At 40.3% G+C, this 288,358-nt stretch overlaps 10 protein-coding genes, 2 long non-coding RNA genes and 8 other non-coding genes across 24 annotated transcripts; 14 read left to right on the top strand and 6 right to left on the bottom strand.

Moving 5' to 3' along the window:
* Positions 1-7,695: 7,695 nt before the first annotated feature.
* Positions 7,696-11,246, bottom strand: LOC131983836 (alpha-2,8-sialyltransferase 8E-like). Its single transcript, XM_059348645.1, has 7 exons — positions 11,110-11,246; positions 10,456-10,521; positions 10,251-10,325; positions 9,636-9,780; positions 8,627-8,739; positions 8,449-8,541; positions 7,696-8,369 (listed from the first exon to the last, which is right to left on the bottom strand). The coding sequence occupies exons 1-7, from the start codon at positions 11,193-11,195 to the stop codon at positions 7,907-7,909; spliced, it is 1,041 nt and encodes a 346-aa protein (XP_059204628.1). The 5' UTR covers positions 11,196-11,246; the 3' UTR covers positions 7,696-7,906.
* Positions 11,247-14,077: 2,831 nt separating this feature from the next.
* Positions 14,078-22,656, top strand: LOC131983369 (alpha-2,8-sialyltransferase 8F-like). Its single transcript, XM_059348091.1, has 8 exons — positions 14,078-14,178; positions 15,035-15,100; positions 15,227-15,301; positions 15,804-15,948; positions 20,408-20,520; positions 20,606-20,698; positions 20,778-21,229; positions 22,601-22,656. Exons 1-8 carry the CDS (start codon positions 14,078-14,080, stop codon positions 22,654-22,656), a joined length of 1,101 nt encoding a protein of 366 aa, XP_059204074.1.
* A 19,611-nt stretch (positions 22,657-42,267) lies between these two features.
* Positions 42,268-58,341, top strand: LOC131983368 (alpha-2,8-sialyltransferase 8F-like). The gene is made up of 8 exons (XM_059348090.1): positions 42,268-42,368; positions 43,204-43,269; positions 43,387-43,461; positions 43,913-44,057; positions 47,622-47,734; positions 56,353-56,445; positions 56,525-56,991; positions 58,127-58,341. The coding sequence occupies exons 1-8, from the start codon at positions 42,268-42,270 to the stop codon at positions 58,339-58,341; spliced, it is 1,275 nt and encodes a 424-aa protein (XP_059204073.1).
* Positions 58,342-64,848: 6,507 nt separating this feature from the next.
* Positions 64,849-69,648, bottom strand: LOC131983677 (alpha-2,8-sialyltransferase 8E-like). Its single transcript, XM_059348440.1, has 7 exons — positions 69,494-69,648; positions 68,861-68,926; positions 68,661-68,735; positions 68,047-68,191; positions 67,038-67,150; positions 66,860-66,952; positions 64,849-66,780 (listed from the first exon to the last, which is right to left on the bottom strand). The coding sequence occupies exons 1-7, from the start codon at positions 69,577-69,579 to the stop codon at positions 66,318-66,320; spliced, it is 1,041 nt and encodes a 346-aa protein (XP_059204423.1). The 5' UTR covers positions 69,580-69,648; the 3' UTR covers positions 64,849-66,317.
* Positions 69,649-76,543: 6,895 nt separating this feature from the next.
* On the top strand, positions 76,544-78,691 carry LOC131983823 (uncharacterized). Its single transcript, XR_009395498.1, has 2 exons — positions 76,544-77,552; positions 78,163-78,691. It is a non-coding gene; the product is annotated as an uncharacterized LOC131983823 (long non-coding RNA).
* Positions 78,692-98,300: 19,609 nt separating this feature from the next.
* On the bottom strand, positions 98,301-108,772 carry LOC131984024 (alpha-2,8-sialyltransferase 8F-like). Its single transcript, XM_059348886.1, has 7 exons — positions 108,045-108,772; positions 105,526-105,600; positions 105,337-105,411; positions 103,513-103,657; positions 100,491-100,603; positions 100,300-100,392; positions 98,301-99,763 (listed from the first exon to the last, which is right to left on the bottom strand). The coding sequence occupies exons 1-7, from the start codon at positions 108,143-108,145 to the stop codon at positions 99,286-99,288; spliced, it is 1,080 nt and encodes a 359-aa protein (XP_059204869.1). The 5' UTR covers positions 108,146-108,772; the 3' UTR covers positions 98,301-99,285.
* trnac-gca (transfer RNA cysteine (anticodon GCA)) lies at positions 102,056-102,127 on the top strand. Its single transcript has one exon. It is a non-coding gene; the product is annotated as a tRNA-Cys (tRNA).
* A 6,050-nt stretch (positions 108,773-114,822) lies between the features above and the next one.
* On the bottom strand, positions 114,823-118,831 carry rpl19 (ribosomal protein L19). The gene is made up of 6 exons (XM_059349039.1): positions 118,807-118,831; positions 118,334-118,440; positions 116,790-116,912; positions 116,438-116,558; positions 115,437-115,547; positions 114,823-115,018 (listed from the first exon to the last, which is right to left on the bottom strand). Exons 1-6 carry the CDS (start codon positions 118,809-118,811, stop codon positions 114,895-114,897), a joined length of 591 nt encoding a protein of 196 aa, XP_059205022.1. The 5' UTR covers positions 118,812-118,831; the 3' UTR covers positions 114,823-114,894.
* A 7,567-nt stretch (positions 118,832-126,398) lies between these two features.
* On the top strand, positions 126,399-174,704 carry cacnb1 (calcium channel, voltage-dependent, beta 1 subunit). Of its 3 annotated transcripts, none has more exons than XM_059347693.1 (14): positions 126,399-126,659; positions 133,322-133,408; positions 150,653-150,772; positions 150,946-151,068; positions 152,282-152,418; positions 153,341-153,408; positions 155,749-155,909; positions 160,361-160,441; positions 160,520-160,578; positions 161,076-161,185; positions 165,131-165,282; positions 172,030-172,125; positions 172,206-172,391; positions 174,093-174,704. In XM_059347693.1, exons 1-14 carry the CDS (start codon positions 126,570-126,572, stop codon positions 174,627-174,629), a joined length of 2,007 nt encoding a protein of 668 aa, XP_059203676.1. In that variant the 5' UTR covers positions 126,399-126,569; the 3' UTR covers positions 174,630-174,704. The 3 variants fall into 3 exon arrangements, with proteins under 3 accessions (XP_059203676.1, XP_059203675.1, XP_059203677.1); XM_059347692.1 differs by lacking the exon at positions 155,749-155,909 and adding an exon at positions 156,361-156,389 and having other exon boundaries at positions 174,093-174,702; XM_059347694.1 differs by lacking the exon at positions 174,093-174,704 and having other exon boundaries at positions 155,755-155,909; positions 172,206-173,590.
* On the bottom strand, positions 132,575-132,646 carry trnac-gca (transfer RNA cysteine (anticodon GCA)). The gene has a single exon. It is a non-coding gene; the product is annotated as a tRNA-Cys (tRNA).
* Positions 174,705-180,026: 5,322 nt separating the features above from the next.
* arl5c (ADP-ribosylation factor-like 5C) lies at positions 180,027-184,335 on the top strand. Its single transcript, XM_059348367.1, has 6 exons — positions 180,027-180,185; positions 180,631-180,691; positions 180,796-180,943; positions 181,394-181,477; positions 182,480-182,631; positions 182,747-184,335. The coding sequence occupies exons 1-6, from the start codon at positions 180,140-180,142 to the stop codon at positions 182,793-182,795; spliced, it is 540 nt and encodes a 179-aa protein (XP_059204350.1). The 5' UTR covers positions 180,027-180,139; the 3' UTR covers positions 182,796-184,335.
* A 449-nt stretch (positions 184,336-184,784) lies between these two features.
* On the bottom strand, positions 184,785-184,856 carry trnac-gca (transfer RNA cysteine (anticodon GCA)). Its single transcript has one exon. It is a non-coding gene; the product is annotated as a tRNA-Cys (tRNA).
* Positions 184,857-185,129: 273 nt separating this feature from the next.
* Positions 185,130-204,308, top strand: LOC131983571 (plexin domain-containing protein 1-like). Of its 2 annotated transcripts, XM_059348305.1 has the most exons (15): positions 185,130-185,274; positions 187,859-187,891; positions 196,337-196,503; positions 196,772-196,915; positions 200,504-200,573; positions 200,698-200,820; positions 200,896-201,014; positions 201,106-201,205; positions 202,004-202,099; positions 202,560-202,641; positions 202,724-202,784; positions 202,865-202,982; positions 203,106-203,138; positions 203,631-203,788; positions 203,882-204,308. In XM_059348305.1, exons 1-15 carry the CDS (start codon positions 185,259-185,261, stop codon positions 203,993-203,995), a joined length of 1,434 nt encoding a protein of 477 aa, XP_059204288.1. In that variant the 5' UTR covers positions 185,130-185,258; the 3' UTR covers positions 203,996-204,308. The 2 variants fall into 2 exon arrangements, with proteins under 2 accessions (XP_059204288.1, XP_059204287.1); XM_059348304.1 differs by lacking the exon at positions 185,130-185,274 and having other exon boundaries at positions 187,813-187,891.
* trnac-gca (transfer RNA cysteine (anticodon GCA)) lies at positions 197,439-197,510 on the top strand. The gene has a single exon. It is a non-coding gene; the product is annotated as a tRNA-Cys (tRNA).
* Positions 197,669-197,740, top strand: trnac-gca (transfer RNA cysteine (anticodon GCA)). The gene has a single exon. It is a non-coding gene; the product is annotated as a tRNA-Cys (tRNA).
* trnac-gca (transfer RNA cysteine (anticodon GCA)) lies at positions 197,969-198,040 on the top strand. The gene has a single exon. It is a non-coding gene; the product is annotated as a tRNA-Cys (tRNA).
* Positions 199,037-199,108, top strand: trnac-gca (transfer RNA cysteine (anticodon GCA)). The gene has a single exon. It is a non-coding gene; the product is annotated as a tRNA-Cys (tRNA).
* On the top strand, positions 200,060-200,131 carry trnac-gca (transfer RNA cysteine (anticodon GCA)). The gene has a single exon. It is a non-coding gene; the product is annotated as a tRNA-Cys (tRNA).
* Positions 204,309-204,779: 471 nt separating the features above from the next.
* Positions 204,780-236,816, top strand: lasp1 (LIM and SH3 protein 1). Of its 2 annotated transcripts, none has more exons than XM_059347709.1 (7): positions 204,780-205,263; positions 214,478-214,572; positions 221,296-221,380; positions 227,542-227,649; positions 231,043-231,121; positions 232,222-232,328; positions 233,395-236,816. In XM_059347709.1, the coding sequence occupies exons 1-7, from the start codon at positions 205,195-205,197 to the stop codon at positions 233,566-233,568; spliced, it is 717 nt and encodes a 238-aa protein (XP_059203692.1). In that variant the 5' UTR covers positions 204,780-205,194; the 3' UTR covers positions 233,569-236,816. The 2 variants fall into 2 exon arrangements, with proteins under 2 accessions (XP_059203692.1, XP_059203691.1); XM_059347708.1 differs by having other exon boundaries at positions 204,787-205,263; positions 232,219-232,328.
* A 2,140-nt stretch (positions 236,817-238,956) lies between these two features.
* Positions 238,957-240,329, top strand: LOC131983667 (uncharacterized). Its single transcript, XR_009395483.1, has 2 exons — positions 238,957-239,441; positions 239,688-240,329. It is a non-coding gene; the product is annotated as an uncharacterized LOC131983667 (long non-coding RNA).
* The last annotated feature ends 48,029 nt before the right edge of the window (positions 240,330-288,358 follow it).

Raw genomic sequence — 288,358 nt, 5'->3', positions numbered from 1 at the left:
GATTTGGAGACTCCAGAGGGTTACAGTTTTTCACAACCGCTATGATCCGTTGTTCAATACTTTTACCGCTTTTTCAAAACTCTTCACACAGTTACCACAACATCAGCCTGTGTGGACGATACAATTAACACAATTCTTCTTCTTTTGACACAAAATACACACATTTTACACATTTAAAATTAGTTTTAACTCCTTTTACACACAAGCTCAATCAAGACCAAAACAGTAGATGTTAACTGGTGAATTTTCAATTGCTTTCACACGGTTTGTCAAAACAGAAAACCTCATGTTCAAAACTAATGGATTGAAGATTACATTGATCACAGCTTCTGCTCCTTTTTCTTTTTGTGTATTTGACAAAACAGTAATGAATGACAGCTGATTTTTTCCCCCCTCTTTACTCTACTGTAAGTCATTTTCATTTGCAATACAGTAAAGTGTTTACTGCAAATCCTGTCATTTACTGTACTGTCTTCTTCTTTCATAAACATTCTGTAAAGCTAATCTGACACGGCTCGTTCACTTTTTGTACTGAGTGTTGTACAAAAGAAAGGAACAAAATTCATGCCCAACAAATGAAAAATGAAGAACATCATCACAAACATTATCTGGAGTCTTGGGCTATTTTGTCTATTTTTGAATCCTTTTCATGTCTTTGTAAGTCATTTTGTGTCTTTTTTTGGGTCATTTTGTGTCTTTTTTAGTCCTTTAGTCCAACATACAGTTTTTCACAACCGCTATGACCCGTTTGTCAGAACCTTAAAAACGTTTTCAAAACTGTTAACGCACATCACACCTGATACACACAATCCCCCAAACAGTTAATTTCATGGTCAAAATCACCCAGTGTAACTAAACACAGACACACACTTCCAAAATACAATAATACACTAACACAGTTCACCAAATCTACCAAAACACTGACACACGTTGTCTCCAACAGAAACATTTAGTCAGTCACAGCACCGTGTCATAAAAAACACTGACAACTGATGGAATAACACAAACTCAATCACTTTGCATGTGTCAAATCGACTTTTTCCCTTTTTCTTTTACAATCAACAGATTATTGTATTGATCATACATGTAAATTAACCCTCTGGAGTCTCCAAAAGCTCCAAAGCATGACTTCTTCATCATCCAGACTAGAAAACAAAGCAGCGTAGAGCCCTACTGTAAATTTACCTCTAAAGTTCTGGCTGTAAACTCCATGAGGCCAGTTTCAGTTTGATGATATATACCAAGTAAATCTGGAGACAAGCTCAAATATATTTACTGTAGTATAAAATGATAGAACTGGATGGAACCCTCTTACGTATATGTTGTATTTGCGACCTTTGTTCACATTTGCAACATTTACTGTAAAATTCTTTATTGAGCATGATAGTGTTTTGAAAGTAAAAAAAGATTCAAAATCACATTTTATGTTGGACTGAATGAATAAAAAAGACACAAAATGACTTACAAAGACATGAAAAGACATGAAAATGATTCAAAAATGGACAAAATAGCCTCCATAGAGACAATGTTTGTGATGATGTTCTTCATTTTTCATTTGTTGGCCATGAATTTTGGTCCTTTTTTGTACAACACTCAGTACAGAAAGTGAACGAGCCGTGTCAGAGCAGCTTTGCAGAATGTTTACGTATGAAAGAAGAAGATAGTGAATGACAGGATTTGCAGTAAACACTTTACTGTATTGCAAATTAAAATGCCTTACAGTAGAGTAAAGAGGTAAAAAAAAATCAGCTGTCATTCATTACTGTATTGCCAAATAGACAAAAAGAAAAAGGAGCAGAAGCTGTGATCAATGTAATCTTCAATTCATTAGTTTTGAACATGAGGTTTTCTGTTTTGACAAACTGTGTGAAAGCAATTGAAAATTCACCAGTTAACATCTACTGTTTTGGTCTTGATTGAGCTTGTGTGTAAAAGGAGTTAAAACTAATTTTAAATGTGTAAAATGTGTGTATTTTGTGTCAAAAGAAGAAGAATTGTGTTACAGTTTTTCACAACCGCTATGACCCGTTTGTCAGAACCTTAAAAACTTTTTCAAAACTGTTAACGCACATCACACCTGATACACTCAATTCCCCAAACAGTTAATTTCATGGTCAAAATCACCCAGTGTAACTAAACACAGACACACACTTCCAAAATACAATAATACACTAACACAGTTCACCAAATCTACCAAAACACTGACACAAGTTGTCTTCCAACAGAAACATTCAGTCAGTCACAGCACCGTGTCATAAAAAACACTGACAACTGATGGAAGAACACAAACCGAATCACTTTGCATGTTTCTTAGCTACTTTTTTTCCTTTTTCTTTTACAATCAACATATTATTGTATTGATCATACATGTAAATTAACCCTGTGGAGTCTCCAAAAGCACCAAATCATGACTTCTTCATGACATCCAGACTAGAAAACAAAGCAGCGTGGAGCCCTACTGTAAATTTACCTCTAAAGTTCTGGCTGTAAACTCCATGAGGCCAGTTTCAGTTTGATGATGATATACCAAGTAAAACTGGAGACAAGCTCAAATATATTTAGTATCAAATGATAGAACTGGATGGAACCCTCTTATATGTTAGATTTGACACCTTTGGTCACATTTGACACATTTACAATTCTTTATTGAGCATGATAGTGTTTTGAAAGGAAAAAAAAGATTCAAAATCACATTTTATGTTGGACTAAAGGACTAAAAAAGACACAAAATGACCCAAAAAAAGACACAAAATGACTTACAAAGACATGAAAAGACATGAAAAGGATTCAAAAATAGACAAAATAGCCCAAGACTCCAGATAATGTTTGTGATGATGTTCTTCATTTTTCATTTGTTGGGCATGAATTTTGTTCCTTTCTTTTGTACAACACTCAGTACAAAAAGTGAACGAGCCGTGTCAGAGCAGCTTTACAGAATGTTTATGAAAGAAGAAGACAGTACAGTAAATGACAGGATTTGCAGTAAACACTTTACTGTATTGCAAATGAAAATGACTTACAGTAGAGTAAAGAGGGGGAAAAATCAGCTGTCATTCATTACTGTTTTGTCAAATACACAAAAAGAAAAAGGAGCAGAAGCTGTGATCAATGTAATCTTCAATCCATTAGTTTTGAACATGAGGTTTTCTGTTTTGACAAACTGTGTGAAAGCAATTGAAAATTCACCAGTTAACATCTACTGTTTTGGTCTTGATTGAGCTTGTGTGTAAAAGGAGTTAAAACTAATTTTAAATGTGTAAAATGTGTGTATTTTGTGTCAAAAGAAGAAGAATTGTGTTAATTGTATAGCCCACACAGGCTGATGTTGTGGTAACTGTGTGAAGAGTTTTGAAAAAGCGGTAAAAGTATTGAACAACGGGTCATAGCGGTTGTGAAAAACTGTAATTGTATCGCCCACACAGGCTGATGTTGTGGTAACTATCTGAAGAGTTTTGAAAAAGCGGTAAAAGTATTGAACAACGGGTCATAGCGGTTGTGAAAAACTGTAAAATGTGATTTTGAATCTTTTTTTTCCTTTCAAAACACTATCATGCTCAATAAAGAATTGTAAATGTGTCAAATGTGACCAAAGGTGTCAAATCTAACATATAAGAGGGTTCCATCCAGTTCTATCATTTTATACTAAATCTATTTGAGCTTGTCTCCAGTTTTACTTGGTATATCATCATCAAACTGAAACTGGCCTCATGGAGTTTACAGCCAGAACTTTAGAGGTAAATTTACAGTAGGGCTCCACGCTGCTTTGTTTTCTAGTCTGGATGTCATGAAGAAGTCATGATTTGGTGCTTTTGGAGACTCCACAGGGTTCATTTACATGTATGATCAATACAATAATCTGTTGATTGTAAAAGAAAAAGGAAAAAAAGTAGCTAAGAAACATGCAAAGTGATTCGGTTTGTGTTCTTCCATCAGTTGTCAGTGTTTTTTATGACACGGTGCTGTGACTGACTGAATGTTTCTGTTGGAAGACAACGTGTGTCAGTGTTTTGGTAGATTTGGTGAACTGTGTTAGTGTATTATTGTATTTTGGAAGTGTGTGTCTGTGTTTAGTTACACTGGGTGATTTTGACCATGAAATTAACTGTTTGGGGGATTGTGTGTATCAGGTGTGATGTGCGTTAACAGTTTTGAAAAAGTTTTTAAGGTTCTGACAAACGGGTCATAGCGGTTGTGAAAAACTGTATTAAAGTAAAAAAAAAACAGTAAAGAGCATGAGAGGCTGTCCGTCAGCAAGAAACACTTTTACATTGTTTGTCATTTCCATCAGTCCGACGTGAGGCTGATCCTTGCTGGGTGTAGCTTTGATCTGAGTGACATAATTTACATTTTACCTTAATCATCTAACCTAATAAAATATTGGCCGGTGTTCAGCGGACACAGTCATGTTCTGGGATATCAAATAATTAATTTATCACCAGGATCGTCTACTACGACGGCGTATTAGGGCCATGTATTTAAAAAAAAAATATATATATATATATATATATATATATATATATTGACCCAGGGGAGAGGGTCCCAGCCACCATGGCATGCTTAAAAACACATAACATGAGATGGTGGTATTACATCACCACATTTCATTGATTTCTACCCGCGGGATGTCTCTTCTTCTCCATCACTCGCTCTGTTTTGGGTGTTTTATCAGAGTGATCCGACTGACGCTCCCCTCCTCCTCGCGTTCACACGGAGCGCTGTCTCTCTTTCAGACCTCCTCTGCTCCTTGTTTTCAGTTACAGTGTGTAACGTTCGTCTAAACTTTTTTCACAGCAGCAGGTTTATTGTTCCCAGCCTTCATTCCTCACGCGCATTCTCATGTGATGCGTCTTTACGCGTGCCATGGAGCCGGGTTTATGGAATCTTTATTCATCTTTGAAGTGTGTGTGTGCCTGCATTTGTGGCACCGGACGAACCCAGTGAGGTATGGTACCCTTCCCCCGGGTCCGTATTTTTTTTTCACACTTGGCCCTAATACGTCGTCCTAATAAAATAATAATAAATAAATAATATAAAGGCATTCCCGTGACCCTGAGCGGAACACAGTTCACAGTATAAATAAACAATGCAGGTTGTTATTCATGTGCAGGTGTTTGTTAAACAGAGAAAACACTTATTATTATTAGTGCATGTCTCCAGCTGTTAAAGCGACTGACAGCTGATCCAGCTGTGATCCGTTGCCGCCGTCGTTAGAAACGGACGTCGCTTCACCTGACGCTTCGGAGGGAAGGACGACCCATGTCTTGTAAATCGTTTCCCCTCTCCTCGCTTCCCTCACTTGCGTCTCTCCATGCATCCCCGGTGGGCGGGACTAAGAGTTGTCGCTCCCGGTGATTGGCCCGTCCAGGTTCAGCCCTGGAGCCGGTACATTCCTTTTCCGGTTGAAAATTGATTTGTAAAAGTGTTTCGGGACTTGTAAATTTGTTTTTTTAAATGTAAATTTGTTTTTTTAAATGTAAATTTGTTTTGTCATTTGTAAAAGTGTTTCACCACTTGTAAAAGTGTTTCACCACTTGTAAAAGTGTTTCACCACTTGTAAAAGTGTTTCGTCATTTGTAAAAGTGTTTTGTCACTTGTAAATTTGTTTTCAGTGTTTGTAAAAGTGTTTTGTCATTTGTAAAAGTGTTTTGCACTTCCAGGCCACCATACTTTTCTGTCCAAAATGATGTTTTCTCCCTAAACAATGTTTCCTTATTTCAGACAGGAGCTCACAAGGAGAAAGCATTATGGCAAAAGAAAGGGTGCACAAAAATCTCATCCGGAATCTGGGTAAAAAATAGATAGCCTCACAGTACTTCCAAAATCCATTTTTCCTTTTTTTCGGCAAAATTGTGTCAAAACGGGGGATGGTGGATATTGTAAATAGATTGTGGTATGCACCAGCCTTTTCAAATTTTGCTGACAATTTCTTTAAGAAATTTTGACATTTCTGCTACAATATTAGCAGAGGGGTGCAAATGCCTCAATCAGCACACCATGAATCTGGAAGACCATTTGAACATTTAATGATGGACTTGAACTAACTGGAACTAACTTCCTGTTGACCATGACCCTGACCTCGATGGTGACATGGTGAGGTATTGTTGTGCACTTAACCATGCCCTGCAAGTTTATCTTTCCGAAGATAAAAGCTGCCTTTCCTGAACCGCCGTTTTCACAACCACACAACATCCAGCCTGGAAACTGGGTCGTTGTCAAGGACCTCAGAGGGAAGCATTGGTACCGACCCCGGTGGAGAGGACCACATCAGGTGCTGGTGACAACTCCAACTGCTGTCTAAGTAGCTGAGAGGGACACCTGGATCCAGTGGTAATGACTCCTCAACCGGCCAGGCAATGGCTTTACCAACGGGTCCAGAAGGAACATCTTGGCTGTGAGATTGTGGCTGCATTCCTCATCATTGGATCAACTGTTACAGTCCTGGTCATCAGGCGACTAGAGGATAATGAGAATATATTATCATCGAGGGAGGAAGAAGATACCACCGCAGGGTCAGGAGGCCCCAGAAGTAGACGACACCAGAGCACCACACTAGAGCAGCTGGCAAGGAAAAAACAACAGCGACTTGAACAGACTAGATTGGAAACCCTGGGGGTTTTGATGCAAATGACTTGTCTGATAATAATAATTTGGTGCTCTGATATTGAATGGATGAAAAAAAAACAATGTATGGTCCAAACTGTTCTAGTTACTAACTGAATCACAAACTGAAACAAATGTGCACTACAATCAGAATGGGCTCAAGAAAACTCTTAAAGTGAAGATGAGTGACTTTCTTCTGTTTTATTTTGAAAATTCCTTTTATTTTGTTTTATGTGTCAAATCTTAAACATTTTCTTTTTTTTCTTAACACTCACGTCTTGTGTTTTGCATTCTGTAGTTTCATAGCAAGTCATTTAGTGATATTTTGTTGACACGAGTGTCAAAACGGGGGGATGTGGAAAATATTATTATGTTCTTCATATTTTAAAGCAATAAACATTTACAGCACAGTAATTAAATCCTTGAGCAGACACATGAGCAAACAACCCAACTGCAGGGGGTTAGAATGTGTATTTGCATGATAAATATCTGACTGGCTGTGTTCCCAATCCACTTTCTTTTGTTTCTTTGAAGTTTCTCTCACTGTCCTGTAATGACTGGTTCCTGTATGCTAATTACATTAAGTTGCGACTTCATCTGTAACTACCTCCGGCCTTTTGATCATGTGAGACTGAATTTCTGTACAAAAGAGTTTATTTTTTCGGCAGAGAACGCTGAAGGACTGTGCTGCACGAAACTAAAGGCTTTGATTGACCACACTGGCTTGCTGCATTTTTCTTCAGACGTAGAAACACTCTCAATATTTTGGGAAGAAACTGCACCTACAGGTGTTGCAGCGAAATGTGTGCTTAATGAAGAAATACTGCATTATAATGGTAAATCTTGACAGGTTTTGGGACACTTAGTGGCTGAAATTCACTAAATCATCAAAGGTGAGATGTCTCAGAAAAAGCTTTAGAATTCCACTCCAGCCACAAAATACATTTATTCAATTTATTGTCATTGTTTTTCGCCTCAAGCTTTCACAAATAAAAAAACCCCATCACAAACAATAATGGAATTTTAAAACTGGCTCACTTGAGTTATCAAGTTACTCCCAGTTTTACAAGACCCACCAAAGACTTGATGCAAATGCAAAATGTATGATTTCAGTGCAGATACTTTGGCTGCTGATTGGCCAATTCAGTATTCACTGTAAGTCTGAGCACCTTGCTTGAACACATTCCATCTCTGTCATCAACCAAAATAGATCCATCTATTCATTCAAGTATATGACAGACTTCATGGGTGACTGGACTACAAACCACTTTTCTCCTGTCATGTCAGCTTTCATTAGTTCCTGGAACTACAATTTACCTGGCCGACAATCTTCCAGATGAAGCCTGAGCACCCCCTGACTGTGCAGCTGCAACAAGAGGTCAAACTCAACCGGCATGACATGGACTCTTGCATTTACTTTTGCATCATCGTAGTAGTGGTTAGTCAGGGCATAGAGTCCTTGTGGGTGATTACTGAAGGGCCAGAAACCGTAGACATGCACGTTAGCACAGAGTTCCAGTGCCAGGCTGGTCATCATTATGCCGGTGCTGAGCCGTGCTGCTTTTATGCCTTGGGAGCGCCAGAAGACGGACAGTTTATGGAGATAGTCAGGGTTTAAGAAAACGGGCCAGATGGAGCTTTCAAAATCCTCAATACTGTTGACAGCCCGCTCGCACACAGGATTGAAGGCAGGAAGGAGAAGCAGGGAGTTGCCATAGCTTCTCAGACTCTCCACAAACGGACGGCGACGTCCAATTAGAGCCCCGTATCTGAAAATAAATGGCAAATATGAAACAACACCACCAAAAGAACATTTTAAGGTGTAGTGAGATTTGTGATCTCGCTCACTTCTTTGAGAGGATGCTTGGGTTTGCTGTCACGAGGTCAGTCTTGGTGCCCACATCTTTCTCATAGTCGTCTTCCAAAGGAGGAAGGTTACACCTGAACATAGAGGAAGGAAGATCAAGAGAATTTTATATTGAATTGCGACAGCCTGTCAAGCCACTACATTGGACAACTTTCTCACCTGATAACAAACTGAGCTGAATCGATCATCTTTCCACAGCCGCTGTCTGTCAGGATCCCTCCATTCCCAACAACAGCACACGTGTCCCATGTTTTATTTGGGAGTGGATACTCCTAGAATCAAATGCAACAGAAAACATTGATGATAATATTCTTAAAGAGGCTTATTAGCGAAATGTGTAATATCTTTATAGAATCTCATATCCAAATCCATTGCATGTAGTAACAGTTAAGATATTGTAACCCACATTTAATCATTAGTCATTTTATTCATTGACTTTAAAAGGAAACCTCCTCCTAATCTTCCTGCTGTTATTATTAATCATCATACTGATGCTGATTTGGCAAAGGATCATCAGCACATGTACTTTTATCAAAAGCTCAGAAGTTTTGAATTGACATCTTTATGAGATTTTTTTGTTATTTCTTTATTGAATCTCTTATTATACTCTCTTTTATTGATATGGGTCAAAAACAGTAACAGGTGAGGAGGGATTGTTAGAATATAAAATTGAGGATATGAATTGAATTGATCTCTCCCAAGAGAACAAAGTCATAAAGAATGTCCTGTTAATTCCTGTCCACCTTAGACACCTTTGTTCAGTGAGTTCAGGGTGCTGCCATCTGGTTACGGATAGACATAAAACTGCCACCATTTCCTGACCAATAAATCTAAGAAGTCAATGGTTTCTGCTGCTTTTGGTCTGTTGAATAACAGTAACTTATGTGATCTGTTTGTGTACCGATTGGTGCACCGACATAGCGTACCTTACCTCACCTTTACGTTACGAGACATGAGAGTCTTACGACTCCGCTTTTACAAAGGTAAATAATTATGTAATTAAAAGTAGATCTCTGAATTGAAGTCACATTATATTGGATTAAAGAAACACAACCTGCACAATTTGTGGCAAAATAATGTCTGTGGAAAACATCTGAGGAACAATCATGATACCAAACAAGCAACAGATGTTAATAATGGAAATATCAATGAATGAGACGCCACAGACCTTTGAAAAGGACCTGAAAATCTCCAGGGATACCTCATGGATCCTCTTCCTTTCCACATCATACACAATCTTGGATCCCACTGGAGTGTTGGCCTGGGTAATGATGGCATTGTCAGATCCATTACACTTGCTGCTCAGCTCAGATCTGAGGAACCACAAGGACTTTGTTAAACAACATACAGTCAGCTAAAAGTGTTTACACTGACTTCAAGTTGCCACATACATTAAAAGTGAATTGAATTGACAATTTCTTCAAGAAATATATAAAAGGTTTCTTGTTTAAATTATGGATTTTAAATCCATAACTAGCCCCAGGTAAGCAAAGACAGACCCTCTGTTTTCCCATAACTCACATGACCTTTAGACATGTTGTATTAAGACCATGAATTATGTTCACTTTTATTGATTATATCAGAAAGCAAATTGACTCTGTTTAAATACTCCTCTTAGGTCTGGCTTCATATGCAGTATATTTGCACTTCACACTGACAATACACATTCCTGTCTACATGGAGATCCAACATTTCTGTGCATACTGGGACAATTATTTGCCATTGTTTATTTTTTGTTTTGGCTTTTTTGTTCTGTTCACAAAATTCCAAATGAAAAAATCGCCTGAACTTTGAATAATTGTCCTCCTGCTTCTTCCAGTTTTGAGAGTAACGCTCTTTTACTTTGTTGATGACCTCCCTGTGACACACACACACATCCAAATATACAGTCAGGTGAATAATCACTGTCATACTGCTTGACTTGACTTGATCTGATTAAGGCAAAAAATGCAGTCAGTTGAGTAAAAGCAGGGACTGTTTGTTCTTACTTGCAGCCTTTAGAGAGCGCAGAAGGGCTTTTCTTGTGCCGAGGCAGTCTGTAAGGTTCATCATCACTGTGGAGGGAACCAGAGAAAAATAGGACAGGTCAATAACCTTCCTATGCCAGAGATACCAGATAATTTCGTGGAGGGGGGGTTCTACTTTTTCTTTTTGAACAATTTACTCCAATGGAGTACAGAGAGCATCTGCAACAATATTATCCTTTCTTTAATATGCCTCATATCTAGGCTATCAGCCTGAAGAAATAACATCCACCGCAATATGCGACAGTTTGGACACTGCAGTGAACAGAGAAAGGTCGAGGGGTTGTGGTCAGTATACACCACCAATAAGGCATTTCCAGAACCTACACCTACAGGAGCAAATGCTTCCTTCTCTATAAAAGTGTAATTAAGCTGGTATGAATGGAATATTTTATTTAAAGTAACAGACCTGTTCCCTTAAGAGGTCACAAAAATCTTCTTAACATCAACTGTTAAATCATCGCCTACCTCCCTTGTCTTAATGTCTTTTCAAACTTTAAGAACAAACATCTCTATCTTTTGCCCCTACTGACACATTTCCAACACTTGAAATGCAAAAACCTTCCTGACTGCTCTATAGGTGTTTGGGAATAATAGTTAATAATAGTAGACACTTACTTGTAGTCGAACATGTGCCAGGTGAGAGTGATCAGCAGGCTCCCCAGACACAAGAAAGTGAAGACCAGAGAGTAGAGTGGCCTCATATCTCTCTCCACCTGTTAGCTTCACCAGCAAGTCCTTCTACTTTATGTTCAAAGACACTCTCTCTCAAAGTCTTTGTCTTGTATCTTGCAACCTCCTCCTCCTCCTCCTCCTCTACCTGTGTGTCTGGTTTGACTCTGTCAAGCTCAAAGACATATTAAGGATCAATAAGACGGCCAGTATAAACATATTAAATATATTATTCTGTCCTCAGTGTGTGTGAGTGTCTGTACACACATCGACAGATAGCGAACACATTCCAAAAGAAGGACAGAAACTAGAATATTGTTCACTGGTCTTTAGTGTTGTCTTTCTCTTGAAATAATTGTAAAACTGAAATTACAGAAATAATACAATATATTAACAGAGACAACATACAAATAACTAAACATTGAAATGATCAAAAACATGAAGATAACTTACAAGCGATCCTTTTCCAAGGTAAAACAGCGAAATGATAAAGCAAACTGGAAAGTATAAGCTGACTTCATGGGATGAAGAGATCAAAGCGTTCATGATCAAAGCATCAAAATCATGTGACTTAACCCACCTATCACATCAAAGACTAAGGCAAGAAAAAATAAATTACCCTTAAAGGCACACATGCAAAGTTTACACAGAACATGGCACTCCCCGCCTGGAATTGTTTAAATACCACTATATGAATAACCTGAACATGGCTGAATAACGGGGAGAACTAAATTCACTCTGTGTCTTCCACACTCTTGAGAAGAATCGTCTCAGAGACGGGTCTCAAGAAAGTCTTTGCTGACCCAGATCTTGTGACCTTGAGTTCGATCTTCCTGACCTTTCCATCTTGGCAGGGAATGTCTTTGTGACCAGAGCCATTGGCCATTCATTCCGCTTCACCTGGCTATCTTTAAGCAGGACCAAGTCACCTTTTTTCAGATTGGCACGTCCTGCCACTTACTACGGCTTTGAAGTGTTGGTAAGTACTCGCGTCTCCATCTATTCCAAAAAGTATTGGCCAGATGCTTGACCTGTCTCCACTGCTGGCGGTGGAGGTCTTTGCTGTCGAAGGTTCCCGGAGGAGGAGGGTAAGTACACACCTTCTGTGTCAGGAGCGAAGCAGGAGTCAAAAGAAAAGGTGAATCTGGGTCTGAAGAGATAGGCACAAGCGGCCTGGCATTAATGATCGCTGTGACCTCTGCCATCAAAGTTGACAACACTTCATGGGTGAGGCGTGAAGAGCTGCTTTGCATGAGCATGGAATTCAGTATCCTTCTGGAGATGCCAATCATTCACTCCCAAACTCCCCCCATATGGGAGGAATGGGGAGGGTTGAAAACCCAAGTGCAGCCTTTTTCACCCAAGTACTTCCTGACATTGGGCTCTTCAGGATCTGTGAGGAGTATATGCAATTCCTTGCAGGCACCTGTAAAGTTTGTTCCGCAGTCGGAGCGGATTTGCCTAGCAGGTCCTCGAAGAGCAAAGAAGCGACGCAAGGCGTTAATGAAACTTGAAGTGTCCATTGCCTCGATCAACTCAATGTGCACAGCACGTGTGCTCATGCACGTAAAAAGTACAGCCCACCTTTTGCTGTTAGCTTGACCTCCGCGGGTTCGTCTTGTGGTGATTGCCCAAGGGCCGAACACGTCAAGTCCCACGTAGGTGAAAGGCGGCTCTGTACTTAAGCGATCAGGCGGCATATCTGCCATCTTCTGCTCACCAGTTCTCCCACGAAGCTTGTTACATATAACACACTTGTGAAGGATACTGTTGATACATTTCTTGACCCCGACGATCCAGTACCCTGCTGTGCGGACAGACCCTTCTGTAAACACACGACCTTGGTGTCTGACGTTTTCGTGGTAATGCCTCACGAGTAGCGTTGCGACATGGCAGCGACCTGGGATGACAAGAGGCATTTTTTCTCTTGCGTCAAGTGCCGACCTATTGAGCCTGCCTCCTATTCTTAGAAGGCCATCCTTGTCCACACTGGGGTTTAGCTCAAACTGTCTGACCGAGAAGTTGAGCGTTGCGATGCAACGTCAGTCTTGTGAGCAGACACATGACTTTTCATGTATCCTGTTCTCCTTTCCACTCGTTCTGTCTTTGGTGGACCTGTGGAGGATCTGTAGGAACTGATTGACGAACCTGTCGGGACGGCTGAGAGTGTGAAGTTAGGGTCGTTCTTTCTGCGTGCTTCATTACATATGAAGTCTGTGAAGTTTAGGGCAGTTAACTACAGGGCAGATTAAAGTGAAGGCTGAGCAGCATTGTTTAACACAGAGAGAGCACTCCAGTAAACTAACTCACTATCTGCTCACTGTCTATGTTCTTTGTCTCTTCCACCAGAGTTCCCTTTGAAGCCATTCGTCAGTCACAGCCATCGCAAGTAAGACAATTTAAGGATCCACAAAAACCTCCAAAATGATTCCCTCAGAGCGAGGGCCGAGGAAGTGAATGTAAAACTGCAACTTATAATTATTTTCATATTTTACCTGTATATCACATATATTATTTAGGAAGGACACGTGTGTGGCAGTAAAAAAGGTTTCGTCATTAAGTGCACTGCAGGTACATATGCAAACAAATTAGTTCAATGGAATTGCAAAAGAATTTTGCTTCCTGAAAAGTGACACCTGTTATATCAAACCTGTTATTGTTGCGGATGTTTGGGTATGCATTAGGATGTTTTTATCCAATGGATGCTCTAGCTTTGGGACAGTGGTGGAAAGTAGGTTTCCCCTAAAGCTTATAAACAGAGGAGAAGTGCCCATATTTACCCCAGGAATGAGAGAAACACAGAGTCAAACCAGTCAGACAGGGAGAGGATAAAGGGGAGGTTGTAGATTGCTAGATACAAGATAAGCACTTGGAGAGTGTGTTCGAACATAAAGTAAAAGCAGGTGGGAGAGATATGAGGGGACAGCTTTTGAGATCACTCTACTCTTTGGTCTTCACTTTCTTGTGTCTGGGGAGCCTGCTGACCACTCTCACCTGGCACATGTTCGACAACAAGTGAGTGTGTGACTATTACTCCCAACCACCTATAGAGCAGTCTGGAAGGTTTTTGTATTTTGTGTGTTGGAAATGTGTTAGTATGGGGCAAAAGATAAAGAGACATTGTCTTAGAGTTTGAAAAGACATTAAGACAAGGGCGATTAAAGGTGATTTAACAGTTGATGTTAAGAAGATTTTTGAGACTTTTTTGTGCAAGCTGACAGTCTTTCTTCACTTCTGCTCATGTCATTATTTAAATGTATTTTTTATCCAGGAATGTGTGAATACATCTCTTAAGCCACCATGTTTATCTTTGCTTCAGTATCATGATTAGTCTCACAATACAATACTAGTAGCAAAACCTTTTGAAAAACATCACTTCAATATGAAACAACCAACATGTTTTTGTTAAAAGTTTGTTCTTATTGAACCACATAGTTGATTGCATAAAAAGATGTACTGGTTAAATGCTGATCTAAATAAGATAAGCTTTATGTAATTTGTCTGCATAGAAACAAACAATATAGCACATTAAGAACGGGAACTTCTTCTAAATGAATGTATACATAATATAACGTGACCTCTTATGCAAGACATGTAGGTGCAGGTGTGGTTTTGTTACAGGAGGGGAAGGTGTTAATAAACCCGTCCGCTTCTTCTTCAGGCTGACCTAGATGTAAGGCATATTAAAGGGAGGATAATATTGTTGCAGAAGCTCTCTCTTGTGCTCCATTGGTAAAGAAAAAAAAAGAAGGAAAAAAAACTTTTTTTGAATTGTGTTATTTCTTTTCTCTCAGTGCCAATGAGGTTATCTGGTATCACTGGCATGGGAAGGATACTCACCTGTCCTGTTTCTCTCTGGTTCCCTCCACAGTGATGACAAACCTTACAGACTGCCTCGTCACAAGAAAAGCCCTTCTGAGCTCTGTAAAGGCTGCAAGTAAGAGCAAACACTCCCTGCTTTTCCTCAATTGCCTGGATTTTTTTTTGCCTTCATCAGATAATGTCAAGCGGTATGACAGAGATTATTCACCTGACTGTATATTTGGATGTGTGTGTGTCACAGGAAGGTCATCAACAAAGTAAAAGAGCGTTACTCTCAAAACTGGAAGAAGCAGGAGGACGATTATTCAAAGTTCAGGTGATTTATCTTAAATTTACTTACTTTTATTTGGAATTTTGTGTACAGAACAACAAAAAAATTTGCCACAATGGCAAATCATTTATCCCTAAATGCACAGCGATGTTGGCTCTCCATGCAGACAGGAATTAGTATATTCAGTGTGATTTAAAAGAAAGTTCAAATATACTGCATATGAAGCCACAACTAAGAGGAGTATTGAAACAGAGTCCATTTGCTTTCTGATATAATAAAAAAAGAGTACATAACCACATGGTCTAAATGTACCACGTCTAAAGGTCATGTTAGTTATGGAAAAACAGAGGGTCTGTCTTTGCTTACCTGGGGCTAGTTATGGATTTAAAATACTTTATTAAAACAAGAAACTTTGTCTTTTTTATTTCTTCATGACTTGAAGAAACTGTCAATTCAATTCACTTTTAATGTATCTGGCAACTTGAAGTCAGCGTTAACACTTTCAGCTGACTGTATGTTGTTTAACAAAGTCCTTGTGGTTCCTCAGATCTGAGCTGAGCAGCAAGTGCAATGGATTTGACAAGGCCATCATTACCCAGGCCAACACTCCAGTGGGATCCAAGATTGTGTACGACGGAGCAAGGAAGAGTAGCATTGAGGTGACCCCGGAGATTTTCAGCAATTTCCCAAAGGTATGTGGCGTCACATTCATTGATATTACCATCATTAACATCTGTCGCTTGTTTGGTATCATGATTGTTCCTCACATGTATTACCACAGACATTATTTCACTACTTTGCTCTTATAAGTTCTGCCACAAGCAGTCACGTGCACACACTGTAAAAAAAGAAAAGTTGGATGAACTCAAAATTTCAAGGCAACAAACTTCGATAAAAATATGCGTGTGTGTGTGTGTGTGTGTGTGTATCTGTAACTGTAATCACATCAAAGATCAAAGGCAATCAGATCAAAGCAATCAACAGAATTAACGGCCACCACCTGTTAATGTTCCGAAAGAGTGACAGCAGCCAGAGGTGGACTGGAATTTCTGGCCTTGAACAGAAAGCATTTTTGGCAAAACCATAATACCTATCATTGATCCGACAAACTGTTACATCTCCCTTTTTCAGAAATCTCCCTGCGTTTTTAATATGGGAGCCAATGAGGCTGTTGGTGCGTATTGGTGGCGCATCTGTGCGTCCTACGCCCAAACTATAACTCTGACAGCTTTACCAGAGGATTGTGAGTGAGAAGACAAATTTTCCTACGTTTCTATGTATAAATTATTTGTACAGAATGGAATTTGTGGCCTGGAGCGCAGTTTTCAAATTTATTTTTTGACAGTTTTTTCTCTCCCTCTACACTCTGGCGATGATGTCACACACTGTGACACAAACATTCCGTGCAATACACACCCATTATAATCTCAGAATTTCTCCAAAAATGATCATGGTCATTGAACAGGGATTGATAAAAACTATATGACCTATCGAAACGTGGATTAATACACCGATACACAAGACTTGTGTCTACTGTTTAAAGTTTAAATGGAGTCCCTAGGTGAAATTATGCGGGAGAAGTAGACGTTTAAAAATCTCCAATTACTGTTCTTTTTCACTCAGTTTTTACGTAAATAAATCTAATTAAAATTGTACTGTATATTCTAACAATCCCTCCTAACCTGTTACTGTTTGAGTGACCCAAACCAATAAAATATACAGTCAGAACAGATAAAAACATAAAGATAAAGAAATAGCAATTAATTCCCAAAAAGATGTTAAAACCTTTGAGCTTCCGATAAAACACTTGGGCTTTTAAAGGTTCAGATTCAGACAGCTTTTTAATGGAAAAAAAGAAGATTAGGAAGAGGCTTTCTTTTAAAGTCAGGTGTTGTTTTTTAACTGATGACAAAAGCACATTATGAAAATCCAATATGTGAAGTCATAAAATAAATAAATGTGGCAAATTTAATAAAAAAAAACAAACAATAAATAAATAATACATAACTATAGTCAAAGTAAAATGTAAAAATTAAAATGAGTAATTTTCTTTCTTCCTTTTATGTGGAACTGGTAGACAAAAACTGTCAGAAAAGACTTCCTAACTTGACTTTCACCTCAGCTATTTACATACATACACAAAACAATAAAAGACATACACATAATAAAACGTACAGCAAATAAATCATGTGTTAATAAAAAAGGTTAGAAGTTTGCAGCCATGCTGGTTGTCCTGTAAAGTAACAGACATTTTATTGTTTTATGTTGACCAGGAACTAGGACTGTCATGACTAACAGTAATAGGGAGCGCAAAGGATGCAGTCAGTCAAGTAACAGGAATCAGGTTATGGTTAGGATGTGGATGCTCAAATGCTTTTGAATCATTTGCATTTGGGAGATTTTTCTTCTGGTGTGACCCCTTTTACTTGTGGGGTGCCTCAAGGGTCTATTCTAGGCCCTTTACTGTTCACACTGTACATGTTGCCCCTTGGTTCCATTCTCCGTAAACATAATGTGTCTTTTCATTGTTACGCTGATGATGTTCAGATTTATCTCCCCTTACAAATGAATTCTAAAGACTCTGTACAAACTTTACTTGCCTGTATAACTGACATCAAGACTTGGATGAGCCTCAGCTTCCTAAATCTGAATGACAGCAAGACAGAAGTCATTGTGTTTGGGTGTCATAAACATGACAGCGACTGTGCTGATGCTCTGCCCCCCTCACTGGGTTCAAAAAACTGCTCTGTCATTAAGAGCCTTGGTGTCACTTTCGACAGTGAGTTCAAACTTGACAAGCAAATTGGCTATGTGGTCAAAAGCGCCTTTTTCCAGCTGCGACTTCTGGCCAGGGCTAAACCGTACCTCTCTCCTAGTGACCTGGGGCCGGTATTTCAAAAGTGATCAGATAGGATTATCCTGGTCGGATAGGATTAAATCTAGATCTGATCTGAAAACTGGGTATTTCAAACACGGATCCAGATAACCCTGATCCTGAAGATCAGGATTCCGCTCCGGTAATACAATCCTCCCTTGAATCCAGATAAAAGGCTGGATTTGGGTATTTCAAAACTCAAGGCAGATATCTGGATCAACTTGGTACCAAAATTTCCGGATCATTCTGATCCCACCTCAGAGGTGGATTTCACTTAGATTGACAAAGTCACAGCTCCACTTCTCCTAGATATTTTTACTCAAGATGTTCATTACACTTAATCAAGTGTTAGTGTTTTACTTTTAATAATTAAAGTAGCCTAATTGAAAGAAATTTAAAGCATAGTAAAATATTTGACCCCACTTTCTGAAATTGCTGTAAATATATCATGCAGCACATTGAAGCACTTTCAATGTATATTTTCATGCTTCTGATTTAAGTTTGACAAATTCTGTCAAACTTAAAAATGTACCTTTAAAATGTCTGGAAATAGCTTGAATGTGATTTTTAAAACATACAGTAAGGTGTTTGTGTACAAACTGATTATTCTACTTCATCAAATCAGATGATATTTTGCTATAAATGACCATAATTATGTTTAGTGAGAGTCTTCTATATAAGGGAGACAAATTAGGATGAAAAATGTTTCTTATTGTGTCACTGACCAAGCTATATAGCATGAAAGTAATGCAATTACAATTTCAAGCAGTTTCAATAACTTTATTCAGAATCCAATAGCATTGAATGGATCAATACAATTAAAGCGTTTCCAAGGATTTCCATCACTCATAGAGACCCGGTTGTCCTTAATAGCTGAGAGGTCCATGGCTGAGTGACTCTGAAAGTAGAAGAAAGAGAAGGTGTATGAGTATATCTTTATGTACACAGAGCATGACAACATCACTAGCATTACTGGAGCATTCTGACACTTCTGAATGACCCGTATAGTTAATACTTGTACCGTGTAACGTTACGTTTCCTAAGTACTGCAGCAGTATGCTCTGTACACATGGAGCAGATTTTTTTTTAAGTCTGCCGTGTTGCCAGTAATGTAACGCTAGTAAACTCTAAACAAGTTGGTGTTAGTTTAAACAGTTAAGTTATGATGTACGTCCGATTAGTTCCTTTATAAGTTAAACCATAGACTAAAATTAATCAACAAAGCAGCTACCTCGCTAGCCCGCTAGCTGCTTAACACACAAGTCAATGAAGCGGAGTTAGCTACCGTTAGCACGGCCGCGTCTCAATTAGCGATCGCTGCGGCCTGGTTTTAATTAGGTGACAATTCAAGAAGTTGGCTAGCATGATATGTTGGCTGGCGTTCGTATGGTCTTAAAACCGCTACACATTAGATGACTGTTAACTTACACTTTTGACGTGAAAGTGGTGCTCCCTGCTCCTTTCGTCAGGTAGTCCGCCATGTTTTGATCCCAGAGTCGGAGACACGACAAGATTTGGAAATCCAGATCCGCCCACATCAACGTCACGGTGATCCACTCCGCCAATGTTTTGAAATACTCAGATAAAGTCAGCAGGATCACCTTGATCCACGACTGAGAAAAGGAGGATTTCGTTATCCGGATTATCCTGATCAGGATTGCAAGTTTTGAAATACCGGCCCCTGGAGACGGTTATTCATGCTTTCATTTCCACAAAACTGGATTTTTGCAACTCGTTGTATGTAGGTTTAGACCAGCACTCATTGCGACGCCTACAACTTGTACAAAATGCTGCAGCACGTCTTTTAACAGGCAAAAAGAAACGTGAACACATAACCCCAGTTCTGGCCTCTCTGCACTAGCTTCCTGTCCGTTTCAGAATTGATTTTAAGATCCTGATGTTTGTTTTTAAAATTTTAAACGGATTGGCTCCAGCGTATTTGGCTGAACTCATACATGTTCACAGACCAACCAGAACTCTGAGGTCTGCAAATGAGTCATACCTGGATGTGCCTAAATGCAGGCTAAAAACTAAAGGCGATCGATCTTTTGCAGTGGCTGCCCCTAAGCCGTGGAACAGTTTACCGCTGCATATCCGGTCGTCAAAGACTTTGGACATTTTTAAATCTTCTCTTAAAACTCATTTTGTCTTTATATTTTGAATTTTGAGTTTATTGTTATTCATTTATGTATCTTTTGGATTTCTTGTTGTTATTCAGTTATGTAAAGCACTTTGGTCAACCTTGGTTGTGTATTTTTGTCTGGCTTCGATTACAGAGGCATCCGTTTCAAAATAAAACATGGGACACATGTGCTGTTGTTGGGAACGGAGGGATCCTGACCGACAGCGACTGTGGAAAGATGATCGATTCAGCTCAGTTTGTTATCAGGTGAGAAAGTTGTCCAATGTAGTGGCTTGAAAGGCTGTCGCAATTCCATATAACATTCTCTTGATCTTCTTTTCTCTATGTTCAGGTGTAACCTTCCTCCTTTGCAAGACGATTATGTGAAAGATGTGGGCACCAAGACTGACCTCGTGACAGCAAACCTTAGCATCCTCAAATATAAGTGAGCTAAATCACAAATCTCACTGCACCTCAAAATGTTATTTTGGTGGTGTTGTTTCATATTTGCTATTCAATTTCAGGTACAGGGCTCTTATGGGACGTCGCCGTCTGTTTGTGGAGAGTCTGAGAAGATATGGTGACTCCCTGCTTCTCCTTTCTGCCTTCACTTCTGAGTGCCAGCGGGCTGTCTACAGTATTGAGGACTTTAAAAGCCCCATCCGGCCTGTCTTCTTAAACCCTGACTATCTCCATAAACTGTCCGTCTTCTGGCGCTCCCAAGGCATAAAAGCATTGCGGCTCAGCACCGGCATAATGATGACCAGCCTGGCACTGGAACTCTGTGCTAACGTGCATCTCTACGGTTTCTGGCCCTTCAGTAATCACCCACAAGGACTTTATGCCCTGACTAACCACTACTACGATGATGCAAAAGTTAATGCAAGAGTCCATGTCATGCCGGTTGAGTTTGACCTCTTGTTGCAGCTGCACAGTCAGGGGGTGCTCAGGCTTCACCTGGAAGATTGTCGGCAAGGTAAATTGTAGTTCCAGGAATTAATGAAAGCTGACAGGAAAGGAGAAGTATGGCCAATTTTAAAATTCCATTAATGTTTGTGATGGGGACTTTTTTTTCTTGTGAACAGCGTGAGGTGAAAAACAATGACGATAAATTGAATAAATATTTGTTAGGAAAGGTCTTTGTATGTAATCCATGGCTGGAGTGGAATTACGTGTCCTGAAACCTGCCAAAATTTCCCATTAAAATGCAGTATTTCTTCATTAACCACACATTTTGCTCAACAACATATGATTCAATGATTTATTCGGAGAGTTTTACCCAGCCCTTTTTTAAACATTCCTCTATCGAGTATCTTCGTTTTGACACTGCATATAGCAAATGCATGATTATAGTAATTATTTATTGTCCACTAAGTGTAAAGTAACTCCAAACAGCGCTTCCTCTCTGCCATCATGCAGTCAGTAGTGCGCTGCTGAGTCCAATAGGGGAATTCTGCAATGCCAGAGATCTGCAATAAATATAATTACAATCATAGTACCAATAAATATAGATACAGTATGTTAATATGTGGTTATTAACAGATGAAATGCAGTAAAGTATTATTTTTATTTATGTTAGTATTAGTTAGTTGGTAGCTAGTTCCATTTATTATTCTTGTATATTTTAGTATATGGTACATTTGATTTGATCTATTTACTAGTTTGGATTAACTCTCTTGGGTGAGCAACTGCAATAATACAAATTTGCATGAAGGAATAAATAATGTACTTCTGATTCTGATTGCCAAGAGTTGCATGTCGGGCAATTACCAAATATTCTGGTAAAATAAAGATGAAATAATATGCTATGGCGTTTGGTGTTACAAGATCTCAACTCAGATATTTAAACAGCTGGAGAAAGGGAAGACACAAGATGTTTCTTTCAGACAATAACACAATCTATTGTTTCCTCTTTTAGAGACATCTTCAAAACAACAACAACAACAACAACAAAAAACATTTAAAGTAAATTTAAAGTAAGAGTAATAATCTTTGTCAAAAAACAAACAAACAAAAAAACACCGGCTTGCTTTTGGCGATTGTTATGTCTCTTTTGTGTCAAAAAGGAAGCAAAAGGATCTTATTTTTGGTCTACTTTCGCGTATCTAACATTAATTTTGCTGTGCAATTTAAGACACGATAACTGTTTTTTCGCATTAAACAAATACACCTCAATTCACCTTAACTCACCATTTGAATGTCAGTACTTTTTTAATTGTCTTTTATAGCGCCTTTTTTGCTCTAAATAGAAAAGTGGTTTTGTAGCCTAAATTCAACAACACTGCAGCCTTTTTACTTTTTCAACAAACCTTACGTGTATGTGTAATGATGTGCGCGCTATTTTCAGATCGCTTCGCTCTGTACCAGAGAAACACTCATTTGGGTCGTTTTGAGTGGCACTGACAGATGAGTGATTCTTGTTGGTCATTTAGTACATGGTTTAGCATACTATGACAAGTGACACCTGTGTAATCACAAACATGTCACACCCTCTTCATGAGTGACTTCTCACAAGAGTCACCACATCGACAAGGAGGTAAAGGAGTTTGACATTAGAACAATGGCGTAGCCACGGGTGTGCCAAAAAAATTGCCATCAGATGATGCGTTGCGACACCTGGGCAGGTGTGCACCCATCAGGAGTGATTCTCAGTGGCGGTTCTAGACCAGTGTTGGGGCCAAGGAGGGGCCAGTGTTTAATCAGAGGGGCATATTAGCACATAAAAAAATGGCAAAGATGATATTTAAGCTTTCAAAATCTTTATTTTAGCTTATTTAAACATCTCATTTAAGTATATTTGGAAGATACAAATACATTGATTTAAATAATGAGACTCACCAACAATAACAGTTTTTTTTCTCATTTTTGTGCAAAATTACTTTTTTTTATTTTGAAAGTGCAGTACAGTCAGAATGATCTTATATATACACAATTTTTAATTGTGGATTATGATCCTTAACAGACAGCTGGTCGAACTGAACAACCGTTTTCAGAGTGACTCTTATGGAATAATGAAGGCTGCTGCCTCCCTGCTGCCTGCGTCTGACGCAATTTGCCAGCTGGACGCATTGCGCTCGCCGTGCAAGCATTATGGACTTCATTTGGAGGCCTCTGAACTCACTGTGTTTGGGCAACTCATCAGGCGTAAAGTTGACGGGGGACATCAGTTCCCGTCCCTTATTGAAGTCTTGGATTCATGTGACAAAGATGTTTTTCCATACATGAACGGTTTACTGCGTATTCTGTTGTCACTTGTCACAAGTTGCTCTGAGGTTGTGAACAGGATTAAATCCACCAGCAGAGCTACACTGCTCACAGAGAGACAGCATTTCGTTGCTCATGTTTGAAAAAGAGCTCGCGGAGAAACTGGACTCCGATTAAATAATAAATGCGTTCAAGGCCAAGCCACGCTGTCTTGCCCTGTACATTGAGAGCTGCGCAGTGCGCACAGGTGAGTGCAATATCGTTGTGTCCTTTACTCTGCTGCTAAGCCCAATGTGTTCAGATGGTTAAATAGTGTTTTTGATCACACGTAATGTGGATACGTTATGGCTCCGTGCATGAGTAAGTGCATGAATGTTATATTTCACTATGTTCATCTCATTGGGCACGCAATGTCTGTGTGTGTGTTGTATTTTTGCGGTGTGCTTTTCTATTATTTTGTTATACTGGGCTTATACCAAACGATTTCCACAGTCCCACACTAAAAACTGAAAGTCTTTAGTAAATCTAGGAGTTTTACTGGAGTCACGGCGCTCCCGGCATATACATGGTTAAGTGTAAGGTAGTAATCGGCTCTGTTTCATATCAGTCTTTTCCTAGTCTTGGGTTTGGATCATATCAAACGTGTTTGATATGATCGCAAGTCTCAGTGATGTAACACAATCAACAACCAATATATGAGCGGGGAAAAGGTCCTTGGTTCCAGACCGGCCAGTAAAACCACGTCCACAGGAAAAAGTAACATCACAATAATGATAGTAAGCTCAGTCCTAAATAAAAATATAGTGATGTCATATATTTACGGCCACAAGCAGGATTTTGGGGGCGCTGTTTCTTAGTAAAGAGAACAGTTAGGAGACCCAGTAAAAATGTATAAATAAATGTAGGCCTATACATAAATAAGTAATAAATAATCGATAATTAATGTATGATTAACTAAATGAGAGTTGAACAAGCTGATAAATATAAATATTCAATTAAACACATAATTAAATAGGGCATGAATGTATATCATGAATTCATTTATACATTTTCCTTTCCTTTATTCTTCCTTATATCTATTTTGTTTACTGTAAAATAGTCAACTTTTCATGTCAGAAAAACAGAAAACCTTTTTCAGCTTTGTGAGGGGGCATTTTGTGGCGTCTATTCTTCTTTTTATTGTTTTTGTTTTTTTCAACACAAACCACTGCACACACTAGAGCAGCTGGAGCCAAAAGCTGCTTCTCCTCCATTTAGTCAGTTTTTACTTAGAGCATGATGAGGAAAAAAATGCATGGTAGGAAAAAAATGCTAAAAGAATCTAGTTGTAGTCTTGAAAATAGTGACCCTGAAAGATTGACAGTCTTTATAGAATCTCAGTGTGAGACTAGGCTGTGACTAAAAACTCTAAACACTTGTCTTTAGATGTGAGCAGGTGTGAGCTGGTAGTCTTCCAGGAGTCTAAATCTTTTCAAAGTCTTCTGGTATATAGGTAGCATTATCGATTTATTTGAGAGCATGTCACAAGTGAATGTTTAGACCTGCTGTGAACTAACTGTTGACTATTACTGAAGAGAATGTGTGGATATGTTGTTGTTGTGTTAATAATGTTGTATTCCAGAGACACATTCTTTTGAATGTGTGTGGAGGTGTAATACTCTGTTGAAAATAAATTTGGCACACCCAGTATTGCTGGTGCACACCCAATGTCTTTTTTCTGGCTACGCCAGTGGTTGTTAGGCACTACTGACTATACTGTGTTCAGTACATACAGCATGGGACACACAAGGAGAATCATCGGATGGGTTTCTCATGGCTGAAACAGCCACAAACAACATAGCATCAGAATTAGGAAGGGATGTGTCAAAAGAAATCATCGCATAGTTTTGACACACTGTCAACCACCTCCAGACAGGACCGTGGTCCTCATCATGAAACTGTAGGAAGCAAAATTGATTGGTTTTTAAGAACAGTACATATAATCATCTTTTTCTGAAACAAAGAGATTAAAAGACTTTGTCAGGTCTGAAAGTCTTAAACAAGGAGAGGTAGACAAAGCTTGTTTTGGGCCAGTAAAAGCAGTGTCTGCCTCAGGGGTCCAAGTCAAAAAAGAAAAGTCAGTCATGGACTAGGGGAGTGTATGCCGGAACCAAAAGCAGTGACAGGTGGTCGGACTGGGCTAGGTGTGGTAGTGGCATGACCCTGTAGCCTATCTTGATCTTTGAGTAGACCCTGTCAAGTGTGTTAGCCCTCTGGTCGCACATTTAACGTGCTGGTGGAATTTTGGGAGCACTGCTTTAAGGTTTGCGTGGTTGAAGTCCCCGGTGATGACAAACACTGCATCAAAATACCTCTGTTGACTGCTAATGCTAAACAGTAGTGATCAAGACAGCGGTAAACTCTCTAGGGAGGTAATTGGGCCGACATTTGATAGTCACAGACTCCAAGTCCGGGGATCAGTGACGGTCTATAGTTACTGTGTTGGTGCACCACATAGAATAGAATAGAGTTTTTACTGTCATTGCACGATAGTATTAAAAAATACGTTAGCACAACAGAATTGAGGCACAGCTCTCCCGTCAGTGCAAAAAAGATAAATATTAAATAAATAACCAACCAAGGCATGCACCCATCAAACAAACAAATGAAAAAATGGACATCACACAAATCACAAAAGTAAGGGACTGTAAACAGAGACACATTGTAAAGGAAAAACCTATTGCACATGTCACACAGAGAAAAAGCTTATTGCACATGTTATACACGACTGTACATGAATGTTAAATGATGTGGTTGAAACGACACGAGTGTGTCAACTGTTTCCATTTAACAGGGCTATAGTCCTGTTGTAGAAACTGTCCCTTAGTCTGTTTGTCCATGTTTTGAGCACCCTGAAACGTCTGCCAGAGTTTCGATTCGCTCTGTATGCAAATTGAAGTGAGTCGAATGTGGGTGGGAGGCAGGACGTGGTGTGACGTCGGACCAGTTTCTCGAAACACTTCATGACCACCGGTGTCAGAGCAACTGGTCTGTAGTCGTTAAGACTGTTGATGGTGGTCTTTTTAAGCAGCGGGACGTTTGTGGCCAACTTCAGGCATGGTGGGATGAAGGACTGGGACAATGACTCATTAAAGATCCCGGTGAAGACCCCGGCCAGCTGGTCTGCGCACTCTCTGAGGACCCTCCCGGTCACTCCATCTGGACCGGCAGCCTTCCTAGAATTCACTGCCCTCAGTGTGCACCTCACCTCATGTTCCTGCACGGTGAGGCTGGAGCTGTTGTAGTTCAGTGGATGAGCTGTGGCTGCCTCGTGTCTTTTCACCTCGAAGCATGCGAAGAAGTGGTTTAGCTCCTCCGCTAGCCTAGCGTCGCCCTCCGCCATCATGGTGCTGCTGGACTTGAAGTGGGTGAAGTGCTGGAGTCCCTGCCACACCTGGCGCATGTTGTTCCTGGTGAAGTGATCCTCAACCTTCCTCCTGTAAGCTGTCTTGGCCTCTCTGTTGCCTCTCTTAAGGTCAGCTCCGGCTGCGCTGTACTGCACTCCATCCCCAGACCTGAGGGAGTCATCACGTTGCCTCAGCAGTGCCTTGACCTCTTTTGTCATCCAGGGTTTCTGGTTGGAATATACCTGGAGACGTTTGTCGACAGTGACGCTATCCACACAGAAGTTGATGTATGAGAGCACGGATGAGGTGTACTCCTCTAAGTCCTGGTCTTCAAACACACTCCAATATGTGCTCTCAAAACAGTCCTGCAGCTGCTGTAGTGCACCCTCTGGCCATGTTTTCACGGTTTTTGTGGTTGGGGGGGCTCTCCTCTTGGGGTGTATGCAGGAATCAGCAGCATGGACATATGATCTGACAGACCCAGATGTGGTAGTGGTCTTGCTCTATAGCCTTTCTGAATGCTGCTATATACTTTGTCCAGCGTGTTTAGACCCCTCGTTGCACATTTAACATGCTGACTGAGTTTAGGGAGCACTGACTTCAATTCAGCATGGTTAAAGTCCCCTGCTATGATGTGCACTGCGTCAGGATGAGAGCTCTGCTGGCTGCTAACTGCTCTGTGTAGCTCCCCCAGAGCTATGTTGGCGTTAGCGTCGGGTGGAATGTATACGGCCGTTACCATGACAACGGCAAACTCACAGGGTAGATAGACGGGTCTGCATCTCACAGTCAAATATTCCAAGTCCGGGGAACAATGTCTGTCTACAGTCTGCATTTCTGCACCAGCTGTTGTTGGTATAGATGCATAACCCCCCTCCTCTGCTCTTACCGGAGTCGCCGTTCCTGTCGTGGCTGTAGTGTTAACACGCGAATAACAAGGCCGGAGTGTAGAGCTTAATACTGTTTACTTAACAGAATAGCATATACAACAAAACATAGTTCAGCAGATCATATTGTAGCCTACACTTCAGTAGTCGCCATCTTGAATCTTTCATTCTCTGCTTTTTGCTAACTCAACAGTATGTGCTTTACAACACTGCCACCTAGTGTTATGAAGTAGCAATAATATAATCAGGGAACACAACATCTCCTCTCTCTGTAAAAGAATATACTCTCAATATAAATCAAATACTTGTAGGTAAAATAAACTGTAATAAGTAAATCATTCTGCAATAAAGTAAGGCTGTAGTTATGCCATGAAACGAAACACAAATAAACAAATACTCTTGTAGTACCATTAACATAGGATATCATGAATAAGGTAACTTTACATAAGGCACATATAACATATAACAGTGCACATCATTGTAAATAAAGAATTACCCTTAACTTAACTTCACAATTGTCTAGTGCATAAACAGTAATACTTGAACCCTGTAAACTGTTTTAGCTGTAATAATCAGGTTATTGCAGTCATCACAGATTTCTGTTGGTCAACCTATGATGTGACATAGTCCTTATGCCACTTGGGCTTGTGTCTAGCACGTGGCTGTCTGGGAGAGGGGCAATGACTGACACCTGGGTGGAGCAGTCCAGATGTGTCACAATCTTGTCCAGCCACAGGAGAGGTGTGAGGAAGATGGGAGGCATTCCAAGTTTTTCCATCACTCAGTAAGAAAGAGTTTGGACCTATTCTCTTCCTCACGGTTACAGGGGAGGTGAATCTTGGATGAGCTTTAGGGACGTGATGAGGCTTCCTTATCCTCACTCTCTCTCCTGGTCGGAAAGAAGGAATGCGTGCGCCACGTTTGGCATCAGTGTAACGCTGCATTGTATTCTGATGTCTCTGAACTGCATGACGAGCAGAAACATCCAGTGGAGACATGGCAGACGGCAGCGGAAGAATATCCAACTTGGTGCGCATTTTCCTGCCATAAAGAAGTTCATATGGTGAGGTGGAAGTTGCAGCATGTGGTGTTGCACGATACACCTGGAGCCAGTTCATAACAGTCTCAGTCCATGGTTGTGCCTGTTGAATGGCAGTCTGAATGCAACTTCTCAGGGCACGATGGAATCTCTCGATAGCTCCATTAGCAGCTGGATAGTAGACTGATGTTCTACTATGGGAGATGCCTCGGGTGTGCAGAAATGAGGCAAAAGCTGCAGAAGTGAACTGAGGACCATTGTCTGTAACAATGTTCTCTGGGTTTCCATGACGAGAGAAAACAGACGTCAGGAAGCGAATAATATCCTCAGTAGTGGCAGTATGTGAAAAGGCAAGCTCAGGCCACTTGGAATAATAGTCTGTCCGCGTGATAGCGTACCTGCAGGCAGAAACTGCTGTGTCAAAGGGCCCAACAACATCAAGGCCAATTTTCTTCCATGGCCCATCAGGCAGTGGGACCGGTTGAAAAGGAGCAGGGCAAGTAGAGGCTGTTTTATCATTAGCCTGGCAGAGTACACATGAAGCGATGCAAGACTGTACTTGTGAGTCCATCTTAGGCCACCAGTAGAGGTTGCGCAGGCGTTGCTTTGTGCGGACAATCCCTTGATGACTCTCATGTGCAAATGTGATTAGTGTGTGTCGTAACGAGAGTGGTGCGATGAATCTTGAGCTTCTGAGGATGTAGTTATCCTTGACTGAGAGCTCATCTCTGATCCTGTAGTATGGAGCCAGTACATCACTTACTGATTTAATGGATGGAGGCCAACCACTTTCGATTTGTGAGTGCAGGGCTGACAGTTCGGGACAAGCAGAGCAAGCAGAGTCAAAGTCGGCCACTGGAAGGGAGCTCAGAGCAGTAGAAATCTGTGCCACCATCTCAGGTTCTGCATCTGGAATAGAGTCAGAAGGCACAGGCAAGGGGAGGCGTAAGAGACAATCAGCCGTGTAGTTCTGGGAGCCTGGTCGGTAGATAATGTCATAGTCAAAACAGAGCAGTCGCGCAGACCAGCGGGCAACTCGCATTCCAGCCCGACCGATTCCTTTTGTGCTGAGCAATGTTGTTAGTGCCTGGTGATCTGTGTGGAGAGTAAAACGGCATCCCCACAGGTATGTTCTCCATTTTTCCGTAGCCCACACACAAGCAAGTGCTTCTTTTTCAACAATCGAATATTTTCTCTCCGTTTCAGTCAGTGTACGTGACGCAAAAGCCACTGGCTTTTCAGTGCCATCAGGCTGTACTTGTGCAAAGACAGCTCCAAGTCCATAGTTGCTTGCATCTGTGGAAATCACAGGTCGCAGCGAAGGGTCGAAAAGAGCGAGTGCAGGACTGTTCACAAGAAGTTGCTTGACTTCCTCAAAACTGTTTTGTGCTCCAGGGGTCCATGTAAATTTGTCTTTGTCACAGGCATAGGCACGCATAGGAGCCACAACCGTCGCAAAGTTAGGGAGAAACTTTGAGTACCAGGATACTAAGCCCAGAAATGATCTCAGGGCAACAGCTTCAGATGGGGGTGGGGCTTCCAGGACGGCATTAATGTGCTCTTGGTCAGGAAGGATGGCATCTGCAGTAATGGTATGACCTAGGAAACGTAGTGAGGTCTTCCTGAAGTGACACTTGTTCTCATTTAGCACCAGTCCAGCCTCCTTCACCTTTTGGAGGACAGTGTTGAGGTTCTGGTCATGCTCAGCAGGCGTGTTACCATAGACGATGAGGTTGTCCAGATAATTTTGGACACCTGGGAGGCCTTTGAGGATGTCAGCCATCATTTTCTGGAAGGCTGAGGGAGCTGACGCAAGGCCACAAGGAACCCTGCGGAATCTGAACAAACCATCATGTGTAATAAATGCTGTGAGGTCCCTACTGTCTTCATGAAGTGGCAACTGGTAGTATGCATTAGCCAGGTCGATTGTAGAAAACATCTTTGCACCTTGTAAGGTCGCAAACAGTTCATCAACATGAGGTAAGGGGTAGCAGTCTGTGATCACAGCTTTGTTTGGTTCACGGAGATCTGTGCACATCCGTATTCCACCAGTTTTCCGTCCTGTAACCACAATAGGCGAAACCCAGGGTGATGCATCAATTCTTTCAATCACGCCGGCTTTCAGCAGTCGGTCCAGTTCAGCTGAGACAGAAGATCTTACAGCGAAAGGCAGGCGTCGTAGTTTCTGGCGTATTGGTTTAACAGTGGAATAAATTTTCACCATATGCACAAAGTTTAGTGCACAGCCGATGTCTGGAGCAACAGGGATGCAGGAAGCAGGTGCAGAGTTGGTGGTCAGCACAGGAGCAGGCGAAGCAGTCACACAGCTGACGCCAGGAGCAGCAGAGGTGCAGGGAGTAGATGCAGAGTTTGTGGTGAGCACGGGAGGGAGGACAGCGTTACCTTTGATGCAGATGCTTAAGGCTTCCATAAGATCTCTTCCTAAGAGGGAGGTCCCTTTCTTCACCACGTAGAATGTGACTGGAGCAGCGAGAAGTCCTCTACTCACTTTGACTTGTAGGCAGCCAAGCACAGGAATTTTCTTTCTTGTGTATGTCACCAGCTGACGGAGAGGTGGAAGCAGTGGTGTGTCATTGAAGTACTTAACATAGATGTAGTGTGGCAAAATAGACACTGCAGATCCTGTGTCAACAACCAGTTCATGCTCTTTGGTAAGAGAAGCAGGTGTACTGATATTGATTTTGCACTTAAGTGAATCTGGTGCATGGCAATTGTTGTTAAGGTATGGCACAGTCAGTTCAGGTGGCTGAATCTCACCGACATCACTTGTCTTGGATGAGCGACAAACACGAGCAAAATGACCAACTTTATGGCAAGACTTGCAAGTTACTTTGGCTGCAGGGCACTGAGAAGAATTAGCCAGATGTTTGTCAGAACCACACCTGAAACAGCTGCGGGAAGATGTAGTAGTAGCACTGGATGGCTTGTTTGGGCGAGTGTGCTGTTTGTATTTCTTTTTATTGAACTGTGAACGGAGCTGCACAGCTTGCACTGGAACACTGTCTTTTGCTGCAATTGCTTTGGCTTGTTGAACAGCGGATTCCACTTGTGATGCAATTGTTAAGGCTTTGTCCAGTGTCAGATCTGGTTCGAGCAAGAGCCTCTCTCTAATGTTCGAATTAGTCACATGTTCAATCAACTGATCACGGATCATTTCATCTGTTTTGTCATCAAATCCACATTTTGAAGCAAGATCACGCAGCACGGCCACATACTGTGCAATAGTCTCATGAGGGGCTTGTCTTCTCTGTCTGAAGGCATGTCGTTCCACAACAACATTTACTTTGGGTGTATAGTGTTTCTCTAGAGCAGCGACAGCAGAGTCAAAGGAGTCACCTGTATCTGGTAACGAGTAGTAAGTCCGTTGTCCCTCAGCTCCGAGACAGTGGAGTAATGTAGCCCTTCTGCGAGCTTCAGGCCAAGCATTTCCCGTTGCATTAATAACCAGCAGATAATTCTTGAAAATCCGCATCCACATGTCGAAGGGTATCTGCGGCTCCCCCGGGCACGGCAAAAACACCGGAGGTGCAGGCAAGTTTCCAGCCATGTTGCATCAGCAAAAAAAAACAACTTCAGGTTCTTTTCTCGTCGCCAAATTGTAGTGTTGACACGCGAATAACAAGGCCGGAGTGTAGAGCTTAATACTGTTTACTTAACAGAATAGCATATACAACAAAACATAGTTCAGCAGATCATATTGTAGCCTACACTTCAGTAGTCGCCATCTTGAATCTTTCATTCTCTGCTTTTTGCTAACTCAACAGTATGTGCTTTACAACACTGCCACCTAGTGTTATGAAGAAGCAATAATATAATCAGGGAACACAACAGTGGCGATGGAACGTGCGGCCTGGTAGCTCAATAGCTGAGTCCGGTGTGGATTGTTGTTGACATACACACACACAGTCCCCCTCCTCTGCTCTCACCGGAGTTACTTGTCCTTTCCTGTCCTGTAATTGTGCTGTGTAGCCTTCTAGCTGTATAACTGAATCCATGATGAATGAGTGGTGCCAGGTTTCCGTGATCAGAAGGATGTAGCTGTCCTTGATGTTTTTGTTTACCGCAACCTGAAGCTTCTGTTCATCCATTCTATTCACGAGCAACCTGGCATTGGTGAGGAAGATGCTGGGAACCGGTGGTTTGTAGGGTTTCCTCCGTAGTCTTGCTAGCACGCCGGCTTTGCAGCCCCGCTTCTGCTTCCTTTCCCGACGCCGCCTTCTCCACCTGCCTGCTTGGATGGTAGTCCATGGTGAACTGGGGCACCTGGCGATTTCTGGAGGGATGTTATGTAAATGGAGAAAGTCCGATGAGACGCTCTGCTCATGGCAAACTCCAAACTTGAGGAGATCTTGCCGACTGTACTTGTTTTCCTCACAAAATGTAGACAGCAACCAAAACAAACAAAACGAAATGAACACACTGAAACACAGAAAAGTAAACCGGCAAGGAAAGCACTGAGCTGCTGCACCTACGTGCGCCGCCATGACCCTGATGACTATGACTGAATGTCTTGTCAAGAGGAAGTTGAGAGACCAGTTTTGCTGTTTACACCAGAGCCGGTGAGAAGATGCCAGCAAGTTAAAGAGATGACTAATGGTAAGTGCTAATACTTTAGCTACACAATCCTCTTTTTCTCTGTCAGTAAGGGCTAATAAAATAACTAGATCAGACTAAGAAAGCAGCTATTAATGCTGTGTGATAACGTCACTGTGTGTAACGTTAGCCCAGGTGTGGGAGTGTCAGGTGTGTGTCTCAGGTGTCTACTGTCTCCTATAAATTACCTTCATTAACATATTGAGGAAATGCAGTGTTTCGTTCACTCAAAAAGTGTTGTCTCTGAACATAATCCAGGCAGTGATTAACTTATCACCACACTTAGCCAAATTATTAAACAGTAATATACAAACATAATTTGTGAGAGAGATAGGTTTGCTGTGAGAGACACAAAGGTGAGGAGATATTTAGGCTATAACAAAATAAACAGCCAAACGTAAAAGTAGAGTCAAAGTATTGTTTAAAAGTTCTGATATGGTGAATCATAAACTGTGTGGTAAATATGTTGTGTTTCTGAATATGGGGCTCTATTAAATCCTGTGCAGTCTGTCTATCAGTAAATGCACTGATCATATTGAAGCAATAATGCAGAAATGATCAGGCCTCATTCAACCATGATTCAATATGATTTAGCCAGCCCAAAAGGTTTGTGATGACTGGATTTTTCATTTATGCTATCTTATTTTGTAGATGAAAAACATTTGGTTCTTCTTGGGAAGCTCCCATCTGACTACTTCTGTATTATTATTATTATTATTATTATTATTATATTAAAAGTTAGTGTAAGTAGGCTACATGTGTGCATGTGGCTTGATATTTAATATTTTATTATATTCTCCATATTATTATATTTAAAGTATTATTATATTTAAATACCCATATTCTGTATTACATCATATGTACAGTATATTTCTTAATATTTTATCATTTTTGCTTTCCATATGTTTTTGATATCTGTATCTTTTTATCGTGTATGTGCTCGTGCACGAGGTCATGTCACGTCACGTGTGACAGGATGACTGGACAACACATACAGATGTGGGATATCACTTTTGACCCGAAAATATTGTGTTCATTTGGAGTGTAGTCTTAATAAATGTGTTTTAATCCCTGTGAAACATGGCGGAATCTGAATCATTTTTCTGTATACCTTTTTCTCAAAACTAACATTTGATAACAGTCAAACTTTGGATGAGCATATCTCATGGAATATTTGGCGTAGAATAATAATGTTGCTATTGACATAAGGCTGAGAGCCTCCTATTTACAGACACATCAAAATCTCAAAATGTGTTTCTGGGTCAATGTGACTCAAATTGATGGAGGAGGTCACATTTTTATAATAACCTCAGTGTCTTAGATAACAATTAGTAATGTTCGCTATTCACTGGGAAAAGTACAAACATTGCCTGATTTTCAAAGCTTAGCTTACGTTAGGTTGCTCTGGCTCAGCATCAGCTGGAAAGAAGTAAAAGCTCACGGAGGAAAAATAGAAAGTAACTGATCTAAAACAGAGAAGGCCGGAGCTAAACTACATAGAGCTTAACACACACTCCTCATGAACCTGACGGTTCTTTTCTTCGCTTTAGTAGCCAGCTAGGCTAGCTGTCTGGCTAAGCTCAGTATTTTAAGACATAGAGGTTACTATAAAAATAATCAAAAATGCTAAAAACACGTTAAATTAATCGAATGGTTAATATCATATGTATAAATCTAACAGTGAAAAGTAAAGTGACTTACTTGAGGATAAAAAGCCCTGTAATGTGATCACTGGAGTTTATGATAACATTACTATACTGGAAGTTAACTGACGTGCAGTTTGTAAAACAGATATACCAGAAACACTAAATCACATTATATTGTGCAAGCAGTCTATAAAGGAAGTCCCATAGAGGACAACAATAGGGGGCAGTTAACTACAGGGCAGATTAAAGTGAAGGCTGAGCAGCATTGTTTAACACAGAGAGAGCGCTCCAGTAAACAAAGGGCGCTTTCACACCTATCTCATTTGGTCCGGACTTTTGGACTTTTCAGTTTGATCCGAACCTAAATTCCAGGTGTGAAAGGTGCCGCGGACCAAAGTGTGGTCCGACCAAAAGAGGTGGTCTCGGTCCGGACCAAACGAACCAAGGTCCGAACCTTTTGCAGTGTGAAAACAACTTTTTTATAGTTCGGACCTTCGTATCAATGACAGGAAGTTTTTTGCCATAACTTGCAGGATTGCGAGCGGTGTTGCGGTGATCTGCCTGGAGGTGCAGCTGCGTGTGTGTGACAGCGGCCGTGCTGCTGCATGCGCGACAGCAGGTGAGCACAATCACTAATCAGCGGCAAGGTAACACAAAACCAAGGACAAACATTTAGTTGTGTGCACAACGGAGCTGAGGACAGCAGCAGAAAGGTCCGGGTATAATTCCTTTTTCTGTCCAAACGAAAATAGGAAAAAACAAAAACAGTGCCCCCTTTTCCTTTTATCGTTTTAAACCAAAAACGGATTTTGCTAACAGCATCAAAAAACGAAATAACCAAAAAACCTAAATGAAATAACGGCGTTATTTGTTTTTTGCAAATTCATTTTTCCTTTTTTCGTTTCTCATTTATTGATATGACGTCGGACACATCGGAAGCGGGAAAATAAAAGTCCCGTCAAAATAAAAGATCGTATGAATAAGTACTTATTATCAAGCATAAAAAAGAAAAAAAAGTATCATCATACACTAGTATAGGCTACTGTTCTCTGAACCATGCATGGTTCACATTTATTAACACAGTTATTATTGATTATTAATTATAATCATAACTATGCCGGCGGGTGAGCCTGACATTTGGGAAGGCTATCTGACCACATGTTATACAGCCCGGTCGCCGGTGCTGCTGGTCGCTTCTGAAGTAAGCTACTTTTACATTGTTTATCTCATCACCATGGCAACGCAGCAGCTGCATCATAATAAATCCCTGAAATATGGGGGAAGCTTGCTCACGATCGCAGCTCCTTTGATGTGAACGCTGTTAGAAAAATTGCATGAGGAAACCTTGAAAATTGATAATCTGTCACCGACAGAAAAAATCTGTCACCAACAGAAAAAACCTCACCATTTTTCTGCGCATTCATTGATGGGGAAATGAAGAGCTGGAGACGTTCAAGTTTCTCAGTTTAACAAAAGTTTTATTACAATACGTCAAAAAATGTGCACTTTACAGAGATCTCCGGGTTCAAAATTAACTCATGTCCCTGAATACAAACAGACGTGTTTCAGTTTGTGAAGTCTGAACCACGACTCCCTCCCTGGAACCCATTAAAATACTAACATTTGTTTACAAAACAGTTGGTCGATTTCTTCCAGGAAGTTCGGCCTTCTTGATCCGCTCATTCGCCAGTTTTAATGCATACAACGGCACGTCATGCCACCTGGTTGCTTGCTGCCGAAACCAGGCCTTACCCTGACCTACTAACAAACTTGTTAGCACAAACATTTTTCCTTGTTATGACTTACAGAGATTCTCACACGGGATTTTCATTCGGCCTTCTGTGGTCTCCCCTCTCCAGACACACACACACACACACACACACACACACACTCACAAATGCACATACACACACAGCAAAAACTGTGCACCAATATATCTGGATGTCATTCTTTGTGATTTATAGAATCTTAATCAGTTTAAGCAAATGGAATATATGTAATTAAAGTAATCATAGTTTTCTACATCAATATTAACACACAAACACAATCAATGTATCAAATCATATTGTCTGACTTAATATAAATGCATAGAGATATTTATTACAGTCAAGGTTTGACCTTTGATAGTGACCTGCGTCACTCACAGAGAACAGAGACAGAGAAGCAGAAATAAAGCATAAAATAATTTACCAATATAGAAAATAATCAATTATTTTAACAATTCCCTCTTTTGGCCTAACATTCATTAGGCCAACTCAAACAAAATTATGAATAGTAGCAATATCAGTGAGCAGCAAAGCATTTCAGAGTGGATTAATGTCATTTGATATGGGGAAAGGGTTTTACCTTCGATGACCATGGAGATGAGGCAGACACAGACAGAACAGATATGAGAAATACACATAACACACAACACCACTATGCTTGTGTCATCAATATGTCAATTTCTGTACATAATATAGTAATATTACCACCGTCCACTCTCCCCCTCGGCTCCAGGTGACACAGAACAGAGAACACTATAAACAGATAGCAGAGCCAACAGAACAACACAGCCATATCCAAAACAATCTTTCTGTACCCATTTATCAAAACATTTTTGCAGTATATAATGTCAAAAACAATTGATTATATGAATATGATTTTTTCATGAATGTATGATTCTCACAGCTCTTTTTTAACCTGATATGGACTTGCCCAACGTGGTTCTGTCCACTTTCTGTTGATGACCTTCAGCCACACACACACTCTCGGAGGGTCTTGCACCCTGCCAGAGTTTTTCTTTGTCTGGAGCTGTCATGTCTCCTGGACCTGTGTGGACACGAGGCTTCCAGTGCAGTTAATGTACAGCAAAAGGACACATGGTCCAACTGTGGTAAATCCAGGGGCACCCCCCTTTCACCCACAGTGGCTGGTCCTTTAAAACATTTACTGTAGAATAGTGACGCACACTCAGTGGAAATGAAACCAAAATGTAACAAAATATCTCAGTACACTGATAACTGAATCAGTATCGGAGAATAAATTGCATGAAATGTTGGGGCAAGAATATAAATTCAGGCAGATTGTGAGTTCAAACATCCAAAAAAAAAAAAAAAAGTTTTTTAATTACATACAGTTCGTAGCAAGCAAGTTGCCCTTTTCTTTTCTTCTCTTTTCTTCTCTTGTCAACACATACTAATACCTTCTTTTTTGTCTCTCTTCCCCTACGTACTCTTTTCTATCTATTACACTCACTTGATTTCAACCACCTGTCCTCTATCCTTTAGCAAGATATCACATCAACTTACACAGGAAGTTGAGCAACTTGCGTTAACAATCTATTTCAGTTCCAAAACATAACTTTGACCAATGGGGTAAAAACAGACTGCATTTAAAACGGCTGCAATTTGCTATATAAATATATATTTGCAATATAATGAATGGACAAAATTTAAATATGCTGACGGGACTTCTGATAAATCCCCCCTCTTTTATTTTTTAATTTTTAATTTTTTTAACTGGCCTTCAAGACAAGTTTCACTCTGTTCTTTTATAATTTTGTCACCAACGTCAAGGCCAAAATGTTGTGCTATTTTTAACAGCTGCTCTTTTGTGCAGAAAGCCAATAAGCTCCACTGAAAGGAGAAATAAAAAATAAAGAACAAAATAAAAATAAAAAATAACTCATCAACACTTGTCATACTTGGGTGTGTGCAAAAAATCAATACACAACCAGCCAAACACTATGGCCTGGACAGTAAACAAGGCTCCCCTCTAGCTGACTACCTGACCATTACTGTCTAGCTAATCTCAACCCTAGTTTTCATGTGGATGACCAGCGGTGGGTATTTATACACTGAAACTCATGGCGAGGTGAAGCAACCAGAACTGGTCAACATCCCCTTGACCATGATGTGCCCCCGAGACAAATGCTCTAACCAGAGCCACCACAGCACTAGTAAAACAAAAAATAAGACGAAACCCAAAGGGGTAACGCCACTTGGCCTCACAGGGGAACATTTGTTTACATTACAGTAACATTCTGCACACCAGTAAATTACAATTATACTACGCTTCCACACAGAGCAGGAAAAAAAACAAAAAAAAACTCCTCCACCCAAAACATAACTCATAAAGGAAAACAAAAAAAAACATAAACCAAAGATAAAAGTCAGAATAGGTAAGTGAGTGTAACTGTTAATTTGAAAAGAAAAATGTTATGTCTCCATAAACAAAACAATCAGGCCTGAAGGAGAGAACACCAGGCAACCTTGGAGCCTCTGTCTCTCTGCCTGCTTCCCTTTTTCTTTCCACGCTGAAAATAACTCAAAAGATTTACTTAAAAAATATATTGTCAGTATTTGCACACAAATGATTTAAGTAAAATGTAATGCTGCAATATCAAATAACACTCACTTGCAAGTATCAAGTAAATTTTACATTCCATAAAACATAACAGTTCTGAAGATATTAAGCAACATTTACTTAATTCCATCCAAGTTTTAAGTTATATTTATTTAACCAAATTAAGTAAAGTCTATTTGTTTTTTCATAAACAAGAACATCATTTTACTCAAAAATTTAAGAACACTTTAAATATCTGTACACTGTAAAAAAAAAAAAAAACAATAGCTACTCAATAAAAATGAGGCAACAGATTGCACGCAATATTATGAATTAAATCTAACTATGTTACAAGTTGAGTTAATAACAACTTAAAAGGAAGTGCCTGTCAATTAGAAACAGACAAAATTCTCTTGATTTAGAATTACATACACATAAAGATTATATTTAATATGATCAAAATAAGTAGAATACTTCTCAAACATTTTTATATTTAAAGTTACTTAAACAACTGCCTCAAAATCAAGGACACATTTATATTGAATACATTTTATCAAATATATTAAGTAAAACAAAGGGACCACAGAACAAGTCAATTAATCACCTTTGACTTTGTAAAAATAAAATACAATAAAAACTGAGCAGGTAAAATTTTAACCAAAATAGAAACTGGCAAAGCTGTTTTACTAGACATGAATATTTCATTAGATTGTGCGGGTGTCCCAATTATTTTGTACTTATTACAGATCTGGAATAGTACTTTTTAAATATGTAGTGAAAAAACTTCTGAAACAGAGTTTCAACATTCTTACAGAAATCACTCACACAGACATGCTCAAAACAACTTCTGGGGGAAGGGTCAATACAGAAACAGTCTCTTAAACTCTTAGCAGTGGCGTAAGGATTATTCATACCCTTATTTAAGTGGTAAACCAAACAAACAAACAAACAAAAATAAAAAATGTACAAGTACTGCATTAAAATTTGTACTAACAGTAAATTTAAGATGTATCTCCAGCAAAAGGAATTTAAAGTAAGACTTTTAAAAGAAAAATATCCAAATTTTGAGTACAAGCAGGGTAGTGACTGGCCTTGACCAGTGTGTGGATACTTCCAACTACATTTTTATATGTATAAAACATAGTAATGTAGTATTTAAACTTATTATCACCATTATTAACCTACACCACCTGTTACCATCCCCCCCCCCCCCCCCCCCACACACACACACACACACACACACACACACACACACACACTCACAAATGCACATACACACACAGCAAAAACTGTGCATCAATATATCTGGATGTCATTCTTTGTGATTTATAGAATCTTTATCAGTTATGTTTATAATGTGTGTGAGGTTGTCGCTGCAGCTGCTGCCCGTTCGTCACTATGCTGACAAGTTGCCAGTGACAACGCGTTGCCATGGTGATAAGATATACAACGTAAAAGTACTTCAGAAGCGGGCAGCAGCACCGGCAATACCCGGCGCATGTTATTACATGAAGAATATGTTTATTATGATGCAGCTGCTGCATTGCCATGGTGATGAGATAAACAACATAAAAGTACTTCAGAAGCGATCAGCAGCACCAGCGATACCCGGCGCTGTGTATAACATGTGGTCAGATAGGCTTCCCAAAACGTCAGGCTCACCCGCCGGCATTAGTTATGATTATAATTAATAATCAATAATAATTATGTTAATAAATGTGAACTATGCATGGTTGAGAGAACAGTAGCCTATACGAGTGTATGATGATACGTTTTCCCTCTCTTTTATGCTTGATAATAAGTATTTATTAATACAGGACTTTTATTTTGATGGGACTTTTAAGGGCGCTTTCACACCTATCTCGTTTGGTCCGGACTTTCGGACTTTTCAGTTTGATCCGAACCTAAATTCCAGTTGTGAAAGGTGCCGCGGACCACGGTCCGGACCAAAGGACCAAAGTTTGGTCCGACCAAAAGAGAACCTTTTGCAGTGTGAAAACAACTTTTTTTATAGTTCGGACCTTCGTATCAATGACAGGAAGTTATTTTCTTCTTCTGCTCTTGAATTACGGTACTTGCGAATACCAAGCACTCTCACGTATTGCTCATTAAGCTGGTGCTGCTGGTAGCAAAAGACCAGCAAATGTATTTGTTGCGGCTATCTGCCTGGAGGTGCAGCTGCGTGTGTGTGACAGCGGCCGTGCTGCTGCATGCGCGTTGCTCCGCGGCGCGCCTCAGCAGGTGAGCACAATCACTAATCAGCGGCAAGGTAACACAAGACCAAGGACAAACATTTAATTGTGTGCACAACGGAGCTGAGGACAGCAGCAGCTCCAGTTTGTTAATTAATCCAGTCTCGCTGGATTAATTTTGTGTAAGCAAGTTAAGGAAGTAACACTGACGTCAGATGCCGGCCGGCCTAACAACGCAGCGTAACCAAAACAAAATGAGCCGCGGAAGTACACAGGGAGATGACGTGTCCAGTAGAATTGTCTTGTAAAGTCCGTTCTTCTTTTTGCAGTGTGAAACCAAAACCAACCGGACCAAAGGAATTTGCAAAAACCAAATAACGGGCATTATTTTGGGAATTTTGCTTCCTGAAAAGTGACACCTGTAATATCACACCTGTTATTGTTGCGATGTGTGGGTGTGCATTGGGATGTTTTTATCCAATGGATGCTCTAGCTTTGGGACAGTGGTGGAAAGTAGGTTTCCCCTAAAGCTTATCAACAGAGGAGAAGTGCCCATATCTACCCCAGGAATGAGAGAAACACAGAGTCAAACCAGTCAGACAGACAGGGAGAGGATAAAGGGAAGGTTGTATATTGTTAGATACAAGATAAGCACTTCAAGAGTGTGTTCGAACATAAAGTAAAAGAGGCTCGCAGGTGAAATTAGCAGGTGGGAGAGATATGAGGGGACAGCTTTTGAGATCGCTCTACTCTTTGGTCTTCACTTTCTTGTGTCTGGGGAGCCTGCTGACCACTCTCACCTGGCACATGTTCGACAACAAGTAAGTGTGTGACTATTACTCCCAGCCACCTATAGAGCAGTCTGGAAGGTTTTTGTATTTTTTTGTGTTGGAAATGTGTTAGTAGGGGCAAAAGATGAAGAGAGAGTGATGTTAAGAAAGTTATTTTTTACCTTTTTCTGTGCCCGCTGACAGTCTTTCTTCACTTCCGCTCGTCATCTCCTTTGCCAAATTGTTTTATTTATATTTTATCCAGGAGTGTGTGAATACATCTCATAAGCCACCATGTTTATCTTTGCTTCAGTATCATGATAAGTCTCACAATAAGATACTAGCAGCCAAACTTTTATTTGAAAAACATCACTTCAATATGAAACAAACATGCATCTGTTAAAATTTTGTTCTTCTTGAACCACATAGTTGATTAGATAAAAAGAGTTACTGGTTAGATGTTGATATATTTAACATAGCTTTATGTCAGTATTGTGCATGGAAACAAACAATACAGCACAAAGAACATGAATTTCTTCTAAATGAATGTATACAAAATATAGCATGTCCTTTGATGCAAGTCATGTAGGTGCAGGTGTGGTTTTGTTACAGGAGGGGGAGGAGTTGATAGACTCATCCGCTTCTTTTTCAGACTGACAGCCTAGATGTGAGGCATATAAAAGGAAGAATAATATTGTTACACATGCTCCCTCTTGTGGTCCATTGGAGTAAATTGTTTAGGAAAAAAAAGAAGAAGAAAAAACACCTGTTTGTGAACTATGCTAATTTTCTTGTTTTTTTCCTCTCAGTGCCAATGAGATTATCTGGTATATCTGTTATCGGATAGTTCCTCACCTGTCCTGTTTCTCTCTGGCTCCCTCCACAGTGATGACGAACCTTACAGACTGCCTCGTCACAAGAAAAGCCCTTCTGAGCTCTGTAAAGGCTGCAAGTAAGAGCAAACACTCCCTGCTTTTCCTCAACTTGTTCTTTCCTTCATCAGATAAAGTCAAGCAGTATGACAGAGATTATTCACCTGACTGTGTATTTGGATGTGTGTGTGTCACAGGGAGGTCATCGACAAAGTAAAAGAGCGTTACTCTCAAAACTGGAAGAAGCAGGAGGACAGTTACACAAAGTTCAGGTAATTATTTTATTTGGAATGTTGTGAACAGACAACAAAACAAAAAAAATGTCACAATGGTAAATAATTGTCCCAGTATGCACAGAGATGTTGGCTCTCCATGCAGACAGGAATTTGTATTGTCATTGTGATTTAAAAGGAAATCCGTTTGCAGGGTCCGTTTGCTTTCTGATATAATAAAAAAGGGGACAGAAACACATGGTCTAAATATACCACGTTTAAAGGTCATGTTAGTTATGGAAAAACAGAGGGTCTGTCTTCACTTACCTGAGGCAAGTTATGGATTTAAAATTCTTAATTAAAACGAAACTTTTTTCTTGTCTTTTTATTTCTTTATTACTTGAACAAACTGTGAATTCAATTCACTTTTAATGTATCTGGTTATGTGAAGTCAGCATAAACACTTTTAGCTGATTGTATGTTGTTTAACAAAGTCCTTGTGGTTCCTCAGATCTGAGCTGAGCAGCAAGTGTAATGGTTTTGACAAGGCCATCGTTACCCAGGCCAACACTCCAGTGGGATCCAGGATTGTGTACGACGGAGAAAGGAAGAGGATGCTTGAGGTGACCCCGGAGATTTTCAACACCTTTCCAAAGGTCTGTTGTGTCTCATTCATTGATTTTCCCATCATTAACATCTGCCCTTGTTTGGTATCATGATTGACACAGACATTATTTCACTGCTTTGCTTTTCCACTGTTTTGCCACAAGTCAAGCAGGTTTTATATTAATGAATTTAATGAGCCGTACGCTAGCACCGCCAGGAGCATCACAGTCATCACACCATTTGGCACACAAGCAGAGCGCAACAGTTACTGTGTGACCAAAAGAAGCAGGAACTATTGACTTCTTAAATTTATTTGTCAGGAAATGGTGGCAGATTTATGTTAATCTGTAACCAGATGGTAGCACCCCGAACTCACTGAACAAAGGGCAACTAAGGTGGAGCAAATAGCAAATAAGTCCCAAAAAGATGTTGAAACCTTTGAGCTTCTGATAGAACACTTGGACTTTTAAACAGCTTCAGACAGCTTTGTAATGAAAAAAAAGAAGAGTAGGCGGAGGCTTTCTTTTAAAGCCAGTTGTTGTTGTTTTTTGACCAATGACAAAAGCACATTATGAAAACCCAATATGTGAAGTAATAAAATTAATAAATGTGGGGAATTTTATATAAAAAAACAATAAATAATACAAAATTATAGTAAAAGGAGTTAATAATTAAAATGAGTAATTTTCTTTCTTCCTCCTATGTGGAACTGGTAGACGAAAACTTTCAGAAAAGACTCCCTAACTTGACTTTGACCTCAGCTATGTACATACATACTCTATAAAACAATAAAAGACATACATATAATGGAACGTACAGCATAGAAATTATGTGTTAATAAAATGGTTATAAGTTTACAGCCATGCTGGTTATCCTGTGAAGTAACAGTTAGTGAAGTGAAGATGACCAGGAACTAGGACTGTCATGACTAACAGTAATAGGGAGGGGAAAGGATGCAGTCAGTGAAAGTCAACTAAGAAGATTCAGGATTAGGGATGGGAAAAATTAATCGATGATCGATTAATGGTTGTTAAGAATGTGGTTGATCACGTGGGATTTTTAATCGATTTGTGTATTTGTTCATTTGATCTATGACTGCGTATCAGTACTCACTGAGCTGAAACACGGCCAATCGTTCAGTTCTGCGGCCATATGTGAAATAGCCAATGAGCAGAGAATTAAGTTGGATAAAGCTAGTTTGCAAACTGAAAGTTGGCATAACAATTGACCATTTGCAAAACTCCTCCCCCGAACGCTCCTCATCCAATCATACCCAAGCAACCGTTACTAAGAGAAGGTCCGTCAAGCTTTGAGCTCTGAGCAGCAAGGTGAAACAGTGAGCATACAGGATTTGTAAATCTGACACCAGATACCCTAAGAGTTTGGTAGAAGGAGTCGTTTCTTCCCCTTTTCCAAAATTTAAGAAACAAGAGTGTTGCTGACTGTGGATTAAACCGTGTGGGAGACCCCTCTCCCAATTTAATATCTCCAAGATCAAAAGACACAAACACTGCTCCAAGTTAAGCTGCTAGCTAACAAAGATGAGCTAACTAATGATTGTTTAGCTGTTAAATGAGATAACTCAAACCGTAAAGCCTTTTGACCATGTACGTTAGCCTCGGGTTTTCCCGAGTCGGCAAAAGGACGCTAACGCCAGTGAATTAGCCTAGTGATATCGTTTTCATGGATCGGTCACTTCCATCTCCTCGCTGTAAAACAATGGGGGCTGTTGATTTTTTCGGGGGAAATTGGACACAGAAAGTCTGGTTCCGTAGCCTATTTATTCAGTCCTTCACAATAAGTCACAGCACAGTAAAAACACAGATGTAGCCTATAGCACATGCTACATCAGTCTGTGCTATGAATGATTTACCATCTTGGCACCAGTGATATCTTAATTTCCATGTTTTCTAGAGTGTAGCCTCCAGATGACGTGTTTGTAACTATTGTTGAATAACAATGATAGAGTATTTGTGAATTGTGCTTAGGGCTGGGTACCGAATTCGGTACTTTTACAGGTACCGACCGAATTCCGTCGGTACTACCGAGTACCGATTCATGTAAAATCAAACGGTACCATGTTTCGGTACCTTAACGGCGTTAACTTTAAACTGATCATTGATTTCAACCTGTTTTCATTTAACGTCTTTGATTAACAAGCGTGCTGACGATCGCACTATTTTTTTTTTTTTTTAATTTACCTCCTCGTCTGGTCCTGTCTGCTCACCGCGGCCACTAGCCACTAGCTGCTGCCCTCTTCCAACCCGGCGCAGAGACGAACAGCCGGCTCTAGGCCTGCTAGCCGCCAGCTGCTATCTCTCCAATGTCTCTACCCGGGCTTGGCCTTCGTCTGCCTCCAGATTGGACCTTCCTTACTCCGTTTGCTCTCTCCATTCTTCTGTAGACCAGTCATTAACAGCTAGCAGCTAGCTGCTGCATCTCTGGTCCTCTGCTAATACTCCGCTCTTCAACTCAGGAATATTACCTGCCAATTTGCTCCAAACTGCCTCGCTGAAATTAAATCCCTCAGACTCCTGCGTCATCCTCGATATGTGCACAGAGCAGCCCGACTCAATTTTGTTTACTCCAACCATGCTATGCCCACAATACTGTCTGACCGGTGCTGCGCCGCACAGCTAAGACGTCATCACAACAAATCACACGTGCACTTGCAACTTTTTTTTTTTTCCTCCTCCGTGCACTTGCAACCTGAGAGCGCTCCTCTGCATTCTTTGATAACACTGCAACCTTCATGTTACAAAATGCACGTTCGCTCAACAATAAAGCACTGCTCATCCTGGATTTTATATTGTTTTGATATATTTTTTAAAGTTTATATTTTGAGAAATAAATATGTTGAATTGAAAAAATTAGATTTTATTATTAAACAAATTAACATTTATTACCACATAAACAAACGCAAAAGTACCGAAAATTGGTACCGTTGAGTACCGGTACCGATTCCCAGGTACCGGGTATCGGTACCGTATCGGTTCAAATGTGAAAGGTACCCATCCCTAATTGTGCTGCAAAACTATCAACCTCTGTAGCACCAGTGCTATGAGCAAAATAAGTTAATGTACAGCCCTGTAATATATAGCATATATCAATGTTGAACATAACATCCCAAAGGGGCCATTATGAACCTATTTTATTTCAATTTTTGTAGCATTTTGTGAATGGGCAGCCTACTTCTTGAATGTATTACTCCAAAAACACTCGCTAAAACAGCGCCGGCTGCTAACGGTCCTGGAAGCTTGATGGGCATAGCAACAGTGACTAAAGGCTTTTGCAAGGTCAATTATGAAACACACAGAAATACAAGAGTATTCATTAGAGCAAACCTTGCTAGCATGAAGTAGTGAGTTTAATTTAATCCAAAACTTACTTAAACACAAAACACATTTAAATATGTTATATGTATATATATGTTTTTATTTTGCCCATGTAAGTATGTTTTTATACATACTGAAGTATGTATAAAAACAGCGATTAATCGTTATAGATGCTCGAGTTGGCAGGTGTCTTCCAAATGCCCATCCCTATTCAGGATACAGGATGCCGATGCACAAATACTATTGAATCATTTTCATTTTGTCTGGCTTTGATTCAAGAGGCATCCGTTTCAATATAGAACATGGGACACATGTGCTGTTGTTGGGAACGGAGGGATCCTGACCGACAGCGACTGTGGAAAGATGATCGATTCAGCTCAGTTTGTTATCAGGTGAGAAAGTTGTCCAATGTAGTGGCTTGAAAGGCTGACAACAATCGTAATAAATATAATTAAATTAATGTCTGCTGAAATTCCATATATGTCACCATCCATTCCTCTGCTGCTCTGCCAGTAATTTTCCACTCTCCTCCCCTCTGCTCACTCTCCCTGCTGGCCACGCCCTTCTCATCAGCCAACTCTGTTCACCTGCGCACTCAGGGGCTCCTCATCAGCATGCAGCCACTATTTAAGCTACACCAGCCCAGCACTACAGCGCCAGATTGTCTTTGTAGTATGCAGAACTTTCCAGCGCTTTTCCTCGGCTTGATTTCCCGGTTCCGACCCTGCTTGTTCCTGACCCAGAATCTTCGTCTCTGCCCTGGATATCTAACTGCCTTCCGTCCCCGACTCCGAACCCTGCCTGTGAGTTCCTGGTGTTATTTTGTCTGCTTCTGTTGCCACTCCGGCTTCTCCGTGGAGGATTAATCTTCGGCCAGCTTTTGCTTTGGACTTCTGGACTGCAGCTCTGTCTATAGACTTGTCAAGAAATACTGTGTTCCTGCCTGCTGCCTAGTGCAGTCATCTGTTGTTCACTGTTGCAGTAAAATAAAGAACATAAAAATCACAGTAGGACTGTACTGCGTTTGGGTCTTCCTGATTTGTGACAGTACAATCTGGCCAAGAATGGACCCAGCACACAATCCTACCCCTTTGAGCCGTCTCGAGAGGATTGAGGGCGTCCTCCAGCAGCACGAGGCCATGATGGCTGCTGCCACAATGGAAGCCAGGCAGGCTGCAGAGGTTAATGCACAGGCGCTAACGGCATTAACCGCACAGATGCAGCAGCTAACTGCGCTGCTTACAAATCCTCCTGCTCAGGCACCAGCAGCAGCTCCACCACCAGCACGGTCTACTCTACCACTCCCTGATGTTTCTCCTGAGCCCCGGGTGGGGACCCCTGAGCGCTACGACGGCGACCCTGAAACCTGCAGCCCCTTCCTGACAAACTGTTCCTTGCTGTTCTCCCTCCAGCCTCGCACTTTTGCCTCTGAACAGGCAAAAGTTGCATTCACCATCAACCACCTCACCGGTAGAGCTCGCCTGTGGGGAACCGCGGAGTGGGAGAGTCAGTCTCCAGCCTGCTCCTCTTTTCAGTTGTTTGCTGAGGAGCTGCGCAAGGTTTTCGGCCTGGCGGCCGCCAGGTCTGAATCTGCACAGGGACTCATGGGCATGCGGCAGGGAGATCGCACGGTGGCGGATTATTCCATTGATTTCCGCACCAAGGCCCGCCAAAGCAGGTGGAACACCGAGGCTCTGGTAGATGCTTTTCTCCATGGACTGGCGGACTATGTTAAGGATGGACTGGTCTCCCACACAGTTCCGCTGTCGTTGGACGGGGTCATCGAGTTGGCTCTCCAGATTGATCTGCGTTTCCAGGCACGTCGTCGGGAGAGACGCCAGGGGCCCCCTCCACGCCAGTCGATTTTCCAGACCACAGGGGGGGTCAGTCACTCCACTGAGGGGCCACCAGTGGAGTCTGAGCCAATGCAGCTGGGCCGTGCTTCCCTCACGCCAGAGGAACGCGAACGACGCAGGCAGAGAAACCTCTGTATGTACTGTGGCAAGGCTGGACATTACAGACTGACCTGCCCAGCAAAAGACCAGGCTCGCCCGTAAACGAGGAGGTACGGGTGAGCCCTATGACAACGCAGTCTCCTCTAAGGCCACGACTTCAGGCCCGCCTGCTCCTTTCCGATGGTCCTCGCACCCTGGCCATTTTAATAGACTCTGGGGCAGACGCCTGCATCATGGACGAGGGGCTGGTACAGCAGTTGGGGCTCGAGTGGGTTCCATTGTGTGACCCAGTTTCGGCGCAAGCTCTCGATGGACACGTCCTGGGAACTGTCACACACCAGACCACCCAGGTACCCATGCTGCTGTCAGGGAACCATTATGAGTTGGCCCAGTTTCACATCCTGAATTCCCCCGGTCAGCCTCTCATTCTGGGATATCCCTGGCTACGTCAGCACAACCCCAACATTGACTGGGAACAGGGGGTCATCCGTGAGTGGGGAACCACTTGTCACCGCACCTGCCTGAAACAAGCCTCGTCTCCACCCCAGTCATCCCCTTCCAGTCCACCACCTGACATCTCCAGGGTGCCTCCAGAGTACCACAGCCTCCGCCTGGTGTTCAGCAAATCTAAAGCTTTGTCTCTACCTCCTCATCGGCCCTACGACTGCTCCATCGACCTCCAGCCTGGCACATCTCCACCCAAGGGTCGCCTGTACTCACTGTCTGCTCCCGAGAGGAAAGCGATGGAGGTCTACATCAACGACTCCCTGGCAGCAGGCATCATCCGTCCATCTTCCTCTCCCGCGGGAGCTGGTTTCTTCTTTGTGGAGAAGAAGGATAAGACTTTAAGGCCCTGCATTGATTACCATGGTCTTAATGATATCACCATCAAGAACCTCTACCCGCTGCCACTCATCTCATCTGCCTTCGAGTTGCTCCAGGGGGCCACCATCTTCACCAAACTCGACCTTCGCAACGCCTATCACCTGGTCCGCGTCAGGGAGGGAGACGAATGGAAGACTGCGTTCAACACCCCTTCGGGGCATTACGAATACCTCGTAATGCCCTTCGGCCTCACCAACGCCCCTGCCATCTTCCAAGCTCTGGTCAATGATGTCCTTCGGGATATGCTCAACCAGTTTGTGTTCGTCTACCTAGACGACATCTTGATTTTTTCCAAGTCTCAAGAAGAGCACATCAACCACGTTCAGTCTGTGCTCCAACGTCTCCTCGAGAACTCCCTGTTTGTCAAGGCGGAGAAGTGTGAGTTTCACGCATCCACAGTCTCGTTCCTGGGGTACATTGTGGCCAAGGGCAGTCTCCAGATGGACCCGGCGAAGGTCTCGGCAGTCACCTCCTGGCCCGTTCCTGACTCCCGTAAACAGCTCCAACGCTTCCTGGGTTTTGCCAACTTCTACCGCCGCTTCATCCGAAACTACAGCTCTGTGGCCGCTCCCCTCACGGCTCTCACCAGCTCCAAGGTGCCGTTCTGCTGGAACCCAGCGGCCGAGGCCGCCTTCAGGACCCTCAAACTCAGGTTCACCACAGCGCCCATTCTCCAGCTGCCGGATTCCGACCGCCAGTTCGTGGTGGAGGTGGACGCTTCCGACGTGGGGGTGGGGGCGGTGCTCTCACAACGGTCTGCCTCCGACCAGAAGGTACATCCGTGTGCCTTCTTCTCTCGGCGTCTGTCCACAGCCGAAATAAACTATGACATTGGCAACAGAGAATTGCTGGCGGTAAAGTTGGCTTTGGAAGAATGGAGACATTGGTTGGAGGGCGCGAAGGTACCGTTTATAGTCTGGACTGATCACAAGAATTTGGAATATATACGCACAGCCAAAAGACTGAACTCTCGCCAAGCCCGCTGGTCCCTGTTTTTCACCCGGTTCTGCTTCACCCTTTCCTATCGACCGGGGTCCCGCAACACTAAGCCGGACGCCCTGTCTCGCCTGTTCCTGAAGGAAGGGGATTTGGGGAAGGAGCCAGCCAACATTCTTCCACCCCCCTGTGTGGTGGCTACTCTTACCTGGGACATGGAAGAGAGGGTAAGAGCAGCTACAGGGGGGCAGGCTGGTCCTAGTGCCTGCCCTCCCAACCGCCTCTTCGTTCCTGAGGCCCTGAGGTCGGAGGTCCTGCAGTGGGCCCACTCCAGCAAGCTCACCTGCCATCCCGGATCCCAGCGCACTCGAGACTTCCTCTCCCAGCGGTTCTGGTGGCCCACGCTGGCTAGAGATACTAGTGACTTTATTAAGGCCTGTCTCACCTGCAATCAGCACAAGGCCTCACATCAGGCACCTGCAGGGCTCCTTCGGCCCCTCCCGGTTCCACATCGTCCCTGGTCCCACATCTCATTGGACTTTGTCACCGGTCTTCCTCCTTCCCAGGGCCACACAGTCATCCTAACTGTAGTGGACCGTTTCAGTAAGATGGCACATTTCGTACCCCTGCCTAAGTTACCGTCGGCCAAAGAGACTGCCCAGTTGGTGCTGCTACAGGTTTTCCGCCTGCATGGCCTCCCAGCTGACGTGGTGTCCGACCGGGGTCCCCAGTTTACCTCGGTCTTCTGGAGGGAGTTCTGCAGCCTGGTGGGGGCCACAGCCAGTCTCTCCTCTGGGTTCCACCCACAGACCAATGGACAGAGTGAACGGATGAACCAGGAGATGGAAACGGCGCTGCGCTGCCTGGTTTCACGGAATCCATCTTCCTGGTCCCAGCAACTTCTGTGGGTGGAGTACGCCCACAATTCACTAACCAGCTCTGCTACCGGCCTTTCCCCATTCCAGTGTGCGTATGGGTACCAGCCCCCTCTCTTTCCGGCCCTGGAAAGGGAGGTTTCCTGCCCCTCGGTTCAAGCCTTCATCCGTCGCTGTCGCAGGACCTGGGTCCAGGCACGGTCCTCCCTTCTGCGTTCGGGGAGGCGTCACGCTGCGGCAGCCAACAGACGGCGGTCCACGGCCCCGGACTACAAGGTTGGTCAAAGGGTTTGGCTCTCCACCCGGGACCTGCCTCTGCGGGTGGAGTCAAAGAAGCTGGCTCCCCGATTTGTTGGACCGTTCCCGATCCAGCAAATAATTAATCCAGCTGCAGTGAGACTCCAACTCCCACGCTCCATGCGGATCCACCCGACCTTCCACGTCTCAAGGATCAAGCCAGTCCATGAGAGTCCGTTGGCTCCGGCAGTGCCTCGTCCTCCCCCTCCCCGTCTCATTGATGGAGATCCAGCGTTTACAGTCCGACGCCTGGTTCGGTCCCGGCGCCGTGGGAGAGGTCTCCAGTACCTGGTGGACTGGGAGGGCTATGGTCCGGAGGAGAGGTCGTGGGTTCCGGCGCGGCACATTCTTGACCCAGACCTCATCACTGACTTCCACCAACAACATCCTGATCAACCGTCCAGGACCAGACTACCTCCTGGTGACACTCGTCAGACTCCCTCCACCCACCTAGCTGAGGAGGACATGTAACTCTCTGAGGGGTTTTACCCTCCTCCAGACCCCCTCCACCCACCCAACTCTGTTTGGATTTTTTTTTTGGGACGTCAGGAGCCGTCCCTTAAGGGGGGGGTTCTGTCACCATCCATTCCTCTGCTGCTCTGCCAGTAATTTTCCACTCTCCTCCCCTCTGCTCACTCTCCCTGCTGGCCACGCCCTTCTCATCAGCCAACTCTGTTCACCTGTGCACTCAGGGGCTCCTCATCAGCATGCAGCCACTATTTAAGCTACACCAGCCCAGCACTACAGCGCCAGATTGTCTTTGTAGTATGCAGAACTTTCCAGCGCTTTTCCTCGGCTTGATTTCCCGGTTCCGACCCTGCTTGTTCCTGACCCAGAATCTTCGTCTCTGCCCTGGATATCTAACTGCCTTCCGTCCCCGACTCCGAACCCTGCCTGTGAGTTCCTGGTGTTATTTTGTCTGCTTCTGTTGCCACTCCGGCTTCTCCGTGGAGGATTACTCTTCGGCCAGCTTTTGCTTTGGACTTCTGGACTGCAGCTCTGTCTATAGACTTGTCAAGAAATACTGTGTTCCTGCCTGCTGCCTAGTGCAGTCATCTGTTGTTCACTGTTGCAGTAAAATGAAGAACATAAAAATCACAGTAGGACTGTACTGCGTTTGGGTCTTCCTGATTTGTGACAATATAGTGGGGCGGATTAGCTCAATATTTTACAACAATCGTTCACTTTGTGATAAAAGCATGAAATTTGGTAGATGTGTTGGTGAATATGTTTCAAACAAATCTGGATATTGGGCCACCTCAAAAGCGCCCCCTAGTGGCCGTGGCAGGCATTTGTTATACGAATAAATCAATTATGAATAAAAACTGCCCTTTTAATAATACCAACTGGTCATGAATTGTATATTGTTGGAAAGCCTGATTAGTCACCTTTACAACGAGGTACAGCTTGTAAGGATCGTGCATTCATGGAATGAGCAACGGGGCTAGACGTGAGGGTAGCACCCCCCAAAAATGTGCATCCCCTGTGGGGCGGATTAGCTCAATAAATCACAAGAATTGTTTATTTTGTGATAGAAGCACACAATTTGGTGGATGTGTTGGTGGATATGTTTCAAACAAATCTGTATATTAGGCCAACGCAAATTCGCCCCCTAGTGGCCATAGCAGTCATTTTCTCTAGCAAATGAGCTAGCTATCATTTGCTTCCTGGGACAAGCAGTGCAGTGGACTGTCCATCAAGGTATGTCTAAATATTTTATTTCACCTGTTATAATTATGAATAAAATATGCTATGAACATCATAAAGGCTAAAGAGAAAAATAATCATCATGGGCCTTGGCGGAAAAGTAAATTAGCAAGATAGCAAAAATAGGTACTTAAGCTAGCTAGTTAGCTTGGAACATGTATCAGTGGCTGTTGGGTGTGAAAGCTTAATAAGACACTGTTAAATTATGTCCTGTGGAATGTGGACATCTCTCTCTGCACACACACACACACGAACACATACACTATATGTCATATGTCTCCTTTGCCCATGTGGTTCTTTTTAAAAAAAATGTATTTTATAACTCCATCACAGTTAGGCGGTTTAGGACCAACTTTTGGTAGGAGTCACTTCATCAAGATTGCGGATCGGAGATGGCAGCCATATAAGCCATAAGCCATAAGTCTATGAGAACCAATATATCTTTCAAGCCACTTAGAAGGTCAATCTTGGTGTCAAAATATACATTTTCTGGGTCAAAGAATCATTTAAAGCTATTGTGAATATCACTAGATGAGTCACTGTAAATAATTTGTTGATCAAGATCTGACATGAGATGAAAGTGTACCCTTGATTTTTTTGAGCAGTGTACATGGCAGCTAATCCACACTCTCCCGTGAGCATTGATTCCAAACATTTTCAACTCAGGATTCCCTGCTGCAGCACTTGAAGCGAGTTGCCCAGTCTGAGTGAAAAAGAACATATCTATTTGATCAAATAATCATCTAGTGATATTCTCAATAGCTTTAAATGATTCCTGGACCCAGAAAATGTATATTTTGACACCAAGATTAACCTTCTAAGTGCCTTGGAAGATATAGCATTTCTCATAGACTTTATATGGCTGCCATCACCGCAATCTTGATGAAGTGGCTCCTACTAAAAATTGAAACCCATAATGATAGAGAGTATGTGGAAAAAATGTGGTGCTTTTGTCCGGCGTGTCCCCTTTATTTGGCTAAGCCGCCTGACTAAGTCACACACCTCAGTACAAGGATTTTGCCAGAAAGAGTAAACTGCTACAAGTAACCCTAGTAGAATTTTTAAAATGTATGATTTTTTTCTCTGTCTAAATGTGTTTTATTTTTATTGTTGCAGGTCATACAATATTGAATTTTTTTTTTCTTTTTAAGGAGCAACAGAAGAATACAAGCCAAAGAGGAGGCCGTAGCCTGTGAATGGGAATATCAAGACCTAATAAAATGTTATACACAGTTAATGTTCTTTTCTATTAGACTGTAATAAAGCTTTTGTCACTTTAACATGTCTCTAAATTATATTTGTGGTGCTGAAAACATGAAACAGCAGCTGTAGGGTAGGCAAAGCATTCCACGCCAGTAACCACCGGCGGCCAATTTTACAAATGGCCGCCACAGCCATCAGACTTTTTTTTTGCGATGGCCCAATATCCAGATTCATTAAACATGTATTCAGCAATGAGTGTACCAAATTTGATGCTTTTATCACAAAATGAACTATTGTTCAGCTAATCCGCCCCACTATTAGCCTTTATGATGTTCATAGCATATTTTATTCATGATTATAACAGGTGAAATAAAATATTTAGACATACCTTGATGGACAGTCCATTGCACTGATTGTCCCAGGAAGCAAATGCTAGCTAGCTCATTTGCTAGCTAGCTCGATGGCTAGCCCGATTGTGGTGGGGCAGGAAAAATAACTGAAAGAGTGTCTAACTGGATTTTTGTTAATTTAATATGTGTATTTACATTTTTTTATTTACGTTTGTATATTTAGTTTACATTTTTTAAATATTTTAAGAAATAATTTAAATATTTTTAGTAATTTTAACGAAGAAAATGACTGCTATGGCCACTTGGGGGCGAATTTGCGATGGCCTAATATACAGATTTGTTTGAAACATATCCACCAACACATCCACCAAATTGTGTGCTTCTATCACAAAATAAACAATTCTTGTGATTTATTGAGCTAATCCGCCCCACAGGGGATGCACATTTTTGGGGGGTGCTACCCACACGTTTAGCCCCGTTGCTCATTCCATGAATGCACGATCCTTACAAGCTGTACCTCGTTGTAAAGGTGACTAAACAGGCTTTCCAACAATATACAATTCATCACCAGTTGGTATTATTAAAAGGGCAGTTTTTATTCATAATTGATTTATTCGTATAACAAATGCCTGCCACGGCCACTAGGGGGCGCTTTTGAGGTGGCCCAATATCCAGATTTGTTTGAAACATATTCACCAACACATCTACCAAATTTCATGCTTTTATCACAAAGTGAACGATTGTTCAGCTAATCCGCCCCACTAATATAACATTCTCTTTATCTTCTTTTCTTCTTGTTCAGGTGCAACCTTCCTCCTTTGGAAGAAGACTATGAGAAAGATGTGGGCACCAAGACTGACCTTGTGACAGCAAACCCAAGCATCCTGACACAGAAGTGAGTGAGAACACGAATCTCACTGCACCTTAAAATTATCTTTAAGTTTTGTTGCTTCACATCTGCAGTTTATTTTCAGGTACGGGGCTCTAACAGGGCGTCGCCGCCTGTTTGTGGAGAGCCTGAGAATCTATGGCGACTCCCTGCTTCTCCTTCCCGCCTTCTCATATGGCCATGTCACTTCTGTGTGCCAGCCGGTCCTCTACAGTATAGAGGACTTGAAAAGCCCCATCCGACCTGTTTTCTTAAACCCTGACTACCTCCATAAACTGGCAATCTTCTGGCGCTCCCAAGGTGTAAAAGCATTGCGGCTCAGCACGGGCATAATGATAACTAGCCTGGCACTGGAACTCTGTGCTAACGTGCATCTGTACGGTTTCTGGCCCTTCAGTAATCACCCACAAGGACTTTATGCCCTGACTAACCACTACTACGATGATGTACAAGCTAAGGCAGGAGTCCATGTCATGTCGGCTGAGTTTGACCTCTTGCTGCAGCTGCACAGTCAGGGGGTGCTCAGGCTTCACCTGGAAGATTGTCGGCCAGGTAAAATGTAGTTCCAGGAACTAATGAAAGCTGACATGACAGAAGAAATGTGGCCAATTTTAAAATTCTAAAAATAAAAAGGTGAGAGGGTGTTGTCTCCAGGAATTTAACTGGTTTAGAGCGGCAAGGTGTAGGGTTGGTGTTCCCGTTAAAGACCATGGATACAGATGTCCTGATTAAGGTTGATTTATTTGGCTGTGGTCTGTAATAACAATACAAAGTAACATTCATTACACCATACATGATACACAAACATTATAAGATATGTAAGGTCACAAAGGACTGTATTCAGTCAGTACCATAGTAGTACCAAGTATCATATGGATCATATAACCAATCACCTTACACGAGGCACACCGACAGTATGACTTAGCTTATTAGCTTTAGCAACACACTAGCATAAGATAACTTATGTAGAGCTAAACAATCCACATTAACACAATAATAACATCCAACTTAGACAGTGTAATGTCATTAGACTCACCTTCTGGCCTTTACACACAGCAATAAACCAGGGAGGTACAGGTAAACATTTGGAAATTAGCAAATTAAATTACATCTATCTGTCCGTCGCTGCATCTAACTAACATGTCACAGCACGGCAATTGACACAACAGGTATGGTGCATTCAATGGCGTAGGAACAATGTCATGTGGTGTGTCGAGACCATGGGACATATGAAAACTTAATGGAAGTACAATAAACAAGTTAAAAACACATTGGGCCTCATTTAACAAACGAGCATACAACATAAAGTGAGTGTATGAGCCATATTCGATTTTATTTGCCTTATGCACCGGGTCCTGCTATCAGTGAGATGAGATGACAGGTGCATTAAAGGTTTTTAGACATCGGACTGTCAGTACATCATTACAGTCTTTCCAGAACCTGGTTTTAATGTTTTAACGTTTTATTGCAAAGATTGTTTTAACATTTGTTTTTAATGTTTTGATGCAGGATTCGTTTTAACATTTGATTCTGATGTTTTAATGCTTCAATGCAAAGATCGTTTTAACATTTAACTCTGACTGGAAAAGGATTTTAATCAGCCAAGTAGCGATGCAACACAAGTGGCTTCATGGGTCCACTCACCGCGTCACCCGGCTGTGGCAGCTGTGCCTGTCTGGCTGACAAGATCGCCGAGCTGGAAGGTACGCTACGCTATATAAAATCCGGGAAACAGAGGAGCTGATGGACACAGTCACTCTCCCGGCGGTGCTGACCTGCTCCACCAGCGATCTAGTCCCCGCTGCAGGCCGCAACGGCCCCGCCAAACTGGCCTCGGAATCGTCCTCACCTCTGGAGGCGGACATCGCTGCTGGCCAGACCACAAAACCTCCACCTGCATGACTGCTCCCCCCTCTTCCACCACAGGTCATCACCCCCACCACTGCTGTCCACCTTCATCCATCCCAGTCATAACCTCTAATAGACATAACACCATTCCCAGTCCCAGTGAGAGGTTGACCTGCCTCCTGCAGGTCCCCATCACCACACCTGGCGAGCGCATGTTCAGCGCGAACATTAATCTGGCCGTGCTGAACGTGCGCTCTCCCTCTAACAAAACCTTCATCATAAATGACTTAATTACAGATCACAACCTGGACATCTTTCTACTGACAGAGACATGGCTTGGCACCGATGCACCAGCTATTCTCACTGAGGCCTGCCCACCTAATTTTAATTTTTTATTTTCCACAAGGGGGGTTAGGAGGGGAGGCGGTACTGCGTCACTTTTAAAAGAAACACTGAAACTCAAAAGAGGTTTCTTTTAACAGTTACACATCATTTGAATATCACAGCTTTGTTTTTAGCAGCCCTCCAATTATCGGCATCACAGTTTACAGACCACTAATATACTTCCTCTTTCATCAGTGAATTATCAGAATTTTTATCAGTCATACACACCACTTACAATAGGGTTTTAATAGCTGGTGATTTTAATCTACATGTTGATAACATCTCAGACACAATGTCCTGAAAATTTTTAAACCTTTTATGCTGCCTAGATTTTAAACAGCACGTTGCGCAGCCATCTTACAACAGAGGACATAACCTACGGCCTATCCGCTGGTGTGTCCTCTGTTGTGGACCTGGCTGTGTCTGACCACTACTGTGGGTATTTTAACATTGTCAGTTTTAACCCTCAGGAGGCCCCGGTGAGAACAGTGAGGAAACGTTACCTGACTTCTGAAGTGGTTGCAAATTTTATCGAGATTTTACAGAGCACCCCTGCTGAGGTTTTACCTGCACCCTGTGATTTTATTGTTGACAATTTTAGCTCCAGACTGAAGTCAACACTGGACTCAGTGGCTCCACTTTTAACTAAAACGGTAAAAACAAAACCCGTACCACCGTGGAGAACAGCCAACATCAAAAAACTAAAAAGAAATTGCAGGAGTGCAGAGAGAAGGTGGAGAATACTAAAGTGACAGTTCACCATGAAATATTATGTGAACAACTCAAAACTTACAATAACGCAGTCAAACAGGCAAGAATTTCCCATTTCTCAAAACTCATCACAGGCAATAAAAACAACCCCAGGTTTCTTTGCTCCACCTTCGATTTTTTAACAAACACCAGTTTTAATCAAGCTTGCATGACACCATCAGAGGCCCTCTGCAAGGACTTTGCAGACCACTTCAGAAGTACGTTTTTTTACACACCTGAACCATTGCTCTTATCTGAGGAAACACTGGAGAGTTTTGCCCTGGTTGATGCAAGGACACTTAGTCCAGTTTTCTGCCAAGTAAATCCAACAACCTGCCTTTTAGATCTTATTCCCACATTGCTCCTAAAATCATTTTATGCTTTCTTTGAGGAACAGATTTTAAATGTTGTGAATTGCTCTCGTCAGACGGGTGTCTTCCCCACTGCTTACAAAACAGCAGTGGTGAAGCCCCTTCTAAAGAAGAGTAATTTAGACCCCAACATTTTAAATAACTAGCGGCCTGTATCCAACTTACCATTTTTAAGTACAATTTTAGAAAAAATGGTTTTTAACCAGTTAAATTATTTTTTAAATAGAAATTTTAATGAAATATCAATCTGGTTTTAGAATGAACCACAGTACTGAGACAGCTCTATTTTAAATGACTTCAGGTGTAATTTAGACTCACAAAAATTAACAGTCTTGGTTCTACTGGATCTCAGCGCCAACTTTGATACAGTAGACCATCACATTTTATTAAACAGACTCCGAACCCTGGTCGGCCTCTCTGGTACTGTTTTTAACTGGTTCAATTCTTATCTCTCAGAAATTTCTTTGTAAGTATGGATACATGCTCCTCCAGAATGCAAGAAATCAAGTGTGGGGTTCAACAAGGGTCAATTTTAGGTCCAATTCTTTTTAATCTCTATATGCTTCCCCTTTGGGACGTCATCAGGAGACACGGCATCAGCTTCCACAGCTACGCTGATGACACACAGCTGTACATCGCCATGTCTCCTGATGACACAGAGCCAATTGATACCCTTTTAAACTGCATTCTGGTATATCAAGTCATGGATGGCAGTGAACTTCCTACAGCTCAACCAGGACAAAACAGAGGTTTTAGTCATCGGTCCTGAATGCAAAAGAGAGAAACTTTTACCAAAACTACAAGATTTTAAAACTTCAGAATTTGTGTAAAGAACCTGGCCGTCATTTTCGACTCTGAGCTCAATTTTATTCCACACATCAAAAATATAACAAAGATAGGTTTTTACCATCTTAAGAACATAGCCAGAGTCCGCCCGTTTCTCTTTCAGGCCAACACGGAGGTGCTGATGCATGCTTTTATCTCCTGTCGTTTAGACGATTGTAATGCTCTGCTCTCTGGTCTTCCCAAAAAGAGCATCCACAAATATTACAAAACTCAGCCGCACACGTGCTGACAAGGACCAGAGGGCGAGAGCACATTACACCGGTTTTAAAATCACTGCATTGGCTCCCTGTGTGTTTCAGGATCGATTTTAAGGTTCTTTTATTAGTTTTTAAATGTCTTAATGGTCTTGGGTCATCTTATCTATCTGATATGCTTTTATCATATCAACCCTCGCGGTTCCTGAGGTCCTCTGGCACCGGCCTTTTAATTATTCCAAGAGTTAAAGCTAAAACCTACGGGGAGGCAGCATTCAGCCATTATGGCCCGCGCCTATGGAACAGCCATCAGGACCGCAGAGACTGTTGATGTTTTTAAAAGGAGGCTCAAGACCCACCTGTTTGGTCTAGATTTTAACTGATTACTTTACTATTTATTTTACTTTTTATTTATTCACCTATTTAGTTATCTTTTTATTTATTTAGTTGCTCATCACATCGTCTGTATTTTCTTTCCCGTTGTATTTTAGTTTTTATCCTGTCCTGTTGTCTTTTAATTTTTATCTTGTCCTGTTGTCTTTTAGTTTTATCCTGTACTGTTGTCTTTTAGTCCTTTTTTAACTCCAGTGTTCCCTCATGAGGGCCTCCGCACTGGGGTGTGTGTTGGGTCTGTTTGAGTCCGCCCCGGTCTACCTGGGTCGTGGTGGTCTCTGTGACGGCGTCCTCTATGGCTGTGGGCTCTGCCACTCTGTGTGGATGCTCCCACAGGTTGCTTTTTCCTCATCTGGATCCTCGGTGGCTTGCCATGTCTCTACACTGTTAATTAATATGTGCTATGTGTGAGTCTGAGTGTGTGTTTGTGTGCGTACGTGTGCATGTATGTATATGTGTACATATGTGTATGTGGGGATGGGAGGGGTGGGTTTTGTCATTTTTATCGTCTGTTTTTATTCTTATTTTTTGTAAAGCACTTTGTGGCACATTTATATGTATGAAAAACGCTATATAAATTGATTTGATTTGATTCATTTTGTATTATTGCATGTAATTTTGCTCCATGCCACTGGGGGGCTGTGTTTGCTGTGTGGCTCAGCTAACCTCGGGTCAGCTGGGTTGGGCCATTTAACGTGGGGAAACCCAGACACCGGTGTTGCTGATTTGGGAAGCAAACAGTTTATGACTGTGCCTAGTATATGCCTATGTGGTTTATGATGTAAGGAGCAATTCGGTTTGTTGTTTTCGTTACATGTATTATGAGTTCAAGTTATTGCTGCTGTATGATATATGCAAGGAAAATAAACCTGCAAGATATTTGTAAACATTACTGGACTTTCTGTTTTGCTATGTTCGGAGCACACTGGGTGCACGTCTAAACTTAAAACCTCTGTATTAGCAACCAGTACTAGACTTTGTTTAGGACTTAGTCAGTACAGTGAGCGTAAAGTGGGCTAAAGATCATTTCTACGCAAGGCTCGTTATTTATCAATTAGGACGTTAGCGGAGGGTACGATCAGATGTCATGGCTGCTCCCAGCTCGTGTACACAGATTTGAGTCAGCGTAAAGAGAATTGATCTTAGACTATTGTATCGATGCCTGGAGTAGATAAAACTCTGTGTTTTGTTTTTTAATGGTGACAACCCATCTGCAAAGGCAGCTGAATTGTTTGCATTAACACTTGATTTCATTTTAGGAATGGGACAGGACATCACAGTCTACACTGACTCTCAGTATGCATTCAATGTGTGTCATAACTGTCATGCCTTATTGAAAACCTGTGGCTTTTTAACTTCTACAGGCAAACCAGTTGCTCATAAATCTCAATCATTAACCTCTTGTCTGCATTACTCCTGCCAGCATCTGTTGCAGTATGTTAATGCAAGGCTCATACAGATTCCAACGATCAAGTGTCACATAGAAATTCAACTGCTGAAGCAGCTGCTTTGTCTCCAGCCTCCCCCATTTTGCAGGTGCCCTTTTCTGTCCAAAATGATGTTTTCTCCCTCAACGATGTTTCCTTATTTCAGACAGGAGCTGACAAGGAGAAAGCATTATGGCAAAAGAAAGGGTGCACAAAAATCTCATCTGGAGTCTGGGTAAAAAACAGATAGCCTCCCAGTACTTCCAAAATCCATTTTTCCTTCTTTTCGGCAAAATTGTGTCAAAATGGGGGATGGTGGATATTGTAAATAGATTGTGGTATTCACCAGCCTTTTCAAATTTTGCTGACAATTTCTTTAAGAAATTTTGACATTTCTGCTACAATATTAGCAGAGGGGTGCAAATGCCTCAATCAGCACACCATGAATCTGGAAGACCATTTGAACATTTAATGATGGACTTGAACTAACTGGAACTAACTTCATGTTGACCATGACCCTGACCTCGATGGTGACATGGTGAGGTATTGTTGTGCACTTAACCATGCCCTGCAAGTTTATCTTTCCGAAGATAAAAGCTGCCTTTCCTGAACCGCCGTTTTCACAACCACACAACATCCAGCCTGGAAACTGGGTCGTTGTCAAGGACCTCAGAGGGAAGCATTGGTACCGACCCCGGTGGAGAGGACCACATCAGGTGCTGGTGACAACTCCAACTGCTGTCTAAGTAGCTGAGAGGGACACCTGGATCCAGTGGTAATGACTCCTCAACCGGCCAGGCAATGGCTTTACCAACGGGTCCAGAAGGAACATCTTGGCTGTGAGATTGTGGCTGCATTCCTCATCATTGGATCAACTGTTACAGTCCTGGTCATCAGGCGACTAGAGGATAATGAGAATATATTATCATCGAGGGAGGAAGAAGATACCACCGCAGGGTAAGGAGGCCCCAGAAGTAGACGACACCACAGCACCACACTAGAGCAGCTGGCAAGGAAAAAAACAACAGCGACTTGAACAGACTAGATTGGAAACCCTGGGGGTTTTGATGCAAATGACTTGTCTGATAGTCTCATGGAGAAGAACAATTTGGCGCTCTTATATTGAATGGATGAAAAAAAAAACAATGTATGGTCCAAACTGTTGTAGTTACTAACTGAATCACAAACTGAAACAAATGTGCACTACAATAAGAATGGGCTCAAGAAAATTCTTACAGTGAAGATGAGTGACTTTCTTCTGTTTTATTTTGAAAATTCCTTTTATTTTGTTTTATGTGTCAAATCTTAAACATTTTCTTTTTTTTCTTAACACTCTCACGTGTTGTGTTTTGCATTCTGTAGTTTCATAGCAAGTCATTTAGTGATATTTTGTTGACACAAGTGTCAAAACGGGGGAATGTGGAAAATATTATATTCTTCATATTTTAAAGCAATAAACATTTACAGCACAGTAATAAAATCCTGTCTCAAAGACACATGAGCAAACAACCCAACTGCAGGGGGTTAGAATGTGTATTTGCATGATAAATATCTGACTGGCTGTGTTCCCAATCCACTTTCTTTTGTTTCTTTGAAGTTTCTCTCACTGTCCTGTAATGACTGGTTCCTGTATGCTAATTACATTAAGTTGCGACTTCATCTGTAACTACCTCCGGCCTTTTGATCATGTGAGACTGAATTTCTGTACAAAAGTAAAAGAGTTTATTTTATCGGCAGAGAACGTTGAAGGGCCGTGCTGCACGAAACTAAAGGCTTTGATTGACCACACTGGCTTGCTGCATTTTTTTCTTCAGACGTAGAAACACTCAATATTTTGGGAAGAAACTGCACCTACAGGTGTTGCAGCGAAATGTGTGCTTAATGAAGAAATACTGCATTATAATGGTAAATCTTGACAGGTTTTAGGACACTTAGTGGCTTAAAGTCACTAAATCATCAAAGGTGAGATGTCTCAGAAAAAGCTTTAGAATTCCACTCCAGCCACAAAATACATTTATTCAATTTATCGTCATTGTTTTTCGCCTCAAGCTTTCACAAATAAAAAAAACCCATCACAAACAATAATGGAATTTTAAAACTGGCTCACTTGAGTTATCAAGTAAGCAGTGTTGCCACAGTTACCTTGAAAAAGTAATCCGATTACTGATTACTCCTTTAAAAAGTAACTTAGTTACTTTACTGATTACTTGATTTTAAAAGTAACTAAGTTAGATTACAAGTTACTTTATTAGTTACATTCAGCAGCTGCCGACAACAACCCCTCGCCGCCTCAACATAAAAATGACAACCAGTTTTAAATTGCCAATACTCATTTTATTGGAAGTGTATTTTTAACAGTAACGTACAAACTTAAAAACAATTTCCTGAAAAAAATACATGTTTTTATAAAAAATAAAATAAAGACAGTCTTTCTTGACTTCACTTAAAAACAAATACTCTTTTTTTAAATAAAAAATAAAATAAAGACAGTCTTACATTAAAACTACATGTCTCTCAGTCGGCGACTTTTCCTAAATATATGTGTTTGATGGTTTCTGAAGCTTACAACTTATATATAATAATATATTAAAATGAAACAAACTCTGAGCATTTATACCCCGGACTGCCAATAGCGATCATATTGACTGCTGCATATAAACGGCAGTTATAGACCACTTTGTCCAGCTGTGCTGTGTAAATCGCAAGAGAGAAAGAGATGAGATACCGGGTGCGTACGGGCAAAAACTGAAGGAGGAGGATCGGATGGTGGCTCAGGTAGCGATGAGGAAACTGTCACTGTAAGCTGCACACCTGTAAGCAGCTGTGCTCCATGCAGACATTTCTCAAACTTTATTTTGTAGGCTAAGGACAGACTAGATCATGATTGTGTTGGATATAAAGCGCCATATAGTCATCCTTACTGATTGACTTAACGTAGCCTGAAGGTAGTGGGAGTGTCTGTTGTGAGTTTAGGGGGCACGTCAGCCAGAGCTGTAGTGTGTGTGTGAGTGAATGAGTGAGTGAGACTGCTGCCTGCTGAACAGAGGGTCGCAGAAAAAGGATCTGAAGTGCCCGTGTTTCGGCTTCAAAAACCCGCAGAACTGATCCGAAAACAGCCCAATTTTATCCACCCACCCAAACCCATTTTTACCCGCAAACTAGATTGCAAAACCGCCGATCGACGTCGCTCCCCGAGTCGCAAGAAGAAAGCAAATATATCGTTTTACTAAGGAAAATGACAAAAAATAGTAACGCACACAGTGACTTGGATAAGTAACTTTAATCTGATTACTGGTTTGGAAATAGTAACGCGTTAGATTACTCGTTACTGAAAAAAGTGGTCATATTAGAGTAACGCGTTACTAATTAACGCATTATCGGCATCACTCCAAGTAAGTAAGTATCAAGTAGTACTCCCAGTTTTACAAGACCCACCAAAGACTTGATGCAAATGCAAAATGTATGATTTCCGTGCAGATACTTTGGCTGCTGATTGGCCAATTCAGTATTCACTGTAAGTCTGAGCACCTTGCTTGAACACATTCCATCTCTGTCATCAACCAAAATAGATCCATCTATTCATTCAAGTATATGACAGACTTCATGGGTGACTGGACTACAAACCACTTTTCTCCTGTCATGTCAGCTTTCATTAGTTCCTGGAACTACAATTTACCTGGCCGACAATCTTCCAGGTGAAGCCTGAGCACCCCCTGACTGTGCAGCTGCAACAAGAGGTCAAACTCAACCGGCATGACATGGACTCTTGCATTAACTTTTGCATCATCGTAGTAGTGGTTAGTCAGGGCATAGAGTCCTTGTGGATGATTACTGAAGGGCCAGAAACCGTAGAGATGCACGTTAGCACAGAGTTCCAGTGCCAGGCTGGTCATCATTATGCCGGTGCTGAGCCGTGCTGCTTTAATGCCTTGGGAGCGCCAGAAGACTGACAGTTTCTGGAGATATTCAGAGTTTAAGAAAACGGGCCGGATGGAGCTTTCAAAATCCTCAATACTGTTGACAGCCCGCTCGCACACAGGATTGAAGGCAGGAAGGAGAAGCAGGGAGTTGCCATAGCTTCTCAGACTCTCCACAAACGGACGGCGACGTCCAATTAGAGCCCCGTACCTGAAAATAAATGGCAAATATGAAACAACACCACCAAAAGAACATTTTAAGGTGTAGTGAGATTTGTGATCTCGCTCACTTCTTTGAGAGGATGCTTGGGTTTGCTGTCACGAGGTCAGTCTTGGTGCCCACATCTTTCTCATAGTCGTCTTCCAAAGGAGGAAGGTTACACCTGAACATAGAGGAAGGAAGATCAAGAGAATTTTATATTGAATTGCGACAGCCTGTCAAGCCACTATATTGGACAACTTTCTCACCTGATAACAAACTGAGCTGAATCGATCATCTTTCCACAGCCGCTGTCTGTCAGGATCCCTCCATTCCCAACAACAGCACACGTGTCCCATGTTTTATTTGGGAGTGGATACTCCTAGAATCAAATGCAACAGAAAACATTGATGATAATATTCTTAAAGAGGCTTATTAGCGAAATGTGTAATATCTTTATAGAATCTCATATCCAAATCCATTGCATGTAGTAACAGTTAAGTTATTGTAACCCACATTTAATCATTAGTCATTTTATTCATTGACTTTAAAAGGAAACCTCCTCCTAATCTTCCTGCTGTTATTATTAATCATCATACTGATGCTGATTTGGCAAAGGATCATCAGCACATGTACTTTTATCAAAGCTCAGAAGTTTTGAATTTACATCTTTATGAGATGTTTTTGTTATTTCTTTATTGAATCTCTTATTATAATCTCTTTTATTGATATGGGTCAAAAACAGTAACAGGTGAGGAGGGATTGTTAGAATATAAAATTGAGGATATGAATTTAATTGATCTCTCCCAAGAGAACAAAGTCATAAAGAATGTCCTGTTAATTCCTGTCCACCTTAGACACCTTTGTTCAGTGAGTTCAGGGTGCTGCCATCTGGTTACGGATAGACATAAATCTGCCACCATTTCCTGACCAATAAATCTAAGAAGTCAATGGTTTCTGCTGCTTTTGGTCTGTTGAATAACAGTAACTTATGTGATCTATTTGTGTACCGATTGGTGCACCGCCATAGCGTACCTTACCTCACCTTTACGTTACGAGACATGAGAGTCTTACGACTCCGCTTTTACAAAGGTAAATAATTATGTAATTAAAAGTAGATCTCTGAATTGAAGTTACATTATATTGGATTAAAGAAACACAACCTGCACGATTTGTGGCAAAATAATGTCTGTGGAAAAAAAAAGGGGGAATAATCATGATACCTAACAAGCAACAGATGTTAATAATGGAAATATCAATGAATGAGACGCCACAGACCTTTGGAAATGACCTGAAAATCTCCAGGGATACCTCATGGATCCTCTTCCTTTCCACATCATACACAATCTTGGATCCCACTGGAGTGTTGGCCTGGGTAATGATGGCATTGTCAGATCCATTACACTTGCTGCTCAGCTCAGATCTGAGGAACCACAAGGACTTTGTTAAACAACATACAGTCAGCTAAAAGTGTTTACACTGACTTCAAGTTGCCACATACATTAAAAGTGAATTGAATTGACAATTTCTTCAAGAAATATATAAAAGGTTTCTTGTTTAAATTATGGATTTTAAATCCATAACTAGCCCCAGGTAAGCGAAGACAGACCCTCTGTTTTCCCATAACTCACATGACCTTTAGACATGTTGTATTAAGACCATGAATTATGTTCACTTTTATTGATTATATCAGAAAGCAAATTGACTCTGTTTAAATACTCCTCTTAGGTCTGGCTTCATATGCAGTATATTTGCACTTCACACTGACAATACACATTCCTGTCTGCATGGAGATCCAACATTTCTGTGCATACAGGGACAATTATTTGCCATTGTGTATTTTTTGTTTTGTTTTTTTGTTCTGTTCACAAAATTCCAAATAAAAAAATCACCTGAACTTTGTGTAATTTTCCTCCTGCTTCTTCCAGTTTTGAGAGTAACGCTGTTTTACTTTGTTGATGACCTCCCTGTGACACACACACACATCCAAATATACAGTCAGGTGAATAATCACTGTCATACTGCTTGACTTTATCTGATTAAGGCAAACAATGCAGTCAGTTGAGTAAAAGCAGGGACTGTTTGTTCTTACTTGCAGCCTTTACAGAGCTCAGAAGGGCTTTTCTTGTGACGAGGCAGTCTGTAAGGTTCGTCATCACTGTGGAGGGAACCAGAGAGAAATAGGACAGGTCAATAACCTTCCTATGTCAGAAATACCAGATAATTTCGTGGAGGGGGGGTTCTACTTTTTCTTTTTGAACAATTTACTCCAATGGAGTACAAGAGAGAGCATCTGCAACAATATTATCCTTCCTTTAATATGCCTCATATCTAGGCTATCAGCCTGAAGAAATAACATCCACCGCAATGACACTGCAGTGAACAGAGAAAGGTCGAGGGGTTGTGGTCAGTATACACCACCAACGAGGCATTTCCAGAACCTACACCTACAGGAGCAAGTGCTTCCTTCTCTATAAAAGTGTAATTAAGCTGGTATGAATGGAATATTTTATTTAAAGTAACAGACCTGTTCCCTTAAGAGGTCACAAAAATCTTCTTAACATCAACTGTTAAATCATCGTCTACCTCCCTTGTATTAATGTCTTTTCAAACTTTAAGATAACATCTCTATATTTTGCCCCTACTGAAACATTTCCAACACTTGAAATGCAAAAACCTTCCAGACTGCTCTATAGGTGTTTGGGAATAATAGTTAAATACTTACTTGTAGTCGAACATGTGCCAGGTGAGAGTGATCAGCAGGCTCCCCAGACACAAGAAAGTGAAGACCAAAGAGTAGAGTGGCCTCATATCTCTCTCCACCTGTTAGCTTCACCAACAAGTCCTTCTACTTTATGTTCAAAGACACTCTCGCTTCTTTGTCTTTGTCTTGCAACCTCCTCCTCCTCCTCCTCCTCCTCCTCCTCCTCCTCCTCCCTTATCCTCTACCTGTGTGTCTGGTTTGACTCTGTCAGGCTCAAAGACATATTTAGGATCAATTAGACGGCCAGTATAAACATATTAAACATATCTATTTGATCTCATGTGAGATCTGGTACATGTACATGTGTTTTCATTTTGCAATGCTTTGGACTTTAAAAGGTAAAACAGCCTAAAATTCTTACTCAATCTTTGATAGTTGGCAAATATAGAGGCAACTCTTAATCTTTTTCTAGATTACATGGCCTTACATCTCCAAAACTATTCTACAACTCAGTTTTCAATCAGCCAACTGTGAAATCTTTATCTCTCGATCGAAGATTGTTAAACCTTGAATATTTGGGTTGCGTGAAATATTTAAGAATAGAAGTTCAAGTCCAAAAACAAAAACAGGAAACAGGAAATAGGGCATCCTTGGCGTACACCTCTTGAAACAGAAAACCTCCTAGACATTCTGGGATATAACATCACTTAACTATTTATGTCATTATAGAACATAGTGATGCTATTAATAAATTTATCACCGAAACCAAGAATTTGCAGGGTTTGTATAATGAAAGAGTGCTCAATTGAATCAAATGCCTTGTAGAAATCGAGAAAAAACATGAATGCTTTTGAGTTTATATAATCAGAATAATCAATTAGATCCAATATTAATTTGATATTAGAGCTAATATGACGTTTTGCCATGAAGCCATTTTGGTTTTCACTTATTATCTCTTCTAAATTCTTTTTTAGTCGTTTAGCATAAACTTGTGCTAAGATTTTATAGTCAATATTGAGAAGTGAAACAGGTCTCCAGTTTTCTATTATTAAAGGATCTTTTCCGGGCTTAGGAATTAAGGTTATCAGACCTTGCTTCATGGTTGTTGTCATCTCTTGTCTGTTTATGCATTCATTATACATTAACATAAGATGGTCTTTGATTGAATCCCAAAAGCAGAGATAAAATTCAACTATGAGACTGTCACTTCCAGGTGATTTTCTCATTCTCATTGAATGTACAGCATCAGGGATTTCTGAACATGACAGCTCAGCTTCACTTGTCTCTTTAAAGCTTTCTGAAGGGGCGTTCCCGGTGGCACACCTGGTAGAGCGCGTACCACAGAGGCCCAGTCCTCGTAAGCGGGCGGCCCGGGTTCGAATCTGGCTCGGAGCCCTTTCCCGCATGTCTTCCCCTCTGTCTCCCCTTTCACTCTCAATATCTCTCTCTCTCAATAAAGCTACAAAATGCCCAAAAAAATATCTCAAAAAAAAAAAAAATAAAGCTTTCTGAAATCAAGGGTGTCTCGATCGATGCTCTCGATCTGATGAAAGCACCTTTCGCTAAATTTATATACATACAATCTAGCTCCTCACTGAGGCTCTTTAGTGTTTTTAAGTCTTCTTCAGATAAGTTGTGTTTGGAACTTAGCGACTGTAACTGATCCATTAGGGAATTCATTTTTTCATTTTTTAGTTTTTTTATTTCTTTGCTGCGTTTAATTGCAACTTCTCTAACTTTAAATTTAAAGAATTCCCATTTTTGGATTGGATTCATTTTTTCCTTATTAAAAATATATTTGGCAAGTAATTCTACCTCTTCTTTAAATTTTTTATAATCTAATATATTATTGTTTCATTTCCAATAACCCCTAAAGTTTGAATTTTCTTTGGATCCTGTTAATCTTAAACTTAAACTTATGATCAGACAATGGAGCATGAGTATGAGAAATATCTGAAACAAACTGCAAACTCTGTGATGACATTAACCAAAGGACAATTCTTGACTGTAAAGTCCTACTGGTGTTAGACCATGTGTAGTCTGTGACATTGGGGTTCATAAATCTCCACACATCTGTCAGTAAAAAGTGATCACTTAAAGATGAGGTAGGTTTAAAGCTCAACAATGAAGCAGTTATTGGAGGATGTCGGTCCATGTAATCGTCTGGAGCATTGTTAAAGTCCCCTCCTATGACAATAGTAGAATCTTTGTATTTTTCCTTTAAGAAGGTCCAACTTCAAAGATAATTCACAAAACATGTCCTTTGCTTGAGATGCTCTGTTTGGTCTATAAACAATCCGAATAATAAACAATGAATTGTTCGCCTTCAAAACTAAAATGATCCGCCGGCCTTCATTTGAAACTGTAGACTCCAGAATATCATCATTAAATCTGTTTAAAAGTATTGCCACTCCAGCTGAATAATTTGAGCCATGAGAAAAATATAATGCATCTCCCCATTGTGATTTCCAGATTTTTTCATCTTCAATACCTGAGTGAGTCTCTTGTAAAAAAACGACATCACTTTTGTAATTTCTGCAAAACAAAAATACTGCCTTCCTTTTAGTGTTATCACGTATGCCCCTTACATTAATAGAACACAAATTTAGTGCCTTAAAACTAAAACTTTGCATATTTAACAAAAATTCACCTGAAGCCTGAAATACAAATAAACGTTATGCTATAGAGAATAAAGACAGATACTCACAAACTTCGAACCTCAACTATAAGTATAAGTACCATTTTTTACTTATGGATTTTAAACCATTAATGTTTTTAACAGTTATTTGTTGCCGCTGTGTCCCATTTGACAAAACTCTGAAAATATATCATTTTAGCGAGACACTTTTGTCCCTTCAATGTAAGCTTTCAGTACCACGAAAGCCGGCACGTTTCCCCTGCTTTCTGGCTGCTTCCACAAGTGGCCACAACTGGTTCCTCTCCATCTTGTCAGCGTGTGTGAAGTCCTCCTTGAGCATCAGTTTCTTTTCTTTCAGACTCTCATTTTCGCGAGAGACCTTCCAGATTTTATTTCTGAAATTTCGCATCGTGAACTGGATGATGATTGGACGATTTGTGTTGTCGCGGGGTACTCCAACCCTGTGCACTGTATCAATCAGGAAACCAATCTTCACCTTATCCTCAGGTACGAGCGCCGCAAAAAGCTTCATGATGTCGGTTGTGATGTTTTCTGCAGATACCTCTTTCATCCCGTACAGTCGTAGATTCCAGCATCTACTGTATCGCTCGGCATCCTCACTCCTCTGTTGTAGTTTGGAGACCTGTTCTGATAACTCCTTCACCTGTTTCTCATTCTTTTGAACTCGAATTTCCACCCCTTTCAGTTGGTCACACACTGCGGTAATAACATCTGTGTTTCTAGACAGCTTTTGCTCAAGAGTGATAAAGCGGCTTGATAAAAACAATCACCGCTTTTAGGATGTCATCATTTGAAGTGCCACTTGTAACTTCATCTTTGGGACGCAGTTTTCTCGGGTCCGGACTCTTTGATGGTGTTACAGGTAACGGTTTGAACATACCTTCGAAGTTCTGGATGTCTTGTTCAATCAAAGAAGTTCCGTCCCTGTTTCTACCATAGACTGTATATAAATAATGGACGTAGTCACCATGACGTCACCCATTGGTTTGTGGACTGCCCGTTGGAAGCCTTGAGTTCAGCGTTACACTCATCACCAGCTTGCGTCGCCATCTTGTTTCCGATATGCGGAGCAGACCATAATTGGACTGTCGCGGAGCGCGAGGGATCTGACGACACTGACTACACGCCTCTCTACACCGGCAAGCCGACTGAGAGAAGCCGCTGCTAATTCGTGTTTGCATTAATTGGAGCATTAACTGGGATGTTAGTTTTGGCTAGGAAAAAACAAAAACAAAATGTATCTTTCTTACCTCAGAAAACTGAGCAGCGACTCCTTGGAGTGTCTGTTAGTCCAACCAAACACTGAACAAGACATATTTACTGAACAAAACGTTAAAATAAACATTACAGTCATTAAGTGAAAATACAGTGTGAAAGGGTCAAAGTTATGAGACAAAAACAGTAAACGTCCTCTTTTATATCTATATAACGTTATATATAACTTTATTGACTCGTTGCCGTGGATACGCATTGCTCTGCTTCTCTCCTGATGACGGCTCGCCTTGTCAGTGACCTGTCAATCAAAGCTAGAAACGCCCCAAATCATACGATTCTTTATCTTCTATTTTCTTCTAAATGGGGCCATTATTAGAACTATTGACATCAAATTGTCTTGAAGACCATTTTTAACTAGCGATTGAGACCATAGTGTTGTCCTGAAAAAATATTCTGATAGTGAGGCGGATTAACTCAATATTTTACACCAATCGTTCACTTTGTGATAAAAGCATGAAATTTGGTAGATGTGTTGGTGAATATGTTTCAAACAAATCTGGATATTGGGCCACCTCAAAAGCGCCCCCTAGTGGCCGTGGCAGGCATTTGTTATACGAATAAATCAATGATGAATAAAAACTGCCCTTTTAATAATACCAACTGGTGATGAATTGTATATTGTTGGAAAGCCTGATTAGTCACCTTTACAATGAGGTACAGCTTGTAAGGATCGTGCATTCATGGAATGAGCAACGGGGCTAAACGTGTGGGTAGCACCCCCCAAAAATGTGCATCCCCTGTGGGGCGGATTAGCTCAATAAATCACAAGAATTGTTTATTTTGTGATAGAAGCACACAATTTGGTGGATGTGTTGGTAGATATGTTTCAAACAAATCTGTTTATTAGGCCATTGCAAATTCGCCCCCTAGTGGCCATAGCAGTCATTTTCTTCGTTAAAATTACAAAAAATATTTAAATTATTTCTTAAAATATTTAAAAAATTTAAACTGAATATACAAACGTAAATTAAAAAATGTAAATACACATTAAATTAACAAAAATCCAGTTAGACACTCTTTCAGTTATTTTTCCTGCCCCACCATAATCAGGCTAGCCATCGAGCAAGCTAGCAAATGAGCTAGCTAGCATTTGCTTCCTGGGACAAGCAGTGCAGTGGACTGTCCATCAAGGTATGTCTCAATATTTTATTTCGTCTGTTATAATTATGAATAAAATATGCTATGAACATCATTAAGGCTAAAGAGAAAAACAATCATCTTGGGCCTTGGCGGAAAAGTAAATTAGCAAGATAGCAAAAATAGGTACTTAAGTTAGCTTGGAACATGTATCAGTGGCTGTTGGGTGTGAAAGCTTAATAAGACACTGTTAAATTATGTCCTGTGGAATGTGGACATCCCTCTCTGCACACACACATACACAGTCACACACACACACTATATGTTCAGACTTTTCTCTGTCTTGGCTCCCAAATGGTGGAACGAGCTCCCTACCGACATCAGGACCTCAGACAGCCTGTACATCTTCTACCGCAGGCTCTTCCAACAATACCTCGGTTAAGTCATGGTCACCTAACATATAAATTTTTTTTTTAAAAACTCTTATTCTTTTCTCTTCTTTTCTTCTTTAATATATAGCACTCCTTTAGCAATGACAGTTAGCTCTTGAAGTTATGTACTTACTTGATTCCTATGGTCTGTGTCTAGTACCTTCAGGTTGTCGCTTTGGACAAAAGCGTCTGCTAAATGACATGTAATGTAATGTCATATGTCTCCTTTGCCCATGTGGTTCTTTTTTTCTTTTTTTTAAATGTATTTTATAACTCCATCACAGTTAGTCAGGCGGCTTAGGACCAGATTTGAGAAGAAAGGTGACACGCCGGACAAAAGCACCAACATTTTTCCACATACTCTCTATCACCAAAGGTTTCAACTTTTGGTAGGAGCCACTTCATCAAGATTGTGGATCGGAGATGGCAGCCATATAAGCCATAAGCCATAAGTTTATGAGAATAATATAAGAATATCACTAGATGACTCACTGTAAATAATTTGTTGATCAAGATCTGACATGAGATGAAAGCGTACCCTTGATTTTTTTGAGCAGTGTACATGGCAGCTAATCCACACTCTCCCGTGAACAATGATTCCAAACAGTTTCAACTCAAGAGACCCTGCTGCAGCACTTGAAGCGAGTTGCCCTGTCTGAGTGAAAATGAACATTTCTATTTGATCAAATAATCATCTAGTGATATTCTCAATAGCTTTAAATGAGTCCTGGACCCAGAAAATGTATATTTTGACACCAAGATTGACCTTCTAAGTGGCTTGGAAGATATAGCATTTCTCATAGACTTTATATGGCTGCCATCACCGCAATCTTGATGAAGTGGCTCCTACTAAAAATTGAAACCTATAATGATAGAGAGTATGTGGAAAAAATGTGGTGCTTTTGTCCGGCGTGTCCCCTTTATTTGGCTAAGCCGCCTGACTAACTGGGGATTTCCACCGGACGCGTTACAGCAGCAGCACGTCTCCACAGCGTTTTTGCTGCGTCTGTCAATTCACACCGGGCGCGTTACAGCAGCAGCACGTCAGCTTAGTGAGCCGGCCGTATACACGCGAGATAACGAGATCACGCGATAATCCTGACCATACGGGAGACCGCAAGATCCCGTGATAAACTTTAAACTCTATTTATACAGTCTATGGATAAACTGTGTGTATAAAGTAAACAACAACAACAAAAAACAACTTACTTTGCTTCTCTGAGGTGAAAGATATGTTGATCTGATCTATCCTTATAAAAACAATATGTTATGTCATAAATGATTGTATGATGTTCCACTTCAACAATCAGTCTCTTGTCCGTGTCGCCGATCCTCTGAGACCCTTTGATTGATTGATTGCTGATCTGGTGCCCCCGGTCATAACATAATGTTGATGTGAAGTAGTTTTAGGCTGCATGAACTGCGTATTGTGTTTTATTTTGAAAGGGGCGGAAGTGTTTTACGCTGATTCTGAGTCGGACTTCCTGTCTGGTGCGATCTGCTCTGTTGAGATTCACGCGATTTGGCAGCGTCTCGCGGAGAAATAGAAGTCCTACCTAATGCTAGCGTAGAGACGCTGACGTGACGCTGCTGTAACGTTACGCTACGCGCCCGGTGGAAATGCTCTCATTGATTAGAGTGTTACCTATTTGCAGCGGCATACGCGACGCTGACGTGACGCTGCAGTAACGCGCCCGGTGGAAATCAGGCTTTAGTCACACACCTCAGTAAAAGGATTTTGCCAGAAAGAGTAACCTGCTACAAGTAACCCTAGTAGAATTTTCAAAATGTATGATTTTTTTCTCTGTCTAAATGTGCTTTGTTTCTATTGTTGCAGGTCATACAATATTGAAAATTATTTTTTCTTTTTAAGGAGCAACAGAAGAATACAAGCCAAAGAGGAGGCCGTAGCCTGTGAATGGGAATATCAAGACCTAATAAAATGTTATACAAAATTAATGTTCTTTTCTATTAGACTGTAATAAAGCTTTTGTCACTTTAACATGTCTCTAAATTATATTTGTGGTGCTGAAAACATGAAACAGCTACGGAGCCCCAGAGATGACATGGGAAAAAAAATAAATAAATAAATATTTCGTTCCCACGAATTAGTATTTCGTGGCCACGAGATACTATTTCGTGGCAGCTGTTTACAGACAGGCTGGATGACGTGGTTCACATAGTGGTGAAGATCGCTGGCTTGAATAGATGGATTAATGTGAGGAGATCATTGCAAAAGTTTTCAATTTCATCAGAGTCAGATGTGCTACATGTGTTGATAACTGGACGGAGTTAATTATGGACTATTTCACCGCACCGGTAGGTGAGGAGACGAGAGGAGAGAGAGACAGCGGGACCTCCGGCTAGGACGCTAACGGTCCGGCTAACGTTAGCCAAGATCATGACGGAGAGAGTGAGTTGGGGGAAGATGAGGAGGAAGATATTGCGCTCATGGATGAGCCGATGGTAGCATACAATGTCTCTGACTGTAGTTATCTAAACGAGGACAATGTTAAAGAGACTGTGATAGCTCGGGAGTACAAGTGGAGCCGCAAGCTTCACAACAGCGGCGCCTGCTAGCTGCTGTTCACCGGAGGAGACGTGAGAAGACGTGACCCAGTTAAAGAGATGACTGATGGTAAGTGCTTATACTTTATCTACACGATCCTCTTTTTCTCTGTTAGTAAGGGCTAATAAAATCACTAGAGCAGGCTAAGAAAGCAGCTAATAATGCTGTGTGATAACAGCAGTGTGTAACGTTAGCCCAGGTGTGGGCTTGTCTCAGGTGTCTACTGTCTCCTATAAATTACATTTATTAACATAATGAGGAAAATCAGTGTTTGAACATAATCCAGGCAGTGATTACTTTATCACCACACAACTGAGGCTAATTATTTAACAGTAATATACAAACATAATTTGTAGGAGACAGGTTTGCTGTGAGACACAAAGGTGAGGAGATCTTTAGGCTATAACAAAATAAACAGCCTAAAGTATGGTAAAAGTATAGTAAAAGTATTGTTTAAAAGATCTGATATGGTGAATCATAAACTGTGTGGTAAATATGTTATGTTTCTGAATATGGGGCTGTATTAAATCCTGTGCAGTCTATCAGTTAATACACTGATCATATTGAAGCAATAATACAGAAATGATCAGGCCTCATTCAACAATGATTCAATGTGATTTAGCCAGCCCAAAATGTTTGTGATGACCGGATTTTTCATTTTTGCTATCTTATTTTGTAGATGAAAACATTTGGTCCATCTTGTGAAGCTCCATACGACTCTATGAGAGGATGCAGTGTGAGAAGCAGCAACACCAGCGGACTGCCTACTTCCTTGATGCATGTGACAGTTTAATTATGAAATAATAATAAATAAATATGAAATAATATAAAATATATTCTGTATTATTATTATTATTATATTAAAAGGGTCATTGTCTGTATATATATTTTTAATTTTATGGATATGCACTTGTAAGTAAGTGTAAGTACATGTGTGCACGTGGCTCGATATTTAATATTTTATAAATATTCTTTATATTGATATTTTTTAATTACTATTATATTTAAATACCCATCAAACATTCTGTATTACATCATATGTACAGTATATTTGTTCATATTTCATCATTGTTGTATTCCATATGTTTTGGATACTTGTCTACATGGGCTTCTAGGCCTGTACTGTGTTGTGTATGTGCTCGTGCACGAGGTCACGTGCACGTGTATGTGTGACAGTATGAATAGACTACACAGATGTGGGGTATCACCTTTGACCCAAAAATATTGTGTTCATTTGGAGTCTAGTCTTAATAAATGTGTTTTAATGTGAAACATGGAGGAATCTGTATCATTTTCTTTAAAGCCCTTTTTCTCAAAACTAACTTTTGATAACAGTCGAATTTTGGATGATCATATCATGGAATATTTGGCGTAGAAACATAATTTTGGTATTGACATGAAGAGTCTCCTCTTTACATACACATCAAAATCTCAAAATGTGTTTCGGGGTCAATGTGACTCATATTGATGGAGCAGGTCACATATTAATATCATTCCTGGACAGCTGGGTACACAAATCGAGCGCACCTTCTCTAAGGTCAAAGGTAGAGGCAGTTAGAGGGGCTAAAGTTACGGGATGGACAGGGGTAGTATGATTGAATTTTATTTTAGGCTGGGAATGAGCTACAAAGACATTCTGAAAAGCCTGGCATTGCAAGGAACCATTATCACCGAGAGGCATTTAAATAGAATATTGAGAGCCAGGTTGCTTTACCGGCGGAGGTACGACTTGGACGCCGGGATAGATTTCATTGTTGACCAACTGCAAGGCCCTGGAAAGGATCACGGTTACCGGTGGATGTATACAAAGTGTAAACAACACGGTATTTCTATCAGAAAAGAAGACGTCAGGATCCTCCTCTCTCTACTGGACCCCATCGGTTCCCAAGTTCGCCAGTCCAGACGTCTAAGAAGGAGGCAATATTTTGCTCAGGGACCTAACTTTGTGTGGCACATAGACCCCTACGACAAACTGAAGCCATATGTGATATGCATTAATGGCTGCATCGACGGGTTCTCACGCAACATCATTTGGCTGCGGGCCGCCCTCACTAACAGCGACCCGAAAGTTATCGGGGGGTACTTTGTGGAAGCAGTGGAGCGCTGTGGGGGCTGCCCCAGGCTCGTAAGAACTGACATGGGCACCGAGAACGTGGTGGTCAGAGACATCCAGCGGTATTTACGGAGAAATGACGTGGATGACAGAGCAGCGGAGAGAAGCTACATCACAGGGGCAAGTACCGCGAACCAGAGAATTGAGAGCTGGTGGGGAGTGATGAGAAAAGAAGGAATCGAACGCTGGATCACGCTTCTAGCAGAACTGAAGGATGAGGGATTCTTCAATGGGGATTTCGTTGACAAAGCTCTGTCACAGTTCTGCTTCATGCCAATCATTCAGGTGAATAGCCTTTATTATGATCACAGCAAGAAACCCAGAAACTGCACCATCAACTCTGCATTACCTTCATGTCATCTTAGAGATATAAGCCACTGTGAGTTTATGTTTATTTAATGTGTGTGATGTATTGATTCTTTACACTGTTGTGAAAATAAGACACATCACAATGCAATTTAAGCTACTTTTATTTTCTTAACACAAACTTTTGTATTTCTTACCCACTGCAAAGGCAGATAATAAAGAGGACTATATTTCACTTTTTATAGGCCCTAATCATTGTTTAAAATGCACTGTATGTCAGCTGTGACTTAATTGTTCTTGTTTCTTCAACAGGAGGTATTAAATGACATCCAGGGTGTTTGGAATGCTCACCGTATAAGGCCCTCCAAGAACACCAACGTGCCCAGTGGGATACCTGATGTCATGTACATGGCCCCTCACATTTGGGGTGCAGAAGACTATCTTTTTCCACTGACTGAAGATTTGACCACATGTAAAGACAGCTGCACATTTTTAAGTTCAATCCCATGTGATGTGGACGTGTTTGATTTGTGCACAATAATAATGGAGGAATCAAGCTTGGAGTTCCCATCTACCATGTCCCAGGCACTTGATTTATATTTTCATCTGAGGGACACGGTTCGTCCACAGTTATTTGAGGCAATTTAAATGGACAAAAGCATACAAATCATGTGGTACATTTGGTACTTTAGTGCATGTTTTTACAACATAATGTACATATTACTTTTCATATTTGTGTGATTATCTTGTGTCTTTGTTTAAACCAAAATAATCAGAAAAGACTGTATAGCTTACTGTTTTCAGTTTTAGCAATTTGTCAGTAAAGTAACTCAAGTATTGATAGCTGTTGTTAGCTACAAAATAAGAAATGTTTGACTTACATAGTTGTACAAGTTAGACAAAAATAATCTTTTGGGGCTAGTCATTATCCTTCAATAAATATTACACTTGTCAAACTGTAAAGGCTTCAAAAGTTGTTCATAACAAAGTTTGGTTGTTACATGTTTTTGGTATTTTGCTTTAGGGTAAAGTTCAAACAAAAATAAACTGATCTCTTATTGGCATCACCTAAATCGTAACACAAAAAATGTATCCATCTCTAACAAGGACAATAGCACCCTGGACAGCAACCACACAGACTGGCAATGACATCATGAATCTAATGTTATGATACATTAGACAAGAAGACCAACTAGTCTACTGTATAGTGTGTCAATATGATAGTTGTATCATCAATGCTCTGTATGTTTCCAGAGCCTCTGTTTTTATAACGGTGGAAGATATTAAAACAATCCAATGTTTGATAAAGAATTGTGTTTTCCATAACCAATCACAGCACATTTATAACACTAGAAAGTGAGGTGTAAAATAACTATGGGTGGTGTCATTAGAATTGTTCAAGTGTAAAAATGTATTGAATGTAACCGAGAGGACATCAACATTTTGTACAAACTTGAACAGTTTATTGTTCTTTTTCAAAATACACCATCGTCAAAAACAGAACAGGTTGTATTTTGTACATAATAACAGGATAAGAACAGTTTTCAAACCTCCTGTTAGCCAGCTTCATACTGGTAGTTACAAAACCATGTTATTTAAACTTCTTTAAAGTGTAAACAACTAATGTAAACAACTCACTTATTTTTAAACACCTTGAAAACATCAGTCAAGGCTCACTTCCTTGTTTCTACTGGGGTTGCTACAAACAACTGTAATAATAATATGTTACATGCTTAATCAATTGGATTTTGGTATTTGAAGTGGAGCTGTACTTATGCCTAGTCAGTGTACCTGCAGTAGACAGCGCTCAGCATTCTCCCAGTTTGTAGAACTGTAACTGTACGCTATATTTGGAATATTTTCAGCTCTTCACCTGCTCATAAAGTAGTCGTTTCTTGTGGCACGAACCGGAGTAATACAGTATGCAGCAGGCACAGATGCACTTTAGGCGTAGGAATACGGGAGTTCTATGGTTAGTGTCAAAAGAAACAGCTGTTTTCCCACCAGGTGAAGCAATGAAAATATTCCAAATATAGTGTACAGGTAACCTGGTGTATTCTTTTGAGGTGGGACTTCTTTTAGGTGAATAAAATATGTTTTGTCGCTGTGTTGCTGTCCCCGTTCCCAGCAATGTATTGCTGTGCTTCTGTCCCTGCACTCCCCTCTGCTTCTGCAAACTGCTGTCTACTGCAGGTAATACACTGACTAAGCATACGTACCCCATACAACCCCACTTCAAAAAAACCCAACTATCCCTTTAAGCTTACCATTTGATTGTGAAAGAACACAGCAACCATTTTAAAAGCAGATGAAATAAAATGCCCCACATAAAATAAGCCACAACGTGCTACATAGTTAAAATAACAAAACCATCCATTCTAGCAAGGAGCTGTCACATCCTTCATGTTATTGTTTGTATTATTACCTACACCACCTCCATTACCCACATTGAGCTTGTGAGAATGTTGTTAAATTCGCTGCGAAAATCTGGATAGCTGTAGTAACCAATGGGCAGCTTTAGTACACATCCACATGTGTGGGACTGTGGTCTGCGGAGGAAATCTGTGGTTTCTATGAACTCAATTAGTATGGCCTTATCCAAGAGATCAGATCCTGTACAGAACCGCAGGAAAAGCTGAAGATGGTTGCAATCAATTTCCCCGATGTACCTTTTCAGGTAACGAGAAACTGTTGACTGGGCTGCTGTCATCTCCTCTGGAAAGTTTAGAAGCCCCTTCACTGTTTTTGCAGTTGGTTTTTTTTGTGCAATGAAATGATGCAGTCCTTCTTGTGGTAGTAAACCAGCTACAGAACCTACAACAGGACGCCAGCACTTAATTACATACATTGGGGCCTGAATGATTACTTTGTGTCCAATCTGTGTCAAAACAGGGAGCAGTGTGTCCTTGGTGGGGACTTGCTTACATTCATGTGCATCGAGTACATCCAGCAATTCATCTGTGTCCACTGAATTAAAGTCCTCCAAAGCCTTCAGAAGGACAGATCTTTCTTCTTGTGATACGTACAGCAAAAGGGAATCCTTGAAACTACTGGTTGTCGAGCCATACAGCACTTCTTCGAGAAATGGTATTGCAAGTTTTACTGGGAAGTAACCAGCTTGTTTCCACCCTACTAGAAATACTCTAGCTACAGCCTGCCATTCTTCACACTGAAAGTCATGCCTGATGAAGGGGACTTTCACCTCAACTCCCAGTGTGCAGCTGTCATAGAAATCCATCCAAAATTCTGTCAGGCAGTCTCGCAAAACACCATTTCCTTCCCCCTGTTCAAGCTCTCCATTTGGTAAACGCATTTTGATGTTGACCTCAGATTCAATAATTTTTGGGTCCTTGAAGGCACTAATCAAGTCAGTGAGACAGTGACCTCTTCTTACAATCAGCGTTACAGGACAAGATTGTGGTTCAGGAAGTGCTTGAGCTGGAACACCGGCCTCCCCTGCAAGCACCGGTGACAGATCCACTGTTTGATGAGGTGCATCATCCTCTTTTTCTGGAAAGAGTGTTTCAAGGTTTGGTTCATCCACAGTTACACCCCCACTTATAATAATATCTGCATCAGAATCTTCGCTTTCGCCCAGAGTTAGCAGACCATCCCATGGTAATGTGTTGTTCAGTTCCAAATATCCACTTGTGGAAGCTCCATCATTAATTCCGTAGTGGTTTGGTGATTCTGAATTTCTGTTTTCCACCAACATATCCTCAATGGCCTGATTCTGTTCATTGTCAGTGAGATCTATCACTGACGGCTGGCTTATTTCATGATCACCCTCCACTCCTGAGGGCTGCTGTCCTGTTGTCTTTTTGGTGCACAGATAAAGTCGCAGAATTTTGACTTTACTTTGGTCATACAACTCGTCTACTGTATTGGACAAATCAACATGTATCTGTGAGCTCTCAATATGAGTTGAATAGTGTGAAAGACTTTTGGTTTTTTTTGAATGGCCTTTGGGGAAAAAAAGATTTTCAGCCATAACTTTGATATTTGCCACTGTTTCGTCTTTGTCAATAGAGAGATGCCTCATTCCTCCACCACTTGCAGACTTCACCTGTTTGTACCTTTCCTCTTCCTCATCAAAATCCATCCAGCCAACCTCAATTCGTCTCACTTTCCGTTTGGCATTTGTATTTCCTGCCAACTTAGATGATCTCTTTTTTGGAGGCATCCCCTCAGCTCCAGACAGTCTTTGTCGTAGCCTTGAAAGTATGGATTCTTTCCTGGATGGTGATTTTTGTGACAGTGCTGCTTGTCTGCAGAAGGCCACAGTGGAGACTCTGTCTCCAACTTTGGGGAGGTACTTTGCCAGGTCACTGTCTGTCATTAACGGAATGACAGTTTCATCAATCTGAAAAAATAAAAGATACTCCAAATGAATTAGTACATACAAATGCATAATATAGAATGCCAATGGTTATTCAAAGGAAGATAAGAATATAGCTATCTTGGTGGTATAAGGGTGTAGTTATTCACATCATTAGTTTTTCATTTTATGTAGCCTACTTTTGATAACATTAGTTTTTGATAATGATGCAGATATTTTTTCAACATGAGATGACCGAGAACTATTTAAAATGATTGTGTAAACACAGTTGTTTTTTTTCCACAAGATGTATTTGATTACATTCAAAATTAAAACATATAACATTTTTTAGAGTGTGCATCTGAATTTGTGCATTGAGCCTATCTGTTCTGGTGTGACCATGTTCTACACAAACCTTCAGTCAATATTAATCTTCTGTTTGGAAAAAAATACACAACACACACACACATACACACGGCAAGCAAATACAGCAGCTGCAGTGGCTTACATTTTCATCTTCAAGTTTCTGGATCACATCTTCTTCAAGTTTGCGCTCCATCAAAAAGTCTCGCAGCTGAGTATCCATAGTTGACGTCTAAACCGCAGGAAAACAAAATGAATTAACAAGTACCTTTAACAAGTAGCAGATTTTCCAGATTCTATGATTCAAAATCACCCATTGTCCCATGTCCCCGCTATTATTATTATGTCGCAAAAAGCAACACTGTTGCTGCAAATACAGTGTAAATTAATATGTTTATTTTACCACTCTGTGCACTCTCAATGTCTCCTGTTTATTTCTGGTGACAGCTGCACAATGTAGAGCTCTGAAACTTTAAACTTGATGCAGCTGATTTAAACATTATATTGAAGAACTGACTTTAGCTCTGACACTGTCCCATTAAATTATTTTTATTGATCAGATATTATCTGTGGTAATAATAGATTGAGCAATTTTCTAATCAGTTTTTTCTATGAGCTGTCATATACCAGCAGTGTAAAACGGACTTCAGCAAATCAGGACCAAGCATAAAAACATCATCAAAGTGTTTACATAATGGTTTAAAGGAATTATAGCACATTTCATATGCAGGTAAGCGTCAGACAGATCAATAATATAGTGAACTTTTAATCTTCAGTGATTTTATTGAAGGACAAATGTCCAGAGAACACTACAGACACCTTCAGTAGTTCAGTCAGAGCAACAACAACCTGCAAATCAATACAAACAAGATTCTGGTCACTGATAGGCGATAGGTTCCCTCGGCAACGTGATATACAGTAAGGGCTACTGTAACTGCACGGCTTCGTTCGGTGGCATCATTAAAGGCTGCGGCTCATACAGCCTGTGTGTTCCCTCAGCTGAGAGTCTGACACACATGATGCTACTTTCAAAGGAGATGGTCAGTGAAAGGCACTGTTTTAGCTGATTTCAGCTGAAACTCTTAACAACATTTGGTCTGGACCAGGTTAGGTCTGCAGCATAAGTTAGCATGGTGATCTAGCCAGGTTAAAAGAGAGACACCTTCGTGACACGGAAAACTCTGGCTTTATGCTCAACATACCACGCTTAGTAGTACAGCTCCTGCAGACACACGAGTTTACGGCTACACATTAGCACAACAAAACAAAGCAAAGTGTAGTAACAGGATGAGGATAACACGTCTAAGTCGGGTGAGACGTCAGCAGATAGGTTACCCGTTGTAAAGTATCAAACATAGGCCTAATTGAATTGCCTAAATGCGGGATAACAAGATATTGAACAGAATAAGAAAAGACACTCACCTTAAGGACATCATGTATGCTATTGCACATCACGTATGCTATTGCAGTTCCTAGAGTAGAGAAGGTGCGCTCGATTTGCGTACCCAGCTGTCCAGGAATGATATTAATATGTGACCTGCTCCATCAATATGAGTCACATTGACCCCGAAACACATTTTGAGATTTTGATGTGTATGTAAAGAGGAGACTCTTCATGTCAATACCAAAATTATGTTTCTACGCCAAATATTCCATGATATGATCATCCAAAATTCGACTGTTATCAAAAGTTAGTTTTGAGAAAAAGGGCTTTAAAGAAAATGATACAGATTCCTCCATGTTTCACATTAAAACACATTTATTAAGACTAGACTCCAAATGAACACAATATTTTTGGGTCAAAGGTGATACCCCACATCTGTGTAGTCTATTCATACTGTCACACATACACGTGCACGTGACCTCGTGCACGAGCACATACACAACACAGTACAGGCCTAGAAGCCCATGTAGACAAGTATCCAAAACATATGGAATACAACAATGATGAAATATGAACAAATATACTGTACATATGATGTAATACAGAATGTTTGATGGGTATTTAAATATAATAGTAATTAAAAAATATCAATATAAAGAATATTTATAAAATATTAAATATCGAGCCACGTGCACACATGTACTTACACTTACTTACAAGTGCATATCCATGAAATTAAAAATATATATACAGACAATGACCCTTTTAATATAATAATAATAATAATACAGAATATATTTTATATTATTTCATATTTATTTATTATTATTTCATAATTAAACTGTCACATGCATCAAGGAAGTAGGCAGTCCGCTGGTGTTGCTGCTTCTCACACTGCATCCTCTCATAGAGTCGTATGTCATCACAAACATTTTGGGCTGGCTAAATCACATTGAATCATTGTTGAATGAGGCCTGATCATTTCTGTATTATTGCTTCAATATGATCAGTGTATTAACTGATAGACTGCACAGGATTTAATACAGCCCCATATTCAGAAACATAACATATTTACCACACAGTTTATGATTCACCATATCAGATCTTTTAAACAATACTTTTACTATACTTTTACCATACTTTAGGCTGTTTATTTTGTTACAGCCTAAAGATCTCCTCACCTTTGTGTCTCACAGCAAACCTGTCTCCTACAAATTATGTTTGTATATTACTGTTAAATAATTAGCCTCAGTTGTGTGGTGATAAAGTAATCACTGCCTGGATTATGTTCAAACACTGATTTTCCTCATTATGTTAATAAATGTAATTTATAGGAGACAGTAGACACCTGAGACAAGCCCACACCTGGGCTAACGTTACACACTGCTGTTATCACACAGCATTATTAGCTGCTTTCTTAGCCTGCTCTAGTGATTTTATTAGCCCTTATTACCAGAAAAAAAGAGGATCGTGTAGATAAAGTATAAGCACTTACCATCAGTCATCTCTTTAACTAGGTCACGTCTTCTCACGTCTCCTCCGGTGAACAGCAGCTAGCAGGCCCCGCTGTTGTGAAGCTTGCGGCTCCACTTGTACTCCCGAGCTATCACAGTCTCTTTAACATTGTCCTCGTTTAGATAACTACAGTCAGAGACATTGTATGCTACCATCGGCTCATCCATGAGCGCAATATCTTCCTCCTCATCTTCCCCCAACTCACTCTCTCCGTCATGATCTTGGCTAACGTTAGCCGGACGTTAGCGTCCTAGCCGGAGGTCCGGCTGTCTCTCTCTCCTCTCGTCTCCTCACCTACCGGTGCGGTGAAATAGTCCATAATTAACTCGTCCAGTTATCAACACATGTAGCACATCTGACTCTGATGAAATTGAAAACTTTTGCAATGATCTCCTCACATTAATCCATCTATTTAAGCCAGCGATCTTCACCACTATGTGAACCACGTCATCCAGCCTGTCTGTAAACAGCTGCACGTTATACTTATTTCGTTCCCACGAAATAAGTATCTCGTGGCCACGAAATAATTTTTTTTTTTTTTTTTTTTTTTTTTCCCATGTCATCTCTGGGGCTCCGTAAACAGCAGCTGTAGGGTAGGCAAAGCATTCCACGCCAGTAACCACCGGTGGCCATTTTTAAAAATGGCCGCCACAGCCATCAGAATTTTTTTTTGCGATGGCCCAATATCCAGATTCATTAAACATGTATTCAGCAATGAGTGTTCCAAATTTGATGCTTTTATCACAAAATGAACGATTGTTCAGCTAATCCGCCCCACTATGAGGTAATAAATCAAGTGAGAAGTTTTCAAATTTTGCACTGAAATGAATGGGCAGATTTTTTTTGCAGCCAAACTTAGCACGCCCTACTGGAATTTTCGGTGGATTGCAGGCTTAAAGGAACACTCCACCGTTTTTTCATATTAAAACATGTTATTCGGTCAAGTAAGACGAGTTGATACAGACCTCTTGCGTCTCAATGCGTGCACTCAATCACCCTGGCGCGCGGCACCACTTGGCTAGCACTTAGCTTAGCCCAGTTCATTCATTAGGATCCAAACAGATGGACAGTTAGAAGCGACCAAACTCCTCCACGTTTTCCCTATTTAAATACAGCTACACGAGTAGTTAAACGATCAAGTATGGCGACACAAAATAAAACGTGGCGCTTTTCGAATCGGATAAAAAGGAGAACTATAATGTATGGCGGAATAGCACTTGGGAGCACTTCGACTCGGCGTAGTAATATCATCACTCCTGAGGGGAGAAGATTTTTCAGGAGTGATGATTAATAACATTATTGTTATGTTCCTTTTTCCTGTGGAAGTGGTTTTACTGGCCGGTCTGGAACCGGGGACCTTTTCCCCGCTCATATATTGGTTGTTGATTGTGTTACATCACTGAGACTTGCGCCAAACCCATGACTAGGAAAAGAGTGATATGAAACAGAGCAGATTACTACCTTACACTTAACCATGGAGATGACGGGAGCGCCGTGACTTCAGTAAAACTCCTAGATTTACTAAAGACTCTCAGTTTTTAGTCTGGGACTGGGGAAATCGTTTGGTGTAAGCCCAGCATAACAAAATAATAGAAAAGCACACCGCAAAAATACAACACACACACAGACATTGCGTGCCCAATGAGATGAACATAGTGAAATATAACATTCATGCACTTACTCATGCACGGAGCCATAACGTATCCACATTACGTGTGATCAAAAACACTATTTAACCATCTGAACACATTGGGCTTAGCAGCAGAGTAAAGGACACAACGATACTGCGCTCACCTGTGCGCACTGCGCAGCTCTGAATTTACAGGGCAAGACTGATTTATTAGTATATATATATATATATATATATATATATATATATATAATATATATATATATATATATACTAATAAATCAGTGAGTCATGATGTTGCAGCCAAATGTGTTGTTTATGAAGAAATACAGCATTTTAATGGTAAATGTTGGCAGGTTTTAGGACACTTAGTGGCTTAAAGACACTAAATCATGAAAGCTGAGATGTCTCAGGAAAAGCTTTAGAATTCCATTCCAGCCACAAAATACATACAAAGACTTTTCTAACAAATATTTATTTAATTTTTTTCACCTCATGCTTTTTACAAGAAAGATAAAACACCACAAACATTAATGGAATTTTAAAATTGGCTCACTTAAGTTATCAAGTTTGGTCATTTACAGCTTACACTGTATTTATATGTTGAACCAAACTTCTTAAACAGATTTAACTTGGATAGCTACAAGTTGTTAAATTAGCACAATGAGGGTAGTTACAAGTATACAATTCCCAAATTGCTTTTGCCTAATTTATGAATATAGTAATTTACACCACAAAGCACTTTACGGAATAGACTTATGGCTAGCATAGAAATGAGATAACATTTTTTTTTATTATCATAAATAATTGTTTATTATATTAAATGATATGACTTGATTTACTGTAAGTCGCCTCTAGATGGGGAACCACTCTGTAAAACTAAAAATAGCCAATTCAACTACATCAGTCGCATAAGTTAGTAAACTTTCAATTTGGAAATCTGACTAATAATTAATTTATTGAAACCAAATTATCATATTGATAATTAGTAAAGGTTGAAGGAATTTGGAGTTCTTCTCATAGAAGATTTTAGCATGACTCATACAGGTACAACATTAAATGGACAGCATATTCCAGGAAGCATTTATTCATAAAAAAGCTTGTTCCTCTGTCATCAGAAAGCTTTACACCATCAGGTCCTGCTCGGCAAGGTTCTGCAACTGCTTCTTTCAACAAACTGTCAGGCTGTTAAACTAGGCTGTTTAGTGTGACTATCTACCACAAAACAATGTCTACCTCACATTCCACATTCTACCACTCTATACACACAAACACAGACACAGACATACCTGAATACATGCATACATCACATAGTCTCTCACATGCACAGTCCACTCCTATGATGCACACATTACACACACATTTCATCTGGCCTATACTGCCCCTTTACTCTTCAAGCCTATCACCACCGTTATGCCTTCCTATAACTGTGAAATAATTTATTCCCAATTACACTTTTATATTTATGCCTCGAGGCAGTCTGTGAGGTTTGTCATTGCTGGATGACCAAAGAAGCAACACAGGTTAGATCAGACTCAGATTTCTTTCTTTCCCAAGTACGTTCAAGGAATTTGGCTCTGGTCGCAAAGTTCATAATGTTCTTCCACACAATTCCAAGAATACTTTACAGGACAGATTAGAAAACAAGAAGAGAGGGACTTGCGGTTATGGCGACTTGCTGAGCAGACGACTGCTCTGCTACTAAACTTTAAATCCTTGCTAAAATAGGACAATTCTGTGCGTCATTCAGCCCAACTACAACGTCAGGATTCAAGAAAATACCGATGAAACAAAGAAAGTAAACTCGGAGCAAGACACAACAAACCAAAGTAACTAATTTTGCAACTCCGACTGCCAAGGCTAGGCTGACTGCTAATAACGAGGCCATGGAGGCTAGCGCTGGTGCTAGCAGCCGTGACCCCGAGTTAGAAACAGTAGAAATGTTTAAGGAATCCTTTCACAACGGAATCCTTCCAACATCATTAAGGGGAGCACTAATCACTTTGTTGCCAAAACCGGGCAAACCGAATAACAAATGTGAAAACTTTAGGCCAATCAGCCTTTTAAATGTAGATTTAAAAATTTTGAGTAAAATAATAGCTAGGAGACTGGAGAAAATAATTCTGAATATTATTGACAAAGATCAAAATGGCTTTGTACAAGGTAGGCAAGGCTTCCATAATGTTAGGAGAATTCTAAATATATTATTTGAAGAGAAAGGAGCAGCAGATACAGCATTACTGTCACTGGATGCTGAACAAGCCTTTGACAGAGTAGAATGGCTTTATTTATTTGAAATCCTCAAACGTTTTGGCTTTGGAGAAAATTTTAATAAATGGATAAAACTACTAGCCTGGCTAACACCAGACTATTCTCAAATGAGGGCTAGTCTGGCAACGAGCAATGTATTTCTCTGTAGAGGAGGTGTAGTTTATGATCCTCCAGAGCCGTTTATTGGACGCTCAGAATGTCTATCAAAAGCGTCTGTAGGTAGCTCTTAGCCAATCAGATCAGTTATACCGGATGACGTAGTAGATCAACAGAAATGGATGTTTGTTGTGTGTGTGTCTGTGAGAGAGTGTTGCTTGCTGCTTTGCTTCTCCAGTTCTCGCTTTCTGCAAGATTATTTATTTTCACGCTTTATTCCCCCTCATGTCATTCAGCCACACACATCCACTGATTTTATGGGCAATAATCAAGCTGCTGCGGGCCTCTCGGCGGCTCCGCTGTCCGCGGTAGCGGGGCTATTAGCCGTTAGCGGCTATTAGCTATTAGCCGCTAATGGCGCTAATAGCCGCTAGCGACGCTAATAGCCCCGCTACCATAACGCCGGTGATCTCAGCGGAGCCGCCGAGAGACCTTTCGCCTTTCAACTTTCGCTCTAAACTATTTAAAACACCATCTGCAGCTAAAGAGAGTTTCGCGTCTGCTGCAGACATGTTGGATCCGGAAAACTACAAGCTTCCAAGTGCCGAGTAGTACGCGTCATCGTCTTGCCGTCCCTCCCCGCTCTGTGATTGGATCCCTAAAACAGGGCTAAGAAACTCGCCTAGTTTCCAGACTGCCTGGAGGTTCGAAATTAAATTAGAGCGCGCAAGGCAGTCTGGGTATACCCAGGCTATAAAACTACTATATACAGAACCATATGCTGAAATCATGACTAACCATAATATATCCAAAACCATTAAGATACAATGGGGATGTAGACAAGGAGATCCCCTATCCCCTCTCCTTTTCATTATGGCTATAGAACCACTGGCAATAGCAATAAGAACACACCAAAATATAACAGGAATATCAATTGGACAACAAGAACACCGGTTAGCTCTATTTGCAGATGACGTAATCATATTCCTTAAAAAGATGGAAAAATCCATTCCTGAATTATTAGAACTCCTTAATGTATTTGGAAAGATCTCAGGATATAAATTAAACAAATCAAAATCATCAATAATGTTCTTAAATCAGTTAGAAAGTATTTGTCCTCCTAGAACAGCCACTCAATTTAAAACCGTGGATTGCTTTACATATCTAGGCATTCAAATTATCCCACAACTTAAATATATTGTAGCCAGTAATTATAAACCATTACTACAAGAAATCTCAAAGTTACTGGAAAGGTGGACACCCATACCCATGTCACTAATAGGAAAAATAAACGTCCTTAAAATGAATATAATGCCCAAATTGTTGTATTTGTTTCAAAATTTTCCACTTCCTCCTCCAAGTAACCCGTTCACTCATGTTAAAAGTCTATTTGTTAGATTCTTGTGGAACAATAGATGTCCCCGGACACGACTATCACTACTGTACTTACCTTATGACAGAGGGGGACTCAAATGTCCCTGCCCTCTCTGGAACTATTGGGCGGCTCAATTAAGAACAATGTTGTTTTACTTCACAGAAAGAGAGGTTCCTCTCTGGAAAGGAATGGAAGAACTGCAGCTAACCCTAACCCTCCCAGTAAACCTGTACTCAGCAAGCACTAAAATCCTCAAAAAGAACACAAAAAACCCTATTGTGAAAAATATGATTGTAGTGTGGCATCAAGTTAAAAAAATATCTGAGAGAAACACCCCCCCTCCCCATCTTCAGCCCAATCTGGGGTAATTACTCCTTCCCTCCAGGTAAAGCAGACGGGGGGTTTAAATCTTGGGCTACTAAAGGTCTGGGAAAAATAGGAGACCTTTACAACTCACAAAAAGTGCTGATGTCATTTGGTGAAATAGTTGATAAATTTAATATACCCCGTAAGCATTTTTTTTTTTAAATATCTGCAGGTGAGAAATTTCATTAGAACACACCAAAACCAAACATAATGTATCCCTGAAAGGTCTACTGTAGAAAAATTAATGGATATGGATTGCTCAGGAAGGGGTTTAATATCCAAAATGTATAATTGCCTAGTAGATGGAAGTATAGAAACATCAGCAGGACGACTTCGGGCATGGAGAGAAGATCTACAGGAGGACATCCCAATAGAAAAGTGGGGGGAAGCATGCTCTCAAGCACAATCAAGAACTACTAACACTTGCCTGAAACTACTACAATACAACTGGTTGATGCGAACATATATCACTCCAGAAAAACTTCACAAATATAACAGCGCTATACCCGATATTTGTGTTAAATGTGAGAAGGAAAAAGGCACATTTTTCCATTGTATCTGGCAATGTACAAAAATACAAAAATTCTGTCAAGAAATAAAACAATGTATTCAGAATATTTTACAGATTCAAATACATTTAATCCCACATTTGTTTATACTTGGTCTATATCCAGATAATTTGAAGTTTAAAAAACATCAACGGATATTTTTAGACTTAAGTGTGCTAATGGGGGCTACACGGTGGTGTAGTGGTTAGCACTCTCGCCTCACAGCTAGAGGGTCGCCGGTTCGCCTCCCGCCTGCGGCTCTTCTGTGTGGAGTTTGCATGTTCTCCCCGTGTCAGCGTGGGTTCTCACCGGGTACTCCGGCTTCCTCCCACAGTCCAAAAACATGCACTTAGGTTTAATTGGTGACTCTAAATTGCCTGTAGGTGTGAATGAGAGTGTGATTGTCTGTCTCTATGTGTCAGCCCTGCGATAGTCTGGCGTCCTGTCCAGGGTGTACCCCGCCTCTATCTCCTGGAGCGCTCCAGTTGTCTCCTGGTTCTGACCTGGTTCCTGGTCTAGACCAGGAACCAGGAACCAGGAACCAGCCTCTCGCCCAATGACAGCTGGGATCGGCTCCAGCCCCCGCGACCCGATTGCGGATAAGCGGTTAATGGTAATGAATGAATGAAAAAGTGTGCTAATGGCAAAGAGAGTAATAGCCTTCTCATGGAAAAATACCATAGCCCAAGTGTAAAGAGGTGGTTGTCTGAACTGTCTTTCTTGTTTCCCTTTTGTCCAAGACAAACAAGCAGGAAATATCAAATAACCTGACCTGACAATGAAAACCAGAAATTAAATCTAAACCAAACTAACAAGAACAACAGGCCCAGGTCAAAGCAAGACAATCACAGGCGAGGGGAATTAAGTTATTGCAGGGTGCTGAATGTCAGGATGAAACAAAGGGAGCAGAAATGACTTGATTAACCACATATGGAGCAGGTATGTATTGGAAGTAAAGAGACATAATGCGCTAAAACGTAACTCCAAACTAAAACAGGGAACCCTAATCCAAATCCAAGCAAACAAAAACCTCATGATAATTCAAACATAAAAACTGACAGAAAATAAAGACAACTAAGAAATGCAGAATAAACTCAAAAGTGTCTGAAACAAGACCAGAACATGATATTATCTGATCTTATTTTGCCAGTGCCAGTATTTGGCTGTGTTTAAGTCTTACTTCTTTCAAGCATCACTTCATTTTATGAGGAATTTGGAGTGGGGGGGTTGAACATTGTGTTCTTGAATTACCCAACGTACTTACAGAGTAGTGACTCACACTGGTGTCGCTCCAGCCCAATAAGCCACAGCTGATTTACGGAGAGTTTCCCAGTCAGTGTCAGGCTCCTCCCCTGGAGGCCAATAAGTTCTCATTAAATTCTTCCCCAGTGAGCAATTTAAAAAAAAAAAGTATTTACTGCGTGTTGTTGCAGAGAAGAAAACAAACTGAAGTATAAATGGATAACAGGCAGCTGTTGATGCTTTGCTGTTAGAGCCAGATGGAGCCAGATGGAGCCACTAGAGGGCGACATCCTGTCAAAAGACGGAGAAGAAGGGTCATTTTGAGGAGGTGCCATGAGTCTGAGGGTGCTTTCACACCAACAGCAGTTGGTGTGCACTAAACAGTCCATTTGAACCACAAGCTCTTAGTTCGGTTCATTTTCGTCAGTGTGAAAGCATCAATCGTACTCGGGTGTGCACTAAATCAAGCAGGCCGAGACCTTCAAAAAGAGGTGGTCTCGGTCCGCTTGATTCCGCACCAAATGGCAACCTCTGGTGCAGTCCCTCTGGTGAGAACGCGAACCTGGACCAACTCAGGCCTAAACGAACTATTCAAAATGCTTCACAGGAGGAAGAAAGGATTAAACATGCCGCAGAGGCCTTAGTCACCTACCGCCTCATAGGACGTGACCCGCACATCTGACCCAGATGTTGAGAATGGTGAGTCATTTTTCCCACTTTTGTTCATTATTATTAAGGCAAAATAACACAATTTATGTCCATAAATGAATAGGTTATAGGCTAGGCTAAAGCTTAATTTGCGTGCTGCGTGGATATTCCCCTACATTCATTCAGCAGCAGTGCAAATCTTGTCTGACCTATCAACACATGGCTAATTTGAATACTCAATTACTTATTTTGACACAGCTTTTTTGACACACATTTGCACCGCTGCTGAATGAATGTAGGGGAAATACTGGTATGAATTTAATTTAATCTGTAATATACATGTTTCATTAGGTACAACCCCATACATTTCAAAATCCTTCTCAGAGTAAGCATACTGATAACAATATCATCCACTGTGTTCAATAACTGTAGAATCTCACCATGTCTCAAACCAAGCTTAAAGTAGAATTTAATTAGGCTAAATCTTCCAAACGAGCCATAGCCTATTCTTGCTTGTCGTTTCGTTTCGTTTCGTTATTAGGGCTATATTATAACGTGATAGTATCTCATTATAACGAGAAACTTTCATTATCTCGTTATAACGAGATAAATGGAGGATATTTTTTTATAGGGGTGGTAGCAACACGCTTCCGTAGTTAATTGATCAGCTGTGTTGTGTTTTACCGGCGCACAGCTCGCGGTCACACACGTTTACATGTTTTAACCTATGAAATCATTAATCAAAATACAAAAAAAAATGTTTTCACAAAGCAAAAGACTGCAAGTAGTCAATAGCAGTCATATCATCAACTGGATATTTTGCCAGAAATGGGTAGCCTAATGTTGACGATATAAAAAGCAAGGACCAGTGTAAGAAACAGTCGTGTCGCTCCATTGTGAAAGTTGAAAGTGGCGCTTATTTCCACCGGAAGATGACAAAACGTCATTCAGACCAATGTGGTTAGTTTGCATGTGTGAACGTGGACCACACGCAGTCTGTATGCTACAATGTAACAATTTTACTACTACTTTGCTGTTTTTTTTCTTCACAGTATCATCCAGATGTTTGTATGTTTGGTCCACTCTGTGACTGTGAGGATGACAGCATGACACACAGGAGACACTATGAGTGGAAGATGCAATAAATAAAGATGTAAGGCTAAATAATGAACAGAAATATATCTATGGATTGATGCTTTTTGCATTTTTTACTACCAGGATATGGGTTACATAAGGGCAAATATGTTATACAGGTGGATAAAAAAGGAGAATTAAGCGAGGAATGAAAAAGACTGTGCAAAGTGGATCATATGACGTGCAAGGAAAATATATGGTTTGTAAATCCTGTAGTTTTAATGACTGGTTTAGGCACTTAGTGGATCAGAGACATTAAATCATGCAAGCTGAGTCTGTTACCTTCCACTATTTATTCACTGATTCACTTTAACTTAATTTTCCCTCGTGTTGTTCACACACACACACACACACACACACACACATACACTCACTCACACACACACACTCGCACACATACACACACACACACAAACATACACTCACTCACTCACACACACACACACACACACACACACACACACACAAATCACATGATTCTAAAACTGGCTCACCAAATGTTATTAAGTTTGGTCATCTACAGCTTGTACATTATTTCTCTGGATGACAAAAACTTCTGTTAAGACTATAAGTAACAGCATGAAAGGCAATACTCACAGTTGCACAAATCTTGATGAAAATGTTACTCTGGTAGCATTTTCTGTCACGCACATGTCTAAAATGCATTACAAACTTCATACATCTTCATAAATACATACTTCTAACGCCTTATTATCTGCTTATAGCACCGTAGGACATAGTTTTAGGCATTCATTAAATACATTTTTCTTCAAAAATAGTCATCATTAAGCATTGCATGATGATATATGAGGTCAAGTATATGAGTATCACACTTCATGCATTATAATCCCTGTTATAATGCATTAAAATGTGATTATATTTTGCTATAAGTGGCCATTGGGTGCTTTAGGTAAACTGAAAAAAAATTAGCACAGTGATTATAATGCATTCTATAATTACAATATATTGCATTACAACTATGTGAGTTATATTACACTATAATCCAGGATTTCTTAACCTGCTTTAACGAAAAGACAAGAGACCAGGGGCCATTTACAAACAAAAAATAATCATGTTTTTTCAGATAAAACTAATAAACAAGTTTCTAGGATTTGAGGACATTTAGGGTTTCACCCTGACCTCTGTTAGGGGGATAAATCATGTCAATTATGATGCTTTTTGTAACACACATTTAAAAGTACAAATAAATTCCCATGTGAATCTATTTTATTTGAGAATTAGAAATGGTTGGCAAGCCAGCCGGCACCCTTCCGAGGACAAATTTGAGTATCACTGCTGTCATTCTTTCAAAAAAGGAGTCAGCAGTTATGAAGTATTATCATACTTAAACCTATTCATTAGAGCTTATAACTACAGTGAAACTTTCCCATAAGCAGATAATAATGCATTATTTGTATGTTTATAAAGCATTTTCATCATGGGCTTCATTGTGCTGCCATTACTTCTCACCCAAAGGTTACAACATTTATCCAAAGTGCACAATTCACAATTATAATATCCCCTTATATTGGAGTCAGTTATGATTTAACATTTATATCAGCTTTAAAAGTAATAACATTGTACCAAATGTTTTAGTTGCCACGTTGTGACAGTACACACCAACGTCTGGCCACTGTGCTGATGAAGAGTAGCACATAGTGACTAAGGCTCACTACAGCAACCTCTGTGAGAGGTAGTGTTACTATTTTTGTTTCATTCTGTTCAGTCCTTGGCTCCAAAGCCTCTTTTTAATAGGGCCTTTTACTGACCATGGCCACCAGAGGGCAGCTATGATGATGTGTAGACAACCCCTGCAGATACTCTCAGATCTGAGGGTTACCTTGTGTCTGTATCACATCCAGCAGTGACAGTGACGTGGAGTGCAGAAGTCATTTTCCACAAAACAGCACCAGCCTTTCATAACAACCGTGAGAGTATGAACATGTCCTCCCCTCGACAGCTCCCAGCATAATTTTAAAAGTGGTAAATGTGTGACGCTTTTTTTTAAACAAAGATTTTTTTACATTCAGAGTTAAAGTGTTTTAGCCAGACAGTCTTCATGTAAAGGAGGTATTCTTATTTTTTTCTAAAATACATTCCGTTTAATCCAAAAGAAGGCACTACAATGTCGACCGCCACAAAGGCCTCAGATAGGATTCCCACTTAAATCAAAATAACTCCCTCCAGACTCCAGCTGGAACTTTTGTAAAAATAAATAATACAAACAAAAACCCAAATGTTTTAGACACACGACAAGGCTGTTTGCATGACGTTCACATTGTTATGATTGTTGCATCTTGATTTCAGTGCAAATGTTTTGGCTGCTGGCCAACTCAGCAATCACTGTAGAACCTTGCTTGAACACATTTAATCCATGTCATCAACCAAAATAGATCTGTCCATTCAGATCAGTCAAAGGTATATGAATGTCTTGATGAGTTACTTGGCTACAAAGAAGGCACTTTGCTCCTGTCTTGTCATCTGCACCTGGGTCTACTTTTCACCTGGTGCACAGTCACCCAGGTGAAGCCTGAGCACCCCCTGACTGTGCAGCTGCAGCAAGAGCTCAAACTCAGCCGGCATGGCGTGGAATTTAGTTTTAGTTTGTCTGTCATCGTAGTAGTGGTTAGTCAGGGCATGGAGTCCATGTGGGTGATTACTGAAGGGCCAGAAACCGTACAGATGCACGTTGGCACAGTGTTCCAGCGCCAGGCTAGCCATGATAATGCCAGTGCTGAGCCGCACTGCTCGTAGGCCTTGGGAGCGCCAGAAGCCAGCCAGTTTCTGGAGGTACTCAGGGTTGAAGAAGATGGGCCGCGTCGGGCTGTTAAAGTCCTCGATGGTGTAGACGGCCCGCAGGCACACAGGAGTGTTGTGGCCATAGGAGAAGGCAGGAAGGAGCAGCAGGGAGTCGCCATAGCTCTGCAGACTTTCCACAAATGGACGCCGACGCCCCATTAGAGCCCCATACCTGAAAATAAACAGCAGATGTCAATCAAAGTCTACTTTCACCGTTGAGGCATGCAAGACTTTTTTTTTAAGAAGAGATTATGCAAGAAAGAAAACAGTAGAAGAAGAAGAGATTAAGCAAGAGAGAAAAAATAAATTAAAAAAAGAGGTTGCTTATCGGACAACTCTGGCCACCCATGAGAGAAAATATGTCTTCAGAAATTAGATTCAATTGGGCAACTTATAATTGTTCTTTCATGTCACAGGAAACAGCTGATCAGTCATGTGAGTTAAATGTCAGCTACATCAGAAATTATTCAAAAAAGCACCTATTTTGCGCATTAACTTTTTTTCCTGAAAAAGACAAGAACCACCTCAAGCGAGTGTTCAAACTTTTATGCGCATTTTGGAACATTTTTATTTTATTTTGGTGTTTCCACCAAAAAGTTTTTTTTCTTGTGAATCTCCAAAATGCACATGAAATTCCCTGTTGGAAACACGCCTAATGATTGATCATTAGGCGTGATGATTCATTTTTAAGATGGTCCTCTCACTCACTTCTCTAGGAGGATGCTTGGGTTTGCTGTCACAAGGTCAGTCTTGATGCCCACATGTTTCTCATAGTTGTTTTCCAAAGGAGGAAGGTTGCACCTGAACAAGCAACACAGAAGGCCTCAAGTTCATTAAATGGAACAGAAAATAATTGAATATTGTTGATAAAGCGATAATCAGGCTTTCAACTTTCTCACCTCATAACAAACTGAGCTGAATCAATCATATTTCCACAGCTGCTGTTTGCAAGGATCCCTCCGTTCCCAACGACAGCACACGTTTCCCATGTTTTATTTGGGAATGGATGCTCCTGGAATCAACAGCAATGGGAAACTTACTACAAAACAACATGTATACAGAGTAACCTGGACCCAACCCCGATTAGATGCTCTGTGCATTGTCAAGAGTTCATAGGAGAAAATCGTAGTTGCAGTGGACACTGTGAGAGGGGGTACAGCTCAGTGGTAGAGCATTTGACTGCAGATCAAAAGGTAACTAACTTTAGTCTTAGATTACAACATCTAATATATACAAATGCACAAATTATCTCTCAGATTCAAGGTAAATTAAACTCCCATGCTTGTCAGATGGAATATCTTTGTAAAAAGTTAGTATCAGGGGCCTGTGCCGTTTGTTCACAATAGCTCATATTTTTTATATAGCTCAGTGGCAGAGCATTTGACTGCAGATCCAGAGGTCCCCAGTTCATCTCTGTGTGCCCCCTCTAGACCTTTAGGCATTTGCAGTGTTACATTAAAAAATCTAACTACATTTGACATCTAACACATCATACAAATGCACAAATTCTCTCAGATTCAAGGTAGATTAAACTCCCATACATCATCAGAACTGCTTGTCAGATGGTCTGATGTCTAATGGAAACCCACATTGAAATCATGGGCCTGTGTTGGATCATTTCTGTATTTTTCCGAAACAGACAAACTGAAACGCTCTGTGGTATTATAGATTCTCAGATTCAAGGTAAATTAAGCTCCCATGCTTGTCAGATGGACGAATATCTTTAGAAAAAAGATATTTGTCAATATAATCAATATAAGAAACAATATAAGTTGGCAATTAGTAAGTAAGCAAAATAAGAAACAATATAAGTAACTTTAGTCTTACCAGATCTAACATATCACACAAATGCACAAATTCTCTCAGACCATCTGACAAGTTCCCATGTTTGTCAGATGGTCGAATATCTTTGGAAATCCCCTACCCAACATGAGTTTCGGGGGCCTGTGCCGTTTGTTCACAATAGATCAACCTTTAGGCATTTGCAGTGTTACATTACCACATCTAACTACATTTGACATATTATGAAAATGCACAAATTCTCTCAGATTCCAGGTAAATTAATCTCCCATACTTCATTGTCAGATGGTCAAATGTCTAATGGAAACCCCCTAACCCGCATTGAAATCATGGGCCTGTGTTGGATCATTTCTGTATTTTTCCGAAACAGACAAACTGAAATCCTCTGTGGTGTCATATGTCACACCTGCCTTTTGCACGGTTGTCTTTATTATTAAACTCCATACATTTGTTCAAGATTTTACTTCATTATTTTATTTCACTACTTAATTATTTTAATTGGATGACTCACTTATGACTGTAATTATCCTAAATGACAGTGGTCAAAAATCCAAAGTAATGAAAAATATATATTCACAGGTTTGTTGGTTCTACTTTGTATTTTTACTTTTCTGCTTTAACGTATGTAAATAGATGATGTTGTAAAGAACAAATGCTTGTCACAGGGTGTATAGCTCAGTGGTAGGGCATTTGACTGCAGGTCAAGAGGTCCCCAGTTCAAATCTGGGTGCCTCCTAGAAACCATTTAAGTAACTTTAGTCTTAGATTACCGGATCTAACACATCATACAAATGCACAAATTCTCTCAGATTGAAGGTAATTAAGCTCCAATGCTTGTCCAATGCACAGCAGATCAAGCGGTCCCCAGTTCAACTCTGGCTTTCCCCTGGAACCCTTTGCAGTGTTATAACATCTAACTACATTTGACATTATAACAAAATATAATTGGTGACTATAAATTGCCCGTAGGTGTGAATGAGTGCGTGATTGTCTGTATCTATATGTCAGCCCTGCGATAGTCTGGCGACCTGTCCAGGGTTACCCCGCCTATCGCCCAATGTCAGCTGGAATAGGCTCCAGCCCCCCGAGACCCGAATGTGGATAAGCGGTTAATGGTAATGAATAATTATGAAATTCGCCACCCCCTAACGCCACATTGAAATCATGGTCCTGTGTCAGATAATTTCTGTACATTTTTCCGAAACATAACCTCTGTGGTATTATAGGTATCCACATCTATCTTATGCACAGTTGTCTTTATTATTAAACTCCCTACATTTATTCAATAATTACTTCATATTTATTTATTTACTCAATTTTATTAAATAGATGTTGTGACTGTAATTAATCTGAATGTCAGTGGTCAAAAATACAAATTAAAGAAAAATATATATTCCACAGGTTTAACTTTGTTGGCTGTACTATGTATTCTTACTATTTCTGCTTTAACATATCGTTAGCCTCATAGCATAATTGCCTAAGTGATATTTTGGCCTAGTTGAGATGTCTGCCTAGCTCTACTCTCCTAACACTGCTGATTCACCATGCATTACTGCATTAGCCTCATAGCAGAATTGCCCAAGTCATATTTAGGCTGATGACATAGATGTCTTTAAAAATAGATCATGTTGTATACAATTAGTACATGTCACAGGGGGACATATATAGCTCTATATATATATAGCTCAGTGGTAGAACATTTGACAGCAGATCAAGAGGTCTGCTGTTCAACTCTGGGTGCCCCCTGTATTTTCTTGCCCCCTAATTTACATTTATTAAACTTTCTTAACAAATCCTTGAATCTTCGCATGGAAACACACTGGCTTTTGTTATAGAATGTGTTTACTCATCAGGGCTTGCAGTAAAAAGTGTGTATAGCTCAGAAGTACAGGCAGTAGGTCCAGCTCAGGAAAGTCTCTAGTCTGGACTTTGTGAGCCCCTTACCAAAAATAAAACCATGCTGTGTAGCCCCATGTGTCTAAGAGCCAACATGTGAGTAGACATGTGACCTTTGGCAGAACATGCAAGAGCAAAGCAGTGAAATAATCTCTGTGGTAGAGAACAATCAACACACAGCAGATGTTAATGGTGGTTATTATTCATGAAGGGCAAACAACAGACCTTTGCAAAGGTGCCGAAGATCTCCGGAGTCACCTGGAGGCTCCGCCTTTTTTCCCCGTCGTACACAATCTTAAATCCCACTGGAGTGTTGGCCTGGGTGATGATGGCCTTGTCAAAACCATGGCACTTGCTGCTCAGCTGAGATCTGAGGAACCACAAGGACTTTGTTAAACAACATACAGTCAGGAGTGTTGTAATCTGAGAAATACAGTAAGAGCTTATCGATTATTGTTCAAAATAAAAGTTTTCCCCTTTTGACGTTTTGTTTCCATAAAAGCCCCCTGGTGAGTGAAAGAGGTTGTTGGGTTCCTTCAGGTGAAGTCCCTCTGTTTTACCATAACTCACATGACCTTAAAATGTGTTATATTTAGACCATGTGGTTAACAGTGGCCTGTAAATTCCACTTCCCTTTTCCATGCTTTCAGTTGTTCTTCTTTGTAACTACCTGGTCGCCCATGAAGTTGGAATGAAATATTTTTTACCTCTTCCATGAAATGATTGTGACAATGTAATTTATTCTTGATGGCTTAAGTATATATACTCAAAACTTTATCAATCAATCTCTTCCAAGCATATCACAATGAAAAATTAAGCCACAATTAATGTAGGATTATGTCTGCACTGCAAACTATTTGGTTATTACCAAGATAAAAAAAACAACAACTTAGATTTAGAAGTGTTAGATAATTTATCTTGTTTTAAGAGTTCGTTTCTTTTCTTTCTAAGTGTTCAACATGCTTTTTTCTAGATTCAACAATCTTAATTCAAGAAATCTTGTCAAGTGAAATTATCTGTCCATGCAGCAAGATAATTTCCCTCAGATCTTGTTTTTAGACACACCTTTTTGCAGTGTGAAAACAACTTTATGGTCGACCGTGTAGGCGTGTATAAAAAACACGCCTTATATAGAAGTTTCCTGTTTAAACCTTTGAATTTAGTAGTTTAAAGTAATGCATTGCATTTAAATTTCAAAGAACAGACTTAACAGGTTCTTCCCATGAATTTTCCCATGAATAATTTACAAGTTAAAACATGAGCCACATGAGACTCAGCAGGTTTTGATGTTTTGTGTAGCTCAAAGACTTATTTTGAGAGAAGGGTAATCTCAGATATGATTTCTTTTTTGATTTTATCAGAAAGCAAATGGCCTCGTCTGTTGATTTATGTGCCCCTCTTGAGCATGGCTTAATGTAATAATGCATTTTATTTACAGGCGCCTTTCAGGACTCTCAAGGTCACCTTACAATAAACAATTAAAAACAAAACAATAATAATAAAACAGCAATGGCAGTAATAATAAACAACAATGAAACAATTACAAATTTGAACAATAAAGACAACAATGACAGTAATAATAAACAATAAACAACACTGAAACAATACAGAGAAAAATTGTAATTTGAAAATGATGAATATTTTAGGGATAGGCTAGTCTGAACAGGTGTGTTTTGAGATGTGACTTGAAAGTTGACAGTGTTGTTAGAGAGCGGATGTACTGAGGGAGTTTGTTCCAGAGTCGGGGGGCAGAGCAGCTAAAAGATCGTAGTCCCATTGTGGCTAAATGGGCGGAAGGGGTGGAGAGGAGTGAAGCAGAGGAGGTCCTGAGTGTACGGCAGGGTGTGTAGGTTTGGAGGAGCTCAGTGAGGTATGAACTATGAATGTACTGTACTGTACTGTGACAATGTATAGACAACTCCTGCGGCTATGGACACTGGATACAGCATGCATGAACAATTATTTGCAGGCAACCTTTTTTCTTTGTTTGTTCTTGTTTTGTTGTTCTAAATGTTCAGAGCGAGACAGTGTAATCTTTTTTTTTTTTACCTGAATTTTTGGTAATTGTCCTCTTGCTTCTTCCAGGTTTGAGAGTAACGTCCTATCACTTTGTCGATGATCTCCCTGTCACACACACACACACACACACACAGTCAGGTGTGTAATCCCTGTAGCGCTGACGTGGCTTGATATGATGAAGGCGTAAACAAAAAGGTCAGTGTTGGCGTTTGCTCTCACCTGCAGCCTTTACAGGGGTCAGTGGGCTGAGGGGCACTTTTCTTTTGGGGAGACGGCCTCTGAGGTTCCACATTACTGCAGAGAAAAACAAGACAAACAAGTGTAAATGCTGATGCCGGAGAGAGAGAGAGAAAAAAAAACATCATTCTTACTATGCTGTATTGTTTGGCTCCATGCACATATTCATTACATTAAATAATTGTCACATCACTTCCGCCGTCGTGTCATGTCAGAATTTCTATGGCCACTAGAGTCCGCCACCAACAATGCATGTTAATATAGCAGCCCATTCGGGGCGTCCCGGTGTCACATTAGTGGAGCGCATACCACTAAGGCTTAGTCCTTGTGAGCAGGTACCCTCCCCCTCTCCCCCTTTTACTCTATATCTCTCACTATCAAAATAAAGCTCAAAAATTAAAATTAAAATAGCAGCCCATTCAATGGGTTGATAACAATCTACTAGCAGGCCCCTATGCACCCTTACTTATGGGAAACATAATCGCTAATAACGCATATTCAATCATGTGATAGCACCAGGCGGCAATCTCCGTGTCTGAGCATGGAGGCCAACCATGAAGTGCCTTAAGCCTGCAATCTAGCGAAAATTCCAGCAGGGGGTGCTAAGTTTGGCTGCAAAAAAAATCTGCTCATTCATTTCAGTGCAAAATTTGAAAACTTCTGACTTGATTTATTACCTCAGAAACATTTTTCAGGACAACAATATGGCCTCAATCGCTAGTTAAAAATGGTCTTCAAGACAATTTGATGTCAATAGTTCTAATAATGGCCCCATTTAGAAGAAAATAGAAGATAAAGAATCGTATGATTTGGGGCGTGGCTACCGGTCACTGACAAGGTGAGCTGTCACCAGGAGAGAAGCAGAGCAATGCTTATCCACGGCAACGTGTCAATAAAGTTATATATAACGTTATATAGATGGAAAAGAGGACGTTTACCGATTTGGTCTCATAACTTTGACCCTTTCACACTGTATTTTCACTTAATGACAGTTTATTTGAACGTTTTGTTCAGTAAATATGTCTTGTTCAGCGTTTGGTTGGACTAACAGACACTCCAAGGAGTCGCTGCTCAGTTTTCTGAGTTAAGAAAGATACATTTTGTTTTTGTTTTTTTGCTAGCCAAAACTAACATCCCAGTTGATGCTCTAATAATGCTAACATGAATTAGCAGCAGCTTCTCTCAGTCGGGTTGCCGGTGTAGAGAGGCGTGTAGTCAGTGATCAGATCCCTCTCGCTCCCTTCACAGTCCAATTATGGTCTGCTCCGCGTATCGGAAACAAGATGGCGACACAAGATGGCGACGAATATAACGCTGAACTCGAGGCTTCCAATGGGCAGTCCACAAACCATCATAATACAGTTATTCATCTTACATAGCTACAAATAGACACATTGCCACATCACTATGCACCCTGCAGACAACTGTGTTCATTAAAAAACGACAAATATCTTTCTTTAACTTAATCAAATGCACTAGCCAGATCTTTACAAAAGTGGTGGCAGTGGTGCTCATGGAAACACAGTGCTTTTGTCCACAGTGGATGCCAAAATCAAAACAAAACAAACAAACCAAAGTTCCTTGTAGTTGTTTAAAATAAGTCATCCTGATCTAGATTTTGACTAGACTATGTGGTTCAACATAAAGTTGTAGAAATATGCATGAATTCCTAACTTCAATAAACCCTAAAGCAAATAGAGCAAGATCAACATTCAGAGATCTGCCACTGACATGAGGCAGAGCAGCTTCATACACCATAAATGAACAACCACTGTCCAAACTCACGAGCAGAGACCTTTGCTACTTTGCAACACTTCAAAAGGAGACTTCTGCCTCTTCGTGTCTGTGTGGGATAGCGTGTGTGTGGTCTGCAGTTTGGGTTGCTTGTGCAATTATGTCTTATGTTATGTTTCTCTTCCTATTGATACAGTTCTGAAGAAGTGAAGTTTCTTAAGGTTTTCTGTTTAATTTCAGCTGGGTATAGGTGTGGTTGCCTGATTTTCCTCCCAACTTACCATGGCAATAATAGTAACTGAGCAACATTTCAACACCACTGAAATACAATTAACTTGATGGTCCATACTGAAAATTCCTCATTTTCTGAATGTATCTACTAATATCTTAACTTTAGATTTCCGAGTATCATGAGATGAATCATGGGATTAAAGCACAGATACCAACATTAAAAAAAAACTAACAAAATCAAAATCAATTCCTTTTGTCAGCATAAAAGCCATTTCATGCTGCCTACACCGTCCACTGCTTTGTGTCTTTTGGCAAAGAGGTTGACATGAGTGGAAAAACTAACAAAGTGAGCAAAAAAAAAAGAAAACTAAAAAAGCTTCCATCAGCTGCTCCACTCAGGTCAAACTCTGGCATGTCTCGTTATCTTTTGTTTTAACAACAGACATTAAAAATACCAAAACTGTGTGTGTGTGTGTGTGTGTGTGTGTGTGTGTTTTACTGAGGGTGGGGGAAGCGAAACGTAGTTACACACTTACTTGTTGTCGACCATGTACCAGACGAGAGTGGTCAGCAGGCTCCCCAGACAGAAGAGAGTGATCATTAAAGAGAAGACTGACTTCAAGAGCTGTCCCCTCATACCTCTCCCCTCCTGCTAACTTCTCCCACTAGCCCCCTCACCTTGTGTCTCTCTGCCTTCCTCTCACCTTGCTCTCAGTTATCTGCCCTCCGTCACCCTTCGACTGTTTTCAGACTTCCTCTCCCCTCCTGGACTCTGTCTCCTTGACTCAGCCTCACACACTCTTTCAGTCAAGAGTGTTAATCTTTTGCCTCTCTGCTTTCTTATGCTTTCTTTTACCTCTTTTACCCCTTACCCCCCCTCCTTCCCTCGCTCTTCCTGTCTGGTTTGACTCACTCTTTCTCTCCCTCCTTGGGCGAATGAGATCACGCCTCCTCAGTTATCAGCCTGTCTTCTTTTTCTGCCTCTTGTTCAGGCAAGTCTTCTGTCTTTTCTGCACCTCTACTTTCCTGTCTTCCTGTTTGTGTCCGGGTAGGCTGAGACGAATCCGGTCTTTTGCTGCTCCACATCCTACTTTAATCCTTTGTCATGCCTCTTTGATCTGCCCATCTCCTTTCCCTCTTTTCTTCATGTGTTCAGACGGACAAACTCACAACCCTACTTTCCACCGTTGTCCCAAAGCTCCTTCTGTTCTCCGCCCCCACCCCAGAGCCGCAGCCTTCCCTCTCTGCTTTTCCCTCCCTCCCCCAGCCATCCTCCGCCCACACCCCTTAAGCCCCTCTCCACTGTGCACAAAAAGGAGGCAGTAACATGAGTGCCCAGTACTGAATTAGCCCACAGTTTGCCTCTTGACTAGTGTGTGTGTGTCAGGGAACATGTTCCAAACCAATGAGGGGCAAAGCAGGCGAGGGGCAGAGGCTTTCCATCCAATCGGAGTGACTTCTAATAACCCCCAAACTCTTAGTTACACACACTAGCTGAAGCTGGGAACTTGTTTTATGGCAGAACTGCTGGCTGTTTCAACAGTGTAACTACTATCTATACTATCGTCACAGCCGGAGGAAGTAAGAGAAACAGACAGTCAGACAGAGAGACAAACAGCAGAAAGAGGTGGGGAGTTGATGCCCAGAGGAGTCATAACTCATCCATTGTTTGGCTTTCATTTGTGAGCACTGTGTTGCCAGCTGTGTGATAAAGACGGATACAATCAAGAAGCTGGAGTCAGATTATGGGAAAAATGTTAAGCACATGGGATGCATTTCACAATAAACACCCACATAAAGATACGACCACACCCAGTTCTCCTGCATTTATCCTTCCTGATTTGAGCTCTCAGTGGAAACACTCCATGCTGACCTCCTTGCGAGAAACCAATAATGCCTAGTAACTACATGCTGAGTAAGCTGAGCTACCCCACCTCCACCCAACAAAAGAGCTCTTGGAAAGTTTGTATTTTGGCAGACATCAGGGTTTGCAGAAAACTTGGTGGGGTTGTGTGAGGTTTCCTTGCTGTGACAAGACAGAAGGAATAATAAAGACGGCAGTGCAGCCAACGAAATCAGATTGTAATAGAGAGAGAGGGTTGTTAAGGAAAGATAACCTACATTTAACCTGCACTTTACCTCAAACACGCATTCATGTGATAGTTCCCTGACTGGTGAGCAGATCTGTATGCACTAAACTAAATGTAAATCTAGTTAAACTGGCTATTTGCATCTTTCCTGACATCATGAATGGCTGTAAAAAAAACGTTTAATCTATTGCATACATCATCTCCAGTGTGGAAAACAACAGACAAGCCGCTGGTCATGCTGGTCACACCGGCATTTCCTGGATGTATCCTGATCAGACGAAAGATAAACTCAACCCTGAGAAGGAGGCTTCTGAGGAAATGCATGACCCTTCATGCATCATGAGACACTAGCAGGAATGTGGAGAGAAATGTGGGAAAAAATGTTTTTTTAAACTCTACAGCATAACAAAGCTGTGTAGGCAAGCCACTGCCCCACAATAATTGTAGTGTATCATACAAAAAAGAACAGCAACAAACACCTCGCTTGTCTGGCGGTCTGTTAAATTAAATATCCAGACCTCTCATCTGGTTTCCCCTCATCACAGGCCATCCTGCTGCCTCCTGTGCACAACAGTCAGTCATTAGCTTATTACAGACAATGCAATTTCCATCCAAAGACTCCACAAGCGATTTAACCACATTAAAGCCAAAGAAGTGATTTTTCAAGCTGACATTCATAATCTTGTAACACAGGAGATTTCTCAGGGTTGTGCAGCTCTTGTGTGCCTGTAGGAAGCCCTCAGTCTCTTTTACTCACCGTGGATGACTCATGCTGGAATTATCATCTCAGTGATGGATGATTGCATAATTATGAGCAAACTTTTTGTGGTGAATCTGTTATTTTGCAGATGTGAGAGAAGAGTCAGGGCAGAGGTAACAAAGATTTGCATGTGTCTGTGTGAATCGGCAGAATATTTTGGTATGTGACAACAATAAAAGTTGCATAGTTCTTGACAAGTGTGTGAATCTGCATGTGCATGCGTTAGACAGGAAGTCTGAACGCAACATGCTTAATGGAGGATGTTTGGCGAGAAGCTGCAGGGGGAACTAAGCACTTCCTCTAAAGAGCCCATGTGACATCATCACAAGGCAGACAGAAGGACAAAAGGCCTATTGTCAGCCAAACTGCACCCCATAAATCTGTCCTCCCCACCCTCCACCTGGTACACACTCACAACCCTCCTCCAGCCATGATGAGGCTCTTCTGTCCCGCAGGTTGCAGGACCATCCTCCCTGAGACATGACAAACAGGATGTGAGCCACGCTCACCTCCATCTCTGCGCATCGTGTCTGAATGATGGGGAGTTCCCCTGAAAGCACAGCGAGCTTCCTGTCAGGCTTACTCGTCATAGTGGTTGATTTTGTTAAATATATATGAAAGGGACAGTTGTGCTTCGAACAGCAAGAGAAAAAAGGTTGCTTCCTGTCATTGTTAACTCTATATTTTACCTTTTCCTACTCTAACAAAGCCATCGGAGCAGAATAAATATTTGTTCCCACACGCTTGATAACAGGTTGTGTGACCTGGCAGAAAATACAGTGACCAAGTGTCGAGAGGAGTCATAGCTCCACCACGCTGAACTCAAGAGAGACAGACTATTTGAGAATGAATCAGCATGGCCGGTAAATTGTATGTGGGCAACATGTATTTTCTTTTTTTTTCTCTCAGCGTGAGTGAAACAAAACGACTCGTGAAAACAGATGATGTAAGAGGATCCAAAGTGTATGATGTTTTTGAGCTGGGGAATAAATATAACTCATGGTCTAGAAATAGATTGTCATACGGTGCACTTAAAGTGCATGTTGTTTTTTAAACAAGAGTGGTCAACCAAAACACCCACATGTAAATCAGTGACATCTCGGAAAAATTCCCCTAAAATGTTCCCAGGTAAAGCCAAATCTAGTCATATTAGGATATATACTGGTGTGAGACAGAATTGCTCATATATAGCTGGGTTTAGGTTAGGGTTAGAGCCGTGATATACAACACACTTTACATGCTAAGCTCATGAAGACACTAGAGCTGGTAGAAAGACCTCCCAACTTGGGAAATGAGAGCATTCGTGGAACATGTGAATGCATTTTCTGATATTCTTTAGACTGCTAATAACCCATGACCACACAAATTGTCTTAACCTTAAATCTCTGCACATTATATGTGACAGTTTTGTGCATTTTCACCAGCATTTTCCTCTCATTGGCCCCTCTGACTGGAAATCATCTGGTACCAAGAGCTCCGGGACCTCTTAGCCACCTGATGGAATAATTTAAACTGTAGGCTTCCTCCAGCTGTAGGCCGTTAAATTGTCATCGCCTTCCACCTCACTTGTGGTGGCTGTGACTGATGAGCGGCTTCACAGGGAGGTGTGATGGAAGAGGCATGCCTGAGGGGGGCAGTAACAGGGTCATGTGGTTGGGCAACAGCTGATCCCGGCGCATTCCAGGCCTGCTTAACATGAGGTGCCCTCGTGCCTGTTTGAAACTGCATGTTCTTTCATAAGCACACAACCAAAACACCTAACTGACAAATGATGTTAGCACCGTGCACAAACCTGTTGACCACACTAAGACATACTGACATACGTACAGTCGATTAAAGAGGCACATGCATAATTTACACATCCTGTCGCATGGCTGTAATGGACATGAGAGACCCTGGAGTGGATTATTGTTCATTGTGTGTAATAAACAGAGAGGTATAAATAAACACAATTTTGTGGGGTTTTTAGTTTCTGTGTGTGTGTGTGTGAGTGTGTGTGTGTTGTTGCATCAGGACATCAAAATATTTTCGGAAAACAACAGATGTGTGTAGTTATTTCCTGCTGCTCTGTCTCAGAGATTTCTTTGTGGTTGAAAGCAACACTAAGTGCAGCTGCATTGCACCTGTCAGCTCGCAGAAATTACAAAAAACACTTGATGGTTACATGCACAAATCAGCAGCAAAAAAAAAAGAAAAACCTCTTCTTCATGTGATCTGGTTAAAGACATCATTGAGGTGAAAAAAATTGCCAAACTGGCCTCAAAACCACACTGAAATTGATATTTGACTCTTTAAAACATCACATCTGTTTAAGAGTAATGTACAGTACTCACGATATCCTTGGTTGATATTTAACCTTTCAATCTCAGAATTTCTCACATCAGCTGCAACCACAAGGTGGCAACAAACCTTTAAATTACAAACTTTATTTGTCTTTTATATCTCCAAATAATTTACTGGTTTCAGATTCTAAAAATTAAAAAGATTGAAGGATTTAGTCTGTTTCTTCAGTTAAAACATCTGGGAGCAGAGTCACCGGAGGTCATCGCAGTGTTCAGACAGGAAGATTTTTCATTCCCCCAATAACAGGAAATTAAATTAAAAATAACTGGCTTGAAATCAAAGGTCCGGGTGTAATTTCATAAGATCTGACATAAAACTTCTTTGGTGACAAACAAGACTAAACATGTTACGAGAGGCAGTGAGGGTGATGATACAAAGAAAGCATTATAGCTGAATTTAATAATACAAATGCAAGAAATATGTACTAAATTCAATTTGCACAGGTTTTATTTACCCACAGACCCACTGCCAGACAATCTTTGATTTTTGCCATTAAATGGCATTAAATTTCTAAAAAATAAAAAAAAAGGATTTCTTTGACATTTGTACCAAGATGTTTTCTAAAAATGTTTGCAAAGTGATTGACCTGTCAGTGTTTTCTGTTTATTTGCAAATGCAAATGTAGGACGAGTGCAAAAGCAAATTTTCTGCTCTTGCCCAGACAGCAGGCATCACTTTCTGCTGTTACCAGATAAACTTTGCAAATAATCCCAACTAAAAGTCCATTTACTGGAACAAGACATGAGCCGAGTGGCTTTTACATGCTAATTTAAACCAGTGGTGAAAGAAGAGTTTTGCTTCGTAACTTTTATTGAAGTAACTTTGCCACTGAGATGTTGAGAAGTTGTATAATTTGAATTGTTTCGTCAAAGTTACAAAATGTGTCCAAAGTAGTTTAATGTGTAAAACTAAATAACTTTGCAGCCAGAGAGGGAGACAGGAGGAGCACAGGTGTACATGGGAATTAAAGTAAATAAAACTTTACTGAGCTGCTTTTAAAACAAATAGAATAAATATAGATTTCCAAGGTTGTTTTCACTAGTTAGTCCTATGAATCCACCTTCCTCATAGCAGACATTTTGACTTTTCACAGTACTACAAGCAACAGGTGGTAAAAATAACACAAACGATGGCTTATATTTCAGTTAGTGGCTGAGCAAACAATAACAGGACCATAAAAAAAATGGCTTACTGATTTCACCCACCCACTTTGTTCTTAACACCGGTGTTTTTCCTGCCATGACATCTTAAAATTACCTTCAGTCCACAGGGACAGCACTGTCACAAAGCATGTTCCTAGTGTTTTATTTTTTAAGAAATAAACTCCAAATATATTTAAATCACATTTTACTGAAAGATAAACCCAGATTCAATTTAATTTGCTTTAAATCAGTGAAGTTTTGATTTTGCCTGGTGGATAAAAACATATTTAATCAGTTGTGGTCGTCAAATTATTTGGTCATTAAAGCAGCTACACCTGGGATTTTACACCGACACTATTAAATGATGATGTGAAAACAATATTACAATGTGAAAGGGGAATCTATTGAGTGATCAACTAAAAATGCAGCTCCCCTTCAGCTTCATGGAGCTTCACCGTAAGTTTCAGTTCGATATCTTTCCAGCTCTTCACTGCTCAAAACCATTTACAGCACCTGCTCAGCAGCAAAAAGCAAACAGACCCTTTCAGCAACTAGCTTGGGATTATAATGGAGCATTAAGCAGCCAACGAGACAGATGCGTCCCTCAGCAGTCATAGAAACACAGAGCAAAGTGTGAACAGAGATTTACCAGATCAAAACAGGACTTCTCATTATCCTTAAACTAGATTTAGCTGTAAATAATGTATTCTTAAATAACGTCCATTTAAAATAAAGTAATGCATGATTCATTTGTGAAAAGTTTCTGGTTACAGACATTTGATCCCCACTGTACAGCAAACAAAACACTGAAACTGATTAAATATTCATGAGGTTAAGAAAGAAAAATGTCTAAAATGCATAAATATTTGACCACATGTTGTCTGTGTGTTAGCCCTCAGGCTATTTAGGACAAACTTATTTTTCCCTGCTCTTCGGGTGTTTCTCACTTCATGAGGAAATAAGCACACAAGACCATGAGTGTCTTTTATGTACACTTTTATTGTCAGCACTTGACCAGTTGGCAGCGTCAGGCGGGATCGACAGAACCAGATTACTTCTTGGTCTCCTCCTCCTTGGACAAGGTCTTAATGATCTCCTCCTTCTTGGCCTGGAGACGCTCCTCTCTGCGCTTGCGGGCCTCCTTTGTCTTGGAGCGACGAGCCTCGGCCTGATCACTGTGGGACAAACAGACGGGTGTTAATACAGGGTATCATCGTTATCTTCAACCTTAATTACACACCAATGCATGTGAACTGGTTCAAAAACAATGTTGAGTTATGATTTTTCTGTTAGTTTAAATTTTAATTGACACCTCTGACAACTTCGATTTGCAGAACACAAGATTTTAAATGACTTTTCTTTAAGTACTCTGCAAAGACCTTTATAGTGTACTTCTCTGCACTTTTAGTAAAGAGCAAAATATTATATTCAACCATTTTGATTCCATATATAACCTCCAAAATGCTCATTCACATTATGGAGCCTTGTAAAATAAAGGTGTTTGATTCCAACACTTTCTCAGGATAAATGTAGCTGAAACTGCCTGTATGTGAACCTGAACACAACAAAACTTAGGTTTGGTTGGAGACTTACGCCAGGAGCTTCTTGCGAGCCTTGTCTGCCTTCAGCTTGTGAATGTGTTCCATAAGGATACGCTTATTCTTGAACACGTTACCCTTGGCCCTCAGGTAGAGGCTGTGGTACCTGAGGAGAGACAACAGGAGGGGGAAAACATTTAATATCACCATAATACACTAACACACAAACTGCTTAGCAGGGGCCTGTCCCATAAAGTGGCTTCACCAAATAAACCAGGCTCCTGAGTCGGTTCTATAAAGCAAATTGAATGTTGTTGAGGCTCAGTTATGGCAACTTATGCTGGCAACTATGTTGAATTTGCTTCACGGAGCCATAAACAGGCCTCAGATTTAATGAGTGTCCGTGTGTGACAACAATCTTAATGGGGCAGAGTTTATGATATGCAAATATATTCAGAGGTCCGCTAGGTGTAAAATAACCCCAGTGTCAACACTAGAAGGGAACCAGTATTAAATCCTGTATACAAATGTTGATTTGTGTGACCATATATCCTAACTAGAAAACCAGCTATATTTAAAAATTCTAGTTTACCTGAAAATTTCAGAACAACATACATGTGCCTGTTGACTCTTACTAGCTAGGACTGTCCTGGTAAGAGGCCAGAAACATTTTTTGCACTTCTGAGGGTTTAATTCTCTTATGCGTTGTTTGTATGATATTATCATCTTATTATATTTGTATTTTTAACTATAATCAAGTTTTTGTTTTCCATCTTATTTTCCTTTAATTATGGCATCCCTGTTTAAATGTTCATTCTGTGTAAATTTCAAGTGAACACTCATAATTTCAGTATTGTAAAGCTGCATTTCTTGTGCTATACAAACAAAGTTAATTATTAAAAACATAGGCTTGAGTATAAAAAGCAATTTTACAAACTTTCGGCTAAAACCCTGGGATAGGGTAGCATAAGCATAAAGCATAAATAGCTGAAGGAAACAAAACATTCTGAAAGTCAATAAGAGCAGCTACAACCGGTGACAATGTCCTGAACTTACATGTGCCTGTCGATCTTCTTGGACTCCCTGTAGCGACGCAGCAGACGACGCAGGATCCTCATGCGGCGCATCCAGGACAACTTCTCTGGCATACGGGCGTTGGCGGTACCCTTTCTCTTACCTAAGAAAAGAAATCAGAGAGGCAGGTCAATTTCACTTCATCATCCATGTAGGAAGAATTCAATAAATCCACAAGATTGATTACTAAATACTTTAACATATTAAAGTTATTCATGTTTCTTTAAGCAGTGTGGTGGATCAACATATAATGTACTCATTAAATAACAATCTGCATCGAAACTTTACACAACAACTTTCCTCTAAAAAGGCAAATGTGGCAATTTGAACTTACCGACTCCCATGTGTCTTCCCTTGCGGCGTGCCAGTGTGTTCTTGCGGCAGCGGGCACGGGAGTGGACCGTAACAGGTTTGCGAATGATAAGACCATCCTTCACTAGTTTACGGATCTGCTGGCCTGAAAACAGAAATAAACACATAAGATACACGAACACACTCATCAATCGGCCATACTTTCTAAAAAAAACATTCACAAATGAGCAAACACTGCAGAAATTATCAGCAGCAATGGAGACATAATTACCAAACAAGCAGTTCAGAAAGTGTATCATTTAAATTTAACGCAGCTTTTAACGCCAGTGGTAATCAGTCTGACGATCAATCAAGCGGAGATCAATGCCTGAGGCCAGAGCACTCACATGGCTGATAATTTATTACTTTTTTATACTATTCTATTTCTGTTTGCTGCTGCCTTTAATGAAATCAAATAATTGTTAATTTCTTATACGGCACGAAGAACACCTAACCAGAATACCGTAGGTACAAACAGCAACACACTGACTTAGTTTCTGCTGTGCAGGCAGAAATAAATCATCCTTCTGAACAGCCATACATTCAATATGTTTTATTATATTTAAGCTTGTTTGTATTTTCTATCATCTTGGCCATTTCATGACTGTTTTTAACTTTATTTTAATATCCTTTTATGGTGCGTTTACTTCTCACTTTGTTTGCTTTTGATGATGTAGAGCACTTTGTACTGTTTTGCTGCTATGATGTGCTGTATGGGTATGCTTGCCTTGACTTGGTTGCAGTATTAAAAAACTAGGCTCCAGCATATTTATATGACTATCAGGTTAAATCAGGATATCTTGACTTCTGTTGCTTGATTTTGATTAATCTAATCTTTTTTTTTTTATCTTTCAATACAGCTATGACTTAACCCCCCTGAAAAGTAAGTTTTCTTTAAAAGATCGCCCAAAATGCATCGTTAATCATTAAGAGACACTGTAAAAACAGGGATTATCGTTGGAATTTGAATTTTCAGAGAGTCCTCTAAAGGGTCATAGGTTCAGAAAATGTTGATATTTCGGTCAAATTACCTCATTCTACATGTCTCATTTAAAATATTGCCATAAATAAACCATTTGGATGACTAGATCCTGTTTAAAACATTAAATTGTGTTGTATATAAAAATTCAATTTAGAAAAAAAAGTGTATCTGAGAAATTCACCTTGCGTTTTTTTTTTAAGATACATGGCATTAGAACTGTTACATTATACAAAGAGATGCAGGAGTTAAGGCTTAGGTTACAGAGTCAAGTCAAAGTTTAATCATTCTCTCACAAGACCCCCAGATTCAAGTATTTGTGTTTTAATTAGCTTAAATAGATGGCAATCGATAGGTTTCCTTGAAATATTTTGTTTTGATGTGCAGACATTAAAACTTTACAGTAAACATCACTTTGACTGACAGGCTGATTACTTTTATTGTATGTGTGTGAACCTTTACACAACTGCTGAGAGCTGTCACTTCATTATCACAGTAAATGGTCAGGACACAATGCAGACTAACAAACTACTTGTTGCTCTACTTACGGGAGTTGGCGTTGGCGATCTCGTTGGTCTCGTTGGGGTCCAGCCAGACCTTCTTCTTGCCGCAGCGCAGGACGCTGGAGGCCAGCCTCTTCTGGAGCCTGAGCATGCTAAAGAACACACATACAACCCAGGTTAAACACCTCAAAATTAAACTACCACTCTGTAATTAGACTGGAGTATCAAGCACCATGCCACACGTTTCCTACGTGTTTTAATAATGTTTCAGAGGCTGAATCGCCGTTAGCCGCACGGCTAACCGTTAGCAGGGTTGGCAACATGGCTTCTCCCATCTGCTACATCGTGTCACACAGAACCGGCTTTAAATGTGGCTTTCTGTTTTTGGAATTAGGTTTAAATTTTATGTAACGATAGAGAAGGGACTTATGTGTCTCACTTAACATATCTTGGGTTAAGAAACGTGCATTTTAACAGTAAAATGTGGACTTTTATTGAGCCACCAACTGCGGTCCTACCTCATGGCTGCTACTTCAATAGGAAAAGGAAGGCTTGAGAGACAGGCTGGAAGCTACCATTATAGAGGAGAGTCCATCTCTCAACATGAAAAAAGCTGGTGTAAGCTTAGACCACATCGGATATCATTAATGTACGACACATTTAAATTAGCTGAAATAAGTGCGTATTTAAGACCAACCCGGAGGAAATTGTAACAGACAAAGTCAATCTTGAGTTTATTTCAAAAGTTTAAATAGCTGATTCCCCCCTCTCGTAAAATCATGGTACTGACCAGTGTTTTCGCAATGCATTGTGGGTGAAGTAGTATTGTGTATTCTGCCGTTTGACCACATGAGGACGGTGTTGAGGCCGCCAAAACGCCACTAATAATAGATCCCAGTCTACAAGATTAGACTTAACAAGATTATTTACGTTTTTCGGGAAGATTTATATTGTGTTTAATATATTGTACTTGCACAAGGAGAATCAGTTTTACATTGATTGATTAGGGCCACTTGCTTGTTGTATGTGTGCTCCTTGCATATAATATAGTATTATAACAGTAGTATAACTAGTATTAATTGTTTGAAATCTCTGAAGGATCTCATGGTAGTGTACATACACCGGCAGTAGCCCTCGTGGCCCTTTCAGAATATCCCCAGAGGAAATTTTCTAGTTGTATGTTTTTATCCATTCTCTATGCAAAACAATATTGATACGGGTTACTTTTATTATAAAACTTAGTTTGCTATCTGTAACAATAAAGCAGAGACAAGGCAGAACAAACGTATACGTTTCTGAAATATTGTAAAAAAATAAATAAAATAAAAAATAAAAAAATATCTTCATACTATCTAAACCAGAGGATTCAAACTGATCCATGAAAGGGCTGCTGTGGCTGCAGGTTTTTGTTCCAACCAAGCAGTAGTACACCGGATCAAAGTATCTCAATCACATAAACTGTTTTTACTCAATTTATATGGTGTGCCAGGTGTGTTATTGCTTGGTTTGAATAAAAACCTGCAGCCACACGGCCCTTTCACAGAGCAGTTTGACGCCTCTGAAAGTGATGCACTTTGATAATCTGCCTATAAAGTTTGTGAAAAACAACCACAGTAAATAACAGTAGAAGTATAAAAATGAACAACAACAAATAAAAAAGATAAAAAAAACATTTTCACTTTGAAAATATAGCCTATTTTAAGGCTTGTGAGTGGCTTCTATTAAAAACAAAAAGTGACTACAGTGAGAGGTTTATTGAGCGGCTACTTAAAAATAATTAAAATTAAAAATAGCCATCTTGTACATAACCATCTGGCAGGGCTACAATTGCATCCTTGGCTCTCCAGCAGCAGCCCATCACCACTGCAGCGTTGCACGCTCACAGTGTGGGTGCATGAGGAGCACTTGTGTGACTTCTTCACCTCAGGTAACCCAGAAATACCAACTGAAATCATCATGTACAGGCAAAGTATAACCCAAAGTACCGGATCGCCTCCTACCACAGCTTCAACACACACGGCTCTCCTCTCTACACAGAAAGTGCCATTCAGTAAGTAAACAAAAATACTTTCTAACTGTTTTATACTTAAATTTCATAACGCTGCATGTAGCAGTCAAGTACTCCATTACAAGCCAACAAAACACCCTCACATTAACAAGGTTTACACTAACTTTTTTTTGTCTTATCTTGTTTTTGATATATGATAATCTATGTCTTGTTTCCTAAAAGTTTTATTCTTGTTGTCATTTTCTACGTTATATTGTGGGTTGAATGTTTAGTTATGTGTTTTTCTGCTTGCTGCTGCACAAATTGCCCACTCAGGAAAAATAATAAATTGACTTGACTTCTCAGCCACATTATTATTAGACATTTTATTTTTCTCACATTTACGTGATCGTACATTATTTACATATAGGATAATTGGGTATTTCATGTATGCTTTTGTTTACAGCTATGTGAGATCTGCCTTTGTATGCCTGTTTCTTTTAAAATCAACAAAAAGAATTGGGAAGGAAAAAAGACTTTCATTTCTGTACCAACAGACAATGATTAGAAACTTAAAGAAGGCGCTTACATGCCAAAATATTCTAGTTTCTAGCACTCCAGGTTTCTTAAAAACACCTAACCAGGATATTGTAGGTACAAACAGCAACACACTGACTTAGTTTCTGCTGTGCAGGCAGAAATAAATCGTCCTTCTGAACAGATTTAAAACACTGCTCATTTGCAATGCAACAGCCGATCAGCACTTGCAGACTAAAGTGCCTCAAACCAACTATTTTTTATTTGGAATTAGTCTTAAATTGATTGATTAATGAACGAATGCACAGAGGTGTGCTTTGCTGTAGAGCCAAATATCTTTGCAGATTTTCTCTAATTACTGCTGAGCACACTGCTGTATGGAAATCTGTTAATAACTGCAGGTGCTTTCCTATATTTTCTCTCAAATATTTGAATGTGCCAATAAATTATTATACATACAGTATATTGCGGTTTCAATGCTCATTTCCATTTAGGTGAAAGCATTATAAAATGGCATCTAAATACACACAGATATACAGTAAAGCAGATGATATAAAATATGTGATTTTATTTTGAGACTGCAGCAGTATCTAAAATAAGTAAATTAAACTAGAAATTTATTCAGGGGAAATTCTGAAAGGGCCACGGGGGCTACTGCCGGTGTGTGTATACTATGATGAGATTCTTCAGAGATTTCAAACAATTAATACTAGTAATGTAATGATACTATATTATATACAAGGAGCACACCTACAACAAGCATTTATTTTCAAGTATTTATTTATACAGCAACCTATGTCCTTTAACCTCAAAATGTGTGGGTGTGGGAAACATGTGTATCTGGAGGAGTGTGCGCGCTTAAACTCGCATGTGTGTGTGTAACTAAAATCACATAAAGTTACCTGTGTGTGTGTGTGTGTGTGTGTGTGTGTGAAGCATGTGTATCTGGCGTGTATCTTACCTGCGCATATGTGTGTCCGTGCGTGCGTGTATTTGTAACTGTAATCACATCAAAGGATCAAAGGCAATCAGAGCAAAGATCAAAGGCTTCAGCAATCAACAGAATTAACTGCCTGTAGAATGTTCCGACACAGTGACAGCAGCCAGAGATGGACAGAATTTCTGGCCTCGAACAAAAAGCATTTTTGGCAAAACCATAATACCTATCATTGATCCGACTTCACTTTGAGCATCCTGAGTTCTTCCTGAACAGCTACATATGTTTTTCGTGAAGAAAAATGAAGAAATAGCTTTGTAAGAGCGATCTGAAAAACTGTTAAATATGCTTTTCTACAGATATCTTCCTGTGTTTTTAATATGGGAGCCAATGGGGCTGTTGGTGTGTGTTGGTGGCGCATCTGTGCATCCTACGCCCAAACTATAACTCTGACAGCTTTACCAGAGGATTGTGAGTGAGAAGACAAATTTTCATATGTTTCTATGTATAAATTATTTCTGTAGAGTGGAATTTGCGGCCTGGAGCACAGTTTTCAAATTTATTTTTTGACATTTTTTTCTCTCCCTCTACACTCTGGCGATGATGTCACACACTGTGACACGAACATTCCATGCAATACACACCCATTATAATCTCAGAATTTCTCCAAAAATGATCATGGTCATTGAATAGGGATTGATAAAAACTATATGACCTATCGAAACGTGGTATAATATACCAATACACAATACTTGTGTCTACTGTTTAAAGTTTAAATGGAGTCTCTAGGTGAAATTATGCCAGAGAGGTAGACGTTTAAAAATCTCCAAATATTGTTCCTTTTCGCCGTTTTTTCACTTCAGTGCAAAATTTTGGGCAGTTTTTTGCGACTTAACGTATTCCGTAGAGAAAAGTAATAGCAAACCGATCCCGATCAAACTGCACGTTTTGATATATAATTTGTCCTGCATATCTTCGAGTTGTAGGACTAGTAGCGGGACGAAATTGTGGAAGAAGAAAAAATCCACAGTATAAGCCCCTTGGTGCGATTGCCCCGTGGCCCTGAAAAGAGAACAAAACAAAAATGATTTATCTTAAATACACACACACACACACACAATATATATATAAAATATGTATATATAACTTGGATCAATATCTAAGAATACCAACTTAAAGATAACGAAGTCTGGGAACCAACCCTCCCTGTGCATAAACATAAGCTACAGCTCGGGGACCTTTGATATGCAGGGGCATCCAAATCACTTCTTTTATAACCATAGTTTCTTTCCATGACAAAAGCTTTTTTTCTGCAATGAGGCAGAACAAGAGGAAATGTTGGGTTGGTGTAAGTCTTAATGCTTAATTTACACCAAAAACAATTAATATAAATGTTGGTTTTAGTGTAGTATTAATAGTTTCTGAGATGTTGTTAAAGATTTTAGACCAAAAACTTGCAGCGAAAGCTATTAAAAAGAATTTCCTGAGGAATGGCATTCATTCCGCCTGAGCGATATGATTAAGTATATATTTTTATGAATTAACTCATTTGTTTGCCTGTATACATTGGGAAAACTACAAGGGAGCTGAAAAGCGTAATGCTAAACACTGCTGAAAAATACTATGTTTGATATGAGATGGCCATGTTGATGATGAGGAGGACTCATGTTAAAAATGGATCTCAAGATCTTTTATTATTATCTGTATTTGCATGTTTTTATTTATTTAGAACAAGACAAACAATGGTGTGCGATGATGATGTAATGAACAAAATGAACAAAAAAGGAAAGGATAGTTCATGTTTGAAAATTAGTTAAAAAGCAAACAGTTGTTCCTATCCCTTTATATATATATATATATATATATATATATATATATATATATATATATATATATATATATAAAAGACATTGAGGTCTATTCTTAAGTCTTGATTGCTCTACTTCATATTCTGAAACATTAGTTTCTACAACTGCAAAGAGAGCATCAGCTAGATGCCAAAGATGACTGTCAATCCACTCAGTTACCATTAGAAAAAACAAGTGAGGACAAACTGAAACTGTATGTCCTCCTGCTGCACATTACGTTTTCTTCTTGAAGGAAGACGTCGACCAGCTGCTTCAGGGACAAGAGTCACAGTGACTCGTACTATCATCAATTTGAAAGTACACCATGCTTATGTTTCTCTGTTTTTTTCTTTTCAAGAGGATAACCATCAAGGCTTCCTCCTACTGAGGTAACCACCTCACAGGAAGCATGAGCTGCAGCCACAGACGGTGATACTGTGGGCGTTAAGTCCAACGCCATCAGCTCTGATCCCAACGTCACAGAGGGAGTGCGCAACAGACTATAACAGGTATGGAGATAATCGTCCTCTTGGGGTTATTTCCAAGAGTGGCGGAAGTGGATGATTCTTTCTTTGTGCAGTCAGGTTTTAATCAATAGAAATGAAATCTCTGCAGTGTGACCTCAGTGTTTGTCACAGACATGTTTCATCAGCACTCACGTCATTCACTGCTACACTGAGAAGAAAAATGACTAAGCTGAATCTAATTTTTACCAAAGTTCAGCTCAGCTGATCAGAGCTGCATCTTAAACTAACATAACCATTGTTACCATTTTTACATTTTCTTTTTGCCTCTATCAACTAACTTTTTGGGGGATTGTCACTAATTCTCACCAGCTATCACAGAGTTTTGACCCAGGGACAAACTTTTTTTTTGTTGCTGTAGGTGCACAGAGCTATCTTTGTTCTTTTCCTCCATATATTTAACTTTTAATGTCAGTGCTATTATATTACCAAGACTTTACTTTTGCTCAGTGCTTTGCAATACACACTCTGCTGCTGTATCACTGCACGTTTCTCTGTTGTTGAACCGATCAAGGATCATCTTATTTTATCTTATGTTATCTTAGTTTGATTTTTATCTGCTGTCTTTATCCACCAGAGCGATGGTAGAACATCTGAGGCCCTTGAAATAATTTCACCCTGGGGCCTGAAACTTTAAATATCTACAATGCCTGGCGTGTTTCAGGGCCCAAGTAAAGCTCTGCCCCGGCTAAAACATTCAGCTGCCCACCACCCCAGGGTCAACATTATGTAAGTTATAGAACAGGGTCCCTTGAGTTAATCCCTAGTTTTGGTGTTTTTGCTCCCCATCAGCATGAACCTCCAGATAATGAACCTCCCCACTGCTGCTGCAAGTAACTGTGAAATGAAACTATTCCCACCCACCATTACAGCCCTCCGGGACCTCTGGTGTCTGGGTTCCCGGTTTGGGGACCAGCGGCTCGACCTGACAGCCTCCATCAACACGGCTGCTCTGTTGTTCTCCCATCAATCGATAAGTGAAGGTGGGGTCTGTTCAGCGGGGCGTGGACCTCGGCTCCCAGCTGGAGTATGTCGAGCGCACACAGGAGACAGAAACGACGTCAAGACAGACAGAGGAAATCAAGACACACCGGTAGTAAGAAAAAACTGCCTTCAAAGTTAAAGCACATGTGTTAGAGGTCAGTACTATTGCTTTTACTTCTGAAATTACCACTATGACCACTAATATTTCCATTATTATATTTATTATCATTATTGCTAGGTGTTGTCGCTTAGTTGCTAAAAATAACTTGTAGTGTAGACTATATAATAAAAAATTAAGAATAATTAGGTCACAGGCAAAATGACACAGACAAAATTAACGTCATAAAATTAACTAAGGGTGGCATATAAGTTGTTATCATTAATGGAGTATCCTCCCACATACTATACTACATGAAATATTTGGTAAACTGCAGACTCTTATTTGTCTAAATGTTATTGTGTCAGTCAACATAGTATGTCTAGCCCTCTAATGTGATAGGGACCTACACACAGTGACAATAGGGATGTAATATACATTAATATAATTAAGACCAACGATTATTACAAGGTTTTGACACTACAACTACTTAAACTATTTACTTTTTTCATCCCTTTCTTGTGTATCTTATGTGTATGTATGTATATTTATGTATGAATTAATCTTATAACATTATATTATGCCACATAATAATACTATATTTTATTATGTTCACTCCCTGCCTTCTAGGGCTAAAGAATTTGAAAGAAATACCTAATTTGGATTATTTTGAATGATATTTCTATGCCGTCATGATTCACAATATTGGAGGGAATATCATTTTTACTTATTTTTTCTCATTCATCTTCATCATCATGGTCATCATGGTGGATCTGTACCAAAGAAAGACATTTTTTCTCAAGCCTGTAGAATACGATTTGTAAGCCGGTGCATCTCTGCACCATCACAATACTTACTTCTTATATGGTATTTTGACACATATTTTGCTTCACAAATATTGCACCTCCTGTGTTTTGCAAAAGCTCTGCTACCATTGTAGCAGGGTGTTTTTTTGGTTGTTTTGAAGAATCATATTTAAAAGTTAAATGTTCAAAATACTGAGGAAAGGTCATATAATCCACAGTTAATAATTTTTCATTAACAAGCTAATGTTTTCTAAATGGTTATTTTTTAGGAAAAGAAACATGCTCCAGTCGCTACGCTGTGTAGTTTACCTTGTCCAAAGGTTTTATTTTGAAAGCACCAGCCGGATGCGTCAGTGCGTCATTCCGTTGACTTGACTGTAGTGTAAAAGCCTGGTGCGCCAGTGTGTAACGCTATAGGCTGGACGGAGGCAGCTGTTGCCATTATTTTACTAGCCAGCTCAGATACATCAGCGGCTTCACCTTCCCTGGAAAAAAAAGATGAATCTCTCCACACCATCATAAACACACGAAACTGAAAATAGATTTAAAAAAAGTTAAATCAATGGTACAGAAAAGTAGTATGTCCAGGACGCCTTCGACCTCAACCCAGGAGATCCAAATGGACATGTTCGACCATCATCCACACACACAGGTAAGAACCGAGGGGCAGAAACGGAAGAAAAGCCGAAATATCATGAGAGAAAAATAAAAAGAATCCATTAACTGCCGTGCATTTCTAGTAAACAGGCGATTTGATGACGGTGAAGCTGTTTCACTTCCGAAGATTAACAGGTTGTTCAGCAATTAAGTCGCCTAATTTCCCTTCGGGAGTCTAAAATGCTGCTGCACTGATTCAAGCCTGAATTTTATCTGATTATAAGAGGAAACAAAAACGGATTATGGGCTCTAGTTTTTGCGTGCTTTGGATTTTTGATTTATAATTGCATCCGTGGCCTGTAGTTGTTTTAACAAGTCTCCATATGTGAAACCATATGTGAGGATATGATGTAACGCTTGTTTTTATTGCTGTCCGCTCATTGGGTCTTACGAAAAACCACGCCTTTGTTTAATTAATAATTAATTAACCAAGTAGACGAGACACTGAATGCTTATCAGCCCAGTTGGACGAGGTATTAATTTATTATTATTATAATTAAAAGATAAATAAAAAGTAAGTTTTCAAACCTGACATCAACAGTAAGTAATAATTAAAATTTTAGACATCCGATCTTGTTGATGTTTTTCCATCTTGAGGAAATATTGTCTTCTCCACCTTTTTAAAAAAATAATGTAACTTGGTAAAGTGTTTTTTTCCCATTCATGTACAATTTTATCTTTCAACTTTCGATGGTGTCATTCTTTCTAGTGCTACAAATAGACTGTGGCTGCTGGGAAGTGACATGATGTGGTGGGCATGTTTAGTCATAACAGTTAAAAATGTTAAATGGATGCAAAAAAAAAAAAAAAAAAGAAAGAAAAATGATGATGAGAATATCTAGAACAACACACCCACGCCGAGCATTGTCTCTCTGGAGAAGAGGAAAAAAAACACCTCACCACAGACAACCAACGCTTCAAACCATGCCAAGTGCTGCTCTCTCCTTTTTACTCCCACTCCTCCGAGCTCCTTCTCATCTCTTGCTTCCCCCTCAGCTCTCCAGATTCCTTCTGCATCCACTTTGAATGTCCCACTATCTCCATCCTGCTCTCACCATCTCACCTCGTCCTGTCTGTTTTTAGAAATCAGATCTTTATCTGCTGCGAGGCTGTGGTGAGAAACAGATGGACCCCCTCCTTGTGCCAGGCAGCGGGGGAATGGTGTGTGTGTGTATTTGTGTGTGTGGCACCTCTGATCAATTAGATATAAAGTTCATGCAGACCTGCAGCGGGTCATGCTGCTATATGTATTTATAACTCTACTGTGAAGAGACAAGCAGGGAACCGCATTTCCAATATCCTGAAGGAGACGGTTCGAGTTTTCTACCACAGGAGAAAGGAAAAAAAATGGGCAAAGAGCTGATCCAAGGGCCTGAGGGTCGCTTAGATTAAAGATCGTGTCTGTTGACCGCCGTCAGATTGCAGATCAGTGTGATCTCTGTGAGCAGAATATTGTGGGTGGAAGAGTGTAACGTGGTTTACATTTTTCCAGTCGTGATATTGTGCGCCACGCCACCCTCGCAGCATCGACGTTCACCCTCCACACACCCTGATTTCCAGTTTAAAGCCCCCGGCTCTCACACACACACCACCCTCTTTAATTATACACTTGATCTGGGAGGATGTTTACCAACAGGAAGCCTCCCCTCCCGACTTCCTCTAACATTTCCCTGCCCTTTGCTGACAGGAACTCGCCCCATCATGGCTCCGATTGTAGAGACCCGCTACCTGCACACATGTTTCATGGAATTGTGAGAGCAAGTTTACCTCCGCCACCATCACAAAACATCCTTAAAAGCAACCTAATTTTTTAACATCATAGTTCTCATTTAGGTTATTTAGCTACAGTCTCTTATCTGTTATGACATTACACAGAAAACATTTTATCTCCCAGCTTAATTGCTGAGATATCTGGTGGCACAGCTACATCTCCAGGAGGGCAAACATCCACAGTATAATCACGTTATCACGTCACTTATTTGCTAATGAAAACTGAGGTGAGCATAAAAACGATTACTTAAACTGCCCATTGTCAACAGTCATGTTTTGCTGAGCTACTCACTGGTTCAACTTTGAGCTAACATTCTTCTTTTTATAGTACTGTTGGTGATAGCTGTGTAACCGGGTCGTGTTCATCTTTGATTTAACTTGTGAATAATTTGAGCTATATAGCTGAACTGGGGATTTGTTTACAACCTGTTTGATTGCTTACTTCAGATCTGAGCAATAAAGATGCTGAGTAAGACCTCGTTTACACTAGAGATATGTATTTGGATATCTTATCTGAGGTGAAACACATGTTGTGCTGCATTCATTTGCTCCTCTGATGATCCCATTTCCTGAGTTTTGAAATCATACTTCCGACTTCGGTGTGTTCATAAGTTACAAGCAGGCTATTAAGATGATGTGTTGGATTTTATTATTCAAAGCATTCAAACAACACATTCATTCCCTCAAACTACTAAAATGTGGCTTTACCTGACTCGTTCGGGTTTTAATGCTATTAAATAACTTTTCTAACTAATCTAGGTCACACTTCATGAACAGCAACTAATGGTTACAACCATATACTTTTTTACAAATTACGTGAGCATGAAAAATAATATGCAATACTTGTAAAGTCTCTTGCAATCAACCTAACATTTACTTTCATCTGCCATGTTTCTGCAACTTGACAAGTCATGTCCCAAAATCCCTGCTTACTTTTAGACTTGTTGTTCCATCTTGTTAAGGTGCTAACTATTGTTTTAGTTTGTTCCGACACCACATTAATGGTTTGCGATCAGAATGCAGTGGTCATCTGCCATCAATGTGTAGTGATCATGAATGGAAAACTTGTCATGTCACAATTAGTAGGATGTCATACGAACTGCACTGGAAATGTCATATGAAATTATACAAACCTTTTCTTCTCTCACTATATAGTCCACTAGTGATGGCTGAAGGAAAATAACAGGTGGACAAGAGGAGGGAGAGCAGCGCCATTACAACCTGTATAAATGTAATCAAAAATTTGAATGATCGTGAGAACGAACTAAGAAAGATTTCTAATATTTTGAAAAGGTTGCATTTCTACAGAACTGCGGAAGCTGTTTTATAAACAATATCATGAAATATTTTCAATGGAAGTATAGTTTGATTTTTCCTGCCGTGAGATGAGTTGTAGTGCAAAAAATATGTGAGCAGAGCAGTGCATTAAAACAGCTACAAAGTGCTTTGTATTTATTAATTTGGGGAAATATGCCCAGTATACTATCATGTATTTGTCACAAAAATGCAAGTCAGTATTTATTACGGAAGGTCCACCAGCCCAGCACATTTTAATTGTGTAGCAGCAATGATGTAATAAACTGTGCGGAGAAAATGACCCAATGACCCATGCAAGCAGTGTCCTTAAGTGTTCTTTCATTTTGCTGATGAGCTCACGATAAAATCCTCTACATAGAACTCCTTAGATAGTGAGTAGGGAGTCGTGAATGATTTTGGACACATTTCATGTCTTCCTGTACTACCAAGCAAGTACCAGGTGTGAGAGCAGAAGCCTGTGGCCAGCTGTCATTAAGTAAAAGTATATCCTGATGTATATGGTCGAAAATGTTACCAAAACCCTAGAAATGTTGGTCAAAATATGATTTTTGTCTTGAGTATCATCAAGACCTTTAATTTAATGTACAGAAAGGTACAAAATAACCTGTATCTCAAAATACGTCTCTACAGAGTCATCTGTGCACATGATATTTGTTTTTTAGAAAGCCATGATTCTTGAACCACTTTTTTAGTCAGTGTAGGAGGAAACATTTGCCTGCAGTGTTGTTATCTATTTAGTATCAGCTGCTCATTTACATTTTTATTCTCGTGTATCATCACCACAGAGTCAGCTTTATCGTTAAAAGTCAGAAACTATACCTGCAGAAGTTTGCAACACAGTAATGGTTGTTGGTTGTATCACAATTAGTTTCCTGCTCTGTATTCATCTTATTTATCAGCAGAAGTAAAACAAGCAGGCACACAGGGCTGTATGCATTATTTTTTGCACTACAGGAGGTTTAAAACTAATTCAAATTAACTCCTGAGCTTCGTTTTTAGAGAGAAGTGTAAGAGATTTTTCTTTTTTATCTGTTAACAGCGGAAACCTCATTCCCTGCAGTGTGTTTTTAATGTGCGCACCAGTTGGCGCTGGTGTAACAGGTAATGTTTGTTTAAAGGCAGGCAGGGCGGCGTCATTCATGCCCTGTCGTATACGATGTGACCGTGATAAAACAATACAGAGTCGAGGAGGGATCAGTGTTGTCACTGTTGTCACTAACCTGTCACTGGATCTCTTCTGCTGATCCAAGAACATTCACATGCAAACATGTGGACAGGTTCGAAGCAGCTGCTCGGTAATTTTCAGTGTTTACTGAGGTGTGCAGTGTCGCTAGACTGGGGGCTGGTTGGATTACCAAAATGTGTGTGTACATGTGCGTGTGTGACCAGTTGTGGATAAAGACAGACACCAGTTCAGTTTACCAAATCGTCCCTGCGAAGAGAATAGAGTTGATGCTTCCTCCCAGGCATCCATTGATTTCCCCTCATGTCAGCATTACGATGATGATGATTATGGTTATCTTTGAAAATGATTGATGCTGGTTACAGATAACTGACCTTTTTTCAAGACCACTAGCATGTTCCTCTGCAGAATTGTTAATTTTAGTTATCGAAATATACTCAACACCCACAATGCATAAATATATAATGTCACCTTAATACATTCAGACACAAAACATCTTTGTCCTTGTAAAAAATGGTGACACTTTACCTAAATTTCCCATATAAAGCATTAGCTTAGAAACCAGTTGATGCTGCTGACCTCATGTTTTATTTGCTCTAACAGATGCATCTGGTTCCTCCTATGAGGAGCTCGAAAATCAGATCAAACTGTCAAACTATGCGGCATTGATCAAATGTGAATCAAAATTCTGTTGCTGATTTGCGTATGTATGCCTCAAATGTTGAGAAAAATATTTTCGTGTACTGCTTAGCTGTAATTTTAAAAGTTTGTGACCCAGCCACAACTTTGGTCCTGCTTGAAAACGGAACAGGCCCCGCCTTGTGTCACTCAGTGCTACGTCACTCACTTCTTTGGTCTAATTGGTGAGTGGTTATATTACACTACTGTTGATAACACCCCTTTGAAATCAAAAATGAACCTAGAAGATCTAAGCCTAATATGCATTTGCAAATTAGTTTGATGAACTTGGACGTTATGCTTTCCTCTTTCCTGTGTATGTGTCTGGTTGTCAGCAGTGTTATGGAAAAACTACTTTTCATGAAACTTGATTAAGTGTAGCAAGGACAAAGGAAGAATCCGCTAAATTTCGGAGTAGATCGGCATCATGGGCTTGATACACAATAGATAACACTGTGAAATTGGGCTTTTGGTTCTGGACAAAGTCTGGGCTTCTAGTTTTTAATATTTTCTGACATTTTATTCAATATTCAATAAATCAGTGTTTAAAAAACCTAAGTTAAAAGATGAACCAATAACGGAAATAATTGTTAGTTGTCAACCTAAAGAAAACAGTCGCTGTCTAGAAAGAAGAAAACACAGTATCTATGTACAACCCTGACTCCAAAAATTCTATAAAATGTATACAGATAAAATCAGAATGCATCAAATTCAGATTGAGTGTATACTGTATATTTACAACAACAACAAAAAACCCTACGTTGCACAGTTTGAGGATTAGATGTCTTGTCTTTGTACTCAGCTGAAAGGAGGTAGAAAACCATTTGCAAATCATTGCATTCTAAGTTTCTTTCTACAATTTTCATAACTCTTTTGGAACCATGTTTGTATGTATGACACAATAAGGTCCTTAAAACCTGTGCTGTTTATAACTACTGAAACAAGAGATGTGACAGAAAAGCAGGGGGCATCCAGATTTGAACCGGAGACCTCTTGATCTGCAGTCAAATGCTCTACCACTGAGCTATACCCCCAGTGGTTAACCTGTTGTAGAAACATGATTAACCAGGTGTGTTGAGCCATAGAAGTGCATAAATCTGCTTTGTAGATGTATGTTTATGTACACATTCCGTATGGTAATCATCCTTGTTTATTTCGAAGCATTATCTTAACCAGCAGTTCCCCTTTTTTTCCACGCTGAAAGAGCACAGCCAGTCTCCTCATGAGCCTCCAACAAATGTGATTAGCCGGCATTGTGTAACCATGGCGTTGTGGGCAGGGTGGGCTCATAATGCGATGTGTGGCCTCTGCCCAACCCGGAGAGGCCATTTGCCCGGGGTCCGCCAATCAGATTACAAGGTCTCAGTTTGCATCGGAACATAAAAAATGACAAGTAATGACGACTGGCGGTGGACACACTGGACACATTTACTCCGGTCGACTTCCTCTCTTAGTCTGGGATTCATGCTGTTTTATCTCTGGTCCTATCAGACTGCCTGATCATATTCAGAAGCTTTTACAAATGCTGTGCCAAATGTTAACTGCTGTCATGCTCCCTTGAAACAAGGTTTTCTACAAGATATGTCAAGATAAGTTATTATAGAGCAACACAATAAACTTTTTGTGTTTTTCTCTCTCTTTCCAAATCCTCCTCTCCTCTCCTCTCTTCTCCTCTCTTCTCCCCTGCCCTCCAACCTCATCATATCCAGGGAAAGTACGGCAAGAGGAAGAGCCGATTTAAGCGCTCAGATGGAAGCACCTCCTCTGACACCACCTCCAACAGCTTTGTCCGACAGGTAACATTTAATCCTTCCCCCAGACCACTAATCCAGGTGCTGGACTCAGAGTCTCAGCCTAATTTTATTTAATGAAGAATTAAATTAAAGTTTAATGAGGTCAGTTGGAGGTCTTTTAATGCTGGGAATTAAGCCGCTCCATGTAGACAGAAGTTTAATTGTTATTTTTGACTTTTTATTTTTCTCTTGAATCCAACTTTTACAAATTATAAATACATGAAGTTAAAAAGAAATATTTACAGGAGGGTAAATTAAATGATTAGATTGGATGATCAGTTCATGAAGCCATGAAAATAATATTCAGATGCTTATTTTCTCGAAGGTGAAAACAATAGTCACAAGTCACATCTACTTAAGTATTGTACTTAAGTACAATTTTGAGGTACTTGTACTTTATTTAATAATTTCCTTTTTCTGCTACTTCTACTTCTACTACTGTGATAGTTTGTTACCTTTAGTGACAAATTACTTCGGAGATTCAGATTAATATTGCAAAATATGATAAACAAATAAATTATGATGTATTATTATTTATAAAGATAAGACTTTATTGATCCCGTGGTGAAAAAAACATGAAATATAAAAATAAGCCACACACCAGCTGCAACATTAAAGTGATTTACAAATAAATGCATGAATAACTATAAACAATAATGATATTTGTTATTTAGAAATCAGCCATTCTGCATACTGACTAACTTTAACCCTTTGTAAAAGTATATTTTGATGCTTCTGTTGTTTCAGAGTAATTAAAAAAAATTTTTTTATCATGAAATCACATTTATCTTATGTCATATGTTAATCATTGAACATCTTCTCACTCCATAACAATTGGATTCTTAGCCGCTAAACATTTTGGTTATCTGTAGAAATAGCAATTTTTTTACTGCATAATTTGTATAATTAGAAGTGCTGGCAGTAAAATCTCCTGCAGGAACTCCTGGCCGAGAGAAATTAAAATGTATATACCTCTGATGTGAGATGACTGAGTTCACTTACCAAAGCAAATATAACAATCAAACAATTATGAGGTATAATGCAGAAACTGATGCATGCATACTGGAGGCTGACTAAACACATAATATTATTTAAAAAAATAAACTTTCCGGCACCTGCATTAAAAACACAGATCTTACCTTAGAGTTTATGGAGCTGCCTTAGCCCCACAGTTAACAGTTATTACCACGTCAGTCTCTAGCCTAGTTTATCTGCTACATCACAGTTCTTTGCTGATTGTTCCATCCTGAAACCCTTTATTTTCTTGTCTATATTTTCTTTTTTTTTGAAAGGCATATCTTTCTCTCTTCACCTGAGTGTTTGTCACAGGCAGCCCACATACTGAACTCTATCTCACACCCTGAAATGGCTTTGATAACATCCCTGCTAACAACAGTAAAACCCCTGTGACTACAGCTACACAGCCTTATTGTCACAGAGTTGGAGCTGAGAGACATCAGCAGAGCTTCCTCCGGGATTCTGATGTTAATTATCAGTCCCCAGGTGTTAAACTCACCCCCACACTACTCCACCCCCTCTGACCCCGACCCCACCCTGCTCCATAGACGTATGCATTGATTGGCTCCGTCAGAAGGAGCTCAGTTATCGGGCATCATTTCCAGCTAAGAATGGGTCAAGAAGCCTCTCTTTGTCAGATGTGAACACTTCCTCTTCTGAAGGAGTTCAGGAGGCGGGGTTAAAGCATCACACGCTCGCGACCCGCCGCCGTCCTGTCACGACATGACATTTCTCAAAGCCATGCTGTGTGGCAGCTAAATGACTCCCAGTCTTCCAACTGACCTCTTCATTTGTTAGAGGAAATGATTTGCCCTGTTGCTGAATGACATTTACCTGTTCAGTACCGGTGTTGCTTTAGAAAAAAAAAAAATGAAGGAAAAAAAAAAAATCTCATCGCTATTGGTGAACACAGGGAGCTGAACTCTCCTGTGGTTTCTAAAGGTTAGCTGCATCCTCGCCTACACACATCACACTTCCCACCGCCTTGTCCTTCATTAACTCTGCGACTCTGCTTTGCTGCAGGACCATGTGCACTGGGGCCCGCAGGTTAGGCAGGATTCATAATCTCCTGCGCTGTATGAGGAACTCATTACCTGTAGTAAAGATGATTTAACGCTTCCTCAGATAAATGTCCTAACCTCCCGTCTCATGCTTTCGCACAGCATTTCACTCATCAAGGCTAGCAGTGGCAGGAGCAGGGATTTTAAACAACAAAAATGCTGCACATAAAGCAAAAACTGATCTACAAGTGTCTGAAATCATGTTAAGATTTTAAAAATTGGCTTTAATCACGGAAAAAGAAGCATGCAGGCGCCCTATAGGTTTTTGTACATATAGCCTTTTTTAGCCTCCCCTTGAACAACTCAAAGCAGAGCCCTGTATAGGCTTTACAGTCTCTCACACACCTACGCAAGTGCACACTCACTCACTCACCAAACACACACACACACACACACACACACACACACACACACACACACACACACACACACACACACACACACACACACAATACACGAGAGCCACAATCAGCCAACGTTAGAGCCGGCTGGTACACTCGGCCTGGTTTCCATGGCAACCGGGCCACTGAATCTCCCTCTGTGTGCAGGCACAGTGGGATGGAGAGACGAAGGAGAGGATGTTTAGATGTGTTTGTGTGCATGTGTGTGTGTGCGTGTGTGTGCGTGTGTGGGTGCAGCCTACGTGTTTGTGCAGTGCTGGTTTGTGTGTCGAGTTCAACAAAAACACACTCCGTCTTCTGTCAGAGACTGTCTGCTGCTGCTGCTACTTCTGTGTACAATAGGTAACATGTATGCTGTAGTGTGCGGTGGATAAAATATAATTTTTTACATCAAATCTTACAAATTGAATTTTGATCTGTTGTGTCTTAACAACTAGAAAACACACCTGCTCGTACGCTGGCATTATCGCATGAAATCAAATCAGAGGGGCTGTCATGATGAACAGGCAACAGCTGTGTCCCAGTTCAGTGGCTTGATTGAGGACCATAAAGGAGGGTCCTTAAGGGCGCTTTCACATCCAAAGTCCGTTTGGTTAGAATCTCACTGAAATTGATACTTTTGTTTTGTTTTGTATCTAGTCTAGTTTGCTTTCACAGTGCATAAATGTAAGTGCACACACAAAAAAGAAAAAGATTTGCGTAGGGGCATGTACGAAGGTGGAGAGCTGGAACTATAATATACTATTATTTCTTATTGGTTGAAAATTTGGAAGTGGAACATGTAAACACGTATATAAGCAAAGCAACATGGAGCCGAACGCACCACGAAATATTGCTATCAAAGTTTTTTTTTTTACCTTGACTCTGATCTCTGACACTGATCTTTTGTGTGCACGAATCCTTTCTCCTCCTGTTGATCTCAAATTATTTTATAAACGTCATTGTTGTTGTGGACTTTGTCCAGCATCTTCAGCCCTGATGTCAGTCAAACATCAGACTTCAGTCTGTCCTCTCCCAGTCATGTTGCACCTGTGGCTCAGTGGACATCTCACAAAATGCCCACGCAGGTCTCCCACAATCAACTGCGTTTTTGTTAATTTCCTGTAAATGGGTCAGATTATGTTCACAGTGCAATCAAACTGCACTAGGGTTTGTTTAGGAAACGGACCAAGAGGTCTCAGACCAGTTGTTTTGGTCCGCACCAGAGTATGATTGGAGCGCTCACAAGCGACTGAACGAAAACAAGGAATCAACCGAACCAGAGTTTGACTGAAGCGGACTAAACTTTTGGGTTGTGAAAGAAGACCTGAAGACGAAACAGAAACTGCTGCCTACACTCATAAAACTGAACGACTAAAAGTCGTCATTTCAAACTGCAGTGAAAGTGTAAATATCCCCTAACCTCATTGACACCCATGTTTATATTGCAAGATGTAGCATTTCTTTTCAACACCTCATCCAAACCTACTGGATAGAATATGTATCAAACGTATAGCATTAATGTAAATTCTATTTCTCTTTAATGCCTTGTATTTAACATTATATTCAGGCTGATAACAAATGCTGAACGCTGGAAAATGAACAAACACACAATCAGAGTTTGTGCTTTGCTGCCTTTAATTAGACTCTGCTGCAGATTTTTCAGTGGTCCACTTAAAACGAGACACTGCAGGCAAAAACCTTGGTTTTTCATGTCTTCTTTCAGACTAGTGGAAACTGCATAATTGGAAATTGGATTTGCATTTGTAAGTTTTAAGAGTTAGAATTAGATAATGCCTCATTTGCATATTTGAAAACATAACATTTCAGAAAACACATTTACCAGTAAGTGATAACCATCATTGTATTCATCTGGTATTGTCTTATGGTATTCCATCACAGTGGGAGGAGTCTTTGAAATGAGGCAGGCCCATTTTGGCCTATCAACTCTAAAATTATCTCAACTCTCTTAATTAGGATACAGCAATCAAATTAACAAATTGAAACTTGTTTGTGCCATTGGTTTCATATTGGCTGCCCTGGTTGTCTATGAATAACCAACCATAACCTGCAATGTCCCTGATGCCCTTTTACACCAAATTTGCAACATGACAACATGCAGCAGAAGATAATTTTCTCTTGTGTTAATTGCAACATTGTCTGTTGAATGATGAAAGAAAAAGTGTAAATCATTTGTAAGACAGGACGCTGCCATGACTTGCCATCTGCATGTTAGCAGTGCTTGCAAATGACATTTGTGAAACCCACAAATTCAAATCAGTCTGGAGATCTTTCTTGCATGTTTTTCCCCATTTCTCTCTCTTCTGTGTTCTCTCTACTAAAGGCTTAAAATTCCAGTCAAATATAGAATAAATACTAAGTGGTGTCATTTACAATGTTAAAATCCACTGGGGGAAGACTCAAATTCTCCTTTAAGACTCTCATGCTGTATTGAAGTGCACATATTTTATCCAATCAAACACTGACTGATTTTTATCACCAGAATACCAAAAAACATCCTCTTCCCCCTGTTGCTTCATAGAAAAGATTGTCTTCTGCTATATGTCAAAGGTCCAGAGGGTTTAGAAGCTGGAGACAGACGAGCAGTCTTCCTTGTCAGTCCTGACATATGAATCCCAGCAGAGCCTCATTTCGTGCTGTGTCTGGCTGCACAAGGAGCCGACTGGTGGGTCTGCTCGCAGCTCTCCATTTATTCACCTTCCTCAGCTGACTGTGTTGTCATCAGCTGCTAATACAAGAGGGTAGCAGGCAGGCAGGTGTGTGGCCACGGAGAAGTCCTTTCATTGTGTCAGAGGTCGCCCTCTAGTGGACACACTTGGCTCCCAACACTATCACCAACCGTCCAGCCACACCTTTCTGCCTGTAGATGGTACATGTTTTTGTAGTTAATATACAAGAAATAATTGTATATTTGTAATTTAATATTAGCTGACCATTTTGGATAAATGTCACACCTATCAATGCCTAGTAGGGCACAATTTTAAAAGATCTGATTAATGAGGTTTTTTTATTTGAATATTGATTCTTAAATCAAGTGACCGGTCTTTGTGTTTTTTACCATTAGAGTAGAAGTGTGTACATCCGCGGTAAATGTTGTGTTGACACCCGTTACTTGTTGTTCGTGGTTTAGTTAGAGCTACATGATGTTTAAAATGTCTGGCTAATGGAAATCAAGTTTTTAAAACATGCCGATAATGATTATTCTAGGATAACAAGTAGTGTAGATGAAAGCTGGCTCTATTAGCTGTCTTGAATCACAACACTCCTGCAAACAGTCACGTGAATATTTACGGTCTTTATTGAACAATCAAAGCACTTAGGAACAGCAACTGGCATTGAATTTGTGTCCAAACTTTGGGATTACTACTTCCAGGATGTCATGGGACCCAAAAAGGACTATTTCTACTTTTAGAATTTGATAAATCAGCATATAATTTTATAACTACGTCAACTTTCTAGTACCAAGTATGGGCTCCACAGAAGATGCATTCACCAGAGTCAAACTTTTAGGCTTCATGCACCACTAAGTAACTTTCATAGGAATGCACAGGGCCCAGGCTTTAATGCTGTATCCAGTTCTCTTAAAACATCCATGGAACCGCTGCAGTTTATGGGACTGTCACAGCTCAGCTGGCTATCTAGTGATCACATCTACAACAGGAATAGACTGGAAAAAGACAGCAGCGCTCTCGGTTTGTGTTTGTTGAGGAGAAATTATCTCTGGCTATGAGACATGCAGGCAGAATAAGTAAACAGTGTGTATTGTACTTTATTCAGTCTGTCCCTGCTGGGTAGCTAACACTAGCTAGCCAGCTGTCTGCAGATATCACAACACAAACAGTGCAGATGATTTAGTAAACATACTCTCAGCTTCTGCCCTGTTTGTGCTCAAAGTGATGATTAAAATGGATGCTTAGTTGAAGCATCTGGTGCTGGCAGTCCAAAGCTGCACGGAGAAAGCATTTATTTGTTAAAATATGTGTAATGACATCCTTGAAAGTGGTGCAGATTTTTCATTATTCTTGCTCAACTGTTTTGCACATGCACAATTGGTCTATGTGTTATATAGATAAGGCAACTTATTATTATTATTATCGACGAAAAAATGTCCTCAGTCTACCACTTTAAAATTACGGAAACGTGTTTACTTTAAAACACACTTGAAAATTATGGAGTTGCTCACTCCAATTTAAGATTGTAGAGCCCCTTCAGGTTGTGAGGCTACATTAATAAAAATTGACGACCTGTTGAATGCTGAAGAAATGTAAGTTACCAGGATACATTTCGAGATGCAGTTTATGTAACATTGGTTTCTGATGTGATCGTGAATAAAATCGATTCTGGAATTTGTGAATCTCAAACAGATCGAATCGGGAGTGGCAACATCCAGCTCTAATCCCTCCTCTGATACACTCTTTCTGGGGAAGAGAGACAGAGGGGCTGGGGAGAATGAGATCAGGCAAGTGGACGAGGGGAATGAAGCAAAGAGAGAGAGAGAGAGAGAAAGGGGAGGGGGGTTTCCCTGGGCACTGCCCCAGCCCTCTCCCACGTCAGTCAGGGCATTGAATGGCTGACGGCTGCATACCAAGCCTCCTTCTTGGTCTCAGTGTGTTCATGTCCCTGTTTCTGCCTGGCCAGGGCTAAATATATTTCCCCAGTTTGCAAATGTAGCACAAGTCCTGCAACCCGACCCCGAGCCAGCTCCAGCTCCCTTCCTCTACACAAGGTTCACGTTCCTCTGGGTTGTGGAGGTGGGGGGTGGGCGTGCGTGCGTGCGTGTGTGTGAAGGGGTTGGAGGTTAAGAGAGCGCTCTCCTAGATTCACACATACGGCTCTCTTTTCTGGCTCTCTCCTATCACACACACACATACACTCACAAACACACACATGCACTTGTCAAGCTAGCAGACAGATACTCAAACTAGTTACCGCTATCTCACTCATACAAGCAGATATACACATAACTCTGTCTGTGGACTGCGGCGTTGCCCCCTTGGTTTGCCGTGGTGTGGCGAGCGTGGCAAACAAGTTATGGAGAGGACTGAGAGGATTCAAAGGCCCGTCATGGTAAGAAGGATCTGGATAAGATTTTTTCTGCGTCTGACTGACCTGAAAGCAGTTTGTGTGCGAGTTCCTCTGCGAGCGTGTGGATGTGTATTGAGTTTTAAAAGTTCAGCAGGCACTGTTGCCCTGAGATATGACAGGAGAATATAAGTTGTCACCCGTGTCCCGATAGCGCTGTACCTCCTGGTCTGCGGCTTTCTTTGCTCTTCTGAGTGTGATTCCATTTTGGGCCGGGCCACAGCTGCTGGAAAGGCGCTGTGTTTTTAATTAGACTTCCAGTCCCACTAGTTGGCTCCGCTGCTATGTGCACTGACTGCCCGGCCGTCCCAGCACTGTGGCCATTTCAGGGGGCTTTATTTCACTGCTGTCCGCCTGTCCCAAACAGGCCTGGACTGGATCTTCATTCAGCCTTCTCTTTTTGCACTTGGCTGCGCTTTGTATGCTCTAGGTTGTTGGCCTGTCATTATTTTTGCAATTATTGCATTTAGGGCTGGGCAGTAACTCAGTATTCTACTTTTACTGTCAGTGGGATTGTATTGTAATGATAAGGGCTGTAAATGTCAATTGTTTTAATTTATTTCTGCAGTATTAAGTCCTAAATCCCAGAAATTAGTAAGCATTTTTTAGGGCGTGCCCCTCTTTGTGGATTAGTCATTTTTTTATGCTTTGTTCATGCTGAATGACTTATTTCCAAGAAACATTTGAAGACATCTGGTAAACACAGTATTTAAAGTGGTTCTTTTGCCTGATTCTTGGTGAAGAAACTTTTACTGATTTATCGATTAAATCAACTAGTAAACAAAATCCTATGTATTACTGTATTCTGTAAGTTGGTAGTTTTTTTGTATGTGTTTTTGTTAGATGTCTCAAATAAAGTTTGTGCGTAATACAAGCTTGAGATATTTTTATTTTCGGTTTGTTCTACAATGTAAAATGCATCTATAAATACCCCAGTTGTTAATTTTGAAGCTTTTACGTGTCTTTGAAAAAGGCGGTTGCTAACAAGTGGCCAATTTAAACTAGAGAGGAGCTGGAGGACATTAAATTCAGTGTTGGCAACTCTTTTCCAATGAAAGTAATTGGCACTGGCTCTAAAAGTCGCCAAAAGCCTCCAGATGACGTCATATGCTCATATAAGTGACGTCACCGCACTTGTCTTTCATAAAGTGTGAAATAAAGAAAAAGTGTCATTTGACTGCCTGCCTGCTTATGAGACTACAGCCTGCTGGCACTAGAGCCGTGGACTGTGTTTCTCTGAGCAGCATGCAAATAGCCTCATATATTTATCGCCTTTTCCTTCTTGGTCTGAATAAGTTGCTAAATTTGTCACTTTGCTCAGTCGCTTCTTTAGAAAATAATTAGATGGACATGACTGGTAGCTGACGAGTCCCAAGATGTTGTCTTCAAACTGCTCGGTGTGTCTCACCTAAGAGTTTAAAACCCAAAGGTATTCATTCATTTATAATGGCATTAAACCAGGGAAAACCAGCACATCTTCACACTTGAGAAGCTGGACTCAGTGAATCTGCATTTCTGTTTGAAATATGACTTAAATCAGTCAAAATTGTTAAATAGTACGATTGATGAATCAAGTAATCAGTTCAACTGGATTGATGATGACAAGGTTATGTCATGCTGTAATGGGGCAGTCCATGGCCTAGAGGTTAGATAATCAGGCTTTTATCCAGAGGGTTGCCCGTTTGAATCCCAGGACTGACTGGTCCAGGGCTGAGGTACCCTTGAGCAAGGCATCAAACCCCCCACTGTACAGTGATCTGCTGCCCACTGCTCTTAGCATGGTGTGTGTTCATTAGTGTGTAAAGGATAGGTTAAATGCAGAGGTTGATTTTCCCTGTTGTGGGACTAATAACGGAATATCTTTAATTTATTCATTTCAATTTCAACTTGAAGTTGACCTTATTGATGCTGCTGAGACGATGCCAAGGTTTAATTGCAAGTTTTATTGCTTAAAAATATTTTAATATTATTCCTTGTTTTAATTGATATAACTATGTATTCTTAGTTTCATTCAAATGAGGGTTCTCCCACAGAGTTTTGTTTTAGGATTAAAATAAAATAGAATTGATTAATATCTTCCAGCCCTAAATTCATTGCTGAGTTATATTTTTAATTTAGTTGGTTTGATTGAACACTCATTTGTGAAAATGGGAATCTCTGGTGCGTTTAGCCAATGACTCACCTATTTAGTCATCTCCACACTGTCCAGCTGGTTGCAATGACGCTCCTGTGACAGGAAAAAGGGAGTAAGGCCTTTTACAGCCACCGACCATTAGTGTGTGACAGGATCTATCCTTTGTGATTCCTCGGTTTGTACATCTGCCTGTTTCGTCACAGGTATTTCCCCTTTTCTTCCCTCTTTCTTCCAGTTTTCCTCTTGCTGTACTCGTCTTCTCTGAGCTAATCTCACTCGGGATGTGATGTGAATAATACACAGTGAAGCTCGACTCATAATGCATTCTGGTTGGCTCCCAGCTGTCTGAGATGAGATGTTGTGTTCTTCTTCTCTGAAATTTTTGATGACAGGGGCCCGAGGAGACTGGGAGATAAAGCAAATAGGGAAAGGATATTTAATTTCCTCACTTTTCCTTCATTTTTTAAAATTTTCACATGATCTGAGCTGATAAGTATGAATATATTTTTATCTGTTTAATTATCAGGGCGGTGGTTCGCAGTATGTGTTAGCTCTCAGATGGTAATCACTTTTTAGTCATACAGCACCTGCTGCGATGCTCCTGTTGTTTGTGGCAGAAAGAGATTAAACTCCCTGACCTCTGCCTTGTTATCTGACACACGAACAGGAAAGCAGAGAGGGGATCATTTCCTTTGTTTTAAAGAGTTCAAAGAGGAGGAAACTAGTCCAGTTGTCACGCTGGTTCAGTATTTTCAAAACAATTTAATGCAGTTTTATGTACACCCCGAAAGTAAATCCACTTTGCTTCATCCAGCTCCCTTTTTTTCTAATTTCCCTTTTTCTTGAAAGCATTTACCAAGGTGCCATTGCATCAGAAGAAGCAATGTTAACTAATTTCCCTGCTGCAGGGTGACTCTTTTCAACCCTCATTATTCAAAGCACTTGTCTTTTACCGGCCCGCCCTCACCCCTTATTCCATTACCCCCCTCCTCTCTGTTGCTCTCCTTTCCCCCCTCCATTTGTTCAATATCAATGCTAAGGAGGTATAAATGCATCATGATGGCAGCCACTGTGCAGAAAATGGAGAAGAAATACAGTCGGTTCTTTTTCAGGATAATTACTGAGCTTCACCTCCTGTACCTTTCTTGTGTTTTACCGTTTCTTAACCTCCTGTGGTCTGTGGCAATGCAGTATAGTTTGGATTTTACCATCTAGTTGTAGAAAAGTTTCAGTTTGGCAGTCTTGTTAGTAAAAATAGGGATATTTTCCTTGTTTGGTGTAGTGATTTCTGTGTTTTCCTCCAGGATATTGACCAGGCTGTGGCCTCACAGCTATAACTTTCACAATGTGCGAAAATCATTGATCACCTGTTGGAAAGCTTTTATGCAATTTCCCCGCTGCTGATTTCCCTTCAGGGTATTTTATTTACTATTGACAGTGGTGGAAGAAATACTCAGATCTTTTACTTTAGTAAAATAATGAATACTGCAGTGTCAAAATACTCTTTTTCATGTAAAAGTCCTGCATTCAAAATCTTACTTAAAGGCCACATATTAGGCTCATTTTGAGTTTACATATTTGGGGCTTCTACTAAAACATATTTAGATTCTTTAAGGTGCAAAAAACATCATACTGTCTGTCTGAATATACCTATATTCACCCTCTATCTGAACCACTCAGTTTAAGTGCCTACCCCGTTTTTGCATGTTCCTATTTTAAATCAATCTAAAATTAAAATAAAAACATAATAGAGTATGCATTCTTTTTGCAGAAGACTTTTGTCTTTCTTGCCATCATGTTGTCCACTTGAGATGTAAAAACTTTAATAGCCAGAGCATTCATTCTTTTAGCAGCAGAAAGGTGCTAAGCTGCTTTATAAAGGTGCATTGGTTTTGGAGAGAGGCGTAAGAAAGGCGTAAAGAAGCAGGTTTATAGGAATGTCAGAGAGAGACTGAGTCTACATGTGCCATAGGAAGTTTTTCCTGAGAGATATATCAGTCAACTGATTTCATCACAGTAATACTGTATCTGTAATGCTGTAAATGTTGTCTATTATCGACACATACAGAATGAATATAATGCAGAAAATGATGCTTGGGTAATTTAGAAATGGTGTCTTCAAATAGCGTGTTCTGACTAACAACGTGGTGGTAAGTCACTTTTTATGGACACAAAATAGGGCAAGTAAAAATACCATTTTGGAACACAAATCAGTAAACTTAAAGTATTTAAACCTTTCTGCCTGTATGTTATAAGATGTTATTGTAATGTTACATGTGTATATATATGTCGCCAGGTTGTTTTATTTCGCAGTTTGTGATGTTAGGCACTCCAGATAACGATCCTGCACAAGCACTGAAAAAGTGACATTTTTATAATATGTAAAAGTACAAACATTTTTTATCACAATATACTTAAAGTACAAAAATAAAAGTACCCTAGTTGTTATGTACTCATCATTTTTTTAATCATATATACATATATATATATATATATATATATAAACCAATCCTCTATTTTTATATATGATTGGATGAATGTCAATCAATCAATCATATCAAAATTACTTTATTTATCCCTGAGGGGAAATTCAGTTAGTCTGGTAGAATCTCTGTTAGAATGAGACAGCCTGATGGCTGTAGGAGCAAAGGATCTTTTGAATCTCTCCGTCCTGCAACGGAGAGAGAGGAGCCGTCGATTGCTGTTTTTTTGGTCCATAAAGGTGTCGTGTAGCGGATGATCCTGGTATTTCAGGATGGCCTCTAACATCTTGACAGGTCATCTCTCCACCACCTCCTCCAGTGTGTCCAACCTGGCTCCAACCACAGAACCAGCTCGTTAGACCAGTCTGTCCAACATCCTTGCATCTCTGTGTCTGATGCTGCCTCCCCAGCAGACTGCAGCATAAAACAACACACTACCACCACAGACTGATAAAACATCTGCAGCATCTTACTACAGATGTCAAGAGATGCACAAAAAAGAGGCGGCTCTGCCCCTTTTTGTAGAGAGCATCAGTGTTTAGGGACCAGTCCAACTTATTATCCAGGTATACACCTAGATACTTATAACTTGGCACCACCTCGATGTCCACCCCACAGGTATTCACTGGCTGAAGAGGGGGCTTAAACCTGCAGAAATCTCTGATCATTTCCTTCGTCTTTGAGGTGTTCAGTAGGAGATAGTTCTTGTGACTCCAGTCACTGAAGGCTTTTATCAGATCCCTATATTCTGATTCCTGTCCATTCCTGATACACGCCACAATAGCAGTGTTGTCGGAGTACTTCTGGATGTGGAAGAACTCAGAGTTGTATTTAAAATCCCCTGTGTACAGTAACCGCTTTATATTCTTCAGGTACTTTATTCTATAATAATAAATTATATTTTGTTATATTTTGTATTAATAATCTGAATAAAGAGTAAAAGTACAATACTGGCTACCAGACTGTAGTAGAGCAGAAGTATAAAAAACAGCAGTACTTGAGTAAATGTACTTAGTTACATTCCACCACTGACTATTGATTCCCATATCTTCTGTCCGTCTCCTCCAACTGGCTGCCTGTAATAAGCAGCAGAGATGGTTACTATGACACTGCTGGGGTCTCTAGTCTGGCACTGCCAATAGGAAGGCAGCTCCGCCGTCAGGTGGCCTGTAGCTATTTTGAACAGGAGCTGTATGTGAAGTGAAGCAAGCAGCTAAATTAGAGACACAACCTAATGACATGACAGGAGGAGGAGAAGAAGAAGAAGAAGAAGAAGAGAGGGACGGGAGGAGGGTGTCAGAAATGAAAAGCTGGAGAAAATGTGCTCGCCCAGTGCATCAACATGCTCTGAAAGGGTTTCAGGGGGCAGACGAGGTTATTGATCAGTCGCCTCTCGTTCACATGCACCTGTTTTCATATAAAATATTGACTTTTTTTTGTCCGTGCTCATGAATCTGTCAATCCTTCTCCATCTTTTCTCTCTCTGACTCTTTTCTGTGGTTGTGTGTGACATGAATCAACTGGATGAGTGACTCACAGACACAAGCATTTGTCCACACACACACACACACACACACACACACACACACACACGTATACACACAGAGTAATCCCTCCCACTCTCTCTCTCTCTTGCTCTACGTTTTGCTGCATCACCGACCTGTCGTACTGAGCAGGTTGGTTCCAGGTTGTTACAGACGTCATTTTGGCTTCTTTTTTTTCTTCTCTAAAAGCATTCCCATGGGTTCCCCATCAAGGTTTGTTAACCTTCACTTAGTCGGTGCTCCATGTTGGGATGCACTTGTATGGTTTAGAAGATGACTCACAGTCGGTAAGTGGGGGCGGCTGTTATTGTCCTCATTAGATGCTGCATGCCACTCACCGGATCATTCCTCCTACCTGAGTGGGATGCGGGTGCACCGCTGCAAGCGTTTGAGTAAATGAAACAGGAAGTGGGGATGGTTTGTGGATGCCCGAGGACGTGGTGAGGAGTAGCTGGCCATTGCCTTGGCAACAGGGAGTGTCTGCGTTTAGTGTGCTGTTGCCAAGCCACAGAGCGCCTCAATACGACAGGTGGCTGAGCTAGAATCAACATTGGTGTTTGTGGTCTGATTTGAAATCACACAGAGATGCATGGATGGTAAACAGAGGTGTAGAGGAGCATTAATCACACATAAGTGCACGTGCAAACACATTGACACACAACACAGATGCTTCACTCTTCAACATATGATCAGTTTTCCTCTGTGGATATATTTAGACCTCAGGTCCACTCAGTTTGAAATGTTTCTCTTGAAGAATGCTACCAAGGATCCTTTCATTGATTTCTTTTCAGTTTTTTTTACATTTTATTTTTAAAGAACACCATTTTGGCGTTTTACCTCTATTCGATAGCTGGCTTTTGAAAAAAACACTGGAAAAAAAGAAGACAGAGAGGTATGACCTGCAAGAAAGAACCTAAATACGATGCATTTTACCAATATGGGAGACTTGGAAAACCAGCAAATACTCACATTAAAGGGCCTGCAACCACAAATGTTTGTCAGCTATGCTTTAAAAAAAAGATTCAATTATTATTATTATAATGACTAAACATTTCAGCTCTACATTATATATGACTTTGCATATGTTGTGTATATTGTATCATGGCTATTTATTGAACCTTACTGTTTTGAGTAAACGGCTCACAGCTCGCATTTCTTTTCAACTTTAAAATAAGAAACACTTGCATATAAAACAATTCAAACGACAGCAAGTTGGCAGCAAGAAGTCAGAGAGTTCAGAGTTGGGTTTGGTATCAAATCTCAGTACTGCAAAAATACTGCACTGATTTAGTAATGCATCAAATTCTTGGTATGATTCTTTGACTGGTTACTTATTATTTCATCAGATATGCTTGCATATATATCAGGATTTTTTTTCCTTATTTACCATTGATGCATGCGTGCGATGAATAGCACTTTGGCATACAATTTGTGCAATAAAGCAAAGGTTTAAAACATGCAAGAGCTCGACCAATATACAATTTTAACACCGATACTGTGCCAATTCTAGAGAGCTAAAGATTCAGCAATTAATTTTATGCCGGTTGATTCTGTGAATTTCTGAGCTAGAATGAAAATTTGCCTTTTCTATGTAAAATGTGCACCAATCTTGCACCAATATGACAATGCAAAGGTACTCGGAAGGCTGCTTTCTTAAACAAATAACTTTATTAAAGAATATTTATAGAGTATTGTATGTTCACTTTCTGACAATTTAAATAAAGAAATAATAGAAATAATAGCTTAAACCATTTCTAAATCACCCTAAGCTTTGTTTTCTGCATTATATGTCCTGTGAAAAAAGAAAGAAAAAAATGTCGTCATATCATAATAATATCAGCTGACTGACTGTATTGAAAACTAAGGTATCAAGACTTGTATTCATTTGGTATCAGCAGCTAAACTCACATGGTATCATTTTGGCACCGATATTGAGACATTTCAAACATTACGCAGCTCTAGTTCGGAGACATTTGTTGTACTCACTGACTTCACTCTTTGTGTTGTCTGAGTACACATGTGCTGGGAGTTTTTCATCATCGTTACATATGGTATATGTCATCTTTGCGCATTCTCACCTCTATTTTAAAAGCCCACACCTAGTGACTCACTTCTTCTGCCTGGCACATTCAGCTGTCCGCATTCTTGTCAGCACCTCCTACAAAGCGCCAGGCAGCCTGTCAGCTGGAAAAAAAACAGCAAGAAGAGAATAAGTGGGATTGTTATATAAGTTGAACACTCAAACACTTCAGAAGTTCATGCTGCCTCCCTCACTACACTGCTCTGCTCAACAGTACAGTACAGTGGGCCGGCGCCGCAGGCTCACAGGAGGCTTGAGTTTTTATTGTGGTATGGGTGTCTGGATGAGGGTCAGAAGGAGAGAGTCAAGTTACCGTGCATGAGTGGTGGATGTGTTGGAAACTGTAGCCACTTCATGAGAAATTTATATCCACCCTAATATTATAAACAGTCCTCTGGCCATTTTCTCTCTCTCTCTCTCTCTCTCTCTCTCTCTCTCTCTCGCTCTCTCTCTCTCTCTCTCTCTCTCTCTCTCTCTCTCTCTCTCTCTCTCCCTCCCTCCCTACTTGACACACCCACACACTGAATCTGTTGTACCTGTGCAAAAAAAGGCTTCTCACCCCGGCCTCAGTGAAGCTGCAGTGGTAACGCAGGCCGTTGTTATGCATCCGCATAAATCCACCTCAAATTACACAGAGTCAGCTTTCATGCAATACGAAGGCCAAGGCCTCTTTTGTGTCTATGTAGGTTACACTTCTCACGTTAGTCTTGAAATTTTGACCACAAATAAATTGAAAATGCAGAGCGCAACCCTTCTTCTTCATACTTAACCCTCTGAACCTCAAGCAGAGTCCACAAGAGTTATCAATATTTTAAAAAATGCATGCTCCACATTTTATACATATCAAACTTTTTACATTTTTGCAACCTCTCCTGTGCTCTCTGCTCTGTGTAAACAGCCTGCAGTTCAGTTGTTTCATTGGACTGTTGGTCTCAGCCGAGTCATTCATGCCCTCACAGCTACACCGAGGAGGGCAGAATTTAATGTTTTTCACAGGATCTGTTCCATGTAAACTGTTTTATGTTTTATTTTTGGGAAAATTAGGATAAAGTTATTTTGATGTGATAACACTATTTTAGGCTTCGATTTGGTAATTTTCCCTACTGTAAGCGTTCACACATGATTCATTCAAGGGCTGACAGAAAATTGAAAATTTGGTGCTATTTTTTACACTTTCTGGCTATGATAACAGGTGAAAATTTTGTAGGGTTTTTTTTGTTGTTGTTTTCAAACCTGCACTTAAAACCTGTAATACTTGTGGGTTTTACAGAGTAAAGACATAAAGGAATGGAAAACCATCAGATGACTAAACACAGTTCAACATATATCCAGATGCCACTGAGTTCATCCTGCAATCTCACTTGTGCTCTACTCCAAGGTTTGATTCATGGACATGCTGTCCCTTTCCCTTCCTTACCTTAATGAAAACTCATTATGCATTTCAGGGCTCTGCAGACTCCTACACCAGCCGGCCGTCGGATTCAGATGTGTCCCTGGAGGAGGACCCTGAGGCTCTGAGGAAGGAGGCCGACAGACAGGCCCTCGCCACGCTCGAGAAAGCAAAGGTCAGAGTTTAGCTGTTGTATCTCCATCTGTATGCAGTGTTTGTTTAATAGTCATCCTTGTTGCATAACCTTCACATCAGTGTTATGACACTGGAAAACCTTCATCTTCATCTGTGTCAAGGGGACACTGAACTCTGCATTCTAATAATCTTTCATTCCCATCACTGTTTCAGACCAAACCGGTGGCGTTTGCTGTGCGGACAAATGTTGGTTACAATCCCGGACCCAGCGATGACGTTCCTGTGCAGGGCATGGCCATATCCTTCGAAGCCAAAGACTTCTTGCACATTAAAGAGGTACGAACTTTCCAGATGAGCTAATGGCCACACACACTTAATAATAGAGCACATTTCAGTGCTAAAAAAATATATATTTTTCCACAGAGAAATATACTGAATAGTTTCTGCAGCTTAGAGTACAAATTTGTACAAATTTCGGCTGAAGTAACAGTGCATCATTCTGGGTAGCAAACAGACTGAGGCTCCTGTATGGTGTAGGGAATAAAAGACCAACAGCAGGTCGTGGAGTTTCAAACAATTGGCAGTGATGCTGGGATCATGTTTGCAACTCTCTGCACTATCTCCTTCTGTCTCAACCCTACCAGGCCATGAGTGGGAGTTAGCACTCACAAGAGCTGCTGTGCAAGTAGAATTGAGTAGAATAAGGGGTAAAGTAAATTATTAAAAGTAGAGCTCAAACTTTATGACTGTATAAATATATTGGTCGCTTACATAATTGTACTTTTTTTAAGCTTGCAAACGTAGAACATATAAATGATCTTGCAAGAAGATGTTGTAATGCCTTAACGACAAGCTTTTGTGCTATGAAGTCTGTGCTACCTTTTTCTGAAAGTGTAATTTATGTTAAGAACTATTACCTAGGACCCAAAGAAAAACTTTTTCTCAACTTGGACCCAATATTCCTACACTTCTGTGTCTTAAGTGACTAATGGGGGAAACAGTTGGTGCAGTATTAAGGGATGGCTGCAGCTGTAATCTTGTGAGTGGTCGGTGTAATTGCACACCATCGATGCATGTCCATTTAAAGTGCTTGTTTGTTGTTAACAGAGGAATAAAACATTTTTCTTTGTGTTCAACCAATCCTCGCTCAAGGAGAGGTCTTGTTCTGAAATCTTTTGAGAGGTTACTTGTTGCTGGAAGACAACCAAGGGAACGTGAGTGAGAGTTGGAGAGAGGAGGAGGAGCTGGGAAGAGTACAGAAAGCGTAGTGTTATCAAGAAGAGTTTCCATGTTGTGGCTGAATGTTTAGCTGATTTCAACAATGTGGCAGAGGTCACACAAAATGTCTCTGTAATGTCTTTTCCATAATGTTGTCCAGTTGCAGTGCACTCGCTCAGTCCTGGACCAATTTTACAAAATTGTAGTCTGCATTAGTCACTTAGATGTGAAAACATAGAAATGCAATTTTCTTTGCACTCACCAAGAACTATAAGGTATTTGAATAATGTATGTTTTGATTCAACACATAGTGATTACTGTCTGTGTGCAGAAATACAACAATGACTGGTGGATCGGGCGTCTGGTGAAGGAGGGCTGTGAGGTGGGCTTCATCCCCAGCCCGGTCAAACTGGAGAACACCCGTCTGCTGCAGGAGCAGAGGATGAGACAAAACCGACTCAGCTCCAGGTAGCCTTGAAAGTCCCGCGGCAGCTGCAGTACAAGCATCATAAACGACAACCCCGCTTTTTAAAACAGGTCAAACCTGAGTCACACTTCACCCACAGGCAATGTAAAACTTCCTAAAATAGAAAAAGCACTACAGTGAGTCATTGTATTTCTCTACAGTACAACTACAGACTGTATATATAGGTCTCTGTAGTCTCCGTTTGACTTGTTTCTTTAATCCAGGAATGTATATTTTGATTGTTGAAAATGGTAATCAAACATAGCTACTAAAATTATCAGGGTGATTGGGATTAAGTAGTGATTATATTATTAAAATTAGTTAAAAATATTTTTTAATTGCTGAGGTTAACTTCTGCACATATTCAGCAGCTCATACTTGCTTTTCCCCGCCAATTTTTCTCTGCACTTTTCATGACCAAGAGGTTAAAACAGCAACTTCTTTATTGTAAACTATAATAATCAGTGTTGTATTGCAGAAGGGAATCTAAAAAGTGCTTGCTTGTGGCATAAAATATAAGTAATTATAACAACATTTTTTCTTATAGAATACCTTTAAAAACAGTTTACAAAGTGATTTGACAGACAAAGCAAAGCAAAAGCAAGAAACAGAAACAAAGCCAAACAGTAAAGCCAAATAAAAACAAGAATTCAACAGATACAGCAAAAACAAAGCAGAGGGAGTATAAATACTGGTGAAAGATGAGAACAGTAAAAGGGATAAAGACAATTAAAAAATATTGAAATACAAATAGATACAATTAAAAATAATGTAAGTAAAAAAAAGGGTTAAAAAAAAAAAGTTGGAAGACTTTGTAAAAATATGCAGATGATGACCTCTACGTACCTGTATGAAGTACAGCTACTGTGCTTCTATATTTATATTTTACTCTGCATTCATTTTGGCCTGTTCTCCCCGTCACAGTAAATCTGGAGGAAGCTCCAGTCTGGACGTTGCCACAGGAACCCGCAGGCCCACCCCACCTGGCACAGGTGAGGTCACGGGGGTCTCCCTGTCAGCTGACTGTTGTGTGGGCGTGTGAGCAATCCTGACAGAGAGAGAGAGAGAGAGAGAGAGAGAGCCAGCGGGTTGAGATGGGCGCCTGATATTTAGATGAAGATTTTAATTGGCTAGTTAGTTAGGCATGATGATGAATCACGGCGCGTCTCAGTGGGCTGCTGTGTGAAGTGAGAAAGGTCTTGGGAGGTCTGTCATTAGCGCACAGGACGGGACTGAAATAAAGCTGAGAATGGACTGCACTCATTAAACTTGACAAGTGTGTCTGGTGTGCGTGTGCGTGTGCGTGTGTGTGTGTGTGTGTGTGCGCGCGTGTGTGTGCGCATCACCAGGAAGACACAGAGCTGCTGCTTGATATCCACAGAGACAGCAGGAGAGATGGAAGTGCAAACATGGGAAAATACGCCCATGTTTGCACTTTAAGTTTTAAAAAAAAAAATCAAATAGAGACACTGATCTGAACTCTGAAATAGAAACCACATCTGTCTAATGTGCTCACTACATCCCAAGTGGCCAATCTGAATTTAAAGTTTGACATTTTGGGAAATATGATGATTTGCCTCATGGTGAGAGGAACAAAATATCATTCTCAAACCTGTCTTAGTAGTTTAGCACCTGCAGGGGGAAACACCTGACCAAAACAGGCCTGTCAGCACCTCCAAAGCAGTGTTCACTTTGTTAGCAAAACTCTGACTAAATATGTTCATCAACAACTTCATTACAACTGTCATTAAACACTGAGTGATGATATCAACATGGTAAAAGGTAAAAAATTACCAAAATCTCTGGAGTGGAGACAAATTATTCTAGACTTTCTTTTTTCAATTCGGCAGCTCCCTTATCATTTTTACAGCGTCGGCACACAATAAGAACAATCAGGAGGACTCTGAGTTACTTAAAGTAGCTCTTAAATTGACTCCATCAGACGGCTAAACCAGGCACTTTCTGCAAAGCTGCATTCTTAATCGTTCAACATGTGTTTTCCATCAGAGACTGAAAAATTAAAATGTTAAATTAGTTTGATTAAAATGGCAAATTGTTGGTTTTGGCTAGACTTGAGTGAAATGATCAAAATAATCTGGGGGAAAAAAAGACGTGTTTTTATTGACTAAAACTATATTAAAATAGATAAAATTGAGTTTAAAAAGCTTGAGTGAAAACAGAATTAGGTTGACTACATTTGAAAAAGATTAATAAGAGTAAGACTTAATTAAAAAAAGAAATAGCTAATTAAAACACTACATCTTGTTTGTTTAATCTATACAAAACCCAAAGTGTATATATGTGTTTTTTTTAGAGCTGCAGATTAATGGACTAGTTATCAACTATTAAATTATTCTCCAAGTATTTTTGATAATCAAGTATTTTTTTATGTAAAAGAAAAGTCACAAATTCTTTACTCTTTTATCACAGTAAACTGAATGTCTCTGAGCTGTGGACAAGACGAGACGTCTGAGGACGTCATCTTGGCCGTTAGGAAATGATGATTGACATTTTGCACTATTTTATTGGCCAAACAACTATTTCATTAATTGAAAAATGTAATCAACAGATTGATCGACAATGAAAGTAATTGTTTGTTGCAGCCCTGGTGTTCTTACACTTGTACGGATTGAAGAGATGAGTGTAATGTGTGAATTAGTGAGCTTTAGGGGTGCTGGTAGGTGGATGTTTTTACTATTTGACAAAGCCAGGCTAGCTGTTTCCCTCTGTTTTCAGTCTTTGTGCTAAGCTAAGATAACCAACTTATACAGACAGGTATTATCAATCCTCTCAAATCAAGCATATGTCCCAAAATCCCAAATTATTCCTTTAAAGCAAGAATCCTGGCAGCCTCACCCCCTCCTCCTCTATACCAGCCACACCTGCATCACCAGCAACAACCCTGACAAACACTTATTTCCGGCCCCAGCTTCCCTCTCAGCTTGATTCTTTCTTTCCTGTCTGCCACTTTCCTCCAGTTTCCTCTGCAGCTCCTCCGTTGCACATCTACACTTCAACTTTTGTTGCTCTCTTGTCACACTGAATCCACTCTCTATCCATGTTATATCCCACATCTGTGCCTTGCTTCATGATAATCCGGTGTGTTCTTCTTTTGAAACTCTTGTGAATGTTGTTTCCAGTTTAAATCATACTCAGTATATGCCATCTCTTGCCTTTTTCCGGATGCATCTCACATTCTTCTATTTACTCTTCCCCTTTTTGCTTTTCCTCTTCTGTTATTTTCTCTTCTCTCGTCCTATTTTGTTCTTCTCTCGTCCTTCTCTTCTTCTTCTCTCATCTCTGCACCGCCCGCCCTCCTCCCCCCTCATCAGCTCAAGTGGACACGTCCAATGTGTCCTTTGACGTTGACCCCCTCGACCTCGATGCTGAGGAGCCCCCTGAGTCCCAGGGTGACCCTCGCTCCCCCAAGGGCATGTCAGGCAGCGTAACATCCCCTCAGGCCAACGCCCACCGACTGCCCTTCTTTAAGAAGGTAACATTAGGGGCCCTCGCTCACCTCGCCAGCCTCCCTCCTCATTTGTCCCCTAACTCCTCTTAGGATGTGGTCAGGTCTAATCTCTCCTTCCCCTCTCGCTAACTGCTCATAAACTGAACTGTCTCTACCACTGCTGTTGCCCCTGAATCTAACACTGTTTGGCCCCTCAGGCTCCGGTCATGACGGTTGCGCTGAGATATGTTTGGATGTTTGTTTCTCTGCCTGTCAGCTGGGAGAGTTGAACTAACTGATGCACTCTGAAATGGCTGCTGCTGAATATCAGTCTGAATCTATTTTAAATGAAGCCTCCAGTGGAGGCGGTCAGTGTGTTTTAATCAATCAACAGCTCCTCTCCCCACTAATCCTAACCTGTCAATAACTAAATGTGCTCTTGTGTTTTGTGCTTCTTTTTTGTCTCTTCTTGCTTTTGTGTGGAATGCCACTGTAGGTGGTCCAGCTAAACAGAAACAGAAGTCGGTGAGTGTGGTTCGTTCTCAAAACTAACCTCTAACATTTTCACACCTCATCTCCCGTTGTCTCACATTTTTCTTCTTGTATTGTTAAGAAATCAGTCCAGCACGCTTTTATGCTTCCAAGGACACATTAAAGCGAGAAAAAAATTCACAGGATAATTTATAAATCACGGTGGCGCCTCTCGTCATTTCCCCAGAGCTTCTATCACAGCTGTCAGTGTGCAGATGCAGGTGCAGATCCATCCCAGACCCTGTTAGTCAGAGTGTAACAGTAACACATCCTGACATGCTTTCATTTCCATTTGTGACGGGTGATTTGAGAGACAGTAGCCCACAATCGGCTGTTTTTATGCCTTTCAGTACAATTTGAATCACATGTTGTAAGGCTGCAGAGCAAAGACAGGTTATGTTAGGAGTAAGAGAGATCTGGGTATTTAATGCATCTTCCATTTACTGAAGACAGGACAGGATCAGTGTTAACCACAAAATCTCTTTTTTGTAGCTTTGCAGTACAGTGCATCAGAGCCATTGTAGTAAATATAAAATAATTACAGAACTAGTGGAGGTGGTTAATATTCAGAGAAAAATCTTACAGAACTCACAGATTTAACTATTTTTAGTGAAATAGTCTCTGAAACTATAAACAATGTTGGGTCACGTTACTTTTCAAAGTAACTTACTATATGTCCACCTTTGAATCTATTGACTTGTCTACTGCCCATAATCTGTAACTCTGCAGGCTAATTACAGGATGACAGACACAATATCACCCTGACAGTTTGATTATGAAGTAACTACTTGATACACCCTAACAAGTTGATAAAACATGTATTTCTTTTGCAATGGCAATGCAAGGGAGAAAGTTTGATTATTTGCATATTATGTTATTTTTTTAACACAAACACTGATTATAAAGTAATGAATTTGCAAGAAAAGAACTTTTCTGAAATACATGATTACTAAAAAAAAATGATGACAAGGAACAAAATGTTTTTTTCTATCAGGGAACTAAATATTTTAAAAAATAAATGTGGTGATTCTGGGTTTAAATCACCAGTATTTCCTTACTGCTAAATTCAGTTGCAAAATATAGTTCGATTAGGTCTTCCACTGCAGTTATACGCAGCGAGCAGCGGTGTCTTTGGTTTTATAAGGTTGATCCAACCTAGCAAAGTAAAGCTGTGTGGTTACTTATCAAAGAAACAGCATTTTTACAAGTTTTTTGTCGCAAATGTATGACTTTATAATCTCAGGGAGTAGTCCATTTTTTTTCTTGTAAATTTCCGACTTTAATCAAAGAAATTCTAAATATTTTTCTCTGAATATTTCGCCTCTCCCCAACTCTGTAATTCCCTTTACTTTTGGGAAAAAAATCTACAATGGCCCTTATACACTGTTGTACAATAACTGTAGTATTAGATATGAATGAAACTTGCACTGAGGAAGTTTACCGCATCTAGATACAGATATGTTAACGATATTTATCCAAAATGTTAAAAAGCTCAAAGTGATGTTCATTCAGCTGAATCAAATGTTGTTTTTTATCTTTACCTCGAAGACAATCCTTTAATGTTCAAATCAATCTTTTTTTATGATCTTAGCCCTGAATTAGGTTATACAGAATCTTTACTTTGCTGTAAACAGGAAGTGTAACATTTTACAATAATGTGATATTACATTACATACATTACATGTAATTTAGCTGACGCTTTTGTCCAAAGCGACTTACAAGAATGTGATAGTACGGACGGACAATAAACTGTAATACTGAACCATCATCCAGGTCTATATTACAGTGTGTACACCATGCTCCCTGTTACTCACCACACTATAATGCGCTGTGTTATTCAAATCCAATGAGCACTCATGTTATGTTCAGTGCTCCAGAGAGCACTTCAGAAACTTTTAAAATATGTATTTTTAGCTTCTGTGAATACAAATGAGGTGAAATGAGCTTCCGTTGTTCTGCTTTATGTAATGTAATGTACTCCAGCACTATCTCCTGCCTGAAGAGCTGCGCAGCGCACACACAGGAGGAGGTGTGCTTGGAATATAGATCGGGAAAAAAAAACAACATCCAATTTCAATGTTCACAAAGTGTATAGGAGGCGTGACTGTTTTCACCCCGTTCTCATTGAAAAACAGGCCGTTTCTAAAGAGGACAAATGCTGTTGGAGTCCTTATAGATGAATCATTCCTTTCATGATTCACAATGTACAAATAAGCCTCAAGTTCATGCGCTGCAATATGGATTGTGTTTGTGTGTGGGTGTACCGTATAAGTCTCTGGGATGCTTATAGGTCTCTCCATTTTTGGTGTAAATGGCTTAAAGACCAAAGGCTCTTTTTATTTCTTTAAGGCGAGACTCTGCAGGCAAAAACGTCATGTTTTTATGCACTGGTCTATTTCGAGACAGGGTCTATTTTGCTTCCATAACATGTAGTTTCGCAGAATATTGGAAAGAGAGCATCCGAAAAACACATTTAGGTATTTATTTTTCTGCACTTTGTCTATTTGCGCCTGTAGATTTCTCCTGAATTTACCAAAAGTCAGTATTAGATAATGCCTCATTTGCATATTTAAACATAGCATTTCAGGAAAATAATTTTATTAATTTAAGTCATGAACTTAACATGGTGATATTTATATTTTTTCCATTCACCTACAGTGTCGTACAAAGTGTATGTACATTATGCATAACTTTTAAAGGACATTTCTTAAAAAAAAAAATGTTTTTTCTCAAACTCTGACCCTGAATTCTCCACTTCAGTAGCACTTACATTCACCAGACTTTCCAGTTTTATTCCTATCTGTATTCTGAAGGTTTTAACAGAGCGGTTTGTTCATACATCATTCATAGCCTGATTTACATCACATTTTATTCCTAAAATCACAGCAAAAATGTGTTTTTTATGGCTGGAGTGATAATAAGAGGTATCCAAAATTACCTCTGTAAAAACCTTTGACTCTCATATGCCAACAAAATAAAAAAATAATTTTGAACCTGGCTTTATCTAATTTCCAAATTTCTGTTCTGTATGCAAATGTATGCAAATGAGCACATATTTAATAAATCAATAACTTGTTCGCACCATTAAACATAACATTTCAGAAAACTGTTATTGTTAGTAATCATATAAAGAGATTTCATGGTCGATATGTATTAGTTTCATTTTTACATTATTCACCTGTAGTGTCTCTTTTTACAGTAAAAAAAAAAGGGTTTGTGTTTATTTATATCATTAAAAATGGCTGAAATGGCTTAGAGAAAATACATATTTGAAACATTATGGCAAACACTTGTTTCCATTTTATTCAGATTCAGATTCAGACAACTATTGATCAACCATTTGCAGCTTACCACATCCACATACAAACACACAAATCACCAGAGTCCTTTATGTTAAGTTAAATAAGTAAAAAATAATTGTAAATGGCTCAGTGAAACTATGTAAGGTATTTGTGCTTTGTATTTATTGTGCGTTTGCAGCATAAATGGATACAATTGGAATGAATAATTGTCTAAAAATAACAAAAAGTTGCAGCACAAGTGTTAAAAAAAGTTAATTTTTACAATAAAACTCACAATTCAGCAGTTACTGGCAGGAATAACTCGACAAGTGCGGATGCATAACAAAAAGAGAAAAGTGTGAAGTATGTGTTGGAGCAGCAGCTCGGTCACGAGAGCTCTCCTGACACCCCGGCGTCTGGTTTAATTATGGACACTTTAATTATGTGAGACTGCAGACGAAGAAATAGAAGCGAGTGCTTTCAGTGAGAAATTGATTCCAGCCTCCGAACATTCATAGGCAGTCGATAAAACAAATGGACTGCAGCGTCTGAAGCTCGCCATCCATCAATCTGACCACTCGCAGAGGGGAGAGAGGCCTTTTGTGATCATGTTAATTTATGCCTCACTGTACATATGAGTGTATGTTCAGACACAACATAACTGCTGTGTTTTTGACGGCTCAGATGGAGCATGTTCCGCCTTATGACGTGGTTCCCTCCATGAGACCCATCATCCTAGTGGGGCCATCACTTAAAGGATATGAAGTAAGGAGAAATTAAATTATTTTTCATCTAATTTCACTTCCGTGAGTTGTGATCTTACGCCTGATGTTTCGTGTTTAGGTGACAGACATGATGCAGAAAGCGCTCTTTGACTTTCTGAAACACAAGTTTGAGGGCAGGTAAGAGTGACATCATTACTTATTGTTATTATTATTATTATTAGTTTATTTAAAAGGGGACAGTGCAATTTCATAAAAACACATGATTATACATGGTTAAAAAAGCCAGAGTTAGCCAGAAGGCTAGTTTTCATCTGTAGTCCCCTGGCCATGGTGTAAAAAAGCAGAGAATTACGAAACAAAAAACAAAAACAAACAAACAAACAAAAAAAATATGTACAATATACAAAATACATATACAAACACTTACGATACGATTAACAAAAAATACAACATCACATACAACATCACAACTTAACATTTTATCATAACATCAAAACAACACAACAGTCTTATCTTTTAGTGTTGGCAGCTGTAGGTGTTGATAAGCCACAATTTCAACTTTTTTGTGAAGGCCTTGTATGTTGTTAGCAGTTTAACCTCCTCAGGTACTGAGTTGTCAGCTCTGTTTTGACCGCTTTCTGCTCACTAACTGGTGTACTAAATACCCGTTTCAGGATATCCATCACGCGGGTGACAGCGGACATCTCCCTGGCCAAACGTTCAGTCCTCAACAACCCCAGCAAACACACCATCATCGAGCGCTCTAGTACCCGCTCCAGCCTGGGTGAGAACACATGCCGCCACAGAAAACTGACATGAACTCCACAGATCAGAAGATAATCAGACTCTTATTTTGTTATTTGACAGACGATAGAAACAATAACACAGTGCAGCAAATAGAAAACATTTCTGTTCATCACAGCTTGTGGCTGAACATCCATTTAAATATGTGTGTTTCATACCTTTTATAGCTTTGAGTTTCATTCTCTAGATGGAAAGTCAGGCTGTATCAAAAAGTAATTTTTTTTAGATTCAAAGTGTCTGTCGAGGTTTTAAAATCAAGTTTTGAATGTCATATTTTATGAAGTCTTGATGGAGTGCCAAGCAAATGCAGACAATAATTTACTTTATGAATAGGACATTCATCATTTACTATAATGGTGTTGGAGCCATAATATATATTTTTTGTTATTGTGGGTATATAAATGTAATTTGTGGTGCTGTTAGATTGCTGCTAGACGGCCTCATTAATGCAGGTGTCTCCTTTGTGTGCAGCAAGGGAGAGCAAATGAAACTTTGAATGCAATAATAAATGAAAAAAATTGAAAGGCTAAATGCCAAAAGATATGGTTTTAAAAATGTGAATTTTGAGAATGATTACACCTTTTTAAAATAATTTAAGCTTTTTAAATGATCTGGGCTTATTGAAAATGTTTGGATCACTCAAGTCGGAAGTAATCTTACACCACTAGAATCTAATTCTACATATAGTGCAATATAATGTAATATAAGTTAGTGTCGCCAAATTATTATCTGCAACTGTGCAGAAATACCTGGTTTACAGAGGAATGAACAGACATGCAAGAAAAAGAAGCTGCACAGCATTCAAATATTGATTTAGAATTCAAGTGTTAAGGTTATAAATGGAGTTTTGAAGCTTTAAACTATTGCAGCTCAATCTAAGTATTAATTTTTATGTTTTTTTGGTCATTTAAAAAAAAGGCTTAGTTATTTCTTAAAGCATTCGGGCCTTACAGCTTTTATCAAATGCTACTCAAAATGAGAAAGTGTTGCATATGTTGGGGACTGCAGATTTCTTCTGTAGATGTGATTATTTACAACAGCAGGGTGCATTTTGGATAGTTTCGGGAAAAAAACTACCTTGGCCTTCAATCATTGATGTGTTTTTGAATGTATGTTGAACAACAGTGGAGCTCAAAGAATAACATAAAGCAGGTATGAAGACAATTCTTTTAGTAGGTTAAATCCATTGCTTTATTTGGTCCTTATCCAGGGATTTGGTGACAATAAGGAAAATACTGAACATTGGCAGATCTATTCTTTATTGTCCATTTACAGGCAGCTTAGTTTCCAGCTTATTTGCAATTTCACACATTTAAAAAAATCTAATTATCACATTAAAAATCTGTAAAAATACAGTAAAGCAGTAAAAACAGCATTTTCATGATGCTGCAGGAGTTCAGACAATGACAAAATGTTGAAAAGAGCATGTGGATATTGTGTAATATAGACCTTTTCTGCTAAAATCCTTGTGAAAACACACGATTTCGCTTTGCAAATCTAGTGTAATGAATCTGAGGGCAGTCTGGATTTTTTGGAATCATAATTTTGATTTAACATGCTGCAGTTCCATTTTGGAGAACATATTGTACCTCCTCTAAAGAAAGTGTCAAGTTTTTCCCTTTTAAACCTACTCTGACTGAGTCTGATCTGGCCTCCTGTTTCTTTCTTCATCCTGTCTTCTCTGCCCTTCACCCACTCATCCTTCCCTCCTCTCCCACCTCCCATCTTCTTCTCCTTCTTCTTCTTCTTCCACTCTATATTGATCCAGACGTACTGGGTATGTATGCTCTCCTTGCAACAGAACAATGAACCCTCTCTCCTTCTTCCACCCTCTCCTTTTCATCTCACTATATTCATCATCTGCTCATACATTGTTTGTCTGCCCGTCTGCTTGCCTGTCAGTTTCTCTGTTCCTCATACTTCTGCGTGACAGCCTGTAGTCTCTAACAAAAAGAAAAGAGTCACAAAACCAGAGCGGGAAGAGGACTGTGGGAGGGCAGCAGGGCGGCTGGTGTCTGCTCGAAACAATGAGCGGGAACCAGCAGAGAATGGAAGCTGATACTTTCCATACTGCTCTCACGCTTTTAGTGACGTATAAGATAATCATAGACTGCTTAAAAGAGGTGGATGTATTATGAGATCTGGATGACAGGCCCAAAATGGCACCTATTCAGTCCAATAGGAGCTGCCTACTTGATGCATATTCTGAAGCTTCTGGGTTCTCTTCCACAGTATGGGATCCACAGTAGTGTTTCTCCCACTGGTTTCACCCTTGAGGTCCCCATAGACTTTAAATTACAACAAGTCACAGATTTTTAAATCGCTTTACTCTGCATGAGAGAGTTTTACACATATAAAACCTCCATGGATCAAAAATGCATAATAGAACGAGTGTACTGCAGGGAAATATTTCTTTGCAATACAGAAAAAAAGTAGAAGCAAGGCTGAGCAGTGGTTTCCAGTTCTATAATGGTGGATGTAACCATCATCACGTCACCCAGTGGTCTGTGGATTACTGGGGGAGAGGGTGGACCTGGGAAATCTGTACATTCACTTTAAATGTGATATTATAAGGACTAAAAACAGGCATAAAACAAAATATACTTGAAATGAACAGCCGACTCTTTAAAGGGTCTTTCAGTAAAAACAAATGCTGAATAAGGGGATTTTAAGGCGCCTTTCATGAACTGAAAACACACTTTAAATGTTCACAGCGCCATAGATATGCATTGCTACACCTCTATCCTGATGACCCGTTATTGAAGAAGACATTTTCCATAGACTTCTATGCAAATGGACAGGGACATCACCCCCTGCTGGCTATTACAAATAAATGCAGGTTAAAATACTTTGGGTTTACTTTTCAGACCTCCACTTCTTTTATACAGTCTGTGTGGATAATGCTGACCATATACTGTATGTGTGCAGAGCTTCTATGGAAGCTGGACCTCACTTCATGCACTCTGTCTAGTTATGGCAGGGGAGCAAGTTTCTCTCCGCAGTTAAATCCAAATTTGCAAAAGTCCAAGTCTTTGTTGAGGTTAATGGAAACCTGGACAGTTATTTCTGTATACGAGTTCAAGTTCACGTTTCCTATCACTACGGAGGTCCTGTTTTCTTTGCCTCGGACTTTAATTCTCTATCCCTCAGCCCTCTGGAGGCGACTGAAATGTGTGCAGGCCCCCGGCTCTCTGGAGATTGCCTTGCCCCTGTTATCTATCTCTGCCGCTGGGTTGACAGCATGCACACCTCGGAGGTGCTGAGGTTTGACCAGACAGCTGAGGAACATTCTGGTTTTCCGGTTTTAATCTCTCTGCTTACACGTCAACAGGCTAATTTTTTTTTAAAAAGGGAGGGGGGGGGCTGTGCTTGAAATGCTAAATAGTAATCTCTTATAGGCTGTTGTTGAGGAACAATGAAAACAAAACACCCAAGCAGTCTACAGACTTGAGTGGTTCACCCGATAGAATAATTACTGCTGCGCCCATTAGCACTAACGACAACTAATGTTCCACTTAATTTGTTTTAAGAGGTTGTTTTTTTTTACATGGTGAGAAATTGTGCTCTTATTACTAGTGATTACAAGTGCCACAGGCATCTCATTCTTCTCCTTCTTCCTTTGAAATAAAAAAAAGATCTGAAGCACAAAAGGAAATTATGAATGTTGGGAGGTGGCAACAGAATGAGGATGCTGCACTGCTCCATTTAGCTGTGCATAAATGGAACTTGAACTGTGATCCAATCTAACTCATACGCTTGGAACTGTTTTTTTTTCTAAAATCTTAATCATGCATGATTAAGTACAAACATGGGTTATGGCTGATGTACAGAGAGCGCTGCATCTCTCTTCTCAAAGAGCAGTTTACACAATCTGTTTTGCTCTCTCGCTGTATTTACGTGTCTTATCTGTGTCCCGGGCCTTCAGCGGAGGTGCAGAGTGAGATTGAGCGTATCTTTGAGCTGGCCCGCACCCTCCAGCTCGTCGCTCTGGATGCAGACACCATCAACCACCCGTCTCAGCTGGCCAAGACTTCCCTGGCTCCCATCATTGTCTATATCAAAATAGCCTCACCTAAGGTACGGCAATACTCCTTACAATAACCCTTTTTTTTACACTGTTACAATGGTTGTTTTTTTTGTTGTTTTTTAGCAATAACCTTTTAATGTACAATTTCCCTACCCTTACCTACAACATTGACCACATTTACATGCACTAATATCCCACTATTGTTACAAATAAGGCAATATTCCGATTTTGGTCATATATAACAGCTTATTCTGTTTGGATGTTTTGTTTAATGTCTTATTCAGAATGTAGCATTTTCCAATTAAAGGAGACATTATGAAAATAAAAGAAATGTCAGGCTTAAATAGACAGGTGCTAAAATGGTATACAGGTATATTCAAACAGAAAGTATGGGTAAAATAATGTGTTTTTTGATCATTAAATCATTTTTTAGTGGTCAAAAAGTCAAAAATACCATTATGAACCTGAAATTAATATAAAATGTCCCCTCGCTGGTGTCCTCAGGTCAAATTTCAACTGTTTTTTAAATGTTTTTATGTCAGACATTTGGGTGTCGTTCATTTATTTGGCACAGAAAAACATGGATAAATTCCAAAAAGGAAGTGAAAAACATGTAGTAATAAGATAGAAATGAATTGGCTTGAGTCATGTGGGTATGCCGGGCAAGATGGCGGCGCAGTAGACGAGCTCTGCTCACCCACCAACATTTATGTTATTTTACTACATGACAACCCACAACTTTTCGTAAAATAATCTTATACCTGAGCGGTCGAAAGTTTTTTTTGGGACCCTAATGTCGACCACATCAAAGTATTTTAAGGACACGTCCCGCATGCCTACCAGGAAAAACCCGCCGTCCTCTGAAGGCAGGGCAAGTTCAGATTCGCCACCGCCGGTGCAGTCAGGACAGCCAACTGTCGAAAATACTACCAGCCTGGAAAATATGTTTGCTGAAATCTCCAAGATGAGTACCACACTGCAGGGGGTGGCAGCAGACATGCTGACCATCAAAGAAACTACTAATGAGCTGAAAAATACGGTGAGCGGCATACAAGTAAGGCTGGAGGAGGCGGAGGGGCGAATTAGCCACCTGGAGGATGCTACCGAGCGGCTTGTGACCAACGGGGAACACGGTGAAAGACGAATGGAGGACTTATGGGATCGCATTCAAATGCTTGAAAATCACAGTAAGAGGAATAACGTGAGACTGCTGGGGCTGAAGGAAACATACGGGAAGAACGGCACGATGGAGAGCTGCGTGAAGAAATGCTGAGGGATGGGCCCTGAGTTGATGTTGACAGTGAATTTGAAATAGAAAGAGCACACCGGGCACTAGCTCCCATCCCTAGCCAGGACCAACCACCCAGATCGGTGTTGATCAGATTCCTCGGCAGGGAGAAAGTTTTGAAAGCTGTCAGAGAAAAACGAGGCATGGAGTGGGAAGGAGCGAAACTTTCCGTGTTTCCCGACATGTCGAGGGCACTGGCCGAGAAGAGGAAAACCTTCACGGACGTGAAGAAAACACTGCGGAGGCTTATTGTGAGATATGCGCTGGCTCACCCGGCAACTCTGCGATTTACATGGAAGGGGAAAAACCGGAGCTTCACGAGCGCCAAGGAGGCAGAAAAATTCATCGGGATGAACTGCAAGGTGGATAGGTAAGCATAAACGCTCCATCTTAAAGCTGGAAACAATGCATAACATTGGGTGATTTGGACAATGTGAAACAGACATCGGTGGGGGGGGTTTGATCCTGTACTGCCTGAGCAGAAAGCCAGACAGAGTTGGCTGGAGGTGTAATACCCTGCGGACCAAAATGTCAGTTTTTTTTCTTTCTTGTTTTTGTTTTCTTTTGTTTTAATGTGGCTGGAGAAAAGCCAGAGGCCTCAGCTAAGTGTATCTTGGACTATTTTAAATTTAGTATTATGTATCTTTTTTCTCTTTCTCTTTTTCTGAAAGTTTTGAAGTTTACACTACTGTTCATAAGCTGGTTTGCATTAAGTTGCACTTGGTGATGACAGACAAAATTAGAAGTGAGACAAGTGAAACATTAATAAGGGACATAGCCATTATTGATTTAAACAAAATCTCACAAGGTAATTTTTCTTTTTTCACACTGTAAAATATGACTAGGAATTATGTCATATGCATGAGTTGGAACATCAATGGATGCGGAAATCCTGTAAAGAGGGGGAAGATGTTAACCTATCTGAAGCATAACAAAGCTGACATCACTTTCATACAAGAAACACATTTTATAAAGGGAGAAGCAGTTAAATTGAAACAGGGCTGGGCTGGTCATATTTTTCATAGTTCTTTCTCGAGCCAGCAGAATGGGGTAATTATACTGGTGAATAAAAACCTGAACTTTGTATTACTTAAGGAGGTCAAAGATGATGAGGGCAGAATGATATGCATACAGGCACTGGTAAATGGGACTAAGGTGACACCGTGCAACATCTACGCGCCAAACAAAGGAGATCCAAATTTTTTTCATGAAGTAAATAAAACACTGGGTGAGATGGAGGGTCAGGTAATACTGGCAGGAGACTTCAATCAAGTTTCAGATCCCTTTTTAGATAGGAGCAAATTTAGTGGTCCAAGAATGTCTAAGGATAGAGCTGCAATACATATGATCAGTGAGGATATGGGTTTAGTGGATATATGGAGACTGATAAATCACAGTGAAAGGGAATATACCTTCTTCTCAAAATGCCAGCAATCCTATTCCAGGATCGATATGTTTTCGATTTCGAGCACTATAATAAAACAAGTGGTAAATTGTAAAATTAACGCAATGGCTCTCTCAGATCATGCAGTAGTAGAGCTGATATAAATTCTGACACTGAGAAAAAAGGAAGATGGAGAATGAATACATCGTTATTACAGGATAAATCCTTCAACCCGATGTTGAGGAACAATCTTTTTTTTTTTTCGAAATGAATGCTGGTAGCACAGATACTAGAGCAATGGAATGGGAAGCATCAAAAGCCTACATCAGGGGGAAAATAATAGCACATTCATCAAAAAAGAAAAGAGAGGATATGAAGAGGATAAAGGATTTGGAAATTGAAATTAGAAACCGAGAAATAGAATTGGCAAAGCATTTTTCAGAACAATTATATCGAGACATATGTAAGTTTAAGTTTCAACTGCAAGGAATCTATAATAAAAAAGTGGAATATGCCTTATTCAGACTGGGGGCAACTTTCTATGACAGGGGAGAGAAGACAGGCAAGTTACTCGCCAGACAATTAAGTCAGAAAAATTCCCATAGTGTTATTCCAGCGATTAAAAAAGGCGATAAAATAGTTTCTTCAACAAAGGAGATAAATGAGATACTGCAACAGTTTTACAAGGAATTATACACATCAGACATCGATCCTACAAAAGGGGAATTGACCGAGTTTTTCACCTTACATTAATCTTCCTAGACTGGCTGCTGAACAGGTGGGATTATTAGATAACCCAATAACAGAGAATGAAATCAGGAATGCTGTTTCAGGAATTAAATCAGGGAAGTCACCGGGCCTCAATGAATTCCCTGTAGAGTATTAAAAGCAGTACATAGATATTCTGGTACCAATATTACAAGAGATATACAATGAAGCTTTTCAAAGTAGGATCCTTCCCTTCGACATTCAATGAGGCCCTAACATCAGTGATACCTAAAAAAAGATCGAGACACAACAAATCCTGCTAACTACCGTCCTCTAAGTCTTATTAGTTTGGATTGCAAGATTTTAACTAAGATCCTTGCAATGCGTCTGGAGAAGGCTTTGCCAAGTATCATACATCCAGACCAAGTCGGATTCATGAGAAATAGGTCTTCCACAGACAACATGAGGAGATTGCTACATTTGATCTGGCTGAATCGGACTGAAAAAAACCCAGTCGTTGCCCTCTCACTCAATGCCGAGAAGTCCTTCGACCGAGTTCACTGGGAGTTTTTATTTGCAGCTGTGTCACATTTTGGATTTTGAACAACCTTTATCAGGTGGATTAAAACCATATACAAAAATCTCAAGGCAGCAGTTATAACCAATGGTGTAATCTCACCTCCTTTTAACCTCACTAGGGCTACTCGACAGGGCTGCGCTCTGTCACCATTGTTATTTAATATTGTATCGGAGCCGCTGGCCATTGCCATCAGATCCAATGCAGCTATCAGGGGGGTGGAAGGAGGAGGGAAGCAGCACAAGTTGTTGCTATACGCGGATGATATCTTGTTGCTGATGAAAGACCCATTGAATTCGATACCAAATCTGATGAACACAATTCAATCATACTCCAAATCATCAGGATACAAAATAAACTGGACAAAGTCAGAAGCTATGCCTATATCTGGACTGTGCAATTCAAATTTACTGACAAATTTTGGCTTTAAATGGATATCATAAAGGGATGACATACTTGGGAATCAGACTAAGCAGCGAGGTGGAAGAAATGCCTGCATTAAACCTGGAGCCAGTGCTACAAAAAATGTAAACTAATTGAGATAAATGGGGGAAACTTAGGCTTACATTATGGGGAAAGGTCAATATCATAAAAATGTTGATTGCACCGCAATTTAATTATGTGCTTATGATGTTGCCAGTAACCATATCTCCTCAGATTTTTAAAAAGTATGATACAATAATTAAAGAATTATTAGAATTTTATGGGAAAAGAAAAGACCCAGGATTAAACTCAGTAAAATGTGCTCTCCCAGAGACAAAGGAGGCCTGGCATTGCCAGACCCAAGATTATATTATATCTCCTTTGAAATGGCCAAATTAGCCAAATACTACAACAAAGACGACCAGCTAGAGTGGATTACTATTGAAAATAAACTGCCATCTCCATTCACCCCTATTGATAGGTTATCCCAGTGCTCGCATAATGTATTGAATCCCATTTTGTCTCATTCCAAAGAGATTTGAACCAAAATACACAAAATGCATAAATTATCACATTATAAACAGGTATATTGTTCCCTGTGGAATAACTCTGTGACCAGCATTGGTAAGACTTCAGTTTACTGGAAGGATTGGCATCTTAATGGGCTGTGTCATGTTGCTGATTTGTATGAAGAGAAGGTGTTTCTGTCGTTTTCTGATTTAAAAAGAAAGTACAATCTGAAGGGAAAGGAACAATTTTGGAAATATTTGCAGATCAGGTACTGTGTTACCACCAGGATTCAATATCAGGATGGAAACCCCATCATGGACTACCTCACATCACCTGCAGAGTGCCACCGAGCTTCTATATTTTATAGAACAACCAACCAACGACTCAGTGATGACTGTCGGAGCCTGAAAACAATATGGGAGAGAGACCTGGGATTTGTGATGCAGGAAGAGGAATGGCTGAAAGTCATATCGGACAAGGGGAAATACATTAGGGAAGCGAGAGGGAAGTTTACACAATACAAACTAATCCACAGGTATTATTGGACACCACAAAGACTCAACAGAGCAGGTATAATGGATAATAATATGTGTTGGAAATGTCAGAAAGACATTGGTACTCTGTTACACTGCATCTGGGAATGTCCAGTCATTCAACCTTTCTGGAAAACAATCATGGACAATTTGAACAAGTGGCTGGGAAGGGACACACCATTATGTCCCATACTATGCCTGTTAGGGGACAGAACTCAGGCATCACAACAGCTGCAAGGACAATACTTAAACACTGGAAAACATCTGAACGCCCAGAACTGAAAGAATGGGCAAACGGCATGATTAAAACCGCCTCATATGAACTCATGCTCAACAGGATGAACAACAGAAACAAAAATGAGGCACCAATCTGGGACCTTCTCTGGACTCATATCTTTGAGTATATACACTGCCTGAGGAGCCTGTGGCATGAACACTGAACACCCTCCTTCGAATGTTTCCAATAATATAATATAATATCTGTTGTATGGACATTCCTCCTAGCTATGTCGTTATTGGTGCACCCCTTCATACTAATGTTTCTGTTTACACTTGTATTACTATGCTACTGATGCTACAGGTAATGTGTACAAAAATGTCTCACAATGTCAAATGTTGTACTGTCATAAACCAAGGATAAAAGAAATAAAAACTTGAAATACAAAAAAGAAGAAGAAATTAATTGGTTAAGAAACACAAAATTGGGAGATTAGAAAGACAATATGGAGTTTGATACAAGCGGGATATGTCAATAGTATTTGGGTTTTGGGAGCAACATGTAGGCTCTACATCACATTTAGAATATATATCTCAAACCGCAGTATGGGCACACAGCCTCTTGTCAGGCCAATAGAGATCTTGTTTCTAATCCCGGAGTTATTCATAAACAAAAATAAAATATGATGATATAAGACATGCACTGTTATGTGGGTATGTGTGTAAGGTTCAGCCTTTGCTTCCACCTATTGGCTTTATCTTTGCACTGCACCATAGGTGAGGTTTCTTTTTCAAAACTGCAATCATAGCATTTGCTGCTGTACCGATACAGAAGCATCAGTGAGGAGTACGTCAAGATATATTGCTGTTTCGATTCTTTAAGGATAGCCCGAGTAGAGATGCATCCAACAGAAAAGCCCAAATTTGTAGTTGGAAGGAGAAACACAAAAACACAGGTTTTGAATATGCAAACCTTAGCAATTATGTCATGGCTGCATCTTATATTAAACTCAGTATGCACAGCTGCATGTAAATGGGAATAACACTGGAATACTCATTTTCATTAGCCATGAGAACAGCAGAGCAGGGATATTTTCTCTTTCAGAATAAGTACAAAAAACAGGATGTATTGTGCTAAGTGTTGTTGTCTCTCTGCAGGTCCTGCAGAGGCTCATCAAATCGAGGGGGAAGTCCCAGGCTAAACACCTAAATGTGCAGATGGTGGCAGCGGACAAGTTGGCCCAGTGCCCACCTGTGAGTTCTGGACGAACACTGTAAAATACCATTAATTTTGATTCAATAAACCCAACCATATTTATTTTATTTCTGCGCAGGAACTGTTTGACATCATCCTGGACGAGAACCAGCTGGAAGACGCCTGCGAACACCTGGCTGACTACCTGGAGGCGTACTGGAAGGCGACGCACCCCCCGAGCAGCAACCCTCCCAACCCTCTGCTCAACCGTACCATGGCCACGGCAGCCCTGGCCGCCTCCCCTGAGCCCGTCTCCAACCTGCAGGTACAAGTGCTCACCTCCCTGCGCAGGAATATGGATCTGTGGCCTGACATGGACGGTGCTGTAGCCAATGAGGGGAAAGAGGAAGAACATGCTCTCTGAAGTCCAGCAGAGAGGCGAGAGGGGAGGGAGGGAAGGGACTCCGGCAACTCAATCTCAACCCAGCTGCCTGCTCTCTTTATTCAAAGAAAAGTGCATTGAAACCCTGTTTATGCTGTATATAGAAACACACCTGACACATTAATGAGCCAACTCACAGCTTTTAGGACAGCCACAAGAAAGATAGTCAGTATGTCAACATTTACGTCCCTGCGCTGTTTAAACTGTGAGACTCAAACCTCTCTGGACTACAGGAGTAGCTCATGAGGCCCCTCTGCTGCTGGGGCCCCCCTCCCTCATTTCGCTGTAATCAAGAGTAAAATGATATCTGCTGCTCCCCACCCTGCCCTCGTTAGCTCCGTGGCCTCCTTTCTCCTGCACTTTTTTTTGTTCTCTCGGAGGCTGAATCCAGTTTGCTGTCCTCCTCCGTGTTGCCATGGTACCACCCCTGAAAACAGCAAGTCATGTCCGCCTCTTCAAACAGAAACGCTTTAGTTTGGTGGAGGCTGTTGCTCACACTCTGTCCAGTTGAATCTTTTTATAATCACTTTAACAGAAAACTACTAATCAGCTGTGTCTCTATTCATAAGTTTAAACTGGCTGCACATTGATTATGATAAAGATGTTTATGTCACCTGAGTGACTGTTGCACCAAATGGCTGGAAACCTCTTTTATGTCTTCCTCTACTGTTTTTATTGAGGCTGTCATTGTAGAGGCGGCAACAAAAACAATACAATTGCACTCAAATCTGTTACTTTTTCTTAATTTATGTGAAAAGATATGTGAAATATGCTGCAGAGTTCAATTAATCAATTCACAGTCGTACTGATTTTGCTGCTCTTTTCTGCCATGAGGTCAATCCGCCAGAAGGTGGCGCTGTTGTAATGATATTATAGATATTCGGACTGCTTGTTGAGTAACTGCTTGTGTGTGTGTTTGCAGGTCAGTTTCATAATTTTAAACTGATCTGAACTGAGTAGAACTAATCTGTTTGACTAACTGAGTAATGTCTGTATTTGTTTTGTGTTAGGTGTAATTTAGTGTGTGTGTGCACAAAACCTGGAATGTGTGTGTTTTAGGGCTGCACATTATTTTGACTGAGTTCATTTGCAAAAACAGATTTTTTTTTTTGCGTGTAGTCCAAGAAATAGCAATCAAACTGTTGATTATGTTGACAAGACATCTCATTTTATTTATTTATTTATTTATTTTTTGCTAAATCTAGTATTTTTATTGTGCCTTTAATGGCAAATAAATCATAATGTTTTGGGGTTTTTTTTTTCATTTTAAAATGCCTTTAATGTGTTTTTGCCAGCTCATCATATATTGATTTGGATGTTGCTCTAGTCCTTATCGCGATTTTGCTAACCTTGCGATTAATTGTGCAGCCCTGGTGTGTTTGTAGATAGATTGATGTCAGTCATGAACACTAATGCTTTGATGACCACAGGTCCTGCAGCTGCATCACCTCAGTCTATGACTTTGTGGTTGTGTGTTGTTTGTCCCGCCTCGTGCTAACCCTGCTCACTAACCGCTGTTTGCTTTTGCTCTGCTGTTTGTGTCTCTGCATGGTCGCTGTGTGGCATGGCCGTGGCTGTCTGCAGGGGCCGTACCTGGTGCATGGCGAGCAGAAGCGGGAAGGGCCTCTGACAGAGTGCGGAGGGAGCGGCACCCTGCACGACTATCAGACAGATGTGGGAGGGAAACCTCAGCAGCAGCAGCAGCAGGCGTACCTGCGCTCCTCTCGCGGCCAGCTGCGAGGAGGGAGCGGCAGGGGGCTGTCGCGGCAAGACACCTTCGACTCTGAGACCCAGGGCAGCCGGGACTCTGCCTACACTGAGGCCGGCGACTCCTGCATGGACATTGAGACTGACCCCTACGAAGAGCCCGAGCCCTACCGAGGGGGCGGGGGCAGCCGTCTCCACCTTGCGCAGCATCACGGCAGACAGGCGTCCTGGGAAGACGAAGGCGCTGAGCCGGACCAGGAAAACCTGAACCACCCTCCGATGCCGAGCCAGACGCAGCTGCACGGACGCGCCAAGCTGAGGGAGCGTTACTGCCAGGAACCTGTGGACACCGGGGCCAACATGAGCCGCAACAAGAACCAGGACGACTGGGGGAGGGACGTCTACATCCGCTGAACACGCATCATACCACAGAGGCAAGGAAGCTACTGGACAGATCAAGAGAGGAGAGGAGGGGAGGGAGGGGAGGGGGGGGTTCAGGTTTTGGGTTCTGAAGGAAGGAACTGAAGTGTGGGTTTGGGGCCATATCAGTCAGGCCAACAAATTAATCTGTTTACATCCCAGTACAATGTAAAGAAAAACATCAACTGCCAGATGCCATTCTCATCAACTTCTTCTTGCAATTTATTTATGTTTAAAAAAAAATACTATTGGTCTGTTTTTTGTTTCCTTTGTTAATACTGCATGAATATCACAAATTTCTATACTGACAGCACGAGGACAGTAATTGTTACGATTGTGAATCTCTGATCGTGATCTGTATGACTCAAATCTCCCCTTCAGTCGTAGAGTGTGAAGGCTGGTAGAGCTTGTAGTCTGTCCTGTCTGTCCTCTGCAGTCTTAAACAGGGTCTAATGTCACCGTCCCCATGTACAGTGTCAGGGTTTACCTTAATCTCACTCAGTGCTTTTGGATTTTCTCCCATACTGAGACCCAGAAGTGAAGAGTCTCTCACCTCCACGTTCTTATCACCCAGACCTTAAAAAAAACTGGTGGAGAAGTTGCCATATTTTAACAATTTTATCAATGTTGCTACACTCTCACTGTCAGCTTGAAAACAACAAAGAGTACACTCCAAAGACGTTTGCTTCTTCCCTGACCTGGTTCAGCCACTGTACCCGGCTGCACATGTCTGACCCAGTCCTCCTGTTTTTCTGTTGTCCTCCTCCTTGAGGGGGTTTTCATTTGTCCTCTTAATGTGGTGCAGGTTCAAAGCAGCACTGCAGTTGTAGTTGTGTGAATGAAAGTGTCCTGCCTTAGTCACTCGCACCCTAAAGAAAAAAAACCCTTATTTCAAGAAAACTCCAATCACAAGTGCCGGAATGTCTCGCCAAGCCATGTCCATCACTGCCACGGTGGGATGTCTTAACTCTTGTTACACTCGTTTTCATACCATTCTGTGTCTCTGTGTGTCTCGTGGCTACTCTGCTGTGTAGCCCGTGCTGTCGCTGCAGCACGTCGCTCATGTTGTTTTTTTCTTTGCACCAGCTTCGTCATCTGTTTTTCAGGGCTAATGGTTATATTAAAAAAAAAAAGTACTTGTGTGTGCGGTTAATCACTCCCAACTTCCACCCAAACTGCTAGCTTGTCTGATATTAAATACCACTCTCTTCTTACTCTTGATTTCTGACTGAATTAGTGTTGTTTTTCCTGTGGACATTTGCAAAAAACATTTTTTAATCTTCAGTTCTTGTGAGGTAGTGAGAGGAGTATCAAGTGGGGCGTGGGGAGGGGATAGGATCAGTTTTGGTCTTTACTCAGTTATCTATAATGGAGAATCCATGAATGTCTTTGGTGGGCTGCTTCGGCCCGCCCGTCTTCAGTTGAATAAATAAATATTAAATAATGATGATCAGTAAATAATGTTATTGTTGCGTTATCGCAATTGTTAAAAATATGGAAATAACATGTATCATTGGTGCCTGATTGTAGCTACATTTTGCTTTTTCTGCCTTTCATTTTTAATCTGTGGATAAATTCGTATTTTAATTAAAAATTTAATCAGAAAATGTCATTGTGTCACTTACTTGGTGAGATGTGAAGACGTATGTGTACACTTTAATATTTATTTATTAGAGGTGTTGCCTTTTATGTCTCGAGATTTTATTTAAGCCAACCCTATAATACAATGGAGTATTTTCTTTCTTCTCAAGCTCTAATTATATCTTCATTATTTTATTCACGTCAGTATTGCAACAAAAGATGATCACATAATCATGCTGTGTTATACTAATATCATGCTTTCCTGTAGAACCTGTCCAGTCAAGATGCCTGCATGGGTGTAAACCTGAAAAACAAAAGCCACATTGTTAGCTTACCTCAAAGCACAGTTCAACAGAACAAGTTACAGGAAGAGAGAGTGTTCCGGGACAGCGTCACTTTACTGTCTCCTCATTTGCATTCACACGAGCTGTTAACTCCTAAACACTCTTCTACATGCAGCACATTTGATCACACTTGCCAAGTGTTCAGGTCACGGAGATAAAACGAAAAACTGAAGTTAGAGTGCAGCTAAGTTCCAGGATGTGGTTTTGATTTCCTCATAGTCAGTGTTTTTGTTATCTCATCGTGTGCATCGTGTGTGGAGGAAATGTCACAAAGCAGTTTCCACCTGAAACCTGAACGTATGACTTTAATCTGAGTGTTGTTTAACAAAGGGTGACCGCAGTACCAAGCGTACTGTAACAATCTCTCAAAAGTTCAGTGATGGAACAAGTATTTATCATTAATGTAAAGTACTTCTCTTAAATAAAAGAGGGGGCCAGTAAAACAGTATTCTAAATTAAAGTATCAGAAGTACCCTTTATGTTACAGCATGACCCCTCTCAGGGTTTTTTAATAATATGTGTAAAACATTTCTGGAATATTATTACAGGTACATTAAAATGTAGCCTAAGCAGCATGTTATGTTATATTCAAGGTGGAACTATTGTTATAAATCATTATAATTTACATGCTGATTATATATTTTATAATAAAATCCTTACAGTTTTTCTCAATTGCTAATTTCTAATTTCTTTTCTTGCACATTTCTTGAAAGCTGCTCTCCTTTTCTCTAAACTGTGAACACAAAACCCAATTTTCAAGCTACTTTCACAAAACCTCAAACTCTTCTTGCAAAACCAAAGTTTCACCTCAAAACAGTTCAATCTGTGCTCAAAACTGAACTATGTTGTCAAATCGTGCCCCGAGTCAATCAAAATTAAAAACACTACTGAGCAGTCACTAAACACTACATAGAAAAATAGAAAACACAATGCTCAGGACATGAAGCTGGAGAAATACATGTTCATTGTTCACTGTAGGCTAAATGCATGTTGCAAAAAATATACATGAAATACTGGGCCTACAAACAGACCAACCCTCCATTACACTACTACAGTACATTGGTACAGTGGTGTACTGAAACGTGTATTTACTTACAGTATACTGTGGTACAGTATATAGTATGTCATACAGTAATTGCTGTCAACATTTACATACTGTACTATAATGTCAGAAAAGGTAATTACCTGTTCTCTTCTCTAAATCTTTGGATTATGGTGGACACAGTGAATCTACTGATGTTTGGCCTATCTCATGCTCATACAATGAACAAGAACAGGGTTAATCACAGTAGCTCTGATTTCATCAGATATTACTGTTCTTTGTCTTCGCTGACCACCTTGACCACCTTGACCTCCTCTCACACGAACTCTTCCTCTCAGATTTCTATCCATTGTAGGGCCTCACAAACCAGTGCTCTCTGAACTGCCTTATATGTTCCCTCACATCATCAGCCACAAGTGTGATCAATTTTGAGTTGTTGTGTGACGTGATGACACTTGTGCTTTAATTGTGTTTCACTTTTGTCACCTGTGCTCACCATTATGCATCACAATGAAAATGTGTTGGCAAGTTGTGTCTAAACAGGTGAAAAGTGCTTCTGGTTTTGCCAAAAGAGTGATTGATTCAATCAGTGGGTTCAGGCAACTGAGCATTTGGTTCAGACAATAGGGTTTAGTGTTTTAGCAATTGAGAAAAACTGTAATATGCATAGTGCCTCATATCTGTAGGTGTTAAATGGATATAGTGGTATACAAGTTGAATTATTCCCTCTGAAATGTAGTGGATTATAAGTATAAAGTAGCATAAAATGGGAATACTCAAGTATATTATAAGTACCTAAAAATGATCCTACTGATGCACTTAAATTAGTACATTAACTTCAGAATATGTCCATGCGTTATATTATAAGTTATGGAGAACTTTACAGAGTGGAGGCATGTCAGTAAAACTCCAGGAAAATTTGACAGAATTGCCAAAAATTCAAGATATTTAAAGTTATAAAAGAATCCTCTGGTGAAGGTGTTTGACTGAAAGCTAAGATAACACATTTGTAGAAAAGAAGATAAGTGTTCAGGTGTTTTCTGAAAGTTTTGATATTAAAGTAAAATGAAACAACAGTTGCACAGCTTTCTATAACACTATGTGGCTGGGAAAGGAATCTAAACTGGAAATTTTTTTTGTAATACCGTTGTTATTATTGTTATATTTGGAGTGAAGAAGGGAAGTGGTAACTTGGAAAATACCTGGACAGACTGTTGGAAATCCCAGGGCATTCTCTCTTACACCCAGTTTTGCTTTCTGTTGTTTCATGATAAAGTCCAAAGAGGAAGGAACACAGCGTTACCTCAACTTCCATATATGGACTGGACATTTGTGTCATTAGTTGCGTCATCACTCCGCTCCTGTCGTCCGTGGGACTGAAGGAACGCCTGCGTGCTATGTTTCCTTCAAGTGCTCCTGAATAACTCGGATGTCTGAGGTGCGAGAAAATTGGAAGCGCAGATCTGACAGGCAAGGCAAGTTATAGAATCAATAGGAGATAACTAAATATCGGTTGATAATGTTTGATTATTTTTAACAACTAATACAGTAGACATAAACTATTTTGAGGTTCAGAGCTACACTTACACAAAGCAGTAATGTTTCTGAGCCTAAAAGGCTTCCCCCCCTATATTTAACGTTTAGTAGTAAAAATGTATTAAATTAATAACAATTTTTGCGTTGTCTAAAGTCTGTATATTGCAATAACATTCAATGTCACGGGGGGGGTTGGATCTATATTTTACTATATTTCGTTACAAAGGTAGACATACTCAAGTAAAGTACCAAGAAATTGATATTAAGTACGATACTTAAGTACATGTAGGCCTACTTAATACTATGTTACATAAACAACCAATCAATCAATCAATCAATCAATCAATCAATCAATCAATCAATCAATCCATCCATCCATCACTCAAAACAGCAGTGTTAATGGAATAAGATACTGGAATATTAAAAAAATTATGTAACACATAAAATGAAATAGAATAAATAAGAATACAAATGAGAAAATAGCTGTAGGTATATACAATAAAATCATAATGACAATCGGAAAAACCAGTACAAATATCAGTGAAACAGTGCAAACAGCCTCTACATTTAATTTTATTTGAAAATATCAAACAGCCTATTATACCATTTCAGACGCCAAACTGTGCTAAGTAGGCTACTAGCCTTAGTTTCTCGTTGTAATTATAATATCAAACTACATTAGCTTTAGCCAACCTACGAACTAGCCGTGTTTACCTGTCCTGAGGTGTCTATCACTGTGTTATTCAGACTTTTCTCCCAGCACCTGAACGCACCACTACTATGCTCTTTGTCCGTGACTCATTCGGCTGAAAAATTCCAAACACCTCTCTTTCTACGCCCCGCCCACCGCCGCTACGTCGAGGTGCAAAGCGATATTAGAGGAAGGTATTAGGGCTGGTCTGCCAGTCAGCTGTGAAGAGATACTGAAGTTTGTCTCCATCAGGAGCGTTTTACTGGATTTATATTGTATTAAACTCTCTCCTCACACACACTTGTTGGACATGGGGTTTCTTCTGACCAAGATGATGGCTGTGTTCGGTGACACAGGTAAGATTAAGATCAGTTTCTGGGGTCAGTTTAATAATATATGTCGTTTTTAAGATAATACTCGAGCATTTTCAGGCTATAACGGTAAAATATTCTTAAATGATATGTTTTAAAGAGCGATGAGCCACAGTATTTAGTTTATCTCACCAATATTTTGTTGTCATATACATTTCTTGTTATTCTGACTAATGTACAGTAAAACTAAAGTTAATGTACAGTACCTGGTTTTTATTGCTATGCAGTGATGTAACTTCACTTTACTGTTGATAACAAATGTTCTTCTGCTTAGTACATCACCGTCCTGTACTTATCCTTTATCTTATCTGTGTGTACATTTGTCTGTCTCTGAAGCAAATTATGCAACTCAATATTAGAGTGAAATGAGGACAACAACAAATCTAGTTTGCTCTGTTATGGTTAAATCTTCTTTTTGTTTACTTTACAGAGCACAAAGTCATCATTGTGGGTTTGGATAATGCTGGAAAGACAACAATCCTCTATCAGTTGTAAGTGATTTTTCTACCTTCTAAGGCAAAAATAGTATCATATAACTATACAATCTGCTTGATATCTGTATTTAAAATGTTTTTTCTAACCCCCACATAAACAGTCTAACAAAGGAGGCCGTTCATACATCCCCAACCATCGGCAGCAACGTTGAGCAGATCACCGTGCGTAAAACACACTTCTTGGTTTGGGATATTGGAGGACAGGAGAGTCTTCGAGCCAGCTGGTTCTCATACTACGGCAATACAGAGGTACATGTCACCGTCTGTCTTCAAGTCAACTACATGTGCAGCACGTAATATACTGATACTGAAACCTCTTTTATAGGTTGAAATTAATTTAAAAAAATCATAAACATTTGATTTAGCTGAAGTTTCCTGGTCTTTTGGTCCCCCAAAACACCTGGAAATATATCTTTCTTAGCTTTAAACAAAAACAAATGTAATATTTAAATGATGGTTAACACTGTTAGTTGGGGAAATTACTTATTAAAGTGAGACAGAAATTACATTACATACACATTAACCCATATTGGCTTCTTATTATCCTCCCCTGCTCCCTGTGTTGATAAAGTTACTTATCACTGTTACATAAGCATTTATAATATATAACATATCTCTACTGATAACATGGGCTCTGATAATGTGAGATATCTGTTGGTTGTGTTGCTAAAAAACTGATTTCTGATTGTGCTCTTACAGATTGTCATTGTGGTTGTGGACAGCACCGACCGTGAACGTCTCACTCTCACCAAAGAAGAGCTGCACCGAATGCTTGCACATGAGGTACAAATCCAGCTGTGCTGACAAGATGTGTGTTAGTTCATGAGCTACAACCATCACTTTTCAAATTAGATTTAATTACGGAATAAGATTAAATACAGATTTAAAAAAAAAGGGCAAATCAAGAAAATCTAAAAGCCCTCATTTACACACTCAAGAAAATGTTTATTAAATGTAGATACTAATTATAAAATATAACAAAACAAAACAATTATAGATATTTCTAATAAGTGTTGAATGAAATTCTGAAATTTCTATTAAAGTAAAAGTCGCAATGTAACCGTGTAAAAGAATGTATCTGCATATAAACATATTTCAAGAACCAAAAGTAAAAGTAGTCATTCTGCAGAATGGCCGAGTCATTTCAGAGTGATGTATGTTTCTGGATTATAATTATTGATGCAGAATTTTGTGCAATTTAAAGCTAAATGTAACTGCTTTTTATAGGCTTTTCCTGGGTAACTTGTGAATTTAATTGTATCTTAATCCATAATGATAATAATAAAACAGTTTGTAGCATTAATCTCAGTCCACAAAGTAACTTAAATGTGAAATAAATGTAGAGAAGTTAAAAAAGTATAGTTTTCCCCTCTGAAGTGTAGAAGTACAAAAGTAAAATATGTAAGTAAACTTTTAAAAGCACTACATTTAAGTCCACCCCTACAGTGGAATTGTTATTGACGTAAAACCCTTTTGTTAGTCAGTGAAACTGCCCAAGTCAGCTATTCGTGACTTTATGTCTGAAATGCACTCCTGCTTTCACCATGACTAATTGCGCCACAGATATCGAACCCATGACACAACGTGATGAGGAAGTTTCAGCTCAGACTGCATGTGAGTCAGCGTGTTGACATGTAATTATTATTCCGCTGAGGTCGCTGTTTTTAAAAAGTTGACATGGGGACAGTTTGGGGGTTTCCTATAGAAATATCTCAGCTCTATAAATAAAAATCAGTACTAAAAGCAGAAGTAACCCGTTTTGTTCTTGTGCGTTTTTTTTTTCAGGACTTGCAGAATGCAGCACTTCTTATTTTGGCGAACAAACAGGACGTGAAGGGCTCGATGACAGCGGCAGAGATCTCCCAGTGCCTCACACTCGACTCCATCTCATCACACTCCTGGCATGTTCAGGCCTGCTGCGCCCTGACGGGAGAGGGGTGAGTCTTAAAACACACCTCACACTCTCTCTTTTCTCTCTGCTGCCATCATATTCATCACATGTATGAGTCAAGAGAAATAATCTCACCTCATTCTCCCCTTTCTCTCTCTCAGGCTACCTGCCAGTCTGGACTGGATGAAGTCGCGAGTTGTTGCAAACTAAAGATCGAACTTTCTCAAATTGAGCCAAATATGAAAAAAGGTGCTGCACAGGCCTCAGTGTCAGGGTTATTAACAGTGTATTCCTGTGAAAATGGCGTCTGTGATAGAGCCTGTCTACAGCGTGTCTTATGCAGCTGCCTGAGGCCTGAAGGTGGATGAGCAACAGAGAAACTTGGGTCGGTTCACCAAATATGAGTCATTCAGAGTCTGGGTGTTGGACTGTTCAAGAACCACCTGGTTAAATGATAATAATCTGGTTTAATGGAAAAGTTTTTCCTCAGTAAGGGTGTGTGTGTGTGTGTGTGTGTGTGTGTGTGTGTGTCAGGGTTCATACGGGTGCTTGAAATCCTTGAAAATGGAATTTAAATGTTGTATATTCAAGGTTTAAAAAGTGCTTGGATTTTGGATAAAGTGCTTATACATGCACTGACTATATCCATCTATAGACTATAGATAATCACATGTTCAATGTAAAAAATAATGAGTAGCCTATCTGAAATGAAGACCGTTCCTCCTAAAAGTGTAATACCATCGCTGTTGGTATAGTTAAGTGAAATCTCCCCCTTTTAGTATGTAAGTAATCATCTAAAACATGCAATTTACAACAGGTGTAAGATACTGGAAAAGCTTGGAAATTGACCTTGAAATTCCTTGAAAAAAGCTTGAATTTGACCACTGCTAAAGTGTACGAATCCTGGTGTGTGTGTTTGTGTGTGTGTGTGTGTGTGTGCGCGTGTGTGTGTGTGTGCGCGCATTTCCTTAAGTAACCCACAGACAGCTGCACCATGTTTATGTTAGCCTTCCCACCAGACCTGTATTATCACATTCCACTCTGGTCTGAATGGGAGACTTTCATCACACCAGAGTATCATTCATTCATTATTCAAACTGAACAACCTTTACAACCGTCACTTAATGCGGATAGATCACAGATGATAATTGATGACAGTAAAGCATAATTAAGACCTTGAATACTTGAACTGAACAAGTTGTATCAAAGTTACAACCTACACTGATAATAAGGCAGGTTTATCAAAGAGGATGGTTTATATAAAGCATATATTTAATGGGTAGAGTGATGTTTTTCTCTCTTTGAATACCCTTCCATTCCTCCTGTGCCCACACATTAAGCTAAGGTGACTGTCACTGATGACTTGCAACAACAAACAAATTTAGTACCTCACAGATTTCCAGTCACAAAGTGAATTTAGTAGCTGCCTCGTATTAATTATAGGAGACTTTTACACAATAACAGAGAAGAACCCGTAAAGGACACACTGTTGCTCCTGTGGCCTTGAGACACTCTGCATTGTTAAAAGTGAAAGCACCTGATGTAAAAAGTTGTATTTAATGCCATTGAACAACAGGACTGTTTTGTTAGGCCTAGAACATGTTTAGTAATTTATTGTATGAAACAAAGCTCTTGAACTATTTAAATTACTGTATATTACAGCAACTTCCTAAATAGGGAAATGAGCATGCTGCTATGAGTCATATTGAAAAAGAATGTATTGTATTGTGTACGTTTTTTGAATAAATATTATTCTTACAAATATGCAGTGGGTGTGGTATCTATCCTGCAACTGTGATTTATTTCAACAAGTGATACAAAGCATACTATTGAATGGCAGATAGTACCTGCAGTCAATGCAGTAACAGTAATGACACAAATATGTGCCAACTGCCTTACAGGGGAAAAAAAATATATATATATTTTTTTTAATACTAGAATATGGTGTACGGTAACATACCTTAATAGATGTCTGTTTGTCATAAGATAAGATATTTATTTATTAGTCCCACAACGGGGACATTTTCAGTGTTACAGCAGCAAAACGTGTATAGCAAAAATGGAAAGTAGCATCAATAAAATAAGAATAAATAGAAACAAGAAATATGAAAGTATTATCAACTGAAACCATAGGAAATCGATGAAGCCTAAGGTAGGTAGAAAGAAGGAAAAAATGGGAAGAAAAAAAAAGTTAAAGACAGGGGGCATCCGGATTTGAACCGGAGACCTCTTGATCTGCAGTCAAATGCTCTACCACTGAGCTATACCCCCTCGCGTCTGCAAGGGGTGAAATGTTTGGTATATAAATATGATACAATTCTGACTGAGCTAATGGAGGGATCTAAATTCATTAAACGTATAACTTTTCGCCGAATATGATAGAATTTGTCGACAGTGGTGGTATTTAGCTGCTATTTGCGCATTTAAAAGACATTATGTTTGACCACCTGGGGGAGGAATGTGACTACACTTGTGACTACACGTAACATTACCGCGCTGTTAACAGTCACCTTAAACAAAGAATAGAAATCCTCCAAATTATAAGACAAATATATTGTTTATAACTGTTTCAATCTGACGACATTATCGGAAGGATGACGTAATTCGACTGCGCCTGCCATACCCTTTAAAGTTATGGCAGTAGATTAGTTAAAGATCGTGGTTTTGATTAAAATGACTGCGTCAGTTGGTAAGGATTCGATGAACTAGCTAAATTAAGTAAAACAGGTTTCCATATCGGTGCACTAGTGGAAACATAAGTGAAATCTTAATCTTTAATTCCAAAGTGAATCTAAAGAACTGGTAAGAAATGTGGTAGGTACAAATGTGACTTGGATAGGTTTCTGGAAAGATTATGGTATGGGTTAAAATAACAATTTTGGGCTCTTTGTCACCTTCTTTGTCTTCGTTAATTAATTAGTGATAAAAGTTAGAATTGTGCTCCAACCATAGTCTAAACCAGTCTGTACTCGACATTTTGACAGAAAATAACAAAGGAGGCACATTAAAATTAGTTCAAACAAAACTAAATTCAAAATATTTGCAAATAGAAACAAGTGTGTTATGTATTTATGTATATATTCTTACTTTTCTGTTATTAATCTCTCATCAAATTAATCAATCAAATCAATATTTTCTGGAGGTTCTTAAATTGTCTCTTAAGGGAGAGCCATGATTACATCACCTTCCTAAAATAATGGCCAATGTCATTTTTTTCTCCCTACAAAAATTATATATATTTTTTTGCCTAAACCAAGCATCATTGGGAGAATGACGCTAGCCACCATTTTTTTGTGTTTTCTGAGAAACCTGAAAAAAAATGACTCAGGCCAATTTTATTTGTTGCCAATCTGCTTCATGGTTGGACGTGTTGTTTGTTCAGAGATGCTCTTCTGCAGACCTTGGTTATAATGAGTGGTTATTTGAGTTACTGTTGCCTTTCTATCATCTTGAACCAGTCTGGCCAGGTTAGCCCTGTGAATGTAATATGATATAATATAAGAGGTTTGACAGCGACATGTCCAGTAAAGCATCACAGTATAATGGGGTTGGTCCTGCTGCTCCTAGGCAGGTTCATCAAGTTAATATGTTCCAGATGAGGAGCTGTCCCCTCTGGATGTTTACACTATAAGCCCTGACCTTCTCAGTTATTCAAATCATTCTCTAGCCTTTCCAAGAACTTGAGATAAAGTACTGTATGCTATCGCGAGGTTTCCTCCTTTCTATATCAATGTCTGTCTAAATTCCCAGGGGTGTTTTCTTTTTAAATGTTTTTTTTAGTTTGACATTGCAGCTAAGCTAGAGCACACAAACATGTCTGATTCATTTTCTGTCAAAAAATGAAGGCCTATTCTCATAGACACATTTCAGCCCCAAGATATGTTTTACTAATTTAAAGTAATGGATAGGAATACAAAAATATTATGTAAAACATTGTCAATTTAATTCTTATCAATTGACATGCTGCTTCTGATCTCTACTATGATTACTTTGCAGGAATGTAACTTTTGTTTAAAGATTCCAACACTTCTAATACTGCATGTATCGAGATTACTATAACACTGGTATCTCACGAAATCTAAGGAACATTCACTATTTGAACATAGTTTAATTATTTCCAACTAACCATCTCTTTTTGAAGATTTTGTCTTATATCTGGATTCACCTCATCAGTGCAATACATGAAAGAACAAGTGATCCTGTGCTCAGTATGTAAAATATAATTTTCACAAAATAGATTAACATAAATGATGTGAAAATGATAGTTATTCCAACCAGCATGAAAATACACATTGCAACATTGCTGTTATGCACCCTGTTGGCTGTATTTCTGTTGGACATTGTGGTATGGGGTAGCTACTGATTGCATTTCCAGCTGTGAAGCCAATAAACGCTCAGCTGCCTTTTTTATTTATTTTTTGCCATGTTAGCATTCAGAGCAGATAGAAATGATGAAAGTGGTGGCTGAGCGAGGTGGTGGAGTCAGCCACGGGGCTTGTAAAGCTAGCTTTTGTGTCAGTTTTACTTGCCATAAAAAAACAAGGCTTTTACATAACCGTTGGAAATTAAACTGCAGCAAAGAGACTTTTCTGTTCCACGTGGGCCACAGAAGGATGTTGTTGTTAAGAAGTAGAGAAACATTGTTTTGAGGAGTTGTAAACACACTTGAAGTGGAATTTGTAGTATCATAACTAGCACTGGTTTAAGCCCTGGCATTGTTAGCATCATGATCAGCATGTCTAATCTCAGATGTCACATTTTTCACTGTCCTCACAGCTGGTTTGGACAGAGGGAGGCGCCATACACACTGCTGACACTGAAACTCCAGTAGATGAATGGATGTTTAAATCCCATGCAGTCAAATGCATCACATTAAATAAATTGTAAATATTATAAGTGAATTAGTGAATTTGATGTTTAAAGTGTGCAAATCTCAGCATTTCTGCTCCAAAGCCTCATCAGCGGATCCTTGTGTCTTTGTGTCTTTGTGTCATCATGACTAAGGATGAACAGCACTGAGGAGGAGAGAGAGGGTGTAGTTAGAAACAGGGGTGGTGTGTAGAGAGAGATTCGGACGGAGGAAGAGAGTGACGGGTGGAAGAGGGATTCAGAGAAAGCTTGTTTTTGCAAAGAGAAGAAGAAGAAGAAGAGGAGGGAGAAGAAGAGAGGAGCTGAGACAAAGCTTTTATTTTTTTTGTGTGTGTGTGTGTGTCTTTTTCCGGCCAACATGTGTTTCAGTTTGGTGATACTGTTCCTCTGTCTCTTCCAAACAGAGCTGGCAAGAGTTTGGGCTCAACATCAAACAGGTGAGCTCCATCATCACTGCTTTAATATTTCCACCTGTCTGCTCTTTAAAGTCACACAGATGCTTCAGTTCACAGGTGAAGCAAGTCTGTCTTGCAGCCTCTCCATTTATTATGTATGAAATGTAATCTGTAAAATTAAACTCTGTATGCAGATGGTTTTCTTAATCAGCTGTCCATTTATTATTGAGATAAAGAAAAAGTTAATGCTTTTATTTATACATTTTATGATAATGTTGCATATGCAACTGTTGCTAATTCAACTTGTTGTAGACTTTATTTAGTCTTTATGGAGCAGCTAATGGGCATGCCATGCCCTTTTTATTTTACGCACAAAAGTGAATGACCTAGTTTACAATGAAGTGTACAATAAAAATACCCCATTCCACAAGCATGCGACTGAGTCTAAACAACAACCCACAAACAGCCTGTCTCATGTTTAAAATTAGATATAGGCTGAGACTAGACTGTTTTTCTTCTTGCCTCACTGCTAGACTTTGGCAGAAAAATGTTCAGAGGCTTGCGAGCTGAATGATATGCAGGAGGTGTGTTTGTTCAGGATATTCATATCTAATTTATTTCTAGCTCTGAGGAATTTGACTGGTCATTCTCTGCAGACTCCTCTCCTGCCTTTTCCCTACTTATGAACTCTTCTCGCATTACTGTGCAGGAGGTGGTCAGCAAAACAAAAGGGTCAGCTGACAGTATTAACCTATCATATCCTCCTTTCCTTCGCCTAATTTGCTCTTATCTGCCGTGTCACTCAACATTACACATGGCTCAGTTTAAAAAATGACTTTGTTCCTGAGGGAGCCATCTACACCATCTGAACCGGACTGTAAAAACACAGAGCCCCAAGCTGAAAATGAATTGTGTACCCGTCAATGACCTCAGTGTTTGGCCTCTCGTCTCCTGTCCTGCTGAGAAGTTTGCTTAACAAATAGCCTGAAGCCGATCCAGACATGTTGGAGCTAAACTGGAAAAATGAGAAACAAAGTGAAAAGAATTGTTTTGTAAGATTGAATCATAGATAGGATGTTATTGTCTGTGGATCTCAGTTCGACTGTTATGTTATAAAAGGCATGTGCAAATTGACTTGCGATAAGCAAAACATTCTTGTGTTTTAGGAAAATTAAAGTGGCAAGAACAAAACCAGTCATTTGCCAACAGCTGAGCAACTTGCTCTTTGAATCGTGTTGTAATTTGGAACAGCGCTTGTATGGGGAATGGTTTTTGGCGTGAACTCAGTCTTCTTTTCTCTTATTTTTCTTATCGGACAATGAAATGCAAAAAATAACAATTCCAGCTTTTCTAAGCATTGGAAGATTTGGTTTCACCTTAACTGAAGGAAAATGGCAAAATCGGTGTACTCATGTTCTCTTAACAAGATTTGATCAAAACTGGAATGACCCTATAATTTTATTGTGAAATGTGACTTTGTTGCACTCTCCTAGGGATGTCATAAATTCAATTAGTATTTTTGTTTTAAAGATTGGGGGTTATTTATTAAACAAGGCTGCAATCAAAGCATTAGTACCATGGTGAGTGTTGCTGTAGTATACCAGCAGCTCATTTACTGGCCAAAATACATACTAAGAGATGTACCACATTATAAGATGTGTCAGCTGTTTAAAAATGGAGGTGATGTAGTTCAGTAATGTCTGTTTTCAAACACAAACCACACTTTGAATCTCTAAGGTCAGGGTGGCTTTATTATCTGATTTAAACTAGAGTTAAACTAAAGAATTGCACATCAGCAATTCAACCGCATGCCTCGAAATGAACTATGCAGCATGTTTATTGTGGGTGATGTTAAGGAGTCCATGCCAACTCCTCCAGCCTCTGCTCAGGAAGGGCGTGTTCTCTCAGACCGCTCAGGCTGACCGCTCACAGAAAAAGGCAGCTAAATGTCCTGGTTTTGTAGCTCCGAAAAAAAATCAGGCAGAGGTCACTTTTTGTCCAGAACATCTGCTCTTTCATTGCATGATAAAAAGTAGTTCCTGTTTTACCTCAACGGGTCCTTTACTGTACGTGTCATCTTTTGCGTCAGTGTTGCTCTTATTTTACACCCTGAAACATATTGAATTGTGCAATCCTCGGCTTTGTGCAACTTTAACCACTGATAGTATCCTCACTTTCTGACTCACCAACACCATTTGTACACTGGCACTGGGAGGTATGGGTTAGATGATGTGTGCACCACCCTGCAATTTTTCTAAAGAAGAGCAGACCTACAAAACAAATCCTGGTCCATCTTGATATTGATTCACCACTTTGGAATTCTGTTGCTCTCCTCTCCCAATGGATTTGTTTTATATAAAGAAGAAATTGTGAAGAAGTAGGACAAACGTTTTGCTAAATCTATGGACGATACACATTCAATTATCTCTACATTTAGGTATGTATTTTGTATGAAAACTTTAAAATTCTAAATATGTCACCATTAAAATCAGTCAAAGTTATTTTACTTCAATTCTAAATCCGAACTAAATCTTTAAAATACCAAACAAACTACCTAATCGAAGCAGCAGTAGAGCAGCAGCTCCTGTTTTCTGTAAGGTAAAAAGGCTGTTTTTGTGTATGGAGTCTGGTGGATTTGAAGAGCGAACATAATTCCTCATCGGAGGAAGGTAATACACTGACAATGGAAAGTATCTCATACATCCCCACTTCAAAAAATCCAATCTGTACTAGTTTGCAGGATTGTTTGAAAGCACCCAGCAGAGCTCAGTGTGTTGGGAATAGATGAGTGGAGAGGGAGTTTTTCTCAGTTTGTCCTGGACAGCCGAGACAATACGACTCCCATCTCACTGTTTTGATTATCTGCCAGTGATTGTAATACTACTGGCTGTGAAACAGATGACAGGATATTAGAAGCTTCATATCCCGTGCCTGCACCCCTCCCAGCGTTTATAAATCCGATATGTTTATCTGCTACATTGCAGACCTCAACGACTGTGCGCACACCAATCCTCCTCTTACCTCATAGATGCCATAACAGGGCGGTTCCGGCACTCAACAATCACACATCTAGGTTTAATATATGAGCTGCCACGAATGCATTGACGCACCACCTAATTAAATCAAAGGGTGGAGAATAAAATAGTCAAGAACAAATACAGTAAGCTCCCTATGAGGTCAAGACATTTGGGTTGTCACTTGAGCAACTTGTTAAATGGCGCATTGTCGTTTTGACGTCTGTGGAAGACATTAGTGTTATAATTGTGTGAATGCAGAGTGATGTTTAAAGCAGGCATCACCAGCCAATGTCCCACACAGTCTGAACTCAGGGGGTTTGGCACAGGACAAACCTGAGGGACCAACAGGCTAGTGTTCTCCTCCCACACTCAGGACAGGCATCAAACCAACGTCAACTAACATTTCACTGGCAGAAGGGGAGCTGCACTGGGTGCTGGCACCCATAAGGAGTTCTTTAGAAGCTAAATATGTCAGATTTTATAATATTTAATGTGTTTTTAGGAAAGGATCCTTGATTTGAATCGAGACCCTCTTGCTTTAACTGCTTTTTGTTAAACAAACAAGAGGAATTAAGCTGTCAATTATTTTTTTCATTAAGATGGGCTAGTAAAAGTGGAAGAGGAGTCGGAGTATGTCTGCACACAAAGGGGTTTTCTGGTGTCTTCTTAGGCTTGGAAACATTCATAAAATGGCTGAAGATGGCAGGACAGTCTGGTCCAACACCTGAAAAAAAAAAAAAGAACACCGTCTTTTCATACCCATTTTCAGGACAACGCAGTAGACACCTTGCATTATAATGTTAGTGTGGTTTGAGGTGGAGTTCATTTTTATCATCAAACCAAGTTTTTTACGCCCCTGTGAGCTACACCCTCCTCCCTCATTGAAGTTATTTCAAACCTGAGGTTCACAAAACCTCAAGATCCAGTTTTATCTGAACATTTTATTGAATGTGCACTCACACTTTAAATTACTTTTCCCTCACCCTGTCTCTACTCAGTCTGGGATATTTTATTCTTTGCATTAAACACACACATGTGCTGGCAGAATTCTGCATACCAGCCACAAATTGTTTCATAATTAAAATAGGTCTGCAAGCAAAACGAAGGCGTGGCAATGTTAAGGAGCGGTTTAGAAGCTAAATATGTAGATTTCATATCCATAAATGTTGTTCCTTGCTGATTATCCAGCTTTTTGTGAGGACAAGTGCGTTTAAAAACATTAATGCACAGCATGGGAGTAAGGATGTCATTACAATTTATTTGAATCAGGTGTGCAAGAGAGTGGGCAACGTTAAGTCATTTAGAAGCTACATCAGATTTCATGTTCTTAGAGGAGGATTCTTGCCAATCCGCAAGTGGTTTATTTAAATTAAAATAAGCCTTAAATTACACAAATGCACTGCAGGGGAGTTGGGATGTCTTTACAATCTATTTTAATCAGGTGTGCAAGCAAAACGAGAGCTGGGTAACGTTAAGGAGTGTCTTATAATCTAAATATGCAGATTTCATATTCCTAAACGGTTTCTTGCTGATTAGCTTTTGTGAGTGCCCTTAAATAGCATTAATGCACTGCATGGGAGTTGGGCAATGTTGAGTTTTTAGATGAGGATTCTTGCTGATCTGTCCTGCAGAATTGTGCTTTTCAGCCACAAGCAAGTTGTTAAATTAGTTGCCAAATTAAGATCACCCTTTAAATTACATTAACTTATTTGAAGCAGGTGTGCAAGACAAGAGCTGGGTGACGTTAACGATGCTGAATATGCAGATTTAATGTTCGTTAATGTGTATGGTTGCAGATTTACCATCTTTATGGGACGGCAAATGCCCAGAATGTTGCATATCAGCCACAAGCAAGTTGTTCCAAATGAAAATGACCCATAAATTACATTAATTCACTGCATGAGTTAGGATGTCATTACAATTTATTTTAATCAGGTGTGCAAGACAAGAGCTGGGCGACGTCAACAAATGACTGAACAGGACACTGATGATTTAAGGGTTTTTCTTGGCAAATGCTTCTCAAACTTACTTTCAACTGTAGGTGGGTCATTCTCATGAAAACCTGGTTTCAAAGATGACAAACATGAACATTTTATATAGGCACAAATAGGGCAATTATCTTTTTAAACACAAAAAACAAGGTCTTAGGTAATCGAGACAATTGATCCCAAAGCATTAATTGACATCACATTTTTGTTCACATTTCCCCAAGCAAGTCCTTGAAAAATCTCATTATCGCAACCATCTAAAACTCCAAAAAACTTTAGAAAAACAATTGTGATTTTGCAAATGAATTATTAACAGGCCTGTACAGAATTACATGAAACACCAAAAAACACACATACATTTACAAATATGTATTTAATTTGACTGATTTCTCTTATTACTGCAACACCACCTACAATCAAACATTTTTTGCGATATTTCATGAATATGAATGAATGATATTTTTCACATTAATTAAAAACCACAATATTAATGGTTAAATAATTGATTACCCTCTAAATTAGCACCTGTTTCGGTCATGAGAATTATTGAGGTGCCAAATTAACAGTAGGTAGCTGGGAGCAGAGCTACCCACTTAAGTGTAAGTAAGTCACTTTGTACTGCAGCACAAAGAAAACCTTAAGTCCTTTCTGCCTCAGTCACTCTGAATCATACAGTCTATGCTCCGAATGCAGCTGAGGGGGGCGGGTCGCTGTTGCCAACTAGCCATTAGCTCTTTGAGCTGGAGTTAGCATGGTTTGGGAGAAGGCAAACAACAGAGATGATTTGCACGGATCTATATTGAGCGTTTACAGATGTTTGAGCGTGGGCTTCCCTAACCGGACCATTAGAAGATCTGGTAGAGTCACCCTACTCAGTTTTACTCTGCTCAGTTACCAACAGATCCCGACATGAAAGCACCGGAGCAGCAGAGGCTAACTCTTCACGGCAGCCAGGCTGACCACGGCGTGTCACGGTGTTTCTGTCGGGAAGCTGAACACGACGGAGTGTCTGTCCTGGCTTTTTTCCCCCAAGCGCCATTTCAAAGACATCCCGTAGTTCACTGAAAGCCAGAGACAGAAAACAGTAAACGTTAAGTACAGGAGTCCGCCCTAATTTAGGGTTAGAAGAGACACCCCGCGAAAGGACAGCGTTGACACGGGGTATATATAGGCTTGTAGGTGACGTCACATCCGTGTACCGTGTTGTCCCTAAGAAACCAGCATATTACCGTAATTTTTTTTTAAAGGTGAACGATATAGATCAGTGGTGGGCAACTGGAGGCCCGGGGGCCGCATACGGCCCGCACCCTCACTTGAAGTAGCCCTCAGTACAACTATATGCATTTGAGCATGAAATATGTTAAGTTACTGCACTGTTAACATATTTAAAATTGCAGTTTTTTCATATCCGGTTAAGTGCACTGTCCCATATGTGGCCCTGTGGTAGTGTCGATGAAAAACTGTGGTCCCCTGCAGCATTTAAGTTGCCCATCCCTGATAAAGATGCTATGCAAAATGACTTTGATAACTGATCTCTGCAGGCTTTTGTCGTGTTTTTGCTGAATACGGAGCAAAAACACGACTGAATACGGAGGATGTTTTAAATGGCAAAAAACACCTTCTAAATATCACACTTAATTAGATACAATTTGGAGGTACTTGTACTTTGATAAATACTTCCATTTTATGCCACACCACAATATTTTGGAGGCCAATATTGTACTTTTACTCCACTACATTAACTTGCTGTTTATATGCTACTTATATTGCAGATACATGTTATTAATACACAATATAAGTCAACTAATAAATTATGTTGAATAGATTAAGCTACCCACCAGCAGGCCTATATAAAGTTGAGAACTACGAGCTGCAGCATCAGTGATAGTCACACATGAATGCAACAATAATAATCTAGTGATGTATATTATTCTGAAATTAGACATTTTGCATAATAATGACTTTAATTTTTGATTCCTATATTTTTATGCTAATACTGCTTTTTTGCAGTCTTGAATACGGGACTTGCATTGCACCATTTTAAGACTTTAAGCTATTGTTACTGGTTCTTTATTCCACCGATTCTTACCATGATATGATGCATGAACTTGAAATTAGATAATAAACAAACTGCCAGAAATCTGGGGAAAAGTCATGTTTAACTGAAGTCCAAATGCTGTTCATTATAATTTGAAATATCTCCAAAATAAGGTCACCTCAATTTCTTAATGGCTTTGTTTTTAAATTGTAAAATAAATATAGCTCATGTGTAGATATGTTAAACATTTGTCTGTCATTATAAAGTTGTGACTTTTTATGAGTATGCATGAAATTTTTAGGAACTGGCTTGTGGAAATAGAGGATGTATGGAACAATTTCAACACAAACAAATCTGTTTTAAACTCTTGTTCTAAAAGCAAACGTGTTTGTAACACAGATTGGAGCAGAGTTGTTTTGTGAAAGCCAAATATACTTTTGACTTTTGCTGAAATTGCATTGTTCCTGAATAATTTATTAAGACTGTATTCTTTGATCATTATATTTTACACAAGACAGCACTGTTAGTTCTGTGCAAAAAAACAAAGACTTTGTTTCTCCAAAAACAACAAGGAAAACATTTAATAATTAAACATTTAATAGATGAATTATCCATCAACCAGCTGATTCAAACTGTCTTCATGACAACATGACAAACTATGCAATGCAAATAAAGCCCTGTAAAAAAGGCTTTCTAAACCTGCATTGCCTCAGTTTTGTATATCATCAACATGAATTAGTCTTGGGAGCTCAGTCAATACATTTTGGCTCCAAATGTACAGCTGTGTCCATGACTGAGGTTATTCAAGGACTAAGGTCTATATAGGTCCACATCCAACTCTCCGTGTACCAGTAGAAATGCATTTTCCATGCTCCATAGAAAATCACAGTGTGATGCTAAAATAAACTCCTAACATTAACAAAGAATATGTGGCTCTCAATGTGTGGGTTCGAACAAGGACAAGCCGTCAATTAAAACACCCAGAACTTCAAAACAAAGCCTACCTACCCCAGTCTGCTTACTAAATATGGTCTACATTGTTTGTAGGTCTTGACAGTTCCTTCCGAGCATCAAAAAATGTTATTTGTATTGTTCCTCTCCTCATTCAACAATGGCTCTCACTGTCAAGGTTGAGGCTGACAATTTCAAAAGCAAATTGTAGTTTCTCATTTGGCTGAACGCAATGATTGCTGAGCAACAACTGTAAACATTGTTCTTAAGATTCGTAATAAAACTGGCATCTGAAATGTTTCCAGAGTGTGTGGTACTACTGCCAGGGTAAAAAAAAAAAGCTTTTGTGTGCTTTCTTTTATTTTCCCATGTCTTCTTTTCAAAGAATTGGAAATGCATCATTTGGCATCGGAAAATGATGCAAGCGCTTATTACATCATATCCCATGATGACCAGCACAACATACTAACCTGATTTTCATTAATTTGGACAGAAAATTGGTACAGAGTGATCTCACAGCAACACAAAGAGTCAAGTGGAGGTGACAGTCGTCCTCTCAGAGCTCAGAGGTCGTCTTCAGACCGTGCTAGGATAAGCAGGGCGGTCCCGGGCGGAGGACTCACCATCAACACCCTGCCAGACAACATGACACGTGTAGTGGTGAGCACTGCACCACAGTGTTTCTTATGATTGTAATGATTTGTGGCATTTATTATGCTTTTGGCTTTTTACATGTTGTATTTGTTTTGGTTGGAGTTAAACACTGCCCTCTTTTGGAAATACTCATTTCCACTCACTTTGGAGAAATATATGACAGCATATGATTTAACCATATACAGAGTGAACTCTCGATGGCTGTATGACACACTCCCTGAGCGCCGTCACACCATTACAACCTCTGATCCTCTGTGTTGTTCTTGTTTGGAAGGAGGATTCTGGGAAGTATTACACATGGTGTAGCTTTGGTCCAGAAGACCAGCGGACACGGGAACTCTGGATGGACATGAACGACGTCCGGCATGGCCAAGTTAGAGTCCATGGCATTCTGTCAAATTCATACAAACAGGCTGTGGTGAGTCTCACACACACATGCATGTTCTTACTTTCTGATTTCTGTTGGACCACCAATCAAAAAATGGTGAGAGGATGTAGCTCAGCTGTGGAGTATCTTAGTGCACATTAAATCTGTGAGTCCCCTTATTGTGAAATAGTGTTCAGTGTGCTATACGATCATGCCAGCATTTAAATCTTTGTACTGGTCAAGTCCACAATGTCCATCAATCTAGAGAGGGACATTGTGGGACAGCATAGGGGGTATAACTCAGTGGTAGAGCATTTGACTGCAGATCGAGCGGTCCCCATTTCAACTCTGGGAGCCCCCTCCCTGTGGAAATCTTTAGCATTCATCACACTTACATTTAAAGTGTTACAATTATTGTATGAACTTTCTGAAGTCATCAACAATGTAAACAGGTACACTATTTAATGTGATTGAGAACATACCAGACCAAACATATAAGTGGAATTACTTCTATACATTTTAGCTTTATGATAATTTACCTGACTATCAATATACAATTCAAACAGTTGTCATAGGGGGTATAGCTCAGTGGTAGAGCATTTGACTGCAGATCAAGAGGTCCCCAGTTCAACTCTGGGTGCCCCCTACCTGTGACAATCACAGCCTGTTTCATAAAAAGCTACATTTGGAGTCTGTAAATCTCGTGTATAAACTTCCTAAAATCATCAACAATGCATTAGTTTTTCAGAAACATATTGTCCATATGGTACATTACCCACCTGTTAATAAACATCACATGTTATAGGGGGTATAGCTCAGTGGTAGAGCATTTGACTGCAGATCAAGAGGTCCCCAGTTCAAATCTGGGTGCCCCCTAAATGTTGTCTTGTACTTACATATATGTCTGTATTTTTTAAAAAAGTGTCCTTGGTGTGATATGGATAATTCTGCTGTTTAAGAACCCTGATTTGTAGCTTTCATGTCAGTGAGACCTAACCTTAGTGAACACAGTAGATCCCCTTTCTTTTTTTATCCATTAGTTGTCATGAACACTTTATGCATAAAATCAAATTATTGGTCTATCAATAAGCAGAGCTTGTTATAGGGGGTATAGCTCAGTGGTAAAGCATTTGACTGCAGATCAAGAGGTCCCCAGTTCAAATCTAGGTGCCCCCTTCCTGTGAAAACATGTTTTAACAATGGTCTATCTGTGTGAACTCTAGTGAAAAACTATACAGAAGCTCAGCAAGTCAGTTCTCTATGTTCAGACACACCAATATGAAAACCTGTTGACTCCCTTGTTGAAATGGAGTGCAAAAGTGCATCACTGCAGCAAATAGTACACAACCAACCACTGATTCTACATTTGTCAAAAGAAAAAATCCTGAAATGTTGCCCTAACATTTTGTGAGAGTATGCCAGGACAGTGTTCAGTGTGAAACATAAGATAACACTGCTCCGCAAACTAAGGGACTGGGAAATGTCGGTATATGCCAAGAGCTTCAGGCCTGCCAGAGGCTATCAGCACCGGCCCAGTTTTGACCTCTATTGTCCAACACCTGGCACCTGTGTAAAACATACAGCTCACTTTAATATGGAAAGATGTGGTGGATCAGGCACAGGAAAGAAAAAGTCCTGTATACTTAGAAAAGCTGACGATTCTCCAAGTGGAAACAGAGTACTTTGGCTGTATAGAAACATCTAATCCAGGTTACAGTGTTGGAAAAGCAAAAGTTTTTACATCAGATTATAAATTGATTAAGCTAAGAAGAAAAAAACAGGTGCTTTTAGTATAATATGAAATAGCATAAGCCTCAGTTGAGGGTTATCATTTTCATCAGTGGTTACAGAAAGGTCAGTTTCCCCTTTTGCTCTATTGATTTGAGACTGATAATGTGGACTTGACAGTGAATCATGGTGTTTTGGCTCTCGGGTATTAAGCAGAATATCTGTTTATAGTTGTTCACACCCGGTAACCTCGCTGACCCACTCCTTCACAGCCAAGTTGTGTCTTAACAAAATCATTGCAATATAGTTGCATCAGACTGCATGCTGAAAGAAATGTTGCTCACAGATTGGCTGCTTGTAGAAGTGGAGGCAGGACTTCCTGGTTTACACAAACTATCCTTGTACAAACAGTAGGTGATGATAATAAAAATTCATTAGAAGCATGGGGGTATAGCTCAGTGGTAGAGCATTTGACTGCAGATCAAGAGGTCCCCGGTTCAAATCCGGGTGCCCCCTCATTTTTCTGTAAAAACTCAATACCGTTGATTGATAAGAACACCAAAAAAAGTCAGTGGGTTTCTGATAGACCACTCTCTCTCTGATGATAATGTAGACATAACATTTCAGTCATGGTTGAATTGGCAACACTTGTGGTTATAAGTGATGAGTGTTTGCTCCAATATGTCTGTAGGATAGTAAACAGTGAAGGTGATATGAATGAGATAATAGTACAAACACCAACGCTGGATTACTCGCTGAAATGTTTCCTGTGAATCCCTCATGTGTGGGAAGACCATTTGAATCAAGTGGGAGAGTGGAGAAGTGATGACTGAATGGATAATAAAAACTGCCAGCCATAATCGTAGGAGTGTAAATCACAAGTTTCATCATTGTGATACGATATAATATAAATACTTTCAATTCAGGGGCCTGCGATGGATATAATAGGATATAATGTGTTAATTTAAAACAATTAGTTACATTCATATCAACACACAAAAAGCTACTGGAATGTGATTGGATAATGTTATTACTTAGCTCATCCAGACATTTAAATTAGACCATTATATTCTTTTAAATAACAAAAATAAATATTAGTGGAAAATTTCAAAATAAAGGCATATCTTAAAGATGATAATATATTGATATTTTCCTATGATATTTGATTGTTGATCATTGAATCTGTATTGTTACACCCATAAGAAATAGCATCAGAAATATGGGTTTGACTTTAGGATTAGGATCAGGATTATAACTTTAAAGCCTGAGCATATAGATGGTGGAGTAACTAAATAAGTAAGTCTATAAAAATGACCATTCAATGATTTCATGTGAAGGAGAAAAACACATACACACTATACGTAGATATATATATTTGATGCACTCCCTTGTGTTAAATATTAGTTCTTCAAAACATTTTTATTAATATCGTAATTTGCCAGGCTTCCTATGAGCAGCTGTTGCCATGGGGGTATAACTCAGTGGTAGAGCATTTGACTGCAAATCAAGAGGTCCCCAGTTCAAATCTGGCTGCTCCCTACCTGTGACAACATACCCTGTGTGTCACACCAGCTACATTTAGAGTGTTTGAAGTTGTAAAAGTGATATAAAAACCATGATTGATAATCCACTTCTAAATAGCTTTAAAAATGTGGTTGTGACTTAATGAAAACCTTAAGGATTATAACTCAAGGACAGTTAAGCAGCAGTCTCTCTATTCTTTCATAATGCCATGCAAACCTGCTCTTTCTCCTCCTATAAAAGCTGAGTAGCAGAAAAGCAACTAAAAGCCTGAAAACAACAGGCTGCAACATGTTCATTGATTTACTTTATTTGCAAATGACATAGAAATCCATATCAAAACATCCTATTCTCTCTCTGCCTGTCTGTTTCTGTCTTCTCTCTTTGCAGAGGGTCGCCCTGTCGTTTGACTTTCCTTTTTATGGACATTACATGAGGCAGATCACCATAGCAACTGGAGGTACTTTTTGATTTTATAACAGATGTTCAAGTGACCTTTCCTGCATATGTTCAGAGCAGAGACATGGGTTTTTTGCAAGTCATACTCAAACCTTACATATTTTTCCATCTGGCCTTTTTTACAGGGTTTATCTTCACAGGGGACATTACTCACCGTATGCTGACCGCAACACAGTACATCGCCCCTCTAATGGCTAATTTTGACCCCAGTTTTTCGAAAGAATCCACTGTGCAATACTTGGATAATGGTAAGCAGCACCTGATATTTGAACATTATTATCTGATGACTCGTCTGACTCGTGTTTGACATTCACTGTCTTCAGGTGAGGTGTTTGTGGTCCAGTGGGAGCGGGTCAGACTCCCAGGAAAAGAGTCAGAAGGAGCCTTTACGTTTCAGGCTGCACTTTACAAAACAGGAACCATTACGTTCAGCTACAGAGATGTGAGACACACCTCTCCTTTTCTGTGCTCCAGACTTGTTCTCTTCCTTTTTTGCTGCACACATCAGTGATCCATGTTTTGTCTGTTTTCAGATACCGCTGTCATTAGACGTGATTGGTACAGCTGAGCATCCAGTAAAAGCCGGTTTGTCTGATGCCTTCATGGTCACACCACCTTCTCCTCAATCACCAGGTCAGCAGTGATGTTTATGCCTGTCCATTTATACAAAAAGACATATTCACCCGAGAGAGTGATCTGAAAACCTTCAGGTATTTAGTCGGTAGTGGTCTCATACTGGCACAAATCACGGGGTTGAATAACGGGAAAGTATGATCTGATATAATCCTAACTTTCATTTAAATGCTTAAAAATACTTTAGTGACATTTTCATAAACTGAGAGATGTCTCACGACTAACACAGATGAGCAGCTTTGTTGGAAAAAGTTTAAATAGAAAGAAGCAGCAGTGTTGTTGAGTCATGCTGTAGGTTATGTAGAATATTAGTTGGTGGTTTTAGATGGCTACGTTATGCAAAATGCATCCATACAAATGCATAATTAACAAAAGAGGAAAAAAGACAGTATCAGATTGGCATCAGTATCAGCTTATACTCAAGGTTTTGGTATTAGACATGAAAAAGTGAAGCCATCCTTAATATCTCTCCAACAAATCTGACTCAATGTGTTTTTTTCTGAATTATCTCTGTATGTAGCACATATTCTATTTATAATAATAATAACAATATTATTGTGAAGTTCTGCACATTCCAGTCTCTTTGTTTGAAACACTGTGCATGTAGTTTCTTCTTAAAAAACATATATTTTACATATATGTTTTATATTTTCTTTATATTTTGTTCAGTTTTATATGTATGGTTCTTTACTTTTGCAGGATTTTCATTTTCCTTTCTGTACTATGTTTAATGTTATGCACCAATTAAAGAGACAAATTATACGTGAAAACCTACTGACAAACCTGATTCTGATTCAGAGGCTGACGAGCGGACGATTTACGAGTACCACCGGGTTGAGGTGGACACTACAAAGATCAGCAGCTACTCCGCTGTTGAGTTCACTCCACTGCCTAGTAAGTGATCCTTATCCATCATCATTAAAGTTTTAGTTCCAGCTATCCAATATGTTACAGGGCTCAACAGTAACTTTTAAAAGTGGTTGATGGACTGGTATCAGCTTTTCGTTGCCAAATGGAAATATATGCTTGTCACTTCTAATTACCTTATAAATGTAATTCAAATGTGGAAAAAAAGAAATAAAAGCAGTTTTACCCTTAGTTCCTGGTCTGCAATATTTGAATATCACATATGCAACTAAATAAACTTTTAACTTGGTTTTAAATGGATTTTGGATGCACGTTTTGCTGTTTGTTGGTCCTATTTTATATATGTTGAAAAGGGCCAAAAATTGCTTCCCAATTTCTGTAAATTATTGTCAATGGCAACCTGGCAACTGTTATTGTTGAGCCCTGTGTGAGACTACATCCACACTCAATCAATAAAACTTTTGTTTGTCTCTTCCTCTGTGCTCAGCCTGCCTGCAGCATGACAGTTGTGAACTCTGCCTCTCATCCAACCAAACCTCTGGTTGTAGCTGGTGCAATGTACTGCAGAGGTGAGTGGGATTTCACACTGGGTGCAAATGTTCACATGGAGCAGTGTTAACCTTTATTAATAAACATCTTGTATGTTTTTAGGTGTTCAGATGGCATGGATAGACACAGACAGGAATGGTTGGACTACGCCTGTTCAGAAGAGGTATTGCTGGACATCGACAATGATAATTTGCAGTTTTTCAGACTCTTGCATGTTTTACATTGTAGTTTGTATATGGGCAGAGCAATGCAACCTGTGAGGATTACTCCAGGGGTGACAGCTCAACTGGTTCCTCTATCACACCAGAGACTGAGGATGTGACGACACTGACTCCTCGACAAAAAGGCTGTGAAAGTGACGGTGAGGCTGAGCTATTTTCAGCTCAGTATAATGTATGCAAAATCCAGTATAATGTATGCTAAATAACATTGTTTTTGCCATGAATTAAGCATGAGTGAGTGACTGCTTTCTGTCGTCTTTCAGATGAGACCAAACATATATTTAAGACTGGCAACGGTGAGTTAACCTTTACATACTGTTCATATATCATGCCTTCACAGCATGGTCCAGGTCAGTTTTGACTAGACCAAGAATTCCCTCATAATAAGTGTATCTATTTAGATGTATAAATAGCCTATCTGACATTAATAAATTGGTGATAAATTCTTCATTAATCTATCAGATAGCAGGGAGAGTGTAAATTTTAGGTTTTACACCACGCATTTTTGGAAAAAAAACAAACATCTATTATTACAATATAATGTCCTGTTTTACCTAAGACATAAAAACATAACAGCCATTACAATTTAGACATATTTTTTTGAAAGTGAAAATGGCAAGGACATCCTGGAACTGTTGGGATTTTATGTATAAAGTCATCAAATTTTAAGCTTAAAATCAAAGATCAGAACGGGTCAAATTTTAGATAGTATGTAAGGGTTAATATGTATTAGAGTCTTATAGTTAAGACTTGAGGGGATATAATTGTGGAAATAATCTTTAATACAGATGTGTGGACAGATTCTTCAACCAAGACTGAGGGAATGGCTAACACAGGGGTGATAGCCGGTATAGCAGCTGCACTGGTGTTACTTTTGGCTCTGATACTGGTAGCTCTTTACATCAACTACCATCCTACTGGCGCATCACCACTTTACCTCATCCAGGTGAGCACTCAATAAGTCCTGCACCTGCCTGGGTGTTTTAATTATACATGTCCACATCAAATATATATATTTTGTGCTTGAATTTATTTTTAGCGACGCAAGAGCTACTGGCCATCCTTGAAGTTTCAGAAGCAACAACCTGGTTACACAGAAGTGGAGGGAGAAGGTCATGAAAAAGACAGCATTGTTGAAGCTGGGACATGTTGAAATGATGGATAAATATTTTCATTGAACTGATTTCTACAAACATTCAAATATATGCATTTGTCCAGAGCCAGTTCCACGTTTACATTCAGTTTATGAGCGATTTTTTTAAGCTGTTCATGACTTCACTGCAAAACAATAACTTTCTTGTTTGTGTAGATTATAGCTGAATGTTATATGATATTGAATGATCTCATTATAAATGTATATCCCTGCTGGAATAAAATATGTTTTTATCCAATTTGACTACAATACATTTTGCAATGCATGCCACAAGGTTGACAGCCTTAGATACAATGCATAAAATATGCTGTTTCATGTCAAACAAATAAAGATCTGGGTGTGCTTAAGTTTCAATTCCTCTTGCTGTTGATGGTGAGGTTTTATTGTTTTAAAGTTCCACCTTTTGTTTTCGCAAGAACATGATGCACAGTTCCTGATAAGTACTCCAACTTGAAAGGGTTATGCTTTAGTGTGTGTGTGTGTGTGTGTGTGTTTTAATGACAAGCAGTAATTGATGCTGTACATGAAAGGGGGTGAAACCCCCCCAAAGAGAATGCTATGTATATAGAAAGTGCAGCTCTTTTGCCAGCAGGTGTCATCCTAACCAAATGTATCACATTTGACATCAAGCAGGAAATGCAGTGAACGTGGCATATGTGTAAAATTGTGATCACTGGATTGGTAAAGCCCCTAAAAAACCTGCAAGAATGAAGATGATCGCATGAGTTTGCAATGCGAGCACAGATGGGATGAGGACAGACAACATGCACATGGATGGATTTCTTTCACAAGACTCGTATTATGTTGCAACACCCAAATAGTCTCAGTTAATAGAGTACATTATACGGATGTTCTAGTTTCACTGAAATAATAATCACATCTTTCTTCCAAGTTAAAAAAAAATTGAACCTCCCACACTGCCTCTTCCCTTTCTACCCGGTCACGCGCAGTCAAGGGAGGAAGCGGGAGCGCGCTTTCCGTGTCTGGTTAGTGGACTGACAGCCAGCTGTGCGGCTACAACGACAACAACAACCTCCTGGATTTGCTACATACAACTAGATTAGTGTTGGTCTGCTACTGATCATAATCGCACACCATAGCTAGTTTTTGAAGTGAGGGACTCGACACCACAACGCTAAAAAATCAGTATAATCGGCGGTTTCCGTGCTAACTAGCTAGAAGAGCTGCATTCCTCCAACATGAATCCGTTGTGTGGCAGATGTAATCTAGTCGTTTACCCCACGGAAAAAGTGAATTGTCTGGACAAGGTAAGAACACGAGAAACCCATCTTTCTGTGTATTCTTCTTTTTAAAAACGCTCTTAATACACTGTCCTCCCTCTGTACCCCGAATTTACCAATTTTCGCTCTCATAAAATGACACCTTTCACATATTTTTGTGAATGAATTGAACACCCCAACAGGACAGGTATTTCGCTAGCAAGGCGAGCTAACGGCTAGCTCCACGTCTGGAAGGCGGTGGCATGTAAGCGCGAAGCAGAAACGAAATCACACCATATTGTGAGGATAATGGGTCAGTTTAAGAAACCGGGATTTATATATTTTTTCCTTTAAGGCAATGACTTAAGGCTATGATATTGATTCACCCTAAAACCAGCGCCTCACAGTGCTTCCGTCAGCCTGGTTTGGGCCTGGCTGGCACCACTGCTTTAAAGAAAACTGATGAATACCATAAGCTAACGTCTAGAAACCCGTTTTCTGTGGTCGAGTGATTTAACTTGCATGTACTAGACGATACGGAACTTAATGGAATAATATCTAATGTTAATATAGCCCATAACTGAGCTTTTCGTGGGCAGCGTGGACTGATTTTGGACATGTCCAATTCACCGGCTAATCCAAGTCATGGATCATTATAAATGGAGCCGCCTTGATTAGTTTTCAGTCAAAAGCAGCAGCCTAATCTCAGCCAAGGTGTTAATCTCATCAGGTTTACCTGTAGTTACTCTTAGCAGGTCACTAATTCACACATGGGTTAACATTGGTACATCACATCTGGCTCCTGACACACTTTTTTAATATAAGGTGGTATATTTGATCATGTGTTGCATTTATTGAATTCAGCTGCAACTTTGCAACAAGATACATGTAACACACTCAATTCACTAGGTGGGTGGGGTCTGTAGATTTTTGGCATATTGAATAGCAGTGTTTGTGTTTTACTGAAGCTTAGCTTGAGGCAAGTAGATAATTTGTCTAATGGACGTCTGAATGGCCATTGAAAATCAATCCCTGTTGAGACATGCTTATCTGTTGGGGTTGACGGACAAGCAAGGTGGGGAAAGAGCACACAACAAAGCACATTATCTAACATCAGCTCTTGATTGGGTGCATTATTGCTCTCTGCATGGTTGTGTTCTCGAATGCAGCATGACTAATGTTTTCCCAAAGTGCTTCGGACTGGAATTGATTTATCTCAGAAGCCCTCTTCATGCACACAAAAAAATACAAGTCATGTTAGGAGGCTGTTATTGATGAGAACCAAATTGCCACAAGTACAGCCTGGATGTGCTTTGATATCTGGCCTGAAGCAGAGTGCATTCCAGCAGACAGACCCTCCCATAAAACGTGCTCTGTCATAGGCCTGCTGCTGTACCGTCTCCCTGCTCTGAAGCAAGCACAGGAGAGTAGCCTGCTGTCTGTCTTTGCTGCCATTCCGCATCAGCGCTCACCCCTTCAGACACAAACAACCTCCCCTTTCCCTTCACCGTGGCTCACACACACACACATACACACACACACACACACTGCCCTTCCAGTTTGTTTAAAGCATCCGAGGCCACATTGGCTGGGGATTTTTCCGTGTGCTAGGCTAGCTCAGGTGAAGGCAGAGTACTCGTGGGGTTCCTCCATTCGTATTCTCAGCCACTGATGAATACCTCACTACCTGACAGTCTTCTTCTATAATACGGCTCTGTGGCATGGAGAGGCAGAGCCACAGTGGTTTGTTTGTCTGTCAGCTGCATTCCAGTATAGCAGGGCTGGGCCCAGCAGAGGGAGCAGGCAGCTGAGCACATGTAAAGACAGGAAGTGAATTTTGGTTGAGGCGCTTGTTGGTGAAGGTTTTGCTGGTTATGTGGCTTCCCTTCAGTACTTAAAATACTTGTTGGTTGTAAGGAGTTTAGAGCTGATTCGTTGGCTCAAGTATAAGACTTATATCTACCAGGTTAGCTTTTTTTCCTAGCTGTTGAACTCCAGCCAATGAAAATTTCAACAAGGAAGTGATACAAAAGCTGTATTTAACAGTTCCTGATATGCAAACCTTAGCAGGGAAACCGGTCACATTTAGTGTTTAATGCAATGTCTGGTGGAGTGAAAAGATTTGTATGTGTCGCTTTAAGATTAACTGCCATTTCCAGCATTCAGGAAGTCTGTATTTTCAAGATTGAGAGATGTGTGTGGAGTGGTTACAGCTTCAAGCTCCTCTCTCTCTGAAACACTCATCTCTGCTGGAGTGTCTGTGTCCTTACAATCTCTAGGAGCTGCCTGCATATTGTATGTCTAAATCACAGAGCATGTTCCTACCTGCAGGTGAAGAGATACAGCCCTACTTCACTTTTACGAGATTTATTAATATTTTATTGTGCTGTTATGAAGCTGTGTAACTTGTTCCTGGGTAGTAAATCAGCTACTATTTCACTTAACGTAGTATTTCAAAGTCTATAAATACTTGTTCTGACAGCTCATCCTTTATTAAGTGAGTATGAAGCACAAACATTGCTACTGGCTCGTGAATATACGTTTGGCTCTTGAACATGTCAAAACATTTTGATAAGTGTTTTCAGCCAGTATTGGCAAAGTTTCCTCTGCTTGTTTTAGACACAGCTTTTTAGGCAACAAATGAGCTCCCACATGGCACCAAGTATTATAGATAAGACACAGGCTCACTGAAAACAAAACAGTCCATTTGTGGAGGAGAAAGTGAAAATAAATATGGATGGACAAAAACCAGCTGGGAGGTTATTTTCTTCATAGCAGCATGTCGGCAAAGGCTTTTCCAACGCCGACAGACAAGAAATAGCACTGTGTTCTAATGATTCTGCTGTCTTGCTTTTGTTCCCTGATGTTATACTCACAGAATGATCAATAGCAGGAAGAAATCTGATGAGAATCTTCAGTTAAACTTTAAAATAATTGTTTCAGTTGAGTAGGTAGGAGGTAGAAATTTTGAGGTAATGTTTAGATTAATTTTTTTTCAGCACTGAAGACTACAACATTGTTAGACTATAGTCTTGATTGGTAAAGATCAACAGATCATTCGTTCTTTTGTCCTGACAATTCATTCCTTTAGAAACGACCAGGTACATGGTATCAAGTTTGATATTACTGCCATATTTTTCTGGAATGTTCCACACCAAGGCTGTTAGATCAAATTTCCAATTTCCCTGATCCTGCTTTTGATTTAGATTATTGAAACTGAAAGCTCATGTTTGATTGATTTTCAAATTAGAATTGATTGATTGAATTGAATTGATTTTATTGTAACACTAGTAGGGAGCAGGGGGGCAAAAAATATCGATACACTTAATTAAAACAAAAACACTACATTGATTTTTAATTTCTAGTTTTAATGTAAAGATTTGTAGCAGATAGATCACACAACAAGTTGTGCTATAATGTTGGGAGAAAATGCAGATCCCACTGTTCTCATTGCATTAAAAAGTTATATACATATATATATATATATATATATATATATATATATATATAGTGTTGTTTAAACTTCAACATTATTTGTAACATTAGATTTTAAAACGATTTATGTCATCTTGCTTACAGTATTGTGGACCCTGATTCTTACACAGACCCAGTAGGTAGAGAAAAAGTGCCTGCACATCCTAGTTCACATGAGCTAAATGTTCAGACACAGTTGGAATTAAGAAAAGTGTGTGTAGTAATCAGATTTCATACATAATTTGCTTCACAGGCTGATGTATCTGACACATACTGTAGTTCCTTCCTCAAGTTTTCACAGTTTCGACTGACTTGTCGAAAGTCCTTTTTTTTATTATTTAACTAACAAATTAGTTGCTGTGTTATTCGGGTCTAGTGTAGGTTTCTGGAGAGGATGTGAGCCTCAATTGTACTGCTGCCGCTCAATCTCAGGAAATTGCTGGAAAAGAGGGTTAAAGGTCAGAAGAGTACAGTATGTGAGCTGTGCGCCTCTGTACAGTCTTTATGGTATGAAGGAGCTTACATCATGCTTAGTCATGTGAAATCAAATAAAAAATGAGTCTTACAAATCACAAAAAAGCTTGTTATCTCTGAGAACAGTGTGCTACATATAATCACTTAATTCCTTACTGTTTAAATTTCAGCATTATGCAAATATTTTACAAGTAGTTCTTGAGGATTTGCACTCTGATGGGCCAATGTGAACACATTCCTCTTGATTGAATGTTTAGAGGAAAATGTCTATGGCTTTAATGCCTGCTTATATTTAGACAGATTATTCTGAGAGCTGATTCATGTTGTCCAAACAGTACAGGAGGTGAGGAATCTGTCCAGCCACCACCAGTCACCTCCCTTTGATGACTCACTGTCACAAACACACATTACAGTCAAAATCATCTGAGGTGTTGACTCCACACTGAGCGGCCAGGTACTTCTCCTTTGTGTGTGTTATCAGAAAAAGGAACTTGTTCACATGCTGAGTTTGCTCTCCCACTCCCATTACAGCTTTATTTGTAGCAGCACAGGAAAAAATTCCAGGCTCTTTGTGTTGCTTTGGCTTAAAATAAAATAGAAAGAAAGGCAAAGGGACAGTTTTATCTAATAAAAGCCACGTGACAACATGATTGGATGTTTGGTAAAGTGAATTCATTCAGATGATTTATGACGAGAAGTGTTTTGACATTTCACCTCTTCTGTGCTCATCTCCGAGCCGTTCTACTGGGATTTTATTTTGTTTTTATTAATGTCTCGTTGCTGGGGCGGCAGGATGTGTATGTTACTAAGTGCACATCACATTCTGGAGTGGATTGGAAAGTGTGTTAAGTGCATACTCTACTGTAGCATAGCATGTCTATTCAAATCACTGTCCGCCTGCGAGCCAGCAACAAGGCCTTTGGCTTCGGTAAAAATTAATGGCACCAGGTAGACAAATAATTAACCAGCGTGCTTAAATGAGTTAGTTTCCTTTATTAGCACCAGCCAGATGTGGGCACTATGTCTTTAGGCATGTACTGTTTTACACAAGAATAATCCTTCACACAGAGTAATCTGCTGTAATGCCCCACCATGTGTGTGTATGGTGGTGCTTCCACTGTATTTAGCCTCAGAAAATACTGATTTTAAAGAAAAAAAGAAAATTGTCGTAGCCAATAGTGATATGACAACTGATAATCAAATAATAATTTAACATATTTTCATTTAAAAAAGAAGTTGAACTATAATTTATGCACACATGAGGGGTAAGGAATGCTAAGATTTGGTAAGCAAAGATGGATGATTTAATATTTCATATCTTTGACCGATCCAACTCTTATTTTCTCAAGTAAAGGACATTAAAAAACTTCACAAACATACTTTGGCTTTTAAAAAGAGCATTTTGCTTCATAATTCAAATTAGATTCTTTGAAATAATCTGTCTAATCGGACATGTAAAGATGACTTATGGGTACAGATATCTTGCATCACTAATCTAGCTGCTTTTGGGTTTCTATAAACATCTGAGTCAAATAGCCATTGCAGCATCTTTGAAACTTTGGGTCTAATCAGCCTCTAAAATCATAAAGCAGTAAGTGGTTTGGACTGAAGTTAATTGCTACTGATTTAACCAAGAGTTGTGAAACATTAAATGACAGTCCCTAGGGATGTCCTTCAGTATTATAAGGTGTTAAATCCTCTGATGTTTTATATGGTGACTATCAGAAGGCTGGATTGTGAGAAATCCACTTAACATGGTCTATAGATTAAGTCGTTTTATTAAAAATCTATAAATAAGATATGGTCAGAGGAGGTTGTTGTAAATCTTCCTGCTCTATGAGTCACTTGGTAGACATTTGACAAATGTTTCCAGCCAGTGTTTCTATTTAAAATCATATGACACTGTTGATTTGGTAAATGCGTTGCTGTGGTTAGTGGACTGAATGTTTTGAGCAATCAGATATATATAGATTATGCACTAATAATGATTAAGGAAGTGGTTTAAACAACAGGCCTGCAGCATATTAATGTGTTAAACGAGTCCCACAAATGTTTCCTATCAGTATGTGAGAGCATGCTCCTGGTCAGACTCTCACTAACACTCCCTGTGTGTGTGATGTGTAGATACATGATGTCTGGAGTCGTGCTGCCCTCCCAGATAGCTGCAGGGTTTTTTGTCCAGGCCAACTTGCATTTGGGTGCCACTGAGAGGGAGCTGCGAGGCTGACTGAGCATTTTTGCTCTTGATTGGAGTCTTAGATCTCCGCTGACACACATGCATCATGCACTGAGACGTATAACCTACATACAGTACTACACACACACAGTTAATACTCATATAGACACACGCATACACATGTGCCCTTGAGCTGCGCTGATACAGGGAGACAGTGCTGGGTTTTTTTTTATGGGCGTTTTATTTCTAGGGCTCCGTCTCTGCAGTGTCCTCATTTTCCAGCTGACTGCCAGATCCTGCCTTAAGAGAGCCAGGAGCCAGGTTATCCTGGATCCGGACAAGGCTAAGTGCTGGATGGCCACTCGAAACACACATTTGGGATGTTTCTCGCCCCCACGTCTCTGTTTGTTTGCTCCCTTCCTTTCCGTTTGGCATCTATTCGCCTTAATCCTCAACCCAATATAAGTCCCAGCCTTCAAATATTCTTACCACATACTGATACTGATATTCAGATTGTGTCTGGGTTCAGGCATTAGAATACATCTCATATGAGTCTCCAGTGACCACTTGGGATTGTATTTCACCTCCCTCCACATTTGATTTTATCTGTAAGAAACTGCAACCACTACTGAGCAAAAAAAAAAAAGTGTGTTCAGCAATACAGCTAGAAAAGATGCCTGCAGCGGCTAAATGCATACTGAATAAAGTTCCCTCGGTGGTCCTTTTTAACGTATCGGTAATGTATTTACGTTTTGCTACTGCAAATGTGGACACATGCTGCCCTGAGCTCCTCCACATGTGGCCCTAGTGCTTGTTAGCATCTGTGTTTAGAAGTGTGTGCTTGTTGGTGCTTCATCCAAGAGTTTGAGCCAGATATCTTTTCCCCTGAGAGTTCAATGTTATCCATGTTAAGGTGACAAAGGTTGTCCTTGTAGAATGTGGGTTAGCAGGTTGGACTAGGCTTAGGCATAGTTTGCTAAATAGTTGAGTTCAGCAGCCCTGGTAATAGTTCCAAGGTCAATATTTACTCAGGGAAAAACAGGAGTGTCAAAGTCCATGCTCAGCTGATAGGCTCACCTTTCGGCTGAAAGCATTTGCATTACATTAGCATTACACCGTGTTAGTTTATCTCTAGTTTATCATTATCACAGATTTGGCTAAATGAGAGGAGGATAACAATAGTCTGTGGAGAATATCATACTGGGCTGCTGCACTACGAGTAGATGAACCAGACACTGTGCATGCAAAGATGGCAGCCACATCCACAGCTGCAAATCAGCTGAAGCTAGAGGAAATGGAATCTGCCTGCACTGTGCTGTTGTTTGTAAAGGGATTTGCCATTGCAGTGCTAGCCAGAACAATGGAGAGGGAGAGCAGTGGAAAGAGTAACACGATGTGTCCATCTGCAGCTCCCTCAGACCCCGATGGGTTGTATTGGGATAAGGAGTTTGCATTTGAAGGCTTGGCCCAGTGTGTTTGGCTGTGGATCACAGCTCCGCTGAACAGAGCCCAGACTGGGTCTCCGCTGTGAGCCTCCTCTTTTCTATGCCTAAGCACAATATTGCTGGCTCACAGCTACAAACACCAATGTCAGACACACATAGACTTGCCTATTGTCATCGCGCACCACCCTGGGTGGTCTGCTACATCCAGACAGAACAGTCAAGACTGTTCTTTAAACCAGCCTGAAGCCATATTCTTGTTTGATAATGGAAGGAAGTGAAATGCCCATTGTGCTTTGTTTGGTCATGTTTCCATACAAAGCGCTGCCATGATTGTGTCTACTGTCCGTCTGCAGCTTTTCAGTAAACGTCAACATCCTGGTAATTTATTGCCAGATGTTTATCACTGCTGTAACATATGCTATATTACTAAACTGCATCACTGCACACAGAGACATGATGGATTTTTCCATTCGCAGTCCTGTGTCTTGTCCTGAGAAGACTGTGTGAAATCGGACCGGCATTTTGCATTTGAGTGAAACATGAAGAAATTGATGTTGAACTTTGACATGCAGTTTTGTCCTCTGTTTTGAATCGTTCTTTTCTGCAAGGTTTGTTTTCAACATTAGTGTTTTGTGTGTGGGCAATTGCTGTAGAAAGTGATAAAGAGTGGGAGAAAGGGATGACAGAGCACCCGGAGGCCATGTTAATAAGGACTCCCTCTTTCTTTCCCTCCCATTCTTTCTTTCTCTCTGTCTTTGCACTCCTCTCTCCCTTTCCTTGACGATAGCAGGAGCAGCCAGATCATTGCTTCACTCTCTGGCGTTTTTCTCTCTCTTGCCCACCCCTCCCTTCCTCTTGCTCTCTCCAGCTCCTTCCTTTCATGTTTCCTCCCTCCTTCCAGTTTTCTCCAATCCTCCCTCCCTCGATCCTCCTTTGAACCCTCAGGCCTCAGATCAGCCCAGTGCCTGGAGAGAAAAGGAAAGGAGGCAAGAGGGCAGATCGGTGGGTGGGAGGAAGGGAAACAGGGTGGTGAGGGAGATAGAGGCATGGCCCTTTATGAAGATGCATAGGGGAGCTACAGAAACATGCAGGCCTGCAGAGATGAGAAGACGGTCAGAAAGGTGGCTTTCAGACCAAGCACTCTCTGCAGCACCAACTGAAAACAACAATGTTGTAGTGTATGTGGAAAATAAAAACTCATACTGCACACATACATTAAGCTAAGAATAAATGTGTGAAAATGACCTCAGATAAAATCATGAAACCACAGATCCAAACGTGTCAATCACAAACTTTGCAGCGCCTTCCTCTCCGCTCTCAACGGTGCAGCTAGCCACATCTACTTATAAATAGTAACCAGACAATTTGTAAGCAAAAGGGGACGTTGTTTTTTTTTTTGCAACTGTTCAGTGGAAGCATACACAAACTACTGTTCCCACTTTGCTCCACCTTTTTTTCACACAGTCTTAACAGTTGCTATTCTTTCTGTTTGTATCCAGCTCCAGTCCCTGTGTAACCTCAAGGGAATAGAAAGTAGTTCTGGCTTTATTCATTCAATTAGCTTTCCTGTGTTAGATGGTGTATGGGTTGTTTTCTGTGTGTGTGGTTCTTTTGGAGGCTTCGTTTAGTGAAACAAATGTCTGAAATCTCTCCCTTCTCATCAGTTTGTGTCTTTTGTGTTTTTTTTTTACAGTACTGGCACAAAGGATGCTTCAGCTGCGAGGTCTGCAAAATGACTCTAAACATGAAGAATTACAAAGGCTTTGACAAGCTACCATACTGCAATGCGTAAGTTGTCCCTAAAGTCATCATATTATGCATGTCAGTGAGCATATCCCATGCTTTTCTACTCAACCGGTTCAGCCTGCATCCCAAAGACACTGACAGCAGTGTTTAATCTGTCCACAGACAGAAATAGGACTCTCCAAATGTGTGTGTAATCATGTTGCAACCCAACTAAGGCCCCTTTCTCCCTCCTCTGCTATTTATCAGTGACTATTCCAGCTCCCCCCTCAGAGAAAAGGCCTATATGTGGTGTGGGAAAGTGCCTCCCTCCCTCCTCCTCCTCCTCCTCCTCTGTGGGGAAGGGGGGGGTATCAACAAAGGAAATTCCTAAAGTTCCTCTACAGTGACACAGACAGACACACTGAAAACTAGCATGTCCACTCACGCTTCAGCACATACTCACACACTAAAGGCTCATCAGGAATCCATGGAATCCCCCTCTGCCATTACTTATAATGATTTTCTCCCCCTCTCTGTTGTGTGTGTGTGAGAGTGAGAGAGTTGTAGAGGGAGTGCATGTTCTGAGAGGGAATGCAGAGAGAAGGCGTTGCTTCATGTTCTGACAAGCTCTTTTGCATTTTTCCTGAACTGCCATTTATTGCCAGGAAAATAAATCAACACGTCATGCTAGCATTGTCATTCTCAACCCCAGTGGAAACAATATAGTAGAGTGGTAGCTTGTGGTCAGCTGTCTTCTACAGTAATTGGCTTCCTTTATGATTAATACCAGGGAAAGTTTATTTGTTCAGAGTCTGGAGTAAAATGGCATGTAGCTGTATTTTTTTTCTGTGTCTTGTAAATGGGGAAACTGTAAGGGAACATTTTCAAGGAGCATTATATAACAATTCTTGTCCATATGTCTTGACCAGGGCTGCACGATATCGCAGAAAAAACTGACGTTGCAATTCTTTCCTGTGATATATTGCAATTATAAAAATACCCTCCAGGAATGAATTTTCACCCTCTTGGAGGATCCAAGAAAATGCTCCCCTGAAAGGAATTTTTTGCTTTACATTTTTATGCATCAATCTGGTGCACTTTGAGAGCAAAATTAAGAGAAAGCATGGAAAATGAGACAAAGTCTGTGTGTTAGGAAGGGTCGAGCAGGATACCAACTGCATCACTGCAGACCCCTGAAGCACCTGGTCCGACCCAGTTGACAGTCAAACCATGAACAGGGGCCTCTCCCTTTCTGCAGGGAGAGAGGGCTTCTCTTACTTCTGGCCTTTCTGAGCCAACTTAGAGCAAGTCATGGTGCACTGCTTGATTAGTAATGGAAAATGAGAATTCTGCAAGTTTTCAGAAAATTGTAGCATGACCAGTTTCAGTTAATTTGCCTTATTTGACATTGCACATCCTGCAATGTGACTACTGCACGCATCTCCATTGTCGATGCTGAAACAATATGTCGTGCAGCCCGAGTTTGGACCTAGATTTTTATTTTTTTGCCCTGCTGCAGGTAAAGAAGATGCATTCAGACTGAATGCAAACCAAAATTTTCTCATGCTGTCTTCATTCCAAATTTGGCTGCAAGAATGTTTTGTTGTGTGTGTTTATTAGCCACAAACAGCCATTAAAATATCCATCATCAGAAGGTACAGGTATCTGCAGCCTCCTAACAACAGCCACTGACAGGGTGTGACTGAAACTTACAGCAGTTGTAGCAGTTTGCCGGATTTTCCTCAAATCACATGCTTTTGTCTGTCTCTATATTCAACAAATGGATTCACACCACTCAGGATAATTGCACATTTTCTCTCTCAAGTCAAAATGTTTCCAACTCAGTGAAAGGTCACATTTTAAACTGCCACAATGACTACATCTGATAAGGAAAAACCTGACATGCATCCAAATAATTTCCAGGATAACCAAATGTGTTTCTGTTTCTGGAGTGCAACCTGCTCACATGTGGATACAAGCATCTCATATACAAAATGTCTTTTTGTTTTTACAGAACTATCATTGTAGGACAGCACAGATGTTATTAATAACATTAACAGGGGCTCTGTTTTATTCTGTCGGTAAGGCAACATGCTCAATACCAGCAGCCTGAAACTGAAGCAGCTGAATGGAATTGAGCTCTCGTTGCTTTAATTATTTACACCTGTGCTTTATCTACTTGGACATGCCATTGGCCTTGTTCAGACTGCCAGCCAAAATCCGATTTTTAGCCCATCCAGATTGGAACTGGGTGGCTCTTTTGAAGTCTGAACAGTCACAAATCACATGAAATCCGATTTTTGCAGACCGGATCGAAACCACCTTCGGGAGGTAGTTTCAGATCACATTTGGACAGATGCGTCTCAGTCTGAACCGCTCCAAACACTCAGATCGTTTTTTACTGTCCGTGACATCACTCTACGCGGCACGCGTAGCGCCGGCAGCGCGGAGACGAGGTGTCGACCGGCAGCCGCGCCCGACTCATACGGGCCGACGGGGGTGTCCATCCGCCTGATTTCTCCCCTGGTGCGTCTGAGATGTTCTGCACCTCTACTGGACAGTGATAAGGCCAATATACTGAGGTGACCTGCCTCCATCATGTTTGTTGTTTTAGTTCTTGTCGGCGTTGCAATTATATGACGTCTGACGCCGTTACGACGTCAGACGCTCTGACGCCGTTACTATAGCAACCTGTCAGATCAGTCAATAATGTGGCCCAGTCTGAACAGAGCCATATCCGATTTGGACACTTGCTAAAAACAGTGTGGACAGTCAGCCCTGAAAATCTGATTTGAGTAGGAATCTGATTTGAATCAGATTCGCCTGCAGTCGGAACGCAGCCTTGGACATGCCATTGTCTCCTGTCTAAAAAGGTCTTCCTGTGCTTTATTCTTACTTATTTTAACTGTTCAGGGATTGAATTTGCCTCATAGGAACACTATTGATTATATGATTGTAAACCTCTAAACAAGTAAAGCCCAGCGCCTATCAAAAATACAACACTTTCAGATGTTACTCTTAGTGGTTAACATCTCTGTCCTATCCTACTTCAAGTCTTTCACATTTGGTTTAAGGTGTCAGAACATTACAGGAGATGCCGTCAGTTCATTTCTTCGTTTCCACAGACTGAAGCAGCTTCTTCTCTTCCCTGTCCCCCCCGCTCCCCGCACCAGCAGGAGCTGGGCCCTTCAGAGCCTGTTTATTATGCCTCTTTCCGTTTGTTTAAAACAAGCCTTGTTCGAGTAAACATCATCAGTGGAAGAAGCTTCCCGCTTCAGGAGAGGAATTCAGACTATGTTCTCGGTCATTATTCTGTGGGATAACTACTTTATCATTACTCCTCTATATTTGTCCTTAGTAATTGATATAGGCGTTGTTTGTTTTTACTTTATTCCCACCCACCTCTTCCCTGAGAGTCCCATCCCTGATTAGATGCTGGAGTCACAGGGGTTGGGGGGGGGGATTGTGGGAGATTTAGTAGGGCAGATAAGTGGACAGAAAAATTCTTCATTTCCCTGAGACTGTGGAAGCCATTTGCGGGACGCTGCTCTAATGACTGATAGTCCCGAAATTAATTTGAACATCAAATGTGGTGTTATTAAAGCTTGTCACAAATGTCTTGATTTAGTGTTATCATTTAAACCGACTGTCAGCATCTTCAATCATTTGTTCATATGTTGTTTAAGATTAAAGCCACTTTCACAATGTGACATGACACTGCTCTTCTGGGTTGTGCAGCTCTCATTGAAAGATGTACGAGCCTCATTGTGTAATGGATTCTGCCAGTCACTTTACAGCAGACATGTTGCTTTCTCTTTCTCCTTCATCATCTCAGCCTCCACCAGCTACAGCTCCTCTACTGTGATGTGTTTTGATGACACTTGTGTCCAGAGTTTTCATGTGGATGAAATGTTCCTGCTGAATGATTCATTACAACCTTTCCAGGTCTCACAGGGTCAAGCCGGCCACCACATCTCCTGGTTCCACTATGCAAACAGGCCTCTCCTCCTGCACAGTAGGCGGTTTGTGTGTGAGTGTGTGTGTGTGTGTGTGATTACACATGCGTGGCCCCCTCACTCCCAGCAGTACCTCCCCCCCTCCATTTTGATCACTCCCTCTTTAGCGTTCACAGGGCTAACTGAGTTTGTGCATGTGTCACCCACTCCCGTCTGCGACTTATTACCTCGTTATACAACCTGACAGATAGATGAGTGTTCTTGTGACTCACTCATGGCCTCAAACAGGCACGAAAACGCAAGCATGGTTGCGCAGACACATTACAAGATCCCACTGAGTCACTAAGCTCACATCTTCAACCCTGTTGTGTGTTTGTGCAGCAATTTACTGACCCTTAAGTGCAAGGACAGTTTCTAAAGATGCATAGAAGATGACAGGAATGCTGTTAGCACAGATGCTGGTGGTGAGGGTGTGTGGATTGAACACACAACCCTCTGCTTTAGATGAGCAGGGGTTGTTAGACGCAGTGATGCTCTCTGAAAGGAAGTGTGTTCCACCACAAACTAGACACGCCCAACTCTAGAGAAACCTGAAACATATTCATAGTTGCCAAGCCTTTCTAACGGGAAAGTCCCCAAAAACATAAAGGAATACTCTGCTGGTGAAATGGACTAATGGGCCAAAATGTATGACGGTCAGTTAGTGAAAGTTGCTTAATCTGAAGCATTTAAAGCAAAAAAACTGATAGGTTCACACTCAAGACAATATTGACTAATAAAAACTGAAAGCCCCATCTAGAGTCAGGTTTTTAAAGGTATTGATACTTCAAAACATCGTCGATACCACATTCTGTTAATTATACATTCGATTAGTATTGAAAGTACCAAAAACAGCTCTGCAATCAGATTTTCAATCCAAGGCTGCACAGATGAAGCCTACAGTTAGAAATGATGCATACAAACATTAATGTGTTGGTATGTTTTCCTTACCAGCACTGTGTACAGGTTCTTAATTTTGAAAAAGGACAAAGGAAAATATTTTGTGTGACTTGGACTTTTTGTCTTTCTGCTGTGGTATCATTTTTTAAAAGTTAAACGTTTAAAATTCTTGTATAAGCATATATATATCGTGATAACCTTAGTCTAGACCTAAAAGCCAAAGATAGACATTTGTAGTGTCACAAAATGTAGATTTTTAGCCGTGGAGCCTTGTTTTCAAGCAAATGTAACAAAGTTATGAGTTATGGAAGTTTGCCGTACAAATGAAAAAGACAGAGTGCTGTGTCTTTAATTTCTGTGAAAAGATATCTCACAACAGTAAAAGAGTAGCATCATTTGCATTGTTTTATCAGCTTATTCGCAGCCTGCCCTGCCTCAGCTGCTAACGTAGCAAACCACCACATCTGTATGTTGCCAATAGTTTCCTTTTCAGGAAAATAAGTGCGAGCAGTTACAAAAGCAGAGTGTGAGCGTGCACAGACCTGCATGTGTTTGCATGGATGAAAGCAGGGATCAAATGCTTGGGTTTGTTGTATATCACAGAGCTTGAAATGCCAACATGAATCAACTTCTCCAACGACGTTCATGCTCCGCTTCCCACTCTTTGAAATTGGGGGTTTCTTTAAAGTGGCTCCTGTATCTTTTTTTTTAACAGTACTTTATGTAGAATAGGCCAACCCACAATCCTTTTGTTAAAGTTTTTTTTAACATGCCATAATCACACCAGGACCAATGCTACTTCAGTTTGTTTACCATGTTGTCAAGGAAATGGTAAACATATTGCCTAAATGGGTTACCCAGAGGCACGGATAGTGGTTTGAGATTTTTGAGGTCACCCATCACCCTGAGGCAGGCTGGGAACTGCAGTCCATATGAGCTGTTAGATAAGCTGTGAGGGCTCTTCTCTCTCCTACTAGATTTAAGCCACGTGTTTCTGCTGCCTTAAGGATCACACTGAACTGGCAGGCACCATTATTTGTGAACGGCTGATGGCTACTTGTGCACAGAAGCCTCCAGTGTATAAAAACACTGACTTATGCCTTGCACGCACCAACCATTGACAGCAGTTTAGGCGATCAATAATAAGCGTGCGATGAATGGCTTTTGGAAGGATGCTTGCTTGCATGCGTGCACGTCGTCTGCGTGTTTCTGCTTACTTGTGTGTATTTATGTTTGTTATATCTGTTCCAGGCAGAGCATTTTTTTTCTCCAGAGCAGTAGGAGGTCGGGGTGGTTATGGCTCTGTGACTGTCAAGAAAATTCCCAGGATCCATTGAGAAAAGAGCCTCGCCTTCACGCTCTGCTGAAAGGGGCTGCCCATGACATCATTCACACTCACCCACTGTCTCTTTGACCCTGTTGCTATGTCTGTAGCGTGCTGTTTCTCTTCCTGTTAGCCCCCTTACAACTGTGCCTGTGTGTGTGTGTGTATATGCACAAGTGTGTGCCTGTGTTTTGTAAGCATGGAAAGCTTTTTCCACACCTGCTATGGCTCACCTCCAAAACTCTGCAACCTTGAGGCTCTCATCCCCCCCACACAGCCCCTGCCTGCACTTCCTCTTTTTTGGACTACCTTGGCTCCCACTGACAGAGCATTGTGTGTTATACTGACATGCTTTTTGTCTACAGGGGCTCCTAACTCAACCTAAGGACCACCTTGAATAACAAATGCCCTCACTGTGGGGCCACAGACTGCACACTGCTTGAGTTATACTGTTTTTTTCTCTTAGAGTCTAGGCCTGTGCGTCACAGTGGGAGTAAAAGCTGGCATCTGCCTGTGTGTGTTTACTGTGTGCTGACATGCTTTGCTGTTTTGTGTTTATTTTTTTAGACACTACCCCAGGACAAACTTCACCTGTGTGGCTGACACTCCAGAGAACATCCGCCTCAAACAGCAGAGCCAGATGCAGAGCCAGGTAACTCTCACACCTGATAGTAGGAGACTTGGAGGTCCATGATCATGTCATAGCAGTTTGCAGCAGTTTGGACCATTTTTATTCCCACATCTGTGTACAAAAAGTTGGAAAAGCTACTGTAGAGCAGATAATAAATAAAAAACACCAAAAGAGCTTAAACAAAACTTGCTAAAGAAGTCCACTGGAGACCAACTAAAACCATTAGATCTGGTAAATGCCACTTAGTTACTTTGATGCTCACATTGATTTTACATTAATTAAACTTAGCTGGAGCTCAAACCCACTCTGGTGCTGTGGATAAGCCTAACAATGAAAGGGAAACTCTGATCAGGATGATACATAGGATTTTATTGTTACCGTAAGGGCAAAAGCTTCTGCCATGAAAAAAACAAAACTTGACGATCCAGATGTATGTTAGTTAAGCTTCCACTGTTATCAGTTCAGTATCTTTACTGTCAACAGAAATACAAAAGAAAACTGGCATCCCTCAAATAAATTTAAAAGTTGTGCAGTTTGGAAATGAAAACGTCTCTTGCTTAAATCTGTTTTGCAACACTTTCCATTTCCTTTCATCGCCAGTTAAAGAAGAAAAAACGCTTGTTACATCACACAGCATTGCTGCATAAATGTCCTTAAACTCGAGGTATAACAGGGTTCTCTGTCTTGAAAGCTTAATCTTAGCCGTTATGTTTTCAAGGTTATGTTTTCAAATGTTCATGAATTCGAATGTACTTTTAAAAGCTGTATGAATCCTGTAATAACCCCCATTATCATTTTAGTTCAAATAAAGCAAATAAAGGACTTTCAGTTGAATTCTGTAAATCTGCCGAAGCTTGAGGTTTAGCTCAACCTGAAAATTTGCCTAATTAGAAACAGGTTAGTATGGACGAATAGTTTACAATTAAGCTTGACCACATTTGAACCTGTTTGTGGAACCTGTATATCCTGAAAATCACAGACCGGAATCATTAACATAAGTGTGGACAGATCAGGCTGTCTGTGATTGATCAAATAAGCTCAATATTCTGTGATAATCCTTTTTAACCAGTGCTCTTCCAGCCCTCTTGTTTCACACTGCTGCTCTCAGCCGTGTTAATGTGTCAGGCTGTCTTTTGTATGCCTTTTTATGACTGTTGCAAACTGGATTATAGCCTAATAAATTTCACGCTGTTCATACCATACCATGTTTGCTGTGACCCAGTAAGGATGTATAATTCCTTTCCTGGCTTCCTTGTTGCTCTACATTCTTCTACAAGTGTCCTGAACATAGATCCTCCCAAATTACCTCTGCACCTATTTTTCTTCACATTAGCCCCCAGTCGTAGGTCCCCGCCTGATTTTTAACCACAGAAAAAACTACTACAGCTCTTCCTCCAGAACCTAAAATAACAAAGACCCAAATATATTCCAAGTTATAAAAAAAAAAAACTCATCAGACCAAAATATCCATCTGAACTGGGTCATGTGTTATTGCCTTGATAAAGATGGCTCTGATAGAGAGTCATCTGGAGAGATTCATGCCCACCAGTGGACTTTTAACAGTGTTTTCTTTGGTTGTTATCTGTAGCTGAAAAAACGCATAACAAATCACAGGAATCATGGCTATAAAATTTTATTTATGGCGTCAAACTAGTTGCAGACTGTCGTTTGGCCTGACGGCTGTCATGTGAGGTTTCACTTCTCTTTTTTGTGCAGTGGTGTCTGGTGCATGTTCTTTTAGTATTCTAGGAACTACCAACTAACATTTAACCATATGAAAAGACATTGGAAGCAACATGAAGCACTTTTAGTCATTCTATCAGTCATTTGGTCATTCACTTTCACTCATTTTGAGCCTCATTAATCACCCAAAAACTCTGCAAGATCCTGAAGGGACTGATGTATTAATCTGGACGGTGGAAGGTTCCAGAGGGAAAAGCTGAAGGAGAGGCTTGTTTTCTCAGCATGTAGCAGAGGAGAGTGTTGTCCAGAGAGGAGGCAGGGCTTATCAAAGAAAGCACATCCCTCGTATTATCCCAGTGTCAGTGTCAAGCACTACTGTGTGTGTGTGTGTGTGTGTGTGTGTGTGTGTGTGTGTGTGTCTGTGTCTGTGTCTGTGTCTGTGTGTGTGTTGTGGGGGCAGTGGTCGTGTGGGGAGGGGGATAACTGAGGGATCCAGAGACAGATGGTGTTTTTCTACATGGATTGTACATCTTAACACCCCCCACAAATACTCAACCGTACACCAAGAGGCGGTCATTATACTAATGGTTTATCATAGTCACTTAAGATTTTGATTATTAATACACAAAAGATGCTTGTGTGTGATGGAATCCTGCAATAATGAATAAAGACCAGTATTCTTTGCCTCCTCTCCGCAGTAGCACTGTCACACATAACACATATCCAAAGCTTTTAACAGAAGTAAAAAATTATTTATGATTAAAAAGTTCCTTCAACAACAGGACACAGTTCAAAGTAAACTGAGTCTTCTCCGGACAAGTTACATATAAATATAATTTATAAATGTTGTTAGCTATTAATTTTTAATTATTTTTTATAGTCAGCAATTGACTGAAACTGAACAGTAATGATGTTCAGTGATATCATTTATTGAATTTGCTGACAATGTCATACATTGTTTGTATAATGTCTATAATATGATTATATTTTTTTGTTTTTTGTTTGAAAAAGTAGCTTTCTTGGTTAATTTGCAAAGTGGTGAAGAACCGATGCACAATTCACACAAAAAAGGGTCTATTTTCATTCTAGCAAAAAAAAAAAAAATTATTATATCGGCTGCCATATCGGTTATCGATTAGTTCCCGCCCTTCTTAAACAGTATCGGCATCGGTCCCAAAAAGCCCATATCGCACAGGTTCTAATTTCACAAAAAATAAATAAAGTTTTAAGAGAAGTTGATTAGTCTGAAATGATTTAAAGTTCCCTTAAAAAATAAAAAGGGATAGACAAAGATGACTTAAATATGCTTTTGAGTACAGAAACTGGAAAAAAAAAAACCTGCTGCAAATCAACCAGACTCGCCTAAAGAAAAAGTAATTTTTAGGGAGCTTCTTGTAAAACTAAAAAATATTTGAGCTTCATTCGTATTTTGAAAATATAATCCAATTTATACCCTCTTTCTTTTGATTTAAATAGAAAATTCCAATTGATAATTAAAAAATAAAAATGAATATAATAAATTAAAAAAAACTACTCGTGCCTACATGCAGATATGTTAAGATGCTTGTGATGCTTGTGTGCTGCAGGATTATTGCAGTATTATTGTTCTGTACTCTTTGCGAGCGCGTCTGGAAGTTGAAGGTGTTTGTGCGGCCATCTAACCCCTCGCCAACACCGCTGCTGCGTTGCTACGGAAACCCTATTGCTATGGTAGCAGGGTAGAGGTTTGTCACACCTCATTACAAGACTTTGCAGGGGGAAACAGAAAGAAACAAGACGGAGAGAGGGAGAGAAATAAAGAAACCGGAGAAAACGAATTGAGGAGGAGGAGAAGGAGAGCAATGAGGCGCACATGAGTGACGAAAAAAAGAGAAGAGACAGGAAGGCACTAACATGGAGAAAGAGGGAGGGAGGGAGAGAGAGAGGGAGGGAGGAGCGCAGGGTGAAAGAGGAAGAGATAAAAGTAAATCCCCAGAGGAAGGAAAGCTAGAGGAATGCAAATAGAAGCAGAGAAAGATTATAATGAGGAAGAGCTCCGGCTCTGTGGGATGACAGTCTGTTGCTGTTGAGGCAGTAAAATATGAATGAATGAAAAAGGAAAGAAGGGAGTGAGGGTGGGGAAGGAAAGCAGAGGCATGATTGGAGGAGAAGAAGCTGTTGCATAGAGCTCAAAAAGACAAAGGAGATAGACTGAGAAATAATAAAAAAAAAAAGGGTGGGAGGATCATTCTGATGGGAGCGGACGGAGAATGAAGGACAAAGATGGGTCGAGGCCACATTAATCTTCTCCATGACTTATCTTTGTGCACAGGCTTGAGAGCCGTGTATAATTTCCCGTGGAATTGAGGATCAGCCATAGTTTTCACCCAATCTATCAGTGGACGGCACATATGAACGTATCTCACACACACACACACACACACACACACACACACACACACACACACACACACACACACACACACACACACTCTATCTGTGAATCACAGCCATGTCATGTCATCACAGGGCGTCGGGAGAGGAGAGGAGGATTGGTCAGCACTCTGTTCAGCAGTGTCAGACATTATGTGGATGTCTAGGCGGTGGCGGGGGGAGAGCGTAGAGGATGGAGCTTTGTTTTCCTGTGCGAGGAGGCTCCATTCTTTTGAGGAGTGCAGGAAATTGGTGCAGTCGACCTGAAAGCAGGAGTGAGGGTTCGGCTGGCGTAGAGGGGTGGAATCAAGTGATTGTTGAAATGTCATAGCATGTGCCGAGGAGATCAGTTGGACAACAGCCAGCCATGTACAGCTGTGTCTTTCAAAATAAAAAAACATGTACCTGACTTCCTGTTTCAGGTCTGTCAGTTGGTGTATGGTTCTGGGTTTCGAATAAAGGTGGAAGAAGTTTTCAGATCTCTTACTTTAGTAATAATACTAATACCACACTGAAAAATTACTCGACTACAAGTAAAAGTCCTGAATTCAAAACTTAGTAAGTAAAAGTACAAAAGTATCAGCATCAAAATGAGACTGAATGACATGATCATTTTGAATTAATCATGTTTTTTATGTTAAATCTTGACCTGAAAAGTAACTAAAGCTGGCAGCTAAATGTAGTGGACTAAAAAGTACAAAAATTGCCTCAAAAATGTTGTGAAGTAGAAGTATAAAGTTACATAAAATGGAAATACTAAAGGACAAGTACTTGAGTAAATGTACTTAGTTACATTCCACCACTGGCAGAGAGGGAGAGCTCGGTGTTTTAATGTCTGATACTCATCTGACGCTGCATGGGCTGGACATTTCCTCCTCTGGCCTCAGGGTTAGGATAGGGTGGGGAGGTTGGGAAAACACACACACACACACACACACACACACACACACACACACACGAACACACTGTTCATCACACACTACCTCTCATTATGACCATATACGGTTGCTGCCACGTCCTGTATGTAAGGCCTTCACTCCTCAGCAAACAGGAAGTAAACGTCACCGCAAAAGACTACGCAATATAGGTTGTGTCAAAGTTGCTTTGCTTTTAACATACACACACACACACACACACACACACACACACACACACACAGCTAATGCCTACTTCAGTTATATTTAAGCTGAAGAACTTAAAACCTCCTGTATACATGCTTTTTAAAAGTTTAATTATTATTATTATTATTATTATTATTATTATTATTATTTTTAATAATAAAATACACCCTGTGATACAAACCGGAAAAAAAAGGGAAAAACATTAAATATTTATCCGTACATGCAAATGCATACATAAACACACATGTACAAACACAGATATTTATATGTACGTATGTAAATTCATGCACGCTTCCAGATCTGCCTACATTCACATATACAAATGAATTAAAAATGGTGTTAATTATGCTTACTAAAGACGCAGTATGCTGTGAAGGAAGTGTTGATTGTGTAAGGTTACCACTTAGTTTGTTATATTATCGACTTGAGTGTTTCAATCTTCAGTTAAGAACTTGCATAATGAGAACATGCTTCTTTTCTCTAGAGGTGACATCGAACAGTATCAAGCTTTAATAAAGTCAACAGTAAAACCATTTTCCTCCCGGCTGTAAAAAAATTTTTTTAGGGGAAATGGAAGCCTTTACTGGGCAAATTTCAGCTCAATTAAAGTATTAAAACTATTATAAAAAAATAAATGGGCCTCTGATACCCCTATAGGTGAACAGCATTACATTCTTTATTTTTTTGAGAAATAATTATAAATTCAAACAAGCATCAAAATCTCATGACTGAGTCATCCTTTGTGATTTTTCTTTAATCTGTATATGTTTAAAGAATCTAGGTCAGAGCATCTATAAATAATAATTTATGCAGCATTTGTAGGATTTTCCTCGTTGACTCACCCGAATGCATTGAAACTGCCTGTGCATTTTATCTCATCAGCCAAAATGTGTCACATATTGTTTGGCTTGCATGTTTTCAACCCCCTTTGTTTTGTTTCTGACTTGAATCTTGTTTGTTCTGCAGGTTCGCTACAAGGAGGACTTCGAGAAGAATAAAGGGAAAGGTTTCAGCGTGGTCACAGACACGCCGGAGTTGCAGAGAATTAAGAAAACGCAGAGCAATATCAGCAATGTAAGTGTCGGCGAGACGATCGCCCCTCACTCCACCCTGTTTATGTAACAGAACAACTCTCATATTTTCAGTATTCTGACAGACTGAACATTTAGAGCTCTTCTAGTGCTGTTTTCCTTCATTAGAGCCCAGTGTGACACTTCTCTGGTGCGGGTTGATTAGTTTCCCTATATCACTATCATCTCTTTGCCAATACTGAGCTGACAATTCAGAGGAGGATAATTGGTCTTTATGAAGTGCACAAGAAATGGTCCTTGCCTTCCTCAAGAACTGCTTATATCAGCTTCAGGTCGTTCTTATCTGCTGCATAGTTGAAGATGAAACTTAGTACTTCTGTTCGCTCTGTTAAAAGGACTATATAAAACTCACCACCAGAACTTTTTTAAACATGCATCTTTATTGGGTTGTTAATACACAAGAAATGTACATTTAAAACTACATGACACCAATTTTAATACATGATAACAATAATTATGATTTTTCTGTATTAAGTGTATTGCACATAGGACGACTGATGGCACCTCAATTTCAGATTTTAGAAATGTCTTGTTTGCTCTGTGATACTACATAATTAATAATCATTAATCATGTTAATCTTCCAACAAAGCCGTAGATTTAACAAAAGAGAAATTGGAATTTTTAAAAAAATATCGGAGCTATTTTCAACACCAGAACTTTGATTGTTTTCTTTATTGATCAGCTGCAGAGTCACCAGATTTATTTATACAGTCTTTCAGGGGTTGGGCCGCCCCGCCCCAACTACCAGAAGAGGAATTATTGATTTAATTTATTAATTTATTATAATAAATAGATATATAGGTATTAAGCAATAAACTTAACACATCAGCTTGAAATTATTATTCTTTTTTTTGTAAGGTTTTACTTTCACACAGATGTAGAACAAATACAGAATAAACACAAGAAAATAATAATATGAGGGCTATAAAAAATATCGGCTCACAAAGCCGTATCTCTTAATCATGCATAGTTCAACTTCAATTGTATCCATTCATTTTGCAGTGGTATTATTCAATAAGATCAGATCTTTTCATTCATGGATGTTTATCTTTCAAAAGGCTGAGCATTAATAGCTTCAGTTATGGCATACAGATTTGTGGCAAGATGCACTTCTACAGAAGCGTATGCTGAAACTTAAACACAAAGTGGTCAAATATGATTTAAGTTAATCAAAAAAGTAGCAGACGCCATCAATCTTGCTCTGGAACACCTAAAGAGCATGAAACCTGACTGAGAAAAGGACTAGCCGTCATTTGCATCTTGTAATAAAGGTAGCGCCCTTGTATTATGATCGTTACGGTTAATGCTTTGAAACGGCCCAGGATACACATGTGACTACACCCGCTGTGTTAGTACAGATTATATGCAAAGTACATGGAAATTAGATTAATTTGATTATATTGATAGGAAGTATAGGACCAGGTTGCCTGCGGCCTTTATAAATGAAGAATTCCCTTAACTATGAGGGGAATTATTCCTCGATATGACTGATACATTTAAACCAAGAAATTATAAACCCCCTCTTTACTCCCCGCCAAGACAGTTTATATAAAGGAAACACAGTTTATAGTAATGGACTTCTCCTCAAATCACTCTCCACATGGACCACTCCCCTCCTCTCCCCCCCAGCTCCCGTTATTGATTTGCCATTTCTCTGTAAATACAGAACAGCCATGTCGAAAGGCATGCAGTATTTACCTTGTTTTCTCACTCTGCTTCAGTCAGCTGTAAAGTTTTTTGTCTTTTTCTCCATGCAAAACACACACTCAGACACAAAGCGTATGTCATTACACATAACCAGCTTTGCACTGGCCTTGCTAATGACATAATTAGTGTGGAGGGTGATGGGTAATCACTGCTTTCATGTGGGGGAAAGATCTTACATGTCTAAGATCAAGGAAATGTGCAAGGCAGAGAAGGATGCACATATATTACTTGCATTTATGGGCGTGCACGCAAGCCACATCTAGATAAGTAGAAGTGCATTATGGTGGGATGGATTTTGGCGCATCCTAAAGAGTTTTCAGTCAGAATTGAAAAAACATCTGCTTGCAATTAGTTTGTCGTTCATAGTCAAACATAAGGGAACCACTCCAGATGAATTCTACTCTTTCTGATTGTCCTCCTCCCTGGAAATGCAGAAACAAACCAGTTTATTCTTAGAATGTCAGCAATGTTGAGCCTTTCACTTCTACGTGTCCTGACTTGACTCAGGACTTTTCAGTCTTGGTCGACTCCATTAGTTGTCACCTTTTGTCAAGCAGCAAAGATTGGAAAGTACAGCAGTACAGAGGGGGGGGTTTAGTTCAACAGCAGCTTTGGCACTTCCTGTCAATACACAGACACACAGACACACAGACACACACACACACATAGACACACACACACGCACACACACACACACACATAGACACACACCATCTGCTTGACCTGCTCCCTCAAAACAAACCGAAATAATCTCACGCACTCTCACTTAGCATATTGCACTTAAGAACAGTCGCTGTGTTCTCGCAGTCACTCGCCTGACTGTTTTTGCACAAACACTCCGTCATCCCATCCAGGCCCGTGAACACACTCCTCGCTGGCCCCCGCCGGCACAGTGGGCTCTTTGAGCGCCGCTGTAAGTGAGGACAGAATCAGGGTTGTAAATCTTGACCGAGGCACTGTGAGTCAGTCTGTTATCAGCCTGGTAATAAGGGGTGGACGGGTTATTTAGTGCAGTCATAGAAGAGAAGTCACTCAGTTTCAGTTTCATCAGTGTGGCCTTGTTTCATGCTGTAACACTGAATGCAGCCTTTGTCACACTGGCTGGAGGGGTTGTAGGTTGATCACTTGTAGTGCAGGTGCTTTGTTTAGTTAATTACTTAGTTTAAAAAAGCTCCAAGGAAAATGTTACACTTGAGGGAGTGATAATGTACATGAATTATGTCTAATTTTGCTCTGCTTAGTCATATGACCCCCCCCCTCAGCGTTTCCTTTTGAATCGAGCTGGCTCATTCTTACCCCGAGCGCTCAAGCTTCTAGTCAGTTCCCTTTTTTTTTTCACTTCACCTGTTCTTCCTGATGTGTCAGCGAGGGTTGCTATGCGACTCTGAGCTCACACTACTTCCGGCCGCCGAGATGTCATTTCCTCTCAGCGTCAAGCTGCTTCCCGAGGCTGTGCTTGCACGTAGCGCGCCCCACCTATCGCCACAAACACAGGGGGGCTGGAGAGCAAGTGGGAGACCTCTGGTGGATGGAAAATTAACTGCATTCTGTGAAGGCTTTATATTAAAAAAAAGGATAACCACACCTGTAGATTTGGAGCTTTTGTGTGAAGATGCATGCACCCTGTCTTTATCTGTGATCTGATCTTCCACTGATTGTCTCTTGCAGGTTAAGTACCATGAGGAGTTTGAGAAGAGGAAGACAGGAGGAGAGGTCCCACATCAGCAACCATCTAACCCCAGCCCAGGTATTCTTTCTTGGCAATCTCACTCAGTTTAGAGTTAAGGAAGCAGCAGTAAGTAGTTGTAATAGTAAAAGTAGTAGGAGTAGAAGAAAGGACATGTTTACAGATAGATTAGTTCCCGCTTTTTGTTTTGGTTGAACTTTAACCCCCCTGATAATTACATTAGACATGCACACAGTTGCTTTGTCTTTGCTTGGCTCCAACCCTGCCACAGGCTATATGAGCTCACCTGGCTGGGTATTGCATTGTCAAGCCACTCAGGGATCTTGGTCGTAACTTGTTCGCTGCCATATTAATATGTGCATTGCTGCATAAATTCCTGTGTTTATAGGTAAGGGAAGTTGTGCATAATGTTACCTTAAACGGTTGGTGAACGGCAAATGAATTCCCGGTTTAACATCTTTCACCACAAAGGTTAAGTCCTGGCTATTAACAGACCAGAAATGCACCCATTATTGGGTAATGGTCTATTGCGTGATGGGTATTTTAATGCATTTCCATGTTTATAATGTATTGTGGTTATATGGTGCTAAAAGCTGTATATGTTAATTACACTGTACATGTGAAAGCCCGGCTCAGCAGAAGAGTAGAGAATTAGAAAACACTATACACTGTACATCAACTTCATGCTTTAATACTGGAATGTTGTTAACTTGGATCATCCCCATCAGGTAACATGAAATAAAAATAAATAAAGGAATTTATACGTTTGCGGATCAAGTTAAAGATTATTTGTTGATGCTCAAAATTGGCAACTTTGACGCCTTAAATATGAAGAATTTTATGTCAGAAAGTAGTTTGAAGCATGAGGTTGCAGTGAAAAAGTTTCTTCTGTTTGTATCTTACATGCCTCATTGACACGTAAACACAGAAAGGTATTGTTCAGGAGGTTGTGCAACAAGGAAATCAAGGGCCACTGCATGCTCGTCTTGGCTTGCCTTGTTTTTGGATTCATCACTCTCTGAGTGTCAGAAAGCAGACACACAGATGGGGCTAATAGCATGAATTTGCTTTATATGGATTGTAAATTGGAGACAGAGTAGCAATAACTTTTTTCCAGCATATTAATCTGTCCTCCTTCTCTCTGTTCTGTCTTCCAGCAGCTTACCAGCCGCCTGCAGCCACTCAGAACTTCAACTATGAGCCCACACCTGCACCAGTGCACCAGGCGGCCGCTGCCCCGCCTCCCAACACTGGAGGAGGATCAGGGGTAGGTTCTCCTTTGGTTCCCTGGTTGTTACTGCAATTATAAAACAACATTTTTTTTGTCAATTCAATATTGACAGGAATCACCTGACTCTGTAAGTCAATGCACAACTTTTTTGATAAATAGTTACAATCACTTAAGTCTCCTTTATTAAGCCAAAAATGTTTTTCTCAAATGTGGATATTTGTTGGAATTTTGTCACCGTCTTAACTGAAAAGTTTGGGGTTTTGGTCTATTGGTCAAACAAGCAGGCTTTAGAAAATCTTTTTTCATACAATTACCCCTAATTTGAACAAAATTGCTCTGATGTCTGAGTCAAAACATGCCACTAAATTCTATTATAATAATAATATTGTCCACTTTTAACTTTTTTTTTCTTAACTTCTTCTCAACTTTAATTAAATTATTCTCAGAACATTTGAAAGCCAGTTTGTTTACAAAATACCACCGTTTTTTTAAAAATTGCATTACCTTCAGGATTGAAAACGCTAGAATGATTTTTTTTTCACAGTCTGGAATATATCAGTGGTTAGCAACATAATTTAGTATGATGCATGGTGGTGCTACATGATACAGCAGCAATAACCTGAGTATAAAACCAGGAATATAACGTATATAATATATTGAGCAAACATGAAAAAATGGTAAAAACTAAAACTGAAAGCCTGATATAGTATAATGCAGGATTATGTGCTTTAATGGCGCTAGGTCAAAAAAATTGTGGCTTCAATGGGGACATTTTGTGCTTCAGGATCTGAGTGTCTGTATTCTGGGTACATATTTTATTATAGATATATTATATGAGCCTGGGTTTAACTTACACCATTCCCAAAATAAATGCCCTATGCATTTACAGAGCCAAAATGACAAATATACAAAATATGTCAAAATTATACATTTAAAAAGGCAGATATTATAAAATATACATTTAAATTATACAATTAGAAAAGAGTGATGGCATTAACTGCTTTACCCTCACTCTTACGTACTGTCAATAATTTCTGTTGCAGCAGTCAGTGCCTGCAGCAGCTGTCATGAGGAACTAAGTGATACTTGTTGTCGTCCACAGAAGCGGTACAGGGCCGTGTATGACTACGCCGCTGCTGATGAGGACGAGGTGTCCTTCGTGGACGGAGATGTGATCATTGACGTGCAGCAGATCGACGAGGGCTGGATGTACGGCCGCGTGGAGCGCACCGGCCAGCTGGGCATGCTGCCTGCCAACTACGTGGAGGCCATCTGAGTGAGAGGGAAAGAAAAGGAGGGAGAGGAAAAAGGAGGAGGTAGAGAAAGGGAGGGAAAGAAGGAAAGGAAAAGCCCAGTGCCATCTCATCTTAACGCCGCTTTCTCTTGATTTTACTCTTGTTCCCTAATCTGTCCTGTGAGAACCCTGAACCCCCACCCACCCCCACCTTTCCCCCTTCTGCACCCCTGCTCTGCTCTCACTGTTCCACCACAAGCACCCTCTACCTGTCTGTCTGTCTGTCTATCTGTCTGCCTGCCTCTTCTGTCCGTCTGTCCGTGCTGATATCCGTCTCTGTTTGGATGTTCGTCATCCTCCTTCCCAAACCTGGCTCTCCACTCTCAAGTGCTGTCACAAGTGGAAAAATGAAAGTCTTCTAAAAGAAAAACTCACAGTTCATTGCAGTACGTCAGGGGTCATGCCGCGTAACACAGCTTCATCCCTGTTACAGCACTTAACAATCCATGCACAACATCATGCAAACATGTAAGAAAATGTGAAAAAAAAGCCCCCTTTCCCCCTCACGAGTCAGTCAACACAGCTGCAGACATTATTCTGTGGAGAAGTTTGAAGTGTGGGTAGGTGTGGCATTTTCAAAGGCTTTTTTCATTAATTTTGCAACGTGATCTTGGCCAGACTGGAAACACAGTGTAGAATCTCAGTCTATCAGAACTTAAGCTTGAATATTTTTGACTTGTGTACATTCCTTTAACCTCTAACCCTGTTGCTGTTGCACCAATAAGCCAGTTATCAGTCTTAACAGAGAGGTTTTTAATATATTTATAGATTGACACACATCTCGCCATTGTGTGCTCGAGTAGGCGCCCTCGTGTTCAGCACTGCATCGTGGGTATGAAACTGGAATCGTAGCCTAACTGAAGAGCACCTCCTGTCGTTGCCTTCCTCGGGCTTGTCGGATACAGGAGGGATCAGGGACAAGTTAGGGGACATTATCAGTCCATCTCTTGCAGCCACACTGAACACATCAGTCGGTGTGGACGCACAGTGTGTGTGCACCCTTATTCCTGTTTCTTGCAGCCTGGATGCCTTCAGTCCTGAGAGAATCACAGAGTTATGGTGATCAAACAGTTTGGAGAAAGGAGATGGGAACAGGTCAAGTCCTCCCCCCCTTATATCACCATTTAATAAAACACATTCATAAAAGAGAAGGCCAAGCACAACTCTTTATTGTGAATCTTTTTTTTCTTTGTTGTTTTTAATTCATTACACTTTTTTTGTGAGTGAACATTCCAGTCTTTATTTTCCGTTTAATGTGAGAGAAATTGTTCAATCCTCGGCTGTGGTAAACGTTGTTCTCATGCTGTTCTCCCTTGTTATTGTAAGATTCTTATTTTCCCCAAAAAAAACTAAACAAAATACTCAGTGTATTAAATAAATAAATAAATAGATAAACCAGTAACTCAATTCATGAACCAAGGCAGGAGTGATTATCTAGATGTGTGCAAGCGCAGTGTTAGATTTGTTGTGGGATTAATCAACCTGCAGTTTCAGGTCAGAACAGAGCTGGCAGCTGGGTTGAGAAATCAGCCCAATGCTTGCACGTTCGAGCCTGTTTCTGATCAGTGGATCTCTCTTATGCTGTTAATATTCTGGAGCTTCTAAGAAAGAGTCGTGTTAACGGATGGCATTTAAAACAAGCATAAGATCATTTTTCTTGTCCACAAAACACTGAAAAAGCCAGGCATGTCAGGGTCGAGCACTGATGCAAGACAGGAAGCTTTTTCTTTTGTCCATCTGGCAGGAGAATCCCAAAATTGTCAACTATTTTTGATATCTGAGCAGTGAGTCAGCACTAAGATGTTTAGAAGATTGGTTCATTAACACAAAATCAAGCATTTAAGTTGCTGGCTGTTAAACAGAAATGCTGCATCATTCCTTCCTCTAGATCTGTATTTCTGTGAGGACCTTTTTATATGATTTAAAAAAGAAGATATTTTATCATTTCTCAGTGGTGTAAATAATCTCATTGGCCCCTGACCATACACACATATCCCTCCTTTTCTTGCTGTTTCATTCTTCTGTGATGCACTGTGACTGCCACAGACATGAGCGATCAGGGCGGTGCGTTTTTAAGGTGGCGTGGTGTGGGTTAGGGCGGGGGTGGGACAAAAAAAAGTTCAGCTTTATTAAAAGAAAAAAGGCTCTCACTATGTAGCTAGATGACATTGTACAATTGTATATGTATCATAAAGGTAAGTTAGGGAAATGTTTTTACAGGTCATGGTGCTCTGGGAAGTGGCTTGCCTGCAGATTAAAGTGGTTCATATTTTTTTGTGAATGTGGCTGAAGGGGATGTAACATGACTAAAAAAAAAAATCCAGTTTGGTGCAAGTTGGTGTTGAAAATAAAAAAGATTTTGCAACTTTCTAATGTGATGAATTGTGACCGTGCAGAAAACAACACCACAAACAGGTTTGCCAAACATAAAATGAACACACTGTATGTACGCCTGTATTTTGCATTAACCTCTTCTTGACAACAGGACAAGTTCATTTGCAAAACAGATGCTAGACGGGAAAAGCTGTTTTAGAGCTCACAGTGGTGTTTCGCTTGGGTAAACTGAAGAGTTGGGGGTTTTTGGCTTGAAGTGGAATGATTTTTTGTTCCTGGCTTATGATGATGTTTGCTCAATTTAATTTAAAAACAAAGCTACTGGCACTAGTAGCCTCTGTTACTCTCTGGATCCAAACTTTCTTTTGTCTTGAGGGTGATGATTCTGACAGTTGGTGTTCTGTGTTAAATAAAAATAATGGCCAAAGGCAGACCAGTGCTGTGTGAGGCTGTGTGGCTCAGGATGGATTTGTTAAGTCAAATTTAAGTTTGAAGTGATGAAAGTGTGCGAAGCTGGGTGGTGGCGGTCTGATGCTCCCCGACTGTGAGGCACAGCAAGTTGTTTGTCTGACCTGGATATTAGTCAGGAGTTAACCTCTTTGCGCCAAATACCGCTCTTCTGCTCTGGCATCACTCATCTACTGAACCATAACTTCATCTCATAACCCTGTTTCCATTCAGTTTCTGTCTAGTATCCCGTCTGCTGAGATCCCCTCTTTCCTTCAACCTTCATTGTAGGCTCCTGCGCTTCTGATGAATCATCCCCTGCTTCTATGATACTGGTTATATACTGTAGACTTCGCAGAGTGAAATCTTGTAATCCACAATCGCGTTCGGACCGGTTTTGTGCGTTCCATCTTAAATCATTTTGTTTTTTTGTATAATTTTGTTATTTTTTAAATGAAAAAAATAAATATACCATATGCACATTGACATTCATGTGTATTCAAAACTCATTCTGAATACACACTCAGAATTAAGGACCTGATATCATCTCCTGTTGCCCTGTTACAGCACTTCAAATTGTACTTATGATTCTGCAGATTCAATAAAATGTCATTTTTTCTCAGACTGTTGTTTGTGCTACGTCTCATGTTGTGCAGTGGGACAAATTGTCTCCCTGTCCCCGGGCCAATGACACCAGTCACACAAGTGTTGCCCTCTGACTGTGAAGCCAACCCCAGATTCACTCACATTTAAATTTTTCAACCGAGGCACATGGTGGCCACGTTCTGAGACCAGTTCTTCACAGTTCGAAAAACTGGTTTCAAAAGTGGCACCAACTCTTTGCTGGTCTGGAACCACGAACCTCTTACATCAGAGGAGCTTGAGGCAGGAATATGGTGGACAACAAGATCAACAAAAACATTGTGACCGCAACTTTTAAGCTTCACTATGGACGTAAAATCAAGGCAGTGGTCCGTGGAGGAGACAAACTATCTCTCAGCAGTATGTTATTGTCGTTGCCATGCTTGAAGTTGGTGCTAGCATTTCAAGGAAATGAGACATATACAGACATATACAGGTGCATCTCAATAAATAAGAATATCATGGAAAAGTCAATTTCCAGTAGTTCAAGTCAAATAGCCCCAATCAAGTATTGAGTGCATTTAGATTGACATATATTTCCATATTAAACATAATTTTTAAAATTGGTCTTTTGTAACATTAACATTTTTTGAGAAACTGATTGAGGTCTTCATTAAATGTAAGCCATAATAATTATAATTAGAAGAAATTAAATAAATTAAGACGTGAAATGTTTCATTCTGTGTGTAATGGATCTACATATTGTGATTTATTGAGATGCACCCATACAGCGATGTGGCTCTCTAGCCTGTAGAAAAGCAAACAGGATCAGAAAAAGTTCACAAGAACCAACCAGCACTAGAACTAGGTCCAAGTTGGTCGAAAAGGGGTAAATGTGGAACTGGCTTTTTATCTGCTTGGCGTCTTGCTATATTTGCATTTTGGGGGGGGGGTTCTTTCCTCTTAAATGCATGCATATGATCTAGCAACTTGTCACTATGTTTTTATAGAGTCCAGCCTTCACACACTGGGACTGGAGGTCTCACACCACGTACCCAAAGACCGGCGCCCAGAAACGAAAAATAAATACAGGCAGAGGACAAAATGTCTGCTGATAAAGACTCCACCGCACAGTTCTAGTTGGTCATACGTGATGATGTGCGTCTATAGTTTGTTTCTTGGGGAAAATCCCACTTAATGTGCCTTTAAAGAGCTTCAGACAACCTGTTAGGGGGCAAAATGTCCTGTTGGCCCCTTTCTACATTTACCTAACCTCCTGTTCTCTATATTTTGCATACTTTTCACCTTGAAGTTCCTATAATGTGCACATGTGCTATTACTATGTCAAGCAAAGTTTTGTGTTCCTCAAAAAGTTTGTGACAAATTTAGGGGCCCTCTACAACAACAGGACTAAAGAATAGGTCATAATGCAGGACCCACCTCAGTCAATATTGTATTTATTTTGTTTTTGTTGATTAATTCTCAAATGAATCAAATTATTTATTAAAAATTACAGTGACCTTTGGGCAGCTGGAGCTCCACTTTTCAAGCCTGGCTCCAGACACATCGGCTAGTTTTTTTGTGTGAAAATGTTCAATTTCTTCTCTTTTGTTTTCATGTATTAATTTAAGATCTTTATCACTTAAAAAATAATAACATTGGGCCTCTTCGATAATTGTTTTACATATTCTGTTATGTAATAAAACATTCTCGAATCATGTAGGCCACAATTAATCAACCACATCTGGACGTAGAAATATGTAGAAGTTAAGGCTGTCGAGGTAATTTAAAATACATTTCATTTTTCCAGCAAAAAATGAAACAGACTTGAGGCCTGTCTGTCAGTGGCTTTAGTACACGTTTAGTACATACTACAGCTGCCCTTACAAAGCATGTACTGTTGCATGCAGTATGCATATAATTGGCATATATACAACATATTGCTCGTTGACCCTCTTACTCACAGATGCGGCCAAGAGGATTGTGGGTAGGAAAAGCTGGAAACGCTACCGGATGTAGTAGGTAAGACTATGTATTGGGGCATACATATTAATCTGGTATGTATGTTGGTAAGCACTTTAGGACTATAATTTGCAGTTTATGGTGAAGAAAATCTGTCTAAAGCCCAAAAGGAAGCTTCTTGTCTCCCTGTACCTGCGCTTCCTGCTGTGACGCTGACGGGGGGCCGAACTCGTTCTCGCTCATTCTCCGAACGTTTCCGATCTCGGCCGATCTTCTGCAGCGGCGGTGGTGTTGCTGTTTTTGCTGCGTGTCCTGCTCGCGTCTACACCGTCCATCTCTGACACTTGTTTTCCATCATGGTGGACATTTTGTTGTTGATGTTTTTCGCCATCGTCGGCCTCGTCTTCCTCTCCTACATCATCTACTTGCTGTGATGAAGATGATGATGATAAAGCGTCCGGCTCAGGCGCACAGGCGGACACAGGATGTGCGTTTGTCTTCTGCATCCCTGCTTTCCACCATAGACAATGGTAAGGGGAGCGTTTTATTTCATATAATAAATTATGTTTTGCATATAATATTAAGAGAGAATGTTACATGCATAATTAGGCGATATTGGCTTAATAAAGGGAAGGCCATTCCTTAGAAATACATGTGTGGGTTTTCACGTTTAGCTATCATAGCTAGCAGGCTACAATCTCTAATATACGTGTGGAATTGCCACACTAATGGACATGAAGATGCACCTAAAATAATTTCTCAGTGATCTGTTTCAGGTAGAAGAGCCAGGATCCGGCCGTGTTGGTTTCTCCACTGGAGCTCTCATGTTGGAGGTGAAGAGCAAACCAGCTGAGAGGAAAATCAAATGAAGTGGAAGCCAAACTCTTTCTGCCTCTTTGTCTCCTACTTGCACTCTGTCATCACCCTTCCTCTTTCCTTATTTTCTGGGTCAGGGTCCTCCAACAAAATGTCACCCACTTATTAATTTGCAGAGCATTTTTTATGCTACTCAGTGATTAGCATTTTTCTCTTTAAATGTTACCTCTGCACAAGTCCGATAAATCTCTAAAACATAGATGCCGGATGAGTTTGTAGGCTTGGATGTAATACGGGTGTAGAATTTGCCTTTTTAACTACACTGTGAGCTCGTTTTTTGGCTCTGACATTGATGTGTGATGTTGAGTTGTGTGGCCAACCCTTCTGTACGTTTGTTTTCTCAGACAGTTGGCGAGCTTCAGCCTTTTCATTGTCAGAGATGCCTTGGTTTGGTCTGCCTCGACATCAGTGTTATTATATGACTTTAATCGTGTGTTGCCAATATGTTCTCCTCCTCACTACAATCAAAGATTCCCCGTCAGGGTAAAGGGGAAGTTATATACAGTAACTCCTGTTATGTTTATCTGTTTTTTGTTATTTACTTTGGCTGCAAGTGACATTTCATAAACATATCCACTGTATTTGTGTCTCAGTTTTATCCCCAAAGGTCATACAAATGATGTGTTGTATAAAAATGATGTTAAGTTTACCGATGCACTGATGCTGTACTGAAGTTAATGACAGTATTTAACATGATAGGTCAAATAAAGATGATTTCAGTAAACCCAGCTGCTTCCTCTTCACTTCAACACAAGTCACAATATTCTCTGCACAGCTTTGACACTGTTGACAAAATCTTTCCACGGACAGAAATAATACACCTTGTCACACCTGGGTAGTACTCCAAATTGCTTCTGCAGTAATTCCTGCCACAGTCAGTGTCTCCAGGACCACATTTCACTCTGATGTAACACACAAGGTGGAAACAATACCAGCCACACCCTTAATTGTCAAAATTTTGCTGCACAAAGAGTCCCACCTGTCATGCTACAATGAGTCCTAAAGTCTGTGGGACCCCCTTCTCATTGTGAATATAGTTTTTTGTATAACTTTTCTGGCATTTTGCCTCATTTGAAAGTGACATTAGAGATCTCAACAGGAAATACTTGGGGAGAGAGAGGGGCGTGGCTTTCATTTCATCATCTAGAGAAACTGCACAAATAATGCAGCTGAAATAAGGTTTTATTTTTGGTGTGGATAGTGAAAAAGACTGTGCGCTGTGTCATATAATTTGCATTATAAATCCTGATAATGCACAAAAGATATGTTTTTTATAGAAAGTGTTTCCAAGAGTTTCTACTGTTCTTTGCAGTCATTGCTTATTTAATTTCTGAGAGTAAATACGGCTCCATAGCCTCTATGCTGAGGTCTATTATGGTAGTTATTATTCGGTGCTGTGTATTGCTGTATTCCTGTGGTATCTAAATTCGAGCCATCGACCTTGAGGGATGCAAGTCTGCAATGAAATTAAGACTATTTTTGCCACTCTAACTTTAGCAAGTTTTCCTGTAGCTGCCTCTGTTATCATAACAGCACAAATATCCCTATATGGGATGTAATGAAGTCAAACTCTGTCTGATGCATGTTTGAGGAGGACTCTTAGAGTCATGTTTCAGAGACTGAAGCTCTGCTGAATGTTTCCTGTCAGTTAAAGCACACTGCTGTGTTAGTGTGAGCAGCCATCTTCTGCCCTGTGCTGTGTGCTGTCCTGCAGATGGTGCTGTTTACCTACAGGAGGCTGATGGCAGTGTGTGTACATGAAGTAAATAAACTCTGTTCAAATGTATGTAAGAGGAGGTGATGAGAGAGACAGGACCACAGCAGTCATAGTTTATGGAAATCAGCAGATTTATAATGTTTTGCTGTGTTTGAATGCACAAAATACACAAAGTAATAAAATGGGAGCTCTTTCTAATATAAAATAAGATATGACTTTATTCATCCTGCAGTGGGGAAATTAAGTTGTCACAGCAGCTCAAGGTACAGGCACATAAATATAGAATATATTATTATTATTATTATTATTATTATTATTTCTAATATGTAATTTCATCAACAGATGAAGGCTTGCCCTCTCTTCCAGGTTGCCCTCAGAAGACTCTCCAAGGTGACAGGTAAGATTCTTTACTTACATATTATGCTTTTTTTTTTTATTCCAATAAGTGCTCTTAAACTTTAGAAATGTGTTCTCTAAACATAGTCTGAAAACCCACTAGCCTACGTTTCATCCTCAAATGAATAATTATTTTTTGAGAAAATTCGCTTTTATGTTTTCATGCTGGGAGTTAGATGAGATTATTCACACAACGTTGTTTGTGTTGTAAATATGAAGCTACATGCAGCAGCTGGTTAGCTTAGCTTAGCACAAAAACTGGAAACACTAAATTATCATGACGGTTATCATTATTATCCTGCTTATGTTAAAATCTGCTGAAAATGCTCCAAAAGTTCAGTTTTTAAATTGATAATCACAAATAAAATGTGCAGCTTTTTGTTTGCGTAAATAATAAAAATAATAACATAGACAACATTTTAAGTTAACTAATGAAAACCAGGGGTGGTCTGTAGCGTAGTGGGTTACCCAGGCCCCATGTATAGAGGCTACAGTCCTCGCTGCGGTGGAGCTGGGTTCGAATCCGGCCTGAGCTCCCTTTACTGCATGTCCTCCCCTCTGTCACCCCCTTTCTATCTGTCTCTCGCTTTCAATAAAGCATGTAAAATGCCTAAAAAAAAAAAGTGACAAGACATTAAAGGGTGCATTTGTTGCCTGGCTTTGAAATGGATGCGTTTCCCTCAGCACTCTGCAACCACATTTAGTTACTTATAGTCCATTTAGAGAAGACTGAACATTCATGGCCTTTCATCTTGTTTTTTGATTCAAACAAAACAAATGCACTCTAACAGGGAACTTCATCATGTTTTCTCCATTTGAAGGGCAACTTGGGGCAAACTTTAATCAGTTTTTTTCATTTACAAACACCCTAGAAGGCACCTTATCATGTTTTTTCCACTGTAAGGGCACATGTTATTGTGTTTATCTACTACGGGGACATCCAATAGGGTACTTTTGCTGCATTTAAAAAAAAAAACATGCAGTCACTAAGGGGGGCTCAGTGTCACCTTCCTCCTCCAAACACTTGGCTAAAGTTTCTCCCACGTGTGCAGACAGAGCCACTCTGGGAAATAATCAGAATTCCTCTGCTGATAGTATAATCTACCACTCTCAGCATTACAATACAGCCGCTGTTCTATCTGGGACTACACACACACACACACACACACACACACACACACACACACACACACACATGCAGTCATCTCACTTCAAACAGCATCTTTGGCTCGACCGGATCAAATGACGCTGCGGCAGTCTGCACAGTAGAGGGTGTTGAAGGGAAGAGCAGGATGCATTGAAGCTGGCCTGTAGAAAGCAGGACACACACACACACACACACACTCACTCACTGGCCTGTCATTCTGCTCCTGGCCACCACATCAGGTCATGTCACAGCTATGTTATTTGTCCATTGAATCAAAATAAGCCATAACAGGTGCTCTTTTGTTTTTCAGCTGTGAGGGCCTTGAGCTTCCCCTGGAGCAGTATTTTTGGGTAGATGCGGTAATACGGGACATTTTGAAGTGTTTATGATTACTTTAAAAGGAAAAATCCACTCATGGGGCCCTCTGGCACTGCTGCAGCTGCTGGCAGCATGCCTTACATTTCTGAAAACCATTTTTGTTTCTTTCTCCTCGGGATAGAATGATTTGTCAAACGTACACTGCCAGATGTTTCCATGGCTGAAAAATCTAAAACATAAACAATAAATGTCAGGTTTGTGTCAGATGCATTTTTCTACATTTAACTTCTCCCCCCAAACATTCAACAATTATACAGGGAAAGACCAATTACAGACTAAAACATAATTTATGTAAACAGCAATTTTCAAAACAAAGTTAAAAACAGGAAGAAAATCAATGTAATGGCATATATTAAATTTACATTAATACAAAATGAATTGGAAACAAATTACCCCAAAGTGATATATAAAGTATTGTTGAAAATTAAATGATGAGCTCACATTAATAAAAGTATTTTATTTTTTACATTTTTCCACTGCCAGATGTTTCCAGCACAGAATTTAATGGCTGAAACATGTCAGATATCTAAAACAAAAAGGTAACTATTAGGTCGATATCAGTCATTAAAAGTCAGATATAAGCATTTTTCTAAAAATATTTTTCCCCTCAGACATTCAACAGTACAGTGAGAGACCTGAGACTCCTTGTTCAAATAATAATTGTATTAATACAACTCTTTAAAAACAAAGTTAGAAAGGATGCCATTACTGTAATGGCCTGAAATCAGAAGATTACGATGATACAATTTTAGTGGAAATATAATTCTAACAAGTAATGGAAGTGATTTAAAAGATATGCACAGGCAGATATAAGAGGCAGTGATACTGATGATACTAATTTCTAGATGAAAATGCACTGGCAGCCACAAATATGGGTGTGACTATCTGCATCCATTTATCTCTCCCACAGCTGAACAAAGCAATCAGAGGATCCTTCCTGGGAAGCAATCCCTCACTGAAACAAACCTAAACAGCACAGGCTGAGGAGAACCGGACACACTCAAATAATAAATAATAGCATAATATTCAAGGCATAATCAAGGCATGACAGTTTAACAGTGTACCAGTGAGCACTTTTCCTTCACGTTGATGTGACCCTTGATTCATAATAAAATTAGAGCCTGACTGATATGGTTATGGTATGGACAATACTGATTTTAAGGGGTAAATTCGTCAAAAACTGATATGGTGAAATGAAAATAGACATTTTTTATGTGGATTGTGCACCAATTTTTCACCACTCTGCAAATTTACCCAGACAGCTACTTTCTCAAACATAAAACTTAATTAAATAAATAAATAATATAAATAGGAATAAAACAAATAGCTAAATAAACATAATTTCTGTTCTGGTTTCAGTCAATTGCTGTCTATTTAAAATAATAAAAATAACCAAAAACTTGTCAAAACCCACCTGTTCAGAACTGCTTTTAATGTATGACCAATGATTAAAATTGTTTGTTTTATTTATAACTGCATTTTCACTGTGTTTTAACGGTAAAGCGTCTTCGAGTACTATGTAAAGCACTCTATAAATAAAATGTATTCTTCTTATTATTCTTATTGTTATTATGAATAGATTAATAGCTAACACCATTTCTAAATTACGCCCAGCCACATGTTCTGCATTATATAGTGTGTAAAAAGTTTTCATAACGGCACATATTGGAAAGCATAAACACAGGTACCGATAATATCTGTCAACCGATATATCTGTCGGGCTCTTAATAACATCTCGCCTCTGTGGCACCTGTAACCTCTCGCAACCTTTCTGGAATTGAGGGGAGGGAGGAGAGGAGAGAGAAGCGAGGAATTGGGTGTAGTAATACAATAGATGGAGATGGAGAGGGAGGGGAGGGGGCGGAGAATAGAAACAGAGCAAATAAAGAAAAAGGAGGCAATGAAAGAAAAGAGAAAGAGAGAAGGAGGGAGGGGTGATATGTGCTTAGCCATGGCCTTCAGCGTGGAGTTCCTGTTGTTGTGGGGAGGGAGTTTCCCTCCGCGCTGGCCCGAGAGGAAAACGACAGAGGATGTCTTTTTCCTGGCTGACCAAGAATGCCCGGGCCTCGAGGTCTTTCCTCTCCTCGTGTGTGTTTTATACAAGTTCATGCCAGAGTGTCAGAATCACGCAGACCTCCTCTCTCGCTCTGCAGCTCCACCGATGATGCATAAACATTTTGATCACATTCCTCCCGGCCCGGGGGGCTCAGGGATGTCTGCTCTTAAACACCTCGTCCACCCCTCGCTGCAGATTGGACTACACGTCCCGACATGCTAACCCCCCCAACTCCCCTCCCTCCCTACAATAGGAGGCGGGGGCCATAAATCGTGCCAGCCAATCGCTCCGTGTCTGGGGATCTGTGGTTGGTGTGTTGCAAGGCAGCTGTTGTCAATGGCAACAGAGGTTTTCAGGGAAGCATGAGCTGGACAGCTGGTGGTAGAGGGTCCCTCAGTGCTCTGCCGGGAGTCACATGGTCCCCCCGGCAGCCAATCTCAGCCCTCCGCCCTCCTCTCTCCCTCGCTGCCTCTCGCTCATTTGCTCGCTCTGGCTCTGTTTGGCTGCAGCAGGCGGAAGGGGGGAGGGGAGATGGAAAGAGAGGAGGGAAGTGGAGACAGAGAGGGAGGGAGAGGAGGCGAGGCGAGGGGGCCAGCTTTGCACAGGGAGTGAAAGAGCTGGAGAACGAAAACGGAGAGCGGGAGTCTCTTCCCTCTGTGCGCTCATCAAGGAGAGAGGTGAGGAACCCCGTGCACGCCCTGTTTGCCCTCCATTCTCCACCCCTGAGCTGCAGGAGAAGAAGAGGACACAGAGAAGAGGCACAGGAAAGGAGTGTTTAGTTGGATGTATCAGGCTGTCACACTCAGAGACACAAGGAGAGACAGAGCCATGCCTCTGTGGAGAGGCGCAGCAGCAGCAGTCGGCTGCCAGGCTGCCTCGCCTGTGTGAGGGGAGGAGAGCAGGATTGGACTGCTGTTGGAAATACTGAACAAGAAAGAAGAAGGAGAAGAAACAAACAAGCAAGGCAGCCGGCGATCTCGTGCCATGACTGGGAACAGGAGGAGGGAGGAGGCTTGCTGAAATCATGGACCAGGTGAGGATGGAGGAGAGGAAGGGAGGGACTGAAGGGGAAGTGAAGGGGACCAGCAGCTTTAGTCACACTGCTGACACAAAACGCACACAGCAGCATCCATAACATCCATCATTTTGCATTCCCTCGAGGCAGAAACAAACAGCGATGTGTATTCTGCTATCACCCCCCAGTGAGCTAGGTTTCACTCTGGGGGAGGGGAGGGGGGGCAGAGGTGCTGCCACCGGCAAGTGCCAGGCCTCTGGAGAGATGACACAGCTGAAAACATCACCGGCTTATCCCTGGTACCGGGCGTGGGATCAACATTTTAGGGGAAGAGAGGAAAGAGAGAGGCATAAAAAGAGGGGTGTGGCTCAGTTTGGTGGGTTAACCGGCATCCTCAGTCATGATCCGTCTTAACATGTCATGCAGAAATTGGCACCTTCGCCTGGAGTCAGGGATGGAAGGTGGGAGACGGGATGTCATGCAACAGGGTTCCCGTCCAGAGCTGCGTTCATTCATTCATTCATGGAGGCTCAGGCGAGCGTGTCCGCTGCTTTGTAACACTGTGTACTCATGTCACAGACTGTCATCTGCAGCTTGTTTGCCGTGCTGGATGCATTTGCCTCCTTCACTTCTGTTTTTGAATATTTTGCAGCCTCTGTGTGGAGGCTTCTTGCTGCTGCTGTTATCAGGGTTTGTATCCAGCCGGCTGCTCGTAGTTGAGTGTGTGATGAATGGCTTTGAAGCAGAAGAGCGTGCAGACACCCTCCTCGTAGCTCCCCTACGTTGCCCTCAATGTGTGTCCTAGTCATTGATTACCTCATCCCCCCTTCTCCCTCCTTCTCCTCCTCCTGAGGTGGACGTGGTGTGAGCATCAGGTTCGTGATTAAGGAGGAGGAGGAGGGGGCGATTAGGATGGGTGTATGGGTGCTACACACACCCCGGCCCAACCCTCTTCCTCTGGCTGAATAATGCATGTTGTCCATAAGGGGAACATCTCCTGTCTGTGTCGGGGTGACGTTAGCCCCCCAGTAATAGCCGAGATGATGTCATCACTGCTGCTGGTCAGACTGTGTGAGTGGGTGTGTGTTTGGTCGTGTGTCTTTGGGTGTGTATGGGGCGAATGCATTTGTTGGAGTCAGGCCATGTTTTTCACTTGTTTGTGTGTTTTTCTTTCGGACTCTTAACCTTATTTTGCCAAATGAGAAGCCTCAGGCAGCAGCACAGAGCACACAGTGTGTACATGGGTCATGGCCTTGGTGACACACACACACACACACACACACACACACACACACACACTCACACACACACACACACTTTCGGTATCAGTTGACAATCTGCACCAAAAAAAAGAAGAATGGTGTAGCTTACAGCACAATGTATCTCACAGGAAACAAAAACTATTTATAAGACTGCGCTGTGCTGTGAAACGCTGACACAGCACGGCCTTGGTGCAGTGCTCAGGCTGAGCCGGTGTCATTTTAATAGATGGACCGTATTGTGATGTTACAGCCAAATATGATTAAAGCACTTCCTGTTGGTCACGTGACTGTGTATCATTGTCGTTTTGCGAAGCTTTATCTCTGCTTGTGTTTCCTGCTTCATGCCTCTGTCCGCCTGCTGTTCCAAGATGATTCCCTATATACTGTATATGTCTGAGAAGCGTCTGAGGATCTACTGTCATTTGCGAGTGTAAACACGCGCTAACACTGCTGTGTGAATGTAAACAGAGCCATGCAGTGTTTACTATAGTCATGGAAAGGCTGCAAAGTTTACAGGACATCACTATGCGGCATCTGTGCTTCTCTTTGTCCTCGTTTTTTTCTGTTCCATCCAAGGACACAGACAGACACACATGTTCGAATGCACGGCGATAAGGAGGGCAGTGGCTCAGTGAGGAACAGGAAAAGGCTGGTTATATAAAGTGTCTGTGAGAACGAATCAAGGGCAGCAGTGGGACACCTCTGTCTCCCAGAGTCTGCATTCTTCTGTGCCCGAGTAATGCTGCACGCTCTGCACATTATCTGACCCATCCTCAGCGGAGGTGTCTGGTTTTATAGGTTTGTAAAAAACTAGAGAAAAGATACACACATCCCCTTAACTATTGTGCTGAATCCAAGAAACATGTAAATCGCCACACGGGAGCTGTTTGACTGACACCAGGAGAGTTCTTGCTGCAAAAGAAACGCTCGCCCGAGGATGATTAAACTGCCAAACTCACTGCAGATCAGTTTGGGTCATTAGTGCGATCAATAGTCATTAAGGCAGACCTGAGCAGAGCTGCGGTGACCGCTGCCCTGTGAACTCTGGGTTCGGAGTGTCCTGACCGCATCCATCTGGCCTGAAACAAGCGGCTCTCTTGGCTGCAGCAGGATCGGAGCCAAGAGTGAAGAGTGAGATCATAAAAGAAATAAAAGAGCAACTTTCAGGGGAAAATGTTGTCTGCAACTTCTATTTTATTGCCCTCAATGAACTTTATGGCTGCTGTACGGAGGCCCTGCAGTGGAGGGAATCCCTGCTCCTGCCATTTGAGCCTCAGTGATGTGGACAGGAGTGACGCTGTTTTGTTTATGCTGCTGTCTGAACATGACTCCCTCGAGGCTTAGTTTGGGCGGCACGGCGACATATGTCCAACTGTACTGTGTGTGTGTGTGTGTGTCTCAGCTAGAGTTATCTTGCAAATTGTTTTGTCTGTTTCCCATAGATGTGGCTGAAGTGGAATGCAGTCAAAATTAGCTCAGAGGGAAGCAGCCACGCAGGGAGATGCTTCATGAGAGTGAAAGTGTGTGTGTGAGAGAAGAAAGGGTCTTATTAAGTTACAAACGAGATAGTGAGAGGGAATGTGGAAGACAACAAGTGTGAGAGAGGAGAGGATAAAGGAAAAGCCTCATGGTGGAACAGGTGGTCTAATCTGACGCCCCACCCATGGCACCCCAAAGCCCCCTTCCTCCGCCTCTCCAATCTTTGGCCTCTTAGGAATTTCTTCTCCTATTGTCCTGACTGGGAGACTCAAAAAGGATAAATTTTGTATGCGCATTTGCATGAAAATTGAAATTAAACACACGTATATAAGCATATATATCGATCCCCTCACCCATGCAGAGAGTCGCCGCAGCTTCTCTGACCTGTTTGTTAGTTTTGCAAAGCAGGAGAGAGGGGGGAGCACAATGAAAATTAACCACGCTACAGGAGGAGTTCTTCAGCTGCATGTGGTGAGAGAGACATGCAGAGGACTCTGGGGACATTTGTGGGACATGGAGCTGTGGGAGTTGTTGATTGACCCTGGCAGCCATTACAAGGTCTCTGCAGCAGATGAAGCATGCAGCCTGTATGTAATGTGTGTATATATAGAAAATAGTCGACTTCTTTATAGGTTAAAGAGAGGAGTTGCTACCAGGCTCCTACAGAATATGGACAAGCATGTAATCAGGTTTAAGTTATTTCTAGATCTGGATAAGTGTGGGAAAAACAGAAGGGTGTATGGAAAAATATTTGTGTTTTTTCGTCCCTCGTCCCCTTCTAAAAATAAATCACAAGCAGTCATTTCATGGTGTTTTGAGCAGACGTCTGCATGGAAATTTTAGTCTGGAAAACGGAGAAAAAAATCTGGTGAAATCTGGAGTTTTAAAATTAAAAATGGGCATGCATTTCTGTGCCATTTTTGCATTTTAATACATCTAACAACATATTTAGAAGTACCCGTCTACTTATTTAGATTTTTCTCCCAAAGTACATTATGTTAAGTGTTACACGAAGATGTTTTTTTGCGTGAGAAGGATGTCAGCGCAGGGTTCATGTTCTTAATTCAGCCTCTGTTGGATTGTCAGGCGGGCGATAACCAAATGGTAGATGCCTGCAGGCGGACAATGGGCAAATTGTCCTGTGAAAGAAAACTAGGACACCCATCTCCAGGAAGTAAACAGCTCCTGTTCAGCTCAGGAAGACTACTTTGGACCTCAACCTCTTGCACTTGAGTGGCGAGCAATGAATGAATGCAGATGGCCGGGTCGGTGGGGCGGCGGGGAGGGTGGGGGTTGAGGTTCACCCACAGGGGTCAAAGGTTAGCCCGTGTGGTTAAAGCCCTTCCTGTCAGCAGCACTCAGTCCAACCCCTGTCAGGGATCTACGGGCTGATGACATAGGATGAGCTCGGGTAAATGGAACAAAATAGAGATGAGATTTATCTCCAGCATCCTATTAGGAGGCTTATTGCTTCTGAGGTGGTCCAATTTAAGCTAATGGGCCTGTTTGGCATGCTCGGCGCTCACTTTGACATGTTTTGAATTCAACTTCTGACCCCGGCCGTCTGTTTCTATCTCTTCATATAAGTTTCCACCTCCTTGTCTCACGTCCTTGAGTCTGGACTTTGGTGTCCAGGTTTTGTGTGAGGATGTGAGTGTGGAATTAACAGCTGTGCAGCCGATGCCTGCTGTTTCATTACTCTGATAATTAAACAGGCCGCAGAGATGCCCTGCTGTTAGTGGGCACCACAGCTGCATATCAATAATGAACTGCATGCTTAACAAGCCACTGACCTCTTTGCCTATTTTCCAAACTACTGAAGATAAAACGATTAAATTGTCTATTTAAACCAGTGAAATCCAACCGCAGGAGGGCTTCTGCTGTTGCCAGAGGCCACGTGGGAAGATTGTAGAGTAGTGTAAAAAAGATAAATAAAAAAAACTGAATGCCTCAAATTCAGGGTGAGTATATATATTTACAGTTTGAGCATTAAATATCTAGTCTTTGTACATTATTGAACTGAATATAGGTCACAAAATGTTTCTTCATGAGTCAATGTTTTTCCAACTTTTTGGGAATCTGGGTTATATTAAGTCACCTCTAACACCTGACAAGGTGTTAGTTGTATTAGTTGTTCATTATAAACATACAAGTTGAAGTTGTATTAGAGAGCCTGAAAACTAGTCAGCAAGAGATCACAGAGGTTTAAACCGGAAGCTAAAAGTAAAGGCTAAACGGTGTCAGAATAACTGTTAACATAGTTATTTCATGTGATGGATAAGTAGTTGTACATTGAGCTTCACTCTAATTAATAGTATTATGATTACTGACCAAACCAACTTAAATATTGATACTTTAGTTGTATGAAATAAATAACAATATCCACTTATATATTATAAAAATAATTTGAGTTAAATGACAAAAGCTATTCTTAAAATTGGTAAATTAACAATAATTGTCAAAACAACCCAACAGCTGTTTTATTGATCATCATGATTTTCCAAAACAATTTTTTGGAAAATAAATCAAAACAGCGATATCTGCTTCTGCAAAATGTCTTTGTAAGTGTGACAATACCTCAGAACAAAAAGGTTGGAAAGCACTGATCTAAACTACATCTCCCTGTTTCCCCTCTCATTCGATCACTACATTGACCCTTTGTGTGGTTCTGTTTGTTCAGACACATTTGTTGTATTTTGTGTCTCACACATTAAGAACAGGCTGTTCCTTTAAATGTTGCTCTGTCAGCCACATTTTTTCAGCCATATTTTAGGCTCAGGTTGCATCAGTATCATCGCCATAAATCCTGCTAAATCCCACTGATGGGGATAAAATGAAAAACTCACCACAGAGCTGTATCTGAGGACAACTTAGTTTTTCATTCCTCCTGCTGCTGCTGCTGTCCTGCACTTCGCCCCCTTGTGGTCTCCCAATGCAACTGAGGCTCCGTTCCGACATTTTTTCCAAGAGGGGGGATTGAGGATTATCTATTTAGGGAAATCTCTGCAAAAGAACAGATGGTGTTCTTTTTACAGAATTCAACTGAGAATAAGAAGTTGGTTTTGCTGTTGATGACAGTGCACGTTTATGTTAATGCCACATGGGAAACATATAATCCTGTCTGGCTTTGTGACCTCTCACCCTCAGTAAAGGCAGAAACAACAATAAGTGTTTTGTAAATGTTTGTCTACTCAGAAAATACACTTTAACTTTTATATGAATCCACACTGGTTAAAATATAACAAAATAGTCATTTTTATCAGCAGTTTCTTGGTTAAAAAACACGTTTTTCAGTGTTGACATTCCTTTTAAATCCAGATATCTACGTGTTTGTGTGCGCATTCAGTATATATTTAAAAGCTTTCCAGTAGAGGAATGCCAATCTTTTGTTCCCTCTGTTCTTATCTCTGTCTGTGATTTAGACTCAAGTATGAAGTCTGACACTAAAATTGCAATTTCATGCGACTGACAACAGCACTTAGGACGTGTGAAACAAATGTTTGGCACTGCTGGTTGTCTGGATGAAAACAGGGAGCTTCCTGAAGGTTAAAAAACGTGTCCTCCAAAAGGAGAGCGATGTGCTTTATTAAGGCCGTGTCTAGACAAACTTATCTCAGAGTTTAAGGCCAGGAAAACACTCGGATTAGGATATGATCCTCCTCGAAACATGCAGGATTATTCCGTTTACTGTATATACTGTAAGAGGTGTGGCTTAAAGCTTTTGTTGCACCACAAATGCTCAGGAGGTCACAGGGTCTTTTATTTCAATCAGTGAATTTTGTATGAGAGGATGTGTAAATATTCAAAGGGGTGTGCTCCATCATGAAAATCAATCAGTTGCAAATGCTTGATGTGTTTTTTGGGATGGCCTGTATGTTTCACTGCAGTGTAGGTTTTCATTCAAACAGGTTGAAGTCTTTTTCTTTTTTAGATTAAAACCTCTTTATTAGAGAGATTTGGCCCAAAAAGGCAGCATGAATCATATGTAAACCGAAAACAATCCTTTTTTTCATTGCAGATATTAATTTAATCCAGCATTCATCCAGCTGTTTGACATGATAGGAAAACATACGGAACCTCAGAAACAGTTTTGAATTTTCTATGTCAGATCATTTAATAATTTCTCTTCTGTGTTTTTGACTTAAAAACAATGAAAAAAAAAGTTTTGCCAGGATGATCTTTCTAATTTCCTTCTTTTAATCTGTGAAACAGTGGGAAAAAAGTTTTTTTTCTTGACAGTAATGTTTAAGAAAACATGAATGCTTTTAACATGGAGCAGTGGTTCAGCCTCTTGTGGCCAAAATGAGTATTACAACAACAAAGACAAACTTTTTTTATCTTTTGTATATTAGCCAAAACATTTTATGCACTTGCTTTCTCGGATGAAAAAAAGCAATTTAGAAAAAGGTACCAGTTTTTAACGATAGGCAAAAAAATAGAATTTAAGGAACCAAGAGAAATTACCTGCAAAACCTGATTCCACCTTAAGTTACAAATCAGAGAAAACATGATAGGATGGACTTAGAAAAAGGATTCTTATCGACATCACAAAGTTGTCGAAGTCACCTGGGAGCTTAGATAACTTTTAGGATGTGTGATTAAGTCAGTTGGCAGGGTTTTCCAACTATCACATTTTCCAATTGTTCATTGTCCGCTGTAACTTCGGGGAACATGCCACCTTCTCTAATAATATATCAGTCTAATTTTACCTGAGTTATTTTCAGACGTTTCTGACTCATCAGTGACCAGCAGAAAAATCTCATGTGATGTCATGTCAGATAAACTGGTTCCCGAATGTGAATTGAAGTCATATTTTCTCCTTATTAGAGCTTTTCTTTTCCATTGTCTCCCCCACTGTGCAGCAGGAAGTGATGCTAGAGGCAGGAAGTGAAGCTGTGAAAGGTAAAGAGGCGACAGACACTTTCGGCCTCTATGAAGTGACGGGCAGCAGGAAGGAAGCTGGCCAAGTCGGCTACTGGAACTACTGTTTATTTTCCTTCTCTGTCTCTCAAAAAAGGGTTCAGGGGGAGAGATGGTGTGTGTGTGTGTGTGTGTGTGTGTGTGTGTGTGTGTGTGTGTGTGGGTTGGGGGGGCTACTACAGGGATGTCCTTTGATGAATGTGTGCCAAACATTTATAGAAACAGTGGAATACCCTGGATGTGATTCAGTTGTTGTTATTCTCTGGAGCTTTGAGGAATCGGTCGATGGAGACAGACTGGAGACTTTGGGGAGTTGAATCAGTGGTCAGTTGTGCAAACGGTGACACCTGAACGTCCACTAGTCTCCTCGTTAGACTCTGGGTATTTCCTTCTCTTTGTTCCTTTATCTCAAATGCTCCCACATGGCAGCTCTAATCAGCTCTCACCATGTTAAGGAAAACTGCATGTTTGGGGATGAGATAGTGTATCAGCTTGTACGGGAACATAAACTGCCTTGGAGGAGTTTGAACATGAAAGCCAGTAAAATGTTAGCAGTGGGGAGGTGTCTGTATCAGTGATGAAAACCAGTGGAAACTGGGTTAAAATGAGAACATGCCCAGCCAAGAGCACAGGCTGGTGGTGGCCTGTGTGTTGTCTGCGTTCTTGGCCTCAATGAGTCACTCTCTCCGGTATCCTACCCAGCCGAACGTGAAGTCCTCTTCAACAGCCAGAACTTCAACCCGTCTGTGCTTGTACCAAACAGGGGTCAGTCATGTCCACGGGCTCAGTCTGCAGCCTGCAGAAGAATGAGTGAGGCAGCTGCAAGAGAGGAGGGGGATTAAAATGAAATGTAGTGTGGGACGAGGCGTGGAGAGAAGACGGCTCAGTGGAGACGACACACGAGTCGAAGTGTGGAGACAGAATGCAATATTAGTGTTCACTTTTAGCATCAAAAACTGGACATTCAATTCATCTTTAGACGATATGTTAGAGACCAAAACCCCCCAAAAAATCAGCCAGTATTTGTTGTCTTTAATAAAATGAAAGCCAGTGGTTTAGCCTGTGTACTTCAGATCATGTGTAGATTACATGCACAGGCTGTATAATAGAAGTGGCCCTTGTGATGCCAATCTTTGGTTTATGGTTTGGTACCGGGCCATTGGTTCAACGGACAACTGTCTCAAAGACATGATCCCTCTCTAACCCTAACAAAGTGTTTTTTGGTCCCTAAACCTAAGTATTCCTTAACCACGGTGTTGTCGCACCATAAAACATGGTAATTTTTAAGAAGGATGTCTGCTGTTACTGGCTTCCAGGGGGATTTGCAGACTATTAAGCCGTTGGACCAATGAACCTTTGTGTCAGACTAATGAGCAGTCCTCTGTGGACTAGATCTTGTTTTTTAGAACCTGGAGTGATTTGGATGAAGGGTGGAACTAGGGAGGCTACACAGGCTGACAGCCCTGCAGGGTAATTTCCCATTAGCATAGTAAATGTTAAGTTAATCTAGATAGGCTAATTTTGGCGACAGAAAAACAAGCAAACACATTTAAAAGCTGACTATTCAGAAAGTGTTTACCAAGGGAATAACTCAAATCAGTAGGATCATTTCTTCATAGAATTCAATACAATCAGACTTCTTTTGGCAACCACTGAAGTCGCCCCCTGCTCGCCATTAGAAAGAATGCAGGTTTAAGGCACTTGTCTTCACTTTTGAGACTCTTAGGTTTTTGCTTGTTGGCCTGTTTTTTAAATAGTGTTTTAGACCTCTTTTAGTTCCTGCTAGAACCTTAAAACTGCTCAAGTAGTGTAACTTATTGCAGTTTGGTCAACATTTAACTAAAGTTGCACTTAAACTGAATTAGCACTCAGTGATAATGGATGCAGACTGTGATGGAGCAAGTTTCCAGAGTCTAGTTATTCATTTTCATATAACAGGGAAATTAACACATTCATTAGAAACAAAGAGAAAAACGTATCCAAAACTTGACATAAGTTTCTCAGACTTTGAAATCAAGAAAAAAAACCTAAGCATGATCAAAATCTTATCTCTTATTTGTCCCAACAGGACAAGAATAAAGTCCTGTTTGAGCAAAGGCCACAGTTAAAACTAATTTCTTCAGTAATTTGGGTGAAAATCTCAACATTTCGATGGAGTTTCAGCGGGCTTGTGTAGCGCAGTGACAAAGCCCGTCTGTGCTGCCCGGTCAGCTGTTTCCTCCCCTCGTGCCAGTTGTCCAGCCAGACAAAGAGGACTCCTCCTGTCGCTGAGAGAGGGGGAATTTACGGCTCTAACCCTTACCACCCCACCCCCCCTCCTCTCTCAACCTTCCCACAGCCCCTTCAAAGGAGTGCCACAGCAGCCTCTGTGTCAACAGGCAGCCAGAGAGACATACAGCAGGACCCCTCACATATCTACAGCTCATTCACAGATATCCCTCACTCATCCTCCACATCCAGTTTCATTCACACGTCATGAATGTGTTCATACATGCTGAGCAAAAAGAAGCTGAACATCACATGTTGAGCTCCGGAATGTGTGAACATTATTATGGCACACAGGGTGTCAGATTGTCACTAATAATCTCAATAATCCTTTTTTCCTTAAAAATTAATCTATGATTTGTTCATTGTGCATTTAATTTCTTTTCCTGCATTTAAAAAAAAGGGAAATAAAGGGCTAATTTGCAAAAAGAGATAAATACACAATTGCACCATAAAAATGCATGATTTAGCAAAATATAAAAATTTTGAGATGTATGATCAAAACAACCCAACAGCTGTTTTATTGATCTTCCCTTGATCGCATCCCCCCAAAAATATTATTTGGGAAAATAAATCAAAACGAAGATATCTGTTTCTGCAAATGATATCTTTAAATGTCAAGTTTTTGGCAAATAAAGCCGGAAAATTTTAAAATTAAGAGCTCAATGGCAAAAAATAATTGAATAAAACATTTAAATAATGAATTCAAATAATTATTAAATAATTATGTGTTTTCTTTGGCAAGTGAATGCCAGAAATAGGGCAAAAAAATAATTTTGGCAAATGAATACTCGACAAATTTTATTTTCAAATTAAATTTTTGTCAGATGAATGCCAAAATATGAAACCAGAACAGAAAGATACAAAAAAGATTCACAAGTTGCTGGAATATTTACACAATTTTCTTGTATGTTTATAATGAACAAAATATCAATAAATACCAGTTATCATCAGTGTCAGTATATCCTGACACCACAGACGTTCCTTCATGTCTCTGACCCTGACGGTGAGCTCTCAGACCTCACCGGACACACTTCACACTATCAGGCCCAGACGATGATAATCTTATTACATGTGAGAAGTGGGCAGAGAGGAGGTTACTCTTTACATTTAATCAGCTGATAGGAAGAGAGAGGACTCGCACATTGTGTCCTTTTTGGCTCTCAGAGTAGGAAAACCATCCAAGCAGCTTCATTAAATGCAACTGAATCAAGCAGAGGGGCGGTGCGGCTTGTGTTACACACTCTGGAGAGGCTTAAAGTAAATGATGTTGAAAAGATCTGGCAACCTCAGAGTGAAAGTATGTGTGTGCAGAAAGGGGTGACGGACATTTACCGAGAGGACAGACTCAATAACTGGAGGGAAGTGGAGTGAAACAGAGGAGATATGAAAGAACGGGAGGCGTGGAGGGGGGTAATGTTGGGATAAATGGAGAAACCACAATTAGTTGTAGCATACCAGCGCACACGCTCTGTGAAGGGAAGTGGCCTAGAAGGGTATGGAGGCTGGCAGGGCACCACTCCCTCCATCCCTCCATCCCTCCATCCCTCCATCCCTCCCTCTCTGCCTCCAGCAGCAGAGAGCGGAGGCTGACCGCTCGCCGGGCCGAGCCAGCAGAAGGGGAGGTGGGAGTCGGGGGTGGCACGGTCAGGCGAGTAAATAGGATGATGGTTGTTGTGGGTCTCGCCAGGCTGTGTGTATGATTATGTAACGAGCGAGGGGAGTCTGTGTGTGGATGCTGCAGCCCGCCCTCCAGGGGGAAGAGATCGGGGCGTGTCGCCTCACATCACCGTCATATCAAGGGCTTACTCAGTCAGTCACAGGGGGCAGAGCCGGGGCCGGAGGCTGTGTGTCAGTGACCCAGAGAGAGACATCAAGAGCAGTATGTCAGAGAGGAGCCACTTCTTTTGGCAAGATGTGGATAGAATTACCAAAATCAACATTTTAAAAATATGCCTAGTAGAGATAGGGGGAAAATCGATACAGCATAGTATCGCGATATTTTGCTTGGCAATATTGATCGATTCATGGCTGCCAAGTATCAATATTTAGCGTTCTGACAGCCAGTGGGCGGTATTTTCACCATGTTTTTTTCCGGATGCCGTAACTGACGCTGAAAGCATGCGTAGGCCTTTCTTTATTCAACACAGGAAACTGATTATTGTTGAATAAGGGAATTAATGAAGAATTGGACAGGCTCGATAATGGCTCTGGTATCAATAATATCTTATCAGTAAGGATCATTATTGTAAGCTGGATGCAATATTTCAACTTGAAGAAAAGGATTGGGAGGAATACTACAATATTATTTCTTTACTGTAGTTTGTGGGGAACAAAGTTGTTAAATTAACTGTCTTAGAAACCAGATGTGACAACATTAAGTTTGTAAAAAAAAACTTTCATGAGGGATTGCTTCCTGAGTTTATTTCCCAAGCATAAATTGAAGAGGTGGGTAAAAAATCAAAACAGCATAGTATCGCGATATTTTGTGTGGCAATATTGTATTGATTCATGGCCGCCAAGTATCGTTGTTTAGCGTTCCAGCAGCCGTCAGTATATTTGCCGTTTTTGTTTGTCTTCTGGAGGCCGTACCGGGCTCTTAGGCTTTTAGGAATATACTAGAGATACTGGAAGATCTAAGGAATCTATAGGCACCATGTGTCAGGAAATCGTGTTGGGAGTTGTAGAAATAACGCTGCAAAGTTAGGCTGTTTTTATGTTTCATTTATAAAAATTCAGAGCAGTGAAGCTTAAAGTTTTTCTTTGAGAAAATGGTGCAGTTGTTGTCGTCCATACACATTTGATATCAGTTCAGTTCAGTTTGACTGAATACTTTGTTGGTCAGTCTGTGGGTTTGACTCTCATTGGGGAGAAATAAAAAGACTGAAGTGAGATGAATAGACTGAGAATTTTCTCCTACTGGGCAAAACAATTCTTGATTGAATGTAATTTTGTGGACACAAAATGCAGTTAACATGTTAAGTCGCAATATATTGTATCACAGTAAAAAAAAAAAATCTATTTAATTTACAGTAAAATACAGTCAGCCGTGGTTGCCAGAACTTCACCATAAAAATACAGTGAGTGGGTTTTCTACTGGAAATTTAAATATAATTTTCAGTAAAAACTGTAATTTAGACTGAGTAGTCCCTTTATTTTTAGGTTAGTAATTGTGTCCTTGTGACAGTATGGCATTTCTCCTTTAATTTAACATGAAAACAACTGTGTTTTCTACATTTTAAAAGTTTTGTTCTATTTCTTGATTTACAGTTATTATAAGTGTCTACTACGGTGATATTAAATTTTTATTTTTACGTCTTATTTGTGATGCAATTTGACAGTGATTTACTGTAGTTTCTACATACATTTTTCACAGTGACATCGCAATACTCACCATATTGCAAAATGCTTAAAATCGCAATAATATCGTATTGTGACTCAAGTATCAGGATAAAATTGTATCGTGGGGCCTCTGCTGATTCACACCTCTAATGCCCAGCCACCTGCTCAGATATGACACACCTCAAACACACAAGTTTTCTCCCCCCTCTTTCTCTGCACCTCTGTACAGCATCAATAATAGAAAGCTCATTTTGCTCGCCTGACAGGCAAAATTGATGCATGGCGTGAGCTTGTATCTGCACGCAATCCGGGACAAGATGTGGACAAAACCTCAACACAGGGGGGATCCACTATCATTGGATCATTCTTCCCACAGAAAAGTGTCGAGGCACAGACTGATTTATGACATAATAGGGAACACATGGGCTGCAGAAAGATAGATTCAAGATTCAGAAAGAGTCCAGCTGTGGCAGCCCTAACACTCCTTGACTTGACCCAGAGACCATCTGCCCTGCTGTTTCACCTTAAGACCAGGATCCTGCAGCTAAGCCTCCCGGGGCTTTCACTGTGCTACGGTGGATTTCCAACCAGCCGTGTGCTCGCAGAAACCACTTTGGCCGAGCAACCTGGAGAAGTGGGATTTGGGTCATATATGGTAATTATCCGTCTCAAATGGGAGATGGGTGAAGGTCACGACTTTAGGGGAGTGTCCTGTGTGAGCTTTGGGCCGGGTGTTGTGTGAGTCTGAGGCAGAGGTTGGAGAGAGACAGAGGAGACATGTCGAGGCTGCAGCTCTTGGCGTGGGAAGCCTCCTGTAAGCTGCTTTTTCCCCCCGATGACTCCAGCCTGTTTCCCCAAAGGCAGGCAGGCTTTTGAAGTGGCTCTCTGATACTTGCACCCCTCGGAGTAATAGTAGCCACATGGGCCTCCAGCTTTGAGCCATCGTGAAGCCAGCACCACATTTTTTTTAATCTTCTTTCCTTGTTTCTCTCATCTGGACTGAATATTAACACCTCCTACACATAATGAGCTCCACAGCTACTGTTAAGCACATATAGCAGTGTGACTTCTTGGCAGCACTCTGGAGTTCCTGCTCTGCTGATGAGTAAGCTTCCCCTGACTTTACTGCTCGCCTATTGATTCACACGGGCAGCAAAGGGGCTAAAAATACAACCTTTTATTCCGAGAATGTATGAATTATCCTGTCTGGGTGTGAGGCGTCTCTCAATGAGTTGCACTTTCATTGCTCTTTATTTAGCCCGTCTCTGTTGTTGTGACCATGTGTTTATGATCAAGTGGACCTGGTTAGTAACACTGATTTATTATTAGACTATGAGGTTTTTCATGTATGGGAAATTAAGTGTAATGCATCCCATTTCACAAGCCTTTTATGAGGATTATGAGGCAGATTTTCAGTGTAACTGTAAGGTGATTACAGCTGTCGGTGAATCAACTTGTAGTCCTTTTTTAAGGCAAAAAACCTCAAAATACACTGGTTGTTTCATTTCAAATTTAAATATTTGTTCCTCTGTGAAAGTAAGGGGAAGATTTTTGGCTTTCTAGAAATCAATAATCAGTAATTGAGTAAATAAACTGAATTGTTGTTGCTCTCTCACACCCCTTTTTACAACATGTATACAAATTTGAGATTCCACAAGTCTCCAAGTACTGTACATCTAAGTATAATTTTGTGGTATTTTAATTAAGTACCCACCTTATGCTACTTTATAATTTCTACTATACTTTCTATGTGACACCTGTGTTTACTTTTCAGACTTAAATAACCTATAATAAGCATATAAATCATGATTCATTGTTATACAGTTAATTAAACTACCCCAAAGTACATAATATATGTATTTAAACATTAAAATGCTGCCTATATTTTATGGCTTTATTGATATTAAGCATATAGATAATAATGTAACACTTGGATGGGTCATTGTGCCTGCATGAGAACTTTTACTTTTAATATTATGCTTCTGTACTTTTCAAGGTTCAAGGTCTTTTTTGTCATTATTTAGTATTTTCACTCTCTCTTCAAGTGACATATTTGCTGGTTAAACTTCAGATAAACTTGATTTTTTTGTCCCACATAGTTTATAATAATGATAATAATAATAATAATAATAATAATAATAATAATAATAATAATAATAATTGCTTAAATGTAGGCTATATGGTGCCTTTCTAGTAACCAAATGACGCTTTAGAGACACGAGGGAGTAAAGAAATACAAACCATTTAACAACTATACATTAATTTGCAGAATGTGCCTGAGTTATATTTTTTACTCACTGTGACATCAGTCACTCAGATGTTTTGGCGCAGCCAGAGGGAGCCCGCACGCTGCGGGTTTGCAGGGCGGAGCGCACAGATTTACCCGACGCACCCTGCTTTAATTTGACTCCATGCGATACTCAGAGTGTCAAGGTACCCACAAAGCAAATAGAGCATTTCCGGTGAAGATATTTAACATAAAAGTAAAGGTCTTTAAGTTAATTTTATTTTGTATTATGAAGCTGAATCTGCAAAATTAACTTGTAACAGTATCAACAACATGTAATGTAGTAAAAAGGACAATATTTCCCTTTGAAATGTAATAAAAGAAAATGAAAATACCTCAAAATTTAAGTTCAGTTATTGAGTAAATGTATTGATATCATAGTGTAAAAATACTAAATGTTATTCAGGTAAAAGTACAAAAGTATTGGTATCAAAATAGACTTATAATAATAATACAATAATATAATAATTGTATTACAATAATATCATTTATAATAATACAAAATAAAAGCAGCTGAATGGTGCATTTTGTAAATAATATATATTATGTATGTAAAGTAATGTACAGCTGGTAAAGTTGGAGCTAATTTGAACTAGTTCACACTGTTGGATAGCTTAGGTTATATAGTAATACATAATAATGTATTAGTTGATTTATATTTTGTAATAATCTCAAAGTAAAGTAACTAATCTTATCAAATAAAAGTATTGGAGTAGAGAGTACAAAATTGGTTTAAAAATAATTTATTTGTGAAAACACTGTCTTCACAAATTTTAGTTTATATTTTATTCATTAAAATGTTTATATTAAATCAAGTTTAAGTTTTAGTCAAGTTATTCATTTAGTCCTATTATTAATAACTTGCACCACTTGTATGTCTTAGACTCTTATTTTGCTTTTATTTATTTATTTTTAAATAAATTGACTATTTGATGAGCACTGTTGGAGGGAGCCTGAGATCCAACATTTTCATTCTCCAACAGCAGGTTCTTGTAATTACTGTGTGCATGATATGAAACTTGAAAATGTAGTGGAGTAGAAGTATAAAGTAAAAGAAAATGGAAATACTCAAGTAGAAATGTATTAATTGTGTAAAAGTGTAAAAAAAATTTAGTTACTCATTTTACCCATAATTTTATATTTTATTCATTACATTTTTTTAAATGAATCAATTAAGTTATTTATTCAAGCCCTAAAATTAATAACGTGCACTATTTTTGTCTTAGATTCTTATTTTGCTTTTACTTTTTTAATTATATTAATTGGCTATTTAATAAGGAAAAAATGTCATTCTCCAACAGCAGCGTCTTGTAATTGCAGTCTGCATGATAAGAAACTATAAAGTAGCATAAAATAGAAGTATTCAAGTAAACTACGAATACCTCAAATTGTACTTAAGTAAACTGAAGAAAATCCACTTGTTCCACCACTTTTGTTGACATTTCTCGGGACTTTACTTTGAAGGCGCAGCCTCCTTACTTCCGGGGTCCCCGCCATGTGTTTTGACGCTGCAGCGAGTTTCCAGGCAGGCAGGGCAGGCCGAGCAGAGGGATTTAGTTATGTACAACTGATGCGGTCTGGCGGAAGAAGAAGAAGAAGGAGAAGAAGAAGAGGATGAGGAGGGGGGGCGAGCACTGAACGTCCCGAAACAACGGGAACAGAGAGGGTTTGTTAAGGAGGAAGGAAGCTGGAAAAGTGTTGAACATATAAGTTTGACGGCGCGTTTGTTTCTCTCAGAGCTGCTTCTGCTGCAGCAACAAATCTGCCTCTCCTTGTTGCAGCCGCACAGTTTCTGCTGCCCAATGAATGGAGTTGCTTTCTGCCTTGTTGGAATACCTCCCTACTCTGACAACCACGTAAGTAAACCGCAGCTGCTTTTTTAATTCCTCATTTTTATTGGTAAACATGCGGGACGTTTCTGTGTTTGGACAGGCTGAAGTGCAGCGCGGTGCTGCTGGTCAGAGAGCGTGATTTCCTAAGAGGATTAACACTAGTTTACATAGCCACTGTGAACACACACACACACTCACACTCACACACACTCGGCGACCTACTGTACAAGTGTTTGATCAGTATTTTTATGCAGCTTTTGTTCGCTATTGTGGACGACATAATAGTGCGCAGCCGAATGAATTTAGCACAAAAATTAGCTCCAGAGTCACATTTAACGCCCGGGTTGCTTCGGTCTTTTGTCCGCCTCTCGCTGCAGCAAGAGGCGGACAGGCTGTCAATAGAGCCGGGACGTCCCACACAGGGATGGCTGTTTGGAGTGTCCATCACCTCTTCTTCATATGTTGATTTGCTTACTATTTACCAGGCAAATTAGCAGCCATGGGTCATTTACATAAAGCAAAAATACTAAAACTAGACTGTGAAAATACTTTATCACAAGTTTAAGTTATGTTTGGTCAGGGATGCATCAATCTGGATCGATATATCGGTTCAATGATCAACTATATACGAACTGAAAATATTATCTTCATCTTTAAGGTGTCCCTTTATTTTGAAATCCCCACTTTATGTGTTGTTTAATTCAAAATAATACTCTGTTTTTCATTAAAATGTCAGGAGGAGCTCAGTAATGACATTTTAAAGTCACATTTCAGTAGATTTTTGTGAGTTCATTCAATTGTAGCTGATTTGTATGATAGTCTCATTAAATGAAATCTAAATAGTATAGTTGCAAACCGTGTGATATCAGAAAATATTGTGTGGTCTTCCAAAGAATCGTTATAATATCGTATCATGAGGAAACTTGTGATTTTTACCCTTAATAATCAGGAAAACATACTTAAAGCATTAAAAGTAAAAGATCAAAAAGCTGTAAAATGATTTTTCTAACATGAAAAACTACTACAATGATCACTTCTATCAATCAACTAATTGGTTAATTAGCTATTAATTTAATCTGTAATTGTAGTCCTTTATGATATCTAGTAGCTCAATTTATAATAAAACATATTTTCAGAGCTTTTTGTATGTTTTGTGTGTGAAAAAAACATTTAAAAGTACAATAATTCCCACGGAAATGTAGCGGAATAGAAGAATCAAGCCGTAAAGTACCTCAAATTTGTACCAGTCAGTTAACTGGTTAGATAAGGAGATCCTCTGCATTTCCATCACTTCTTCTGTTGTTTTTAACTGTTTTTAACAAGCTGTCAGACGGTGCTGCAACACATGAAGGTGGAGGTTACTTAAGTGGTGACGTAAGAGTAAAAGTAAAGATGGGAGAAGTATTACCTTTAAGTCACAAGACTTCACAGCCACCAGGAGAAAGAAACTCCTTCATCACTGTCACTAAACAAGTAGTGCATAGTTTGATGCATTAAAGTTGAAAAGTGCTTGAATAAAGTGCTTTAAATGTAGGTTGTCTTGGATGCCAAGTCTACTTACACATTTTGGAACAAGAAACTTTGTTGCCTTTACTTTGAGTTTATTTTGTAGAATACTGCCACAAAACACAATTTAAGTTGTATAAAATCAATTTCAAATGGCAAAATCAAAAACAGGATCAGCAAAATCAAACATTTTACCACCTGACTTTTGTGTGGTACATTCCAGCAGTTATCTCACACTCACACGCCCATGTCGCCTACTTTTTCTCGAAGAATTTCACAATGTGAATGACAGTTGTCAGGTTATAAAACCAATGACCTGTTCATCTTTATGAATCAAGACTCGATACTCGGTGCTGACAAAACAAACAATTCAATCTAAAATTTAATTGAACCTTGACCTTAAATTTGCAAATCTTATCAAATCGTGACTATTGTTTGTAGCACAATAACATCCAATTTAATGTGATGAAGTGAAATAATCCCTTTACTATGCATACTGTATGTGAAATATGTGATTTAGCACAGCTGTAAGGTGCTGGAAAAGCTTGAAAATGCATCTAGAGTAAATGAAAATGGAAATACTCAAAGTTCTTCAAAATTTAAGTAGTTCTTGAGTAAAATGTATTCATTTTATAGTGTAAAAATAGCATTGGCATCAAAATATAGCTAAAGTAGTACAAAGCAAAAGCAGTTTACTTATTATGCAGAATGGTTCATTTTTGAAATATGTATTATGTATGTGAAGTAATGTACATTAATTTAATATAATATTGCATCTGGTTAAGGTGGAGCTAATTTGAACTAGTTGATAGTGTTTGGATATGTACTGTGTATGAAATATGTGATTTAGCACAGCTATAAGGGGCTGGAAAAGCTTCAAATGCAACTTGAAAAGTGCTTGAATCTGACTGGGGGAAAAGGAGTAGAAACCCTGAGGTTCCTGTTTTTTTATTCTGGGGGGAAAATGTACAAACTGAGTTCTTGTGAGTTAGTTTTATTGTGTTTGCTTTGCTAAAAGCCTTGTTAAAGGGACCTACTGTAACATATCTATCTATAATAAATTTCTCCTGGTCTGACTTCAGGAATGTGTTGAAGCTCTGGTGTGTCAGAGTGAAGTCATGAGGTGAGGTATGTCACTCTGGGCGGTGGTCTGACTGTTGAAGGAGACATATGGTGTGTGTGTGTGTGTGTGTGTGTGTGTGTGTGTGTGTGTGTGTGTGTATCTGCTTTGATTTAACCCCAGGCTCAGTGTGTGTGATGTGGTGCAGTGTTTGTGTGTGTTTGTCGGGGTTATGAGGTGATTTGTATCAGTGTTTCTTCTCCCATCATCCTCTGCTCTCACTTAGTCCCTCTCTTATTTGGATTTTTTGTTTTTTTGCTCATAATTTTTCCATCCACCTTGCTCCCTCTTTACTATCTGTCGTGGCTGACTTTAAGAATAACGTTTCCTCCTCTGTGGTCGAGCTTTAATTGAGCCTCTCTGGTCGTGTGTCGCTGTATTAGAGCCGCTCCTTCAAACACTGGATCCACTTTCATCTTTTCAATTTGACGCTTGTTACGCAGAGTTTTGCAGTAAAAACACTTTGTAGTTAATGTGCAACAACTGCTGTCGCCTTAATGAACACAAAGTCATTAAAACGTGTCTGATATCCTCTAGAGAAAAACTCTCTGAACTGTTTTTGTGTTTTGACGTGAGCTCCTCTGCTGCCCTCAGCTTCTCTAATCTCAGTCCCTGACCTGTCTCATACCTGACCTTTGACCCTGTTGTCTCAGCCAACACCCAGCTCTCATTGAGCCTCTTTCTCTCTGCAGGTTATCTCACTTTTCTTTGTTTATCTTCATTGTTGCTGTTTTATTCTACAGCAGACCAAGTTAGCCTTCTGATGTTAAGGCTGGTTGATTCATCAAACTTTATTTTCAATTAAGATTTTGGCTTGAAAACAAGACAATCAACTATAAAACTATTATTGTGCAATATGCTGTTTTTACAATGCTTTTGTCTTGCTTCGTGTTATAAATCTTGTGCACTTTCGTTTTTGTATTATTTGATATTTATTAAAATGCATATGTTTTATATATTATTTTTTATTCTATTATATTTTGTCTATTTTTTTTTTTTTTTTACATTTTATTTGTTTTTCATTTGAATTATAATTAAAAGTCAAGAAAATCCTCTGTTAAATAATAATTAGATAATAATAATAATAATGCATGTAGCATGTTAAAAAACCACAATCTCAATTATTGACCAAAATAACTGTTGTTATTACTTTTACTTTTACTACTTGACTGAATGCATCCAAGTACACAGCTGGCTTGTGATTGAACTCTAATCCATTTAGATAAAGCGATGAAGTCCAACAGCGAGATGCGAAATTACACTGTAATCTGATTACATGTTTAATTTGCCAGAATGAGACATAAACTAAATCAGTCTTTGTTTGTTGCTTCAGCATCTGAGCGCAGAAAGAGAGAGAGAGAGAGAGGTGGAGCAGTTATGAAGCTGATGCTGATGTTATGTTTATGATGCCCAGTGGGACCAGTTCAGTGTTGGTACCAGGCCTGCTGCTCTAATGGAGCAGTGCAGCGTTTGTGGGTGAGATCAATAGAGTGGGAGCAGGGCGGGGCGGGGCAGAGGGCAGGACCAGCATCATGTCTACTGCTGCATTGTGCCTCGTGATGCCGGAGTATATTGATGATGGGAAACATGAGAGCGCTTTTATGATAATCTTGAGCCCCTCTTTTGTCCCGGCGGCACATGGACCAGTTCGTTCTGATAAAGTTCAGACTCATCCCGCAGCATCCGGATTGTATCCAGACACGACTTACACCATATCAATGACAGAGTATTTTATTTTCTGCTGATCCATAACCCTCACTCTCTGTCTCTGAGCCTGGGCTAATAGCTGCAGAAACTCAAGGAAGAGGCCTCGGCTGATCCAGCTGATCACAGGACAACCACCTCAGAAAAGGTTGCAAAGCTCAGACTGCAGAGCAGAGGCCCCCATCCAGTCAGCAGGTCCACGATCAGCTCCTGGTCAAAAGAAAACGTTAAGTGAAAGCAGCTGCATGATGCTGCAGAGGAAAGCATTTCTGTGATCATTAGCAGATGGCTTCACCATGCGCTAGTCACATAGAACAGACAATACTGCAATGCTGGGAATTTATTCTTCGTACGGAGTGTCCCAGTTCAGGACTGAGTGCTGGTGGTGTCCAACCTGTGGTCAACACCTGAGGGGGCGCAAGGTGAAACTGAGTAGTTGTGCTGTGATTTTCTAGGACAGAAAGAATCATGTTTCTGCAACACAATATTCTGCTTTTTAGAGCCTGACCATTGTAAAGTCCAATGTTAGCATACATACATACATGATGCATAATAATAATAATAATACATAAATATAGTAACTTTTTTGCATAATGCTGCAAAACATACTTTGGTCATTTAAAAATGGTGTCTGGTGTTATTTAGTTATTTATAATAATTTAATTCCCAGTGAAGTTTAATGTTTCAGAGCATTGATGTCATCTTGGACAGTAAAGTTTACTATTAAACTGTAAAATTTCGTGCATCTATTACACAACTTTGTGTGTTTGATAACCACATTTGAGAGATCAATGCAAACATTGATATAATATAAAACGTATATATGAATACCAGCCAATATATAGATATCAGAATTCTTTTATTTACTAATATCGGTGTTGGCACCTCCACAAAAATCCAGCATTGGTCATGCTCTGCAGCTTTTACTTTACTTTTCTGTCATTTTTGTGTGTTTTTTTTCTGTGAATGACAGAGTTTAAACAATTTTTTTTAACCTCAAATATAATCAAATTAAAGAAAACAATCTTTGGAGGAACTCTCTTGAAGATAAGCGGCCACATCCTGCAAAAACTCTGGGAACTACTGCAGTATACTATTGATATAAATACACATAAACTTAACAATGCACCATATATGGCGATATGATTCAGATGTGGAGTTTGATACATTGCTGTAATGTTCCCAGAGGGTGATTCAGAAGTTGTGTGACATTAAGTTACTCATGCTGCAGCTATGGAGCACTTGGGCCAGATTTTGAGTTGGAAAACTTGCATTGCATTGTGGGACACTTCTCTGACAAATCTACAATATTAGCACACACATTTTTTTAATTTCCCCCAGCGGAAGGTGCAAAATTCCCAAAATATGATCAGTATTTATACCACATTCTGTCTTTAACTGCAGCGTGGAGAGTGTGACAGTAACGTTTGTGTTTGTGTGTGTGTGTATGTGTTACAGAGCGCCCAGCAGTCCGTTAACACCATTAAAACATCTCTCACACCTTTACACCTCCGCCCTCCCACCATGACACTGTCACCTCTGCTGCATTCCTCCTCAAACCCTAACTCTTGAGACGACAGCTGCAGCGGCGCTTATACCTCACGTCCACAATCATTAACCTGCAGGGTGTGTGTGTTGACACACTTTAATCACACACACAAACACAGTCGAGCACAGGTGCTCACAAATATAGGCGCTCCGGCTTGTTTACGTCGCACTTTAAGGGGTCAGAGTTGCACACACACAACTCATAATCTGTATGCAGGTGCATGATAGTCTCACACACACTGTATTCATGCAGTCAGGGCTGAACGGCAGCGTCTGATTCGTCCTTCCCCCCTTATGTTTGCATGAGGAAGTCCTTGATGGTGTACAAACACGGTGCAGCGAGTGTATAGGTGGGCGAAGGACATCAGTCATCACTGACCTTGTTTACTGTGGTGAGAGGGGAGCGGCTGCTGGAGTGCAGCGCTGTAAGAGAGGCACGTTTCTGTTGCTTATGGCTCTTTATTGATCCGCCTTCAGTCAGTCAGTCTCTGTCTCTGTTAAAATTGGCGATAAATGATTGAACTCATTTTGTTTTTACATGCAAATGACTGCATTTCATTGCAAGTCTGTGGATTTAGTTATTATCATTATTCTGTTTGTTATCTCCACCAGGGAGGTGATGTTTTTCGTGTCTGTTTGTCAGCAGGATTACAGAAAAACTTCTGGCCTGATTTTCATGAAACTTGTCGGAAAAGTGTAGCATGAGCCAAGAAGGAACCTATTACAATTTGAAGCAGATCTGAATCATGGGGTGCACACAAATTTATTTTTTATTTGTGTAACAATCGTGGCATATGTGCTGCATTCATGAGGTGTCGGAATAATGGGAAAATTGGGTTTCTGATCACATATTCATGGCACAGCTGATGCATATCCTTCATGTTGCGTTCAGGTAGTGTCAGAATCATCTTAAAAATTTGTTAAAAGTGAGAAAAATCATCTGAAAACCCCCTCAATTTGGTAGTCTGTTACGCTTTCTTCGCTGTAGATTACATTACAACTTAAAGCTCATGAACACACCAAAGTTGGAAGAACATCTTCCCAATTTGGGAAATGCAAACATCTGAGGAGCATGTGAATGTGTAGTTATTAATAGGAATAGTTTGATTGAAAGTTCAGTAACTCAGCCTAGTTCATTCCTTCTAAAGTAGCTTTAAAGTTAGAAACATTCTTTATTTCACACTGACCTGCAATATTAAATATGTTCTGTATCAACTGCTTGTTTTTTATAGCTATATCATTTCATCAAAGTGAAATAGTCTTGAGGTCTTTTGCATCTTTGTTTACACGTTTTTTGAAAATTCGACCCGGTTTGTTTGGAGTCCTTTGAAACGTCGGGACCCACACTGATCAAAGCTCGGCTCCACAGCATGACTGACCCAGCGCAGGGTTGGAGAGGTTAATTAGTTTTTGTTTGGGTTACTGGGAATGTGCATGTGATTGGATGCATCATGCTTCTAGAAGAGCACACATGGTTGAATAAAAAGGAAGAATGGATGCTGACGAAGAAGTTCAATTCAATTTGATTGTATTTGCACAGAGCCCCCAATCACCAATCAAGTTGTCTCAGGGCATATTTCATAAACGGCATGTCTAGACCCTTTATAATATTATTTAAAGAGACCTAACAATTCCGAGTTGAAGGTTTCTTGTATGTAAATGGAGAAAAATACTCCCAATGTGTTTTTCTCTGATTGATCCTTTTCTCTACCCATACCTTGACACAGAGTGTCTGCTGATGCCAAATATTAATGCCACTGTTTTTTGTTTCACACATTTAAAGTATGTAGACCTCATAGAACTAACGGGGCTCATCATATTTAAAGAAATGTGAGGCCAGAGACTTTGTGACACTAAAACTGAGGTGGCGTCCTGATGATTTTTGGTCTGATCTCCACCTTTCTATAGAGGTGTTAGTTGTAAAATTGACAATATTAGCATCTTAAGGGGTTCCCCTACACTTTTATTTGCCCTTATTTCTCTTTTTTCCCTCCTTTCAACTTACAAAGTTTACCAGTGCATAAAATGCATTAGATCTTGAACCCATTCATCCTCTCCTTTTAAGATTTTTAGGGCAGAAAAATAGAAACATATCTGCAACACAGTATTTTGCTTTTTAGAGATTTAAAGGACCTTAGTAAGACTTTCACAGGTATACAGGTATTCACACAACATTTTGCTTATTTATAACAACAAATTTCTCCTGATATCTTAGTTGCAACATAAATGCGGTAATTAGTGTGAATACTAGCTTTTTAAGGGCTTTCCCTAAACTTTTATTTGCTTTTATTTCTGTATGTTCCCTCCTTTCAAGTATACCTGTGCAGAAGAAGTGTCCCATCTCGAACCCACTCCTCCTCTCCTCTCGTGTCCCAGCTGGGTTCGTTTCATGTGGCTTTTGACTCACAGGCGCTGGGAGGTTGGTTGTGAAACAAAGCCTCTCTCAGAAACAGATGAGAGCTAATTAGATTCAGTCTGTTGATGGTCTGGCCTGCGTCAGTGCCTCTTTGTGTTTCTGCAGAGACGCTGTGTCGACAGTGTGTTGTTGCTGTGCAGGAAAATATGATCCAGCACTGTAGACGTGAGGGGCTTCGTGTTGATGTGCATCAGGAATGAGGAACAGGTCGGGTCTTGTTCTTAAATGCAGACTCGATGCTGTTTGTATCTGTCTGCAGGATCGGCCTGAAGGCATCGAGACCGGGTTTGAATCAGGGTCAAGGTTCAGAGGTTAGGGCGCCCCTCTCGTCACACACTCGGCCCCCCAGTAAATAGGCTAAAGAGGCAGGAGGGAACCCCTGTCACTGTGTGCCGGGGCCGCGGGGGTTAAGCAGGGGCCGCTGTTTAACTGATCCACATTCAGATTTTCAAATCCTGCAGCTTATTGTGTCTTTCCCGCGTCTCAATATCAAATGTGCACATTTTTGCGGTGCATTCTCACCGTGTTTACATTTTTTGCAAAGAGGCCAGAAGATAAGGATGTTTGCAGAAAGCTGAATGCTGCGCTGTGTCTCGTTCCAATCAGCTTTCCCCCTTTTACGGACAGCAGGAATTGCAGTGGAATGTGAGCGAGACAGAGAAGGAAGGAGGAAAAGGAGGGCAGAAGATAACAAAATGGAGTGAATCCTGATGAGTCAGGGTGGGGGGAAGATGCCAGCGTGACAGCCGCAACACAATGAAGCAATGGAAACAATCATCCACTCATAACCTGCAGAAAACATCACATTTCACACAATCAAAGCTTTTATTTTGCCTTCTAATGTCGTAAATATCATGCAATCTCAATGTGCTCACATGGTGCATGAGCAGAATTGTATATTTGGGTTATGCAGTGAATTTAGAAAACATTAAAGCGACTTGTTCCAGAGAAATCACAGCATGTTCTGGTTTTGTAGCTCGCTCAGGAAGTCATGAAGCAACAGATCAGAGTTCTGATGGTGTTTGCTCACCGTACGTAACCTTCCAGGAGGTTCCTCTCGGCTTGTTTATACTGTACATGGCGGCCGGCCAGCTCACGTCCATCAGAGCGTTAGTGAGCTGACTCACTGACCTCTATCTGTTCCTCCTAAACAACTCGGGCAGCAACAGTTTGCATGGGAGGAGGGGAGAGGTTTGTTTTGACAGTTCGGCAAAAATCACGGGCCAGAGCTTATCGGGAAGCTAATGAGGAGCTGGTGGATGCTGGGAAGAGATAGAGAGATGCGGTTTTCCTGATGCATGCTGGTCCGGCACAACATCGCCCCTGTTTACATGCTTGCTAAGATCCTGTCAAAGGATAAAACGGCTGTGTTTTATTTGTTTTTGTGCGTGCCAGTAAACCAAGATGTTGTCTCTGGAGATTTAAAGGAATCATGTTTGAGATTTAGTCAACATGTGATAAATTTAGCTGAGTTTAAAGACTATCCACTATCCTGTCTGCCTACCAGCCCCTTTTAACTTGGATTAATTTATACCATATTTATTTCATATCTTGGATGTTTCGTTTGCCCACAAACATAAATGAAAAAGATACAGTTTTAAATGTCACAGTTTATGCTTAAACTTAAAAATCCCTCATGAGAGTTTCTTTACAAACTTAATGTGGTCACCTAATTTAATGTTTCCAAGATAGTTAATTTAACAGCTTTGTTTCCCACAAACTACATGGAGAAATCATATTGTAGTATTTATTAACTCTGAGTCCGAAACTATCTGTCATCATCTGCAATGGATGAAATGAGAGTTTCTGTACAGCATTTGTTTTCATTTAGGTGTTCTGAGCCAAAAAAACACTCTGCTGATTGGTTGGCAAGCAGTGACACTCGTGTGAAGAGTGTGAAATGCATGGCATTCCTGGAATTTAAGCTAATGTTGTGGAGAGAGATGTTTCAGCATTAGTGCTGTTGTTTCCGTCCCTACTTGAAGTGGTTGTTTGCACTTTACAAACTGCACTGTTGTTATCTTTCCTTGTGAAATGAAGCCACGATTCAGACAGTTTCCTTCTTTTTGTTGCAAGTGTCTAGCAGTGATGTGCAAGTTTGACATTGTTGTTTTTGCAATATGCAAACATCGATAGAATGAATTTATAAGCTTGGCGCCACAGTACGCTTAGAGTAGATGAGGAAATGACTGAACCAGTTCTCGAAACCTGGACAGGCAGATTTAAATGCTCCAGTTTCAACCAGGATACTCACACATGTAAATGTCCTCTGGGATAAATTTGCATTGCACAGCATCAAAGATCACTCTGTTTGATAAGAACATGGCAGTACACCTAACTTTACTCCACTTTATTCCAAACTACAGTGGTGTATCTTGCAAAATTGTTAATTTGGCTGATTTTATTTGAACAGTTTTGTTAAGAGATGGCGGGAACACCTCAACCAACACACAACCTGCACGCACACACACACACACACACACACACAGTCAAAGCTGTGACTCGTATCTCTTCCAGCTTCTTCCTCTTTTCTCTCTGTGTGTCATTATCCTTGTTGATGAGGTCGTTTTTCTTTTTTTATCCCCCTAACCGTTCCCAAATTCCAGCTTTCTTGTTTTTCTCGTTTTTCCCCATGACTTTGAGCAATTGCTGTCTCGCTTTGATCCGCTTTCTGTTACCTTCTTTGGTCATCTCCTCAGGATTCTCCTGTTTTGTTGTTGCCTTCATCCTCTTCACTTTGCTCTGAATTTAGACATTTTAACTTTGTCTCATGTGTGCTTGTCTGAGCTGAATGCCATCCTTAAAAACAGGAGGCGTTCATATTTAAGTTTGTGCCATAAAAGGTTTGTTTCAGTGTGATTCTTCTCCATCCTCCCCCTCCTTCTTCTTCTTCTTCTTCTTCTTCTTCTCCTCTCAGTTTACAGAATGAAAACTAACAGGACGGTATGTTTCTGTTAGCATTCCTCTTCACTTTAAGCAGTGCCAGTGTGTCTTTCATCTGAATAACAGTGTGAAACCGTGTGTGTGTGTGTGTGTGTGTGTGTGTGTGACTCTCATATCAACAGTCACAGTCCTCTGCTGTCTTCCCACCGGGCAGCGGGACAACTGAGACCCATGATCCCTTGCGGCTGCAAATCTGACCTTTTTGTTCAGTCATGAAACCACAGCGGACGGTTTGTTTCTGCGGGGTGGATCCTCGACTCAGAGTTGTTGCCGTCGCTGCATTCAAAGGCGGCTAACACAGAGTGACAGAGGCTAAAGAGGCAACATCAGCCGGGCATATGGAGCTCTTCATTACATTAAACAAGCAGCGTCCCTGTCCTCTGGAGATGTCCTCACAGTCTGCAGTGTGTCATCAGGAAGCAGCAGGCAGATGAAACGATAGCGTGGGCCGATCCTCCTGTATTCAAAACACAGCAGGCTGTATCTGTGTACCATCTCTGTGCCACTGGGGAAGGACAAAGACAGGAGGAGGTGCAAAGGGCCAGCAATGCTTTGGATTTAGTCTCCATCAGTCCACATAGTGTGAGAAACTCAAGAATCGCACTCGGCATGTGATCGGCTTTGCTTTGAGCTTCGGACTCGTCGAGATTGGGAGAAAATGTAGATTTTACAGGAGACGAGATCTGATTTGTCGGCCTCGAAACTCAATCAGCAATTGATTATGTTTGCGTGAATATCTTTTTGCCCGGTGGCACAGTTTGTTGAGAACTTAAAGAGGTCAGCGTGAGCCCGCGGAGAGTCATGAGGGTTGGGAAACAGATTGAAATTTGGGACGGTCTAAAGAGAAATATTTGAAACTTTTAGATGTGTAAAGAGCAAGCAAAGAAGTGTATGTACAAGCAGTTCTCAGATATTTTCACGTCAGTAATCCCTAAATACCCAGACATAAAACACAGACTCCCACATCCTGTCTGTGGAGTGTTTTTGATGAAATTAACCTACTCCTCATGGCTCTAAGGCTCCCTAAATGGCTCCTCTACACCCCCAGACTCCACTCTGAGAATCACTAGACTGTACGATCCTGTGCGAACAGACCGATGGTGGACTTCCTCGGCGTGGTGTGAGCGGCAGTGCATGGCAGGAATGTAAAAACCAGATGACCTCAAATGGAAACTCCAGGGCTGTTGGAGGCATGCAGGCCATCTCGCTTGCTCTAATAAACACTCCATTCTGCAGTCCTGCTCTCTTATTTTTTTCTCCTCCTCCTCCTCGAGCTGGCTCAGCATCGCCTCCACCACGCCCCAAATGCTGGACCGCTGCCTGGGTTTTGGGCGCTGCTGGTGCACGCTTCGGGTCCTGCTCCATCTTCAGCCAAGGAGAACAACGACGTCATCCTCCGGTCCCAAAGTTATAATTTTAAATTCTTAATTACACAGAGGCAGAGATGAGTTAAATATATCTAGAGGAAGGAGGGGGGGCTCCGAGTACGGTATGGACAAGGGGGGTGGAGAGAGAGCCGAGAGGCCTGCTGGAGCCCTGTGGTTTCTGCAGCTGAGGCCTGCTCCTGAAAACAACCAGGAAAGAAAAAGAGGAGCAAGAGGCAGAAAAAAAAAGGAAGAAAGAAAAGGGGGGGTTGGCTCTTATTGCAGCGGAGCTCAGACGTGACGCTCTGATTGCTCCCAGCGGTTGTGGTCAGTACAGAGGAGGAGGAGGAGGGGGTACAGTGCAAGACGAGCTCTTTGCCAGATGTCGTCATTGGCCTCATGGTATATATGGTATACGCACACATCAGCAGACACAGGGTACACTCTGGAGAAAGTACAGCTGCAGGTTTACCTGATAAAACCCAGCCGCTGCTCAGAAACAGCAGGACGAGTCGCTCATGAAAGCAGCTTCTGCCTCCGTGTTTTCAGTGTGAGAAAAGATATCACGCCTTTATCTGGAACAGATTTGTTGATTCTACCAGCTCTGCAGCACGAAACACAAACAAACACCAAATACAACAGACACCATCCGTAGTTTATTCATTTTTCTGCTGCTCGCTTGTTAAGCTGCCGATTTCATAAGTTGTTGTTCATAACTCTTAGTTGTTCATTAAAGTTGTAAAAAATCCAATGTGTATCAAATAATCCTGCAGTGTCCTGAATCTTCACGCTCTGAAAAATCAGCTGTGAAAACTGATTTCGGACCTATAATGACCGTAACTGTCTCCGCTGTCAGACTCGTCTCCCTGCAGGTTTTTTTTCTCATGCTGGAACAGAGAGGCACCTTGTTGGTTGGAGGTGATGGGTGACGATTAGGTTGAAGACGGGTGTCTGAGTGAAGCCTGGCAGCTGCTGATTGGCTGAGGCTGAGTTACTGGAAGAGATCACTTTACCCTCTAAAAACTGCACATTTGTCACCTCTAGTGGTTTGTATTCATGCAGATTGTTCCTCAGCCAAGGAGGTCTTGTCTTGGGTTCTGTTTGTCAGCAGGATGATGGAAAATTCAGACCTGACTTTCATGAAACTTGGTAGAAGAATGAAGCATGGACCAATGAAGAACCCTTGATACTATCTTAGCTTAAACAATTCTGATTTCTCAACGGTGCACAGACTGGAAACACATTTTATTTCCCCAAATCAAGTACGATTTGCAGTAAAGCCCCAGGCTTTTTTCATAATCGCAAGCAATCTGAAAACAATTATTGTCATCAGTTTGGATAGTCATGATTGCTTATTGCCTTTGGACAGAACACATCACAGACTATTGTGAATGCACTTATTTTTAGTTTATTTAATGGACTTGTGTCAAAAGAACATCATAATTGAAAAGATGACAGACGTCACTCCCAAACATCTATCCTAATCTGCCAACTGTCTTCTGCAAACTTGGTACCCTAGAACTCTATTTTTAACTTTCTTCAACATAGCAAGATCTAGTTATTATCATTATTGAGGAGGTGATGTTTTCGGTGCAGTTTGTCTCTTTGCCAGCATAATAACAGAAAAGAATAATTCATGAAACTCAGCAGGAAAGTGCAGCACAAGCCAAGAAGGACCCAATAAATTTTGGATCATATCTGAATCATGGGGTGCACACAATTTAGTTTTCACTTGTGTTACCATTGTGTCCATTGAGGTGTCGGAATAATGGGAAAAATTAGTTTCCGATCATATATCCATGGCACAGCTGATCCATTAACTTAGTGCTGCATTCATGTTGTGACGTAGTCATCGGAAAAATGGGCTCCAGACTGTGAAAATTCAAGTTAGAACAACATAGAAAGTCGGCGAAAATGTTGGTACACAGCTCTCATGACCCATTTTCTATGCTTTTTGTTGTCTCGCAGCTATCATCGTGGAATTTATATGCTCCGACCAATAAAATGTCTTCTTTGAAGCTTCCATGTTGTTTCCATATTGCAACCGACTTGAACACACCTTACAATGTTGAGAAATGGGACCATCCAAGCAACATGTGGAGCTCACTCTGGTTATCAACTGATTTATAGCTTATTACAGTTATTGTGTAAAGAACTGGCTCTCAGATATTGCAAGTTGGATGAATATGACACCGTATAATGCAACAAGAACTGCAAAAGATCGATCAAAATCGAAAGAACTGGTGAAAAACATCATAGTGCACCTACAGACACTTGGCTACGGATTATGATGATGATGAGATCATTGCAATGCAGAAATACCAAAGATATGTCTGAGGTAGTTAGGGGCAAGATGGTGCATAGTTTATGGAGATAATTGTTGCTGTTTTGTTTCTTTAAATGTCATTTTTCTATATTTTCTGCCACTCAATCGAAGTTAACCTCCATCAGTATTGAGGTAGTGGCTGAAGTTTAAGGGGCATATATTTTTAAAAAGAAAATACGTAAACCATCAAAAGCGGAAGCTGTTGGAAATACAGGAGAAAAAAAAATGTGTAAGGTGAAAACATGCAGCTTTCTCTGTCTTTCTCTTCTTTCTCGCTGTGTTGTTGCAGTGAAGTGACCTGAGCAGAGAAAGCTCTCCACTGGAGGAGACACTCCCCGCTAATTAGGTTAAAGTGGAGCACCATCTCTCCACTTACTGCACAGGGAAACATAATGGCTGTTATTTAGCTTCTCTGTATCAGTATCACTGTCTCAAACTCATATATATATCATACATACGTAGTCTTCCTCCTCTATAAGATGTTGCTGCACTTGAAGAAACGGGGTCAAAGGCTCATTTGCAACAGATCCTGCTTCAACGTATACATGCACGCCTTTAATAATTCATCAACATACCGAGATTTCACTGAACGTGACCGACACGCTCGGGAGCGAGTGTGTGTTAATGTAGTTTAGCTTACAGTCACGGAGTCTGGCCTGTGTCGAGTCAGTGAAAGGACGGCTGTCAGTGACGATGAGAGGTAATTAGAGTGTATCTGTGAGTAAATATGTGTCACTGTTCTCTCTTCACCATCTGCTGCCTCCAACTTCCTCCTGCTTTAGATCACTCTCTGCCCTCATTTTTTATTCTCTCCCCCGGTGTTCACTTTCCAACATCTGTTACCCCCCACCCCCTCCTCTCCATCACGGCTCTCATTCTCTATCTGCCCACGTAGATGTTTGGCTGCCTGGCTGGCTGACTCATGTATCCCACGTTCCCTTGTGGCAGATGTTGCATGATGGACACATCAGGCTTTGTGTTAGAAAGGCCAAAAAGCTTTTTTGGGGGGGATTTCTGGTTGGTTTGCAGACCAGTTAGCCAACATGTACTTCATATCTGTTCATGCCTTAAAATAGGGCTCAGTATTTGCATAATTTATACATCTTTGAGGGACTATATCAGGGCATTAAAGGGACAGCTCAACCCAGAAAATACATGCTTTTGTCTCTTACCTTTCTCCTGTGTGGTGATAGTAGAAAGAAAATAGTTCCTGAGTTCCTGATGCCACATAAAAACAATCCAGATTGATCAGTAGCACTATAGGTAAGAGGGGAAATATGTATTTTTTATTATGAGGTAAACTGTCCCTTTAAAACTGGACAGAAAAGCAAAAGTTTCGCAATGATAAGTTGACAAAAATATGTCACACATTCTCTGGTTTCAGCCTGTCCGAACTGAGGATTTGCTGCTTTTCACTGTAACTTGAGTATTTGTAGTTTCGTTTTAGACGTCACCTTACACTGTGATAGATGTGTGAACAATTATTTGGGGGGAAAAAAATGTTTCATGCAGGAAAATAAAAGTGACATATTCAAATTGATGGTATTTTTACCAAAACAGTCCAAAGGCAGTCCAAGTAAAGTAGCAAATCATCACATTTGACAAGCTGGAAGCAGCAAATATTTGACTTAAACAGTAAATTGACTATCTAATTGAATAATTAAGAGCTGATATGATAGCAGAGTAATCAACAAAAAATCAGTAACAACTTTCAGTCTGTAGATTTTACACAGAACAGGACATTTAAAGACCACCTTGTTTTTTGGGAGACTTGGATGGATTTGTTTGCTATTTTTTGGACATTTATGAATTAAAAGAATAATTGAGATGAATTGACGATAAAAATAATCATCAGTTGCAGCTGTAGATTAATTGATTGATTGACTGTACTGGACAAGTAAAGAATCAAATGATTATTCAATAATTGTTTCATGCAGGGGAAAAAAATCTTCAAATTTTTCCCAAAACAGTCCAAAAGCAGTCCAAGTAAAGTAGTAAATCATCACATTTGACAAGCTGGAAGGAGCAAATATGTGTTATTTTTGCTTAAAAAATGACTTAAACAGTAAATTGACTAATTTATCTAATTGAATAATTAAGAGCTGATATGATCGCAGAATAATCAACATCAAGAGAATCAGCATTAACTTTGATAACTGATGTGTTTTTAAGCAAAACATGCTAGAAATCCACTGGTTTCAGCTTGTCATATTTCAGTATTTGTGATATTTACAATTAAAAGTATGTGATAATGAACTGACAGTTTTTAGATTTTACACAGAACAGGACATTTGAAGATGCCACCTTGTGTTTTGGGGGACATTGATGGATTTGTTTGCTATTTTTTGGAACTGCATGGATTAAATAATCATAATTTATAGCCGTAGATTAATAGATTGATTGATTGTGATTTATATTAATAATTAAGAACATTGTCTACACAATAATCTTAATTATGTATGTGGATGAGTAAGGGGTGACGTAAAGGTAAATTCAGAGTGAGCACATAAATTTGACAGGACTCACATGGCGTGATGTGGAGAATGCATAATGCTTCCTGAGGAGGAACACATGGTCAGGTGGGCTGCTGTAACTGCTTTAATCCTCTGCAGGAGTAAGCTGTGCATTGTTGTTGTGTCAGTCAGTCAGGGAGTGGGGGCGGGGCGGGCGGACCACCCGGGTCTCCTCAGCTGTGGGCTGATGGGATATCTGACCCTCTGAGTCCACCTGCTCTCCTCTCTGGACTTCCCGAGACTGTTTCCACCTCAAAGCCCACAACAGGTGTGACCTCTGTGATCCGCAGCCGCTGCCCCCCCCCCCCCCCCCCCCCCCCCCCCCCCCCGACTCTGATGTTATTAATTAGTAACTGACATAAGAGCACAGATAACTGCTCACAGGTCCACGTCTCTACGCCTCTGCAGCAGAAAATGAGAGCATGTTGAGTCCCCACCCTTCTCTCTGTCCCCTGAGTCCCGCTGGGCTCCTCCACGCCCATCTGCTGCCACACTCTGTGTTGCAGCTGCCCTCTAGTGGCTGCAGCAGGTAACTACACTCTCACTGCAGCCAAACAGGCCTATAGGTTCTGTGGCGCAGGGATTTACTGCAGATTAAAGTTAAAATTATCCTGCTTTAAACAGCTGTGTTCCTTTTTTTCACTTTTTTATTTTATTTTTAGAATCCACTTTGACAGATTACTGATAATGTCTGTCTAGACGGAGATGGACTCAGTGGGTTAATATCAGATGTGTTTTACTGTGATTTACTGACTTTAAACCATGAAACTTTTACAACTTTCGACTAGGAAACTATGGACTGGTGCAAAATCCAAATTGCAGGAGGTAGAACAAATTTTTAGAGGTAAATCTTAATTAAGTATTGTGGTGCTGCAGGAATGAATATGAGAATAATAATGCAAAAAATGATAATTTCCTGAATGAGCTAGAACTTTTTTGCAATTGCAATATTTAGAAATATTCCCAATTAGATATTTTTTCCAAATTGTGGACTTTAACCCATTTTATAGGCCTGCAATTTAATTTAATTTAATTTAATTTAATTCATGATCAACTAATCTGCCCTTTTATTTTCCTTATTAATCAATTAATCTTTTTGTCAAGAAAATGAAGGAAAATAGTGACACATGTGCTGCGTAATTTCCCAGAGCCCAAAGTGAGTCTTCGGATGTTTTATTTTATCTGACCAAAAATCCAAAGTTATTCAGTTTATCATCATGTGTGACAAAGAAAAGCATCACATAATCACATTTACAGAGGAGGAAACCTGCAAATATTTAGATTTTTTAATTTAAAAAAATTACTAAAACTATTATTTCATGATCAAAAGAGTTGCCAAAATAGTTGCCAATTAATTTTCTGCCAATCCATTAATTGACTTATCATTGCTGTAACTCAATTGATCTTACTCTGAACCTGTTGGACTTGAATTTCCTTAAAATGGAGTGATATCTACATGGTTACATGGTTACAGGTTCAGTATCTTCAGTAAGTGATTTTCTCTCAAATTGTTTAATTTGAATACTTTTACAGTCATTAAAGGCTAAACTTTCAGTATTTCACACCATTTTTTGGAGAAAGGATGAAATAATAAACCAAATTTCCTGCAGAAAAGGTTTATTTTGATTCTCTCCCGCCCCTGACTCACATCACGACCCCTCACATTAACTTGTGACCCCTTTGGAAGTTTGCAAACCGCTGCTGTTCATCATGCATATTTTGGTGGTTCACTTTATTTCATTTATAGCAACACAGTGATGACACATAATTCCTGTGGGTGCTGAAGCCTCCCACATGTTGAGAGTCTCACCAGCAGGGGACAGGATTCACAGTCTGGTTTAAATAGAGTCCTTTCGTGCCTTTCCCGGCTTTGTTTTGTCCATTTTTAGGAGTTTCATTGTGAGCATGAACCGCAGCCTGTCCTTCACTGACCCTCTCGGTACTTTTTCTGAATTATCGCAGCCTGTGTTTAGAGAAAACACCCCAAGGTTGTGTCTGCAGGCTGGTTTGTTTGTGTCACGCCAACTAATGTCTCACTCAGCAGCAGCAGCCTTCTCCTCTTTTCTTCTCTTTCCTGCTTATTCCTGCTCCTCACACCTCTGTTTTAATGTGTCTGTTTGAAAAACCAACGGACTCATTTTTGTTATTGCAGATACCAGACCAATCAATTTTTTAGCAACAATTTTGATGGTTTTAAGCAAAAATGCTAGAAATTCACTGGCTACACCTTTTCAAATTCAAATATTTGTGAACACCACTCCAACTAAAGTCTCACTCAACAGCAGCCTTCTTCTCCTCATTCCTGCTTATTCCTACTCCTCACACCTAAACCAGCCTTTAAAAAAACAGCATTTTTCTAATAGCAGAATGTAGAGCTGAAACGATACCAGAGCAATCAATTTTTTAAAATAAAAAATGCTAGAAATGTACTGCTTACCTTTCAAATTCTAATATTTGTGTTATTTATGATTAAATGAAGGTGATAATGCATGGGACATCTTTTATACAAAACAAAGTTTGAAAATGCCACCTTTTGTTTTGGGAAATTGTAATGGATTTCTTTCATGTTTTCGGACAATTTTGGATTAAAATCATAATTTTCCTTTTACTCAATAGGTGATTTGTTCTCTTTCCTGTGTTTTCCTGCTTATTCCTGCTCCTCACACCTAAACCTACCTTTTAAAAAAACAAAAAAAAATTAATTGCAGACATCAGTAACACATACCTTGTGTTTTGGGAAATTGTAATGGATTTCTTTCATGTTTTTGGACAATTTATGGATTGAAATAGATTAATTGGCGGTCACAAACATAACACTCCAACTAAAATCTCACTCAGCAGCAGCAGCAGCCTTCTTCTTCTCCTTCCTGCTTATTCCTGCTCCTCACACCTCTGTGTTTTAATGTGTCTGTTTTAAAAACCAACAGACCAATTTTTCTCATTGCAGAATTTAGAGCTGAAACGACACCAGAGCTATCAATTTTTCAGCAACAAATTAGATTTTTTTAATCAAAAATGCTAGAAACTCAATCCTTAAACCCTTTCAAATACCAATATTTGTGATATTATGATTAAATGTATTTGAGAATGAACATTTTAAGATGCCACTTTGTGTTTTGGGAAATAATAATGGGTTTATTTTATGTTTTTGGACAGTTTATGGATTAAAATCATAATTCTCCTGTTACTCAGCAGCAGATTTATTCTCCTTCCTGTGCGTTTCCTGTCTGTTCCTGCTCCTCACACCTCTCTGTTTAATGTGTCGGAGGGAAACGGTTTGTTTTGTCTTGCAGCAGCAGTGGAAAAAGAGGAGGGAGGCCTCTGTGTGTGTGTGTGTGTGTGTGTGTGTGTGTGTGTGTGTATGTATGTATGTATGTGTGTGTGTGTGTGTTAATCTGTTGGCTCGCGGCTCTGTTATGAGTGTGAAGGCGGATTAAAACATATCACCAAACTAATCTGTCCGTTACACCAACAGCCGAGCTCCACTGTTTCCCTGAGAAACCTCCCTCCTCCTTTCACTTTTCCACTGTTTGTTATCAGAGAGCGGAGGAGGCAGCCAGGCGTCACTCCTCTCAGATCAGCAGCACGTGTCTGCCTTCAAGACGTTAAAGCTGCCAGGTAACGATAAAATAATAACTGATATGAAGTCATCTGCAGGGTGCAGTGTGTGCTTAGAGATGAGATAAGGCAGGAATGCTGCAGTGATGAGCATCAGGCCCTCATGCAGGTGATGGATGTGCGGCGTGTCCGGGCACGCTGCAGCCAAACAGCCGTGTGTGTCGCAGGTGGGAGGCTGTGCTATTGTCACAGCTCTTCATGTGTAACTGTGTGTCCGCCATGTAAACTGTAACTCAACGCCCTTTCTGTTCATTTCTCTTTTGTCAGCCCGCTATTCACGCTCATCCTCCTCTTTTTTGTAAATGCCTCCATGGTTCATGAAAAGCACAGAGAGAGAGAGAGAGAGAGAGAGAGAGAGCTGGACAGACAGGGAGCTTTTGTTTCCGAATTGGGCTCTGCTCCTTCAGTGCCAGAACTAACTGTTATTGTGAAAAATGTGATATGAAATCCCCACTCAGGCGCTGCCACTTTGAAATGGAGCACTTCATATATTAAACCCTGGTCTGGCTCTACACCAGAGATGCAGTGCGAGCTCCTGGTTTCCTCGGGTGTGGTCTCTGCCTCCTGGAGGAGAGTTGGACCTCCTCCTGCGCCGGCCGGCCGGCAATCCACTCGTCTCCCCGCAGGGCGGTTCCGCCTGGCGCTGCGTCGAGCCCAGAGCTCTGCTCTGAAGCTCGGAGAGAGAAGAGAAACCCCCCCACAGCCACAGCCTGCTGCCTTTATGAGGAACCCTAATTACATAGGCTGGTGTATTTATACTCAGCTGTGACTCAGTGGCACATGTGGCGCTCGCTGTGTGTGTGTTTGTGCGTGCACGGAAGAAGCAGCCTTTGTGTTTACACGCAAAAGGTGTGTGTGCATGTGTGTGTATTAGTGAAAGTGTGTGCTGACTCTGTAAACTATTTGAACCAGGGATGAAGTGGAGTGTAGATCCACCTTAAACTAGTCTGTGATTACAGCAGAAAGGATTCTTTAAAGTGATGCTTTAAAGAAATGACACAATGTTCCTCTGGCAGGTGACAAAAGAATTTATAAACAGTAAAACGCATCACTTCAGTTTAAGCCCATCATAATTCTTGTTTACTGTCTCTGGTGTCTCACATCAGACGAGCTAAGCGAGCTAATAGCTGAATAAATCCTCTGTTGATCCTTTACTCTGGAAATTAGAAAGCATTACATAATCAGGATGAAAACACAATCAAAGCCATTGTTAACAGCTGGTGAAATAATCAAAGTGTCAATCTACATAAGGTGTGATAATAAAAGCTTAGAGAGTCTGGAAATGTTTGGTTTAGGTATCTTGAAAGTCCTTAAAAAGAGCTTGAATTTCCATCTAAAATGTGTGACTTTAAAGGGGAACTTTTGCACATGAAGATTTGTGTACTTCAGCTCTAAATCACTTTTAGTAATGAAATATAATTGGTGTTATTTGGAGTTTGTCTTGGATGGAAAGTCTGTGTTGGAAAACTGGGGGCATGGAGTTTAATGACATGGGCGTTTAGCAGGCAGGGAGGTCTTAGACAATATGCACCACCAAGTTGCATCATGGGAAGTGTAGGCTGCAGGGTTTTGGAGCTCGGAGCTGCTTTAAACCGTGACTAGTTTTATCTTCTCTCTTTCATTTAACTTTTTTATGCAACTATTTCCGTCACTTTTCACGGTAAAACTGCCCATGAATGCCTTTATTTTCTCCTACATTTATACTATTATGTAGTCTGCCAACAATTTAACCTGCCTTCAAGTTTGGCTGCTCAAACATAAACACTTTTGCTTCCCCAACACACTGTATTATACCAACGAGTTCTTTTCCAGCATGAACTGACATGCAAAGTCAATATACAGTCATGGAAAAAAAAATATTAGACCATTGTTTAACAACAAAAATAGCTCATAAGAGTTTGATTTAAGAGCTGATATCTAGACTTTTTCCATGGTTTTCTTGATAATAACCAAAATCATTATCAAGAAAACCATGGAAATGGCTTTAAATTAAACTCTTATGAGCTATTTTTGTTGTTATCATTATATTTGTCCAAACAAATGTACCTTAAGTTGTACCAGGCATTAAAATGAACAAGAAATTGAAGAAAACAAGGGTGGTCTAATATTTCTTTCCATGACTGTATCTTTTTCTCTATCATTTTTGTTGCACTTACAATACTAAAGTGGCACTTTGTTGAGACTGACCACACATTATGGCCGCTTTCAATGTGATATGATCTATTTTTTGTGCACAAAACTCTACTTGTTGTCTACAATCGTTGCAAATTTGCAAAAATCTATGGTGGCGTTGGACTGTTCACTGTTCAGTTATGTGGATCTGCTGCAATAAAAGACAGAAGAAAAACAAATCTGCACAATGCAACTCATAGGATGGGATCATAAAACCACCCTTTGAAGTGACCACTTTCTCCTGATGTTCTTGAGCCCTCAGATTACATTTATTTTAGTGCACACACTCCTCCAGCCTGCAGTGTGTGTTCTCGCAGCGTATCCAGAGGGTACAGTCTCTGTGCCAGTGATGACGGCAGCCCTCTCCAGGTCGAGTTGATACTTGCCCCGCCGTGTGGCAGGTGAAACCTGTCTAACCTCGTCCGTAACCGATGTGTGTTGTGTTAAGAAGCGGTGAGTGTGGAAGGGGAACGTCTGCAGCAGCAACATGGTCACCTGTCTGCCGCGCTCGCCCCGATCCTGGACGCCTGGCTGTTTGGTGAGAACTCTGCAGCGTGGGCGAGGTCGCCTCTTCTGACTGATTTAGTGGTGTGGTGTTCAGGTGTCACTGAGCTGTGCTGCATGGGTGGATCCTACGAGTGGGAAAGAGAGAGTGTGTTTGATAAAGAGGTCATGTTGACATCCAGTAGCAGCGGTTTCATTTTGAGAGTGCTCCTTGCTCCGCTCTTCAGCCTTTTTTCCACAGTTTTCTCCTCTCATTATCATCTTCCCTCCTCTGTATTTTCCTCTCTCGAGCAGAAAAGAAAAGAACAGTGAACGCAGCACAGAGGCAAATGTTTTCTTTTCTCTTTGTGCTGGAAATTGGCCTCTTTTTCTCTCTCTCTCTGTCTTTTTTTGTTTCTCTCCTCTGGGTGGAGGGGAGGCGGCGGCTTTTGTGGAGTTTAACGCCCGGATAACAGCTTTGTCACTTGTGTTTGTGTCGTTCACACACACACACACACACACACATGCAGCACATGTGCGGCAACCTCTACAGAGATCTACAGTGGATTTAGCTACACAGGAGACATCTCCATCTGGACTCTTAACTGCTGGAGCCCCCCTTCGCCTGCTGGATCTGGCCTCAGTGATGTCCAGTGTTCTCGGATTAAGCTGTAGAGTTTACTGTACTTTACTTCACAGCTGTTTGTTTGCTGACGACTGTCAGACCGGTTCATGTGGAGAGAGGGAGTGTTTGGATACGGA

The sequence above is a fragment of the Centropristis striata genome, chromosome 13 (assembly GCF_030273125.1).
Source record: "Centropristis striata isolate RG_2023a ecotype Rhode Island chromosome 13, C.striata_1.0, whole genome shotgun sequence".
NCBI classification, from domain to species: domain Eukaryota; kingdom Metazoa; phylum Chordata; class Actinopteri; order Perciformes; family Serranidae; genus Centropristis; species Centropristis striata.
Note: the sequence above shows the minus strand (reverse complement) of the source record. Positions and strands in the feature narration are given on the sequence as shown.

What these genes read in the sequence shown, in the direction of transcription:
- arl5c (XM_059348367.1), top strand. Translation starts at nt 180,140, where the DNA reads ATGGGGTTTCTTCTGACCAAGATGATGGCTGTGTTCGGTGACACAG. An exon ending in GGCTGTGTTCGGTGACACAG is followed by an intron (nt 180,186 to 180,630) that starts GTAAGATTAAGA and finishes TTTACTTTACAG; the next exon opens with AGCACAAAGTCATCATTGTG. An exon ending in CATACTACGGCAATACAGAG is followed by an intron (nt 180,944 to 181,393) that starts GTACATGTCACC and finishes GTGCTCTTACAG; the next exon opens with ATTGTCATTGTGGTTGTGGA.
- LOC131983677 (XM_059348440.1), bottom strand. Translation starts at nt 69,579, where the DNA reads ATGAGGCCACTCTACTCTTTGGTCTTCACTTTCTTGTGTCTGGGGAGC. An exon ending in TTTTCAGGTCATTTCCAAAG is followed by an intron (nt 67,151 to 68,046) that starts GTCTGTGGCGTC and finishes ATTTGATTCTAG; the next exon opens with GAGTATCCACTCCCAAATAA. An exon ending in CCAAGCATCCTCTCAAAGAA is followed by an intron (nt 66,781 to 66,859) that starts GTGAGCGAGATC and finishes ATTTATTTTCAG; the next exon opens with GTACGGGGCTCTAATTGGAC.
- LOC131983368 (XM_059348090.1), top strand. Translation starts at nt 42,268, where the DNA reads ATGAGGGGACAGCTTTTGAGATCGCTCTACTCTTTGGTCTTCACTTTC. An exon ending in TGGCACATGTTCGACAACAA is followed by an intron (nt 42,369 to 43,203) that starts GTAAGTGTGTGA and finishes CTCCCTCCACAG; the next exon opens with TGATGACGAACCTTACAGAC. An exon ending in TCAGCTCAGTTTGTTATCAG is followed by an intron (nt 47,735 to 56,352) that starts GTGAGAAAGTTG and finishes CTTCTTGTTCAG; the next exon opens with GTGCAACCTTCCTCCTTTGG.
- cacnb1 (XM_059347693.1), top strand. Translation starts at nt 126,570, where the DNA reads ATGGTACAGAAAAGTAGTATGTCCAGGACGCCTTCGACCTCAACCCAG. An exon ending in CCAACAGCTTTGTCCGACAG is followed by an intron (nt 133,409 to 150,652) that starts GTAACATTTAAT and finishes TATGCATTTCAG; the next exon opens with GGCTCTGCAGACTCCTACAC. An exon ending in AGCCCGTCTCCAACCTGCAG is followed by an intron (nt 172,392 to 174,092) that starts GTACAAGTGCTC and finishes GGCTGTCTGCAG; the next exon opens with GGGCCGTACCTGGTGCATGG.
- LOC131983369 (XM_059348091.1), top strand. Translation starts at nt 14,078, where the DNA reads ATGAGGGGACAGCTTTTGAGATCACTCTACTCTTTGGTCTTCACTTTC. An exon ending in TTTTCAGCAATTTCCCAAAG is followed by an intron (nt 15,949 to 20,407) that starts GTATGTGGCGTC and finishes CTTCGATTACAG; the next exon opens with AGGCATCCGTTTCAAAATAA. An exon ending in TCAGCTCAGTTTGTTATCAG is followed by an intron (nt 20,521 to 20,605) that starts GTGAGAAAGTTG and finishes CTCTATGTTCAG; the next exon opens with GTGTAACCTTCCTCCTTTGC.
- LOC131983571 (XM_059348304.1), top strand. Translation starts at nt 187,813, where the DNA reads ATGTGTTTCAGTTTGGTGATACTGTTCCTCTGTCTCTTCCAAACAGAG. An exon ending in TTACGTTCAGCTACAGAGAT is followed by an intron (nt 201,015 to 201,105) that starts GTGAGACACACC and finishes GTCTGTTTTCAG; the next exon opens with ATACCGCTGTCATTAGACGT. An exon ending in TGGTGCAATGTACTGCAGAG is followed by an intron (nt 202,642 to 202,723) that starts GTGAGTGGGATT and finishes GTATGTTTTTAG; the next exon opens with GTGTTCAGATGGCATGGATA.
- lasp1 (XM_059347708.1), top strand. Translation starts at nt 205,195, where the DNA reads ATGAATCCGTTGTGTGGCAGATGTAATCTAGTCGTTTACCCCACGGAA. An exon ending in AAGTGAATTGTCTGGACAAG is followed by an intron (nt 205,264 to 214,477) that starts GTAAGAACACGA and finishes TTTTTTTTACAG; the next exon opens with TACTGGCACAAAGGATGCTT. An exon ending in AGAGCCAGATGCAGAGCCAG is followed by an intron (nt 221,381 to 227,541) that starts GTAACTCTCACA and finishes TTTGTTCTGCAG; the next exon opens with GTTCGCTACAAGGAGGACTT.
- LOC131983836 (XM_059348645.1), bottom strand. Translation starts at nt 11,195, where the DNA reads ATGAGGCCACTCTACTCTCTGGTCTTCACTTTCTTGTGTCTGGGGAGC. An exon ending in TTTTCAGGTCCTTTTCAAAG is followed by an intron (nt 8,740 to 9,635) that starts GTCTGTGGCGTC and finishes ATTTGATTCTAG; the next exon opens with GAGTATCCACTCCCAAATAA. An exon ending in TCAGCTCAGTTTGTTATCAG is followed by an intron (nt 8,542 to 8,626) that starts GTGAGAAAGTTG and finishes CTCTATGTTCAG; the next exon opens with GTGTAACCTTCCTCCTTTGG.
- LOC131984024 (XM_059348886.1), bottom strand. Translation starts at nt 108,145, where the DNA reads ATGAGGGGACAGCTCTTGAAGTCAGTCTTCTCTTTAATGATCACTCTC. An exon ending in TCTTCGGCACCTTTGCAAAG is followed by an intron (nt 100,604 to 103,512) that starts GTCTGTTGTTTG and finishes TGTTGATTCCAG; the next exon opens with GAGCATCCATTCCCAAATAA. An exon ending in CCAAGCATCCTCCTAGAGAA is followed by an intron (nt 99,764 to 100,299) that starts GTGAGTGAGAGG and finishes GTTTATTTTCAG; the next exon opens with GTATGGGGCTCTAATGGGGC.
- rpl19 (XM_059349039.1), bottom strand. An exon ending in GGGAAGACACATGGGAGTCG is followed by an intron (nt 116,559 to 116,789) that starts GTAAGTTCAAAT and finishes TTCTTTTCTTAG; the next exon opens with GTAAGAGAAAGGGTACCGCC. An exon ending in AAGAAGATCGACAGGCACAT is followed by an intron (nt 115,548 to 116,437) that starts GTAAGTTCAGGA and finishes GTCTCTCCTCAG; the next exon opens with GTACCACAGCCTCTACCTGA.